Raw genomic sequence first — 285,543 nt, 5'->3', positions numbered from 1 at the left:
CCACTGACCATCAATGGAGTTCTTGCAGTAGGCTGTGGAGGTGAAGCAAAGAGAGCAATGGATCAGTATGAAGAAGCACTATCACAATCAGTTTAACACCGTAACAAGTTTTTACTGTGTTACCTGTGTAATGGCCCCCATGCATGTTCCCGTGATGGTTGCATACAGCGTACAGGTCGTACAGGTAGTCATCAGGGTTTCTCCCCAGGCCATAAGGGCGCCTCCATGGTGACCAGTGGGAGGGTAAACTCCAGCTGCTTTGGCTTCTCTTCACCACATGAGGCGCCATGTCCATGCCCATCAGGGGAAACTTCACCATGTTTTGCATCTTCACTCTTCGGTCTCCTTCCTATAGAAACACAAGGAAAATCATCAGTGTTTGAGAAACACACCACACAAATATAACTCACCAACTACCATAATGTGATTTCTACTATAAGTTAGAACCAACAGATCTGTACTGTGAAGTAGGATTTGAGGTAGAAAGGTGAACATAAAGAACAGCCCATTCCTTAAAATAGCATGAGGTCTACAGATCTTCACTGTCTGAAATGATGAGGTCAATACATAAAACTGGTTCATGACATGTTGGCTGGGCGGACCTCAAACACCAAGGTCTAACCATATCTCTGCCCCTGTTAGGCCTCCAGAGGGAATCAGAGGGAAGGGTGTTTGTGGGGCATGGAGCCTTAAAGGGACAGCAGCTAAAAAAATGAGGTGTCAGATGGAGGTTTAAATAAGGTTTTTCAAAAACACCAGTGTGAAAAAAATAGGTATTTTAGGCTGTAAATCATTTAAAGCTTCTACAGGGATACCAAAGGGACAGTATAAAGCCCAGAGAAGCACAAACCACCCTATTTAATGAATCTGCCTCTGTCATTTTAGTATGATTCTGTTACGATGACAGGTTAGTGATAGATGTTGATCTTTACAGTGAAGTGCTAACAATAGAGACTGCTCACAGCACTAAAACCTTGTGCTGATTGAGCTGAATGATATACAATTAGATGTACTCAGCAAGTTAGTTTAAATTCTCATATTCATTTTTATTATTTCCACACTTCTCTGTCTGATACTATCAGGGATTAAGCTAAGGTCATACGTCTAAAACTGTCACATTCACCCCAGAATAACTCTGAGCAACACATTATGTAAGGGAATAAACAAGTCGTTCTGGATGGATTGTGCACTCGGGGAAATTTTTAAAGCCCCAATTTTAGTGAGTGTTGTTCTTCTGAGATTAAAATTTAAACTTCATGCATCTCTAAACGTCACAGTTTGTATTGAGTTTGTAAAATGAGACGACCCCTGTCTGCGGACTTGTTTATGTTTGTCATCGTTCAAGCTGAGAACTCTGGGTTTACCTATTGAGTTGATAAGCAGCTTCATGTGACCTCTCTTGGAGTTCTGGTTTCCCACAGTAAGTGAAAACAGATGACCTAGAGCTTACCTTGATATGATTAACTTGTGGGGTCCCAGTTTGTGTAAGACATCTTGAAAAATACACACTTGCTCTTATCCTTATTTAGAAGTTACCTTCTTAAGCCAGCTACACAGAATACTAAGGATTACATCTGTCCACAAAGTGTGACCATTTTTTTCAATGCTGGTTTAGATATTGATGCCAACAAAGTAGAAGTTTTTTTTTAAAAAAGGTGGTGGAGCTGAAGTACCTGTCTGAACCTCTTGAGATGCAGTATAAGCACATCCGGCAGCGTCCATAGGCTGAGCTTGATGCGGCCCTGCTGCAGCTGCTTGCAGTGGGGACAGCGCCAGGCATCGTCTGGGGCCAGCTGAAACACACACACACACACACACATACACAGCTGAGGCAGAAGCCATCAAGGACAAGCTCCAACCACACTGCTTATAAAAGAGGCCTCACACAGGAAGAGGCCCTGAACTTTTCTCTCACTTCTTTCTGTTCTACTCCACAGCAATCCCTGGCAAGCCAAACCACAGTGTATATCTGTGCGAGCTCTATTCCAAACATAGCATTAGGAGGGAAACTCGGGGTGAAACACACGGAGTGAAAGGCTTTTTGAACTTGAGCAGAGGAATAATAAACCAGCAGGGTGGAGACAACTTTCGAGGTTCTACTTTAAAATATACTAACCCTTCTCTGCACTGAGGAGAAGCTTGTATATATTTTTCAATGTCAAACTACTGACATGCAGAAACTTAGTATGTGTGTCTGAGTATGAGGTTAAGATGTTACCTGCTCCTCCTTTGTGTAGAGATGGAAGCACTGAGCGAGAGTGCAGGCCTGCGGCTGATGATGTTGTTCCCTGTGCAGATACACACTCTCAGCATCAGGAATGTACTCCTCCTCAGTGTGTCCAAACAGACTGTGGGAACATGAAGCAAAGGTGCTCGGTCATATAATCGAAGCAGTCAAGTGAGGATCATGAGACCTACTGGTATAAAATTCAGACTCTGAAATATTTGATATAGTCTGTGTAGTCATCCTTCGCCATCACTACAAATTTTAGATTTTTTTTTCATGTACAAAGTATACAGAAATGTCATCAACTTGTCATGATATTCTTCAGCCGAGGAAACCACAAGTGTTCGTGTTTGAGTGTGTAAAAACACACAACATAGTAATTAGTTCAAGTGAGGGAATAAGAGCAGACGCGTTGCTGACTGCGTAGGTGGAACCTCAAACTCTAGTGTTTACTTTGTTTAACACACAACTGTTTCCACTTTAACTTAATTACAACTTATTAGAAACAGATAGGTTGAGTTTGTTTTCATAAGCATAATGTGAGCGTTTAACGTTTGGGGTTATCCTGTACAACACAGACTGCCACCATTACTGAGCTGCTGCTCACTCTGAGCTGAGTTCTCACTGCCGTACCTCTCTGATCACATCAAACTGTTGATCAGTGTCAACAATCACTGGGTCAAAGGAGAGGATCACATGACCTTACTGACCGAGACCTATTGATACATCAGACTGGAGCTTGTATGTGCCTTTTACACATGAATTGAAATTGTGTACATCTACCAAGCTACCATCAATAAACCCAGTAACAAACCAAAGAATATCATCAGATTTGGACAATTTCACTCACTAGTCCTTGGTCTCTTTGTCCCACTCCACCACGATCTTCACATGTGGGGGGCCCCCTTGTCCACAGGACTTATATGCTCTGTAGTAGAAAAAAAAGTGGAAAGGAGCAAATTAAGTGATCATGACAAGTGACGTTCACAAACAGAGTTTTAAGGTTTGCTTTGTGATGACCTTTTAAAAAAAATAAACAAATAAAAAGGATCACAGCTCCTATGAGGAACTTTAAGTTTGTCTTGGCTTTGGTGCCCCTGGTGGACAAAGCAGTCTTTGCTCATTTCATCCTGTGCATTTCATCCTATTCTCTTTAAGCAGTGAGATAAACCAGGCCTCAAGAACTTTTCCCTTGTAAGAAAAGGCTGTGTCAGCATCTGACAGTTCGGTCTGACTCCTAACCCCCACCAGGGGGTCCTGAGATTTTAAATAACAACAAAGAAATTGTGATTTTTCTTACTTTATTGGGTCATAAAAAAGGCATTAGTGGGAATTTCAGTGGGATCTATAACTAACTAAAACCTCCTCAGAGAACCTTCAAGTTTAATAGCGTGAATAGCTTGTTGTGTCATAAATGAACACTTTGTCATCCGTTTTTAATCAAAGTCAGTAGTAGAAGAACCAGATCTGTAAAACAACATGTCTGTAACTTGTTTTACAGTTTGCAAACTTATCTAGGTGATGAGCCAAATGCACAAAACCAGCATTTCACGAACAGTCACAAGCGTGTTCAGGCATGTCACACCAGAGAGCCTGTGAGAAACACAGCTGATAGTGGCGTGTGTGTAACGGGAAGATTAGAAGGATGAAACAGATGTAATTTTGACCTCACCCCAACACCAAGAAGCATGTTTGCTTTGATTTTAACCTAACTCATTCACCCTTTGTCTCAAATACTTTCTTCAGTACCCACGTAAAGCTAGATGATGAGGGGCAACACAGTTTAAGTGTAAACTGGCCTTACAGGTATAACCAGCTGCTTTTTTCTTAACATGAGCAGCTTAGAGAGGACTTGCACCAGATTTCTAAAAGCAAGTGGTTTGTTAGTTTGGATTACATTCGTCTCTGTGTCATGAACCAAAGTGTACATTCAAGTCTATTTCCATCAGACTTGGAAAAAAAGGACAATTTTACGTGTCATTATGCAATACAAGTTTAGGGTGTTTTTATGCACACCCCAAAAAATAGTGCATAGTTCTGTCCTGAACTGCTCTCCAGTTGCTCACAATAATCCCTGCACTTTAATCTAAAACAGGACAAACACATTATTTAAACAGCTATGTGTACGTTTTGGAACCAAAGTCACCACACACTTTTACCTTAGCTCTCTATGCAGAGTCAAATGGAGCTTTTAGTACTTCATCAAAAGATATTCATCTACACTGCATGGAGAGCTACGTCTTTGAATGCATCTGCTTTAATAAGCTGTAAATAGACTATGTATAAAAAGAAGATGAACTGACCTGTCCACAGTGGGATGACACAGTGGTCGCTCATCTTGAGGAAGGAGGTAGGTGATACCAACAACGCCAACCACCCGAAGACTGAAAGGTCCAACCTGCATAGAGACACTACTTTTAGTATTTCTGTGAGATTAGTGCATCTGGCTTATACTTCTGTGAAAACCCTTATTTATATAGCTCCTGTCTCTTTAAGACACAAACCCCCTTCTTTCTGATTGGCCAGTTCTCTAGAGACCTGTCCCTGAACTTGGTGTTTGAGGACTGCTCCTTCAGCAGTCAAGAGATTCTTTTGCAATAATTCATCCTTTTAGCAAGTCTTGTGAAAATCTCATAGAGATCTTGTAAGATCTCATGCTTTTTAAAATTTCTTTAGACAAACTTTTCAAACAGTTTACATACAGATTTGGGGTGTCTACAACATATTATGTATTAGTATGTAGCTGTTTGAAAATTTGCACAGTATGGACAACCAGCATTGTTCCTTTATACCCATGTTTACAATAATTGAAATAAGAACACCTCCTCTTAAAGACCTGTACCAACTTTAAAACCAAAAAAAAAGGTTATGCAGAATGAACATGCAATGCAATCTTGAGATGCATTTTTTCCTAAATGTTTTCTCCAACATGCTTTAACATCTGGCTACCTGAATGTAAACGCCGGGCCTGAGCAGATGACGCATTTTCTCCAGGATCTCTTTCTGCAGAGCATCCCAGGTCACAGTGCGCTCCATGTACAGTACAAAGGGGAGGCCAAATCTGAAACAACAAAAGCAAAACCATATTTGTTAGGTTTTACTGAACTCTGAAGAGATAAAGAACACATTTGCTCCATAAAAAGCAGCTTAGCATTTCAGAAAATCAAATGATTTGATTGTAGTACCTCTTCCCTTGATGGCCAGTACAAGCTCGGTTACACACCAAAAGGATCATTTTTTCTGGTCCCAGGTTTTTATTAGGGGATGCTGTTAGAGGAGTCATGGCACCCTGCATGAAAGATGGAGTCCTGCTGATTTCTGTCCCGTACTTCAAGTTGTTATGATTCAAGTTTGCCAGAAGACTTCCTGTTAAAGGTACAAACAAGTCACCGTGAATGAAATTCTGTTATATCAGGTAGAAAAACCACACAGAGAGGGAAACAAAACATACCTCTTTTTGTGCGTATGTTTTCCAGTTTGAAGGTCTCAGGTGTCTCAAAGGCAAATATGGAATCACTCTCTTGAATGATGTCAAGATCATCGTCATCATCACAAAATGAGCGATGAAAACCATCATAATACATCTCAGTCAAAACGAACTGAAGGAAGACAACAAAAATAATTACCATTACTAAATGTATTGAGTTCATTTGATATATTTTAATGTCTGTCACCTCAGATAAACCCTACTACCCAGACATATGCAAACATGGCTTCTGGATCATTCAGCTTGAACATTGTGTGACTGTAACATAGCCTTGCTGTGTCAGACCCTGAGCTGACAGAGACAGGAATAGCACCTGGTCCATGGGGATCTTGGTCTCACGTGACACAGCATCTCTGAGACGGTAGACGGTGCTGTTGAGGGGAACAGCGACTCCAATCCTCATACAGTGAGAGTACTTCCCCTGGTAGACCACTGTCACATACAGGGGCCTTGTAGAAACAAACAAAACAGATAAAAACATACTTTAATAAGAATGCAGGGGTTATTTCTCCTTCAAAGTAATGATATTTCACTTGAGTGAAACTTTCTTTTCCTCCTAACTTGCAATCTAGGGTCTTAAATCTCAACTAAAGACAAAACTGAAAATTTGTTTTGGTTCAAAATTTTAACTTGCATATCCTTCCACACCTGTTTGCCTCTTTCAACACCCCCAATCACCCTACTCACTCCTAACACACTCGACCACATTCCTTCTCCTGTGACATTTGCTCCAGGATTTTATAAAGCTGTCAAACAAACATGCACAGTTGAAACTTTAGAGATATTCCCCACACCCCGGAGGAGTGGGAACGCCAGAACAACATCTATGAATATGAAAATCTTATACTGTTTTTGCAAAAAATGAGTTTGTGCAAACGCAGTTACCAGCTTGTCAACTTTAAATCATGAAGGCGCATACAGTAAGCACCTACCGTGTGTGCGGCAGTGGGATTGGTAGGGAAATGCAGAGGAAGGGATCAAACGTATTGCTTTGTTTTTGGCAATGTGGGCAAGTGAGAGAGGACCTGTAAAGGGGAAAAATGTAATCTCTTCATAAATAGGTAGAGTGTAGCCATACTGGAAGAACAACACTTTTACTAGACATTGAACGCACCTGTACTGTGCCTGGAAGAGTTCTTGTACAAATGAGCCGGCAGAGAGGGGAGGGGAGGGGCCCTCTAAGCTCTGGTCATCCTCTTCAATAGGTGGCTGAACACATGAAAACAGGTTTTATCAGTTTGATTAACACATCATTATTCCAGTCCATCAGGGTTTATGACTGTTATAAAATCCCTCATATCCTCTTGTTATTGTCTGGTGTAGAGGAACAAGACCAGGCAAGCCTGGTTAAGCCAGGCCGGGATTGCAGCTTCTTGGTCAGACATAAGTGTCAAAGAGTAATTTGAACACACAGAAAGAATACCCTTAAGAAACAAACTATCATAATTCCTCTGAATTCACCTTAATGACGGGCCTGCTGCCAGGGTTGGTTGTGTTGAGGTCTTCATGTACTCTGTCAAGCAGCCACAGCAGAAACTCTTGAGCATCATGTTGAGCATGCCCTTTGAACTGGGTGGCATTTTTTGACACAGCATTCTGCAGAAACATTTATGATAAAAAAAAACACAATATGTTTACAAATCTTGATATTTGTGATTTGTGATATTTGCTGATATTTATATCATTATCTGCAGATTCTGCAGGGTTTAAAGTTTTACCTTGAAATCTCTGCTATGTTGGGGGGTATATTCAAACGTCCATAAAGCTCGCACAAGTCCTGACAACTGCTCTGTTACCTCTCCCTTGCCCAGAGGACCTTTCTTCTGAAGATGTACCCCATTTGTCTTTGGTTTGTCCTCATCCAGCTCCTCATCTTTGTAGTGCTCCAAGACGAGGTACTCAGCGAAGAGTTCAGTGTTACTCAGGCATTGCAGAATTGCATTCATGAAGCAGGTATTCCCGTGGTTTTTGAGACCTGACACTCCAGGAATTCTCTCTCCAGACAGAAAACCCCCCAGGTCTCCATCATCCATGGGTACATCTTTACTCCCAGACTTAAAGGTGGAAAAGCCTCCATCATCTTTGTCCTCCTCTGATTGCACTTCAGATCCAAAGTGGGATAAAGCTGTGAGTGTCCTCAGGACTCTGCTCATAAAACTGCCCACAGAGCGCACAGAGCCCCGTCTGAACAGCTTCTTGCTGAAGCTCGACTTCTTGTCCTTCGTTGCGGCTTTGCACGACATGATTTTTCTTTCACAGGCGTTCAACTCAGACTGATGTGTTGTTAAGAAGAGCCAGAGCCAGGGTACTGGCTCCTGTCTGCTGCTCCATTTTTTGTAAATGTAGGCAGCATGAACCCAGTCTAGTTGACGCTACAGCTTGCTGACAGCTTAAAATTCACTAGCTTACCTTTAGCTAGTAGTAACATGATACTTTAGTTGTGGAATTCACCACCGTTAAATTCTATCAATTAATGAAAGAAAACCGTAAAACGAACCCTTTCCTAATGTACTGACAATGCGTACTTACGTAATAAGTACATAAATGGAGCAAAATCATTGCGGAGCTCGGATGTTTCAGCCTGCAACTTGCTCCAGAGTTGCCTTGTTTATGCGGTTTGGAGTCCCGCTGCAATGAATCAACGTCGGTTACGCTGAGAGCGAAGACAGCAGTATCAGCTAATTCAGCTAGCGTTAGCGCTAGCTACAATAACAACAGGAGCAACAGACACAACAACAGTCCTTTACGGTCGATCTGTCGTTGAGCTGCAGACACCGGTAGTCCGCCATGGTTCACAGTTGGAAGCCGTTAAATTAGGCTGAGTGTCCCAGACTTAGTAAACCTTACAGTTGTCACATTTATGAAGCCACATTCGTGCTTAGCTACCTAAAGAGCAGAACCGTTTTACTTCTTCTTCTTCCTTTTCGTCTTGTTTGTGTTGGCATCTGGTTCAGTGGGTTACTGCTTTACTACTGCCATCTACTGGACTGGAAAAGGAGTAGCCACGAGGCAGTTGATTAATTTTGCAAACCCCACTTCTTACCACAATACATAATTAAGTGGGTCTCTTATTAAATGGTTTTATGTGGATTTTTCTCTCAGAATCCATTTTCATGGGGAAAAAAAAAAATCGTTTGCAGCTTTTGATTAATTGCTTTTAATTGTTATTCTTGTGCAAACAGAAAAAATAAATATTTGTTTAGGGTAAAAATGATTTTAAATCCAATCATATCTTCTGAAAACAACTTTCTTGTATCATTCCAAGCATACTGCATTTGTGAAGTGCATTCTTGTATTGCATCAGGTTATATTGCATCCTTATATATATATATATATATATATATATATATATATATATATATATATATATATATATATATATATATATATATATATTTTTTTTTTTCAAAGAACTTTTACATAAATGAACCTCTACAAAAGCTGGCCTTTCCCCTACAAAAAGTATACAAATACAACTGAGATCAATGAAGTATGCCCATGACAAAAGAACAATGTAAAACAGCTTGAATTGATTATGAAGAAAACTAGAACAACATGATCAATATCTCTGTCTATTGTCTTTTTATCCTTTAAGAGAAGATCAATGAGCATGATATGGTCAAAAGAAGACACAGTCCAAATGTGCAGAAACATACATTCAAACTTCGTCATTGCAGTGATTTGGGTGTTTTATGCATTATCCTGTATATATGTTGTCTGTGTTTGGAGACAGTGATGTGGTAATGAAGTATGAAGATAGTAGAGTGTGAAAGTACAGGAATTCAAGATGATGAGAATGAAAACATTATGAGTCAGAGGTATATTGAGTGTAAGTATTTTCATCGTATGAATCATCTTTTCCTCTATTCAGGTAGGAGAAGGAGAGGGTTATAGCTTGAAGAAAGAGTAAGGACATCTACTGTTGAGTTTAATAAATCTGAAAGAAGTCAATGTGAAGGACTTTGCACTTAAGAGTTTTTCTTGTCCAGCTAAAACTTATTTTTGATGCTGTAGAGTTCAGCTTAATTATATTTTTTCTATTATTAATTTGTTGCACTATGGGTGCAGAACAGGGACTTCAGCTAATATGAATTTAGACAGGAATTAAGTGATCAGGAAATGAAAATTCTCAGTAAAGTAAGGTAATTTGAGAAATGAGTACTTGTTAATGGAATCTATCTAACTATGCACATAAAGTCAGCTTCTAGACATCCCATGTGGCTGCTGTGTCACAGTTTATTTATCAGACTCAGTTGAGGGAGTCTGTGTGTGTCAGGAGAAACTGAGCTGCTGTCAATAACAATAGTGCAACTTTTCAGAACTTGACAGGTTTGGGTTTTTGAGTTGACAGTTGTTTTGTGCTGTTGAGTGCTGATTAGCTGCTTGTTTTCTCGCTGATATGGGGGTTGGAGGGAGCTGCAAGTAACACTGGTAGTTTTTTTTTTTTTAACTGATTTAGATAGCATTTTTGTGTAGAAAGGCTCTATCAGTCTGGACATTCAAATAATACTTGACTGCAAAAAGTAAAGTCAAACAACATCCCAGTTGATTTGTGTTATTGATTTGCTGTCTGCAAAATGATATGCTCTTCTTGTATTTTTGAATTTGATTTCAAACTTTTTCTCCCCAATCCACATATTGAGAAGAGATCTGGTCAGTGTTATATCTTTGCTTTTGTTAAAAGTTGCTGGTGGGTGGGTGTTTGAATGTACCATAACGTTTTGAATTGTGTCATATAATACCTTATCATAACATATCTCACTACAAAGTGTACTGTACCGTAGTGTGCCATTCTGTATCTCATAGTAAAGTACCATACTGTACCATATTGTATCAAATAACTTGGTGCGTAATATAGTGTCTCTATGTAACTATGTCACTGTGTATCATGAGGTATACTTTTTATGTAGCTATTTTTTAAATCACTTTCTCCATACTTTCATTTCTGAAATGTTAAACATAACATTATGCTTTTTTCTGGTGTAAATTTATTTAATCTATTGCTAATATTTTATGCTGTTTTTACTGTAGATCTAGAGCTTCTGTTCCTTTTTTTCCTATTTCCTGCTGTTCTTTTTTTTTGGAAGCCCTCAGTAACAGTATCAATAACATAAAAGGACACCTTATTGTAGCTTTAATTCTTTAGAAGTTTGTTTATATTGCATGTTGGTTTTTAATGTTTGAGAAGTAAAGTCTCTTCTCTACCCCGAGAGTACAGCACATACACATCGCTCGCCACTTGGTGGCTGTACATGCATGTCAAACCTCATGTTCACCATGTTTTCATCGCCATACTGTATGTGCTGCTGCCTTGTACAGTTTGAGAAAGCATTAAGCAGCTCCTAACTGAACAAAATGACTTGCATATCATCTGAAAATTGCAGCTGTTCTGCAGTTTGCTTGGCTGATGACCTGCTGCTTTCTAAACTGTGAATTGCACATTTAAAGGGCATCAGCAGAATGAGCTGCATCATTGACGTGTAATATGAGCAGTAAACAATGTTTCTGTGACTAGGAAGTAATCAATGTACCATGCTGTTCATGCAGCTCCTAGTGACTTTAAAAAGCAAAACTGGCGGGGTCAGCCACGTGGATAACTGCAACTTCATGCAATTTGGAGATGCAATTATAAGAGATGATAGCATTGGAAAGAAAGGAGGTTGGTGACACATTAAGGAATTCTTGCAGTGACACAAATGAATAAACCATAAGTAGGAAATGACCTTTGGACGACCCAGTGAATAAAAACTAGAGTAGAAACTGAAGGTAAGAAAGTTTGTCCATTTGACACTGATTGGTTCTGTAATCTTTGTAATTCTGGAGCCAGCAAAAAAACTCTCATTTAAAATATATCTCAAATACTTGATCCATTACCACTGTACTTAAATACTAATGAGTGCCTGCTGTCATCTCTCTTTTCTTCTTGGTTATAGCTAAATCCTTCACATATCAACTCTTTGAGCAGTTCAGGCCAGCGGGGGAACTTCTCTAATGATGTGTCCATGGTAACAAGGGTCACATGTGTCCTATCACTCAGGAAAGGCATTTGCTCAACTCTGCTGCCATTTTGAATTTATGTCATAACACATCAAATCAGGATCATCAAATCAAAGGAGTTTAACCGTTAATTTTTCCCTTTGTTTGATTGGTTTGTTGCGTATTTCCATGTCTTTTGTTGCATCACTTACCCATCTGTTCACACCTCAGAAAGCCCTTGTGGATAGGGGGAAATGCCCCTTTTGAGCTCACACTGGTGAAAAGACAACAAAGAAACGAAAGAAGCCCATAGCAGGAGCAATTATCCAATCCTAACCCACTCGAAAGGCAACTATTTATTTCTTTAAGCTGGAAAACAGGGGGTGTGTTCCTTTTGACTGCTGAACTGCAGCTATTATCATCTTAAATGCCCCAGTGTTTGCTCAGCACACTGACAAAATGCTGCCGATTGCCTTTTCACATTCACAGGCTCCAAAACTGCTAGTTAAACCACCCTGGTTTCTCAGCAGGGATTTTCTATCATTCCAGAACATGATGAAAGCGTCAGACTGAGCTCTTTAAGGAGGTAAACAGTGATAGGGAAACTCCTAATTGCAGGATGCTGACGAGCTATGACTCTGATGAAGGGTTCCATCGGTAGATTGTCAGACCTACGCTGTGATACGGTGGCTTACTGCTGCTTCTGATATAATGGTCATGTGTGAAATAATTTCTGTGCGTAGAGAGGATCACCTCTCCCCCTACAAGCGTATAATTAATGCTCCTGTGGCTATTTTAAGCATCCATGCACATGCCCTGGCACTCATGTGTCCTTATGTACACACAGAAGAGTGAGGGGAGGAAAAAAACATCATGTCCTTTGATTCCAGGGGCTTCAGATTGCTGTTTTTCAGCTGTTTATTTGCTTGTGTGGTACATATTACTGCAGCAATGTCACTGATTTAGCATGGTATGACAACAGGTGTTAATGCCAGGAGGAGTTCAAGAATAAGAAGCATAAGGAAATCCATAATTGGAGTTCTAATCCCGTTCTTAATCCTTCATTAATCACTAGAAAATTAAGGTTCAAGAGTAGTAATGCTGATATTTCCCAGTAGTTTATGAGGATTTTTAGACTAGGATTTAAAATGTTAAATAATTAGCTACTAATGCAAACATAAGGTGAAAATAACAGGCTTCGGAATACTCTCTTCTTAAGCCAGTTTTTCTACAGAAACCCTCACCAAACAAGCCAGATGTGTTGTGAAATAATGCAAAGTGCAATAATATGCACACAATGATGATGTGAACTAATCAAAGCAGTTACAGGCATTAAAACAGCAGTTTTCTGGTGACAAATTTGGTTCTATTTACATTTTTTCTGTCGTTTTTCCGGAGCCTGCTGTGACTTCTTGGCTTCCTGGTGTCTGGCTGATATATCGACATCCTTAAAGTGACTTTCCCCCTGACACTAAGGCAGTGGAGGAGCTCATTGAAGTGACTACAGTAGAAGTACACGAGTCCACGTTTGACTGACAGCTGAACTCCCTCCGTCACTGAAAGGATTTTTCTCGGCGACGTCCCTCAGCAACAGTCAAATGATGCCTTCAGGGACACACCGGAAACTCCCGCCTTTTATTTAACCAAGGCGACTCGGGTTGGAAATAACAACACAGTTCATTAAAAGGGAAAGTAAAAGATGGACAATGTTATTCTCAAAGAAGTATTATGTGCATTTCTATGCTTTTTGGTAAAAATAATACGTTTTTTTGTGCTCTCAACACAATTCAGAAGAAATATCCCCAGGATTAGTTATAATATATTTCAAATATAATACTTTTTTCTTGCAAAGACACACACACACACACACACACACACACACACACACACACACACACACACACACACACACACACACACAAGACAAAAAAGAGGAATTTGGTTTTTCTTCAATGTGCTGGTATAAACATCAACTCAGTCAGTATGATAAAGTGTTCTCATCAAACAGTGAAATGGGTGTACTAATTTGAATAGAAAAAAAAGTAAAAACACAAAGGTGCACCTCAGCAAGAATGTCCAATTTAAGAGAAAAAAGGCTTGTGATACATCACCACAAGAATAAAAAAGCAACGATTTGGCCATGTAGGCAGCACGGACATGCCTAGCACCATCAACTGATCTCACAGCCACACCCACTTGGTCTTATAACTCAGACTTTCTTCGTCAAAATCACCATTCCCCTTTTTGCATTTGCCCTCACTTCCTCAGGGGTCTTCGTGGTCACCTCTTGATAGCACTATTTCCGACGGGAGTCGAGGTCAGTGAAGTAGCGTTACACTTCCTATGGCCATATTTGGCTGAGCATCGGCGGAGCGTGAGCTCAGGAAAGCATTTCCAACGACCAAAATGAGCTTTTGTCTGTCGTCTATGTCAAGAAAAATATCCAAACGTTGTTTTCAGCGAAGTTGAATGCGTCACGGTCTCAGAGGACCAACTGCGACCTGCTGCAGAGTGCTCAAGCTTTGATCCACAGGAACTCTGACACACGCAGCTGCAGAAAACACTGGAAAACTGTCAGGAGACACAGGTAAACTGGATTTCTTTCTTAATATATATATATTAAGGTAATAAAAGCCTCTGTTTTTAACAACAAAGTAATTAAGCTACGGTGAAAACCTGTGATAGATTTACTGACTCGTCCTGGTTAGCTGATTGGCACCTGTTGATCATAATTTTCATGTAGTTTGGAATAATTCAAAATGAATATATGAGCGAGTACAAAGTTCTCCTGATGCCAAAATTATACCAGAGCATGAATGAATATGCATGATTTAAATGAAACTTAAGGGAATGTTTTACTCATCCATCACAAGTGAACTAGTTTTTGTTTCTTTGGGGATTATAAATGCTTCACTTTTCTTCTACCGGATCCAAACGTTCCCATTTCTGGTCCTTTTGAAGATCTTAAACACCTCACTGCAAACCTGGTCACTAGCTCAGCTTGTCTCTGTTGGAAACCAGACAGAGAAGTCTGACACACATTCTGGGAATCTGTTTCAGTCAAATGTTATGTAATGAGAAGATGTTAACATTAAGGTGTTATGGTAAAGCAGTTTATCTTTTCTGTGTTGACCAACGTGTTGTGCAACCAAATACACTGTACATTTCAAAAGCTAGAAACGGCCCACACCCATTAAGACTCCAACAGAGACAGGCTGAGAGAAAGGTGCAGCATTATAGCATAAAAATACAGCACAAAGTTTGCTTTACTCCATCATCTGAAAAGAACTTTTTGACGCATTTTGGCTTCGTCTGCCAAAATAACCAGATGTTTCTGTCATGGTACCACAGACAGATTGACCCCTTGATCTTGAAGTGATTTTAACCCCTTGAGCAGCTTGCTGTGCCCTCACACTGTGTGTGAATCAATGTTGATGCTTGTGAAGTGAGCTCTAATGCACATTTACACAACTCAGCTCCAATGATCCCTTCACCAACAGCCATTATGCGCCTCTTTAATTTACCTGCGCTTTTAATATTGACACAAATTAAATGGGTAATAAAAAGCACAGGTTTGATTATTCTCCATGAGGCTGCAGCCTAGTAACAAAAAGATGCCTGGGGAAGCATGTGTAGAAATGAAGCCTTTCTGAGCGGCTCCCTCTTCTTCTGAAGGAGCTGCCTGGTGCAGGTCATAACTCCACTCCAGACAAATCATTATCCGTCCATTAGTCATTTATTAATCATTAGCTCTTATGATCATGAGGCAGTTCTGCTGTCATTGCTGAAAAAGCTTGCTTTAAAAAAGTAGCTTCCCTAGACATCATAAGAAGGTTGTTAATGCTGCAAAATCAGTAGCTCTTTTCAGATACACTCCAGTAATTTTGTGTGTGTATGTGTGAGTGTATGCTTGAGCATCACTTGTGTTTAAAGGCAGATTGGTGTTTTTATGTGTACTATAGAGTCGGGGTTATTGCTTCAGTATAAAAGACTCACTGATTGCTATTTTTGACAACTTTGCCAATGCAATGAGTCGAGTGTTTTCAGTGAGACAAAGGCAATTATTTGTGCTATAATAAGCAAGGATTCATGCCATTGTTAAAGTATTTCATGGTGTGCGTGCCTGTCAGTGATTTCTTCTGCCTGGCAGTGGTGCAGACAGACGCACTTTACAAAAGCTCACAACCTGTCAATTTCAGGATTTTTTTCTTTGGCAATCAATTTCATAGCAGAAGTGCCTGCATTGGTGCTGACAACACAGACTTTAGGGGCTCTTGGGAATGGATGCCTGGATGGAGTATGTTGCTTTGGTTGGGTTATAGATTATGTGCTGTTATCTACAGGTGCATACAGAACAGATCCCATTGATTTCTTCACGCCATCACAGTCAATCCATTGAAAAGCTTGTTAACAGGGGCGGCTGGTGCAAAAATAATTTGTTTTAGGAGGCAACTGAAGAGACGTTCATGACAGACCTGAACTTTCATTAAAGCCACGAGCAGTGATGAACAGGTCTTTGCACCTTTGTGCACATGGGAGCCTATGCAACAGGATTCACCTGTGCTGAAGCCTTTGCTGTTTTACAATCACCATGAGCTAAACTATATGTAGTACTGCTTCTAACCAGTAGGTAGTGCTTTGACTGAACCAAATTATCCTGTGCAGAAGTGTTGATTACAGATCACAAAAGATTTAACTATGATTTAGAGCATGTTCAAAACTGTTTACAAGACCAACGGTGATGAAATCTGTTCAATTTGGATGAAAATAAGTTGTTGAGATTACTTTCAGCAGCAAGCAAAAAAGCTGTAACGATAAATATGGCTAAAGCCAGAGTGACCCCAAATAATGGATGGATAGACATAATTTATAAAATATACATAATGGAAAAATGATAATTTTCTCTCAGAATCCAAAAGGAAATAATTTTTCAGATTTGGACCAAATAGACCGAGTACATTAAACCGATGAGATCAGACTTCAGCTGAATTCACAGAATGAAAAAATGAGAACAAGCTCTGTTTCAATGTATCCAATTAACTGTTTTTTTTCATTTACTTTAAGTGTTAAGTTTGTCAAAATGTTAAAATAATAAATAAGTGTTCCAATATAAAATGTTTAAAAATCACTGGAAAAGTCCTTCTCTAAGTGATAATCAAGCAAATATATTTATATATGTATTTTTGTACATACTTATATATTTTGATTTTGCAAAATATATGCTATGTGATTCCCCCTACATCAAAATGGCTCTAGTGACATTTCATTATTGTAATAGGACTGCTTTACCAAAATAAAGAATTACAAAATAAAAAAAGAAATATGTAAAATTTGGAACATCTAGCATATTGAACATGACAGTCAGTACCATGTATTTCCAGAGGGTGGCGCTATGACTTGTTGTCGTAGAGTAATGAGCATACTGAATTTGAAAAAAGTGGGACTTAATCATGTTAATGGAGTTTGAAGATTGAATACTATATGAAGGAATAACAATGACTTCCTGATTTATGGCGAAACATCAAGTTTTGACACACTGTCAGGGACACGATCTTCTCTATTTTCTCGCTTTTCTTTAACAAAATAAAGGTTTAAATAATTGAAAACACATACTGTGTTCTTTAGATGCACACCTGCTGTTATTAAACATTGACTGTTTACAGTCAGAAATGATCAACACTCCACACAACCACACACTATGGTACCAGATGGCCATTGTCCACACTGTTACCTCTCATCATCGGCTGGTCTCTCTCCCCTCTCTATTTCTTAATCAGCTGTCAGTGAGTCTGTCGGTCTCTCTGAATCACACAGTCTATGGTTGGATTGCACAAGAGCATGCTGTGTGATCTCACTATAACAGTGTGCTAATTGCTCAGTAGCACCTAAGGTAAATTACTGCAGGGTCCACTTTCTCTCCCATACTACTGTTTTGAAATAATAAGACAGGGCTTAGGTGTTTTTTTTTCACTGCAGTGACCTGACTTTTTATTTCTCTCCTCTCCTCTCCTCTCCTCTCCTCTCCTCTCCTCTCCTCTCCTCTCCTCTCCTCTCCTCTCCTCTCCTCTCCTCTCCTCTCCTCTCCTCTCCTCTCCTCTCCTCTCCTCTCCTCTCCTCTCCTCTCCTCTCCTCTCCTCTTGCTATATATTAGCATTAACGGCAGTGTTGGTGTGCACATTAAAGACCAAACAAATAAAAAAAAATTGGGCACAGAAGGCTGTTTGATGCTAGGGCGCAACTAAGGGCAGCTACTGAAGGAGAAGCTTTGGGTAAGCTGACTTGCAAAACTTTAAGGACCCTGAAACCAGGAAGTATATGACTAAATCTGGCAAAGGACCCCATAGAAAAACAAAAAACAAAAAGGGCAACAGGTGCTTGTAGTGTATCAGGTACACTTTGAAAATAACACGACTTAAGTTAATTATCTCAGCTTATGGGATGAGTCTTTTTCTTCTGTTTATTATTTTTATTCTTTTATGAGGGGGTGGCAGGGGAGCTTCCCAGTGCCCCATATTGATAAACTGCCACCACTTGTCAGAGAAGTGGCAGAATGATTCATTTAGCCAATATGTCCGCAGGGGGCTGTCACATAAAGACATTAATGGCCACTGATGAGGTGCTTGGCTTTTATGGAGGTCATGTTTATACCTTAAACCTCAGATACAAATATGTGTACATATTTAAGTAAGTGCTATATAGAGGTCAACTTGTCCTCATCTTCTTTGATTCTCTTTCACAAACTGTCAATGTCGTCACAGTTTACTTTCACTTTTTCATGGTTTTGATCTTGCAAAAGCTAATTCATGATTTGTAAAGGCAGTCCAAACTACAGAAAAGACAAAACAGAACATTTTCCACAAAACAATCAGACCTGCCCACAGAGCCTAATTTCCTTTGCAAAGTCTTTGCCTAGCCGTTTCATCTGGTAAGGTAGGACACCACAAAATTCCTCCTCTTTTTGTCTCTCTTCTCATTCTGCACCTTATTTGGTACACTTAACAACACTCTGAAGGTGGGGGCTTTCATGTTAAGACTGGCACTTTAGGGAAAGTGTTAAACAGCAAAAGGAGTAGTGCCTTGGAAAGGTGTTTTGCTGGAACTCATACAAGGACTAATCTTTAAGTGTCAGGTTAAAGCTGCTAATTAGTAACTGGTGCACAAATACTTTAATCCTTGCAACATCCCTGCATATCTTTTGCGCTCCTCCGACTTAGGTATGATGTCTTTAACAAACTGAAAAAGAAAGAGAAGTAAGAACATTACCCACGAATCCACAGGAAGTGTGTTTTAATAAGTGTCTGAAAAGAGCAGGTAGGATTGGAGAAAACAACACAGCGCTCTGTTATGGCTCTCGTTGCTTCACTGCATTAAGGTGAGCACTTTTTAACATGGGGGGTCTTTTTTACTGTCCTTGTTGAATTCCATTTAGGAGCTCCTTTTCCTTTGCTGTTACCATAGAGACACTTCATCCCTATCAGCAAGGTGCCTTTGGCTGCCGGGCTCATTGGCTCTCACAGGAGAAACACTGGGGAGCGATTGTTTCCCTGGCACGACTTCGACACCGATGTAACGAGATAGGCATTTACTTGGCTTTGAAAGTGTTTCCTTGGCAGCTAGCAGGCGCACCATCAGCGGCACGTCCCCTCGTTTTGTCACCACGGGCTGACGGCTGAGACGGGGTGAATTCCAGCTGGGAGAAATCCACTCCCTAAATTGAAACGGGTTCACCTGGGAGACAGCTGCTCTGAGGTGTCTGTTACTGTCAACAGTCCGTGCTCTCCAGTCGACATGTAGTGGATCTGATGGGGAGGCCGAGTCCATTTCTTTTTCTGTGACACCTGAGTGTGAAGTATGGAAAACAGTTTAAGAATTCACCACCACAGAGACAACAAGCCTCAGGTATTGCAGCTTGTTAGCAGTGTCAGCTAAACAGATAACACTTTTTAATAGAAGTCAGGTTTAAGAGATAAACCTGTTATTCTGAGAAAAAAAAAGTCAAGCAGAGACACCTTGCTCACTGAATGGATTCATCAAGCAGTGACATTGAATTTTTGGAGAGAAAACACTGGGTTACTGCTGAGGTATCCTAATTGCTTATTTGGTTAATATTATTTATTTATTCATTTATTTATCTTATTTTGTTTGATTTATAACAGTGGGGAACACAATTTTTGTTGAGTTAGGTTTGACAGCTGTTTTTAACTGATTTTTGGGTGGGGAATTCGAAACCTATCTCAGTTTTTCTCGGTCACGTCAAGTTTTTGTACTAAAGGATCCCATTTTTTTAATTGATTTGAAAAATACTTAGCCGTATGCCCATGGTTACAAGGTGAAGAGAAAAGCCAGCACAAATCCTCTTATTTCCTACTATGCTAGCTCTCTGTTGGCAGATATTGATCGTACTGACCTACTGGGAGCTGCACACACCTCTCACTGCACTGTCTCAACTGTGACTGCACAAACAAGTTGCCACGTAGCTGTAGATGAGTCCAATCTGAATAAACTGGCAAGTCTTACTACAGCTAATCAGTGAAATTTTGCTTATCTGGAGGGTAAGCTGTGGAGAAAAAACTTGACGTGCCAGAGAAAAACTAACTGCAGTTTTGGAATCAGCAAAAAATCTTGCTAAACAGAGTTTTTTTTTTCAAGTTGTACCCCAGTGTAATTGGTTGGCTTAAGATACTTATTTTAACTGACCAGTAAAAAAAAAAAAAAAATATATATATATATATATATATATATATATATATATATATATATATATATATATATATATATATATATATATATATCAAACTATATATATATATATATATTTGTGTGCTATTGAACAACTTAAGTCTGAGAACTTAACCGTTATGCCTCAAAACTTTGGCACATTTCTTGTGCAGCTACTTGAGAGATTGACAGCAGAACTCATCAACAACTCTGAGCTGCAGTCAAACCCAAAGAGCAGGAGACTTTCAGCCCTGACATTTAAGGAGCAAGCAAGAAGAGATCCATCAAAGGTTCCTCCAGCTTCCTGCAGTGGCTGTTAAATCATGATGCTATGCTCATAAGAAGTGCTTGTATAAATTGAACACTGACAGAAAATTGGCAAAACACCATAACTCTGCAGGTGATCTTGTGGTATCAGTGTTTGAGTTAGAAAAAAAATGAGAGAGGGGACTCCACAGTTTCTGTCCCCTCGATGCAGGAAATGACACAGTGATAAAATCTGACAGAGATGGAGTATTGACACTTCAGTCTAATCGAGCAAGTGTGGAAACTCCAAGTGGATAACAGGTGTCACCCCCTGGATCGATGGCATACTGTCCTTTGGCTCAGCCAGTGGAGCAGGGCTGTACCATGAATTTGCCGCCACATTTCTGGTAGCAGGAGAGCTGACTGCGTGCTGAGTGGTAGCAGTCATCCAGGCAGATATGTTTCATTTTCTGGATCCATTTGGAGTAAGCACTAAAATTTCAAACAGGCAACCTTCAGCTCTGCCATCCAAAGACAAAACAACACTGCTTGTAAAATGGGCAGCCTGGGCTCAGAGTATCTGTCCGACAGCGTAATCAGCTACTTTCTTCAGCCACTACGGCTATCGTGTCTTTGCAGACTTGAAGTCAGAACAACCTCCCGGCCTGTGGTTCATTGCTTTTATTCACACAGATGTAGTCGCTGTCTGTCAACCAGTGAAAAGAGAGTCTGGCTGTCTGAAACAACTTCACTCCATCAATCAAACCCTCCCTCTTGTGTCCTTGTCATCCTTTTTTATTTTTTGTTGTTGTTCTGTCTGTTCTGTCTATCTCTCTGCCTTCTTCACTGACTTCTGGAGGCACAAAAAAGACTCCCAGGTGGAACCAGCGTATCAAAGCTTACAGGGACCTAGCATCACAGTAAAATGCAGTAAATTGGACACACGGGGATGAAAGTGATTGGATGCTTTTAAGGCATCTCTTTGATTTGTCTTTTTCTCTGTTCCTCAGTTGCTAGGCAGATGTGCAAGTATTCCATAGTGTTTTTCTCTCATAACAAGACATGCATATGCCAAATGACTTTCACTTAGATGGGAACTTTTCCCTCCTTTAAATGAGTAGTTGTCGATGAATTGCTTGCCCTGCAACACAGCAGCTTATTCTGTTCTGCTTTACCTGGAATTGTGGCGACTAATAAATGTATTCTGTTCCAGTGAGGTTTTAGTGACCAACTTTGATATTGAACTTTGGTTATTTTTAGACAGCCTACCTTCTGTGGAGATTAGCGGATTACTCTTAATAAAACTGGAAGCTCACCATCTTACAAACAATATTCTAAAATAATTTTGACACAGTGTTAAGTTTTAATTAAAAACAGGGCAATTTAATGTGACCAGTTTCTGGAGCTGATTTCAGCCTGATCAAGGATTTCAGCTGCTCAACAGTTTATTTCTTCAGAAGGGGGAAAAAGCCATTATGTGTTCTCATGTTGGCCGTGTGGTAAACTCTGGGTGCTCTGGAAATTAAAGAGTGAGGGTCATGGAAGGCAGTCAAAGTGACGACTAGATCTTTGCATACAGTTTGAATCACTATGTATCTTCAGATCAATAAAAACTGAATCATCCTCGTCTATATAAATTCACTGGCAATGAAGAACTGTGTAGAGCCTCAAAAGATTCACGTCAGACTTTTTTCTATTACTCTGAAGGCCAGTGACCGCAGGTGTTCATCAGTGAGAGAAACATAAAGAAAACGTTTTTCACTAGCGGCTGCTAGGTAATTAAGTAAGTGCAAGGTTGTGTATGTAACATTTGTTTAGCCTCAAGCCAAAATATATACATGTAAAAGCATGAAAGGAGTGTCTCTATGCTACAAGATCTGCTACACAAATGTAGAGACAGCTGAATATTTTTTTTATAAAGTGATGAGCGTTTCATAAAGACTTTCATTGAGAAAAAATGTTCTGTGAGATATCTCAGTGTTTGACTACTTTGTATCAAACTTCGACTTCTCTCTTCTTTAACTGTATCTGATTTTACTATGCAGGTATCAGCTTGTTGTTGTGTGTTATAATAATAAGTATCAAAGTGATAATAACATTGTTTTAACGGCCACTGTAATCTGTATCTGTAAACTTCGTTGTATAACACAAGCCCTGCCATGATGTGCTACGTTCAGTCCAATAACTGAAGATAAAGTCCCCAAACACAGGCTCCCTGTTTGTGTTTTAGATTGAAAGAAAAAAGTGATAAACATCTTGTTTTTAAGATTGCGGCACTTGTTATTCACTGCATGATTTCTCTTTTGCATTGGTTATGTAAATGCCCAAATGTTATTAAAATATCGCAGCATTTCATATAACAAATTGTTCGAGTCTGATTTTGTCTAACACTAAATCAAAAGGGGGTCCAGTTTAAATGTCAGCATGTATTAATCATTGGAGTTTTAGCAAAGTAAATCTTCGCAATAAAGAAAAGAAAATACAACAGTTGTGCAAAGAGACTCATTGTGCAGTATTTTGCATATTAAATATAAATGATATGCCTACATTGTAATTATCTCTGTGTTGTATTTATTGTAGCTGATCTAAACATAGGTGCTATTGGTATGCATTATTTGATGTTAAATTAATGGTTGGATTGGCAAATGCATGAATAGAGGGACCAGAGGATAGTAGGATAAATGGGTGGAAGGATGTACAGACAAGAGAGGGGATGGATGGATGGATGGATGGATGGATGGATGGATGGATGGATGGATGGATGGATGGATGGATGGATGTGTAGGCCAGTGGGGATATGGAAAGATTAATGGACCAATTGGTGGATGGATGGATAATGAAGGCCCAGTGGATCACTGGATGAATGGGTGAGCCAACAAATGGGAGGTTTATGGATGTATGGTGATGGGCCAAAGCTAACAGGTGAATGGGCTGATGGACTGAGTGAAAATGGATGAGTGAATGGATGGATGGATGAATGGATAATGATAATCCAACGATTGGCTAAATGGATAGCGATGGGCCGGTGGATAAATGGTTGTGTCAAGAAATGAATGGGTTGATGGAAGTATGGTGATGGGCCAATGCTAAGGTTGGGTTAATGGATGGATGGACCTTTGGATGGATGGATGGATGGATGGATGGATGGATGGATGGATGGATGGATGGATAGATGGATGGATGGATGGATGGATGGATGGATGGATGGATTGATAATGGTAATCACCCTGATGGCTGATTGGGTTGTGATGGGCCGGTGGATGGATGAATGGGCCACTGGATAAATGGTTGTGCCAAGAAATGAATAGTACGATGGTTGTATGGTAATGGGCCAATGCCAACAGATGAATGGGTTGATGGACCTCTGGGTGGATGGATGGACAGAGAGATAGATGGATGGATGGATGGATGGATGGATGGATGGATGGACCAACGAATGGATTGATAGATAGACCACTGCATGAGCACATGTGCCAACAGATGGGTTGATGGATGCATGGTGATGGGCCAATGCTTACAGATGAATGGGTTGATGGACAAATGGTTGAATAGTTAGGTGGAATGGTGTGTAGACCAATGCGTGAAGGAAAGATTGATAGAGCAACTGATGAATTTATGGGTAACTGTATTGATGGATGGATAGACCAATGGACCGACAGACTATGCAACAAATGGCTCTGAGAAAGGCTTACTCATTTTCAGCAAACTGAAAATTTTGGGCATTTTTAATGAAATCTTCATAAAAGCTTCTGTGAGGAGCTGTAAACTGGTCTTCTAAACAGCTCAAATGAATATTAACACCTCAACCTGTGCTATAAAAACAAACGTCCATCAATGACAAGATTAATCATTTGCCTCATTGTAGTTTATAGGGCTTAGAGCACTGCCACAGGGGAGGTATGAGGGAGGTGAGTTATTGCATGCTGCTGAAGCAGTCCCTGGGTTTATTTTCTAAGAATTCCAATGAGTGATTTGTCTGGCTTTGAGAAGATAGCAGAATGAGTTCTGTCTTTGGAAAACAGTGCTTGCATTCTTCTTGGGCCAAAATGGGCTCAAACTAAAGTTCCCAACAGGAGCTTTAACTTTCTTCACCGTTGGACTACTTTTTAATTGAACTGTCTCTTTGCTGGCCATCATGCAGCTACTTCTACTTAAACCTCTCTGTAATAGTTTACTGTGATCGCTTGTTATGTGTAAGTAGTGTTCAGAAAGTGACCATTTCTTTCTGTCTGTGTTTGTTCCAACAGTGAGGCATCATGACGACACTGCTGGACCTGAAGAGTAGTGTCCTGAGGCAGGTGCAGAGGAGCCAGTCACTGAGGAGCCGTAGGGAGGCTCCAGCCACCCCTGGCAGCCCCCTCACACACTGTCCTTCTGAGCCCTTACCTCGCAGGTGAGACACATGATTCGATGAGATGGATTTCAGCTTTTGACTGCCTACTGCGCCACTGCCAGACACAAATGAAGCCCTCCTTGAGTCCTTGCTACTATATCACTGAATTTACAGAAACAGTTCCCAGCTAGAATTAATGTTGCAAATAAGCAGAGCTTCAGTAAAATCAGTCATTGTCAAGAAAAACTGACCTGCAGTCAATGTTGCTGCAGAAATGACAAGATAAGATAGGGACAGCCTTTGGGAAACAGCAGCACAAGCAATAATTCATGTCACTTTCTCATTTGTTTTACACTTGCTGTCCAGCTGAAGCCACAGGTCATCATTTCTTGTCAACACCGTGTTTTAATGCAGTTGGCATTTAATTCCAGAGTTGTGACTTCCTGTGAGATGTGCGCAAGCTGCCTCGCCCCCAAAGGACACATCAACTTCTCTATTACATGCACAGGCAGGTTCTGACTCGAATCACAAATGCTCCTTTCTTTTACTTCAGATTGCCTCTTGTGTATGCCACATATGCACTTTAGTGGTGCGACATTCCAGCTGTTTTTTTTCCCCTGAAAGTCAAAGCTACTGAGCTGCATTTTAAACTGGAGGACACGTGTACCTTGGTCTTTGGACGTGTTAAGATTCATCATGAGAGATTTGTGTCCCTGGGTTCGGATGTGTGTGTTTGTGTGTTTATGAACAGTGTTGGTACTTGTGTGAATAGATGTATTTCTGTATCTGGTCTGCTGCACAAAAGGCAATATTAGATATGCCTGCAAAACATCACATTTGTACCAGTGATCTGTAAAAGTAGAGTTATACTTCTTTTCTTCTAGAAGCCCTGAAGTCATACTGAAAGAGAAGTTAATCTTTTAATTCTTCAAGGATATCAAATAAATGAGGACTTCACCAGAATTTTTCTCATTTTTAAGCAAAAACTGATAGGAGCTTGCTTGGCTTAAATAAGCAGTATGATAAGGTCATCCTATGCCTTTATTAGAGCCTCAAAATCTGTGAAGTTTCCCTCACCCACAGTGATGTCCAGATATTTTTAAGTCCAGAATGAGTCTGCTGGACTTTCATCTACAGTCAGTTCAAAGATCAAGTTTGGTGTCCAGTGGTCATGCTCAGCATCAGTCACTACGTTTACATGCAGTCAATATTCGGGTTTAGGTCAGTAGTCTGGTTTTGAAACATTTGGAATAACCCTTTTACATGCATGAGCAAATGGGGTTATTCCTGTTTGCATGGTATCCTGATCTAAACAGCGACGCACTGACAACATCTCGACATACAGAGTATGTCATGACGCAATGTGCGTCATTTCTGCTTCTTCTTACTGTATCCGTAGCAACAGCAGCAGCAACAACAGCAGCATGGTGGACTTCCTGTACTAAAAAGACAAAGATTCCTTGTGATGGAGATATCCCAACAGGCGTATACATGACTGAATATTTGGGTTAAAGAAGGAGTAACCCAGGGGTGGTTTTCGGGTTTTCAAAAACCAAATTATGACCATATACTGTTTTTAAAAAATCTTTTTAAAGGGTGATTTGTGTTTACATGGCTGTGAGCAACAGGGTTATTGCTAATATTTCGGATATTATAGGGTCATTGACTGCATGTGAACGTAACCGATGTTGTATGGAGTGGTAAAGATCCAGCAAGGGCTCTGTAGATTAAGGTGTACAAGAGTTAATCACATCTTTGTGCTTGTACAGAATATAGTGGTGAATACTGCAGGATCTCTGGTTAAAAATGTTAGAATTGAGTGATGAACTGGGTCCTAAGGTATTAGAGCTGATGCAGCAGGATGTCTGTAGTTCATATCACAATAATATAAGACTGAAAGAAAGACGGCTTTAATGACACTTTTCTTTAGCCACATGATTTTTTTTTCTTTTTGAATATTATGAATTATTGTAATTATTGTTATTATTATTGTTCAAAAAAGGACGTTAAAATCAGATTCATTTTTCTGCTTAGATATCTGATTTTAATCTCAGTAGAAGATAAGCTGGTTTCCGATTTAATCATAAGAAATTCAGAAAAGTCAGATACAGAGATTTTTTTAAAAGTCAGGCATATCTCAACATTTTGACTTTGGAGCTAGTTTTTTTTTTAAGTGTGTAATATAAGGCGTAAGAATTTTTTTTAGCAGCTGTAAGCTGATTTTTGAAACAAGCTGCAAAAATTGGCATTCAAAAATAGGATCTATGGGGTTCTTGGTGCTTATCGCAAATCACTTAAAGATTTTGCCCTCCTGCTTCAGCTTAATTTTATTAGTTTAATTAGTTTTACTAAAGCTCTTTTAATTTTACTTCCATCCATGGATATTTCTCTTGCACTTGATAGCCAGAATGTTTTGCTAGTAAAAACAAGAGATTTTTTGACAAGTGTGTCCTCAGTAACATCCAAAAAAAAAAAGCTGTTCAGTCAACAGAATTATAAAGAATGGTATCATCTGTGTAAAGACTGATGTCTCAGCCAGTTATTGACCGTAATAAGGTTTTACAAGACATGAACATAAAGTATTTAGTATATGGAACAGAACATATTTTACTATTGTAACATTTGAAACTGCACACATCTTGACTAAATCATATTAACCATAATTCTTCAATGTTTAATCATAATAACTGTACACAGGTATTGACAACAAGTTTTATCTCAACAAGCAAACATTTAAAATTTTTATGAATTTAAGACGATGAAAAAACTTCATACGTCAGAAGAAGATTGCTCACCTCTTTCTCTGTTGTCTTTGTTCATGATTTGTGTAAATATTGTTATTATGTATCCGTGTATGTATATGTGCCTTTGTCATTGTGGTCTATACTGTATTCATGTATTGTCTGTCTAAACACATTCCCCACTGTTATATCATTTCTGTCCTCGAATGTTAAGTGTGGAGAATAAAGTGGATTTTTGTGGATTTTTATCTTGTACTTGTCTGTTTGTGTCCAAGCTTTATTCCTTTCGTCTGCCTCTTGAGCGTTTTACTTGTGTCAGTGTGTCTTTTGTTTCCTTTTTTTCTGCCCTGCCTAATAGCAACTAATCAAGTGGCGCAGGTAAAATCAGCCTTTTTTCAGACTTGTTTTGAAGCTTTATCTGAAGTCAGAAGTAATAGTATGAACCTGAGGTTTCTATAGCAACCTAAACACAGGCTGGTGCTGCTGCTGTGTGAACTTCTACTCATAATGACGACCAAGTCTATTTTTAACAGGGGAGATAACCTCAGATGTTGTTTTCTAAAAGATCTAAAGATGTCTTTTGAAGATTTTGAATGCTCTCTTTGTTGTTCTGATTTCACTCTTTTATAACGCAGTTTATTTATAACCTTGGTTAATCCAAAGTGTGTTCCAGTGGGAGCATATTTTTCTCATTCATTAAAGAGTGATCTGATCCATCAGTATCTCACCTCTTTCTCGTTTCCTATGCCAGCTCCCTGGTGTTGCTGCCTTCTGTGGAGACGTGCGCACACCCGGAGCGCTCATCATTAGAGGCAGGCTGTTGATCTTTGCTATTCGTTCACACCGTTTCTGCTGCTGCCCTTTCTGAACCCTCTCTTTAATTGAGAATTTGCAAATGAGGCTAGGTGCATTTGGGCTGCTCTGTCCCCAGTTGTTGACCCCGGAGCGCTCTCAACTGATCAGTTACGGCATATTTGAGATGAACCTTTAATTAAGTTTGAGCAAATGATGCTATCACCTCAGTGAGCTGCTTGTGGTGCTGGAAATACTGAGACAAGCTCGACCGGGTCTTCTACATCACAAACCGTTGGGGACTTATAATTAATTTGCATTTTGTACTTATTATTGTTATTTCAATGTCTGTCAACAGCTCTGGGCTTCAGAGTGCCTTTAAATGGGAGCCCACTGCTCTGCCTGTAATGAATTTGACTCCCCAGTGTCAATGAATTAAGATCTCATTGTTCAATTAATTAAAAAACCACAATTTATTTAAATAGGATTTAAAGAGGTCTATGAAGTCATGCAATTATTTATAGAATTTATTAATCAACATGCAACACATTAGGAAGATAAAGCTGTTAGTATCTCAGATTTGATACAGGGATAATGAATTCCATAAAACCAATTTAAAAGGTGCATATGTTCAAACTTTTCTGTTTATTCTAGTTCTATTTGAGTCACTGGTATTCCTTAAAGCTGCAAGTTAATGTAGTTATGTGCAAAAGTTCTGCAACAAATACATAATCTTGGATGCCATTGGCTGTATGGTTTAACTGCTACTGGGAGCTGGAGTTGAATTCTGGCCCCCTTTTTTTTAAATGGCAGCCTTAATGAAATAATCCTTACAATTTTTATCAGGAAAATTATTTCTAATCAAGAAATTGCATTAAGCACAACAACTTTTTTTTTTTTTGTATTTTCTGCATTGAATGAATGTTTTTTTTCCTTGTCCTTTTTTTACTAAAAACCTAAGCAAAATTTATCAATTTACACAAATTATCAAATTTGATTCAAAATTGTACATATATTATTTTAAAAAAGATATAGTGATGTTTTGTTTTGTGGATTTTGTCAAAAGGGTTGATAAACCTCTTTGTTCCAAAAAAAAAAAAAAAAAAAAAAATTGGCAATTTTTTTTGATGGGCCAGGCTTTACAGGGTTAAGACTTCCAGATCTTTAATACACCGAAATATCTTAGACCCAGTAGTTGTCTCAGCTAAGAAGAATCCCTTTTTTGTCTCACTGGTGTTTTAGAAAACACTTCTTTTCATCTCTGTCTGAAACATTTGTTTTGGCTACTGTCTCTTTAAGAACCCCTGCTATACAAATCCCCTTTCTTCTGATTGGCCAGCTCTCTGAAGGCCTGTAGACCCTGGTGTTTCCAATGAGTCATGGACCAGTTATGAGATCCTTATGCAATGATTACATTTCAGCAAGTCTCAAGCAGATCTGGGTCAGCATTACCCCCTCTTTAAGATTTAACTTATGGCCATGTTGGGACTATCTCAGCTGATGCAACCTTTAAAATGTTACAGTTTAAACTTGCTCCTACATCAGAAATTATGTTCAAACTGTGATACCTTTGAAATTTGTGCATAGCTGGTGCAACCTAGTGCTGACCTTTAGAGAAAAGATCTCTGAGTGATTTTTCCTCTTCAGTTGTTAAAGCTGCAAAATTCTTCAACCTCTAAGACAAAAGTATGGATTATTTGTGCAGTTTTAATGGATTTGTTTTAAACAATAGAGCACATAAGAATAAGCCCCATTGGGCTTTGGCTACATAGACATTTTTGGATTATCCCATTGTTTGTTTTGTCTTTTTTTGAAAGATGTCCTTTATGCAGAGAAGCTCTGACACATGCAATTCTCTTAATTATCCGATCATGTTTTGCATTTTCACCCAAGAATGTAATACCCTAAATGCTGTGGTGACTTTCATTTTCTTGTACACTGCTTTCAAAAGTAGTCTCCTTTCAACTGGGGTTAATTTGAATTCTGTAACAAATAAAATATAATAAAATAGATGTAAATCAGAGATTCTCTGCATGGATGTGATCTGTCCTGCACTTTGTAATCATGTTAGGGCTTCAGAGAGTTAGCGCTGCCCTTTGCTTTTTTATTAAAGCCTCCGTCAGTTATTGACCTGCACAGTGAGGAAGCAGAAGCTGTGAAACACAACTGTAAAGCCCCCAAGAAGACCCGATGTGGAGGTCATTTCACACTCTGCTGCTGCTCTCTATGCCATCCGTTGTAGCAGGGAGACTGCTGTTTCACAGGTTATTGAGTTGAAAGATTGTATCGTAGCTGTTGCAAACACATCTGAACGTTGGAGCCTTCCCAGCTGTAATGTTTTGCTGCTAATCAAGTGTGTAATAAAACAAAGAGCAGCGAGTGTAGTGTTAAAGAGGGAGATCCTTGTTTTTGATGGGAGCTGCGGGCGGATTTTATGCTCTGACAACCGTTCTGAGTGTGATTAAAAAGTCATCTCATTGTATTTAAATGCATAGATGTCACTTTGTGTTTTTACGCTGCAGACAACAGTGATGTCTGCACTGTTATTACCATGTATGCACTGCCATATTATATTGAAGTATGGAGGGTGGGATGCTGTAACCTTCATTAGTCATGTTCATTTGCCTTCATTAGCCATTAGTCATGTTTAAACACAGATTCTGGCAGATGGATGAAGTTCAGAGTGTTCCAGCTGTTATTTATGTCTTCCTTCTGATTTACTCCTCAGACAGGAAATTGCAATTGAATGAACTCGGGAAATAAATTAGAATAAAATGACAGTATAAAATAGGACCTGTTTCCTAGCAACATCAAATCAGTTTGTTATTCTACCGCCATGTGTCTGGGCATGTGTGTGCGTGTGTGCATGTGCGCGTGTGTATGTGTGAGAGTGTGCAAAAGCAAGGGAAAGGTTAAAAGATATCAGATTCATTTTTTGTCTTCAGATGTAACAAATCAGAGTTGACTTGATTTGCATCTTTTGGGGAATTATTTCTGCTCGTAAACACGTCACCCCAAAGCTCAAAACAAAAAGCTCCCAGACCGTCTGGACAAATCCTCAAGCTGTGTGACTGACAGAAGAGGAGACAGATTTGTGGATATGAGAAAGCCCTGGATGATTGGAAATGGATGCAGGGAGAATTGAGAGTCTCACAAGTATCACAATCAAATGTGGCTTATTTGTCGTATATGTGCAAATGGAAACTGTAAGCTCCAGAAAACAAAGCCTCCGAGTCTTGTCAGAGGAGCTGGCTTTGTTTGGGAAGACTGAAGACTTGGTTTGTGGTTTTTATCTTTCAAAAGCTGACTGAGGAGCTGTGTCAAATAAGATTTACATCTCAGTTTTTGGCAAATCGACAAACGTGACAGTTCTGAGCTTGATCCAATAAAGGCAAATGGACTCGGTAGAGTTCTTAAGACGTTTCACTTCTCATCTGGAAGACTTCTTCAGCTCTGGACAGACTGGAGTACAGAGCTCAAAAACACAAGACCGGGTCTGGTTTTCCCTTCTCATTCTGTCTTCACAATTGCATTACTTGGTAAGGCAAGACAGATAAAATGGTGTCTGTTCCCTTGGTGGCTTTGCTGGTAAATTGTTAGCCCTTCGCTTGAAACAGACTATGGTACAAACTAATTTTTAGCTTGTTAACTTAGCAAAAAAACCCAATCAAATTAGCAACATCTATGAACTTAATTTACAAACAGAACAGTTTTTACTATACAATTGGTTGTGTTATTAAATGGAAAACTGGAAAAACACTCAGATGTTGCCTACTGGATGCTTTCATTGACGTGTGTCATAGGATGAATCAATCTCCTTGAAGTTAGATTTTTTTCTCAGTTTCAAAGTCGGATCTCCGACTTCAGTTGCCATCCTGTGCATTTTTTCAAGTCGGAAGTTGGAAAATCACAAACTCTGAGGGTTTTTTGGGGGGAATAAAGGTATAAGTCGTTCATTAGTGCATTATATGGTGGAGATTAATGGTTCCTGAGGTCCCGGCTTTTGTTAAGGCTCATAACTTTTAATATCAGACTTCATCACCTGTTGTATTTAAAAGAATAATTAGTAGGAAAACTGCACATGGTTTATTTTCAGCCAAGGAGAGAAGAGAGGGTGCACTATCCTCAGGAAACAGGCCATAGAGAGGATAAGGTAGGACGCAACAAGTAAAAAAGGAAACAGTAAAGTCTAGTTTCATATTGTTTCCTGTGCTCATATTGTATTGTTGTATCATATTGTATCTTTGTGTAATGGTTTGCGTTGTGTGATAAGAATTAAGTCTGAAATTTATGGCTGTAAAAATTGTTGACTGCAGTTTCACCATCAAGCCTGTCTCATCTACACCAAACACTTGTGGTGGTGTTTAGAGTGGTATTATTTTCCTAAGAGGAGACATTTTTCTGAAGAGTAAACAGTATTAAACATAAGTCAGGCAGCATTATAAGATTCCACTCCAGATTTCATTCAAATACACCTGCCTTTCAAGATGTGCTGGATATGATGCCGCTGTAAAACCAATCACGTTCCCCAGCATTGCTGCCATTAGTCCTCATCAATACCTCAGGGTTTGACTCCAGCTCCCCCACCATGGTGAGAGTCAGTGGGTGCTGGGATGGGCTGCCATACACCTGCTGCGATGTGATGACGCTAATAAAGGAGTGTGGCGGGGGCCTCTGTGGACAGCTCTCCTGCATAATGTGACAGGGGATGGCTGGGGGGATGAGGGGGGAGACGGAAGCTGGGAGGTGTGGAGGGGGTTGTCGTGGCGTTACAGGCAGACAGCATGGCTGTTCCCCGACGGTGCCGCTACACCTCACATCAGAGCTGCTGTCTGCTCTGCTGATTTCCATACAGGCCAGGAGGAAGACGCCCGCTGAGAGATTTGGAGAAGAGGTGGAGGGGATTCCCAAGGTGTTCAGCCAGCACCCCCACCACCCCCCCTGGATGTGCCATGTATCACCATGACAACTGAGGCTGGCAGGAGTTCGGGGGTTTTATTCACACCTGGAGGAAACAGAAAACATCATTTGCATTTTTCACGAAGCCCAGCTCATCATGGCAGATTAACATGCTTCATGCAGAGAGCAGACCTGTTCCTTTGCTGGGAGCTTTGGTGTCCCCCTGCTTTGCTTTTGAGTGCACAGGATGACACAGTGTGCAAAAGCTAATTTAGTTTGGCACTAAACTCCAGGTGATGGGGCCCAGTAGTTCAGCATTTAAACAGAGCAGATTGTCTACATTTGCAAACTGGATGGAGAGTAATCTAGCCACTGTACACCATAGCCACTCTAATGCCTCTTCACTGAGCACTGAGAGCACAACTGTTGATTTAATGTTGTTCATTTTGTCATTTTATTAATGTGAAGTATCCAAGTAACTGATCAGCAACTGAAGAGATGATTAATTGTGGCATTTAGGGCCGCTTAACGGTCAAAAGGCAAAGTTACCTTCACATATCTTCTGTTTGCATCCAAACATTTCTTAGCTTAAGTTACATAAGCAAGAAATTTACATCATATTTACAGCTTATATGTGTTGTTACTGATGTCAGCTCTGGTCTGACCTCTGGGTGACTCTGCTGCTGCTGCTCTCCTTGTCTTGATTTTTCATGAATGCACATTAAAAAGAGGGGAGGTGTGCTCTTCCAAACTCAAACTTTGACATTCCACATTGGCACATGGAAGGGCAGAGAGCTCCCAAACCAGTGCCCCTGACGTAAAATTTTAGGGTTGCAAGCAGAAAATTTAGGGTTGCACGCTGTAAATCAACTTGCATATACACTATTCACATTTCCTCTCATTTTCACTGTTTTACTGATGAATACTTCAACAATAAATGCAGAAACGATTAGAAAAGTACTGAGAGTGCAGACCTCCGCCAAGCATATTATGATTGTCACGCAACACTTAAGTCCTACTTTAGTGTTATACTCCCTTTCAGCAGACTGTCTGCTACAATTTGGTGTTAGTTGCAGGTTTGTATGATAATTTAGTTCCTGACAGTGTTGAAAATTATGATGACCCAGTACATATTTCATATTCCAGATCTTAGTATCCAGAACGTTGCTGGGATTTGGATCGTACTTTTACATCTGCCAGAAATTATGGTGACCTTGTCTTGTATTGTTTTGCAAAGCAATCTGACCATTTATCCTCAAGTTATATACACATATGATGAGAACAGCCCTAGATGATAAAGAATCCTTTAAAAAAATCCTGGACCCAGATGATGATTCGGATCACCTCCAAAATTAGTTGATTCTTTCTTATCCCATTTTGAACATTTCCTGAAAATTTCATCAAGGTCATTTTGTTACTTTTTGTGTTATGGTGTTCATAGACAAACAAACAATCAGACAAACTCTCCCAAAAACATATCCTCCTTGGCAATAGTAATGATGTTTTTAATTGAAATTTTTTTGTGTATTATGTTAAATAAGTTATACAGCTTAAATCCTAAAAATGTAAAGTTAATGTTTAGGACAACAGGGGAATTTGCCGCAGATAGGTGAACTCGCACAGCCACTCATCCTCAAAACAGAATTTCCGGCTTTTTTTTTTGCCATGGCTATTGTTTCACAAAACAAGTCAGTCTCATTATCAAGAGTTGTCTCCTCTGGCACAAAATGTGTGGAAAATGTGGAGAAAGTAAGAACTGATAGTCCCTCCCCTTTTCAAACATCGGCCAATCACAGTGATCATTCACCTTCCCGCTCACACATACATTGGCTCACCTTCTTCTTTTGGGGTTTATATCAGTTGGCAGACAAACTCAACTGTGCATTATTTCCAGCAACTGGGCTGAACTGTGACGCAGAAGTTTGTAAGCAAAAAAATATTAAAGAGTAACAATAATATAAATAATCAGCACATTAGGAGATAGATGAAAAATTTACACTCACTGTTTTAAATTTTAGGGGTAAAATGCAACCATTTAGGGAAGTCTGGAGCCTTGAGAATGGAGCCATACTATCAAATTTATCTGAAGTCGTGCAAATGATACATTGTTTTGATGAGAGTGCTCCTGACCGAATGTGTATTTTCAGGCATACAACACAAAATGTAGCTAAGTGATTTTTTTTTTTAATCAAACTGTATCGACTGTATTTCGCCTTATTTTTTTCCCATGAGCCAAGACATCACCAGAATCTTACGTCTACTTCAACTTGTTTTTTCATCTTGACAGGGTTTCTGAGGAGAGCGCGGAGTTCTTTGAGCGCGTCAATGCCATCTTACAGAAACAGGAGAACATGCTACAGGCCGCCCAGGCCGAGGTAACCCTCCGCTCACCTTCCACCTTACCATCTGTTCCACATCTGAGGCATGTTCTTGGAGCTGCAACTCCTGGCTGCTGCTATGCACCCTTCTGTTGTGACCAGTGTGAGGTTCGAGGACAGAAGGGCTGAGGTTGAGTAGGGTGCTGGGAGGACTGAAGCTCAGCTGTGATGAGCTGCTGTAATTGGCAATGTACAGCTCCTCCTGCTGCCATGCTAACAAGGCAATCATAGTGTATTCACATCTTTACAGGGAGCTGTTTGATGTGTTTTTGTTCACATTGCTGGAAGATATGGATGTTAAGGACAAAAAGAGGAGAATGTTGTAATTAGCCTTTCACTATGGGCAGTTTACTGCTGATAAACGGGTGAAGTAGCTTTAAACGAAGATGTGGTGGGTGGATTGGTTGTCGCACTTTCCTTTGAGTCCAGTGAATTCAAGGTTTTGCTTTGTTTTTAATTTGTGGAAAATGTAGCAAAAAGGGCAGATTTCTGGATTAATCTTCCTCTTTTTCTTCTTCTCTTACAATAATGATCTCAAAACTGAGCTTGATTCATCTTTTAGCAATTTGGAGAGTTAGTCACAGTTAGCCAAGGCTATATTCAATGCTTTGGTGTGTGGGATCAGCTGACAGGGTATTAAACTAAGAGCTTCTTATTCAATATTTGAAGTATATTTTGCATGAGTAAAATGTTTTTTTGAACACAAACTTCCTCCAGAATTTTCACCAAAGCAGCTTTTGTTTGGGATTAAGTGCCTGTGTCCCCTCACAGAGCCAGAGAGGGGCCTGTACGGTGCCACCCCCACAGGAGCATGTGGACCAGTCTTTCATCCCCGACAGAAACAGCAGGACAGAGGTGCGTCAGCTCTGTTTTTATCCAGTTTCAGCAGGGATAAAATTCTGAAAAGTCACAAAAAACAGAACACAGTGAAGGCTTTTTTTTTTTTTTTTTCATTTTAATCTCAGCTTTTGATGTGCAGCAGAGCAGAACGCATGAAGGGAAAGGAACACAAGGCTTGTTATTAAGTGAAGTGTGTTTTCATGTAGCTGGACCTGCTTTATGAGGAGGCTGTGTACACAGTGGTCAACCGAGTGGGAGTACCACAACCAGAACATGTGAAAAGTGATGAAGAGCTGTTTGCTTATCTTCGAAAGGTATCTATCCATATACACATCTATACATCTAATGTGAAACTGTTTCTACTCTTTATATCCATCTCTTGAAATAACCTTGTTTTCAAAGAACCTTTCCTCACAGAAAATAGGGTGACGTCCATTTTTCTAAAACTGTTAAACTGTTGCTGTGGGGTGCCGTTATGCTCTGACCCGTAAGGCACTCCCCATTCTCGCCCTGTTTCATTCTCTATCCATTGTCCTGTCTTCTCTGAAAAAGGCATAAAAAGCCCAAAATAACAACTGTAAGAAAAGAATACACAAAGAACCCAACTGTTGTGATCAAATTGACAGCACGGGAGCCTTATTTTTTCTATTTTTCCATCAATGAAGAACAGACTGCTTTTGAGCTTTACCAAACCACTCTCAGTAATACCGTTTGTTATGCAAGGTGTTAATGTTGTGTTATTTGTTGTGTTACTGGTCGTGAGCAGGCTGTGAAAATGTGAACAGATGCTCTTGGCTCAGAGCTGGTTTAACGTCAAAGCCCAGTCACCGTGTGCTTATATTCATCTGTGATATAACATTCATTCAGATGATGTCGTGCTACCAATTGTCGCTTTTTTAAACCATTTTTTAAAGTATGCTACATTTTCAAGTTTTACAGCTGTCTGAGTGTTTCTCTCAGGTCTTTGATATGGGGGAAGAAGAACATGAGATCATTCTCCAAAAGGTGCTTGAAGCCAAGGTGAGGCATACTTTTTCCATATCATATTGTCTTGCTACAGTTGCAACAGACAACACGACTTTTAAGGCTGTGAATGAAGAAGTATTCATATCCTGAATAAAACAGTTAATCTATTTTACCTAAAACTTTGAATTCAAAAATCTGATTTGTGTGTCCCATTTTGTCCCTTTTAGCGAGTTATTGTTGTTTCAAAATGTTTTGTTTCGCTTTTGAGAAAAAGTTGAAGTTGTATAACTCACTAAGCTAAGAGTCATCCAGTTCTTTGTGTCAGCTTTGCTCTGCATTCAAACCCCCTGTGAGGAACTTTTAGGCAATTATGAAACCGACTGAAAAGCAAAGCATTTAAGAAGCCAGACTGGCAATTCTTTTATTGTATCTTTTAAAAACTGAAAAAGTTTTGAGGGGGGAAGTTTCACCAGAATGAGTACAAGTCTTTATATCATCAACAGCAAATGTTCACAAGTGGCACATTTGACTGCTGAGAGAGTCTGTGAGGAGTTTCAAAGTGATCTTGAAAAAGTGTCCCTTCCACATGTATGCCTGATGCTTGAAAATAATTTCTGAGTAATTTTGTAGTGATGGTGGACAGAGGAGCCTAAGTGTCAAACAGAAACAAACAAAGACAGTGTATGTGAGATTCTGGGCCAGAAGGCGGTGAGACAGTCCAACAGATCCTCCTCGCAGCATCTTTTAAGACATGGGGTTTTTTTCGTTTTGTTTTGTGTTCTTTTAATTCAATTTTTTTCTGGCAGAAAATCTAATCTCAGAATTACAAGATAAGCTCAGCTAAGGAAAGAGTTTTACATGTATGTTTTATCTTAATATTCTCAAGTTAAAGAGGGAGTAGAAAAAAATATATTAAAACAGCAAACCCTTTCAGCAGCATCTGTCTGAGGCACTTTGTTTTAGCTGCTGTCTCTTTAAGTCACTCCACAAACCCCTTTATTCTGAAAAGTGGGGATGGGTACCTTTCACATTTGATGCCAGGTACCTGGCAATTGGTACTGGTACTTAATGGTACCAATTTTTGGAATATTTTTGTGCCTTTGTGGTAAAAAATATCAATTTGTCTTAAAGTAAAGTTTTTTTTTTTTTTTCAATTTAACATATATATTCTTTAGTCTATAACCTTGCAATGCTGTGTTCATGTCCAGTATGAAAAATCGCCAACTCTTTCACTCCCTCATAGTCACAAGGATGCTTCTAGGTACCTAAACATGGTGCCTTTTGATTCTACGTGAATCGGTACTCGGTATTTTTGACAGAATTTGGTCAGTACCTATAAAAGTACCTCATTCGGTACCCATCCCTACTGAATAGCCAGCCCTCTAGGGGTCTGTCAGTGGAAGAGCCATAGGCAGGCCTTGGTGTTTGAGGCCCACCCCTCCAACAGGCCATGAACTAGCCAAGTGATCCTTATGCAATGACTGCATTGATTCAGCAGGTCTTGTGAAAATCTTGTTATGAGGGATTTCTACAATATGTGCTCATGTAGCTGTTTGAAAGTCTGCACACATTCAGTACACACATCCAGTGTTGTTACTTCATGTCCATGTGTAGAATATGGGAAAGCATTATTTCTTTCTTTAATAAAACACATTACAGAATGAACCTGTCACTGACCACAAGGTGCAGATGAAAAGTGTTTACTTGATCCTTGGCTGTGAAGCTTAAGAAGTGTTAGTGCTTTAACAACATTTTCTAATGCTCAAAGTTAGAGCGGTGCAGAAGTAATAAGGAGAAAGCCTGACCTGTGGAGCCACAGCTGGAGTGCTGCTGCCCTTGGAGATCTGTGAGATGAAAGACATCCAGCTCTTAACAGTCAGGTTTATGACTTTGGATTGACTGTTGGGGACCTTTTAGATACCTGATGATGGAGTGCTGCTCACATGCTGTGACCACTGTTCAAGTATTTTGCCATTTAGAAGTTGTTTTGCCTGCAGTTTAACATCAAGTTTTCCAGCCTGTGACTCAGAGACACATAAAGAAGCTTTTTTATGTACTCGTTCAACAGTGGGCAGGATTTTTATTTCTTCTAGATACAATAAGCTCAAGTCAAGAAAATGCACTTATGAGCCTGATGCTTGACTTTGGTAAGATTCGAAAACAGTTTTTTACAAAACAGCCAGTAAATTATTTTCTTACATTCTCTTTTGACAGAGAGCCACGTTTTCTTTGAGAGTGTCCGTCATGAAAGCAAAGAACCTGATGGCCAAGGATGCAAACGGTAAAACTTCCTAAGCACAATGATACCTTAATATGTTAAAATTCAAAAGATTTCTCCAAAGTTTGCTTTCTTAGGGAGCAGAAAGGAATTCTCACCTTGGTCTCACCTAATAAATTGTTCAGTGATTCATCTCCCTTAAGCTAACTTCACACATTACAGTCTGCAGCTCTTCATAGTGTTAGGGATACTCAGGCTGATGAGGTTCAGCATGCTGTGGTGATTCAATTCATTATTGGTAGAAGAGTTCCACTCTGCTCTCTGCTGTCTGTGGTATCATGACAAACATCATTATATTCTTTACCGCACATGAAATCGGCTTACAGAAATAATGAGCTCCGCATAGCAACAGAATGATGTGTGCCCTCATGTGCAGTATGTATGTTATTCAGTATATGAATAAGATTTCTGTATTGAATGAGAAGGAAAAGGCTGGGCTGCACATGAGGCTGTTAGCATTAAACTGCTGTGAGGAAATCTGAAGCACAGCTGCTGTATATATACATTGCACATGTATTACGAGTCTTAAGCATACTCAAACACCACATCTGGTGCATTAATTCTTATAATTCACTATCAGTCAGATAGTTGACTTGAACTCCCCACAACACTTACTGATTGTTATTTTCAAAATGATACCTTTGAGTTCTTCTGCAGAGCTGTTTTTGGCAAACACTCAGTCCTACTGATTCTAGATTTAAGCGTCTCATAAAAGGCTAAAATGGTATCCTATATTAAGGCTCTAAAATTTGTGGAAAAATCAGGCAGACATTAATAAAAAACTCAAAAAATAAATAAATAAAATAAAATAAAATAAAATAGATAATCAAACTGGGAACTTTTCTTTGGTCAACCCATTCCTTGGACATGTGAGCCAATTGTCCAGTGAAGACACTACTACTACTACTACTACTACTACTACTACCTATACTACTAACTATAATAATAATAATAATAATAATAATAATAATAATGATGATGATGATGATGATCAAATAAAAAATGAAATATGAAAAAAAGAAATATAATAATAATAATAATAATAATAATAATAATAATAATAATAATAATAATAATAATAATAAGTTTTTTTTACTACTTTTTTAAAAACATCCAGTGAAAATCACCTGAACATGTGCCTATTGAAAAAAAAACAAAAAACAAAAAAACAAACAAAAAAAAAAACAACTAAAAAGGGATGGTAGCAGTGTGACACACCTAAATTTAACAATTTGAAAAAATGTAATAAAGCCTGAAATATTAAACTGGTTGATAATGTTACAAAAGTAGTAATGAAAAAAATGCAATGAAACCCAAAAAGTAATAATCCAATCATGGTTGTTACATTTTAGGTCATTGTCAAGTTTCAGGCTCATGCAAGCCTATATATACCCAAGTACCCACAAAACTCAGACAATGGTAACACTATGAAAATGCCATGACAACAATCGTGTGGGTCGATATTGGTGCTCTATAGTTAAGGCTGAAAAGTAGTCGCTTTGGTTGTACAAGGACAAACCCACATAAGACAGATAAACTGCTTAATGTCTATGTAATAAGCTACTCTGTGTTGTCCTCGGGCCTGTCAGGATACAGCGACCCCTACTGCATGCTGGGAATCCTAGGGGGCCAGAGTCCTCAGGAACTGGACGACAAAAAGGAAAGAAAGTTCAGCTTCAGGAAGAGAAAAGAGAAGCTGGAGAAACGCTCCAGTACCAAAGAGGTGTTACCTGCCAGGTGTATCCAGGTGACCGAGGTCAAACCAGAGACTCTGAACCCGGTGTGGGATGAGCACTTTGTGTTGTGAGTGCAGCAGTTTGACCTTTAACAAACCAGTCTGGTGCCATGTGATACATTCCCTGGTTCATGTGTGAGAGTTTTGATAATGGAGATGAAAGTTAAGTCAGTGTTCCTTCCTTTTTCAGTGAAATTGAAGATGTCCACAATGACCTCTTACACCTTGACATATGGTAAGATTAATTTTGTCTTGTTTTGCCTTTATATGTATATAAACATAGTAGTTAGATCCACCTCATAGAGTACAAACAAAGGTAACAAGTAATTTTCAGCTGTGCCACCCGGTGTTATTTTACAAACACTCAGATCTCAGATTTTTTTTTCAAAACCTGCTCCTTTAGCTTTCTGCCCAAACTGACTTCATGTTCTGTTCATAAGTGCCAGACAATCAAAATGTATTACAGTCTGATTGCACAAAAATGTTGTTTTTGATCTCATATTATATAAGAGCTTGATCAAGGCAGATTTTCGCAGAAACATTAATAAATTTATCAAACACAGCCTGCAAAACAGCAGCACAACACGTCACATGTTACAGAAACTGTTTTATTAGAATTTAGGTTTCACAATTTCTGTGAACCAATAAAGGACCATGTTCTGAATTTCTTCCTCTCTTCAGGGATCATGATGATGATGTGTCCGTTGCAGAGGCCTGCAAAAAGCTCAATGAAGTCAGCGGACTGCGAGGCATGGGAAGGTAAAGGAAGTTCTGTCATTTGTTATCTTATTGAACAAAGCGGAGTGTTTTAAAATGAAACATGTTAGCTAGCAGCTCTTAAGAGGAAATTTAGCATGAGGTCATGAAGTCATGCACAGCTCATTGTCCCTTGTGTCATGTTTTCTCTTCAGGTATTTCAAGCAAATTGCTAAGTCAGTGCGTGCTAATGGATCTGCATCATCAGGCTCTGAGGAGAACGCAGACGACTTCCTTGGATGCATCAACATCCCTTTGAATGTGAGCGCTGAAGATTATTGTTTTTTAACAAACACTCTTCGGTCAGATTTTAAGAACTAAATGAAACACAACCTTAACAAGGGGTTATTCTGCTTTTTGTGGGTTCATACCTCCAAAGTAGCTACTGTTGTCTTCCTACAGGAGATACCAGTCGTGGGCTATGACACCTGGTTTAAGCTGGAACCACGATCAAGTACATCTAAAGTTCAGGGAGAATGTCACCTCTTACTGAAGCTCTTCACCTGCCAGGTGTGTATCATTAGACAGTGATCCATAGATGGTGAGGGGAAAATATTAACTTTAAATTCTCATTTTTGTCTTTCAGAGAGACACAGATTTGTCCAGGAAAGACTCAAATATCTCCATTCACAAGAAGCTGCTGAGTCAGATCATGGAATATGAGCACATTCATGTAAAGGTGATCTCTTTCACATTTCCTTCCAAAGCAACTGTCTTTATACTTAACCAGGTTTTTAGAGTATTAAATCATCGGACAGTTTTTTAAAAAACTGTTTTAATCATTACATCTTCAGCCGGCTTTGTGAGACCATTGTGTTTTATGGGGCTGGAAGGCAAGGCAGCTTTATTTCAATGAGCCCTTGAAGCAAAGTGCTCTGCAGAGTAATAAAACAATGAAAAAGTGCAGGAGTGAACAACTTCAGATTCATTAAAACAATGCATTTAAATTAATTAGAATAAGCTTTGGGCCAACAGAGAGTACAGTAGAAAGTGTTTAAAAAGTAAACATGAGAACATTTGATTCTTACTCATTCAGATTTAAATGAATATTAAAGTGAATCAGGATTTAACTAACCATCTTAAACCCCACTTTAACTTTTCTGGGTTTATCCAATTATCTGTTGTTTCTTATAGTTAGTTAGTTAGTTATTCTTTCTTCCAGACCCTTAGGGCCATATAAATAGAACAGATGATTAATAAAAAGAAATTAAAAAAGGAAAAACAGTTCATATGTTGACCATAATTAAAACACAGAGACATTTGTACCAATGTTTTCAGTAACACAGGGGGGGCCAACGAGTCAGGGACCAAGAGCCACAAACTCTTTGGTGCTACAGAGAGCCGCAAAAATTGTTGTGTTACAAATGCACTTCCTCTCACACATAAACGAAATGACATGGTATAAAAATCAATACATTTCCAATTTTCAAAGCGAGATTTATTGTGTTTGTAGCAGTGTTTACATTTGTTCTCGGAGCCCTGTAAAAAGGCAAATTTCTGTTTTACTGCAGAAGAGAAAGTTCTATCTATCTATCTATCTATCTATCTATCTATCTATCTATCTATCTATCTATCTATCTATCTATCTATCTATCTATCTATCTATCTATCTATCTATCTATCTATCTATCTATCTATCTATCTATCTATCTATCTATCTATCTATCTACAAGCACATAAGCGACTGAGGAGCACATGTAGAGAAAAGAAGCTGAAACTTAAGTATCAATTATGTATCAATCTCATGGCCCAAGTATTAATCAATACTGATCCCAACATTGGCACCAATGTATCAGTTTTATGAGTGGATCGAAGAGCCGCACACCAAAAGGCAAAGAGGCACATGCGGCTCACGAGCCACAGGTTGGCCACCCCTGCAGTAGCAGGGTGTGAACCTTGTGTCGCTCATTGTGAGCTGAGTGAGTGACATTGTTATGTCATTGTCTGAATCAACCCATCCACCCATGAAATTGTGCATGTAGTTTCTAAGAACAGCATAAAAAGTAGGCCCATTGTTATAAACAAACATGTGACTTGCACTTGACCATCGAGGTAATTTGAGAAATATTCTCAAAGCATCATTGTAAGATACCTGTAGCTTTTTCATTTTAGCTCTACTGTAGTTTCACCATAAATGAGCAGTGTACAGTGGAGTACAGTAAGCTCTAAAAAGCTCATTTTTAACATTGTCTGTACACACCTGAAATGTACGTGCTAACATATTAGCTTGTGCATACAATTTACTGCACTGACGCTGAACATCATCATCAGAGGTAAAAGTATACCACCTTGGCGGATACCATTTATCATATATGGAGATTCAAAGCCTCAAAGAGTTTCAAAAGAGTCATAGTCATTGTTCTAAAGGCTGACATCATAGGATAAGGCTAAGATGAGAGCCAACACTCACTTTCTTGACATGGCCTGAAGACACTTCTGTCAGATTTATCTCTGTCAGAAAACTTTGTTGCATCCGTTAGCTGGATCTGCTTCATACAGTTACTCAGTGTGTGCGTTCATGGAAATCAGAGATGAGTCACATCACTCTGAAAATAGCAGGAAACAAAAACTGAACAAAACAGCTCGTACTGTCTCATACTTAACAACTCTTCAGGAAATTACAATATGGTTTGGAGTACTAACGTTTTATATCTCTGCAGATTCATGTGGTTGAATTCCTCATTATGTGTCTGTACAAATCCAGTATAGATTTGTTTAAATGGAAATACCAAATGCCACTGTGTTTCTATAAACAGAGCATATTAAGTCTTTCTTTTGTTGTTATGAAAAAAATAACATATCCATCTGCTACATCCAATCAAAGAGAGAGCCCTACAACTGGAATGGGCAGGTTTGTCCCGCAGCATGGACTGTGCTGACTCACCACGCTGTGCAAACTGATCTCTCACCTCTGCAGCAAGCCATTATGTGAGTAAAACTGGAGGAATCAAATTGACAAAATCAAACCTAAAAGCTTAAGAATCTGTTTTTTTTAAAGAAAATGCACGTTTTGTTTTCAATGGCAGTCGCTGGCAGTGCTACAGCAGCCACCACAGGACTCAGAGGGTGTGCTACTCCCTGCTGCTGCGCCTCCTGAGGACCATTGATGCAGAGTGGGACCCTGTCGCTGTGAGGGGAGACCTGGTAGGTGCTTGTACTGAAAAAAAAGAAAGAAAAAGTCTTTCATCATCTGGAAACAGTCACCTCATTAGCTCAGCTCTTCACTGACATACATCAAGGTTTTTGGTTCAGCCAAAAATGTCTCCCAGCCGGTGTACTTGAAGCTATAACTGAGGGCCCTTCCTGTGTCCAGGAGAGGCAGCTGTCAGACAGCTTCAGGCTGTACACAGAGCACTGCCTGTGCCTGATGAAGAACATGCGTCAGGTTTTCCCCTGCACCAGTGCCGCCGCCATTACACGCTACGAGCTCATGCTGAGGTAAAGTCACACTGCCATCACATCACGTCACCTGTGGCACCCATACCTGGTACACTGTCAACATCTCACCCCAACAGACACAGAGACACACTCCAGTCACACTCTGTGGAGGAGGCAGCGTGGGGCTCCTTACTCGCAGAGAAATATCTTTACCATTGCTCATTACTCATCTCAAAAGAAGTTCCTGACACAAATTATGATTTCAAAGAACACTCATGAAAATGACTGACCAAGTTCTGTCATTGATTCTTGCAAATAGAAAGTGAAGTATGGAACTTTGGACATGAAGAATACACCAACTCATGAGCATCTCTCCTTTGCAGACATGGATTTTTACAGCGAGCCAAATCCATGCAGTGATTTTTACACATTGCATGTCTGTACTCAAGGATTGCTGCTATAAAAGTGATGTACAGACCCAATGAAGTCAAAAACATTTGGCCTTACGTTTAGGTTATCCCTGCTCACATGAAAAGAAAGTAAGGCCCCAAATTAATGACTCTGTTCCACATTAACACATCCAGTGAAATCTGAAATAATGACCTTTATGTTGTTATGTTGCACTATTTTAGAGTAGACCTTATTTTTAATTAAAGTCTGGCACTGTCTGATGATAAACATCTCAGAGGAGATCTTTTATATGCTTCAGAAACACACTAACAGTTTCATACACACACAATGACTCACCTAACAGCTAAAGTGCACCCGTCCTCTCCTGCAGAGATAATGCAGGATCCCGCATGCTGTTAAAGTGGACTGAATTTAGAGATTATATATTTCATTCTTATTTAATTCTGGAGATAGTGTGTAGGTGTAAAATGTGAAAATGGCATTTCTGTGACTTTAAGGTGGCGTAGTTATTGATAGATATTTTTCATGTCTATATGCCAGGGGGATTGGTTACATACAAAATATGAGAGCGTTTAAGACCGTGTGTCCTCTCCGGAATGAGCTGCATTTGGACATCACAACTGCTGTCAAGGTAAGAGTGTAAGCGGTGAAACACAACCTCTTAATTTGTCCTTAAGCGGGCTTTGTAAGTTTTTGGACACTACAGTTTAAAGTTTACAGTTTCATTTAGCAGATGTTTTTGTCCAAAGGCATGTACAACACAAGCAAGAATTTAGACAAAAGGAAAACCTAGTTAGTGCGACAACAGTGCCACAAGCTATTTGGCTGGTCACTCATTTTACTTCTTAGGACAAGGAGGAGAAGGGTCCCCTTAAGTGCACAAGTGTTCTCTGAACAGATGAGTTTTTAGACATCTCTTAAAAGTAGAAAGGGACTTTGCGGATCATATGGAGCTAGGTAATTCATTCCACCATTTGGGCACAACAGAGGAGAAGAGTCTGGCTAGTGATTTGGAGCCGCGCTGGGCTTGGAGCACCAGGCATCTACTAGGGGACATAAGGAGCAGGGCCCTAGATAAAAGAGTGCTTTTTGGAACTTTCAGTTTAAGGACTGCTCTTTGAAGAGGGGTATTATGCTTTCAAGTATTTTTAACATAGATATTAACATAGATAATTTCAAAATGTTGTAGAAATCCCCGAATCTGTCTGTTAACTGTTCAAAACGGTCCTTTCTAGTAAAAACACAAGATATAAATGAGATCTTACCAAGACTCTCAGAAATGATGACATCATCACGTAAGGATCTCATTAGGATCATAAGAATAACTGGTTCAGGACACGTCTGAGGGCAGGTAATAAACACTAAGGTGTGCTCGTCGCTCAACACCCAGAAAGGCCTTCACAAGGCTGGCCAGTCATACCCCTTTTCAAAATTGAGCTTAGCAATCACCAACCTTTTGCTGGGCCAGAGCAAGGCACTGACTACATCAAGGTCTGGGGGCGGGGTTACTTTGACCAACAACTGGCAGTTGAAAACAGACATTCTAAAAAGAAAAGCTACTGAGTCAGTTATCTGTTTTTTGTTTTAGTTGTACTTGTTGTTTCTGGGTTTTTTTGGCTCTTCCTTATTTAAAACTTTAAATGGAGAAAAAACTGAAGCAGTAGAGCACACATACAATGACCTCCTCCACTGTTGCTTTGTGGGTTCCCCTATTGTGCAAGTGTCTGTGGGTAAACAGCTATGAATGCACGGCTCCAGCTTGGCTTCTTCCTGTTGGAAAACAAAACCAGTTCTTAAGAAGAACATGATAAGAAACAACGAAGCACTGGCACCAAATGGGCACCTGGTTTGATAGAAAAGGAGTCGCTGAAGGAAGGGGATTCATGGCGTGGAAGTCTTAAAGAGACAGCAGCTATAATGAAGCATTTCAGACAGAGGCTGGAATACCACAACATCAGTCTGAGAATGTGACTTCCGGTACTTCCGAAGCCAGCCTCAAGCGGACACTCAAGAAACAGCAGATTTTAGCACTTCCATGTTTTCTCATATTCTTAGACTTGAGGTTGCCGCTTGGTCAAACTACTAGGAGAGTACCAGATGGACAGAATAAAGCCTAAAAGAAAGTAAAGTACCCCTCCTTTAAATCAAGTGAGCGTAACTGAGTTGGCCTGGCTTATGTTGCCTGGATTGCAGGACAGAATAGCTCTAATGGTAATTACTAATGGTAATAATAAATGTTCTAATGATAATGATATATGTACTTATACAACCCTTTCTTAGTCTTTTTGACCACTCAGAGTATTCCTACTACTTCTTACATTCACACATTGGCGTATTGAGTAATCAGGAGGCTTGGTAATTAGCTAGAAGGCCTAGTTAACATGTCATTTAACTCTTTTAGCTCCTTGAACTAATCCCATTCCTGTTCTTGTCATTTTTCAACAGAAAGGGAGTTCAGAGTGGTATGAGAGTTTAATTGGGCAGCATGAACCAGAGGACAGCGTGAGTTCTTACCCATTAGACGTACTCATGATAAAAACCTCTGTATATTATACTTTTCAACTGTGCTTTACTCAGACTTGATATCAGCGTGTTGTTCGTTGTGTATTGATTCGTAGACTCTGGAAGATCAGCTGAAGAAGCTGGTTCAGGTGGTTGATGCTGTTATAGCAGACGTGCAGAGAGCCCAAAACATCTACAACAAACTATTCTACAGGTAAACATCCGTGCTGGACATCTCCAGAAAACAAGGACCACTTATTTGTGTTACAGTGTTTGACTTCTTTTATCTTTTATCCCCCACAGTGCAGTCAAAGTGGATTTTTTCAGCATTTCATACAGGCAGTTGGAGAAACAGGTTGGTTTTTTCAAAGAACGTTGAATGCATTTCTGCTGCTGGTTTTGAAATAACTTCTTCAAAAGACTCTGAACCTTTTGTCCTTCAGGTAGCAGATGATGTTAATGTGGCGATGGAGCGGGTCTGTGGGACTTTGGAGCAGGAGAGCTCCAGACTGACTCAAGCGATGGGAGAGACCATCTTTGAGCTCTTTATGTCCTTGAAAATCCTCAAAGGCTTTCGGGACTTCCTTCCTCTCAAGTTGGTTCACCAGTTTGATAACTTGTCATTTCACTGCTTTAAAAAGTGCCAGAGTGGTTATGCTTTTGATAATGTCAGCAAGGAGATGCAGCTGTATATTTACTAAAAAAGTCTTCTTCTCAACAGGGATGCAAAAATGTTAGCCCTCACAGGCTTTCATAACTGGTTCAAGTCCTCGATTCACAAGTGGCTGCAGATCATCCATGAAAGGTCCTGTGACAGGATCCGTATTGCTGTGGAAACAGACAAGGTGAGAGGAAACTGGCTAATCATAAATACATGATTCTTGTTTTCTTTACTTTGACATGCTCCATAATGTCTTATCTCTTATGTCTGACTGAGCTCAGCTGGAGACTGTGCAGCAAGCCAAACACAGCTCCTCAGCAGTGGAAGTGACAAAATGCTTCAGCCAGGTGCGCGAGATCTGGCTCCAGCTGGCCTGGCCCGACTCTGCAGGGGCCTTCATCTTTATAACCCGTTTGACAGACGTGAGTGCCGCCTTCAGTGTCAATCAGCACACTCCTGCACACACAAAAAGGCACGACTCTGAGGAGACCGTGCACGTGTTCTTGTGAGGTGATTAGTTCTCTTGCAAAGGAAAGGAAGGATTGAAAACTGAAATACTCGTATTCTATCTGTCACAGAATTTCTGCAGTGAGGCCGTGAGCTACTCAGAGATGATAACTCGCAAGATTGAGATGAACCAGCTGGGGCGAGACCACAAGAACTTCACAGTGCAGGTAACGCCTGAAGTGAGGCAGAGCTTAGGGTGGGTGCAGTGACGGTGGAAGTAAATGTCAGCAAGTGTTCTCCCTGGCAACACAAAGGGCTCAGCAGGAGATCAGATATGTTTACACTCAAAGAAAAAATGAAGCAGTTGCCTCTTGTCGTTATCAATCATTCACACCTGAACCCCGTTCCTTTACTTTCTCTATAGCCCTGCTTCTTTTCTTTGTTTCTCCACCTTTCCACTCTGTTTCTCCTCCTCGCTGCCTGGTAGTTCTGCATCGCCCTCAACAACACAGAGCATGTGCGCGTATTCCTGGGTCATCTGCCTCGTGACCTAGACTGGCAGGGTGTGGAGCGGGCCATGGAGGAGTCCTGTGGGGTGGAGGGAAAGGAGCAGGTTTACAAAGCGCTCAATGGGCAGCTGTTCAACATGGACCTGGATCTGCAGAGAGAAGCCAAACGACTCACTGCACTGTTCACTGACAAGGTTGCTTACACACAGCACGAGTACCAGCAGAGCTTATGCACTTAAAGCTGTCAGCCATAGCTCCTATAATGATATGTCATTTGTCCACCACTGTTCTTACTTCTTTGCTATTTAGTAAATGCTTTAAACTTTACTGTGATGCACCAGCAGTTTGACAAACAATCTTTCAATTTTCTTTACCTGCACTGAAATTCTGCACATGTGCACGCCTGTTGACATACTAACCTTCAAACATATGTTTCTGTGCAGATGCTGCCTGAGCTGCGGCGGTACATCCAGCACATCAGCCTGTCTCCAGACTCCATCAAAAATGAAGACGTAATGCACTGAAGCTGTTATCCGCAACATTCGTTTTCCTGTGTGTATGCGTGAGTTTGAAGCTGGAGTGCTGCTTATGTGACATGTGGTGATGTAACCTTCTTTCAGGCTGTTTCCCCACTAATGAAGTATTTACAAGACACTGTGGGCACCCTCACTGAAAACCTCGTGAAGGAGAATCTGACCAGGTAATTATTTCCTCCTCCACACCAGAAATGTGGCTGTATTTCTCTCCTTTTTGTCAGAGACAATGAATGCTTATTCTAATATTAAGTCTTGGTAAATACTGTGGTACTACCTGCCTAACATTTAGTTTCCATCCAGTGTGCCTGTCCAAATAATGATAAGCAACAAATAATAAAAATAACTGTAGCTAAATTATGAAACTAATGAAGCCTTTGACAACAGGAACAAGTGGCAGACAATTCATTCTATATAAAACTTATCTTTTATTGCATTTAATTACTTTCCTTCATATTGTTTCATTTGATTGGGACATTTTTTATTTAGACAATAGTCAGTTTCATGATTGTTTCATTCATAACTGAGAGTACTTTAAAAAGCCCCTATGATTAAAATGTATTATTTTGTGTTTTATTATTTTTTCTGAAAAATTTAAAATACACATAAAATCTTTCCTGTTTCAAAAAAAACACCCCCAAAAATAGATCTCATATACTACTTTCTATTCATTTTATTTTATTTTATTTTATTTTATTTTATTTTATTTTATTTTATTTTATTATTTTATTTTATACTTCTATAGTATATAGTATAGTATAGTATAGTATATATATTTTTGGCACATGCAAAAAAAAAGAGAGAATCAATATTATTATTATTTTTTTAATTAAAAAAAAAATCTGTTCACTAGGTTTATTTATTTGGTGTCACTTAAGCTCTATTAACTAATAAAAACTTTAAGAGAAGTACCAAAGTTTTAAGATAAAGGTACGTGATTGTTTCATTCATAACTAAGGGTATCTCAAAAAGCCCCTGTAATTAAAATGTATTATCTTGTGTTTTATTTTTTCTGAAAAAGGCAAGATACACATAAAATTCCCCCGTTTTAATAAAAAGAGCCCCCAAAAATAGATCTCATTTACTGCTTGCTATTTAATTTAATTGTATTTAATTGTATTTTATTTTATTTTTTGCTTTTTTATTCAATATAATTTAACCTGTTTACTAGGTTTATTTATTTTGTGTCACTTAAGCTCTATTAACTAATAGAAACTTTTACAAGAGTACCATAGTTTTAAGATTAAGCTACGTGTCACCTAACAAAAGCCCAGTTTTTTCACCCAGACATTACCTTGCTCTGTTCCTACTAACCCCGTGGTTACTTTTTTAGATTCAAGTCTTATTCTAACAGAATGTCACATTTCTGTGAGATCTCATATGAGTGGAATCATCACTGTGAAATTGTTTGGTGCGTGCCAAATCAGTCTTCAAACATCGTCTCATGTTGTGCGTTGGTTTTGGATAGTAATGTTAAAAGCTAGTCAGAGCTGTCCTTATGTGTGTGTGTGTGGTCTCACACGGTTTGGAAAATCAGCTGAAGAGGATTGATAAACACATCTGAGGCTGAAAAGAAGGAATAATTTTTTCAAACCAAGGAAGAGAGAAGATGTCTGCACATCCTCTAATTTTCAGACAATGGTGACAAAAATGCAAATGTGTCATCACCTCTCTTGCTTTGTCTGTCGTCATGTCAGAAACATTGCTCGGTGGCATTCTCAGCTTGCTTCAGATGTCAGGTCCTGCCTCTCATGACTCATCCCTGCTCCCCTAGACCGACAGGGAAGACTTCATGCTGTGAGGGACATGTGTGAAGACGCAACTTGGGGAAATTTCAGGGGGAGAGGTTCTTTAAATCTCAGAAGAGTTTCAGTAGTATGGATGTAAAGAATGGTTTAGACTTAAGCATGATGTGATGAGGTGTTTTAAAACATACGTTATTGTGTTCATCAGGAAAAACTGAAACGTGTAAGCAGGAGCTTTTTTCTAGAGTTTTTTTTCTAACATTTGATTAAAAAAATAGACCAGGATCCTTTATTTTTTGGCTCAAAATTCAGGAATAATTTGATGTGCCAACTTGAAGGATGCACAGTAGACCTCATGTTCAGTCTATGTCTTATTTTAGCATGCACATGAAATAGAGTGACATCAGCAAACAGTTGACTTTCAATTAAAAATAGTTGTTTACTGATATGAAAATCTAAGCAGGACCTACTTATACATCTCAAAATTTTTACCATTGAGCTCCCATTTAGTCTCCTTTTTGCTGTATATGTAAACCAGCAACTTTAAATGACAGATGCTAATGGCACTCAGGGGTCATAACAGACTTATACTTATATCTCACTCATCACACCACAGGGCTCAATTATTCTTGTCCTCTTGATCAGTTTTGATGAATTGCTTGTTCAAGTAGAGAGCTGTGACCATTCAGAGATATTTTGCCCTTAAACTCATCATCAAGCTATTATCTGTGTTAACATACGAGGCTAAGTGAGGGCAGGGGGCCGTAATTGAAAGTGCTGAAGAATACAAACGTGTGGGTGTTTCATTCTCGCAGAGTTCTCCAAAGCATGTGGGAACTGCTGCTGCGCATGATCCTGGATGCAGTTGCAGAGAACAGAGGTGTTCAGGTGGAGTTCTACAACCGCTTCCAGTACACTGTAGAGGTGAGTAATGACTGGGTTAGATCACTATACAGGGTGTACATGTGACGTCCCAGCAGGCAGATTCCCTGCACATCAAAGGATCATGTAAGGATCTCTTAAGTAGTTCATGACATATTGAAGGAGCAGCATAAGGACTGACCAATCAGAAGGAAGGGGGTTTGCACTATGAGCCTTTAATTAGGATAGGGGACTGCAACCTGTGGTTCTGGAGCCTCACAAGGCTCTTTGACTTCTTTACAGTGGCTCCCTGTGACTTTGACATTAATAGAAATTAATTGATTAACAACATGGACACTAGATAAAACCATGACTTAACATTTTGATGAACTAAACATCACATCTTGTTTTAAAGCCTGCCACCTCTCTACTTGATCTCCTATTACATCAGTAGCCCACCAACTTTCCTTGCATCAGTAGCTTACCGCAAGGTTATCATCCCCGGTAAGAAAAGTAAATCAACAGAAAGGCAAACCTGAAAGAAAACAGAGATTTCATTTCTGTGTGAACAGGTTTATTTAGCTGCCACTGTGCCGACTCAATACACATGCTTGATATGTGGCAAGACATTAGCACACAACAAAAAATGATGAGTTGTGCGTCAATATTAATCGACTGTATGTTATCAATTTTTCATAAATACAGATAACTTCTTGTTTAGATAATTAGGCGGTATATTTTTTGTTTGCGTAGAGTTTTATACACTGTAATGTCTTTATTTTAAAGTAAAAGATGCTGTGAGGAGGATCTGTTTTAATTGCACTCTCTTGCCACCTTCTGGCCTGGAGTCTCACACACACCATCGCAAATTACTTTTAGTGAGGCGTGTGATTGTTTTGGAATTAAATGGGGACCGGATCTAAGCAATTTTTTCTTGTCCAAGACAACTTGTTACCAGATACTATGCACCGAGATGAGATATTTATCTGTACAGTAATGTAGTGCTATGGTTTGAAACATGACATCAAGCACACATTGTAGTAGCTGGCTGTATGTAGCGCTATTGGCAGCCTGGTGCTCCTGTGAATCTGTAGGCTAATGTGACAACAAGTAAACACTGTCAGTTCGTACAGTAGTTTAGCAGCCGGCTATATTTAAGGCTACAGACAGCGCCGTGCTCCAAAAATTGTCCGTAATGTGTAACGTTATCGGTTACGTCCTGTAAGTCATCTACCAAGCAGAACTAACATAACCTCGCTCTTCATTTTAATGAAAGACTCAAAACTTTGAACAGACCACTGCAGAATAACTGCTGCATGTGGATTGGAATGAACATTAGCACAAACAGTTTAGCCCCTTTATTAGCCTTTAGCCCGTGCGCTATCCCTTCCCTGTTTAGCTTTCTTCTGTCCACCATCACTATAAAATTACTCACAGAAATGTTTTCAGCTTCCCCTCACTACTAAACTTAGTTAGCTGGCATGGTGTTGTCATAGAGACCTATATGTGTCGTAAATCAATCTGGTCCTCCTCAGCCCGATTGGGAAGCTAAGAAGTAGCATTTTGAAATGACCTGTAACCTGTAATATTAGCCCTGATAATCTCATTTTAAGTGTGGATTACAATCAGGCATATTACTAGAAGGGAAACTTTTACAAGATCACTTAGAAACTCCTCACACCCCCTTGAAAGAAGATTTTGTGGCCCTGGAATGGCTTTAATCCAGGTGAGATGAGAAAAAGTGTCTCCTTCGATAGTAAAGGTAGCAGTACCAGTGAGACAGTATATAACTGCAAAAAAGTACAATACCCCTCTTTAAAATGCCTGTACTGTAAGAAGTGTTGTTTCATGTTTGACGCCTGAATATAAAAACTATAACTACTTCAATTAAATTTTTTCAGACTAAAACTAAACTAAACTAAAAGTATAGGAGGCAGAAATACTAAAATGTGCCTGTTTGCTTTCATGAAGTGAAATCAAAACTAAGGTAACAGCTGTTTATTAGACAGTAATAACAACATACAAAATTCAAAGTAACACAAATATTTTATGATTTCTGTCCACATGTCTATGCCAACAGATCACGCTGTCCTTTGTAAACAGACAGGATCTCTTTCATATCTGACTGCTCACAGATAATCATCGTTTTACTCCTGCTTTCATTGTTTCCCTCCTGAAAGCAGTTACAGAATGCTTTTGCCAATCAGTGCGATTAAGGGGGTGTATCCAGATTTTAATGGGATACCTCTTTAGTCCTCTTTGTATTCATTTCTATCTCTACTGTCATCACCAGCCTTTAATCAGTGCTGCGTACAGTGCTGGATGTCGTGCAAACATTAGCACAAATTAAATCTTTCTAAAGCCAGCAAATAATAGTACAGATACAAAGAGAGTGCCTCGTGGATGAAAATATGGCACGCTGTAATACATATTTCTGTTTTATCACCACTTCCTGTTTCGATTCCAAGCTGACATGTTACATTTCATAAAAAGCTTTTTATTTTTATTGCTCTGTTTAGACCCTTTTGCAGTTTTTCCATGCGAAGGGAGAGGGTCTTTCATTGGAAGAAATGAAGAGTGGAGACTACAAGGTATGACTTCTTGGAAATAGCTGAATTATTCAAGTGATTTATGGTTATACCCTCCATTTCTAACATACATACTCTTCCTGCTGTAGGCCCTGGATGAGGAGCTCAGGCTGAACAAATGTTCCTCATTTGAGCTGATTGAACAGTACTATTTGGAGAAGATTTCCCTGCAGGTGTGTTGCAGCTCCCTGGGCTGACAATTTCATTTTGGCTGTAAAGTGGACAGAAATGTATTGATTGGACAGCGGGACATTCTGTCGTCTTGTGTTTTACTCTGATTGAAAATCTGTTGTCTCTTGGATGCTTGAAAAACAAGTTGCCATCTGTTTGTGCAACCTTTTTAATTTGACAACAACACTGAAAACACACGTTTCAAATAGGGATAATCCTAATTAGCATTGCGTTTACAGTGTGCTTGAACATAATTCCAGTTAGTGTTGCTTTATTTACTGATTAACTTTATGAAATGTTTCAGAAAACACTTAAACACACTCGTTATGGTCGGATCAGTGTGAAGTGCTACTACGATGCACCAGAGCAGAGACTGACGGTGGAGATTCTGCACGCTGCTGATATAATGGCACTGGACGCTAATGGTAAAAACAGTCAGTGTGATACACAGGTTTTTATCTTATAGCTGATATGTGAGTCACTATATCTGCTACTCCTCAGGTCTGAGTGACCCGTTTGTCATCGTGGAGCTCTGTCCTCACCACCTGTTCCCTTTGGCTAAGAGTCAACGCACTCAAGTCAAACTAAAGACACTTCATCCAGTTTTTGATGAGCTCTTTTACTTGTGAGTTCTTCTCCTTGTTTTTATTAACTTTTCATTTTTTGTGAGGAAATTAATTCCCATATGGAGCAAGTAGAGGAATAAAGGCTAGAATTAATATTGATTTACTACAGTTTATAATCCAAATAATAATTTTTAGGGGTGCTTCGAGATTAGGACTATTTAAAGACGTGTAATCAAGATTTATCTACAGACCACAGGCTACAGTGAAGGGTGCAGGTTATAACACATGTTTTCTTGTCTTCCAGTCATGTCAGCCCTAAAGAGTACAGACACAGGTACGCCTGTTTGACCTTCACTGTGATGGACTACGACTGGCTCTCCACCAACGACTTTGCCGGTGAAGCCGTGGCTCCTCTCAGCGACTTCTGCTGGCCTGGGAGGCCCAACGCCTCAGCCGCCGGCAAAAGCGTCCAGCCCGTCATCCTTCACTTGTCTCGCAGTAAACCCAGTGGTACATAACAGCTCCTAGCTGTATCTTTGTTTTTTGTTTTTTTTTTCACACAAACATAATACCAGATTTCTGGGAGACCTAGGGGTATAGGTGTGGGTTTCCAATTACTTCTCCAATACAACATGAAAAGCCATTCAATCTAGAGATATTTGTGTCAGGTGCAGGAACTGCTCTCATCTGTTTGCTCTCCCCTCCAGAGAAGCCAATCATGAGGATGCTGGAAGCCCGCATTGGGGACAGGGAGGCTCAGGAGTTTGTCCGCAGGCTGAAGGAGATTGAGAAGTCAATGGAAGAGGAGTAGAAAGCTGTCAGCGCTGCCCGTGATAATGTTCGCTGACCACGTCTTGTGACATGTGCTTTTGAACTGGTACAATGTTAACAATATCCAAATTTTCTTTTTCAGTGTTATTGTTTGTTCAGTAATTGTACCAAAATGAAAAGACGAAATAGTGAAGCTTATCGCTGTTTCCTAACTGGGGGATGAACATCCCGTCACTGTGCCACCGACTCGTCTCAGTCAAACTATATTTTAAAACTTAATGGATAGTTTATCCTGAATGTTACTAGTCTATATTTTTTGTAATCAAGTAATTGTTATATTTGTTGTATGAGCTTTGATATGATAGATTTAACATAGCAGAAATATTTTGTGGAAGTAGCTTATGTATCCAATAGTTTTAAGTCAAAGTCTAAAAGTATACCTCAGATTTGCTCATTAGTTGCAAGGATAAGCTCATGAGTATCATTTGTCACATCCTCTAAAATAGTTTGCATTTAAAGCATATTTAGGAGGATCCTTTGGGATTTTCCTGATCATACGGAGACTTAGTAACAAGCAGTTAAAAGTAAAAATACAACAACACATGGCTTTGGGGAATACTGTGAGACTTTAAGTTTTAGGGCAAGTCAGACAGCTGCTGCCATCCACTCCCCTGAGGCGACACACCACAGCGCAGGTTCATTTGGCTTCTCTGATTGCTCTTCACAAAGCTCCTGATGGGTCACCGAGGAGGCCAAAAATCATGTGGTGGCAAGACAATTTCTTTCAATTCAGTTCCTTCGGGGTGTCTCACAGCCTCGGGTCAACATCTCTGCAGAAATTGATGTGACAGCGTTGTCGGCAGCGTGCTAATTTAGAATTGTACAAACTCAGCACGCTGACAGAAACAGATCCTCTCTGTCATTTGCATAAGCGGAAAATGAGTCAATGACAGGTTCATCTAGAGAGCAGTTGAAAAGAAACTGACATTTTTAATGCTTCAAGTAATCTGAAATGAGTTTGTTGGCTTCACAGTTAATTAGCTCCTAATTACTATGCTAGCAATTGAGCCTAAACAGTGTTGTACTCGTAGCATAAAATTAAAGGAACATTTGAGTGTCATCATAGAAAGATGAACAAGGCTCTCCTCTCTTAAAGCTGAAGCTAACTTAGCTAGCTGCTTGTTAGCAAAGAAAAAATCTGTCAAGGCTAGCCTGATACAGCATTAAAGTGAAAACTGTCCCACACACAACCCCCAATACAACTAGAACCTTAATGCTCTGCTAAACAGCATAAAATGTGTATAATGGATATTAGCATAGTTATGCTAGTTCTAGCATGAGGTACTGTAATATGACTAAGTTATTTAATTAAAAATAATGTGTTTGTAAAACATTACAAAGACAAACAGTACGAGGAAGCAGAGAAGGATTCAATTTCTGCTTGATTTGTGAGATGAGTTATTTCTCCCACGCTTTGCTCCTCCATGGGGACCTCTGAGGTAGTGTTATTTACATTCATACTTTCATGGTTGAAGGAATACACCGGGGGACCCTGATTTCTGATAATTGGACAGGGGAAAAAGCTCCCTGTTGTCCCCAAAGAAAACAAAATGTGTTGCAGACTGTGTGGTCTTGCGTCCAGATGGTTGAGCTTCAAAAACATTTATTAGGTGAAACCCAGCTAATTGCAGTTAATGAGATCATGTAGCGTTCAGAAATAGCCAGCAGACACAGCAAAGCCTCTTTTGTCCAGACTATCAATTGATGCAAGCTCATTGCAAGCTTTTACGAACAAAAATTTGAGTTAGATCCTCAGTGTGAGGCTTAATCTCTTTGGGAAAAGAGAAAGGGAAGCATAATGAACCTGTGCAGTAGCATAATTATACCTAAGGGGTAAGTCTGCCGGTAGCAGCCCTCGTTGGACTGAGCAGCATAATTTAACAGAAGCTCTCTATGGTCCTCCAAGGCTATGTCTGTGACTGAAAATAGTATTTTGATTTTAATAATAAGCATAGGGATCAAGAATCCAACTATCATCATTGGAGTGAAGGGAAATAGTCATGCAGAAAAACTGCCAGTGACTTAATAATGTGGTAGCCATTATTTTAGTAGTAGCAGTGATTTAGCATGCTGATATTTTTGTAGCAAGCATCAAGGCCAGGATCTCTGAACAGGGTTTGAATTAAATGTTAATCAACGATTATACTTGGTGAATACAAAAACCTAAACTAACGAGGTTAAATAGAGTCAGCTGGGTTAGTACACTCGCTCTCACTAATTAGGTTAATGTGGGTCACCTGTGTCCTCATTAGCAAGGCTGAGGGTGATCATTATTAATCAAACTGGTCACATTAATCTATTATTTAAATTTATAGCACAAATACCACTTATAAAACTTTAGTGAAAAAGGCCAATTCAATGTCTCCACCACTGACGGTATAATGTATAGATGGACGACATGCCCCCAGTATCTCCAGTTGAAGAAAAGTGAAGCCAAAATTTACTCTCACTTTAATTTATTTGTGATGAATTGTCCTCTACTGTGACTGTGGCATACCGTGCCACAGGAAAGCTGCCAATCATGGTGTTATACTCCTTTTTTTTGTATAAAATAAATACCACTTTTTTGAGGGGGCTAGATTTTGCAGGATGCATTCAAACCTTAGCTTGAGGGCTAGCCTCATGGGGTAAATAATCTGTGTTTTGAATTCGTTAAAATAACTTGTCATGGTCTTTTGCAGCTACTTCATAAACTGAAAATATTTCTGACTCCGGGAGGCCCCTAGAAAACATTTCATTTATTCTGATGTGACCTGTGTTCTAGATAAAGAGAAAAAGTTTACGATGTGGCATAAAAATGCATGATGAAAATAGGCAGTAAGGACAGAAACCATGTTTGGAAAAGTGTATTCCTGTCTGTTTCTATAGAACAGGCAGGCTTTGATTGCCTATACTCACCAAGGATTTTGCTTCACTTTTGGAGAACTCTCATGATGCCCGTCTGTTTTATACAGTCTATAAGTGGCTGATATTGTGAACTTTTAGATTAAAACAGAGTTTGGTAATTAGCAATCTTGAATTAAAGAATAGTCTTCTTATCCCATAAGAGAATTCCTTTATATAAGTTGAAGTTATATGGTGTTTTCATATAACAAGGTGCGACAGTGCAGCGTACACTCTTTTTAGCATCTCAAAATACTAAACCAAAAGAAACAGGTGCCAAGGTCTTGACTTAATCTTTGCATGTTGTAACACACCTGGGCCTTCAGAAGCTCTTAATGAATGTCGTCATTTCAACAGGATCACAAAATAGTATCACTTGTGCATTACTAGAAAAAAAAACGCAAAAAATTAATAATAATAAAAAAAAACACTGCAGCAAGTAGCAAAAACTTAGCACCAAAATGTTTGCACCGACAGCATTTTGATAGTGATGTAACTTAACAGTAGCTGCTTGTGTAGTGCTTTGTCGTTACCCTGTGGAGCTGTGAGGATGGAACATGCAAAAACAAAAAAGAAACAAAATGATAAAAAAAAAAATCTATGCCTGGAGAGTGTTTAGCATTTACAGCAGCTGTTCAGGCGTTTCAGGTTCCTGCCTTACCTTACATGAGCAGGGAGTCCTTTCAGGCCATCTGCTTGCCTTCATGTTTCTTTTGTTTCTGTTTTAAAGGTATTGCGAGCAGATCACTGTTAATGAACACGTTCATCATAGTTAAAAGGGAAACAGATGGACTTGAGTATGATCTATTAGTAGTCAATGGGTTAATTGATGGAATATTTTCCTTTATCAGTGTTAAAGCTACATTTTTCCGCCTAACATTAAAAACCAGGCATAGTGGTCGCATGTTTACATAAGAAGCAACCTCAATTTTACTCACAAGATCTTTTATATATTACTATAAAGCTACAAAGTCTATGAAAGAGTTTATATAGGGACCAAAATAAAGCTTTGAGACAAAGTTTACAGATTTTTACCTAAGCTGGAGGTCAAATGACATATCACAGGGACAGCTTGAATAATTTCCTCCCAGTGTCTTCATCATCAAATATGCTTCACTATGTTCAGTCATATTATCAAAGGAATCCTTATGTTGCTTTTAGAGGGCAACCTGTATGTATTGGGTGAGTAAACTGACTTATTCTGGTGATGTTTCAATTAAGATAAAGTATTTTAGTCTTAAGCGTTCTGTGAAATCTACAATAATATAAAAGAGATCTGTCAGCCATGTTGAAAAAAATAACTTTGGGGTCTGAAACCATGGCAGAGGATCTCATAATGTGAGTTATCAAAATAGCATCAGTTTCATAATTGTGAGTGCTAAACTGGACTTATTTCATTTACAGTACTAATTCAGAAAATATTGTTAAATTGAGTATTTGGTTTGTCGTCTCCTGTCTAAATTTAAAGGCAACAGCTTGTAAAATGTATCTTCAAAAGGCAAAACTTCTTCAATTTGTTATTGTAACAGTGGATCTTTGTCTTGAATTAAAAATACCTGTGTTGCTGTTTGTTGGATTATACCTTTGGGAGATGTCTTTGACCTGAATAAAGATTGTATTTAAATTTAAATGTGTTACCTTCACTGATATAAGCACATACTTTATTTGTAATGCTATCTTTTTTCACTAAAATGTCATCATTCACCAGACATAAACTCATCACTTTCTTGTCACATTCCCCTGACCTTTCATAGGCCTCAGATACCTGCAGATCAAACACTTCCTGTCACACCAAAGCATCCCTACCCACAAAGAAACAATGGACAATAAATGATGGATACTGAATTGACATCATGCCCCTAGTCAGTCCTCACACACTGTTAAGTATTACCACTGAAGACTGTGTCAACACAGCAACACTTCTTATACAGATAGAGTTTTACTTTGGGCTTCTGTTTACCACCACTAGATGTCCTCGTGAATTTAAAAACCCTTTGATGAGTGCGTGTACTGCTGCTCCAGTACAACTTTGACACTCAGTCATGTTGCAGGCTCATTTAGCTCCATGGGAAGATATAATCCAATCAGGCTGTGTTTCCTCATTGTGCTAGTGTGGATATGGGGAGAGGGAGGCAAATACACATTGCAACAGGAGACTGTTGTACATGTTCTATCATTAAAAGCTATCATTCTACAAATATAGAGCAGACTGTCCAATCCAATCCAACTTTATTTGTTAAGCACTTTAAAAACAGACACTGTTGACCAAAGTGCTGCACAGAGAAATATAATAAAATAAAATAAAATAAAATAAAATAAAATAAATAAATAAAATACATTGCTAACATGAAACAAAGAAACACATCATGTCAAATTCAAAAAACAAATAAAAATAATAATAAAACATAAAACATAATTAAAACACCATTAAAAGGCATGAAAAGAGCAACCAAATACAATAATTAAGTAAATATGTAGATATAATCAGGGATTACTTCTCTGGCTTAAGTGATCAAAGCCAGAGAAAAGAGGTGGGTTTTAAGAAGAGATTTAAAAAGAGACAGAGAAGAGGCTTGTTTAACATGTTGTGTTAAATTGTTCCAAAGTTAAGGAGAATAGAATAGAATAGAATAAAATAGAATAGAATAGAATAGAATAGAATAGAATAGAATAGAATAGAATAGAATAGAATGTACTTTATTAATCTCTCGATGGAAATTTAGGTGTTAGGCAGATGAAATTATAGAAAATAACATAAAACAAGAACAAGAATCTAGACTTCGCCAACTGTGGTGGCCCTAACCCAGTGGCTCCTGATGTGTTGGTAAAGGGGGCACTGCGTTGGAAGATCCTTTCCAAAATCATAATCTGTCTACTGGTTTTCTAATGCTTCAAATTGTCCCGACATATCAGAATATCCACCTCTCTAAGTGATGTGATTTGAAAACTGCAACTTTTTAGTGACACCCAGAGTCTGAGTAGTTTGTGGTGCTTGCGGTGCTTCTCTTATCTGATATCCTTTAGCTTTTTGGCAGCAGGGGCAAAGAGGTGGGAGCTTTCAGCTGGTGTTGATCCCATGGAATGTTGGCAGAGTCTCCCTCCATCTCTGCTGCTCCTGTGCTGGCTCTGGCAGATACATTTAACAGCGCTGTGATCCTACTGTGTCTTATCTCCCCTCAAACAACCCTAATCCTCCCGCATGGTAATGTTACGCTACAGAGCCCACCCCGCCCCCCCTCCAAGTGTAACAGCTGAATCCAGAGCCCCCCCACACAGACACTCCTCCACTCCTTTCAGATTTAAGATTACACACCTGCAGGGTCCGTGACGTGGCACTGTGCTGCTTTGCTGTGAAGTCAGGGAAACTCCACCTGATATATCCATGTTTGCCTGGAGGAGTCGTTGATTCAACATATCATGTGCTAACATGCATGCAGAGTTGTTTTTGACTTACAGAGAGTTTCCGCCAAGGAATGCACAAAACTGGTGTTTGATGGATTCCCAAAGAAGCACCTAAAGTTAGGGTTCATCAGATGTACCACATGGAAAAAGTCTGCTACAGCCATTTTCATGAGAACAAAGTGAGGCACCTCATGAAGAGGGATTCAAAGAGGGGCCTGTGGATGTCAGGTGTCATGTGCAGGTGCATCCTTTGACACTGCTGCATCAGCATAATCACCTCTGAACTTGGCCTCTCGTCTCAGTGAATATGATGAGGTGCGGGTGAAGAGAGGCCGGCACAGCGAGTCCTTTGTGGCTTCAGGGGGCTCGGTCCAAGTGAGCTGAGATAACATTAGACAGCTTGCCTCACTGGAATGCAATGGGGACAGTGCTTGGGCCAAAGCCAGAGACACCACAGAGCTTTCTGACAGAACCGAGCACAGAATCACTCTTTGGTTGACACAGAGCAGTGTCAACAGATCACAATGTTGACTGAGTGGGTGAGTTAGTGGTCCAGTCCTTAGGTGTACCTTTTGACAAAGTGACACAGGTCTGGATGAGTTCTTATTAGATTAATCTCAATGTAAAAGTGGTAAATGCTTGAGGGCTTCCTTTATAGCTAAAGCTTTGTCATATTTCCCTCTTTGGTAGGGAAAATCCAGACATTGAAGTAAAGTTATGATCATTGTCTGATAGTTTGGATCCAAAACTAAAACATGTGGCTCACATATGCTTCTGTAAAACTAACATTTGGATTTTAATAACTTATGGATGAGCTCAGCGTGTTTTGGCCAAGGTTATAATAGGATTTGTCATTGTAGTGTAGTATTAGTTAGTTTTGACATTTTTTTCCAAGTACAATTTAGTTTTAATTAGTTTTAGAGTGGGCACTCTAGTTTTTATTTAGTTTGGCTTTTTGCAACAAGGCTTAGTTTTAGCTCAGTTTCAGTTTAGTTTTAAGTATTTTCATACCTTATTAACTAGGTGCAGGATTCAAAAAGTTCAGAGTAAATATTTTGTCATACTGTTTATTTTCAAGTCCATCATAGTGCTCTGAACTGTTGGCTGCTGCCTTAAACACAAGAAAATAATATGAACTTAATATAAAAAAATATAAACATAAATTATGTAAAATAATGATAACATAAATTTAACAAAAAATAATATAAACATAAATTATATAAAACAGTATAATATGAGCTTTGATAATTAGAAACTTGGACTCTGTAACAATAAAGTCAGACTCACATGAAATTAAACTATTACAGATGCTCTGATTCATTGCTCCACTATGTTTTGTTGCAGCACAGTGCACCGCCAGTCAGTGCAGTAAACAAGCACATCCCAGTACGTCGCTGTGATGGTGCTGTACGGCACTGACAACTGCCGAAAACTGTCATAAATTTGGTTGGGAAATGTGTCGGATTGATTTAAATCCTAAAGGCTATGACTATTGTCAGAAACCACATAAAGGACAGAAAGGACATTTTGTCTTTCATTTTGGTTAGTTTCAGTTAGTTTTGTGAACACAAGATACAGTTTTAATTCACTTCTCGTTTTTGTTTTCTTTTCTAGTTTTTATTAGTTTGAGTTAACTGCAATGTATTTAAAATTTTAGTTTTCGTTTTTAGTTTTGTTTTCGTTAACTATTATAACCTTGGTTTTGGCACCAGTTAGCTTCTTGTTTCTGTACCATCCTTTCTCATCCTTTCCATCTTTGAGGCAATGTAGCCTTCTGGGAAAAAAAAAAAAAAAAAAAGCTTCTGTGATGCGCATCTGTCAAGTTTTTGAAGTCATACTGTCCATCAAAACACACTCTAACATGCACAACAATCATCCTCTTCTTCTGCTTCTACATCTGTTTAAAGTGCAAATGTGACCTTGTATTGCTGTTACCAGTTTTTTCTACTACTGAAAGATGCGGTCATTTCCGTTCATGGTCTTATAAATGTTCTCTGCGTTTAACTGTGCTGTAATCTGGGAGCAGCTCTGGTAAAAGATTTACAGTGCGAGCCTTATGTCATCACATGAGTGTCATTCATCATTCAAGCATCAATAACTAGAATTTTTTTTTTTCATCCTTCCCAACGTATGATTATTATGTCATCGTTAGCTCTCCAACAATGAAACGATTAAACAGCCTTTTTGTGAATGTCGACTCTTTGAGGTAGACAATGAATGGCTGAGTCATCACTGGAAAGGAGGTTCTGTGGGTAAAAAGAGCAGTAAAGTATAGACAAGAGGAGACAATGGAGGCTAGTTTGATGTCTCTCAAAGCATACTCATTTTGGGACTTAAATGAAAGCAGAATAGGTTCTTCACAGAGCCCTCTGAAGAAAACATTGTTGTGGCAGGGCATGTCCACATGAATCCTCCTTTTATCCTCTCGGTTCAGTGAGCACACTAACTGTGGCTCCTTCACTTGGGGCCAGACTCAAACAAACATCCCTGCTTATTTCTGCAGCAGAACAAAAGATCTATATAGAGCATGCATTTACACAATGGCAAAAATTAAAAGGAGTCAAGTTTGTGTTGTCATTATTTGGTTTTTATGCACCCAACGGGGCCCTGTTTGGAAATCACCCCTGCATCCATGTATTTACAGTGATTACAGATCTTGGAGTAGAGTCCACTCCTGATATTCTTCTTTGTCTGTGGAAAGTGTGTTTGAGCTGTCAGACTATTTTCTCTTGGCAGTTTGTTTTATGTGTGTAGGGGGAGACTAACTGTTCCCGACTTGGCTGCAGGAGTTACAGTGAGCGTCTACCTCACCTAAAATCCCTGAGCCTACACACACTCATGCTGCCACATAGTGAGGTCTACTTTATATGCAAGACATTCCACTAAAGTTTTATTTGCAGCAGGAAACTCTTGGCCCAAAAGGGAGCCATAAATGCTAATGACTTAAAAATGCATGATTTCTGTAAGCTGAATTGTGGCCTGTGATACCAAAAAAACTGCGTGAAGTGTCTTTTTAAGGGACTGTGTTTTAAAATACATTTAAATTCTCAAAGTGAGATTTAAGAGTGTGGATGTTTGCATCTCACCTGGAAGGTTTCCATGAAAACAGTCACTTTTAAGAAAGAAAGACTGGTCACCTCTGAAGTCTGTGCAATGCCAAATCTGCCCTGTCTAAGTTCTTTCACCCTGTTTAAATTTGGCACAGCAAAAGCAGTGTGGCAGACTTTGAGGAAAACTGTGAGCATAGATCATCCTAAGAATCTGGTTTTGATGTTTCAGTCACTTCATCCGCTTTTCAGCACATAAAAAAAAAAAAAAAACAAGCAAACGATGGTGAAGACTTTTTCTGAAGTGACAGTTTTTGTGACCTGGGCAAGATTGCAACTAATGAACAGAAAAGATTGTGAATAAATACGATTAATGAAAACAATATTCAACTCATTGTCACCCAGAGTAGTCCTCTGCTGCCACCTGACACCTGATGTGTCACTGAGCTCATGACACATCAGCCTGACTGACGCACCTCTATGCTTAGTTAGGAAGAAGTTTCTTGAACTTGACGTGCTTTACTAATATTCTAGTTCAACAACACAAAGTGTTTATTGCTTTGACTCATTCTGAAAAAGCGCCATCCTTCACCTTTTTAGGGTTGTCATTTTCCATCATGGGGCAGCATGAAGCAGAAAGATACTGAAGGAGCTTTAATACGTGTGAGCTAAAGGACAAATGGTAGGAGTGGAAGAAAAAATTAAAAAATCTATATATCAGGATTTTTTTGTTTGACAATAAAAAAATTGTGATTCTATGTCAAAAAAATATATATATATATATATTTTAATTAAGATTCTTCATTTCAGTCTTTGCTTATGTACTGGATCGGAAAAAAGTCACAATTTTTCTCCAGCAGAGGTTGAGATGTTTCTCTCTCATTCACGTGATGTGCATTTTATGGGAAAATATGGCTCTTGATATAGTCTGTAGACATCATTATTTAACTTTCTCTCATGGTCTGGTGTTAAAAAAGCAAATTAAAAATCACAAAAATCATAAATATCGAAGAATCACAATTTAAATCGAATCAGCACACCAAAAATTGTACTAGAATTGAATCCAGAGAATAGCAGAATCATCCTAGCCCTAACCGACAGCACACCGTATATAAAAAAGTAGTCTGTTCCCACTTCATCCCTAAGCCAACTAGACTGAGGGACTGGAGACCGAGACAAGACTTAGACCAAAGATTGTCGAGGCTGTGACAAGATGGTCTCAAAAACAGCATGCCCAGTCTCCACTCTTCTTCTTTTGGAGTTAATGTTGGTCGGCAAACCAGCTCATTTGTATGTCATCGCCAACGACTGGATTTCAGTGCGGAACAGAAGTTTGTCAGCAACCACAAAACATGAGTAACTGATCAAATTTGACATCCCGATGCTACAATTGTGACGAGATCTTACTAAAACTAAATAAATGAATAAATATGGAGACAAAATATAAACAGGCCATTTTGCCCCATAGCCCTGGTTATAATTATTTAAAAACACTAAATGTGCGTCACAAATTCACTGCACAGCTGTAATTATTTATTGACTTTGAGATTAGAAAAACTACAAAAACAAATGCCGCTTCTTTATACTGCTTATCTCTCCCTCCATCATAAACCCAGTTTATTGCCTGTCTGTAGCACATAAGTAAACTCAAAACATCACCTCATATATGGCACCCCTCAGCCAACACCTACAGTATATTTCCAAAGCCTTGAGCTGAACCCTTTTGCAGATGTCCTCCTCTCCTTAACAGAAATCTTTAATTATATGCAAAATGTTGTAAAGGTCCCAGAAAGTGAACATGGTAGCAGAGGGAATAGACCTGTGTTCACTGGTAATCAAAGCATGTTCACCACTGAATCAGTGACCCCACTGACATTAAACATGACATTTTGACCAAAGCTGTTCAGTCCTGTTACTATTTCTGCCTTGTCGCTTCTGCCCTTTTCAAAGGCAAAAAAAAAACAAAAAAAAACAAGACAAAATCTGAACTCCTCAAAGTAGCAGCCACACCGCCCAAAGTCAGTATTAATTGAATCTGAAGGACCACCACCCTAGCATTTATCTCTGTGTACTCTTTTCTCTCTGCTGCAGAGGCTAATAACCTCCCATGTGAAGCTCTTTGTTATCCCCTGACTGATTGTGGTTGGAGTAATCTTTAGTTCATTTCCTATCACAGCCCTCCACAAGCGGGGCGTTTGAGGGTCAAGTGGTCAGTTCGGAAGCCAAAGTGTTAACAGCACTCTCTTTGAAGTCTTTGATGGCCACTAACTAACAAAGACGACTGTATCCATGGCCACCGGCGGTGAAAAAGGGAGAATGTGACCGGTTGCCAGGGATAAAAATCTCCTGGTTCATTTCGAGGTCAGCAGACTTTTCACACTTCCCAAACATTGTTGAACACATTCTGTACCCGACCACTGCTGCACCTTTCAGAAACCAATGTTGTGATTTAAGCAGGAAATGTCAGCACAATGTGTTTTCTCACTCGTTCCTTCACTGTTTAAATGATGGTGGCAAATGTTTCTTAAAATGAGCCAAATTACTCTAAGTCACTGCATGTTGGGAGATTATGAGTCAGCACACATGATGGATCACACTAACCAGTGGTGTCCGAAAATAGCCCCACTGAAGTGCTCTTTGGATTCCACCGTAGAAGATAAAACTTACACAAGGCCTTCTTTGGTGACTGTGAAGTTGAAAACACAAGCTGCCCTCACAGGGAATAATGTCAAAAGAGGGATTCCATGTGGATTTTGAGAACTCGGTCAAAAAGTTAAACTAAGGGCATATTCAGACTTGGACTGTTTGGTCCACTTTAAACGGACCAGGGTTCGTTTCCCACGCTGGTGCGGACTTTCAATGCAGGTGTGAATAGACACAAACGAACCCTGGTGCGGACCAAACAACCGGACCAAGACCCACTTTTTGAGGTGGTCTCGGTCCGCTTCCAAACGAACTCTGGTGTGGTTCGAGGTTCTCTGGTGCAGGTCTGAAGACAAACCAAGGTCCATCTGAACTAACTACAGGATACATGCGCCTTTTGGGCCTTCAAAGTCACCGTAACCTAACCATCTTTGGTTCATACCTGATCCTCCATCTTCTGTTTAGCCACGCTGTTGCTAGCATGTTGTGGGTCAGGACACGCAGAGCATAGTGTCTCCTTGCTGCGCGCATTCGTCTTTGCTGTTCCTAAATTTGAAACGGAGCGTTGTTAAGCCTGCTTTGAAGGAGCTGCTCTTGAAACTGAAAATGATTTTGCAGCTCTAATAAGAGCACAAACACACGTTTACCTCCATTTCCGGGTCTGTATTCTGTGTGCCGCCCTTTGTCAGTGCTGTCCAATGAGAGCACTGATCGTCACACACGTGGATGTGTTTACAGAATATAGTCCACTTGCAAAAAGTACAATACGAACCGCACCAAACGAAAAAAATAAAGTCCGCTTTTGGTCCGGACAACAAGTGGACCGAAGGACTTTCTGGTCTGAATACAGCCTAAGATGAGAGAGAAGAACAGCATTTTTCATGGTCCTCAAAAGATGCTATGAGGAGGATCTGTTTCAATTGCACTCCCTCACCACCTTGTGGTCCAGAGTCTCCGCACAATGTCATAAATTACTTTTAATGAGGCGTGTGTTTGTTTTGGAATTAAATGGAGATAGGAACAAAACATATTTTCTTTGTTCAAGACAACTTTTTACTGGACACAACGCACCAAGGTAAGGGACTTATCAGTACAGTTACATAGCGCTACAGTTTTAAACGTGACATCAAGCAAAGGTTCTAGCAGACGGCTACATGTTAGCAACATCGCCAGCCCCATGCTCTGATGTAACTGTGGGCTAACGTGTCAACAAGTTTCAGTTTGTAAGTAGTTTGGCAGCCATTTATATTTAGCGCAGCTAGCTGCCTGGTGTTCCAAGACATGTCTGCCTCTGTGTTACAGAGGCTAATTCGCCTTTGGCTTGGGCTGTATCACTCTCCCGTTTAGCTTTGTTCTGCTATTCTGTCCTTCTTATCTCTGACAGTTAGGCTCCAGTGTCCAACATTACTACAAAATGAATCATAGAAATTGTTTTTAGCAGAGAAAAGCACATATTTCGGTGTTTTATCTCTCCTCTCTACTAAACTTCATCAGCAGGCGTGATGTTGTCATTGAGACCTAGACCTGCCGTAAATCAATCCTGTCCTGGTCAACTCGATCGTGAGGCTATTTAAATCAACGTGTAACCAGCAATATTGGCACTGATAATCTCATTTTAAGGTGTAGATTATGAGCAGGCAAATATCCAGAAGGGAGCCTTTTTTTAAGATCACTTTCAAACTCCTTGCAGCCCCTTTAAAGTGTGCCAAAAGGAAGAACATTCCTGTTACAGTTCATTCAAAGTGTCCACAGTAAAAGTTCACAGGCTGGGAGGTGCATCTGTATGTAGTCCTTTTCCCAACCTGACCCTCACATGGAGGCTGTGGGAAAGAAGCAGAGAGTCCTCTGGAGAAGGAACAAGGGTGAGAAACAAATCCAAAGAGAGCTCTCTGTGATCACGGGGCCTGTGGGTACAGTATGCGAGTCCAAGGAACAGTCTCTCATGCCCCCCAGACCTCTACATAAGTCACATCAGCTTTCTCTGACAAAGCCTCTGTGTGGCCTGACACCAAAGCTCTGCCCCCTCCAGCAGGACGTCAGCAGGGCTGTGCACAGTGCATGCGGGAAGTGGGGGGTGCTGGCTCTTTTAACTTGTTTTTATAGGACAGGAGCAGCTGTTAAAACGTTGTCCAACGACTCGGTCCAGGCACATGAGGTTGCACAACTGGCTCAGCTGTCCCATGTTTTGTTTCACTGTCGCCTGTGATCTTGACTTTAACCCTGAGAGCTCACTGACACTTTTGGCAACAAGCAAGATTTTTTATCAGAGCAGGTGAGACATTACAACCAGTTGAAATGTTTAAAAGCTTTCAATGCTACTGTTGGAGTCTTGATAACTGTTAACTGACATTGAAATGTTTCGATAGGACACTTAAAGGTGATGCACATGTCAAGACACGCAGGTTGTTGATGCAGATTTTCAGTCACAGCATTAGGCTAGTATCTGCGATCACAATGTTAAACTAGAAAAGCACTCAGAAAGCGCAGACCGCTGCCAAGCATTTTGTGATTGTCGCGCAACACTTTAGTCCTACTTTAATGTTATACTCCCTTCCAGCAGACTGTCTGCTATGATTTGGTGTTAGTTGCAGGTTTGTATGATAATTTGTTACCTGATAGTGTTGAAAATTATGATGACCCAATATTCTGAATTAAAAAATAAATAAATAAAACAAACCCTATTTTATTCACAATGAGGCAGTTGCATGTAGAATAAAAAGAAGTTATAATAATCAGCTTCCCATTCCCTGCCATGATGGATCTTTTCTTGCTTTGACACGGTTTCATCTAGTTTGAAAAAAAGTCACTGTAGGCAGAACTAAAGGACTTAAGGCTACATTTGGCTGTGTAACAAACCATACAGGTCAAACTGCCAACAACCTCTACACCTCATCAACTTCAGCCAAAATCCCACACTCAGCCTCCTAAATCGGCTCAAATCCTTGTAGATGTCATCGTTGAGTCTCCTGGACCACCATGGCAGCTGCCAGCTCTCACAGTCTGCTCTCATCGGCTCCAAAAGCCAGTAAACTCTGTGGCGCTCTGAGAGTCAGCTCTGCAGCGTGTTTTTGTATCATGTGGACATCATGTGGTGAGCATTCAAAGAAACCTGCCATCCTGTATCCCAGCAGAACAGTAACTCAGAGCACCCCCTCAGCTTTCTTTGCAAAAGATCCAAGAAACAAATGCTTAGCAATCGAGGGAACACTGTGAGGAAATATTGTGAGTGTGTATGCCAGCTCACACCAAGAAGACATCTCACTCTTGTACACATTTGCTCTCACTGGTGAGCTTAATGATGTTTTACTTCTACCGAACTGTTTGCAAAACACCATCTGGTCCAATTTTTCCTGCAAACAAATTGGTTGTCTCTGTTTGATGCATTCGACCTTAATTATTTCAGACCGCGCTCTTTTTACTTGAAAAGAAACAAGACTCTTAGGATCAATCACCACCAACTTTCACAGTAAATGAAGCTTCCCCTGTCCTGACCACAGAGCCATGAAGAGCCCCTCTTCTCCCTGAGGTACATGTTATTAAAACTGGCCCTCTGACAAGCTTGCAAAAAGAGAGCGCACGTAAATGGAAACGCCGCCCCCTCTGGTTCTAATCAGAGTCGTGTTGCTTGTTTGGAGAGCACCATCTGCTTGGGACTTCAGCCCTACAGGGGTTAAACTCAATCCAGATGCCTGCTGTATGGCAACACCAGCATTGTCTCATCCTATACTCAGAACTGGCTTCTACTTACAAACATGGCAGCTGCTTTTCTGTCTGAATGATCTGACAGTCTTTCAAAAAGTAAAAGGACACCAGGATTTGTCAACATGGCAGCAGAACAAGTGAACAGTGAAACATCAGTCATGAATCTAACTAAATTGGACTATTTCCTCATAAATACACGTCTACTGTCTGTAATTACATCAGATGCAGCATTATGCGTACAAACCTTTAAGGAGACTTTGAAGAGGATCTGTTTTAATTGTGACACCGTGGCCTGGAGTCGTATGCACACTGTCGTGAAGATGTGACACAAGACGTGTGTTTGGTTTGTAAATGAATGGAGTTCAGATTTTGTTTTTAACACTTACTTTTCTTCGCTCAAGTTAACTTTTAACTGGATACAACGCAATGAGGTAATGTATCTATCAACAGATACTTAGCCCTGTTGTTTGAAATGTGACAACAAGCAAACTTTGTACTGTAGTTTAGTAGCCAGCTATGTGTTAGTAACTGGTTCTTCTGTCCTATTGGCAGCCTGGTGCTCCATCATATCTGTAGAGTCAATCAATAAAATGAAGAGTGAGGTTACTTCAGCTCTGCTTGGTAGATGACTAGCAAGACATAAACAGGATTCACTAACGTTACACATAAAGGACATGCCTTAGAGCATGGGTTTGACAGTAACACTAAATATAGCCAGCTACTAAACTATGTCTGTATGTTGTAAAATTTCAGACAACAGCGCGATGTATCTGTTGACATATACTTAATCTTGTTAAGTTGTATCCTGTAAAAGTTATCTTGAACAAAGAGAAGTTGCTTTTATCTAATCTCCTTTATTGACCAAAACAAGCACATGCCTTGTTAAAAGTCACAAATTAACAACAGTGTGCATGAGACAAGGTCATTTTCAGATGGTGCCATCCATCTTAGCTGTCAAAAATCTGGTTGTAAAAATAAAAATTAAATGCAAACTTTCTGCTGCCTTTATGTGTATCTCAGCAAATCACAGCCCATTTCATTAGTCACATGTTTTGAAAATGATGACATTGTCTGAAATGTCCTCCAGGTCCAGCCTCAAAGGTATAAAAGTGTAAATGTTGCAGCTGGTCTAAATGGGTTGAATACATCAGATGCATCTACAGTCTGGCTCCACTTCGTTGCATTTTGACTATGTAGCCTACGTCCACTCTGGCTACGTGTTCACTCCGGCATGTTGCAGGACACCATAAAGCTAGAGCCGTGAGACCACGGAGTTTCCACCCTTCCCACTCCATTGATAAGCCTTTCTCTGTTCATGTTGGGCTGTAAAACCTCCAACCTGTTGACTCCTGGTCTGGCTCAACTCATTATGTTGATTTGTTTAATAGTCTAGTAAAATACAATCTGGTTTTGACATGGTTTGGTTTTATTTTGAAAGTCACTGGGCATTTGTAGGTGGTTTCTGTGCACTACTTCTTGTCTGGCTTGATCTCCAGCATCCAACCAAATAGGATTGTTGTGTATATGCTGCAACTTGCAGGTGGAGCAGGTACACAGCCAAACAGCAACAGAGTGGATCCAGTGTAAGTTGACACATTGACTTAAATGGAAACGGCCCGGAGATGCATGTGGTGTATGTAGGCCATGAGGACTATTTGGTTGGTATTGATTGCAGCAAGACCTGTGGTTAGAAAGAAAAGTGTTTTTTTTTTCAGGTGGAGGACACCATTTACCATAAGCACAATCACCCAAGGAGCAGATCTTCATTTTAAATGTTCCCTGTTTAAGACAAATTTTTATCATCTTTCTTAGCAAAGAAGCAACAGGCCTTCTTGTTTACCTCATATTTACCAATTGTATTATGCTTCAATGACATCTGCACAAAAGTGTCAAACCTAAGCTTCCCAGTATGAGTACACTGCTAATTTCCACATGATGAAGCCAAATTTTACACTCAAAAAACCAAAACACTGTGGAAAAGTATTTCCCTTTACATTGCAGCACTCCTGAGGTCTGGCTGGTAGATTAAACTGTTTCCATCCCATTAATATCTGATGTCATTACACTGGCATTTCTTTTTCTCCAAGAATTAGACCTACCATAAATAATATGCAATTACCTCTAATGGCTTGTTTACTGGATTCAGCTGCATGCAGAGTTTGATGTATGACTCTTTAAAGTGTGTACCAAACTGTAATCCAGCCACTGCACCACATGGGCAGAGATTGATGACCCAGATTATTTAAAAAACAGTCTGCAAAGCAAACACAATGCAACACGAGCATTTTGAAAGTGGTAGTCTCTCTTTACATTACGTGTTGGAAGTCTGCTTTTAGACCCATTCTTGGGACTCTTTTTTTTTTAAACATATCTTAAATCAAACACACATTTGTTATCAGGAACCAGACATCTTCTCCTGCTCGGGTCACGTATATAAAAGCAGCAGAAGAAAGATTTTTCAGTCAGGCTCAATAAACACATATGAACGGACAGACAGACTGCATGGCTACACAGCAGGGCTTCCTCCCAACATGCCTTGAACCCATCACTCCTCACTTCAAAGAGAGAAGTGCATTCTGGGGCAAACTACAGGATTTTGCTCTTGCGTAACAACCATGGGGTGTTTCTAGGACTGGAGCAAAAGGGAAGCTGTGTGTGTGTGCGTGTGTGTGTGTGTGTGTGTGTGTGTGTGTGTGTGTGTGTGTGTGTGTGTGTGTGTGTGTGTGTGTGTGTGTGTGTGTGTGTGTGTGTGTGTGGGTGAATGCACTTGATCTGATAAAGCTTAGTCTGTCTGCTGGTGCAATGATTATCCATGTGGTATTTTCCAAAGTATGTTTGGATTAAATGCGTGAAAAGTATGTCTGGGTATAGCTCTTATGCATTTCACTCTCGCTCTTTTTGCACACGAATGAACTCCTGACGTTTGCGAGACGACTTCATGGGCTGGTGCCCTGATATTTTCAGGATTCATGCATGTAGGGGATGATCTGTGCTCTCACAACACCAAAAACTCTGGTGTATGAGAGAGTGGGCAGCTAGGGTAGGACAACTGTTTCTGTGCTGATATCATAGCAACAAGTAAAAAGACATTTGTCTGGGGCAGTGTCTTTACGTTGAAACAACTTGGGACATTCAGTCACTGGGCATATGTAGATGATTTCCATGCACAACTTCCTGTCCTGCTCGATCTGCCCTGGGGTGAATTAACATGTCACAGCTCTGGCATCCAGCAAAAATGTGGCAGTTGCGTATCTGCTGCAGCCTGCCGGAGCAGGGACACAGCATGACCGCAGCAAAGTGGATTCAAAGTAAGCAGACACATAGGCCTTGTTTACATGACGTTTCACCTGACAACGCTAGAGTAATGTCGTGAAAAAAATCTGCGTTTATACAGAAACGTTGAGGGGCTGAAAACGCTGTAGTAAGCATTCCTGGCCTGTAGTTGGTGCTGTAACTGTCTTGTCCAGAAGCTGCTTTTTGGTAGATCTCCACCGAAGTAGAGTTGAGCCGGTCATCTGGTGTATTGGTGAATACTAAGTGCAGAAATGGTGCAACAGAAGCATTTTTTGTTGAAAAACAGTCAGCAGATTCAGCACATTGAACAGCACAAGCACAACACGGTAGTCTGCAACAATCGTAACAACGGTACTGTTGTATGTGAGAAGCGGTGTGTTACGTCCGTGTTTCCACTGAAGACACCGGCTTACTGTTTACACGGCAACAGTGTCGGCAGCGTTTCAGAAAAATTCCACTCTGGAGGTCATTTTTTAAAAGTTTGCCAGAGCGGGATCTGTTAAGTCATCTATGTCTGTAAGGAAGCATAATCAAGCACAGATTCACAGATATCCTCCAAGCTGATCTGAAACTGAAATGTAAAACTGAATCTGATTGTATGAACTAAAATTCAATTGTGTTTTTTTTAATTTAAGAATTTGAATTTTCAAGAAGGTTAGCTAAGGATGGGTACTGAACTAGGTACTTTTATAAGTACAGACCCAATTCTGTCAAAACTACCTGGTACCGATTCACATAAAATCAAAAAGTACCATGATAATGTACCTAAATGCATCCTTGTGACTGTGAGGGAGTGGAAGAGGAGGTACATTTCCATACTGGACATGAACACAGCATTATATGGTTAAAAATTGAAGAATCAATATGTTAAATTAGGAAAATAAATAAATAACCAAAAATATGTACTGTTGAGTACCGGTACCGCCAGGTACTGGGTATCAGTACCGTGTCATTTCAAATGTGAAAGGTACCCATCCCTAATCTCAGCTGAACTACATCGCCCATTTTGATACTGTCCACACTCTCTGCTTGTACTGAATCTTACTGCTACTTAACTTAATGATTAGCTGATGGCCCTGAAGTTTCTCATGCTAGATAATAAAATAAGGTGATGAGAACTTGTCTAGATTACATGGAAGCAAAGTTAAGACACATTTACCTTACCAACTTACTTGACCAAACGGCTGGTTTGCTCATGATAATGACATTTGGGAGATTGTACTCCAAACCCAATGCTTCATTAACATTATTTACATTATGTTACCTATAGTTATCCAAATGCAACACCTCTCACTTTCTTACAACTGGTATGGTCGATAATATGATACAGACCTCTTTACACTTTCAAATTTGCATGAACTCTATCTCCCACTTTGTGAAAATATCAATCTGAAACCAGAGTTAAAATGACTCAAAGTTAATGTCTCATTATTCAGAAAAATCTTGTTGCATTCTGCCATCTTCAAGCATATACAGCTGGACTGTGCTGTCTCCTGCAGTCATGTATTCAGGTTATCACTACGATAACACAATGCTTTATTTGTCAAACCATGCAGTTAACCTGACCAAATTGCACACAATTATCTTAAAATTTTGATGGCATCATATTAATCTTTAGGTTTTGTGAATTAGATTACACACAGCTGAATAGTTCACTGTGAAGAAGCAGAACTCCAACCACTTAACAAATGACTACAGCTAACATGCAGGGGCTCAGGCAACCTGTGCATGCAAAGCATAAACAAAGCATGAAGACGCAGGAACTGACTTTCTATCTGACTGCTTTTTCATGCTTCATACTGCAGCTGGGTGGCCAACCTCATACTGTAGATCTGGACTCTAATCGCATCATCTTTCTGTGTGATCCAGTCAGGAACAAGTGACTAAAAGGCTTCTACATCTAATAAACAGCTTTCAGCCTACATTGCTAGTAGAATAAGAGGCCACAGATATGGAGTACAGACAAAAGCAGCCTTGTGTGTAGGAGCAGAGGAATGCTCAGGGAAGTCCATGCCTGCTCCCTCTACTTACTCTTATCTGATTGAAAGCACAAGGAGGCCTGTGCATTTATTCAAGCTTTTCTTATACAAGCCCGGTTAAGCCCAAGGTCTGGCTCTCCTGCACAGCTGCAGCCGCAGAGGGAGTTCAAGATGTCATCCAGACGAACACAGGAGGACTCTGTGGTGACGTTTCTCAAGCCATCAGTCCATTTATGTGTGTTTTTGAGTGTGTGTGTTTCTAGACAGAGCAAGCATGTTCTTTGTTTTCACTGCAGTCATGTGTTTTTGGGGTGTGAGGGAAATGTGGCTGATGTAAGAAAAACTGTGTAATGACACCCTTGTGGCTGCCTGATCCTACCCGTGGTCCTCCATGTGTCAGCTATAAACACACAGTCCCACCTCTCTGTGACCTCCCACCTCTCATCTCCCCCTCAGTACCACCTTAAATACATAAATAATGTGCACATAAGGAACAGAAGGACAACGGATTATGCTCAGAGGATGTCGCCTACATGTCTGTTGGAAATCCTGTGTGGTGAACCTGGACCTCTCATAAAAAAAAGGGGCAGCAACCTCAGCTTTACCTCCCACAAAGCATTAAAAAGGTGAATAAACATGAGAAAGCAGGGAAAGATGGTGAAATGTAAGGTAATCACAAAGAGGATAAGCTCTGCTGCTGAATGTGCTCAAATTTGCAACACAGGGAGAGTCAGAAACTGCGATATCTGAGATGTTTATAAATAGGAAAGTTGGAGCCTGTACATCTGATAAGGGAAGCCCTCAAACAAAACACCAAACAGGGGAACAATGGAAAGTAGGAGGGCTTCGGAAAGGACGGGGGCCCAGAGAGGGGCAACTGAAAGGCCCACAGTGGAACAGGACATAGAGAGTGGGAGGTGCACAGCACCATGCTGACAGCACCACTCTGAAAAACAGCAGAGCAAACGTGTTTCACTGTCATCTTTGAGTGCACAGATCAGCTGCTCCATTATGATGGCAGAAACATTCTATGGTGAAAAAGATTTTCCAAATACATCAGTGAGGAAGGTCAGAAACAAACTGCACTTGTAGGGTAATAAAAGTTTAGGTAAAAGTCTACTTTTTTCTCAACTGATTACTGTGCTTTTTTATTCAAATCTCCTCTATCCTTCTCCAGAGGTTCCACTTCCTCAAACTATTGTGGCCTTGCTTCTGTCAAAGGTTTTAGCCAGACATGCTAAATGCTCGTTGGTCCTGTTCCTACATGCATGTGTTTTTGGAGTAGTCCAGTTCCTCAATACATGACCGTTATTCAAGAGAAAATGTTCAAGGCTGCAATACATTTACAGTTCCTCAGTTGAAACAACAATAACTGGAGCTTGATGCTTCTTTTAATGTATTGAAAAGTGCTAAAACAAAAGAGACATGCCATAAAGTTGATAAGTGGGATGTCACAATCAAAGTGATTTTTGCACACTTGAGATTCCTTCAAGTTAAGTCAAAATACTGTGAAAATTGGAAGACAAAAAAATCAAAATAAAATAAAATATAATATAATATAATATAATATAATATAATATAATATAATATAATATAATATAATATAATATAATATAATATAATATAATATAATATAAGAATAAAATAATGATAGCCTTTTTTTTTTCTATTTCATGCATACCCTTTAATCAGAGGTACCAGACACTTTTAGTTCTGGGAACTTCTCTTTAAGGAACTAAACTGATCCCATTGTTTGCAATTCCACTGCAGGCTGAAATCCAGTAAAGAGAAGCATTTCAACTTGTTAGTTCAAGACTAGAAGTTTTAAAAAATGTCATTCAACAAAGTGATACCATACAAGGCAAAAGTCAAAAAAAGTTAGCCTGTTAGCATGGAGGGATATTTAGTTAATTTGTCTGCCTTATTACTTTGCAAATGGCTCCTGTTTACTGGTGACTTTCCTGGTCGATAACCCTAGGTGGAAGATTACCCACAAGATTACACAGCTATCATGCAACAGACTAGACCAAGCACTGGCTTAGCAACTCAGTGGAGGACACCGGCATGGGCCTTTCCCCTAGAGGGAGAACTCCAAACAACAGCATAATAACAAGGATCAGAGCATCAATAAAGCGCTGGGAAATAATGGAGGCTGAAGGTTTTGCCCTTGTGGCTGGCAGAAAGTAATAACAGTCAAAGGCCGTTGGAGGCATCAGGGGAGGAAGTCGAGTGTGGTAAAGCTAGTGCAGTCACAGCATTGATCAGTACTTCGTGATAAGTCATTTGAGTCGGTTGGCTGAAGTCCAGCGAGCCTGTCACTGAGGGAGGAGGAGGAGACTTACAGAGAACTGAGACCATCCAGAGAGGAAGAGTGGGCAAAAACATACAGTTAGCCGAAAGTAAATGACAGGAAAGGGTGGGAGACAGTGAATAGGAATCTGAAAATGATGTTAGAAGGGTGGGGAACAGGGATTTGCCAAATTAGAGAACACTGGGGACATACTTTTTTACGTGTGGTGCTAAAAGATTTAGTATTAGTGATATGAAAAGTGCACAGCATTTGAAGGAAGGTAAAGGCAGCAAACTAGGGTAAATAAGTAAAGGAGACAAGACGTGTAAGAAAGCACTGGTGTAAAGTGAGAGTACATTAGAGAGGCAGACCGAATCAGTGATCTGCAAGAAGAGAGAAGAAAACACTTAACAATACTTAGAAAGGAGAAGGAGAGAACCAGGGCAGCATATGTGGGTCCCTTAAGTTTGTTAGAGGATTACTGAAGATGCTTTTCAACCACATGAACTTTCCCCTGGAACTCGGGACATTTCCACATAACTATGTGCTTTTTGATTAGAGGACCTAGAGAAATTCAGGTCTCGGTAATAAATATACAACAATCCTGATAACTGGACACTTTCATCTGACATCCTCAGGACCAAAACACAGGCTGAGATCTTTGTCTATGTGATTGAGACTGCTTTATTTATTTATTCATTTATTTATTTATTTATTTATTTATTTATTTATTTTATTTTATTTTATTTTATCTTATCTTATTTTACTTTATTTTTTTATGTTATTTATTTTTTTCCCATACTTAACTGGACTAATTTGCATAATCTAACTGGGTATTTAGACTGTATTTGAAATGCAGAAAAAAGAATGGGCCATAGGAACCTTGTCATTCCTGGAAAAGCATCTTTAGTCAACTCAAGGCTTTTAGGCAAGTGGTGCTAGACCAACCAAGAAGGAGCTTAAACAGAAACCTTGTGTTTTGCTCAAAGAGCTTCTTGTGTCAAAAAGCTCAAAATTCCTCAAAAGGAACCAAGTTTGTGGTTCCTGCAGAAAGTTCCTACTACCAAAGAGCACCTGTTCTCTTACTTCTACAGATTCCCTTGTCACAAACCAACTTTTTTCAACACACAAGAGAGCTGTTAATTTTGGAAGATGATGGCACTCCACCTTATCAGCACCCTGTCTGAAATAACAATGCAGTTGTAACTAAAGAATCAATCATACTGACGTGTTGAAGTTAACCCTGCAGCCAGCATCATATATATTGGCTTATATCACTACACCAGAGGGACTGATGTTTTTGTCCATCCTCTTTTTTTATCCTTTGGTGGTTTAGAGCAGCTCTGAGTATTTTGTGAAGATTCTGATGAATCTTTTTTGGAACACCTCAGCAAAAACTCGTCCAACCTGAATACAGTTTCATTGTTATTAACTGTTTTCACATCTTTTATATTTCTTAGTTTTGCTCACATGCCAAAGAAAATAATTTTCATGATTTAGAATTCTTAGAAATCAGCACTTTGGGTGGGCTATAGTCCTTGTCCCAATAGTTGCACCAAATTTTCCAGTTTATGTCAAATTGTGCACTCATGTTCTATTTTCATTTTACTTTTGTCAGCATAATTACACTGTAGCTTCTCACTGTTCAGACTGATCTCATTTGGCTGTTCAACCAGATAATCTGCATCAGTAAGACATCAATGGAGCCCGTGTGCATGTAGTTTCATATTCTGTGAGCTCTGCTGTACGTAGAATAACCCCACAGGGATGGAGCACTCTTTGAACCTCATGGGAACGTTAGTGCAGGAATGTGGATTATAAGCATTTGAAGCTGGTTATGTAAAAGACCGCCAAGAGTAGCTTGAGACAGCTTTGATATTGTAAGTGATCATGGGAGAATTAAAGTATCTTTACCCTCACACACTTGTTCTGCTGTAAAACTTGCAATTTGACTTTTTCATATCATGTTGCACCTGTTCATCAGTCAGAAACAAGTCTTTTTCCACAGCTCTAGAAATGAGTTTGAAGTACTGAAAAGAGGTTATGTAAATATAGCAGCGGACTGTAGTGCACAGCTGGTGAAATGCTTTGATGTATTTCATGTACTCTGAAAATCACAACTCAAGCTGTTTCTGTAAACACATACATCCAATTTATACCTAGTGTGACTGCAAAACATGTGGTCCTCCTCTGCGGCTTTATTTCCTTCAAATGGCTGGTTGAAGCTAGATCCCCCAGCTAGCTGCCATTTGGTACACCACAAGGATGTAGATAGATAAATCCAACAGAAATTGTGGGTTTTTTCTGATCTGGTGGTGAAGCTACAACATGAGCCTTAACCACAACAAGAACATATATAGTGTGTTTTGAATACAGCACATGTGGACGTCATTTGTAGTTCAACAAAACAACATAGCTGCCACACAGAACCCTGCCTGGGTGATTAAATGTAAGGAGAGCAAATCACAAGCCGACATCAGCAGATGTCAGAAACATTTACGGTGGTGAAGAAGGGAAGATGTCTGCATGACTGCAAACGGTACCTACAGCAAACTGCCTAAGCTGGCAGTATTCAATTAACACGTTCACACCATCTCCCTTTATCACTGAGCTACAATGGCTAAGCTTGTAAAATTGTCAGGCTGTAACAACAATATGCAAAAAAATTGTTATTTAAATACATTTAAAGCTCATATCTGATGCTTGTTACTGGCCAGTAAGCTCCACTATTGCATCATTTGCATTTCAGGGCATCTGAACTCTCTCATGCTCAGAAGCCCTGAAATGCAGGTCCAGTACTGTAAAATCCATTTTGAAATTCAAAGTACAAATAATATTACAAAAATGATATTAAAGAGGGGTATTGTGCTCTTTTTAAGGCTTTTTACTGCCCCTTTAGTAACCTCGTAGCAGCTTCATGATTTCCTGGTGTCTTGGCCTCTGTTTGAAACACTTTGTTTTCGCTGCTGTCTCTTTAAAAGCTGGATTATGCTTCCTGCATAAATGTGACTCACAAAAATTAGATGCACAGAATCAGCATTACAGAGAGAATGCATGTTGTTTTTATACTTTCTGGCACTCCACACTGCGTCCACTCCCAAACTGTAGGGGGCAGTGTATCACAAATGCACGTCTAGCGCAGAACTAGAGTAGAAGAAGTTGTTTACACTGTTTACAACAGTTTTTTTCACCAATTCCTCTCATCAGACAGTTATCACAGTAGTCTCTGTGTGATAAATCATACAAAAGCCAGTATTTTTTGAACTTCGGACACTAGAGGGCTCCAGTTAATCCATGCATCTCCGCACACAGGTAAGTAATTTTTGGAGATGCAAGACCTCGTGAAGGGACAAGGCTGCCAAAATGACATAATTTGTTGCACGAAGCTGCAACCTCATGGATGTGTCAAGCTACACTCAAGCCCCATGCCCTCTGATTGGCCAGCTCTATTGAGGCCTGTTAGAGGCAGAGATATGGCCAGACTTAGGTGTTCATGTCCCTCCAATGTGATGAACCATGAACCAGTTAGAAGAACCTTGTGTGATGACTTCATTATTGCAGCAGGTCTCGTAAAGTCATGCTATTTATAGAAACAAACTGTTTTCAGCAGTTTACAGACAGATTCAGAGATTTATGCAACATATGGCAATGTTGAATTTGTTAAATATGTTGTGAAAAGTGTGAAAATCCAGCATTTTTACTGCATGGGAACACATCACACTCCCTCTTTAAATAAATCTGTAATGTATCTTTTTGTCTATCTACTGCTAAGCTTGATGTCATTGGCAATAGTGTAAACAGCCCCTCTCTTCTGGAAGTGGCATATTTAGGGTTCACTATATAGTAAATCATGTCTCTTTGAAATGAAAAAATAAAAAAATCCTTCACTTTATAATCAGGGAAACATTATGCTACCAGGCTGTAACAACTAAAAGTTTGAATACTCGCACGTTTTGTATTTGACACAAAATATGTTAGTGGTATAAATGTTCAAACCTAAAAATAAACGAGTTTCTTGCAATAGCAAATTAAATCTTCAAAAAATAAAAATAAAAGAAATAGCTTTGTTTGCTTCATCTGCATTTCATTGCTGTTTACTTAACAAATTTGGCTAACTTGCTACTGACACAAGCTTTTTATTTGACTTACAGAAATAAAAAAGAAAATATATATATATATATGAAAACAATGGGAAGAAATTGCATTCCTTGAAATGTGAGATTTAGTACATTCAATATTTTCTCACACTCAACTTTTTGATTGTCTGTGGCCCACCTCCACATTACACTCTGTGACTAGTCCTCATCAGTCACCATGTTATCTAAAGGGGCCACAAGACCAAACTGGAGGCCTGCTAAAGGAAGAGACTTTCAGATGTTGAGGAACAACAACAAAGCTTGGGGTGTTCTGCACCAATCAAACCTGAAGACAGCAGCAAACCGTCTTCACAGCTGACCACAAAGAACAACCCGAAGAGCTTCAAACATTTAAAGACACAACCTCCCACAGGTCAATGGCTGAGAGATACTGGAAAGATCAATATTTGTTCTTGTTTTTTTTAAGCAAATAACCCAGAAAAAGTGATGCATTCGGAAGGAGAAATATAAATAAACCAAAGAGGGTCACTTAGAATCTGAATGAAGGTGAAACTGGGACTTTGTTTGTGGAGAGTGTTCCTTAAGGTGAAGCAGGGAAGTTCCAGTTCCTGAAACTGAAGAATAGTTCAAGATCAGACTGCTTACTTAGAAATTTATGTGTTTTCTTTTCTCTGCTTCACTAGCTCTCTAAAAGACCTTTTGACGTCAGGTTTCCCCAGACATTTGCTCAGATTCCTGAGTGTAACCAAATCACCCCAAGGGTCATGTGCATATATCAACCTAGAGATATATGTCCAGTTTACTGCCCATAAAGGTCATTAGCATTTCCTCCCCTGCTGTCTTCTGTTCCCTTGTACAAACATCCACACCAATTCAATTCTCCACACTCCAAAAAGCCAGGCCTAACTCACAGTGAGTTGCTCAAACAGCCATGCAAACTCGATTGCAGAGGTCCATGTGCTCTTTGTTCTCCATTCAAAGGGATCATGACACTGGTTCACTTTCTTTCTTTTTATACAGACAGTTTGTCTCGGTCTCTTGGCTCTGATAGTTGGAAATGCAACACTGAGCATTTTTTACTATACATGGCATTTAGAAAAATTAATATATAAATTCATCGATAAATAAAAATCAACCTTACTTGTGCACCAAGCCCTCATTTTGCAACTACAGCAAGTTTATTAAGGGAATTCTGGCACATCTTTTCTTGACAGGCAGTTTGGTGAAGTTCCACACGTCCATTCTGAGTCTGCAAAATATACAGAGTCTCTGATGTAGATTAATAATGACGGGTTTCATTAAAGGTAATAAGCATATTCTATACACTCTCCCTGTCCCTGTATTAATAGGCTTATTAACTGAAAGCTGTGTACAGTATGTTTCTGCATGATGAGTGGAGTTGAAAAATAATCAGCTGGCTGGAGGCTGGGAGCCAGCTCCTCTTCTATAAGGTTCACCCTCATTTCCAGACTAAACAGGCCTATTTTCTAGGACACATCAAAACAATGTATGGCACAGGAATGTTCAATACTTGTGTGCAAAAACAAATACAGCACATACACACACACGCACATGGGTAGTTGCTGTAGTGGATGGTAGACCACAGGGTGTAGGCAGACAGCCAGTGAGTCAAAATGAGGCCCAAAGTAACCGCTCTGAAATGAAGGCTTTAGAGGACAGCCAAACCGCGACATCAAACACACAGGCACACACAGAGAGTGAGAGGAAAGAGAAACAGAATGCAAACAGTTGTTATCCATGTTGTGTGCAAACTACTGCCTTCTAGAAAAAAAAAAGAGTCAGCTTTACTTTTTAATTTGTTGGGAAAGTCCTAGAGAGAAAAGTAGAGGAAACAATGTGGCCTGGTCCAAAAAAACAAAACAACAAAAATAAACTCTAGGTCAAAGAAGAGGCGAGATCAGGCAGCTCTGAAGCAAGGTTTCGGTCGGATTGTGCCTCTATGATCAAACATTAAAGATGTACAAGAAAAGAGAAATTTTGTGGATCCAAATAAACTCAAATGATGTGTTTTTACTTAATAATCCTGTTTTGTTTTGTTCCAAGTGTAAAACACCTGTTTAAGTTAGATTGAGTCCTCCGAGAGGTAAAACCAAAATCCATCTCACATTCTTCCAACATGAGAACATTTGTACCTACAGAAAAAACATCCCCTGTACATTTCACTATTGACCATAATTTATTTGATTCTCTGGTTTCCAAAACCTACAAAGCCTGTGATAAACGTAGTGGAGTGTTTTATATGTTTCTCAAGGCCCCTTATTTTTCACTGCTGGTAAGTTCAGACATTTCTTTCCTGGAGACATTTATCATGAGGCTTTTCCCACCTACTCTTTGTCCTCAGATTGTTTTCTGTAAATAGAAACTGTCACCAGCTAACAGTAGCTGCTATGGAGACTTGGAGTATGACCAAGGACACTGGAGGAGCTGAATTCAATTTGGCAGTGAAGTGGTTTTTACTCAGAGACATATTGAGTGAATTCCTGTGTGTTTAACATAATTAACAAATCAACACATGTATGGTGTAGAAAAGACCATATGATGCTAAAAGCAACACAGGTAAGAAGTGGCTTAAAGAGGGGGTTTGTGGTCTTTTGAGGGTCCATATTGTCCCTCTTTCCCTTTGGTTGTGATTTAAGTCCTCTGTGCTACATCCGTTATTGTTGAGATAGCTTTTTGCACTCGCTAATCAAGATGCTAAGTCAATTGTGTATTGGGCGCGCTGTGGTTGGCTGAGGTAAACACACCTACTCTCAACCCAGAAATACCCAGAAACAACCAAAACATCACTATACAGGCAGAGGAGGAGTTCAAGGCAGATACAGACACTGACACATATGTATAGAGACTTCTAGGAGAGGACTGAGCTTGAATATTTTTGTAAAAGTTGACATTTTATTTTTTAGGAAAATCCTGCAGACTCTACCTTTAAGGCTCTTCTTTCTGACTGGCTGGTGCTTTGGTTGGAAGCCTGTCAGGGGCAGAGTTAGAGCTATCCACTCCAGAGATGGATCCAGTGTGAACGGGCCTGCCCCCAAAACTGCTGATGACTTCTGGCCATGTGCCACCGGTAGTGACATAGTTTTGATATACAAAGATGAGATTTATTATCCAGCCAGAATATGGTGCTTTATTTTGAAATCGACTGGAAACTCTGTTCTTTTTAATGCCTGTTTTTCTGTGTGGTACAATCTGATCTACAGAGATTGACTTGTGCCTGCAGCGTACTCCGGCAAAAGTAGGCTTGCAGCATAGCAGCTGAGATTTATTGTTCAACATTTATCATGGTTATAATTTAGTGGCTTTTATCTTTTCTCCCAAAATTTGCTTCCAGCCATCTTGGCTGATACTTGTCTCAAATGTTTTTGAGCAACAAAGATGTCACCAGCAACACTTTTAGACAATGCAGTGTGTCTGTCTGAGCTCTTCTCTCCCACAATCCTTCAGGGAGAATCATGTTTCCTGAAAGCTTTTATGCCGTTCCAGAAATTTCCAAGTTCCTGCCGTCTGCAGTCCGAGCGCTCCCTGAACTGAGAGGTCAGTGGGAGGGAAAGGTGGTTCAGGACCGGAGCCAAAGCCAGAGACAGGCCAAAGGCCAAGGCATTATGAAACACACAAACACACAGCTGTATGTGGACAGCCTCCCACTGTTATTGCCGATCCACCACAACAGCTCTCTAATCCCTCTTAGATCTGCTCATCAGGGCCAGACAGTGCCCATCCAGTGGCGCTGCCGCATCTGGTGGAACAAAACAGCGGAATAATCTTGGCTTACGGCTGCAGCAGAACGGAGAAGGAGGCCCATGAGGTGGGGATCCTGGGGGCCCAGGACAGATCCCCCACTGCCCTATCACTCCCCCTTCATCCCCGGCAGGAAGAGACCATAAAAAAACAGACATATGGTCCCCAAGCACATGTCCATGAGCTGGGTTTGGTTCAAGATGATGGAGATGCCTTTCCTGAACTACAAAAAGTACTGTTCTTTTTATGTTTATAATTAGGCTTTGGGGGAAAAAGAAGAAACAAAAAAACCACAAGACTTTGGGACAACATATTTTTTTTAAACCAATACATTCTTCACAAGATTAAGCGCAAAAGGATTTGCATGGACTCACCAGACTCAGCAGCTATAACAAAATCAGTTGATTAAGTCCTCTGAGTGTAGTGGGATTTAACCCCCATGTACAAGAAAGTATGACTATTACTATTTATTGTTCAATTAATCCACAAAAGACATGAGCTGGGACCTCAAAAGCAATTTTTATATGGTCCTTTATCTCCAAGTATGATGACTTCTGGCTCTAATACCCAAAGATGGTGGAAAACAAAGTGACAAACTCAAGTCTGTAAAACAGCACTGCTCAAACCCTTGGATTACATCATTCACCATTTGAAAAATACAGCTTATATATATGTTTTTTAGACTTCTTTAGACTTTTTTTTAAAATCAAAACATGGATGATATTTCCAAAACATTCAACATTCACTGTGCTTGATGTCACAGCTAGGAGAACACAGGTAATACTGCTGCAGCATATAAGTGATGATCAACTTGTCAGTTGTTATAACACATGATAAAGAGGTTATTAAATCCCAAATAAGGGTAACCTCAATAACCTGGGCTGTGTTAAAGCATAATGACCTGATCTCTACTCCTTTTCAGTGACATAAGGCAACAATTAGATTTCCCTTGACAGATGGTGAAAGAATCCAGGAACGTGTCATAACACTACTGTTAAAGCATACAGCTGAGGTGGATGTTATTGAAAAGGATACATTACAAGGTTGACCTGAGGTCAGCACTCATTCTTGTGCCGAGGACATGCTAACAGCGGAGCTATGGGTGGAAACAGCTGTCTGCATGTTTTTTCTGCCTGCACTTGAGCACCACCTCAGTTACTCTGCACGCCCCCTCTTTATAACACACACCCACAACCATAACACTAACTGTCCTCTTTACTTACTCCAGGAATGCAGCAGAGCTATGCAGGCCTCTGCGGAGATATGTACTGCAGGAGATCATTATATCTACATGCTGATGTGAGCACGGTCACTCATGATTTACGCAATAAGATGACTGAGGTTACACAGTATTTGTGAGACAGTCCACTGAAGGGGACTGGTAGCTTCCTGCTGTGAGTGTATGAATAAGCAAATGTATGAGGAAGTTGTGTTGAAGGTCTGTTAAAATGCAGTCAATAAATACATAGTAATAAAAAAAGATTCAACATAAATGATGTTTGGATTTTAGAAACAGTTGTGTGGCACAAAAAAATGATGATTTGAGAACCAAAAGGGACCAATATGTGAGCCCTGAGGCACACCGCAGGAAAGTGCCTCTGACTTAACGGAAAGTTCGCACACAGTATGATATATATATATATATATATATATATATATATATATATATATATATATATATATATATATATATATATATATATATATATATATATATATATATATATATATACATATATAAATCTTGAGCAAAGATTTCCAAATATTTGCTAAGATTTCTAAATATACAGTCAAGATTTATAAATCTTTTACAAAGATTTCAAGTTATTTGCTAAAATTTCTAAATATGAAGTCAAGATTTCTAAATCTTGAGGTACGATCTCTAAATATCTAGTTACAGTTCTGAAATATCTAGCTAACATGCAAATTCACACTCTCCCCTGCTGAGCAGTTCCAACATGAAAGTTGATGTGTGCGCAACTTTACAATTTGGCACCCCATACTGCCAAGGGATGTTGCTTTAGCACAAACTAAAAAGAGGTATGCTTAAACCAAAAACTACCTCTGTTCATGACATGACATGACATCTACTTACTTTACTTTACATTGACTTGAAAAGCACAAAGGTGAATCATGTAGGGAAAACTTTATAGAAAGATTTTTGAAAATACATTTGACATTCCACTCCGGTCTGGCTCCTAAAGCGTATCTACCTGCAAAGCAGCACTTTCCAGGCAGGCAGACATTAGCTAATGAGCTACGCTTACTCCACTTTAAAAAAAAAAAAAAAAAAAAAAAAAAACACCATTATACACATGATGTCTTATCAAGTTCACAATTAAGCTATATCAGATTCCCGATTGTGTTTTCTTTTCCAATCAAGGAAAATTAAACAAAGTGAGTACACACATGCATCTTGCTTCGTGGGAAGGTTTTTCCAGGAAGCTGTCCGACAGGATGGCGGCACTTGTGATATCGAATCAACCATGGTGGTAAAACAAACAAAAAAAAACATGCTGCAGTGTTCAGGCTGCTGTTTTTGTTTTGAACTTGTTCTATCAAGGAAGCCTTGTTCTTATCTCTGCTCTGTGGCAGATTACAAGTATTTTGCATGCAATGACCTTGTTGTCTGTTTAAGTAGAAGATGTGAGTGGATTCACATTATGCATCATTAGCGTTTTCATCATTTAAATTCTTATTCTGAATTATACCTAAACAGGATGACTCATGTTACTCAAAGGCACATTGACTGATAGGTTGCAGTGACTAGGCCGAACTCGCCCACCCTCATCCATCTAATTCTTTCCTGTTGTCTGAAAATGAGGAGACACCCCAGCCACTGGACGCCGGTGCCTGGTCTGCAACAGTACATAATCTCCACCACAGACTTAATGAGCTTAATGTGCACTCCCAGGCCTCTGAGCTTAAAGGCATGTGCTCAGCATGCACTGCACTGCCAGGCTACACTGTGTGCTTCTGTTTATGTGCATGTAATTCTCCTCGTAAAAAAATAATTTAAAAGTCACAGGCACAGGGTTTTTTTCCTCTCTTGTGAGTAGCTGTAGTTAGTTAGTACAGTAACAGTTGTTGTATTCTGGTAGTTCTCTATACGAGAAGACATGACTTAATCTGATATAACCCAGGATACAAATATGACCACAGACACTTTGGTTTAATCATTACCATTTGACTCACATTACGTGTCTGTGACCATCTGTGTCAGTGTAAACAGCTGACATGCACCGTGGACTGACTGAAGCCGGGCATAGACTCTCATATGTAAACAAGCCGTATGTCGTCATGCAGCCTAAAGTCTTTAGGGGAAAGTAAATGTAGAGTGGAGCCTTGCTGTGGTGCTGAGGCTTCCAAGAATAGGAACAGATTTCAGAGCCTGATTGGGGATAAACTGTGATTTAGTCCTCAGAGCCACAGTCCATTCTGCTGTTAACACCAACACTCACTTTCTCCCCTGCTGCACTTAAGAAACACATTGAAGAGGCTGGCATGCAAACCAGTAATCAACATTTGCTCAGCACTGCTAAAGAAAATCAAGAGTTTATTTGTTATAACTCTTTTACACAAACAGCTGAAAAGCTTCTTTTACTCATTGCACAAGGAAACTGTAATCTGGATGCATATATATGCTAGATTTAAGCAGATTAATGTTGTGGAACTCTGCAGTATGTTAGAGATTATTGCATCAACACTTAACTTTCATACACATGACTCAGACTGGAAATGATGAAGAGTCTACTCTTGATGGGAATTTATGTGACATCAACTCATTTTTAAATAAAACTGAGACATTTTTGTTTTTTATTTTTTTATTTCCTTGTTAATTGGTAAATTTCCATCTCTGGTATCTTCCAGGAAAAGAAAAGTGGTGATATGATGAGTTTTTGTGTAGTCTGTCATCATTTATTAGCTTTATTGATATTAAAAAGCTTGCTGCATAATCTCCATGAATGAAGCTTTTGTTTTCGTTTTGTGAATGGTCACAGATCTGATCATCTAAAAACCTTCAAATGTTAATACAGGCTGATGTTTTGTAGAAATAGGAGACCCACCTGTAGTGCAAACCTGCAATCCTCTTCTTCCTGCACACTCAAATCCCATACATCAGAGCTCCTGTTAACCTGTTTTTGTGAGTGTGGATACTCCCACACATGTCGCACAACCATTAAGCATTTTTGTCTGAGCCCCTAAGTGGGTAAAGGTGTTTTTGTAATCACAATTGTAATACAATAGTAAGTGCATGCTGAATATGTCTCCATCTCACTCTTACCTAGCTTGCTTCTGATTTGGCTCCATCATCCATGCAGCTGTGGAAAGCTCAGCACTTGACATTCAAGACTCACTCTTGAGATGCAGTCCTCTGTCTTGCATAAGTAATCACTATAGCACATGTCAGCGGAAAGATTGTGTGTTCCCGCCATGCTGATCTCCTGATATATTACAAATCACATTGCTTTTGTCTTGGAATATGTATTTCGTAGCCCTTGGAAAATAATGTGACTCCCATCTTCACATTAAGGGGACAGAGTTGTCTGCTTTTGGCCTGATCAGATCCACTGATGTCTACAACCAGGGAACATTTGATTTATGATCTACCGGAAAGGTTGGGATTTATCAGAGTGAACATGACTCTGGTTAGGCAGACGCTTGAATGTAGGATCAGTGAGATATGCTCCTCTTTAATCATTTCCTATCATTATTTCTTCTCAACTCTTCCACAGCGGCACAAGAGACTTATGTATCTAAAACTCACACAGCCATAGCGAGATATTCTGAGTTGAATCTGCTCACCCCAGAAATCTTTCATCACTGTTTCTCATTTTTATCACAGGCCTAAGATTAATCCAGTTGCAAGTAGAGCTGACGTGGGCACATAGACAAACTTAAAGAGTCTAATGAAATATCTGAAGTCCACTGTGTTAAGAGAGCCTGGAAGCAGAGTCTCACTTTCAGGGCTTTGTTGCAGGAGTCGGCTGCCCCTCAGGTACTGAGCAGGAAATTAAAAGACAGATCAGCAAAGAAAGAAAGCAATAGTAAGGGCCTTATGTTACAGTGCTGTATGTTATCTCAAGCCTGTGGAATGAGCTCAGCAGTGATAAAAATAGATTTCTTCGACTCTGGTCACAACTGAAATAAACCTTAAGAAGTTTTTCATAATCTGTATAACTTATAGATGCCTATGTAGTTCATAACCAGTTCCACTGAAAGGACTTTACATTTCTTTGAATTTATTCTGATTTAATTGGGTCTTTATTACTAATATAAGGCATCAAGAGTTGTAAAAATGCAACATGAAGCTCTGAAAACTGACACCAGCTGTGGGTTGAGACAGTTGTGTCAGTCATGTTTTTTGGCCAATTACTCTCGGATGTTTAGTTTAACTCAACCTCTGGTAGGCGTAGCAATGACCGTTATAAAATTGTATTGCTCCCAGATATTGGGGCTCATTCCTTTGGGACCAGCGCTGTAAACCTTACCTGTGACCAGAATAAGTGCTAAACTGAGAAATGGATCCTCTTCTTGTGATCTGTGGGAGTTGTTCGACTAAAGAACTGGGTAGATTTTATTACAAAGCACTGAAACTCTTTTGCTTCTTTAAAACTCCCAGCATTGAGACACTGAATTTGACGACCAACCTCACTTCAACCAGTCATTTTAATCCTGGTGAAAGTTTAAATTCTGGTGTCATTAGATTGCAAACTCTTCTGCTTGAATGGCGTAAATCTCCAAGATGTGCATGCATATTTATGATAACATTACTAACCAACTGGTCTGTGGGAGAAGCCTATTGTGAAAGGAGCATAAATGCAAACAAGACTTATTTAGAATCATTTGCTGTAAAGCATTGTTCTCTATGTCAAGATTATGTGCTATAAGCAGTGAAGAATGTACATCTTAATCCTTAATCTTCTTAGCAAACCTCAGATGCTTAATTAAAGACTCCATCCAACAGAACACACACAAGCGATTCATCCCTTACTGACTGTACGTATTACAGTATACCTCCCAAAGTGATAATCTCCTCTGCCTTATTGGAAATTTCCCCTCATGATCATAAAAACAGATATGCCTTATGTCGTCTTTGGACATGCAGGCATTACTTTTCTTTTTTGGATTTACTTTTTGTAATTGTTCCTTTGTGTGCGCTGGTCATGCATGGAGCTCCTCTTAATGTATTTTCAATGAAAGTTACATGGACTTAATCCAGTTTATCTTAATCTAACCAGAATCTTCATCAGTCTGAGTTCAACATGTCGCAATATCTTCCAAGCTTACATTCCTGTCAGTAAAAAAAAATCCCCCAGACAATCTCCTCGCTGAGCAGGGGTGGATGTATGAACACTGACAGGGAATTTTACTCTGAAGTGGCTGAATACTTAGGGGGCTCGATGATAACATAACAGGAAATACTGAAGCCTCATTAAGTCCCGAAACACTGAGCTCTATTTCCCCCATCTCTTACTGTCAAAATTGCTCTGGGAGCAGATCTGTGCAGAGGTGAGATCAGAGTGATAAAAAAAGACGGATTTGCATGACAACTTTATTTAGGTCCAAGACTGATGTGAGAAATTGGGACATAGATTTGCAGCAGTTGCTGGCTTGTTGGCGGGCACAGGCTGCCTGAGGGACAGAGTAAGAAAAATGAAAAAAGGCACCATTCGTATTTGGTAAGAGTTTTTGTTGATGTACTGATCCCAAATCAAAGTTAGGGACAGTTTTTTATTTCTTTTAATAACTCTCAGATTTCACGATTTGTCAAGAACCATTTCTTTTCAAGAATGAAGGTTACTTTATCTATCCCCCCCCCCCCCCCCCCCCCCTCACATTTTTTTTTACACGAGAAGGGCAACTCATTACTTTTCTCTACGACTTATATTAAAAAAATCTGCTTAATCTTATTTTACACAATAAAAGGTCACCTTAGCTTTGTAATATACTCTTACTTGTAATGTCACTTCAGTTTTACCACAAGCCTGTTCCCCAGTGATATTGTGCTGCAGTGCCTACACCTTTTGCACATTTACATTGACTTCCTTAATGAGCATAATGCTAGAGTCACAGTGTGAGATTTCATGCAGCGCTGCACTATTCATATTCGCAGAGAGCTCTTTCAAGGCTGGAAATTTACACCACTGTTATGCCCTGTCTACAATGTACAGCAGCAGGATAGTGGAATAGCAAAGTTGTTTCACCTCCTATTTCCCCTCAGGAGTGGAATGATGGGGAAGATTGTGGCAATGTGGAACATCTCAGACAGCAGTGTGTGTACATGCCTGAGTTGATGTATACTATTTAGAGCTCCTGTTGTGTGTTTACATACTCTTCATCTCACAATTGTGCTGTAATGTGTTGCGAAACTACTGGAACTCTGATGTTACATCACTGCAGGCTTCAGTGTGTAAATGAGAGAGTGTAGTAATGGTGAAATTGCAGTATTGCCCTGTGTTAGATGCTCCTAGCATGAATAAGAGATACTACATTTGAACATAATAATTAAAAATTCACCTATGAAAACACAGAGCTGCTCCGTCTGGCTGACTTTGACATTTGCAGTGCTGCTGTGTCTGCTCTTTTACCGTCTTTATGGCCCAGCACAAAACAAGTGCTGGACACAAAACTGCTTGATGGGAAGGCACAGGTGTAACAGTTTAGTCCTGAGAAAGCGAGTGCATAACCTCAGATGGAGGGAACTTTGCTACAATTTCCCAAACATGAAGAAATATTAGAGGACACTTCTGCTCCCAGTGTCTCAGATGTTGTTTTTTCAGTCAGTTCATCTTCTTGTGTTTCCTCTTTGTAACCCTACTTCAAATATTATTACAACATGTAACAAAATAATTCCCCCTTTATATGAGAAACAGTTTAATTAATGTATTCTCACATTACACTTTTATTAGGTTTTGAATACAGCGTAATGACTGCATATATACATATCAATACAACACAGTCAATATTGCATTTTCTTGTCATTACATATGTTTCTGGTAGTACAAGTTTAACAGGTGTCAAAGGGGCAGGGGAAACCAAGGGTCTTGGAGCTAGAGGGAGGAGGGAGGAAAACAAAAATGATGTTATTGGTCAGACACTGCAAACACCACCCCTTTTATTGGAGTGTGTACTGATCAAGACTGGAAAATCCTGGGTTCACTTACCTAGTCGGTATCTAACTTTGTAGTACCTCTTATCGGGATTGCAAATGTCTAGTTAAATCAATCCAGGGAACAGAGAAATCCAGGATATGTTAATCTGTTTCGTAGTTCACGCCAGGACGTACCATGTACGCATCTGGCTTGTAACATACCTAAAAGTGAGTTAAAGTCAGACCAAGATTCACCATTGTTTTGGAATGACTTTGTTCATTTGTAGTTTCATCTCAGTTTGGTTGTGTTTTATGTCTCTGTGTAGCCTCCTGAGACAGCTTTTTCCATTTGCTGTCATCTTCATTAGAGCCCGACCAATATGGGATTTTTGGGGCCGATGCCGATACTGGGGGCAAAAAAAAGCAGATATCCAATATATCGGCCAATATCTGACATATCAACCGATATCCAATATATCGGCTGATATATATAATAAATTCATTGATATACAGGGGATACATACTGTATATAATCACAAATCATTATAATACCCATATGATTCAAGACAAAGACAGAACACTATTAAATTAAAACAAGGAACTTGAATTATAAAACTGTCAACATAAGAACTGTAGTGTTAACCAATGATAAATGAGAACAAGCTGTAAACACAATAATAAATAAAGAAGTCAAACAGTACACACCTTTAATAAATAAGTCAAACTTCAAACACAGTAATTATAAAAAAAATAAAAATGTAAACACACAATGAGCAACTTAAACGATGTTAAAACGCCGAATTATAGTATTACATTAGATAATGGTGGACGTGTGAATTAACAGTAGCATTTATCTCTGTTTATCCCACAAAAAGGAACTTATATGATGTTAAAACATTGTTCTATAGTCTTACATTAGATAATGGTGGACGGAGGGGGCGGGTACTCAGGCAGTGTGCAGCCCAACACAGACACAGGTGCAGGAGCCACAGAATCTCCGTGGAGCCAAAATTTTTATAATCGGCTACATTTTGGCCAATGTTGATTAATCGGTGACAGGCATAATCGGCCCGATTAATTAGCTCGACCAATTAATCGGGCGGGCTCTAATCAACATGGATTGTTACTTGCACGCTGTGATTGGCTGAGGTAACCACCTTTACTCTCAACCCAGAAACTTCCTGAGACAACTTAACATCAGCATACAAGCTGGGGAGAGGGCCAAGACAGAGGCCCATTGGTGACAATTGAGTAGGGTTATTTTCATAAAAATTGACATTTTATTTTAAGAAAATCCTGCAAACCCTACCTCAGACTGACCCCCTACCCAGGATGAAGTATGGCCACACAATTTTGGCTGCAATTTTTGAGTTTTGGACTTTGGTGGGCCTCTGATATTACTCTTTCATTTTGTTCACCTATATGGTTTGATGATTGCGTACGTGTGTGCCTGAATGTGTGTGTTCCCCCTAGTATCCCCTCGCGCCCCACCTCCCAGCTGCCCGGCCAATCAGGGAAGAGCACAGCCGTCCGGGCCTCGCGAACGAAGAGCAGCAGAGGCAAGAGAGCAGAGCGAGGAGGCAGTGGGGGAGGGTCACGTGTGTACACAGTGTGGGGCTCAGCAGCACTCCAGCAGTAGTAAAGTCAGAAACGGACAGCCCCTTTTCAGAACAAGCCTCGTCCGAAAAGTTGATAGAGGATGACCGTTCCTACCGACGTGCGGTAAAACGGTTGTTTTTTCTGCTTTTACGCTTTGAGCGCGCGAGGAGAGCCGAAGTGCGTATTTTGGACGTGTGTTTGTCAAATGAAACGACTGAGGAATGGCAGTGGAAATGCTACATCCAAACCTTATGCCTCCGTAGGTGAAACCAAGAGCTTTACGTTTCTGGTGAGTTTTTCCTCTCTTATATTTCATTTTAACCAATTAACGCGATATTTTTTCATGAATTATCAGACTATGCCGATAGAAAAGTTCAGTTGTCCCGTTAGAGGTAGCTAGGTGCGAGTGAGCAACTTAGCTTTAGTTGTGCCAACAATAGCAGCAGAAACGGCTGGATAATGGTGAAGCCGTGACAGCTATCCACGCTTTGATCTGTGCAGTCAAGTGTGATGGAGAGACACAATGTCCGCAATAACAAATAGACGTAGGGGATAGGCTGCACTTTTTTCCCTACCGCTGTAATAGCTTCACGGTTTTAACGACTGGTTTATTATCGGTAAACAACACTAGAGGATGTTTCTCACGGGATCAGCTTGCCTCGGGGCTGGGAGAAGTAGTATCAGTGTGATCAAAAGACTTTTAAGTTGAAAGCTCTTTGAGATGCAGAAGGAGGAAAATGTAGTTTCTGAGTTGTAGAATAACAACACATATTGTGGTTATGACATTTGCCATTGTAACAAAGCTAATGGAATGTTATTATTGATCTGTTAGATGTGCAGCCTTTGATAGAGTGGATATTAAGGTTGTCAAACTAAGATAATACTAAAATTCACAGCTAATTAAGATTTGATGGCTTTGTTATGATCACTTTTCTTTTATTATTCTCCAAAGATTTTAAATAACACTATATTACTCAGTTTTCATGAATGAATGTAAAGAGGTGACGTCTGTAGTCTCTCTTCATGGCCCACACATCCACCTGACAGTATCTCACATCAAGCCATGTTCTTTCTGCTTGAATAAATAAGAGCTCAGCAAATTAAACACATCTTGAGATTTAGCCTTTCCACTTGAGGTCCTCAACTTCATCCATGTGACCGAATGGGACATGGGCATGTGTGCTGTGGCTTAAGGGAAGTAAGCCTGCTTTGTGCTAAACACTGAACTCTGACTTTGTTGATTCCTGTCACAGTTCAACATGTTTGTGAAAAGAGGCTGAGGAAGCTGTCGAGACTGACTGCGACCTGTGCTTGACCAGAGATTTGATTACACTTGAACTTGAATTATGGTTTTCTCAAAAAGCAATTCTAAGATTTTTCAACAGTGAATCAATTCAGTCATCAAAATTTGGACGTTTTAGCTTCTTGGTTAAGTTTGTAGATTCACTGATTAAGAGGAAAAAGTGCTGGCAGGAAGCTGATTGATCTGTAAGTTAAGTTGTCTCGCCCATATCGACCAGGAATAATTCCTGTGACTCATTTCTTTCTAAACTAACCATGATTTCAGCAGAATTATGTAAAATGCTTCCACAGAAATTGAGTCTAAGTCAAGTATTTAAATCCCCTATGAGAGCTTAGTTATTTTAATTTACAAAATGTTTTGCAGCATTAGCAAGCACCTGAAGTCAGATCTCTTATTAATGCTCTCAGTTAATGGGCTGCTTTCCAAGAAAAGCAGGCAGCTGAGGAATTCGTAAAACCAGAAAAGATTCAGAGCTTTTCCTGAATGAAACACATACAGAACACAGCCACTGAACTTCAAATGACAGTTAATTACAAGGAGATTCTGTGCGTCAAGTGTCATGGTGTTAAACTCCACCTCTGACACTGCTGCGCAGTCACAACATGTGTAGATGTGCGTCATTTAGTCTCACTTTCCTCATGTGGTATTTTGTGTTGCAGCTACGCAGCACGCTGGTGCAGACTGACATAAGTAGTGAATCATGTGACATCACTCTCTTTACTTTTTTCTGAGAAGCGGCAGTAAATTCCAGTAAGGGAATATGAGGGGTGTGGGCCCAGCATGTCACACTATTCCCATCAGCGCGAGAGATCTGGCTTCAAAACGCTGAGACGTCAAGCACGTGGGCGTCACTGCTACGGGATCATGTTTGGTGGGGCTGAAGCATGCTGAAGCAGGGTCCGCCCCCCCTCTGGGAATATTTAACGTAACCACTCTTGACACAGAGCAGGGCAAGAAGTTCAGAGGGGGCTTATCTAAGTCTACGGCTGCAGTCTAAGCCGGGAAAGAGACCCAACACAGATTATTCTTTATGTTTTAACTCAGGCTCAGTCGTGTCATTTCAGGTTTGGCGTCTTTAACGTGAGCTACTGGAACTTACATGTACCCTGGTTTAAATTTCATTTAGTCTAACTTGTAGATATAGATTAAAATGTATGAGATCTGGGACACAATACAAAAACATTGCTTTATTACTGCAAGAAGAACGCCCATGAGAATGCAGCAAATGTACCACTTCGCCAGAAAAATAGTCAAAAAAATTAAAAAAGTTAATATCTAAATCTGTATGTAAAATCTGTTCGGAGGTGTTCTGGTTACTGATTTTCATCTGAGTGGCATCATCAGCTGATGTTTCTGTCTGTGTACAAGAAGTCATCATGTGCGGAGAGTAAATGGAAAAGCAAACTGTAGATTGTGATGCAAACCCGAAGCCATCATTTGTCATCTGTGGATAATAATAAAAGACAAATACACAAAAAAAATTAAAACTAGCTGGGAACCTGAAATGTTGACTCTTCATCCCAGAAGCTACAACCTAAGCTCAACCCAAGCATCACCTCCATCAGCAGCTTTCCCTGAAATGCTCCTGACATAAAATGCTCTTCTTCACTTTGAATGTAAACACAAACAGCTCATTCAACACAAGGCCATCAAGTCTCAGACTCAGCGTACATTTTCACCTCGCCTGTTTGTCGCTCAGCTGAGTGGAAAAGTAGAGATTTCATTATCGTGGGCTGTTGGCAGAATGTGCAGAGCCACAATGGTCTGACTCTCACAGCTCTGGAGGAGAAGTTGCAGGAAGTAAATTGATGCTGACAGTCTAGTTGAGATTTAGTGCACACTGTAGAAACTGCATGTTTTCTCCCTTTGGTTCTGCTTTTTCTCAAACTCACTGTAAAATCCTCTCTCAAGCCTTTTTCACATTTGTACGCCTGAGAAAATCCAGGAAATTTCAGGACAAACCTCAACATTTCCCTCCAAGTTGCTTCTTCTCAGCGTGACATTTTTCTCGTGTTGGGTGTGATAAGATAAGAGGTCTCAGGGACGCTGCGTTGGACAGCTTTTAATGTTTACAAGATATCCAACGGTGGGTTAGGCAGGGTCAGACAGCTGTAACAGCATGTACAGGCCTCTGAATATCAAGACATAAAGTTGTGTCAGAAACCTGAAACTATCTTGAAGACCACTGAGTCTGATCCAGAAAACTAAATCCAGGCAGCAAACTGCACCAAATAGATCTGATTAATAATGATATTGGTTTTTAAGATATCTAATTAGCATAATTAATAGTTAGATTAAAGTTTAGTTTTACTGTCAACCTGAAATCTGTTTACATTAATCATAATTTAATTTAAGCTTCCTTCTATTGGTCACTCTTAATATGGGGTCTGTATCATATTTTGTCATAACCTAAGCTCGAACAAACTTTTTCTATGTCTACACAATAGCCCGTTACCACCAAGCAATTAAGTTCGGTTCGTCTCAGCACAGCACGCGTTTTACAATGTTTCCACTGACTAATCCTGGGACAGACCCCCAAATAACCGAGACGAGCCATCCCTATTTTTTAGGACCTTCCGTTGGTGTGCCAGACTAAATTGAGCCGATCTCGGAAGGTGGAGCTACAACACTGCAGACAGTTGATTGGTCGAAAGAATCGTCACTTACTGCACGACAGCAGCTGCATTTCTCCTGGCGTCTCTGAAACAAAGCTTGACTGCACTTTGTATCAAAGAGCTACATGCCAATCACAAAGAGGACAAAATGCTGAATGTCTTCAATCGTTGCTTTTTGTTTTACTGTGTCACGTTTCCAAACACCCCTCCCTGCTCCTCTGCCGGTTTCCTCTGCACTCAGACGGGGCCATATTTTACTTGACCAAAAACACGAACGGACTCCCACCGAAAAAATCTGATATCGGGCTACATTCACGCCTTATTTAGAGAATTTTCAGCGCATTACTTTCACACAAACACCGCTAAATAAGGCTCTAGCTCTCATCGTGTCTCTTCGTCCTGGCAGACCACCTGTGTTTGTTTATATCTGGCACGCGGCACGCGCAGACTGATACACTAAGCGGCGAGTGCCTCGTAGCCAGCTGTGGCTCTGCAGCGGAGGTAGCGCCGTTTTACGGCACGATGAGAACTAGAGCCTTATTTAGCGGTGTTTTTGTGTGAAAGTAACGCGCTGAAAATTCTTTGAATAAAGCGTGAATGCAGACCGATATCAGACTTTTTCGGTGGGAGTCCGTTTATTTGTGTTTTTGGTCAAGTAAAATATGGCCCCATCTGAGTGCAGAGGAAACCGGCAGAGGAGCAGGGAGGGGGTGTTTGGCGCATGCGCCCTGGGCTTCTGCTGCACAAAAACACTGCTGTAGGGGTAATTTCTGCCCTAAACCTTGTGATAGGACCCAACTTGTTCCATCCCGGAGTATCACTTTAAGTGTCACAGTATTATGCTACTGATGCGGCTGTTGTCATCCAGCTTACATGCCGCCTACCATGAGGGGGCACAGTTGGCTGTGGAAACGCAAACTGCACCAAACTGTACTGATCTGAACTGGACTGCTTGGTGGAAACAAGGTTTAAGTAAAAGCTGGATTTGGAATTTCTGACGTTGCTGGTGTTTCAGCGTAAAGTGTGACCCTGTTAACTAGACACCATCAACCAAGTGCATCTCTTTGAAATGCCTTTAGTTTGTCATTAAAGACATTTTGGATGGGTTGCTCACTACTCTTGCCCCATTTCCTGCTCTTTCCACAGTTCTGTCATCTCCAATTAAAGGCATAAAAATCCCCACAATAACTTTAAAAATAATGAAAATATAAACTGGGATTAAGATGATGAGTATTTTTCATCAGTTGTTATAATCACAACTATCACCAGCATGTTTGGCAGAAGGTCGCCAATTAGCAAAGTCACTCTTAAGTCCAAAACACAGTTGCAGTCTTGTCAATAGGAGTTGACTCTGTGTTGTCTGACAACTGGCAAAGGAACTACCAAACATTTTTATGCTGTTAACAGCTTCAATTTAGAGTCTTACAAGCAAACTTTTCTGAAAAATAAAAGGGTTTCAAGAAAACAGAGGGCTAAAGAAACAGACAAAGCATATCAAAGGTGTGTCCATCAGAGTGCTTGGGTCAGGATGAAAACTCAGTTGTTGTTTTGTCATTGTAGATTTCATTTGCATGGAGTCAGAGCAGCTGATGGGTGGATGGTTTGCAAACACGTGCACACTTTCAGCAGTTCAAATTGCAGCCCTTTTTGGGGTTATATAATTGCACATCCCAATTGTAATTGCGATTAGACTAAAGGTGCAGCACTGCTCCGTTACAGGGCAGACATGTCAGTATCCTGCAGCTATCACAGCCTGCACACAGAGCCCATGTGGTAATAAAAAGGTGGCTCAGATGTCTGAATACTGCAGGTGCTAATGAATGGGGACAGGCACCCATAATGCAGAGCGTTCTCTTTAATTATCAGCAGCTTCTCTCCACGTAATTTTCTCCTTAAGTGATCATTGGATGAGTGAGGGGCGAGAACTACTGACAATCTACATCAAAGTTGGGAAAAATCTCCCTGAAAGGACTTAAGCTGATTACATACTGAAGGCCTGTTATAGTAAATGAGTCACCGTGTTCACATGAGGCCTGACCACTGTCCTTTTTCTGTAACTTTATACTTTCCTCCTCCTGATCCTGCCCCAGTCCAGCTCTGGAGCTCCAGCCTCCACTATAGTCTCATTACATCCAATTGGATTAGTCCAGAGGAGGGGCTGAGCCTGTGTGTGTTCATGTGTGTGTATATGTGTCTGAGGCTGAAGGCCAAAACGGTCCCTCTGTTGTGGTGTTACGTAAGAGACGAGAGGAGCGCTTCCCCTTTACTGGCATTGTTAGTCATCCTCCTGAAAACAAAACAGACCTCATGTACTTTGTATTTCATGAGGGAGTTTTCAGTAAAATTCATTTTTTGTAAAGTTTGTTTGTTTTTTGGATGACTTTCTTTTTCTTTTTAAAGGAGTTTTGGAAGAAAAGCCAAACATGTGGAAACATCGCTGCAAATTTACAAGGGAAACAAACACCGTGGAATGTTTTCACAGTCTTATCATTTTTTCTTTTCCTTGATCAAATTTTCATTAGCTGAGTTTAAAACTGACCTGAGCTAGTTTTGAATGTTGTGACCTCAGTTTTTAAAAACCTGCTGCTCCATCAGCCTCAATCACAAACGCTCCCGACATGTGCATGACCATTTTCCATGACCTTGCCCTGAACTCCAACCCCCGACCAAGTCCTCACTAACCCTCAGCCGGAGCCTGCGTCACATTTCACTCTTTATAAATCTACCCATCACCACGTGCCCAGCCCCCGTCACTGTTCCAGTAACCTGAACAGAAGGTGCATGTGCTCCACTCACAGCAGTCTGTTAAGTGCCTGGCTGGAGAAGTGTTTTTTCTTTATCTGGCTGCTCGGCCGTGTGAAGAGTGAAAAGGGCAAAAGAAAAAAGCTTGCACAGGCATAAAAAACTGGCTGCAGTCAGAACGGCTCTCAAACAGGAGTGGCGAGATTTGACGCTGAGCCAGCAAATGAAACATATTGTGAGGCGTTTGTTTTCAGCCAGTCAGATGCAGTGAAGTGAAATTAACAGTGTTACTCAGTGAATAATAGGCATTCCATGGCCGACGTGTTTTTGTGTCAAGGCCTCGCCTGCTTCTCTTGCCAGCACAAAGTGATGACAGAGAAGCTGAATTGTGCTCATGGGCGATGTAACAACTACAGATTGTTTTGTTGGTCATATATTTGGATAGGTTAAACCTTAACAACTATGATTGCTGGAGTTTTTAGCAGAAACCTTCATGTGCTGATACTGAAAATTAACTTGTTTAACATTTTGTTCACCTAGACTGTATAATGACTAGGGATGGGTACCGAATTAGGTACTTTAATAGGTACCGACCAAATTCTGCCAAAAGTACCGGGTACTGATTCACGTAAAATCAACAGGTACCATGTTTGGGTACCTAAAGGCATCCTTGTGACTGTGAGGGAGTGGAAGAGTAGGCAAGTTTCCATGCTGGTCATGAACACAGCACTGCAGGATTATATATTGAAGAATAAACATGTTTTTACTGAAAAAAAAAAAAAATTATCATCAAACAAGTTGATATTTTTTACCACATAAACAGAAAAAAGTACCGAAAATTGGTACTGTTGAGTACCTATACCGATTGCCAGGTACCGGGCATCAGTACCATATGGTTTCACATGTAAAAGGTACCCATCCCTAATCCCTTGTCACATAATGAAATGTTTAATCAGCCCTGTGATTAACTCTGTTTCCCCTCATTTTGCCCACAGTGGACCTGTTGAGACTGGACCTGTGTGAGAGCCCAGCGATGTGGATCTGCATGGTTTACAATGAGACGGACAGCAGCTTGGACTTCCGGCTCTGCCAGGACTACGGCCTCATTTTGTCCATCTTCTCCCTCATCTACCTCCTGGTATGCTTCCCTCTGGGCCTGTGCTACAACGCTCTGCTGGTCGTGGTCAACCTCTCCAACAAGGTGTCCATGACCATGCCGGATGTTTATTTCGTCAACATGGCCATCGCAGGACTCGTGCTCAACGTGGTGGCCCCTGTGGAGCTACTGAGCTCCACATTCACGCGCTGGCATGTGTGGGAGTACAACAACGAGGTCTACATCACTCTGCTCATCCTCTTCAACATCTCCTCCCTGGTCATCATGTACTCCACCACGCTGCTGAGTCTGGACTACTATATAGAGCGAGCGCTCCCTCGCACATACATGTCCAGCGTGTATAACACCAAACATGTGTGTGGGTTCATCTGGGGCGGGGCGGTGCTCACTAGTTTCTCTTCGCTGCTTTTCTACGTGTGTAACCACATCTCTACGAAGATGGTGGAGTGCTCCAAAATGCAGAATAAGGAAGCGGCTGATGCCATCATGATGTTCATCGGCTATGTGGTTCCAGCTGTGGCTGTTCTTTACGCCTTTGTGCTCATTTTGCGCATCAGGAAGGAGTCTACACCTCTGGATCAGGACTCTGCCCGCTTGGACCCTTCTATCCACAGGCTGCTGCTCGCCTCAGTCTGTATGCAGTTTATACTGTGGACCCCGTTCTACATGACCCTTCTGGTACACACTGTAGCTGGTGCACCAGGGTATATTAGCAACGCACATTACTTACCTACCTATTACTTCCTGAGATGCGTGTCCAAACTGCTAGCTTTCTCCAGCAGCTTCGCCATGCCGCTCATGTACAGGCAGATGAACAAAAACTTCTCCAGCAAGCTTCAGCGGCTGCTCAGGAGGCTGCACTGCAGAGACCAGTCCTGCTCTCATGAACGCTCCACAGTGCAGCAAGTGGTGACGTGAGATCTGCTCTTTGGGGGATTGCAGACCCTCTCCTCCCTCTCCCCCCTTTTCTAACCTCTTGGCCCAGCCGGCACTTATCCCCCCCCCCCTGTAGAGCCAGTATCTAAGCGGGCTTTCTCTGCACTCTGGACTGTGTTAAGAGCGACGCAGTTGACTGTGGAATTTCCTGTCACCTTCCAGATCTTGATCTGATCTTTCCAGCTCTGCAGAGGGAGGACAAATCAAGCAAAAAACCACTAAGTGCTGTTATTTTATGTCACACAGTGAAGCTCTCCACTAAGACTCTTCTAGTTTGAGTGTGGTCACTTGGCACAATCAGCCGATGGCTCACCCAGTGGGTCACACAGACATTCAATGAAATATCCTTGGAACAGGGGATTTTTTTTTAGCACTACAGCGCCTCCTTGATGTGTTTTGAATAATCTGCTGATAGTGTGCAAGTTTGACTAATGCTTGACTGCCTACATTTCACTGTAGAGTATAAATATGCTGCTAGATACATTTTCAATCCAAAAAGAATCATTTACGAATGATGCATGATGTTTTCACTTCATGAGCAACCAGAGAGCTTAAACTTTAGATAATCAAGTTACACCAAGGTATTCTGTCTCTTAAGATGATTGAACTTGAATGAAAAGAGTTTTTTGTCCTTCTACATAAATGTGTTAGAGGTGACTCCTAGGTGTTGATATTAATATTCAAGTGCTATGTTAAAGGACTCCTTTCAGAACTTGTAGCCTGATTTCAAAAGCTATTTTTGCTCTTGTACCAGTACTGTCCTGAAGCTGGATGCATGTACTGGAACAGAGACGTGTTCTCATTTTGCTTCTAGAGTCTTGATCTAAAAGAGATTAATCTTGCATATTTTATAGACCTCACAACACATCATCCACACAACACACAGAACTACACAGATTCCCTCTGTTAAGCTCATATTCAGGGTTTAGACATAACCAGTATACCTCTAGTGATCTCTAAAGAAATCACATCACCAGTTGACCATAAGCAAACCCACTTAGTAGAAATCACCTCAGATAGAGCGTCAGCCCCGTATGAGATTCATGAAGCCGTGCCTCTGCAGGATTTCTGCGTAGAGAGCCTCACACAAGGTCAGTGAAGTCCCCACAGGGTCGCATAGAGGCCCTGAGGAGGTGGCATGTACATTCCTTGAATTGTACAAGCACTTTTAGGGTAGGAGGGATGTTTTGTTTATGGAGATATGAAGCTTCACTGAGTAACCATCAAAAAAAAAGTGCAGTAGATGCAGTTTGTATCGTAGCGCTGCTCAGATCCATTGAAATCCTTTCATTGTATGCAAAGGTGCTTTGCTTCCTCGCCTTCCTCTTAGTAATGGGGAGAAAATAGTCACAGTACAACAGCTCACTTCCCATGTTGATTCTGAAGGTTCATTTCATTTACACATCAGTTTATTTTGTATGTGTTGTCTGATTGTGAGGGCCAGTTTATTAATCATCCTGTGAACAGATACATGAGTAGGAGGGGGGCATTCATTTGAAGAGAAACGTCTTATATTTCACTCTGTTATTGATAAATGATAGTAACATATCTCAAAAGCTAAAAACAAATCTTTTACACAAGTGTGCTTGATTTTTCCCTGCCATGTTGGAAGGATTACCTGATGTACTAACACATATTTGATGATTTTTCATGTCATTTTTATAAACATCACATCAAAGATAACTGTAATTCAGAAGTATCTCATGCTATAGGGATCATTTCTGTTTCATTTCTGCTGCATAACCCCATCCACATAATGTGTATCTTAAATCAATCATCGAGAAGTACTGTTTGTGTTCAACTGAAGCTGTGTGTTTACCTTTTGTGCTGTCTCATAAACAGACTTGTGTGTGACACAGTTAGTCTTTGTTTGAAATCAGTTCAAAGTCCTAGAGCTTACTCTTCATTCAGAAGCGGTAGTAGGCCACCAGTCGCATGCAGTCATATGACCAGTGTTTTTTAAAGAAGCAAAGCTTGTGACTGTTTAACAGATGGATTTCAGCAACATTGCAGAAGATGGCAACTAACAGGATCACTGTACTGTGAGACATTGGAGATTCTCCCACTGTAAATTGAACAAAAGCTTCAACTAAAGTGTTTTGAACAATGGTACACACAGAAGGTACCATTGGCATTCAACTTGAAGACCTGCAAGAAACTTATTTTGGTTATAAAATAGCAGAGAATTAACTTTCAGATTGGATCTGTACCTACACTAAATAAATGAAAGAAAATTGTGATAATTCTTGTGTCCTTAGTCATTTATATAATGATCTATATATTGTTATTCTACAAAGTGCCTTACTTTAACAGTTAAATCCTATCAGTTCTCCTTTTACTTTTGCATAATCTTTTAAGTAAACATTATTTTTGAAATCTCTCACCTTACATCCAAAACAAACTATTTTTTAGAGGACATTATTAAAAACTCCCCCTGTATGGCCTCTCCACTCACTGCGCTGTTGAATCAAGACTGATGAAACTCGACTCCCATCAGACCAAATTCATACTGCTCTGCTCTGAGTTCTGTTTACCATTCTTATATAGGGGCATAATCTCATTTCAGAGCAAAGACTTTTGGGTAATGGCTGATGAGTTCAGCTAATTCACTGAAATTAAAGCACCCAGAACATTCTAAAGTGAAATCCAGATTCCTATCCAGATAGCCTTCAGTATATAACGCTAAAACCATAAAGACTTGACTGTATATGTGTATTTTAGAGATGCATAGAAAGGTACCATGCACTTTGAAAAGTACAAAATTATCCAAAAGACATGAATATCACCACTCCTTTGCTCAATTGAGGCCAACAACTGTTATGAACACCTGCTGTGCCGTCTGTCTGAACAACGCATTTTTTCTTCTTTAATCTTTTGTCCAACCTCCTCGTTGTTACTAGTTTACCAAACTTAGCATTTAGAAATGAAAGATGTGTTTGTGAAAACAAAGCACTGTACAGTTCTTTCTATTATTCCAATCCTGTGGTCATGTGACCCAGTCAAGGTGATGAGCAGGTTGTAGAAGTGTCACCCTCCCCCATGAGTGGCAGTGACGGTAGGAGTGGAGAAGGATGCCACAGTTCTCCTCCTTCACGCCACACTGCTAACAACAGATTGCTTGTGGCAAGACCCTTCAACCACGCCACTCAGACTGGGGAAGACAGCGACATTCCTGGCATTCTGAGAATTGTTTTGTCTTCCGTGGGTCTGACAGGCCAATGCTGATGCCTTTTTCTTGGATAACAATGTTGCGAAGGTTACATCTGATAGCAACTGCAAGAACTGTGGTACTGCCTCCAAGCTGTAGCTGAAAAAGATAAAAGGAAGTCTGTTGTATTATCCTAGTCCATTGCAATTACTGCTACAGATGCCATTTCAAAGGGAAGGAAAACATCAAGCATCTGCTGCATTTTTTTACAGTAAAACCAAGAACTAGAAATGACATTAGACTGTAGAAAGAGAAACACAAGAGGTTCAGCTGGAGGATTCTGCCAATAATTGCACTGCTAGTATGTGTACTGGATGATGAAGTTGCTCTTGCATGTGCCATTTTCTTTCTCTCAACTTGTATTTTCCCATATTTTAAACATAGATATAAAGTAACAGTGCTGGTTGTTCATACTAGACAAGCAGGTTTTCAAACTGCTTCATACAGTTTTCCTGGAGGCTTCTTCCATTCAACACAATACCCCATCAGTAATATCAAATATGATTACAATCTGAAGTTGGTATGGCTACAACATTTTCCAAGCAGATTTTGGGCTGTAAAATCACTCTAAATAAACTTTACACCACAGAAAAATCTGGCAAAATAACTTAAACCATCAAAAAAAATGGATTAAGCCTACTTGTGTGAGTTGTTTGCTAGCTTGTTTTTTCACTTTAGTGATTTTATTAGTTTTATTTAAGTACTTTTATGTTTCCCCAAACAATGCATTTTTCTCTACTTTCTTTGACAAAAGCAACACCCTAACAGTTTGGGAAATAGGGTCTGACCTCTGTCTTTTCTTTAAGGTATTGTAAGCAAGCTATAAGCTAACTGCCTTCATTAGCTTGCATTAGTTGTCAAACTAGTGATAAACCGATAGCAAGCATGTCAGGCCCACAGTTCACAGAACGCAGACTGAAAGACAGTTTTAGAAAAGAGGAGACCCTCTTCTGTTGGGTAACTTGAGCAAGGTATAAGCTAACTGCCAACATTTTTCTCAGCTAACAATAATGTCAAGCTGGTGACAAATAAAGAAATTAGCCCATTTGTCCAACAGTAGTCAAATACATGTAACATTTTCAGAAATATGGACACCACCTTCTTCTGTAAGGTATCTTTATCAAGCTAAAAGCTAATTTCCTTTGTTAGCTTGCATTAGTTGTGAACCACTGTGACAAAATGAAAAAAGAAAGAAAGTGAGTAAAGAAAGCCTGTCTGGCCAACCATTAGGAGGGACAGACAAGTACATTTAACCGTTTTAGAAATATGAATACCACTCTTCTGTATGCTAACTTTAGAGAGCTGTATGCTAACTGCCAGCATTCTTGATTAGCTAGTATTAGTAGTTCGGCTCACTTTTTATTTGTCACTACCTCATCTTTCCAGCTGTGGAAAGAGAGACAGAGGCATGAGGACATACAGATTTCACAACTTTATACCAATTTCCTTTGACTTTTGTCAACTGAGCTGCCAACCAGCATTGCTAGCAATTGCTAGTCTATCTGTCCAACAGTATTCAAACTGGCATTATTTATAAGCACAATACCATTTTTTATTATTTAAAAATAATTCTTAAAAACTTAATTTGCAGAAGGAGTTTAAGGGTTTTTTTTGGATGGAGTTAGTTGTTCCTGTCTATTTCCTGTTTTTCCATTAAGCTAGGCCAACTTGCTGCTTACATATAATTGAAAGAGCAGACATGAGTCTCTTTACCTTATTTATTAAGAGTATGCTTCCTCCAGATGCACTTGGCCAAAAAATGGAAAAATCTCTCAACTGTACAATCACCTTTGTGTCTGGAAATGGGATAAAGCTGACCTAGCACAGCTTTTTATGTGCTACATTAGCCTTAAAGTTGTTTTTCTTCTTTAGAGGTTCAGCCAGACCAAAAGCATGAGGGTCAACTTCAGTCACACATACAGCAATCCAGATCAGACCACCTATGTAGCCAGAACATTTGGCTTGTGGTTTTAAATGTTTCAACTGGCTCTCAACCAGATTACACACATCCACACACGAACACTCTCCTCAACCGCTGTTGATTTTCTCAATGTGTGTCAAATTGGGCAGCAGAATGGAAAGAGGAGAAGGAGTCGAGACAGGTTACAGTTTGTGTTTTAGAGATCTGTCTCACGCTGGGATCCGAAGAGTCAGAAAGAGGGCAGTAGAATAAGACCCTTTGCCAACCATCTGGAGCAGTAAAAGTGTCAGATCCCAAGAAAATAAATAATGTTTTGATTTCAAAACTGATAATTTTAGAGAAATCTAACAAAAGAGGGTAGCATTTTTTTTTTTGCACAAGCTGGAAAGTGAATAAGGCAAGGAACAGAGCTGTTAAAACAATGCAAAAAAAGCTACGGAAACTGTTAGAAAACATATCAACTGATTAATCATGTCAACAGAATAAGAGTTGTGTCCTTGAATTCTTCAGATCAATACAGAGACTTCTGGAAAGAGCTTTCATCTCTGACCCACCACCTCACTTCAACTCTGGAAAGACAAGATGCATTAAAAACCACCCTTCCTCCCCTGCCAGTCCTATCTGTTGCTTCTCCTCTTCATAAATAGAAGCGGAGAAGCTTTAACAATGAAATCCCAGCATCAGCTAAATATCAAACGTGCCCTGGAAGTAGTGCGGAGGAGCTAGGCTGTGCAGGATGATCCACTCAGAGGTTGTGGTTGTGGCTGTGGGAGATGCTGGATGGAGCCAGCAGCACATCAGACTGATAAGTGGAGGCAGATGAGGGTGTTGTACCCTCCCTCCTGTTTTAGACCTCCCACTTTCACTTCCCCAACCACAAGCAGTTAAACCTCACAGCACTGGCAATGTTGTTAGCTTCATTAGACAGATGTTACTGGGTGGCAAAGTTCTGTTTTTTTGCTTGTTTTTCTTTGTTTTGTGGTCATTAATTATGCTATGGAAGATTTTTTTTTGTATTATAGTACATAATCGTAGTTTTTATCATTGAAAATAGAAACATAAATGTTGGGCTTTTATTGTTATTACTATGTTGTTAATTAAAGCATTAGCTTATTTATAAGTAGCAGTATTTTCACTCCTCGTAACAAAAACCCTGAACTGTTACTTTAATCATAACATCAGTCTCTCTTTCAGTCAGCCAAAGCTTTTGAAGGTCAGGTTTTCAGCACCCTAATGTCTGTACAAGTGGGCCACCAAGTGGACTTGAAGAAGTAATGCATCCTGTCTGTTCACCCCCCCTGCAAGTAACAGTCAGAGATTTTTAATTTGATCTGGTTGGAGCAAACAAAAATAAGGGTTGTAGATGATGTGCTTCAAAAAGACATTAATAATAATAAATTAAAAAAAAAAAAAAACAGACCATGGGGTAAAAGCCATTACAAAGCACCTTTTGCCTTTTATCTGCTTGTGTTTCTTCATGAGATCTAATTTACCCAGATTAAAGGCCCCATATTTTGCTCCTTTTCTGCAGTTTAATATGGATCAATGATGTCTTCATGAAATGGTAGTAACATGTTTTGGTCCAAAAAGCCAATAAACCACGCACAGCAGCATTATTTCCAGGCTCCCATAGCCCCTCTGTTCAGAACGATCTTATTTAGTGGGTGTGACCTTCATATGTTAATGAGCCACCGCTGATACTGCCCTGCTCTTCCGCGTCACTGAGAGCGGCGCCATGAGCTCCGAGTGCACAATGTTAAGAAAACAGCGAAGCTCGTTTTCTGTTACATTGCAGGCTAAAACAACAGGCTAACCGCAGCTACAGTTAGTATCCTGAAGCTAACACAGAGACAGGGGGGACACTGATGAAAAGCTCTTACGTCTGCTCCACAGCACACTGCATTTAAAATACTCACATTTCCAGGGTCCGAGGTGTGTTAGTGGATGGTTGGTAATGTGCCTGGATTCAGGACCCGTCTATTCCATATCCCTGTGTTGTACTGTCCAAAGTTGGAAAAGCAGTCAGCCGAGAAGTGACTAGCACACACATGCACAGTTTTACTGCGTGTAGCTGGCACATTTCCTTGATAAATGAACTCTAGCCACTTAGTCTAATTTTTCCCGAGATGGGAAGCTTGTGCGAGGAACTATGTGGCTGTTTACAGCTGCTGCTGGAGAGATTTCTTTCATGGAGAGGAGTGGGCGGGGTGGGGGTTTGGGGGTATCTGCTCTGGTGGACCAAACCGGTCAGACTTGCTCCTGATTAGTCAAAAAAGGGAATTGCTTACGTCAGCAAATCCCCAAAATCCAAACAGCTCGTTTTTTAGGTCAGGATTTTACATTCACAAGCACTACTAAGTGCAGGTTTTGTCATTAAATATCATATTTTGTGGGCTGGGAGGAAAACCAAAGACCCACAAATTTCACTAAAAGACTTAATTAGTAATTTTTTGCATAATATGGGACCTTTAAAAGGCACAATTGCCAATTTTTACCTGCCTCGTTTCCTTGCTGCATTTTACAGTCTCTAACAGTTTCGAGCACCTTTCCACAAGACTAGCCTTCACACCCTCTCTTTTCCTTATCTGTGGGAAGTCATGCAAACTGAATAACCGAGATTTCAGCCACCTGAGAGAAAATTGCACAAATCTCCCGTGACTGACCTCTTAGGTTTTCTCCCCTCTTCTATCTCTCTATTCAGCTGCTGTATCAGCCCTCTACTACAGCTAAAATCCTTTCTTTCTACCCCACAGAGGCTTTCCTGTGACGTCTTCCCTCTTTTCAAACCCAAGTTAGTTTGTGCCAGCTGCTGTACTGACCTTACCCGCTCCTTCACACCATCACTCCTGCTGTGCTGGACCACTTCCTGGCTACCAGAATAGATCTGTTTCAAGACATGAGTCAAGATGTGTGTGCAACTCACTCTCAAAGAGATATAGAGCAACATGTTGATGCACAGCAGTCTTTTTTAACATTTACCTCTCTGTCTGTGATTTAGCTTCTTCTGCTGTTCCAATTGACTCTTATTTTGAGCTTCTGGTGGCAGCATCTGTGAACATTAGCCCTGCTACAGTGTTCCGTAGGTGTCTGCTTTGAGAATCGGCACATCATGTTTGACAGACCTGGATAGGGCTTGTGCAAAAGGGCATCTCAAAGCTGATGTTCCACAAAATCAACAAGATTTATTGCCAAGAAGCATGGTTCCGTGTTTGACGAAAAAAACTATCCAACTCAAATTTACTTACTATTATTAGTTTTAAACTCCATAGCTGCACTTCATTGAAATTTTTTTTTTACACTAACTGCAACTTTTTTACACACTGTATATTTCATAACTCTTCTTAAACCTGTTTCACACTTTCATGATTTTTTTTTTTTTTCTGAACAAGTGTGTATGTGGGTTCTGGTAAATCCAGTGCCACCCTCAAGTGGACACTTAAAGAACTGCAGTTTCAAGCATTTGTCTTTTAGCATCTTGTATCTGTTGTGAATCCGTTCACAACAGAATAATGGCCACACACTAAGAGTGCAAATGGTCAAAGTGTGTGTCATACAACCAATCAGACGGGGTGAAGGGCTGTTCAGAGGAGTAGTACTTGATAGCTCTTTGATACCATAGTGTTACTGTGTGCACATATCAGTCACAGGCCCAAACAGTGCTACAAGTGACTGATTTTGTGAATGCTAAAACTGGACTATGGTGTTAGCAAAACTAAATTAAGTTTCATAACAACTAAAAGATCCTTAAATGATTTTTTAACTTTTGCTGTAAACAAAGGAAACAGAGTAATAACAGTAAACACTAAAGTAACTTTATGAAAGCACATCGATTTCTGTCTGTCTGTCTGTCTGTCTGTCTGTCTGTCTAAGTGAAACAATTAGAGGATACCATTTCTATCAATCTCTCAGGCTTGTGGTTCTTTATGTTTTTTCTTCTATCAACCATTTAAATGATAACAGTGAGATTGCTGGAAGACAGTGTTTGTAAAAAGCATCACAGCTTTTCTCTCTGAGGGTGTTTCAGAACAAAACAGCCCCCATGTGAATATGGTCAGTTTATCAGCCAGAGGCTCAGTACAGTTCATCCGAAGTCTGATTTTTTCATCTGTAAATCCTACATTTCCCACCGTCAAAGCTTGACTCTCCCTGAGCCTCCCTCCCTCCCTTCTGTTTGTCTCACAGTCAGGACCCTGGAGCTGGTGCACCATGCTGCCAAAGGAGCTGCAGCCCCGGACCCCCAGGCAGGGATCCAGACTTGGCCTTGTCTCCTGTCTCCCCTCTAGCTGTCTATGAATGAAGTAACCTTCCCACTTTCTGGAGACCTCTGAGTCACAATCTGCCATTTTGAAGCTATCTAAAACTGGTGTTGCCATGGAGCAGAGACATTTTCCTCATCTGCTATCCTATAATTCTTAATAACTGCCTCTGTTCTCTGATCAGCTCTTTGCAAGAATGTTAAAGTGATCTGCTTGGTCTTGCTTAATTTAATCAGGAGTATTACCTAAGATGAATTAGTTGCACAATTATGCTTTCATATGATGCAATCTGCCTGGTATTATCATAAAAATCTATTGTATGTCTGCAATTATTAATGCACCCCATTCTAGTCAACCTCAGATAGTTTTTCATAGGTGCAGCAGCATGATGACATATAATGGAGGAGTTCAAATTATACTAATGTTATTCTGTGTGCTGGAGCCAAGAGTCTGTTCTGCTTCCTCCTTATTAAGACTGAAAGCTCACAATTTGTCCTAGAGCCTTATAAAAATTAAGTGTTCAGGATGAAATTAAACTTTTTCAGTTTGGGTATCAATCAGTGCAGATTGTTGGTCAAGTAAATTCCTTTTTAAGGATCTGTATGCTGAGAGCTAAAAGGAGGAAAAATACTGCAAAAATATAAGTGGTCCCCATGATAACACAACCTGTTGGAAGCAAACTCCACGCTGTAATTATTTGCTGTCCAAACTTTCCTTTGTGTCAAAATCAGCTCTCAGCCGGTTCAGTTCCTGGATCTTTGCTGATGCTTGGCGGACACCTGGAATCACAAACTGGGCAAAAAGAAAAGAGGCAGAGGAGAGGGAATGTGACGAAGCATGTTGACAAACCGTGGGTGACAGATCATCTCTTGCCTCTCCGTCTCTCTCTTTCTCTCTCCGCCCTCCTCTCCTCTGCAGACAACAGGGTTGGGCCAAACAGCAGGTGGTGCAGAAGAGGAGCCCGGACATGGGATTTACAAATCTCTGTGTGTCTGACTTCTGTTCTGGACGAGCATGGAGGAGAAGCAAATCCAGGATTTTAAAAGTAAGTGCCGTATCTTTGCTCTTATTTCAGAGCATGGATTCATTTTTTAATTGCTTCCTGCAGCACATGAAAGCAACAAATATAGAGTAAGTAGTCCACTTACTACAAGTCTTAGTTAATTTTCAGGGAGGATGGGGCATTCTCTCATGCTGTGTGATCAAGTTGGATTATAAGTAGTTTGTAATGTCATCTTCTTGCTTCATTGCAGGGCTGAATGTAGTTTGACATCTCTGGTTAAAAATGTAGGTAGGAATTGAGGAAAGTCTTTTATTCTTTCATAGAGATTCCTGTTTTTCAAAAAGATAACTAGTTTAGATATTGCTCTGACCATTCATCATTTTATCTACTTTTAAAAATCCTGTTACAAATTGTCTCTGTCTTGCACTTGCATGCATGTCCTGTATGTGCTGCAGTTTTGCTGTGAAGACTACTGCTAATAACAACGCTTTAATATCGCAGACCGTTTCCCCTGGTTGAAATAATATCCCAAGGCTAGTAAATGTTGCCAAGTTCACGTTAGCCAAACAGAATACAGTCTTCCCATCATTAGAGAAAGTCTGAGCTTTAAGGGCCTGAAAATGATCCGCTAATGAAGAGGACGGATGATAAATTTTGAATCTAAACTCACTGATGTTGCCTTGAGCCTTTAGAGCACCAAGGTTCACAGTGTTTGTTAAATGTTAATGACAAATATGTCTTCATCTCAGCAATTAAAAGTCAACAAGTCAGGACACGTCGGTTAGATCCCGTGAGCTCAGATTGGCTGAGGATTTCTGAGGAGGATTTCAATGCATCTGTTTAAGTCTGAAGCTTGAATTTTAATGTGCCTCCTCAAGTGTCTGCCATTTGTCACCTCTCCTGTCTCACCTGAGTGCATGTTTAACAAACTTAATGTTAAGATTTTTGAGGCTGTCTCCAGACTATGCTTCTTTGTTTTTCTCATGTATCTTCATACAGCATAGGTTTTCCAAGTTTTTTCTCCATCTTGATCCTCTTTCATCGCCTGTTTCTTTCCTCCGCAGCTCAGGTGTCACAGTAATAGCGTCTCCAGTCGAGGTTTGCTGAATAAAGATGCTCCCGGAGCAGCACTCGAGTCAGATGACTCAGAAGAGAAGAAAAAAGTTCAACCTCTAATCTAAGGTGTTTGGACAGCGTGGATGATGTGAGGCGTCAGGTTACGGAGGCCAAAGACGTTTTAAAAACATGGAGGCGCTTGTGTTTTGCGTCTGGAATCTATTTGTAGATGAACCTTGATCTCATCATGGGGTCAAATGATCCGTAACTGTTGTGTCAAAGGGACCTGACTTCTGCATAGATGATTTGTGTTTTAAAGACACACCAGTGGGAACTACCAGGGTCTGATAATGTAGCGTCTACAGGTGACTTACATGTGGCCTCTGATTCAAGACAGTCCAACCACAGTCAGTATGGAAGTGGAGACAACCTCTGTAGTCTGGATTTATGTGAACAGCTCAGAACATCTGAACACTTCGTATGAGTACAACACCACAGATCTGACTGAAAACACCAATTCTTACATAATTGGACTCTTCCTGTCCTGCCTTTACACCATCCTCCTCTTTCCTATTGGATTTATCGGTAACATCTTAATTCTGGTGGTGAACCTGAACCACAGAGAGAAGATGACCATCCCTGACCTTTATTTCGTTAACCTCGCTGTAGCTGACCTCATCCTGGTAGCAGATTCCCTCATCGAGGTCTTCAATCTCAATGAAAAATATTATGACTATGCTGTCCTCTGCACCTTCATGTCCCTTTTCCTACAGGTCAACATGTACAGCAGCATCTTCTTCCTCACTTGGATGAGCTTTGACAGATACGTGGCCTTGGCTAACTCTATAAGCAGCAGCCCGCTGCGGACTATGCAGCATGCTAAGCTCAGCTGTGGCCTCATCTGGATGGCGTCCATCTTGGCCACACTGCTCCCTTTCACCATTGTGCAGACGCAGCACAGGGGCGAGGTACACTTCTGCTTCGCTAACGTCTTTGAGATCCAGTGGCTGGAGGTAACAATCGGCTTTTTGGTGCCTTTCTCCATCATCGGTCTGTGCTACTCTCTGATTGGGCGAATCCTCATGAAAGCACAGAAACACCGCGGCTTGTGGCCACGACGGCAGAAAGCCCTGCGCATGATTGTGGTGGTGGTTCTGGTGTTCTTTATCTGTTGGCTGCCGGAGAACGTCTTCATTAGCATCCAGCTACTGCAGGGCACAGCCGACCCAGCACGGAGGACTGCTACCACCCTGTGGCATGACTACCCGCTCACAGGCCACATCGTTAACCTGGCAGCGTTCTCCAACAGCTGCCTCAACCCCATTATCTACAGCTTTCTGGGAGAAACCTTCAGGGACAAGCTGCGGCTTTTTATAAAGCAGAAGGCCAGCTGGTCGGTGGTGAACCGCTTTTGCCACCACGGCCTGGATTTGCACCTCTCTGTCAGGAATGATGTGTCAGAGGTGTGACTGTCAATGAAGCTCGCAGTCCGCAGAATGAGCTAGAACTTCTTCATATCATAATGATATACAACTGAGAGTTGAATATTACCTCAGCTTTTCTCTTCTTCTGTTTTGAAGCTTTCTCTTGTTGCTAGGTCTCAAGCTTTCTTCCTTTCTGAACAAAAACACAGAAGCACTAAGTTTGTATGCTCAGACAAGGACTTAAACAACTTACTGTGTGTATCTTACAGTAGAATACACTGCACATACCATACTTAAAGCTATTTCATGTTATCTAAATTGTTGTTGTGTTTTCAGTGTTTGATGGCTTTAATAGAAATCCCTGAATTTCGCTGTTAACTGCTCAAAATGGTCATTTTTCAAAAAATCTTACCGAGACTTGTTAAAATGATGAGTTGAAATGATGAGGTCATCACAGCAGGAACTCCTGAATGGTTTATGACATTTACAGGGGTAGTCCTGCCATAGTTCTGCTATAACAGGCCTCCAGGGGCCTCCAGGGGATTGGCCAATCAGAGGGAAGGGGTTTTGATGAGTTGGGAGCCTTAAAGACACAGCAGCTAGAATAAAAACAGAGGCTGAAATAACAGTTTTCTAAAACATGAATGTCAGAAAAATTGGCATTTTATAAAGAAAAAAATTATGAAGAGTGAGTATAAGGTACCAAAGGGACAGTATGAGGCCTAAAAGATCACAGTGCATCCACTTTAACTCCCTATGGCAACACAAAATGGGGTTGAATTGATATGTAATTAATAACATTTTCATTCTTAGCAAGGCAAAACATTAGTGCTTTTCACAAGACACTTTTCTTTTTTGCTCAGCTAGTCGCTGCCAAAGGCCATGATATGTTCTGTTTTGTGTCTGTTCAATGCCTCTCCTCTTTAATTTTTCTAAAGAGAATTATAAAATACACATGTTTTTAGAAAACAATGTCCAAAATCATGATCTACTGATTGCTTTTGGTGTCAGCAATTAGAGATGACTCCTTCATGTGGATGGATTTGATAGAACTTGTGGGATCACTTTGCTGTTGTTGTACAGTTATAAACCAATCAGAATCCAGAACTTATTACAGCTGGGTAATGAGCTGACACTAACACACTTTTCAGTTTGGCCTTCATATGATTTTAACTCGAAATAAGGTCCTTTTTTTCAATGGATGATAAAAGATGGCTTGTTGGTGCAGTGTACATACAGGAGAACACGCAACATTTGAAATAAACTTGGATACTTTCTTGCTTCCCATGTAAGGACACTGAAGCTACCCTGTTTATGTATTGGCATTTATTCTTGTTTGGATCACACTAAAAGCCTTCAGCACAGATGTTTTGTTGGAATTAGTCTCCAAAGTTTGGTGTCTCAGATTATGGTTTACATGCATGGATGAATGCACTGCAAAAACTGAATCTAAGCAGGTGTTTATGAGTTGATATGAGCCAAATTTCCTGATATCCAATACAAAAAGGATGCCTGAGTCAGAATCAGAATTACTTTTTAAATCCTCTCCGGGACATTGCTTTTTTGGTACAATGTTGACCGTGTACAGAATTGTCAATAGGGGAAGTGAAGTAAAATAAAGTGGTTATTAAGTTTCTTTAAACAATAAATAATGTTTGATACAAGAAACCAATTAATTAGATTGCCTTACTCCATTGGCAGATAAGGTAAATGCTGCTCATGTTTAGTCAAATAAGAGAACTTTAAAATAAGCCATAATAACTTTCTTAGATTTCAGTTTTTGCATTGTGAGGGCCTGTTTCAAAGATGGCTATACCTCTAGTCAGTTCCTGTTCGCCAGACAATAGAGCAAAGAGGCAGGTGTTGTTTTGCCAGCAGGAGTTCAAACTGGGTGAGCACATCCCTTAATGTTGGTACTGATTCAATCTTATGCCCTAACCCATCTTAAACATGACACTGATAAACAGTAATGACCCACCCTATTTGATAGGCAATGGCCTGTGACAAACTATTTTTATGTCTAATGTGTATTTATGCGTTTTTCAGATTTATGTTTTTGTCTGCTGGCAGGTTGAACGTGCTCACGAACATGTAAGATCAGACATGTTTTGATACTAGACTCATCATCATCAGAGGCCATTTCCTCTGATTTGCTGAAGTACATGATCACTTGCAAAATGCTAATCTGCTTTTGATTGATAAAAAAAAACACACCTCGTTAATGAACAGATCGCAGGTTAATGTGATGCAGATTACCAGGATACGGAGGTGGGGTGTTGCATTCTCGATTTGTTTCCCATCCGACGCTTGAAAGCAAAGGTTTAACAGCCTGCCATAAAGTTTTACAGCCTCTGATAGTGTTTATCAGTCAAAGCAAACATTATAAAATCTACTCCTGCAATATTTAACTGATTTCTTAGATCAAACATATTTTCTGTTCACTAGATTAATACATAAAGACTCACAGAATCTTCCCTAAATTTACATAACTGTTTATGTGAATAGGAAAAACCTTTCGGGATTTAATTAGTCTCAATGACAAAACGAGAAGTGGAAACTCCATCACGCCCAAACTGGTGAATGTACACTAATTTCTAATATCTGTTTTTTATGCCAGCCTGCACTGTGTCTGGGCTGTGTTTATGCATGAGGCAGCCAGAGATAATGGCGTGACTGGGAAAAAAAAAACAGGAGTCCAAACCACAAACTGTTGTTCCAGCTGTAACAGTCCCTGCAGCCTGGGAAAGCAATGCTCAGGGTTGTTTTCAGTGTTTATTAGAGGTCTGCAAAAATGCAAACTTGTGTTACATGATGCTTTGGATTTGTTTTCTTTACATCCATGATACATCATTTATCCTGTGCACTAACCATGCAAGAACACATTCAAAGTTTTCAATTTTCACAATTTTAATCTGAAAGGCCAGCTTTGGTTTAAATATACATGTGTTATGTAGATGCTAATATGTGGGATTGGAATCAGTAAGCAGCACATAGCTCTTCTGGACATAGAGGGGGCACAAAGGTAGGCACATGAGCAGAACCGGTAAGACAGAGTCCCATACAGTGGCATCTTTACATCACACACAGCGGGCACACAAACACACACTGATTTGAGATGCTGTGAGAAGAGGTTGATAGTGCACTGTATGGACAGCTGAGACTACTGAGTAGGGTTAAAGGGTTGTGGTGGCTGACGTCACAGACAGAGAGAAGGGTGTGACTTTTCCCCCCTTGCAAACATTTAATACTTCCTCGGGATTAGGCTGGATTAAGTAGTGAGTGTGAGAGTGAAAAATTAATCTGTCTAAAACAACACATGTATTTAGGCAGGTGAACATGGTCACAAGATGAAAAAGGGGTATTAGGCACTAGTGGGAAAGATTAGCAAAATTATACTGACTTTAAAAAAGTTGCAAAGCAGTTGTAGAGAAGAGGGCTTTTACAGCTTATTTGGTAAATGTTTTGATATTGTAATCTTTGTTTGTATAATGGTAGCACTTATACTGCAGACTACTTATAAACAAATATATATATATATATATATATATATATATATATATATATATATATATATATATATATATATATATATATATATATATATAGTCCCCTTTATAAAGATCTTATGTAAGAAAGGTACTGGGCATTGCCAACTGAGGTCTGGGTGGAGCTTTCCAAAGTAATTATAACAGGATAGTCCAGGGTCTATGCATAATAACAAGGCAGTGCACTTGGTGGACCTCAGCAGCTGCATAATGGATTAGACGTATAATTGCATTTGTAAATTAAAATCCCTAACAGGAAAAAGGGGCTGAATGGAGCAGATTAGCCTCCCTGAATGTGACGTCTGAAAGTGCAGACTTGATGATGCAGACACCAACAAACACTTAGGCCCTGTTTTGTTCTATTTTCAAGCTCTCGAATCAAAACTTTAACTGAAAGCTCAAAGTGGCATACTCAGGCTGTTTGAGGGACAATGGAAATGTAGAAAATTCAGAATAGGAATAGTATTTCAAGCCACCAACACCTACAAGGGTTGATTTAAAGACGATGAGACTGAAGCAATATGAGGAGCCTCAATGGGTCATATTTAGGGAATTTTCAAGCATTTAAAGCTTTATTCTCTGCATTCTGGTGAGTATTTATTGACAATATCAGCTGCAGATGCCAATATGTAGAAATAAAACACAAAATTATTTAAACACTATTTAAAGGAAAAAAAAGAACTATTTCTACATGAAGCTCAAAGTATGATGCGTTTTTTTTTGCATTAATTTCACACATGATGCAACAATAAGATTCAGTTAAACATAATAATAATAATAAAAGAGGATAACAATTAACTCAGAACCTGAAAACATACAGATAAACCAATATGCAGTGTTTATAAAGTTTTTTTTACTCCCAAGTCACAGTTTACCATGTTTTACATTAGAAGAGAATTTTAAAAAGCATTACTTTTTACATTTTATTAACTGGAGAGACATCCATACATGATGTATGTGAAGTTATAAAAACAACATAGTAGCAGTTCCTCATCAAATGAAATAAACCTTTAAATGTATTCATTTCCATCAGGTAAATTATTATTATTATTTTTATTATTATTATTATTATTATTATTATTATTATTGATAATAATAATAATAATAATAATAATAAGAAGAAGAAGAAGAAGAAGAAGAAGAAGAAGAAGAAGAAGAAAATTAGAAATGGAAGTGAAAAAAAAAAGGTTTTCCACATACATCAACCTCAGTCACACGTAACACAGGCACTAAAACAATATGTTATATGTGTAGAAGCAAGATTACTTGTGGTGGCTCAAAAATTGTAAAATAAGCCCATTAACTTTCGCCTTATCCAAAAGCAGAAAAGGAGAAGCAGTATCCTCGTCGTCTTCATCACGACGCTGGAATTATACTTCAATTTCTTATCAGTTAAATCTCTTCTCTCTAAAGGGGTTTGATAATAAACAGAGAGAAGGGAAAAAAAGCAAAGGCATCCGTGTCTCAGCTGATTAGCGCCCCCTGTGTCAGTGTTTGCAGTGCACCGGCGTGCAGGCGGACGTGCACGCACGCGAGCAACAGAACTGAGCGCATGCGCACTTCATTGTTTTGACTGAAAATGCCGTCGGTTTCGAAAACGGCGGCCAATGCGTCCCCTCAAACCGAGAAACCTACCCACTATACGTGAGTAAAGCTGCAGCGAAGAAAAAAACACGATAGCCCGTTTCTTTAAATGTTGAGTGCACGGGCACTTATGTGCGTCTGCATTTCTTGCATTCCTGAACTCGCGTGTGTGTGTGTTAAAACATGGTGCTTTTCCTGGCTTTGTGACTACCTAACGTTACATAGCAGGCAACGACTGCACGCTAACGACATCACTCCAAGTGTGGGAAACTCGGAATTCTTAAATGTATTTATTGACGAGCAAAATGTTTACGCAATCTTTTGTCATTAATTGACAGAGTTAAAGAATTGTTTTGAATAAATGGTTGTATGTTAGACCGTCAACTCGATCTGCTAAACGATTAGCCAGGAACTCGCTATCCAGTCTGCTTGTAAATAGCTCGGCCTTATTTTGAGTTCCCCTCTTGCTACGCACATTTATAAACGTACGCTCAGTGACTTTCAACAAGTGTTACGTGGGAAAGTTACGTAACTTGCTCTGCGAATACTGAGCTAACGCTAGTGACCCAAAATTCATAGTAGGCTACAACACTAGCTGCAGAACACGATGAATTATTATGTCTAAACTTTTCAGTTTCTCTTCGACATATGTCTTTGTCATTAATCATTTAAATTACAGTCATTGACATTATTTTTTGTTTTCCATCGTTGTTCCAGATACTTGAAGGAGTTCAGGACCGAGCAGTGCCCGTTGTTTCTTCAGCACAAGTGTACGCAGCACAGACCCTTTACGTGCTTTCACTGGCATTTTCTCAACCAGCGGCGGAGACGACCCATAAGAAGAAGAGACGGAACTTTTAATTACAGTCCCGACGTTTACTGCACGAAATACGACGAGACCACAGGCATTTGCCCCGATGGAGATGAGTAAGTCCTTGTTACTGTTACTGACATCTTTCAACTAGTGTGTCATGGTGCAGCTGCTGAGCTGCTGACAAATGGTTTGTTGACATGTTGTGAAGGAGGACCATGGACGCGCACATCCGCACATTAACTCTTAAGTAGAGATGAAGTTTCTCTGGTGTTGCAAAAGCATTTAGTCTATGTTGTGTCGCTGTTGTTTTTGGTTGATTAACACTGAGTAGCGCTCGCTTCTTGTATTCAACTTAAGCATTACAGAAATCAGCTTTACAACATTTCTTGATCACTAAATTTATGTCAAATTAGCTACATTGTTATTCACGATATTCTCTTTGCATTTTTCCCTTTGTTTCTCAATGAGCGCTGAAGTGAATGAAATATGGAGGATTGTGTTTATTATGTACAGATACAGCATGCATCACAATTAACATGACTGACATTTTGTGGTGTTATTGTTTACAATGGAGACAGCAGCAGTGTTATGAAAAGTAGGTTTCATTTATTACAGTTTGAGGAGTGTGATTGGCCAGATTTATCATCAAAAGTGACTCATCCCCTTTGCCTTAATGGTTGCACAAATTCTCTTTGTGGTTTTGGTCTGAACTGCCCCTTTATGTGGTTTAACTAAAGCAATATTTTTAAAGAAAGAACACAAAGACACAATGTCAGTGTCTCTTGGTGTCGCAAGCAATGTGTTTGTGGTACTATTTCCAGCAAATTGCTCTGTGTGGATTGTTGCATCAACATTTATGGCATGATATGACACATAGTGTTTTTTGTATTTATTATAAATGACATTAAAGGCTTTGTTAAAGCTCTGTGAGGGAATCTCTCCCAAACACAAAGAGACAGGCTTGCGGCTTTAAAGGAGTAACCTCTCATCAGTGACACAAAAGCTGTCAGATCTTCCGAGAGATGTGGACACTTGCACATATATAAAACCACAGCTTCGTGTATGACCTAGAAAAACAGACATATATTATTATGCTAATAGAGAATGAACTACAGCAGTCCTTACAGTTCCTTCTCTGCCATGTGGCGCTATTTTTGTATGACCTTATGTGTTGCTATAGCAACTGTTGCGACTCAAGGAAAGGAAAATTGGTTTTTGAAGAGGGTTATTAGCCATACATTTCTTGAGGCATTGCAAATGTGTCATCCTTATGTGTGAGAAAAACAGTATTTTCAGTGAATATAAGTGTGTGCAGCTGCATGAATAGCCTTGTGTTATTATATTAGTAAGCCTTTTGTTGTGTAATGACTCGTGTTAACCATTGTGTTAGACTCGGTGCAGCATTTTTCTGCTACGTGCGTAATGTGAAACATGCAGCAAGTATTATTTATAACATCTGAAGCTTGGGTGGTTATCATTCAAATAAATGACATGTTTAATGTTTTTTATGAACATATTGGACATCTTTGAAGTTAAGGCAGGGCTATTTCTGCATTCATACAATTGTGTGCCAGATAATCTAGGCTCATAAGTTTCACAAAAGATGAACTGATGAGTTGTTTCAATGTTGTGTTCTTCCTTCATCAGCTGTCCTTATTTACACCGCACCACTGGTGACACAGAGCGCAAGTACCATCTCCGCTACTACAAGACTGGCACTTGCATCCATGAGACAGATGCCCGAGGGCACTGTGTGAAGAATGGCCTCCACTGTGCTTTTGCTCATGGGCCACATGATCTCCGACCTCCAGTCTATGATATCAGGTGACATACAAAGCAAATAGTGGCCTCTGTTTTCCCTGCCAAGCTTTTCCATCAGAAGACTCACAATGACATGAATAAAACAGCAATTTAGAGCTAACACAAGCAGAATCACTGTATTGTTGGTGTTTAATGGATCCACTGTGTTACAGTTAAGTCTCCACTGGCTTTTAAGGGTGTGGCTCAAAGACTTGAAAGCAAATGCAGACATTTGATTGTAGATTAACATGAGTAATAATGAGCCATATGCTTCTGAAAGAGCCAAGAAGAAGTCAGCAGACACCAAAATATAGAAAGGGTAGTGTGTTATCAGACTTCAGAAAGGTCTTGACAAAAACACTTTGGTTTCTTTAAAATTTGTATTTTAATAACACTTCGGTATGATCTTTTTGTGTCAGTTAAAAGTAAAATGTTGTTAGGCATCCTTGTTTCATTCCCCCCAGATGTGACCAGTTTCCCTTGTCTTTAGGATTGGTTAAAGTTTTTTTTGCCAGATATTTGTTAAAAAAATCTTAAACTTCAGATATATTTGAAAGAGTTAGCACTTTGAATGATGAAATTTGATGCTTATTGGTTGTTTGAGAGAGGCTTTTTTTTTCCTAGTGAGACCATCTAACTCATTTTCTACACAGGGAGATCCAAGCACAAGAGGCCCTTCAGAATGGACAGTTGGGATCTGGTGAAGGTATTCCCGATCTGCAGCCAGGTGTGTTAGCCAGTCAAGCAATGATTGAGAAAACTCTCACCGAAGACCCACGGTGGCAAGGTGACTAACCCCCAAACCTCATGTTAGAGTGTTGTAGTAACACAATACTGATACCTTGCTCTTATCTTCCAGACACCAACTTTGTTTTAGCCAACTATAAAACGGAGCAGTGCACCAAGCCCCCAAGACTATGCAGACAAGGCTACGCTTGCCCCCACTACCACAACAGTAGAGACCGCAGACGGAATCCTAGGAAATTTAAGTACAGGTAAGACCTGACTGTGGTTAATTCAAAGAAACATGATGAAACAAGTTGTGTGATTGCAGTTAGTTAAAGGTTCTTGCTCTGTGATTGCAGGTCCACTCCATGTCCCAACGTGAAACACGGGGATGAATGGGGCGAGCCCTCAAAGTGCGACAGTGGAGATAGTTGCCAGTATTGTCACTCTCGCACTGAACAGCAATTTCACCCAGAGGTGAGTGGATTCCATAAAATGATCATGTGAAATAAATGTTTTCTCCTTCTGAATGAGTAAAATATGTCATAGGGGTGTGGACTGCTTGACCTAGGCTTTAGCTTGACTGGTGTCAAAACAGCCTCAAGATTCCAAGTCCTGACCAAATCACTGCAGCAGTTTTGAGTAGTTGTTTTAGTTATGCTTTGTTATTGCTTTTTAACGGCTTAGTAGCGTCACAGTTTCGCTAAACACAGACTTTGCATCTCATTGAATTGTGTTTGTTTTCTCTGTCTCAGATCTACAAATCTACCAAATGCAATGACATGCGACAAACTGGTTACTGTCCCAGAGGACCGTTTTGTGCATTTGCACATGTAGAAAGTAAGTGAAAGATTGTCTAACTACTCTCAGTGCTCAGAAAGAAAATGAAAATCTATCTGTTTGTTTACTATCATGTGTGAAGATTAAATCTTTCCATTTCATGCTTTTAGGAATACCCTCAACAGAAGAGACCATGAGCTCATTGCTAACAGTGATACAGTCCAGTTCCCAGGCACAGCTGGGATCTCAGCAGTATTCCGAGTGTCCAGTCAATGAGTGGAACAGCGGAGGAAACTCTGCCCTGAACGCAACCAGTAGCAATGGACAAGTAGGAAGTGTAGGTTCTGAGTATTACCTTCAGAGTGAACTGAAGCTGGATTTTAAGGGTAGACGAAAACTTGACTCTGTAGTTGAATTGAATCAACCACTACATGTCAGCATGTGTACAACGCTCCCATTTTTCTGTTTTTATCATGTTTTTGATTCTTTGCTTTGTCATTTTCATTATTTTATTTGATTGTTTTACATGTCATACATTATTTAAAGGAATATGGGGAATATTTTATTGAAAAGGAAATAGCAAAATAGCCAGTAATCATTTATGTCTGATGATGACAACATAGGCAGGGCCTTGAAATAGGTAGGGGGTGCTGTCTCACCTTAAAGGGATTCAAATTCAAGTTACCACCAAGTATTTAACTCAGCTAAGTATTAATGTTAAGTCTCTTGACAACGTTAGGATTTTTGTTTACGTTTCTGTTTTTCATTCAGACCCCGTTTACTTCTCTTTCTCAGGTTTCATGTTCTAATAGCTCAACTGTAACTCCAAACTCAGGAAGCGACTGTTTGATATCCCAAGTGGGATCCATCTGCAGGCCCAAATCCTTAACTAACAGTAGTTTATGTTCAGAGTCCACCACATCCAGTGCCTCATCTCTGACGTCTAACTATCCTAAAGCTCCGGGCTTTGAACGTGAGGATCAGGTACACATACTGCTCTGCTTAGCCTTAGCATATAGAGATAAAACAGAGATCACCAAAGCCTCTACATTCAGTTTTTCACTTGTTTGAAATCATTTTCTTTAATTTATCACTCTTTATTTGTCATGTCATTTTCATTTTATCACTTAAAGTTTCTGCGCGAGTTGTGTATCAATCTGATTAGGCTCAGTCTGAAGATGCGTGCCATTAAATGCTCTGTGTGTAATTTTAACATTTTCAGATAAAGAACAAGGGGCAGATGGATCATAAATTAATGGACCAAGAAAAACAGGTACAACAGCCTAATTTAACAAACGTGTTCATGCTTTATCACTTATTTGAAACAGTGACAGCTTTAGTATAATAAAAAACCCTGTTGCACTTATTTCTCTAGACACAAAACACTGTATTCTCTGCGGTGAACCCTTTGGCATCCAGCTTTACCTCCAGTATAACATCCAGCTTGGCTTCGAGCATCGGCTCAGATAGCTCTTCACCCACCACCTTATCAACAATGAATGCAAAAGCCACTCCTTTTTACCCAGGGAGCAACACAGTGGAGTCTGTCATAGGTATGTGTATTTAAAGTTAGCTGTTAACTGCTTAGCTTTAGTACAGCTGCTGTGTAATCTGTTGTTAAATGTCAGCCAGATGTGTTTTGTTTCCCCTCAGGATCTGCTCTGGACCTCAACTTCAGTGACATCAACGTTGCATCTCTTGATAAGGAGTTAGAGGAACAAGACAACAGTATGGGACTGACAGGTAAGTGCCAGATGTAAATTTGTTGACGAGTTTACTTTGATGTTACTTGAAGAAAAAGAAATCACAATGTCTGCTTTTTTCAAAGCAGGTCAGAGGATGCTCGGTGGATCCGCCCCTGTGAACATTCCTGGCTCCTTGGCTCGATCATCCTCCTTTAATTCCTCATCGTCGCTCTCCACCTCCCCTCTCAGCTCCCTCTCCCAGTCCCTGTCTCAGTCCCTGCTCTCTGGGACAGTATCGCAGCAAAATCAGTCTTCAAACATGTTAGCTAAGCAAGAGCATGGCATGCTGGGAACACCCACCTCCTCCTCGCAGAATTCTTTGGGTGAGAATGAGACACTTCACTCTCCGTGGGCTGAAAATGTAGAGATTTGAACCTTGAAAGATGAAAGTTAGGGTTAAATATTCCACTTTTTCACAGTCATGCTCCATAAAAAATGCTTTTTTTGCATAACTTTACTTTGCCATGGTATGTTTTACTTGTTTAATCCAGTTTCATGAGCAAACGTTTTTATCACAGGTAAGTGTAACTATCTCTACAAATCTAACACCCCCAGGTTTGAATGGAGGAGCTAGCAGCATTTGGGACTTTGTGAGTGGCAGCTTTTCTCCAAGTCCATCTCCAGTTTTCAGCGGCCTAACCTCGGCAACCAGCAGCACTGATCTAGCCCGCCTCTTTCGAGAGCTGGACGAAGCCAAGAGGAAGATCAAACAATGGGAAGAGGCCTGGCATCAGGTCAAACAAGTGAGTTTTTAAACTGATTGTGATTTTTAAGTATCAAAGCGTCATTCGTCACATGTAACTTATTACGCCTGTGCTTCTTTCCAGGCTTGTGAAGCCTGCCAGAAAGAAGCCCACGAAGCAAAGGAACAAGCAAAAACAGCCGAGGCAGAGCGTCAGCTGGCAGAACAGAAATGGGAGGAGACGGATCGCAAACTGAAAGAGCTCCAGGGTGACTTTGACGCGCTCTGTCGTACCCCTGGAACCCCCCTCCTTCGTAGCTACGGAGAGCTGGAGCAGCTCCCTTTGTCAAAGCTCCACTCCATCCAGAGTCAGCTGCGTAATGACCTAGACCTTATAGACGGGGTAAGAAAGACTAGATCACATACAGCATTTCATCAGTAGCATGTACGCAAGTCAAAAAAAACAAACAGTTTATGAGGCTTTCATTCAGATCCACGCTTTGTCATCAAGCATGCATATCTGAGAAGCCTGCATGATCTGTTTCCCTAAGTTGCAGCTGATACTCGTTCTTTTCTCCCCCAACAGGTAATATATATGCTTCAGTCAAAGAAATGTATAGTTTGCCAAAAGCATGATTGTTCTGCAGCCTTGCCAACATTATGTACTATGTGAGAAATGTGCTCTGAGTTAAACAGAATGTCCCTACTGTAGAGCGAAAATATAAAAGTGATGTAGAATTACTCAAGGTACTATTTAAAGAATTAGCCCTTTGAAAAAGTTTCATAGATATAACATTTTCTAAATAGCAATGTCTGTCTGTGTCTGACAGTGACTCAATTCATTTAGAGTAAAATGATGTTTGACTGGCAAAACTAAAGTATTTAAAACAGAAAGGGTTCAGGTCCAATGGATTTTGCTCATTTTATGTAAACATTATCATGGTTAGCCTGTTAGCTTTAGGTACTCAAAGCATGCACTGTAGTTAGAGTCTTTAACTTTGATAAATGATTTTCCTGGTCATGAAGACAAATTTGCTAAGAGTCAAACTGCTCTTACAGAATACAAGAAGCTGTATACACAAACAGCACTGCACTTAGAAACTGCGCTTTTAGGATTCCCAAGCAAAAGGCACTTAGAGTCCACCCACAGCAAATTCAACACCGTTTAATCCAAATGTAGCCAAAAACTTGTGTGATAATTTGCTTTAAGGCAATAAAATGTAGTACATTGATGAAATTGTACATTTTTTTTAATCTAGAACACAGAAGTTAATCTCTAGCCAGAGGTAGGCTCAAGTTAATCAAAACAAAACACTTTTATACCTTTGATACTCAGATCACGGTTCCTGTAAATTGTTGGTTGAATAAAGTTTCATTTAAACTGCCTCCTTTGTTCTAGTATTAAAGGTAGTTGTCCTTTATTTTATGAACCTTTACTTTATCTAATCCTTTATCTAATCCTAAACCAATAGAGAGCATAATATATGGATGTACTTATAACTAGTGTTACATGTTGTATAGTTTGGGATCTGAAATACAAAGACCTTGCTGTAAAAGTGCTTGAAAATGAAAATAAACCGATGAGTCGTGAAGGATAGTGAACATAAAATGAGCAAAAGTCAAACTGGATTTTATTTTAAATTAAAGAGGAACACCGCAAAAATGAGAAGTCACTTTCTAACAATTACATTTTACAGGATGAATGCAGACTCTTGCATTGAAGACTATGAGTTACAACAGCTCTATCAGTTAAGAAACTGTTCTCAAATAAGTAAATCATGGTTTCATGAGAACAAGACTGAAACATCTTTCTGTGTTCCTCTTTCCACACACCTCAAACCCTATTTTTTTATTAAAGTCAGTCAAACATCACAATTTTGACCAACTAACTGAAGAATTTAAATTTCTAACTAAAGCACTTTGTTGACCTGGGACTTTATTAAAGGGTATATAGAAATTTGCTTTAAGCTGCTTTGTAGGTATTCTTTTGTGTCTTTTTTTAGATCTATATTTTTTTCTATATAAGCTAATATCTGAAGCTTTTGTGTCTACTGTGAAACATTGTTAGAATATTTCATATTTCATGTTTCCAATTGTTAAATCATGGCATGGTTCTGCATATTATTAAGATTTAATAGACAAAGTACTTCATAGTTTCTACTTTCATAGTTAGATTTATAAAATTTCAATCAAATAAGTGCTAACGAAAAATGCATTTTAGGCATAACCAGCAGCTGTAATATCAGTAAGGCACATGCTATATGTTAAGGCTGTTCTGCAATCAGTTAGTTTTTGTTTTGTAGAGATTTATATAGCCTAGGCATTAGGAGAAGCATGTATTGTATTTGCTAAAAGCCTGAAGTGGTGATTTTTGTAGGAATCTAGCCTAAACATATCGGCCTCTAACTCTAAAGTGCCTTAGTTGAAAAGGTCATGTGTAGAATCGTCCGAGCAGACACAAGTAGTTGAAGCTTGTGCAAAGGTTTCTGCGTAACGTCTTTATAACTTAGCAGAAGCAGAGACATGTTTATGAATATTTGTATATACAGTATATCTAAATAATTTCCATCGTATTTGGCCCAATCCCGTTGAGTATTTCTGTTGAAGATGAGTGACATTGTCTGTGCCTGTGTTCTGACTACAACTTTAGAAACGATCCGCCCCTCTCCCCTATGAAACACCCACTCATTCCTCAGTCGTGGTGCTTATTTGGTGCAGCTTCAGTCTTTAAAGTTAGTTTTTTTCAATTTAACATTTGGGAGTATGCAAACATAGGGCACATGAATTTGTAAAGCAACAACTAAAAAAAGCTTTTGAGACATTTCAGTTACTTAGTTTTGTTGTATCGCGAATGAAGAATTCCATAGTTAACTTGGATTTTGCATTGGATTTGTGCTTCAGTTTGTGTAATTGAAATGACCTTCTACTGTGTTAAAAAATCTTTTTATTCTTGCTTTAAGATTCTATAGAAAATCATGTATCTCCAGGTACACCTTTTTGCTACTTATAAATATGGGGAAAATGCATTGTTTACATTCACATATATGACAACTAAGCAACTCAGAGGAAAATATCCAGAGAAGTTATGGTATTTTAGCATTTTCATGATTATCTTACAGCATTAAAGGCAGGCTAAACACTTCTGGTATTGCATGTTATTGCGATATATAAACCAGCTTCAAAAAAAAAGAAGAAAAAAAAAGTTCGCACTGTGTCTCACTGCCAGAATATTTGTATTGAGTTATATTTCGTGTAGTAAAGGCTAATTACTTCTGCAAGCTTCGCTGCTACTGGAAAAGGTATTGATGTAGTTTCTTGTTAAACATTTAGATGTTTGAATGTTGTGAATCCACAGCTCAGAGTTCAGAAAATGAATTTGATTGATTGAATTCTTCATTTGTAAATCCATTGAGTTTCAGTCCTTTTGTAAACCACTTTAGAATGATGTCACAGACCTGTACTGCTGTAGATCATCCCTTTGGTTTTTGATCGATTGAGGTTATGTGTGTTGAACTTCTTCTCCCCCTCATACACTGGATAACAGTGTACAGTGCAGCTAATTTCACAGGAACCCTTTTGGTTTCTTTTCTTTCACCTGTGAAGACAATTTAGTGAATGATGTCTAGTGTGATCATCTTAAAAGTGAACCAAAGTGGTGTTCTTAAAGTCGTCCAAAAAATGTATCCTAAAGGGAAAATTCACCCTTGAAGAGAATTTAAATAATTGTATAGGACTGATGTGCAAAAAGTTCAAAACAGCGGAGTCCAGCTCTGTCGCTGACAGGCGTTAGGTTCTGATATTTCTACAGATTGTCCTCTTGGTGAGTAAACAGCAGGACTATGCCACAACATTAATGGACAAGAGCCCATTTTTTTGCAGTTTTACCAAAGACCTGTACTCTTCTTGTTTCTTTTGTACTACATTTCATCCTTTGTTGTATTTCATTGTAAACCTACATGATCTAAAAAGTAATCACCTAGTACCTTAAATAGTTATTGTTCATTAACAGTCATTAATGGCGTCATTTTTTTAATTCTAAAATTAGTGAGTTGATACACAGTTGAACAAAAATGCATGAGTCAGATCCTTCAAAAAGTGTATTTGTATATTTGATTTTGTGTTGAGTACACATCGACGTTTAGGGTAGGTTTGTGCAATACAGGCGAGCACATGCCGAGGACTGTCAGTTTAATTGTTGTCTACAGTGAAGGAATGTCAAAGGTGATGACATTTGTGCTTCTGAAGTGGCCATATAAACTTCACCACAGTTGTGTTTTGAAGTTGATTTTTGTTTTGTTGATTTTGTTGAACTACATAATCTCAATCACTTTGGAAAATCGGTGGTTATGCATTATATGCTGTTATGATCGGCCTACAGTGACTGTACGGTGCTTTCTTTCTATCTGACTCTCAGTTTTTTTCTTGAGGCGGTGGTCCAAATTTGTTTTTGTAAAACAACAGGGGACAGATGATGATTGTGACAATGGCAGATACAGACGTAAGTACATCTGTTCTTTTTGACGGCCCTAAGTCATGTTTTTTAAAAAGAATTCAAACACTCACATGGGAAGCACAGCTTGTATTTCTTTACATTTGAATTTGTTCAATTTATTACGGACCAGTGATCAATCTGTGCCTTTAACACATTCTGTCGATTGGTATCAAGACAACATGCCTCTGAGACACAGGACGAATTATAATCAGCTAAATTCAAATCAAATTCCAGTGCCTTAAAGTGTTTTTATGGACCACAATGGGATTTCTAATGCCAGGTCACTTCAGTTGAAGGGAAAAAAGGTCCCAACAGGAGGCAGCAGATGTCGTGGAGGACTGATAACTGTCTCAGTCTGTATTTGCCATTTCATTCAGTTAAAAAAACAGCAATATTTAATATTATTCAAGTATCCTGATCTCAATTTGTCATTAGGCACCAAAAACCATTAGTTTGTAAGGAAAAAAAGCACCAAATGGGAAGAATCTTGTAAATGAACTGTAGTAGATGTATCATTATGCTCTGCATTGAAATAGTTTAATCTATTTTGCATTATTGTTAGTTGTTGTGTTGTCTTTCTGTTTTTAATATTATGAAAATGGAGCCTGAAGATTTATGCAATCTTGTACATGTATATGAGTATGATATATGGATCTGTTCAAATTAAGTCAAGTACAACGCGTGTTGTCAAAGGTAAATAATCTGAATGTGGAACCAGTCGTTCCATAGACTTTAGAAATGTTATTTTAACATTGAAGCCCTGAAATATTGAATGTATTGTTCTAAATTAGATATTCAATGATAGGTCACTGGATATTATGGAGCGCAGTTAATTCATTATGATGTAGCATCTAGTTGTAAACTGCTATTCAATAAAAATTTATTAGAACTAAAACGAATGCAAGTTTTCAAGTTTCTATTTGTCAGCCTAATGTGGAAAACTAAGGACAGAAATGTGTGTTTCTCAGGGTAATACAGTGATTGAATCTAGAATGTTAAATCTGAGGAAACTGCATTTCATGGATTTATTTACTAAATGTCAGTGGGTTTAGATATTATTTATAGAATTAAAAAATACGTCCCATATTTTGTGGCAAGCTGTATCGATATGTAAGAAATTCTCTACTGATAAGCGTAGAAATAATTCTGTTGGTATATTGATATTTTTTGTGTTGTGAACACAAAAATAGGTGCAAGTCTTAGAATTCTAGGTATTTTCTTTTTTCTACATTGAGGATTGTGTACCGCATATTTTCTGTAGTGTATTACTAGTTTGTTAACACTTGTTAAATTGTTACACTACAGTTATGCAATGGTTTACAGAGTTCACAAAATTATTTTTATCATCTTGAGAATTAAAATAATTTTTCATCTGAAACGTGTGGATACTTTTTGTCACAAACACAACCCTGAAGATGATGTCGAGTCCTGGAAATGAGCCTGAAGAGACAAGGTGACATCACACCAATTTAATAAATCACAGTCTTTGAACACTCAACATATAAAATAAAAAATAGCTACATCCAGAAATCTGTTTTACACATAGCATTTTAAAGAAATAAGCTAACTAATGGAGCTTTATCATGCACATGTGCACTGATTTGAACCTCAAGGCACATTATGAGAGCTCTCTGGAGACAAGGCATCGAACAGGAAGCAGATCAGTTGTTCGGCCTGAAAAGAGAGAAAGCAATCATTTTAAAGGAGGCTTTTTGATGCTCAACACCTTGCAATATAACATTAAAGTTTTCTAAAGGGGGACTTTGAGAAATAAGTGCATCATTTACCTCTTTTTCACTCTCAGGGTACAAAACCATTTTGCTCACATTTTCAAGGTCTGGTCTCTCCTTAATGATGCTATAATAAAAAAGGCACAAGTTGAAAAACAAAACACTCATTGACATTTAAATATTCATGTTTGCATGCCAGGTTTGCATGGTAGTTTTTTTTTTTTTTTTTTTTTTGTACCAATCAAGAAGGGTGTCAAAGCAGGTCACGACCGCCTCCCCTTGCAGAGCCAGGATGAGCCAGGATGCATCATTGAACTGAGCTACCTTAAAAAAAAACCACAGGAAACCAGAGAAACTCTGCCACTGATTGCTCCATTTGTGAGTAAGTACACTTATCCTAAAAGCCAGACCCCTCACCCTTTCATTCCCTCTTGATGACTCTCGCAATATCTCTCTGACATGTTCCCTCTGCTCATTATCCAGCATGCTCATCCTCCCCGCCACCAGATAGCAGCCTGAACTCAGCAGCTGCTCCAGCAGTTCCAGCTCTGAAGGTGCTCGGTGCTCGGCCTCAAAGGCTATCAGTAGACAGGTTGTCTGCCAGTGGGCTTTGTGTATCAGGAACAAACAAACAAACAAGGACATTTGGTTTGCAAAGTTCATCTGGAACTGAGTCATATTTCAATGTCAATATCAGAGCAGTTGCTGCCAAAGTCACAATAAATGATTAAAGGGGCTCATTTGCCTTGAAAAGTGGCAGCGCTGTGCTTTATTTGCATGCAGGATTGTGAAAGACTAAGATTTGAAGTGCAAAAAAGTATACATAAAACCTGTCCAACCTTTTTGTGATCCTAAGTCTGTGTCAGATGTCTGAGCTACAGAGGTCAGTGTACATCTCTGCTCACGCTCCACAGAAGCTAAAGCATCTGAGCACATTCTGAGTATCTGAAATAAAACACACAAATTTTCTCTCTTAAAAAAAATCTACGCTCCATCTCCTGGACTGTATGTGACATGAATACCTGCTCCTGTCTCATTGTGATGTTCTCAGAGCAGCAGAGCCCATCTGGAAAAATCTTCTTCACATCCTGAATGGCGGTCTGGTATGACCCCGAGGCTGCAGCATGGGTTACATTACTGATCAGTTTTTAGTCATTAAGCACTAAATGACATCACAAAAACAACAGATAACACTCATCAAAAACTCTATTTTGGTACACCTGCTCAACTGCTCATTAACACAAATATCTAATCATCCACATGAAAGCAACTGGGTGCATGTAGACATGATCAAGGCAACCTGTCAAGTACAAACTCACCATATATCCCATCACGCAAAGGAGCCATGTCCTCTTCTCTCAGCACACCCAGCAACTGCCTCACAGCATCCTCCCCCTCCAGGCAGAGAGCCAATGAGGAGCCAGAACACAGGCACTCCAAATCTGCAGGCTCCTGCACACGTCAAAGTAAGAGTTATTAAAGCTGTGCTAATGCTTGAAAACAAAAGCTTGTTTTTCTTTTTCTCTCAGTTACATTTCCTGAAGGCTGTATGAAGCCAGCAGCCCTTGTGTCCAGAGTGAATACACGCAGGCCCACCAACAGGAGACCTCTCAGGTGGAGTTTGTGGACTGTTTTACTCAGAGCTTTATGCCAGATTCTGTGCTTGAAGAGGCACACAGTGAGCTGGATCTGTGGAGCTACACAGAACTAATTAATGATTCATCAAACTTTATACTCTTTCTGTCATTTCATGGAGCTTTAACAGACATTCAGTTCAGATTTTTAAAAACATTTTCACAACTCTTTGGAAAAAAACCCACCAGGAATCATCTCATGCTCGAAGAAGAAAACAGAAGCTTGTCTAAAAGCGACTTCAGGTGTAGCTGACACCAGGATGTTTGCGGGGTAATCATGTGGTAGAAGTTTCCTCAGTGAAGCAACAGCCTCCACCCGGCTGAGTGCACACACCAGCACTTGAGAGGACATCAGATTGTTGACGCTGTCGTTACGAAGCTGCTCTCCCACCTCATATGGAGTCAGCTCCCGGGCCTGAGGTAGAGTCAATGCAGGCAGAAACTTCAAGCCAAGGAGCTGAAACACATCACCTTTAAGGAAAAAAAAAATCAATTAAAGAAAAATGCTCCCACAAACTCCCATTTTGTTATTGATTTAACTGTGTGGGCGGCTGCTTTTTTAACTTTCCTGCCAACACACAGGCAGTGTTATCTAAATTTCACCCACCTTTTGACCTGCCTGTCAGCACTCTGTGTAGGAAGCTTAGACCTTGGCTCAAGTCTTTCCCCACCAAGGCCAAAATCACCACCTGTTCCCTGTCAGGGGTGGAGGACCACTTGGACAGGATCACACGGGAAGGATCAGGCACAGCCCACATACATCTGACTGAATACAAAAATAAAAACTTGAAATGGGCTGCAGTGATGGAGCTTTAATATTTTCACAACACACACAGAGCTTACCAAAGATGTGGAACAGATCACTACTGTAAGGCACAGCATGGAAACACAAGTCTGCCTCTACTGTGTGAGCTCCATTCAGTCTTGCATGGATGCAGCCCAGGAGCTTTTGTGCCTCCAGTTCTCTCATCAGTGCTGCAACAATACAGAAACTGCATTACAAAAAGGAACTAGAAAAGCACTCAGAGAGCACAGAGCTCTGCTAAGAGAGCAACACTTCAGTCTTACTTTAATGTTATACTCCCTTTCAGCAGACTGTCTGCTACAATTTGGTGTCAGTTGCAGGTTTGTACGATGGTTTGTTACCTGACAGTGTTGAAAATCATGATGATCCAGTACAAATTTCATATTCTGGATCTTAATATCTAGAATATTGTCAGGATCTGGATCGTACTTTTACATCTGTCAGAAATTATTGTGACCTTGTCTTGTATTGTTTAGCAAAGCAATCCGACCATCTATCTTGGAGTTATTTACACATATGGTGAAAACAGCCCTAACTCACAATCACAACGAATGGTTTAAAAAAGTCCTGGATCCAGACGGTGATCCGGATCATCTCCAAAATGTAATCACTTTTTCCTTATCCCATTTTGAACACTTCCTGAAAATTTCATTAAAATCTGATTGTTACTTTTTGAGTTATGTTGTTCACAGACAAACAAACTCTGCCAAAAACATAACCTCCTTGGCGGAGGTAATTGAAAAAGCAGACTTGCTGCGTACTGCTTGTTATTTACAATCTGAGATAGATAGAGAGATAGAGATTTCCGACCTGCTGGTAGACGAACACTGTGGTGGGTCGCATTTTCTTTCCTAAGCATCAACACCAAACAAAAGCGGGGCAGCTTCTGCTTCTCCTGTTCAAGATCTACAGTTTGTGTACTGCAGAATACAGGCATCTAGGGGGAACAAAAGTAATCTGTTTAACACTGGAGGCTGATTGGTTACAACCCTTATCAGAACACTGGGGCCATTCTGATCACACATCCTATCACATCACACCTGCACATTTCACCTCCATCCTGCAAAAACTGAAATCTAGAGAGTAAAAAACAAAAAGTCCTCTTCCTGCACGTCTCACCTGCTTGTTTGTGAATCCAAGAAGTGACGCCCCATGCCCCTTAACCTCCAGCCTCTGCAGCCCCAGAAGACAAAATCCTCTGCGTTCACACACAGCCAGAATTTGGGCATAGCAACACTGTGGCATGATAGGTGACACAATGAGGAGTACATCAGCTGTTCAGGGAAAGAGAAAAAGAATTAGCAGCTACTTGACAAAAAAAATGAATACTGTAAATGAAATATGGACACAAGCTTGCTTCTCCTCTTTGTTGTACTTCCTGGCTCTTTATCCAGTTGTGGTACCTTTTGTTGTGGCACACAGAGATGAAGGTGATCTGTAGGAGCTGATCACACTGCTTTTGTGTCTGTTTTGTGCAGGTATAATTCTGCCAAATTGAAAAGAGAGAGCAGCTGTAATGCAGTCAGAAAAAAAAAGATCAAATTGAAAAAATAGAAAAAAAAGCAAATGAATTCATTCATAATTGGAATTCTGACAACAAACCTATCAGGATGTGGTATGAGTCTCCCGGAAAACCACAAGCACAACTCTCTGTGAGCTTGTGGATCTTGAATTCCTCTCTGGTTCACAGTAATAAACTCAGCCTCTCTTGGCAGTAAAGATTGTAAGGAAGTAGTTATCCCTTTGATAACTGAGTGGGCATGAGGGCCTCGAACAGCAAGGGCAAGTACAGGAATACAGGTCTCATCAGTTGTTTGGATTTCTGCTTCAACACCTATAAACAAAGGGGTGGGTATATTTAGACAGTGGGCCAAGCTTGAATCCAGGAGAAACACCAAACCAATGAGCTAAAGTACAGCTGTGGCTTTCATTTTGTTCTACCAGTGCTGTCACTCAGGAAGCTGTGCGGTGCATAGAGAAGCCGCAGACCACACACGTCCAGTCCAGAGTCAAGAACACACTGAAGGGTGTAGTGTGTAGTGAGGGGATTCAGGAAGAAAGCTTCGCCACTGACAGAAACTGATACCTATCACAAAGAAGACAGAGCAAAACTTCAGCTCCTCTACTACTGTGAGGCACACTTCTGAAGAACAACACACCCACCTCTGTGCGCAGCTCCTGGTTGGTGTCTCTCCTCTCACAAACACTCTCCTGAGACTCCACTGTCTGCCAGTAAAAGCCTGGATTTACACCAAATGTCTGATCTATAAACTGCAGCACAGAGACGGGGAAATGAAAATCAGTCCGACAGTTTAATATCAGTGTGTGTGAGAATATTTGAAATGACACTCTGTCGACATGTACCTTTTTCTGAGAGGTTGCAAAGATGAAAGAATTTAGACCAATCATGGGGAGGGACACAGTTGAATTATAAGACTGTTGACCCAGCAGGGATTGCAGCTGAGGTAGCCAGGAGGCAATAAAAGGGAGTCTGCTTGCAGAGAGGAACCTGCAGACGTGGTTGTAAAAAAGTGTGTGGATGTCTTTCTGCTTTATCTAGAGAGAAACAAAAAACAAATGATGAATCAGACACTAAATCTTTTTTTAATTAAAGCTACCATAAGGAACTTTTTGTTTTTGTTTTTGTTAAGTTCTGCACCCCTTGAGTAAACCTTAAACCTCTTCTGCTGATCATTTATACATGACGTATGTGAAGTGCGCACTGGAAATTTTTTTTTAATCTTAACAGCTGTTAAAAGTATACTTATAAAAAAAAGAATAATACATTTAACTTATTTTGCTCAGAGTTTGGGGGTCACTTGTACTGTCAACACATTGTACAATCATTAATCTTATAATACTACAAGATTTTTTTTCTCATATCTTTACTTCAATCACTTTAATCTCACCATTAAAGCTTTAATCTGATAGGTTAATGACTTTGTCCAGAAAATACTGAATCTTGCAACACTAAACCTTTTTCCTCATAAAATTACATTTTAGTAACGTTACGACTTTTTCTCATTGAATAAAATGTTACTCTCATTATGATATGACTTTTTTGGTAACACTACAACTTTAATCTCAAATGTTAAAACTTTTTTTTTGACACTTTTTCTTCTGTCTCACAGCATTCTGACTTAAAATAAAAATATAACAACTTTACTCTAATTACACTCTAACTGTTTTTGGTATCATAAGAACTTTATTTTCATAACATTATGACTTTTTTCTTGTAACATTTCTACTCAAATCTCATAACATTACGACTTATTCTTGCTTCATACTGAATCGAGACACTTTCTCATGGGATTATGACCTCAATCTCCTCATGTTACTTTTTTTCTTAGCATTAATATTTCCATCTTGTGTTATGTGAATTATGTGATTTTTCTCCACATATAAAGGCCATTTCTCATAACATTATGGCTTTATTGTAATAAAACTATGACCTTTTCTCCACAAAATATTGTTTTTTTTCTCATAACATTATCTCTGTTCTCATATAAATGCACTGCTGTAATCTCACAATGTTATGATTTTGATCTCTTCGCATTACAATTTCAGTCTTGGAATCTTATTCTGATTCACCATAGCTTAAATTTTCTGTTGGGTCTTAGATTGTTTGCAGAAGCACTTCTTATCTGTAGCTGTAATTTGCTGTTTACCGTTGGTGTATAACAGTGACGAGCCACAACTAAAACATGCAGAGCTAGCCCGTCTTTTGTCCACAGCTGCTGAAGTCCTGCCACCCAGAATGGCACTTTGGCAACACCCTTATCTTCATCATGACGTGAGTTTGGGCCAACCTGGTACACATTAAGAAGAGCATAAAAACAGGTATACAAAGAACAACCAGTGGAGTACAACATTAAAGAGGAGCTACTGTTCACTTACTAAGGATAGAAACCAGGCCACCAAAGTGTTGTAGATGTGTGATCTGGCTGCAGCTGAATACTGATAAGCTCCATCATAAACAACACCAGGACTGGAGAGGTTGACTCTCAGAACCATACGCCCTTCACTTCCCATATCTACTGGTAGTGTGGACAATGACTGGAGATAGGATGCTTCCTACATGACAAGTAATCAGTGCAGTTTTGTTGATCTACATTTAAACATTTGAATACTGTGGGATTAAGCTGTGCTTGTGCTTACAGAGTGGTAGAGAATATTCGTCCTTTCCTCAGCTGGCTGCCAGTCGTGGACAGATTGAGTTGGACAATGTTTTCCTAGTTTCTCAAGAATTTTTTTGCACTGCTTCTGTTGCAAGGCCCTCCCAATTTGCTGCTTTTGCTGGTTACTGAAACATTGTTATGGTTAAAATATCAAAACATATATATTCTCAGAGATATGTGAAATGACTGCAGTTAGAGAAACATACTTCTGCTGCTTGGGCTCTTTGATTTTACTTTGGTGAGATGTTTCCTGACTTCTGATTTTTGTTGTTATGAGCCCAAACTGTGCAGGCAGAGGTTGTTCTTCTTCTTTTGGATGGTGCGACTCATTGCTACATGTAGACTCTGCGTGATGCTTTTCTGTCAGTTCTGCTTCACTCCTTTGCACCAAAAGTAGGGGATCTGAATTTTCATCCTGTGGATTATTTCCTTTACTTTTATTTTCTCTTATTTTCTGTAGCAGCATGCTTTTGCCAGTCACTTCCCTAGAAGGAGAGAAAGACAAAAAGGACGGAGGCAAAATGCACAAAACAAAAGTGTGACAAATTATTTTTAAAGAGGGGTATCGTGCATGTGTGAGGTCATTGCTTAAGGATCTGCGAACTGGTTCACAACACTTTTTAGGGACAGGTCTCAAAAACAAAGATCTGCCCATAGCTCTGCCCCCAACAGGCCTTCAGAGGGCTGGCCAATCAGAGGTAAAGGGGTTTGTGACCCATGAAGTCTTAAAGAGACAGCAGCTAAACAAAGCATTTCAGACAGGATTTTCTACCCAAGTGTGAGGAAAAAATAGATTTTTTTAAACAACTTTAAGCCATGTAAAGCTACTACAAGGGTACCAGATAGACAGTATAAAGCTTTAAAAAAGCACAATACCCCCTTTAAGCATGATATGATGTGTTCACCTGTTCTCCACTTGTGATCCAGTGAGTACTCTAAGATGATCTGCATTTGATATTTCCTGTTGAATGTAGTGTTTGGTTGTGAATTCTGATGAAAGATTAGGCGGTGTTAAGGAGAGTTGGGTTACAGGATCAGGGCAAAGCAGGTCAGTGTAAATGGTGGGGCGTTCCTGTTTGCTCAGCTCTGATGATGTATTTTGAGTATCAGTCTGCCTGCATGAAAAAAGGGAGATTACTATTACATTCTCACAAATTTGCTACAAAATGTTCAATATGACAAATATTCAATATCAAAAATACCTGGTGGGGTTTGGACTCTCTGACGCAGACTGAGAAGACTGACTTTGGAATAAATCAACCAGTCTCTCCATTATATTCTTCTCAGATCTGACTCTGCAATCACCTATGAAGAGGCTAATACTTTAACTCAAGATAAACTCACCCTCAATTTTAACAGTTTGGTTTTAGAGGGGCATAACTCATAACGTAAGTAACTACCTGCATCATGTGTTTTCATAGGCTGTTTTGGCAGAGACAGTTGGCCTTCCTGTAGCTCTTGTAGGACATGGTCTAAATTCCACTGGTCAAGTTTCTGAAACAGGTATTATTAAAAAAAACAAAAAAAAAAAAAAACAACATACTTTAGGATAGGCACCTTGAAACTACTGACCTCTTTATTTGTCAAAACTCACCTCAAAAGAGAGAACAGGAAAGCCCTCATAAGTTTTATTGTAAGAATTTTCTTTTCCTGTATCTTGATTGCCTCCGTCTCTCTCCAAATCAGCTCTCTCACAAGTAGCTGCCTTTTAACCGTGAAACAGGTATTGAAAAGAAAACGATAAGGATGAATTAGGAATATTCTCTCACAATTTTTTTTTTACCACATACCTCCACATTAGTGTAGAATGGTTCTGTGTGAATCTGTGTTACAGGAGTGCCTTTGAGTATTTCATCATCATCGTCCAGAGTCTCTTCTGTCTCCAAAAGCTTCAGAAAATGTTACGATAAGAGACGTGAAGCCAAACTGATGTCAATGTTTATCATAGGTTTGTGACTTACCTCAATCTTAGCATCACCTACTGAAAAAAAGTCAGAATCTTCAGGCACCGTCAGGGATAGACCAGCTGGCCTTTGATACAAGGTGATACTCTCCTCATCATCAGACTGTAACAGGAAGAAAAAAATATTAACACTTGTTTTAGGACCTGTTTTGTTAGACTGGGGACGGTAAAAATAACATACCGAGAGGGAATCCGAGTCAATGGTCAGGATACGTTGCCTCACTCTCTCCTGGATCGAATCCCAGCACGTTGATTTTTTCAGGTCCATAACACCGGTACAGCTACAGCTACATCTGTTCTACACGGGAGTTGTTTCATGTTTCGTGTCGCAGTAAAATATCAGAGGACGTTTCGTTACCCTTGGCAACAGAACGCGTCTCCGTTAAGGCACGTGCTGAACGTTAAAAGTGCTGCCTTCAAGTAAAGTCGGAGAAATCTTAACTTTCCTCATCTAGGCTGCACAAAATTCCAACACATGACCTAAACAGACCTCTGGTGTACCTGCTGTGTGTCAAAAGAGTGGCAGAGAGGTACATTTTATTCATCCTGCACAGTCGTATATGCCCAACTGAGTTGTATCTATCTTTAATGCGCCTGCTAGTCTTTTTGCTTCTGAAAGTGCAACTTTGCTCCATGTTAACCTGCAAGGTAAGCTAGCTGCTGGTCAGTATTAGCAAATAGCAACTGAGTGCAACGTGTAAAACATTTTACCGCTGTCAGTGTGTAGGTTTTCATGGTACTTTCACGAAGAGAACATTTCCCCCGTCTTTGATAATTTGCTGTTTTTGGTAATTAATGAGAAACGCGTGTTTTGTTCGTTTCTGGTGGTATGAGTTGTGTTGGTAATGTATTGTACTCTACCCCCTGTTTGTGGCAATGCAATATGTTGGAAGCTGGTACAGAAACATAGATTTAAAGACAAACAACCAAACAAAACCTTGCATTTTCTTAGCACTTTGTGAATAGTTTTATTTTCAAGTAGCAACTTTATTACACTCAACAGTAAACACAACATGGCAATTTAAGAGTTTTAATAGATGAATGAGAAATGGTTCTATCCTGTCTGTAAATTGTGTTAAATGTCAGTCCAACCTGCCCAGACTTGTAAATGATAAACTGAAGGTTGTGATTTTATGTTATGCAACAGTTTCCTTATGGTTATATTGATTCAAGTCACTCAAGTAAACAGTACATTTCAGGCGGCTCATCTGCAGCTCTACCACTTTCATGTCCTCTGGTTTGTTTCGAACTTACATCAAATGTGTCACATTTAAACGTTTTTACTGTGAAAAAAAATAGTTTGTGGTAAATTAGGGAGGGGTAGTAATTTTTTTTCCTCTGCAGGGAGGTGAAAATTTCGGTACTTCGGCCAAGGAAACAACATGATTTTTTTCGAAGCTGGAGAAAATCAGGATAAAGCAGATGTGAAACAAACCATGCACATGTATGATACATAGAGTTGAGCAACAGCTGCTATACTGCCCAATATACGAAATAGTGCCTCATGAAAGAGTTTCAACAACACAGAAAGCCAACATTGTTTATATTTAAAATCTTAAAAGCTAAAAAAAATTGGAATTTTCAAAAATATTTTTACACATTTTTTTTTGACACAATCCACTTCCCTCCAAAAATCTGTGTATATTTTGATTAGCAATTCTGGAAGTGTTCATTATCAATGTCCCGCAGGTCTTGACCAGCCAGGCGTGGTGGACTGGTGCATGTGATGTTGTTGTATATGGTGATAGTTGTATCAGGTTCTTCACCCTCTGCATGGGTCTCCACTTGCCGAGGTATCACCAATGGGTTTCGTAAACTGTAATTTCTGAGTGGCAAGGCGCCGCAGTCACATTTCCAACGATTTCCAGACAGCAACACCTTTTCCATGTTCTGTGGAAAATCTGGGACCACGCTTGTTAGAGCATTCGCCCTCAGGTCCAGGTAACGCAGCCTTGGGAGCAGCTGCGTGGTGCCATTCTGCAAAAACTGTCGGCATTCATTATTGGACAACAGCAAATACTCTAGATTCTTGAGGCCTGAGAATGTATGGGATGTAAGAACCTCCAAGTTGTTGTAACTCAAGTCTAGCCCCAGTAGGCCCACCAGGTCTACAAAGCTCTGTTGTTCCACCACTGAGATGTTATTGTGCTGCAAGAAAAGCCTCCGTAGACCAGAAAGTCCGGTGAAAGCATGAGTTGTGATCCTTGTTAGGCAACCTCTATCTAGATGGAGGCTATGTAGCTTTGATAGGCCTTTGAACACTTGGTCAGGCAGACTGTGGAAGCAACTTCCAGCCAGGTTGATGACAGCCACATGAGATAGGCCAGTGAAACTACCAACTTGTGCTTCTTGCACCTGGTTATGTTCGAGCTCCAGGACCTCCAGATGACCAAGTCCCTCAAAGATCCTTTCCCCCAATGCTCGGATTTTGTTGTAGCTGAGTCGTAGCTCTTCTAGATACTGCAGATCCCGGAAAGTCCTGGGTCTTATTCCTGTGATGGTGTTGTTGGATAGACGTAGAACGTGAAGACTGAGCAAGCCAAAGAAAGTGTCGTCATGGAGGGAAGTTAGTTTGTTGTTTGTGAGATCCAGCCATCTTAGTGACCTCATGCCTCCAAATGCTCTTGGTGCTACTGTCATAATCTGGTTCTGGGCAAGGTAGAGCTTTTGCAGCTTGGTAAGTTTAATAAACACATTGGCTTTGATAACTCTCAGGTAATTTCCAGTCAGATCCAACTCTTTGAGCTCAACAAGGCTTTGGAAAAGCTGTGGCTGTAAGTAAGCAAGTCGGTTTCCTGCCAGAATGAGCTCTCGCAGACCATGCAGATCCTGGAACACCGTCTCAGGCAGAACTGCTATTGAGTTCCAGCCTAGGTTGAGCAGCCACATTTGTGAGAGTCCCTCAAACAGTTTGTCCTCGATGCGAGTGAGCTGGTTGTTATGCAGACTCAGCGACCCGAGGTAAGGTGTGTTCTGGAACACTGTGGCTGGTAAAGTACGCAGGCGGTTTCGCTCAAGGTGAATGTGCGCAAGTGACCTCAGTCCTTTAAAAGCCTGAGGGTCAATCGTAGCCAGCTGGCCACTCTGAAGATTCAAAAAGTCCAGGTTGGTAAGATCCCTGAAAGACGATGCGGGGAGCGTGGTGAACAAGTTTCCATCCAGCCAGACTGAGTGAGTGGTCAGGGGCATGTCAGATGGGACTTGCGTGAAGTTCCGGGCACTGCAGTACATGTTGAGCTCGAAACTGTAGTCATCATGGAAACAGGAGCACCCCTTCGAACATGGGATAGGCTCCTCAGTCACTTTATCTCCTGCTGTGTCGGGGTCTGGCAACACCAGTGATGTTCCCAGCACCCACAACACCAACAACACGACGGTGTGCATTCCAGCTGTGGATATGAGGCAAACATCAATTTAACCCAAATTCCAGTTGTTAAATGAATGCAGTCATGGCCTGAAAATAGAGTATTATCCTCAAATGTTCTATATCTTACCTTGCATCCAAGCGATCTTAGTTCAGGGTGTACGGGTTGAGAAAAACTGAACCTTGTGCGGTTGTTTGTGTGATGAATGGACAGTCTGCCAGTCCCACCCCTCTCTTCTTTTGTCAAGTTCACTGTGCAGTTAACCCATTTATTCCTGCAAAACTTGAGTTAAAAGTTGCCAGTCATGTTTCAAACAATGACTTGGTGTTTTACTCAGTCACCTTTTTGTTTGCAACACATAATCTGATGTTCTCATGGTTTGAATTGTTATAGAAGCTCTCAAATGAAAATATATAATTCATAAGCTCATTTCAAATTGTTTCAACTGCACAGTTTTAATTATGATTAATACTGTTAAAAATTTAAAAAGCGCTTTCATTTTTCATATACCTAGGTGTTATGACTAAGTGGCTTTTAGTGTTTACTAATGTCAGGGTCCTGCCTCTGAGTGCATTTGCAGTAGATTTTAACTGATTTACAGTGGACAGAGATAAGATGAACCCTGTGCACTTTACCCTGGACTGAATTAAAGATCGTCCCTTTATTCAGACCAAACCTTTGACGTGGTCAGTCTCAGGACAGCATGAAGCAGAGTTTTGTTCCACTTCTAACGCCAAATTCAGAAACATAAACCACGTTGTGAATAAGATATAAGCCCTGCCTGCCTCAGTTATTTCTGATGTCTTAATAAGATCAAGATCTGCATGATGACTACGAATGTCCATTCAGAACACCTGCACCATTCCTGTTTTATTCACTAATTTCACAGTTAAGCATGAGGGCAGTTCAGAGGTCTGCTTCCTAATCACATCTGTGATCATAATGACTAACTTTGTGTTTACTCTTTTCCTGGTATCGGGGTTCTTTTCCACAACCATGTACCGGTCATGCTCTAAAGGACAACCAAACCTAGATAAGACTGTAAGCTAGCATGAATCTCATTGACTGACTTGTCAACAGTGGATAGATAACACTTAAAAAAAACTCAACATTTAATAAATCCATTCAAATCTGGAGCTCTAGCAAGACAAAAGGTTACCAGATTGTCTGTTTTAAAGTCATGAAATTTCTTTTTTCTATGTAGGCCTACCCTTAGGTTTGAAAATGTATTTTTATTTTTTTTACTCCACAAATCCTTAAACTGATTAAAATTATCAATAAATATGGAAAACCCTAGCAAGTTTTTCATTAATATTTTTTTTATTTTAACTCTGTCAGTGATGTCTTTGTCCGTGTTACTGATCCTGCAGAAAGTTCTGATACTGTATGTGAATCATTTCTACTACTTTGTGTTCTTGCCAGTAGAGGGTGCTGCTGATTTGTTGTTATATCCAGACTCAAAGATTATGTATTCTCATTCTCCCACTTGGTACTTTGCTTTTGTGTAATGCTAAACAGAGTATGATATGAAGGGATAAGCTGGTCTTATTAGTGCAAAGCATACAGTATCTTTAAATACTACTGGTTAACAGTTGACCCACCCTCACTTCTTATTTTCTTTCAACAGATGATAGCTTGTCTAGTTTTACCACACCAAATAAGACTAATACATTTTTACAAGAGAAGAAAACAAGCTGTATTGTTAAATAATAGAATAAAGCCCACAGTGGTGACCACAGTGAGCTGCCACCCTTATTCCTTCAGGTTTGGCAGGTGCAGTGTCCCCCTGAGTAGAGGAGAAGACTCTTTATAGAAATAGTGAACAGCAGAATCCTCCAATGTGGCAGTAAATGTGTGACTGCCTTACTCCTTTGCTAAATTTTGTGCTGCCTCAGCAGTGGAGAAGAGCCCTGACAGGCATGATGTCAATCTAAATTGGATGGATGCTGATTAGTGTTGAAGCCCATCATGATGTCTGCTTTGCTCTAATGCTCTGTAGAGAAATGTCAGGGCGCTCTTTGACAAAATCTGTTCGGTCTGTGTAAGCCTCTTGGTTCATCTCTTTTTTTACTGACTGGCATTCATTGTATTTTCTGCAGTGTCTGCAGACACTTTTACCCACCTGTCTTTTGTCTGTGGATGGAACTTGGTAATGTGCTGCTGTCATACCAGACAAGGAAAGTCATGAAAAGGTGTTGCTAATCTTGCTGAGCCTCTCTTCTTTACTTATAGATTAAGAACGGTTGTCAATATGTGTCTTTTATTGACCTCACACAAAAAAATCAGAAAGTCCTTTTGGAAGTTTTGAAGTGTTACGGAAAAATTGCATTTTTTATTTTGTGTCTTGTCACCTATTGGAAAGCTATTCATTCATTTTAAGCTCATTGATTTTATTGGTAAAATGTGACTCAACTCATATCTAACACCATGCACAGACACATAGCAGAGAAAGAAAAGAAGCATGTCTTTCATAACATACCTGTGTCCTTTTATTTATGGGCAGGGGGACTTAGGCCATCAAGTTTTTCTCATGCCAGGGCCTTATGTCCAGCCAGCTGAAGACTGCAAGAGGTGATACTCATTCATCATGATCTTGAGGGAAGAAGCTGATTTTTTGAGGTATTAGCAGCGGGATGCACACATCTTAGCATCACATCATTACCACAAGAAGAGCTTGAATCAGAATGTGTTCTCTGTCTTTCCTCAGGTGTAAAGTGATACCTTTTCCACTTCCTTCACAATAAGACCAAAGGTGAGAGCAGCAGGCTGAATATTTTCTTGTTTACATTCTTAGATTGTACTGTATGGTGGATAACAAAGGGCTCAGTCAACACTGCCATCACCTGGTTGAATATTAGACCATTATTCCTCCAGAGAGCAAAAGAACAAGACTGACATCTCAAAACAAGCTTGTTCAGTGGCCCTCTGCACAGAGAGGTGACAGTGGTGCAGCTGTGCTTCCTCAAACCCTCTGACAGACAAAGACCCTCGTCACCCCTGTGGAGTCTATTAATAACTCTCAGAGCTCACAGATAACATGCTGCTCTCTAGGAGCAGAGGAATCCATAGCTGCGTCTCGACATGTGGAAGGTGCCGGAACTCAGGCACTGTTTCTGAATTGATTGTGATCGCTGTGACCAGAGAAAATCATTGCAGCTGATGACCCCGCAACAGCTTTTGATTTTAAATGTGTGAGCCACCCTGCTGACAAATCCTGTGTGATTATGAATTTTAAAACACTATAGTGTCCAGTTAAACAATCATAAATATACATCTGAAGAATTTAATAATAATAATAATAATGACCATGACAATAATAATAATAATAATAATAACAATAATAATAATAATAATAATAATGATAATAACAACAACAACAATAATAACAACAATAATAATAACAACAACAATAATAAAATAATAATAATAGCAACAACAGTAAAAATAATAAATCAGATTTATACAGCGCTTTTTGAAGTTACTAAAAGATGCTTTACAAACAGATGTAAGTACATAACAAATAAGCCCCATAAGCATGACGTCATTGCTTAGTGTCACCAAAACATAGACTAAACTTAGCAGTAACCCGTCAAAGACCCCTCAAGTGGCTTCAGTCTTCAGGAAAATAGATTCTTGTGTGACACTCTTGTGACACTTGCTGCAGTTTCTCTCATATGCTGTTAACTCAGTTTGGAATACCACAAGAGTCTGTCAATCAGTCTCTGTTTTTTTTATTGAACAGGAAATTAAAACCTTTAAGAAAAACGAACATTAACTTTGATAACTTATTTCATTGAGTAGAGTAAAAAAGAATAATAATAATAATATTATTTTTTTCCCAATTTATTGCTTGAACTGTTAACACAGGGGATGTATGACCCATACTGCAGCCAGTCAGCAGAGGGAGCTCTTTACCGTTAGCTTCATTGTCAGCAAGCATTTACACCAATCTTCTAACAGACATGTTAAAAATAACTATACATGAATACACAACCGTCATGTTAAAGATTTTTTGTTTTCTAGCTCACAGAGAGACATTGATGTAACTCCAGTCTGTTTTGTAACAAACTCCTCACTCTCCTAAAAGACTCCTCACAAGGCAGAGTTTGATTATGGGATCCAAACACTTTATGAGGATTTGAATATAAGGCAGCAAAATAGTGTCTTTAAATCACCACATCAATCGAATGGGAGAAAGATTTCTACAAGGTGTTAATTTTTTCAAGTTTGACCATAGCCCATGTGCAATGGCTGGGGGGATGTTGCAGCCAGTCACCAGGGGGAGCAATTTTTGTGGAGACCTCACTTCAAGCCAGCAAGATGACAACCAATTTTTTTACAGTCTATGTTTCACACACTAAATTAAGACACACATTTCAAGTCACTTAGCATCCCTGACGAATCTTTTACATTAAATTTACTACCTGCATAATCAAGGACATTTCCCTCTGACTGGGGTAAAATCGTACAGATGCCAATCTGTTGTCATTTAAAGAAATCTGTTTTCCTAATTAAAGACTGAAACTGTCTCTCCATCCTCCTGTCCTGTGAAGGTTTACCCAGCAGATTCATTACATGGATGAAACTTCTGACTTTGCTGAAAAACCTTCAAACACACAAAGACAATGTCAGCGTTTGAGGTCTGGAAGACAGGTAAGAGAAACTACATACACACAAACACACTTCAAAGTCTGTCTGAATTAGCTGCCAGGTTTGAAATCATGGAGGGGAGACATGGAGCAGTTTCAAGCAGCTGATGAATCCCAGGAGAAAAACAGAGCCTTTTCTTTTCCCGTCAGTTGTTTATCCATTGAATTAGACAAGGACTCAACTGAAGGACACATTTAGTGGTTTGTTTATTTTGCTTTGACTTGTATCTGTCAGTTTATTTTCTGTTATCTTCCAGTGAGAAAATACAGTTTCACGTCAGGGGCTTGACCCAGAAAACGACTTAAGAGTCCAAAGCCGTACTCTTGTATCGTGATGCTTTTTTAAAATTAATCTCCGACCTCATCATAAGGCAAAGCCTAGCTCACTCTCCATATTCCCTGTATTGATGCGAAGGAAAGGAGGAAAGGGAAGAAAGTAAAAAGGAGGGGTACTGGCATTACTTTTCCTCATCCAAATCCAAACCTTTCACTCTGAAATGACCCATTTGTTCCACATTCATCATAGATAAGCAGGTAAAACTGTGTCATCGCAAGGTGATGAAAATGGTAACATGTTATCAATGTGTCGCCCAGAGCTGCTGCTCCACATTTAGAGCAGTGAGGTGAATAAATGTGGATAGAAGTGTAGGTCAATAATGAAAAATATCACTGCGCCTGTGGGATGAGGGGAATATTTGGATAGTTCCTTTTCTTAGACAGGGAATAAAGCTCCAAGAAATCAATTTGACAGAGTTTATTCTTTTGTCCCAGAAATGTTAAACTTTTTTGGACTCAAAGACTTCTCACAACACAGCATGGATCATAAGTGGTATACAGCATGTCCTTCAACATTAAAACAGTCTTATGAAAGCACTCCTTGATATAGCTTATTTTGGGCTGCCAATAAGAAGAAGTTTCTGGAAAGCTGAAGAGGACATTTAGTCAGAACACTTTTCTTCAGATCTGAACTTCCTCCAATCAGAATACACTGTGGAGAAGTTTATTATTTATAGCCCAGCGGTAATTTTTCCACTCACAAGACACATTGTGAGTTTGATCTCTGGAGAGGTATAATGCTGCTTCATTTCATCAGATTTTATTTAGTCTTCTCAGTTTTGTTGTCCTCCCAGTAGAAAATGCTTCACTGTAACAGCTGTGTGTCTTTGAGTTGGTGTTAAAGGAGCGTTTGGGGAAATGCAGAAACTTAATTTCATGATGTTGTAATGCAGAAAGTTTAACATTTGTGGCAATGATGAAGGTCAGAAATGTGCAGAAATAAAGATATCAACTCACAGATCCTCAAACCAGGAAATAAAACTCAAAATAAAAGTCATGTTGCTGGTTCCAATATAGAAGGAGATTATTAAGTAGTTTTATAAACTCTGTGTTTCCCTGGCTTGTCTTATGTATTTCTAAATTTGTAAATCAGTCATGTCTAAAATGTTCCTGCCAGAACCCACATGAAGAAAAATAACCCCCTGTCCTGAGCTTTTTTAATTCTTTGCTGTGTTTTTAAGTGCCCTGTTCTGAAAACTAGAAGCTGAAGTGAACTTTATTTTATCCAAAATGGATTTTTCTGCATCTCATTTTCACTCACCAGTGATAGCTTTCATCACACAGATTTGAATACACATAATTTGTTCTCTCGTGTCTGCGTATCACTCAGTGACATGTTCCGTGCAAGATCAACATTTTGTAAAAGGGATTTTGAAAAGTGCTCTTCACTGCCTTGCTAATTCTGTGCAATCAAAAAGGTTTGAAAGCCTTTTATCAGGTAACCATGAAATGGTGATGCTTCATACTTTCATTCTTTCTCAGCAGAGTACAGCAAAGACTTAAGACTAACACTTCTACATACATTTCTCTTATTATGCACATTTTCAGGCTTGGACTTAAGACATTTGTCAGATCATTGTACGAGATTAAAGTTGAAATGTTACAAGAATTAAATCTTTGTGTACGGTCATAAAGTTACAAGAGTAAAGTCAAAACTCGGTTGTGATGTAAAGAGATTTAAGTCAAAATGAAGTCATATTTTATTTTATTAAATCAAAATAATGTTGTAAAGTCACATGATTCGCAACAGTGGTCGTCAGCTGTGAAATTCAGCTACATGGGATGACCCATTTCCCTCATTACTGATCAAGAGGGCGACTGATGTTTTGAGATCCTCCTTTAAAATAATTCAGCATTCATTCAGATCAGCAATAACAAATTTTTATGACTTTTGTAACACTACAGCCTTATTTTAACTTTTATCTTGCACATTACATCCTTAGTTTGCCTTCAGTCCTATAATACTTTCACTACATTTTGAATTTATTCTTGTGACATTCTGATTGTATTTTAACCTTAATCTCTTCCATTACTACTTAATAGCCTCCACCAAGGAGGTTTTGTTTTGGGGAGTTTGTCTGTTTGTTTGTCTGTGAACTATATAGCTCAAAAAGTAAGCAATGAATCTTCATGAAATTTATAGGACATTTTCGAAATTGATTAAATTTTGAGGTGATCCGGATCCTTTTTTTTTTAAGGATTCTTTATCATTGTGAGATAGGGCAGTTTTCAGCATATGTGTTTATATCTCCACGGTAAATGGTCGGATTGCTTTGCAAAACAAAACAGGACAAGGTCACCACCGTCAGGTAACAAATGAGCGTACAGACCTGCAACTAACACCAAATTGTGGCAGACATTCTGCTGAAAGGGAGTATAACATTAAAATAGTACTAAAGTGACAATGTGTGACAATCACAATATGCTTGGCAGGGGTCTGCGCTCTTTGAGTGCTTTTCTAGTTTCAACTTTGATCTCCAAGTAGTACAACTTTTGGGGGTTTCACAGTCCATTGTTTTACTCTGGCCCTTATCCTCTGTTGTACTATACTCAAATTTTGCGTCTCTCTTCAGCTGTCTATCCAAAAATGGCTGAATGCCACCGAAAGATGACTTTGAAAAAAGGTCACTTCTGTTAAGTCAACAAGCCAATATTGTGTTTGTTTATATAAACCAACCACGTTAAAAGCTTACTCAGAAACTAAGCTCTGAAACCTTTACTTTAAATGTGTTGGGGGAGTAGACTGATGTGAACTTTGTACAAAGGCAGGACTCACAAAATAAATGTCCTGTAGGAGTTTTCCCTCTAAGAATAGTGCAGGTCTTTATGTGTTTCTGGTCAAGGACTGATGGGACTCTGTGACTAAACTTGGTCACCAGAATTTTTTTATGAGACTGGCAAAGAAAGGGTGAAAGGCCCTCCATAGACTGGATATGAAAGAAATAATGAGGTAGAGAGGTGCAGCCAGTCTGAGACGACAAAGAGAGTGAAAAATTAGAAGTCATGTCTGTGACTTCAATGACTTTCATCTTTTAGTGAATAGGAGGAGAAGATGGAAAAGAATAAATTAGAATCAAATAAATAAATGATGTAGAAAATCTTTCAGTCCATCCAGGGATCCTTCCCGGTCAGTTTGCTGGTCTAAACTGATAGTGAACCCAAGTGTTTACAAAGAGCTTTTCAGGCATCCCATGACAGCATTTTTGTTTACATTTCCTTTCATCCTCCATAGTCACAAGATATCTACTTGTTGTAATGTCACTTTTAGCTTGTATCTTCTGAGGAACGTTCAGAGGAAGAGTATGGATGTTTAAAAACTGATACCAGGTTTGGAATAACTTGTGATACAGCATAAAAAGGGGAAAAAGTGGAATCGAATGCTACAAACAGCCCCTGTTCTAAAATACCAAGTCTTTTATTCCTGCCTCGTTCAGCAGAAAAGACATCCCAGTGTCTGTCTGACTGTGATGGAGACATCTCTCAGAGGAGCTCCACGCTGCTAATCTCTGTGTGCCTCCTTTCAGAAACTCTCAGATTCTGCTCCAAGCAGCTTCTCCTGCTTTTTGCAGCTGTGAAGTGATCAGGGGTGTGTTGTTCTGTCCGTGTTGGTCTGCTCTGGCTTGGAGTATAGATTTATTTGGAGCATTGCTTGTCCACCCAGGCCCAGTTGGTATCTATTCATGTGGAGGGAATTGTTCCCCTATCGCTCTTTTGAGTCATAAAGACGAGTGGGCAGGGCCTCTGAGTTTGTAGATCACAGTGTTGGTTCATTGTTAAGAGTGTGTAAAAAGGACAGATTACTATCAATCTTTGATACACTAAATGTCACTTGGGATCTGAACACTTTCATCTGTGTGCCACGGCAAAGATGGACCATGTAGAGGCCAGAGCTGAAGCCACTTGGGAAACCCACAAAGCTGACTATCCTTTTTCACACTCGTCTGCTTTTCTGCTCGTCTGCCGGCAATTCTGTCACTGTAAATTTCAGGGGGGACATCTCCACTGTGGAACAGAAGAGCTTTTCTGAGCATCCCCACTTGCGAGGATGTGAGGTTGAATAATTGCTTTGAAAAGTCTGTACCAACACCCTTAAGCTTCAGGTTGTGTAAATGTGAAACACCTCTTGTATCAGTGACCGTCCACTGCCTTCCGGTTGTCTTTTCTCCTTATGCTCAGGATGAAAACCAGGGGTATCTGTCAGCATGCAAATTCAAAATGCAAGTTTTAAACTTGTGCAGGTTTTTCAACATGACTATTTTTCATTTACCAGGACATGGCTGTGTCCCTCTGTCTGACTGAATTAGGTTATTGTGCTGATTTAATTTCCAGTGGGAACCACGCTGGTGGTAGGAAACATCATTTGCTAATTAACAAAAATGTCTCCTGGCGTTCATAAGAAAATGACAGTGCTCCCAGAGGCTTAAAAATCTAACTTTTGATAGAAATCATGTCTGTAAACAGGAGTCGTATCTGTCACAAGTGCAAAATATACTCAACTATCAAAGAGGTGTTGCAAACTGAAAGTTAAAGTGATCCAAATGTGCCTGTGGATGTGAGGTTTGATCTTTCAGTGAGGCTGTGAAAAGGACTTAGAATGCACCACAACATATTTCCTATACCAGAAAGAATTTGTGACATTAAACATCAGACTCCTCTCCATCAAGGACCGCCAAAGATGGACGTACGTTGTTGACTCTGACGTACAGTTCTACCTCTGGCCTCCAGTATTTGTGACAATTTTTTTTTGTTTTATCTTCAGATGGAGTCTACACTCAGCAGAATGTGATTACTCACATAAGCAGTCATGGCAGTAATGTACTTTGGCAGGCACATGGCTCTAACTTGACTCACAGTCTTACAGTCTTGGCACCCGACTTGAAAAGGCTGCATCAAGCTCCACTTGTTCCTGTGTCGGAGTTCTGATCAGAAAAGCCCCCGAAAATTAATTTAAGTACTGGACTGGACTGCACTCAGGCTAGTGCATCATTCATGTACATCTACAGGTTTTAGAGACACAAAGAGAACTGTGACATGTCTGTTCAATCATCACAAATACACTTACTAGTGAGATGTAACTCATCCAACCCCTTTTCAGAAATACTGATCCCTTCAAAGTCTGGACAGCATTTGGGAGCTCCAGATGTATGGCTGAGAGGATGGCACAGAGAAAGCAACCTGCTCAAACAACAAGCTAACATTAATACCAAGCTTGAGCAGAGCAGCGCCATGTGGACCACTGGCTGTGACTGTGGCAGCCTATGAGTCACTCCGAAACCAGCTGGGAGCCTGGGAGTTTTTCTCCAATGCCCACTTCCTTTTATAAGTAGCTGCTGGTGGCTGGGGGAGGGTTATTCTGGAGCGAAAGTGTTGTCGATGACAGAGAGCTGGAGCTGTTAAATCGAATAAACCCCCTTTGTAGCAAATGAAAACACTTACTGGAAGCAGAGCTCATTCACAAACCTCAGGCTCATGTTGCACATGATAACATACTTAAACACTCACCAGGGAGCAAAAGGAATTGATTGAAAGATAAACCAAATTACCAAATACCTCACACAAAATTAGTCCACATCTTTCAGTGGAGCCGCTTTAGGCCTCTTCCATGAGACCAAGACAACCACTTCAAGCTAAATACTTAGCCCGCAAGATAGCTTAACGCAGCCATATGAAGAACAAAATAACACAGGGCTTTGTAAAAGAGAGTTACTAAAAATACTTTCATGTTTACAGTATGATGACGTTTCAGTTCATACAGCTGGAACACACTAAAACAGACTGTCCAATCAACTGTAGTTTATGTAACAGAAGAGGTCTTTGGCTGCACCTAAGTGTGCTTTTATATTTTTATGATACCATCTGGTGTAGTGTTTGAGGGGGCAGCTAATAGAACCCGCCAGATTGAGCATTTAGTAAGGGAGAAAAAAAGAAACAGGATATAATAAGTACCCACGTTTCTTTTCTTTTGACGACTGACTCTTGTAGGAACTTCTAACTTGATTCGTAAATCCTAGATAATTTTTTTGCTGCAGACATTCAGGAACCTTTTCAACAGTTTGTTGTTTGTTTTTTGCAGTGCAGGTAAGACAAAGGCTGCTTTCATAATCACTTACTTTACAGGGACAGTGTCCATGAGGTCCCCTCCAGTTTAGAAAATACACTTCAAAGGCAATTGATAAGATACCTTAATCAGATTTTTTCTATGTACTCAGTAGTTATCAAAGTTTTTAAACCACATTGCAATTGTGTACTTCACTTTTGATGAAAATAAATGAACCCCTAAAAATGGAAACTAAATTTGATATGCAGACTCAGTAAAACTACAGGTTTACGTCCAAGATATTGTGTATTGAACAAAGACACGGGACATCACTGATCTAAAGCAAAAGATCATTGATGCCATTGCCATCTTTGATGACGCTATGCCACAGCAAATATGGCAAGAAATCGAGTACTGTCTTGATGTGCTTCGTGCAACTAATAATGCCCACATAGAGTTGTATTACCATAGATTATTAATGGCAGCTTAAATAAATTCTCCTTATTTTGTAACAATTTCCACATATTTTTCTGTTCATTTTCTTTTGTAATTTTTTTTAATTGTGAGGAAACTTTATGAACGCTCTCTACTAGCAGTAAGAACAGATTTGGCCAAAATGTAGTATGCAGCGCGTAAGCAAAAGCAAAATTTGCTGAATGCTGATATTTTACTGGTTTGGAAAGAGATGCAGCAGACACGTGCTGTTTCCCACAATCCACGGTGCTCATGTTCTCCGTCATCTTCTTGGTGGCACTCAGTTTTCAGGTGCATTACTGCATGATGGTGCATCTCCATCATGGAAATGTCCATATATTATACAGTCTATGGCAGTGACCCAGTGGGAGTGAATAATGAAGGTCCATAAGTTCAGCAAGAGTCAAGCTCATAGTTAATGGAAAAGTCTACATAAAACCAAAAGGAAGCCAAACGAAAATGCTTTATAAACCCCTTTCTTCCTACAGCACTACCACCATTTCAAAACAGTGAATGACAGCAATGAAAAATGAAACAGAGTAGTAGGTTTCACTGTAAATTTATATTATTAAATACAACTGAAATGGCTCAAAGACACTGGCAATGATTGAACAAAAAACACATATATGTCTGTTATTCTCCAGGATACCTTGAGGATATGAATAGTTAAGCACAGAGCTTTAGTAAAATATAATAAATAATAGTAACTTTATATTATATAAAGACTTTACAGAACTCATTAGATCAATCAGTGATTTAGATAACTGTTCTGGATGATTGCAGTCTTATTGGACTGTATAAAACATGAACCACAGTGGCTTTCATTTAAACATTCTTGCTGTATTTTCTGAAGTTAAAAAGCAAACAGATATGTCACACATTATGTCTTTAACTGGCAGTATTATAGCACATCTTTGTGTGTAAATTTATCTCAGTGTAATTTCAGTGTTCAGTACATTTGAGGGGGAAAACTTGCATTCACAAAACATTCACAACCACTGGTAGTCACCGTACAATACTATTTGCATAAAAAATGATACTGATTTTAAAAAGTGTTGATAATTAATGTTATATAATGGTGAAACTGTACACAAACAGTTCAGTGCACTAAATATTTATATGTTGGAAAATTGTGCATACACTGAGTATTAACAGATTGGGTTTAAAGAATGCATAATCCACCTTTAGAACTGTATTTCCCACATGTGTACAGGACAGAATCTGTTTTGGCCCCAGGGGGCGCTAAAGTCAACACACAAACAGTGCCTCAGAGGAAGCTTCAATTTGTGTTGTTTGTTTTGTTTGTTTTTCTTTGTGGCATGGAGACCACTGGCCCAGATGAATACATTTGCTCTCATTTATGAGCCACATGCCCACTAACATTTATGTTGCCTCATATTGGGCTGGAAAGTGACCAAGTTGACATTCGTTTGAATAGAAATCTTTCATTAATACTTACAATATAAGACATTTTAATCATTACTGAGCAGTTAAAAAAATGTGCAAAATGTGAGACACCATCTTCACACTTAAAATGACTTTTGAGGGCATCATGGATTACTATGAATATAACCAACCTCCACAGCAATACTGGGACTTCCTCTGCAGTCTATTCTATAACAATCAAACACATGCTGGTACTTATGAGAGGCACTATTACACCAATACATCACTGGTAAAACACTTTGCAGCTACACGTCATATAGAAATAGAATTATATGCATCAGTAGATTGTCTATTGGCAGTGACTTGGTTTGAATTTATTTAGGGAACTTTTATCTTTTTAAAAAGTGATCCAAGAGCCCCAGTAAAAATATTAAATATTATTAACATCATTAAATGGACTCATCTACTTTATATAATTTTTAAAAAAGAAGGAAAATGTCTGAATCTCTTTTGGTCAGTAACAGCCATTGCCATCAGTGATATCAGTGTACTTATTTAAACATCCTGAAGATTAAAGCTCCTCAAAGCAATTTTTATTTGCTTATAAAACAGTGAGAAAGTAAAAAGAATGACTTTTTGTACCTGAAAAGCAAAGAAGACCTATCCTCCATTTCCAAACCAGTGCTGTGGAGTAGGTGTCAGGAGAAGTAGTAACACAGTGGTGCAGAAACAGCCTTTGCTTACATTTTCTACAATATGTATTTGTCATTCGTGATACTTCTGAAGAGAAAAAAATCAAAAGTGTTTGGGGGGGAACACTTTGTCCACAGGTGGAGCCAGAAACAACACACACCTAAAGTTCTACACAGGAGCTTTAAGATATTTATTGACGTCAAATGACTGATTGTTCTTCTTTTGGTAAATATCTGAAAATAATACCTCTGGACGCTGCATTTCCAACATCTACTGTAGCAACGTAGCCGTGCCATATATCTTCAAACATTATCTCTACATCAGTTTAAACATAACGTAATAAATTCTTTAACTCAAACACTCTCTATAGAAATTGTATGCTTGAATGTTAAGGTCATTAATCAAGTTTATTTGAGTAACGTAACTTCTGTTATTTCTTTCATTTGTGTGGTTATATAAATACTGATGAAAACATGTCCATCACTTGTACCCCTGGGAGGTAAAGTGATGATACAGAGTCATTGTACAGCGGCCTCTACCTGTATGTAGCGTCCTTAATGCTGCCTTTGAATGCAGATGGTACAGTCCATGCTGCGTCAGCTAGCAGCTCCTTTTTCTCACGTGTAGATTCCTCATTCGTGATGATCTGACAATCTCTCATACTGTCACTTCAGTCTTGCTGTTGGTGACAAAGTATGGCTGTGGAGGCATGAAGCGGGTGGTTTGCAGCTCCTTCTCTATGATGCACAGTTTCTTTTGGCCGTAGCTCTGCCTGAGTCCCACTGCGTCCTTGCTATCCCAGGATCTCAACACTCCTGGGCTCACAGCTGTGCTAGAGCTGTAGCATAGAGACTGAGAGCTGCGGCTCCTGGAGCTTTTGTACTTGTGACCATTCGGCTTCCCGGACAGCTGTCTAGGTGGGCTGTAAGGGTTACTGGGCGCTGGCTCTAAATCCACGGCTTCCATAGGGAGGCTGCTTTTGCTCGACATCTCGATCATTGTTCGCCGGTTGCTGTAGAAGCTGTCGTTAGCTTTCTCCGCTAACAAATATACAGAGGAAGTCATAGTTATTTTTTTACCCCACATAAGTCATTACATCATATCCAGTGTACAGACCCTAAAACAGATTCCCCATAGACTGGAGGTCCCCCCCTGCCTTTGGGAAGTACAATAACAGGCCTATGCACAAATAAAAACAAAAACAAACAGCATAAAACACTTCATATAGCTAATCATTTAAAAGATTTCCTATTTGCACATTTTGCTGTTTTCTAAATTAGTCACGCCACTAACACCGTAATTATCCATGTATCATCAAGCAGTTCAAACAATCTTGGTTTTATGGTAGGATAAAAATTACCCCCCTTTTTGTTCTGATTTTTACAGTTATGGTTAAATTATTCAAATGTTAAAAATTTTTAATTCAAGAAAGCTCTTTATGACTCCACTATCAGCATTTTGCAGCCACTCAGGGGGTCCCAGCCCCACTTTGGAAATCACTGAATTAGACATAGCATGAAGGCAGACACACGTAATAGGCCCTGGGTGGTTTCTGCAGGTGCAGGGTTTCATCACAAGTTGCCCCCTCAGAAAGTTAAGGCTGGCATTTTGGAACCGTACTGTGTTGGCATACAGTTATACGGAAATCTAATATTGTTTACTAAATTGTGAAATTACCCATCAATATCTTTTCCTTTTTTGTTGTATTATTATCCGTTGTGTAAATTTACATTTGGCAGATCTTTTTAATATTATTTGGCGAAGGCAGCAGGGACTAATTATGACCAAGATGCTTTCCAGTAAAACATTGCAGAGTGTATCCTGTCTTTGAGCATTTCTCTTCTCATGATCATCTGCTGTACTTTACTCTTATGCTGCTGTCATGTGATTGTTTTTTGTCTCCAGTCAGCTGCAGACAATGCATAAAACAGTATAAGCCTAATGTTTTGGCCACTGATTCAGCCTGAGCACAGAAAACTTGAGTCTTTGATATTTCCTGCAAACCTTTCAGGCTTTTTTATAAATCAACCTTCAATGTGGTGATTGCATTGTGTACCAGGCTTTGTTCTTCTGGGGATCATAGTTAAAGTATTACTTTTCACATCAGCTCACTATTTATTTACAGTGTAGCTGCATCTTGTCTCATGGCAACACCTCATTAGTGTTTTGATTGTCCCTGATTAAATCTTCTCCCCAGTCTCATTAGCTAAGATTTGCTCTATTTTTAATTTTCGTAACGGTCAGCTTGTTTGACGGCACTGCAGTGGAAAACCTTTGTGGAGTTTTGTTGTGCTATTAGTCCGGTCTGTCAAACACAGCTAATTGAGACCGCTCGGATCTATAATAAGACTTTCACTGAGGAAAGCATCAAATAAGGATCCACATAGTTCTTTACTTTTTGCTCTGACTTTGTCAGATTTTTTTCTAAATAGCAAAATTTCAACAGCATTAAACCAATTATTTGCCACCATCCCTAAGGGAGACACTGTTTTCATAACTACTATTCATTTCTCCAGAAGATTCTGTCCATTCTAGTCATTTTCATTGGAATTAAACTTTTCATAAACAGCAGTTCTAGACACTATTTATTGTTTAATTTGTCGAGACATTAGCTGCAGACTCTCCTAAATTAGCCCATGAGAAGAACAACAAACTTGCCTCTATAAATAAACTTGCCGCTCCACTTTCTTTTGGCATTGATGGACTGATGATTAACTGACATGGATGTCTGTGAGCCAGAGATCTTATGGAGATTCAAAATAACTACAATTCTATTCATAGAAAATAGAAAAAGACAACGTAGAAGTACACAAAAGTGCTAGGGGAATAAAGTATTGCCAGTAGGCTGAAAATACTCTTGGCCAAATTGTCTTACATCTTTTTTTTTATGATGAACTGAGGGTTAGGTCTTTTGCCCCTTGGTTTAACCTAAACCTGATTTAATACACCAGTTGTGTTCAGAAAGAGTTCAATGTGACACGGATTAAAATAAACTGTCAAAGGACCACATCTTAACATTTTTATAGCTGGTAGTAAACATCTCCTTACCCACAGCCTTGAGTGTTGCATACTTGTTGAGATCCTTCACAGGCTTCAGTTGCTCATAAGGGCTGGTGATGGGTCCCACAGGTGGGTAAGGCTGCGCTATCAAAGTCGATGCTTGCACTAGGTTGTTCATCTGGTTGCTATCTATAGGAGGAAGAAAACAGGTGTGAGGCGTTATGATATGTCACCTTTAAAGATTGTTTTTTATTCATTCAATCTAAACTGGTTTATTACTTTTTAGCGGCTGTTGAATGCCAGGATCTAAATCAGCTTGGTGGTCTGTGAGTATGAAATCTTTGTGTCCCACTTTTTGGTGTCACTTTACTCTAAGGAGCCTTTTCTGGAGACCCAGCTGGGGATTCATGACTGTTTTTTGTAGCACTGTACTAATACTACAGTAGACATCTGCTAAATTAAAGGCTTCAGAGCAAATAGACTGGCTTCCTGCCCACTGGCATGACACAGCAAACAGATGTTCAGTGTCTCCTCCTCGGTTTGATTGGAGGACACGAGAGGACCTTGGCAATATGCAAACTGCAGTTTCTACTCGAGTGCTGTGAGTCAAGTACATCGTAATAATGAGATGTATATATGCTACCATTCATTTTGAGTTTGACCTGTCTTAGAATCATAAAGACAGTACAATCAACTTATCAATGCTTAAGAGGCTTAAGTCGAAAATCTTCTGAGAGTGACGAAGCCAGCAGCTCTTGGTCCAAACCGCGTCTGATAAAAACAGATCATCACTACAGAAAATAGGTTAATTGGGCTCATATTCCCCACTGGTCAGCAAGAAACTTTATTACTGTGCTAATTAATTTAGAAAGTCTCAAACCATCGATGCTGTCTCATGAAATGATGCAGAGGACAGCTTTGACGATGCTTTGGTGCTGTGATCAGATTACAGGGTGAGTCAAGGTAGCAAGAGTCATGCTGGGTTCCCTTTAAGATGAGCTCTTGTGTTTTAATGAAAGCCACATCAGAAACTGGAGATGTTAGAGGCAAAAAGCATTTCTAAATGCACAAATAACTTTCAACTCAAAGATGGATCTCATCAAAAACAATTCAGCCATATGTGTTTAACTGAGTTTTATGTAGCTGACCATACCATTTTTATTCTTTTAAACAACAAAACTGAGACAAGATCCAACAAGGTAACCAGATTTCTCTGCATTAACTCTGTGTCAGGTTCCTTTCCTGGCTTGTTGACCGGTTTCAGTTTCAAACATTTCATCTTAATTGGGCCATGCAAACATGCTCTCATTTAACAGTATCATGTTTAAGCTAAAAATCCAGTAAAACTATCTGCTTGCACACACTGGTAATTAATTGTATCTACCTTATTATCAGGCTGTGATAAATACTTGATTTTAAATGCGGTGACCCTTCTGAATGGTCACAGTAGTCACTGTGAGGTGTTTTTGACATTCTTCTCAAAGAGTCTTTGCCATTTATTGATCCATACAAAACACAGGTACAGACAACTAACTTTAGTGTTATGTGCAAATGCCCCTATGGTGACTGTGTAAGTGACAAAAACAGAAACAAAAAAAAAGTAAAATGGCTCATACATTTTGCTAGCATTAGAGCTAGTTTTGTAAATCATCTCTAAATCAATCACTTACTTCATCTGCTTTCATCAGAGTACCACACAAATTCTACTTCTTTAAGCTTATTTTGGATTAACTAGTCTACTCATTTGACAATAGAGACCTATTTCCTGTGCACCAAACATTAGAATAGTGTCCCTTTTTCCATATCCAATTCTTTGTTCAAGGAGACAGTCTTCTTAAACGCCATGAAAAATAGAAAAACTGAATAAAAATCAATTTCACTGAAAATACAAAATGCTTTGTCTAAAGTATTGTGAATGCCAATACTGTTTTGAGCTTCTTTAAAAAAATCAGTCTGGTTGTCTCAGATTTCCTCTATTTATAGCCTTAGATGAGAATAGATTTGAGGACATTGCTTTTGTTGAGATCCGGTGCAACATTGCTATTTTCAGGATGCCAAACTCAATTTAAACTGAAGTGCTGCTGTATGTTTCTTTTTTATCTTCCTCTTTAATGCCTCTCTGACTTTGTGATGACAGGGTGTCATTGCTGCTTTTACTGTTGTCAGAATCAACCTTTTTTCTTTTCTTTTTTTTTACATCAAAAGCCTGAAGAAAGTAGGCCACTGCTGGAGACTTGTAAGGTTAAAGACTCCACGGTTGTTGCCGGAAATAAGCAAGTTAACACTCCAGACACAGACACCTCCCTCGAACTCATAAAAGATTTAAGAGGGTATTTTGGGAGCCGTGTGCCCCCAAATAAATGGTACAAGGAGAAGGGCGCTTGTGTTTACAGACAGCCTACTTTCAAGGGAGCAATGAAAATGTCCCTTCCTTATGTCATTATTATGCTGTTTCTGTCATAGTTCGTAAAGTTTGTATAATTGATTTCTGTTGTATCAAGGGTTGGTCCAGATGGGGGGCCTGGAGTTTACTACCCTAAAACCCTCATGATTGGTTACTTGCCATGTCAGAAGGGTTTTTTAGATTTAGAGAAGGGCTGCATTGCCTTAACCCATATAAAACAGACTGAGGCAGAGTGGAAAGCCTTGGACCTGTAGCGTTTCTAGGTCATGTAATTATAAGATTTCTTCTTTGCTTGGTATGATTGTATCATGCTTTTGTGGATGCAATGGCAAAATGTGTTATAACCAGTGATTTTGGGCCCATGCTGTGGTTTCCACTACAGAGTGCTATGCGGTGCTGCCTGGGGGTCATAAGGTCACAAGATGTTCTTTTTATAAAAAGACATGGTTGGAGTTTCTGAATCCTTTAATAACATAATGATGTGATGCAGATGATGAAATATCAAAATTCTTTGCAATTTTACACTGAGGAACATTAATCTGAAATGACTGAACTATTTCCTCAGCCTGTCTCTCTGGAGTGCCCCTTTTATACCCAGAAATGTTACTAAGTTGTTGCAAATTAACCTAATTAGTTAGGAAATGTTCCTCCAAGTGATTCTTTCTTCTTTCTTTCTTTTTAAAACTTCTTATACTGCATTCATCAAAATCTTACAGAACATTTCACTTTTAGGGGGTTTGGGGTTGATTTAAGACCAAAACAACGACTCACACATCTCCAATGAGGTATTTTGACCTTTATGTGTTGTTGGTTTGTAGTTGTGTGCCCAAAAATCAGAGGCTTCAGCATTGAACCCAGTGTACATAATAGGGCAGGTGCATGCTGATAAACTGCACATTGACTTTGCATTTGCTGTCAGAGGTAATGCTACTGAAATACATTTCTATTTGGCAGTTAGGAAATGGTCCGTCATGCACCAGTGGAGTGTTGGCACTCAGCTCAGACTTAGTTCTCTCTGGCTGAACGCCTAGAGCAAAAAGAGGCCACACTTCACTACTGCCCCATGGGCACTGTCGACCGGCAGGACATGGACACAACCGCGCTGGTGGAACACAGCTCACAAAACCTGTATTATCAGTGTCTTGAGGAGAGTGAGAGCACATTGTCAAATTGAACAGATTTTTGTTATCTTTGACAGGCAATAGAGGAGTAAAAAGGGGCACCAATCACAGCTGTGTGCCACTAAAGCTGTTGTAAAGTCACACCTGCTACTTGGAGAGGACAAGTTCACTATAGATCCTTGGGTGAAAGAAGGAATCACCTCTTTAAACCTAGCACTGATTGCCGTCAAGAACACAATCATCCCCTAGCTGTGAGCAACCGAGTAACAACTCTCTCTGTATATTAAGTATATTGACCTCTATGTACCCTGAAGGTCAACAAAAAAGGTCACAAAAAATAAAATAAAATAATGTCTGAATTACATCTGATGAGTCTCAGATTCACTATAAACAGTGGGTTACACAGAGGTTTGACTCTGCCTTATCTAAGCCTGAAAAATCCTCCCATGTCCTTAAGGTAGAAGAAAACAACTCCAAACATGTTTATCTGCCAGATGGAGGTTGTTTCATCATTTTTGATGCATTTCAGGACGATGCAAAATCTCAGTGCTGATGGATTCAACAAGCAGGTTTTATACCCAAGTTGGTATTTCTGATGTGCAACTGACTGTTCTGTGCAGTGGCATGCTGAGGTCTTTGATATCCATCAGGTTGCTGCAGAAAAGGACCCAGGTGTTGTTAAAGCAGATTGTGTCGAGAGGTTTAGCTCCTAATAATGATTTCCATCCTGCATACACCAAAGCCTGCTGATGATGCATGAGCAATCAGTGCCCCTCTACTACAAATTTGAACCAGAACACCTCTTATATAGAATTGCAGCTTTTTGTACTTGTGTTACAGTAATGATGTCATGTTTGCTTATTTACTCAAGGAATAGGCCGGAAAACTGGGATTTAAAATCAGGACACAAGTCCCTTTGTGAGTTCACCAAAGCTTTTGTAATCAAAGAGTTTAAAACACAATACGTTGGCAGACGTGCTGTTTTCAAAAAGTTTTGTACTGACACTTCAACCCTTTGTTCTTCACTGGCTATTTTAGTCTCATCACAAATGTTGTTTTTAGACTGGAATAGAACTGAACAGATGTTCATTACAATTTGTGCAGGCACAAGGTAGCACAGGTACTTTGGAATGTACAGTATGTGTAACTCTTTTATCAGTGTTTTAAAATATGAACCAAGACACCAAAAAAAGGAAGACATGCACAAAAACAGTTGTACATTGTAAAAAAAAAAAGTTTCTTAAAAATGTACAGGAATGATATTCAAAAAATAGATGTACTAAGGATTTTGCATATCTATTGCATAGTATTGCTCTTCTGTTGCTCTATTTTTGCTGGTTGTTATTGCACCTTAACTTCTAAAAAAGATCCAAGTACTGATCTTGACATCAGGCTTAACAGCAAAACAAAAAAGTTTCATGTCAATTTCTTTTAATGAACTGAGAATCACTTGGAAGAGGGGAAGGTAGAGCAGAAAGTGTTCTGCTTTTAGAATGATTAATTGTTATCTTGTCAGCTCTGACATCTCTACTCAGCTGATTTAAGGGAACAAAAAAAATCTCAGCTCAAACGAAAAAAGATATCTGGCTCTCAGAATAGAACTGCTTTTAAATTTTGAAGGTAGATTGATATACTCCTTTATGGAGCTCTGTGCTTTTGTACCACATTTTGAAAACAGTTTGTGTTCTGATAATAAAATAGTTTATCTAGAGGAGTACAGGGGCCAGCAAGAGGTAGTGTGGGTCTCAGTCTGATTGACCACCTAAAACTCTGAACTTCTTGGCTATTTAACTTGATACTAACTAAGAAAATGTACTGATGTCAGTCTCAACTATTTGGATGATGGTGCAACAAGCTGCTTGAAGTTTTCTCAGAATTTTGGTGAAAACCTGTTCTTTTGTTGGTACTTGTAGCTGACAAAAAATAATGTGCCCTGGTGTTTTTAAACTAGTAAACTCAAGCCCACTATAAAAATAGTACCCCACAATTAAAAAAGTTGGGATGCAAGTGACATGTTGATAAAAACAAAATTCTCATGTCTACAAATTGTTCATACTCCATATCAGTAAAAGACTGGTGCAAAGACAGAAGATAAAATGTTGAAACTGAAACATTTTACTCCTTTAAGAAATAAATGTGCCATTTGCATTGTGTTTCCAAAATATTTAAAGCATTGTTTGTTATGCAATCTTGGAAGCTGACTTAAGAACTGAGTGATGTTAACAAGCACAGGTGGTTCAAGGAAAGGGCACTGTGTCCACGATTTCCAAAAAGAATGTCAAGTTTTGTATGTTGTCTTTGCATTATTTTAACTTTTATTATTTTCAAACCATCAAATTCATCTTTGTCTGCATTTAATAGCATCAAATATTTTCTGAAATTGGGGTTTTTGACAGCACTTCTGGAGCTACACAGTACGCAGGAGATAGCTTGCATTCTTTGTGTGTATATTTATATTGTAATTACAAATTGACAATTTTGTAAAAAGTTCGACCTAATCTCTCCTGATTGCATTCATCATAAAAGTATTATCCACAATTATGTGATTCACTAGTTTCAATCTAATTGCAGCCAAGGTATTTTCATTGAAGATGTTTTGATAAATTTGAGCGACTAAAGCGGGATAATTTTTCTAATAAAGGAATTGGAGAATGGCAGTCCTCTGCCGTATGTGCCAGGAACAGGCAGATTTTCATTGCATGCACAGATTACACCAGGTTTTCTCGCTAATTAGCAAACCTTCCTGACTAATCAGTGAATCACCTGCTGCTCTTTTCAGCCGAAATGAGAACACACAAACTTTCATGGCACGTGTTATTACTTGATATGAGTGTTTTTTTCCACTGTGACAGCTGAATCCAAACCCTCAGTCAAGGCTAAAAAAAAAAAGCTTTTTAGGGGAGAGTTAGCATGCATACTGAAAGAAAACAGACCCTGCTTTAAATTTATAAATGAGATGTCATTTGCTGTAATTACCCAGCCTGCAAAGAGGGAGACGGAGAGAGAAACATCTTCATTGACTGGAGGTGACAGCACACAGAGCAGGTTAGCATTTAAGGAACTCTTTCTTTCACTGCCTGTGTGTGTGTGGGTGTGCGCACAAGCTTGTGTTGATGAATGGGTAAATAGGAGTGTGATATAATGTGTGAGGTCTTACTACATAGGACACATTTGGCTCGGAAACAGAGCTCCAGGTTGTGTGTGGTAATTAGTGTGTACACTAAGTGACTGTTCAGGGCTTTACTAATTGCTTCACATGCTGGCAGGAGTGTGAATGAACGTTTTCCTTATGGTTTCCAACCTATGATAGGAAGGAAAACATCACAGCGCAGAGCCAGGGTTTGGTATTTGTTGAAACCAGTTTAAGTGTTGCGATTCCTTTTTGTGTGGTTCTGGTCTGGAACCAAATGAACAAACAAACTACTCGGTCATGTGATCACAGTGTAGGTGTGCCGCTAGGTGTTCTGTCAGCTGCTGTCACAGTACTTACGGAGGCTGTTGACTGTGACTCTGGTCTGAATGTTCTCATAGTGCTGGCCAAGTCCGATGTCATCTGAATGTTCCGAGGCAGGATGGCGGATGACATGAGCAAGAGCTCTAGAAACATAAAGAGCAGTCTCAGTCGAAAAACAGTGCAAAAGTTAGATTCATAATCTAGTCTCCCCCAAACTGATCAGGATGAAGTATAGGGAATCTTTTAGTTGCAGGAAGAACAAGGAGGACCCTGCTGCTTGTTCTGACTTTAAAGATGGAAACAAACGTTAAAATAATTTAAAAAATGAACATCTTTCCTCTAACTCTACAGAGTTTTCATATGGTGTAATATATTCATTACAAATGAACAGTGAAATCTCAAATACATTTTGATTTCTTCACGAATTGAATGTGTTTATCTTTCTTAAGCCAGAGGAAAACTTTTAGATGGTGAAAATCTGAACACGCAACAACAGGCTTTAAAACTCTGTATCAGAAACAAATGAGTGATGTCACTACAGACACTACATCCATGTTTTACTGTGCTGCAAGCAGCATTTGCAAGTGGTGCGCACACTTTAACCACTAAATCAAAGCTGTTCTTTCTTCTTCTTTTTTTTTTTTTTTTGTTAATTCACATCACTTATGAGTTCTACCAGGTGTTTTGTTGTCACCTCAACTGGAGTACCAAGACTGACAGCTGATTTCGCAAGCATCACTTATAGGGTGACATGAGATGTCATGACTCCGAAAAAGGAACAAAAAGAACATTTTTGCCAATCCCTGGTGACCATTGCACCACTGTGACGATCATCCAACAGTTGTGCCTGCTGTCGGGCGCAACAGCTGCAGAAGATGAGAAAATTACAGTACTTACCGAAAGTGAGTCAAGTCAAATCACACCAATCAAAACCATGCTGTGAAGTATCTGCTCTTTGCATGATGATTAAAGCCACTTAGGGGATACTTCATGTTAAGTACAGGCTTGAAAGGGGAGTCAAAAGGGTATCACACCTTGATGTGCTCAGTTAATTTAAGAGAAAGCCTAAATCCGACTGCTTGTGTTTTTGTATTTGAAGTGGAGCTGACCCTGTGTCTTCTGAAAATGGTTGGACGTTCACAGCCAAATCCAAACTTAAAACTTGCCATCATGGCCCGAAGAAAATCAATTTAAAGTAAAGGTGCACACATGCATGACAATGGTCACATTACCACCTGCAGTTTGCATTTACTATTAAAATTATTATTAATTTTAATAGTAATTAATTACTATTAAACCAAAGTTAAAAAGCAGTGCAATCAAGTCTTTCAAACTGAGAAGTGAGATCAAACCGGAAGAGTCTGATAAGAACCAAATTCCATTATGATTTCAGTTTGATTTTGAATATGAAATATTAGTGTAGCTTAAAGTCTTTGTCTTGACTTGTTGCTCTGTAAATTGTGAGGAAATGTATGACTTTTAGAGTTGTATAAGGATCAGTTAAATAAGGATAAGTTTTTAAGATATTTGCCAATGGAGGCTAAAATAAATAGGAACAAAAACTGGGATAGATTAAGTCAGAACCAACCTCGGCATGTCATCTTGCTGTGGACGGTGCGTCTTTTCCAAACCGAGCTTGGTGAAAATTCCAATCAGTGCCATAATACCCACGACCCCACAGATGACATAAACAATGAGGTTGGTTTTATCCTTCGCGGTTTCCAGCGCCGGGTCCACTTTCGGCGGGGGTCTCCCGGTCATCATCCACGGTGGGGTGTCGTAGTTCTTACAGGTGGTCTGATCCAGCCGGGAGCTTTTGAACGCGCAGCAGAACCTGAAGCCACAGGTGCCGCAGCAGTATCGATAACTGCCCGTCCTACACACGAACGGCTGGTCCCACTGACCCATCACGTCGTAGTAGCCGCGACACTTCTCCTCTACATGCGGGCTCTCTGTGGAGACGCTCTCCACTTCCTTGGAGTCGTTAAACCCGCTAACAAACATGAAGTCGTCGACGGTCCGACCCTGCTCCCCCTCTGCATCGCAAACTACAACTTTCACCAGAAAGTAACCGAGCAGCAGCTCATTCACCCGCATCATTTCTCACTTTTTATCCCTCTTGACGCCACGATAAGCTCTCATGCGCCCTGACGCATCTTCCAAGGAGAAGAGACACAGCCATGCGTAAATTCAACAAGGATGATTCCAACTTCCATGCGTATAGGTGCCGTGCGTCCCTGGACTTCTCCCTCCTTCAATTAGATGTTTATCATATAGACTAGCAGCACAGTTTTTCTTTCAGAGAGCTGTGCACCTGAACAAACATGGGGTTGGCTTCAGCGGAGTGATTCACCTGACTGTGATGAAGGGCGTCAGACACCTCTGAGGCTGCTTGTCTCCACAGAGCTGGTCACAGACACGGAGAGTGAGAGACAACACAAGACGATAGCCAATGAGTAGGGGATTTAGGGGGAGAGAGCCAATAATAGTGTGTGTGTGTGTGTGTGTGTGTGTGTGTGTGTGTGTGTGTGTGTGTGTGTGTGTGTGTGTGTGTGTGTGTGTGTGTGTGTGTGTGTGTGAGAGAGAGAGAGACAGAGAAAGAGAGCTTTGTGACTCTTTAACTGATGTCAATTTTTTCCGTTTGTAAATCCAGATCTCTTTTACACAATAATTCCAGCGTAGGATTTCAACCTGGAGGTAACGCACTATTAGAGCTAACCATACAATATATAATGCACATATTTCCCCACTATGTATTACATTATGAGATAAACTTATTATTTACTCATTATTCATTACTTGATTATTTTATAACAAAACTCAAATGGTACATGTGCCATTCAAAAACTTCTTCAGCATAAGCTCCAGGTAACAGACTTGGATGGTTTGCAAACCATTTGAAAGGGTTTTATTTAATTTAAAATGCAAAGACAACATATCAGGTAATAAAATCAGAAAGTATTGTTTTATTTGAACACATGAGCATTTTGAATATGATGCCGGTAACATGTTTTAAAAAAAGCTGGGAAAAGGAAAAAAGATAGAAAACACTGGAAAAAGTTGTGCAATGAAAAAGATAAATAAAGAAATAAATAGAAACACCTGGTGGAAAATCTCCAAACTAATAACATTAATTTGCATGATAAGTTAGCAACATTACAAGGTAGGAAAAAAAACAACGCAGAGAGGCTCAATCTGTTAGAAGTAGACATCAGGAGGGATCCACCAATCTGTGACAGACTGTATGAGTAAAAATTTCAACAGATTGTTCATTAGGGAAAAAAAGCTCCTCAACACAAAATTGCAAAACAACTTTTAGGGCAATCATCTTCAAACAACACCAGAGAACTGTGATGTTTTGGCCTTCAGGCAAGATAGCATGAAATGCATGAGACCACGTGAGTCTGTAGTGGAAGTCACTGCTTTAACTCACAATCCCTTCCAAACTGTGCTATCACAGAGTAACACATTCTGCGTGTAATACAAGATCATGGTTTGGGATTGAGAGAGTCTATTTGCTAAACTTGCCTGCTGACATTTCCTTGACCTCAATGAGAATTTTTGATGGATCATGAAATTTATAATATGACAAAAGACCCAAATATGAGTATCAGTAAGCTCCTGTGACCAAGACCAACATTGAAAACTATAAGCTGTGTCTATTAAGATCATTTTGATGTCTTATAAATGTTTCCACAGACAAAACAGTCAGTCACTCTGGCAAACCTTTTTTTAAGTTTCTGTTGCAAAGATTTGAAGTGAGTGATTTATTTGCTTGTTATTTAAAGAAATTGGGATAATATCTTTATTTGGCTGGAAACAAAACTTTCAAATGTGTAGAAAGATAAAATGTATGGCTTTATCCACAGGGGGCACCAAAGTCTACATTTACCAAAAGTTCCCTACTGGTCCTTTAATCTTAAAGTCTCCTTTAGGAGTCTTTAATGATTGACAGTACGCTCAAGAAGCAACACCGAAGTTTTAATCTGAAAATGTAAAAGAGAAAATGACAAGGACCATTACTTAGACTAATTCATATTTATTCCACTGATTAAACATTTGATTTGACCTTTAATTTACTCAGGTCAAATACAAGTATGCAATCTTGAGCTGAAATTGGAGTGGTCTATCAACAGCCCGCGAATTTAATGCTGTTGCTAATTAAGTGTAACCTCTGCTTCTGCTGGCAATGATGAGCATATTTTGAGCTACTTTTTTAATAACTTGTGAGTTTTCTTGTGTTTTAATGCCTATTTTAACAACTAGAACTGATGTTGAACCTGTCTGCAAAGGTGTCATTGTGCAGCCACGCCATAAGGTAATAAGTGTATTCAACAGAGAAGTATCAAACTTATGATTGGTCCCGTAAACTGAGGAGCAGCGCTTTAATAGTTTCTCACCCTTAAAGTCAAATAATGAGAATATGTTAAGATATAACAGTTTTATTGAGAACAGAAGCCCTCCTGGGATCTGTTATAGTCACCTCTCCCACACTGTTGAAACAAGTATATTTTGCGGTCTGGACATGCAGTATGGCAGTTAAATTTAGCACCTGCATGCTGTTCAACAACCTGTGCAGGTCGAGCTTTGTTTGAAAATACCATCAGCCTGGTTGGGCGAAATGACACACTCCGCCAGCTGGTGCATCTCACACACTCTGAATCTTTACTTCTCAAGGAGTATGTTAAAAAAGTTATAATGTAGCCCATATGCTACAACTGCTGGTAGGCTCTTTGAATTTAACATTAATAACTAAATAAAAGTTTAATTAACCTTTACAGCTCTCTACTCTAATCACATCAGGTTATTCCAGAGTTTGTGTTACACAACGGATTATGCATCAACCATGAACCCTCAGCTATTAATTACTGATCATTTACAAACTGAAACAGATGATGAGGAGGCCTTGACAAGCAGGGATCAGCAAAAGAGCAAGTCGGCAATTTATTTTTAGAGGAACCTTTTCATCTAAAATTATGATTAGAGAAAGGAGGCTCACCATCTGCCACTTGAGAAATCTCTGTTTGATGTTGAATCGTCTTCACCATGAGAGGCTAGTTTTATTTACAATTGGCTGTCAGGGGAGTTTGTGCTTGTCTCGTCTTTGTGCATCTTAAAAGTTCCCTATAAATAGTTTGGCACAGTCCCTAAGGAGGAAACTTTAGAGTTCTTTTAAAATGAAAAACAATATAGCTTTGTTAAAGAAAAAACAATCCAGACAGTGACATTTCATTTTTAAAGGTTTGTTTGTAAAAGTGTAAAAAAAAAAAAAATTACGAGTCACAGTCAAAGTAAAAGTTGTTAATACTGTCCAGCAACTGGTTTTATTGCTTTGTAAATGACTAACTATGAAACATTCTTTGATACTGTGAAATGTAACCTCACACGTTTATATGGCTTTTTTTCTTTCAAATATAATATAATATAATATAATAAAATATAATATAATATAAAATAATATAATATAATATAAAATAATATAATATAATATAATATAATATAATATAATATAATATAATATAATATAATATAATATAATATAATATAAAATAATATAATGTAATTATTAGTTAACTATTTTATGCATGACTGTTGGTTTCTGTTCATCATACATTTTGAAATTGAACCACACTTGTAAACCATGGATAAATTAAATAGCTGTTGTTTGCATGAAATTCGGGTAATGATGATGGATGAATGCCACAAATACCTGCTGATTCAGCACTTTCCTTTTATTAGTGCTAATGCTAGAAGAGGTTAGTGCTGTCTTCAATATGTCATCAGAGGGACGACAGCTCTCAAGGTGACTTAGCAAGACTTATGTCAAAACCTAAGTTTTTTTGTTTTGTTATGTTTTTTTAAAATATGATGTGAGTTCAGACATTTTCAATTTAATCAAAAAAACTGCCTCCATGTTGTGAAAAATGATCAAAACACGTAGAAAGAATAAAAAGATGACATTTCATACTTAACTGCATATTATTCCTGACACACTCTTTGTGAGCTTAACAATCTGGCAAAGTATTCAGTCTGATACAAGCACAACAGTCTTGACAGCTTTTGACCTATTAATCAGGGATGTAGCCATGCTGACGTTCTCATGTTACCATGGTTACCAGCAAAATAGGTTACATACATGGCCATACGCAGAGCTTCCTGAACAGATTTAGCAATCAACAGATGGAAATATGAGTAGTTTAGCTTTTCAGTTCTTGCCAAAGTTACATAACTGCTGCCATAAAGACCCAGAGTTTTTTCATTTATTTATCTGTCTGTTTTATTTATTTATTTGCCTCACATTCCTAAAAGAAAGAGTCCAAAGCTGTCAGAGACCAAGAGCTGATTGGCAGACAATGACATAAGGCAACTTAATTACACAGATGAATAAGTTTGTGTCTATCAAGCTGATAGGGACTGCAGTTTTAAGTATGTAAAACCATCCGTGCTAATGTTTTGTTTTTTAAGGTTTTTTTTGGTGGAAGCTGGAAACTGCATGAGTCTTGAAGCTGACTCTTTGCCAAAAACACCATGCTTTGGTATGAAGCAGGCGGGCCGACGAGACTGTTGTTGTGCTACTCAGACGGGGAGAGAGTCTGGTCAGACATTGATGCAGTTGGTTTGTTGGAGTCCTTGTGAGGGATTTGAGTAATGTATCATATATCATGGAATGACTCAGGCAAAAAAAAAAAACACAAAAGTGTGGTCAATCATGTGAAGCACTGGAGGGAGGTCTGTCATGAAATAACTACCACTAAAATAATTCATTTAATTTTTTTCTATTTAGTTTTTAAAATTTCCTTGCTAATCCATACATCCATATCTAACAAACAGGCAAAGAGAGACAGGAGTGCAACTATGTGTTGTCTGTGAATGATAACAGACCTGGTGGTGAGAGATGACCAAGAAATCACAGTGAAATGAAGAGGCCTAAGGACCCTTCCTTGAGGAATACCATTCTCAGAATCATCTATGTCTGACTCACTGGCACTCAAACAGACTTTTTTCAAGAAAGAAAGTAGGGATGCAAATTTTCAGGAATTTTTGAGATGGAAACTTTTTATGGGAATTTCAGGAAATTTATGGGAATTTACCTGAATTTTCAGGAATTTTTATGAACTATGTTTGCTTGGTCATATACATATGTTAATATTACACATTTTGGTTAGTTATAAGCATACATGCATGCAAACACATTTAATGCAGTAATTTTGGATCAAGTTGATGACATGGAAAAGAAAAAAAATCCAACATTTCTGGGGAATGTTGAGAAAAATTTCAGGAAATTTATGGGAATTTACCTGAATTTTCAGGAATTTTTATGAACTATGTTTGCTTGGTCATATACATATGTTAATATTACACATTTTGGTTAGTTATAAGCATACATGCATGCAAACGCATTTAATGCAGTAATTTTGGATCAAGTTGATGACATGGAAAAGAAAAAAATCCAAAATTTCTGGGGAATGTTGAGAAAAATAACTTTAAGTTGGCAGCAACAAAACCTAGAAAACTTTCAATAGCCCTGAGCCAAAATTCCCATGGACATTTTATAAGAAACTATTCAAAGAAAGTTTTATGGTTTGGTGGTTTGCCTTGAAGCCAGAGTAGAGTTTTATTTTCCACCAGTTTTCAGTCTCGGTTAGGGCTCAAGGGAATGGTGAAGGATAAGGCACTTTCTTTCTGCAGGTAGTTTCCTGTTTTTCCATTGTTTTACTCATGGAGTCAGGGTTCAGGTTAGTTGTAAAATGATTTAGTCAACACTCTTTAAAAACTGTGTAGGGGTCACATAATAAGTTGTATCAGTGTTAACAGATACTTTACGGACTACTGACATTGTTTTGATGTTACGGAAGAAGTCATGAAAGTGGAAAAGCTGCAGTGTCACACTCAAACTTTCTGTGACAAAGATTTTGATCTACTTTTGAGTTGCTCCTGATACATCAGTTCTTTGTCTGCCTGTGTTCTCTTTTAAGTCCAGTCAAGTCTGCTTCTGTGCTCTATATTTATCTGTTCTCTTTATGAAGTTGCTTTATCGTTTTGTCACTTTAACAATGGTGCTTTGAAAAGGTTCAAGGAAAGAAGATTTCAAGGGTTACTTTTCTGAATAAGATTGATACGATTTCACTGCGGATGTAAAGCAACATTTCCGCCTGCGATATAAATGTACAATCCTAAAATAACGTAAAATTATTTGAATTCAAGCTTCAAACTCCATCAGAGAAGCCTGGTGATTTAGTTGCAATCTAGCACTTCTTTCTGGATTTGTGGGGACTAGCTAAGAGACAACTAAGACCAGAGTTGTATTAAAACAGGTGAAAAATATCAACCTTTAAGAAAATCACCCACTGTTGATCAATCACCAAGTAAGGGGGTTTTATCCAAAGCTAACATATGATATAACAAGGAATATTCCTGTTAGCATACTGACGTTTTCCCATTCTAAATGCCATTGCTAATGTTTGGTCGTTCTTATCTTGTCTTAGGCAAAATGTCCCTTGAATCCGTGACAAATTTCACTTTGCTGTCACTATATTTTGAAAGTGACTTATATTTTTTGTCTGTAAAATGCTATACTTTGAGTCATGCACACAGACTTCTGTCCTGTGACCCCAGGGTTATGGCCTCTGCAGCTGTATGAGTTATTCATATCGGCCTGGCTTGAAGCTCTCAGCTTCAAAGTTAGAAAGTGAGACATTAAAAATGTACACAACCTCATTTGTTGGTGCACTTCACCTCTCAGCTACAACATTATGACCACCTGCCTAATACTGTTCAGGTCTGGTTCTGTGCATCCTGACACAACTGTGACAGGATGAGTATTCTGACAACTTTGTGTCAGACCAAATATTAATGTTTTCAGACCATACAGGACAGATTTTATTCCTGAGACAAATCAGTGAGCCTTGGCTGCCCAGGAACCCATCACAGGCTACCTGGTTTAATTTACTTGGAACTTTTATGGTTGATATTGTTCTTTGCAGACCAAGAGCACCCAACAAAAGCTGCAGATACTCAGCCCCAGCCATCCAACCATCAACACAAACCTCTAGACCACATTGGCTGTACATCATCCATACAGTCCAGAACTCTCTTTTCTTGTTTGAGATCAATCCTGTATGATTAATGGACTTTTTATCAGCTCCAGTAAAACATAATGTGCTCAAAGCTGCCATAGTTCCATGAGTAAAATAGCTCCCCTTGACAATAGTATGATACATGCTTGTACAGGATACTACATGTAAACATAGTAAGGACATTATGTTCTTTTATCTGAGTTTTTTTCACCATTTGACTACTTGAATTAACGCAGAATGACAGTGAAGGATTGGCTCGTAAGATGGAGCGACACACTTTCCCTGACTAAAGATAGCCAGGAAGAAAGAGACTGAAAGTGGTGTGATATACATCTTAACATCTGAAATGCACTCAGTAAGCCTTTGAGCCATCCACTTGTGACTATTTAACCATGTTCAATAATTGCCTCTACGGGTCTGACATTTTCCTTTGTCTCCATGTTCATTTTCCACACAATCAAAAAGCATGTGCAGAGACATGTTGTCATGGTAACAGAAGAAAATAGCTGGGATGACAATGAGTGAGAGAGGCCTGATAGCGTACGAGAGTGTGGAAAGTATTTCATCACCTGATAGTAGATGTGCAGGATATTACTTTGAGATGTAAAAGACACTGAAGTAAGATGTAGAGTGAGAGTCAGAGCTGCTGCTTCAACTCTATGTACTTACTTTCCTAAGACTGTTGTTTCATCAGGATGAGCTGTCAGAAATTAAGCTCATGTGAGGCAAAGATACATGCACAACTTGTTTTGTTCTGCAAGTATTTCATGCTGCAAAAACTGAAATCTAATCAAGTGTTAATGAATTATTTAAATAAAAACTGTCTTGTTAAAGTAGTGACATGCAAATACAAGAATTTAATAATGTGTCTCATATGAAGTTGTCTAATCTCTTGAAATAAGACACTGATATAAAATATTAATATATGACACAAATACTTGCTTTCATTTTGTTTTTGCCGCTTTGTTTTGTTTCAATGCATCTGATTAGTCTAACATGTTTTATGAGCATTTGAAATGTTGCTCAAATGTGGCAAAGACAGAAGTGGAATTTGTCTTTTTTGCGTTATCTTTTGGTGGGCTAACAGCTCACATGGCATTTTAGTCGGACAACTCTCTTAGGAATTAAAAAAAAACCCTACTTCAGCAGCGTTCATTTTGTAGAAATTAACATCTATAGTGAAAAGTGTGGCTCTGCCATTTACCACTGTAGTGTTTTGAAGTCAAAATACCCCTGTTACAGGAGCAGCCATTGAAGCAGTTGTGCAGCCAGTCTGCGCTGTACAGACTGTGAGGGATTCTGGGAGAATCTGAGTGGAGCTGGGTGACAAAAATGATTTTTTTTTTTTCTTTGAGAGTCTGATCACTTCTAGACTCTCCCTCCCAACATATTTTAAAAGTCCCGAAGAAAATACACCAGCACGGCAGCTGTCAACCATCATTAAATGTGACATGTGACCTTGTTTTTAACCTCTAATAAATACTGCGAAAAAAAATGAAACTTTCAATATATATATATATATATATATATATATATATATATATATATATATATATATATATATATATTTATACATTTTTCAAAGTTTGACCACAGCCCATGGGGAGGGACGGGGAGCAGGATTTTTTGACCTATACCGCAGCCAACCACCAGGGGGAGCCGTTTTTATGGTGACCTCACTTCGAGCCAAGCAAGATGTCCATTTTTTTTTTTTACAGTCTATGATTGGTCACAGTCATTTTTCTCAGACAACAAGAGTCATTCTGTGAGATGTTTGCCGGCTGTCATACCTGCAGTTTTTTTTTTTTTTTTTCCCTGACAACACTGAGTTACAGAAACAAAGGACTTTATAATACCTGGCTCTTCTGAAGCTGGAAATAGCCTTCAAAACCTCCCTGAGTCTAAAGCCGTAAGACTAAGGATAAAGTTTTATATTTTTTTTATTTTTTATTTTTGTAGGAACTTCTATTTTAGAAGTTAGACTCATCTTTTCAGTCCACCTGTCTTTACTCTTCTTTCAATGAAGTGCATTGTTTTGTTCATTTGTCTGAAAGTCAGTGTTTTGACTGTTAGAGCTGAACCACACTAAATATAACAGGAGAGCATGTTAAATGACAGCTGACAGCCAGAAAATACTCCACTAATCACATAAATTGCTTTATCAAGTTTATTGTTACAACTTTCAACAAAATTAAACCACTAAGACACTTTCATTTTGGAAATCTGAGAATTGTTTTTATGTCTATCTTGTAGCAGGAAGCCACAATTAAACAATGTATCCTAGAAGTACACAATTTGGGAAATCTGTCCTAAGAGCTTAAAATAGTTTTGTATTGTTGCAATTTTACAAAAAGAGCTGCTTATGAATAGAGTTAGATTAATTACAAACAATGTGCAATTATCTTTCTCTTTGACAAACTCATGATGCTGCAGCTATCAGACACAAAAGCAAATGAAAAAGTGAAATCTTGATGGGACTCAGGTCATCTTGTTCCACAGAGAGAAGTGTTAGCAGTGAAGCCTGGCACTGGATACCTCACAGACCATTCAGACGGCCATCAGACGCTCTGCTCATTTCCTGCAGTCAGCTGCCGAGCAACAGGGCGGCTGCCTCTTCAAGCTGGCCAGCTTCATGTTCAAGTCTCATTGGTATGGCAGGCTCATTAAAGAGCTATGAGAGTTTACTTCTATTCTAACTATGAGAGCTTCATAAGGGATAACAAGCCTCCTGACTGCTGAAAGTAAATACTCAACCACTGGCATCATTCTGGCTCTACTGAGCAGGAGAAACCAAACTCCCTGTTGGAAAAGTATATTGTTTTAAGACTTGAGATACTACTGCCAAGCAAAGAACTCCTCTGACCGAGGACCTGCAGCTGAAATAGAAGTGTTGTAAAAAAACTTTAAAGAGGGGCATTGTGCTTTTTTTAGGGTTTATTCATACCGCTCTTTTTACATACTGCTCACTGGGCGCTTTACATGATCAAAGCTCAAAAAACTTTTACACTGGTGTTCTGGAAAACCCTTGTTCCCACCTCTGTCCAAAAAACTTCGTCTTAAGCGCTCGTCCACATAAGGCCCTCCACTCCACCGTCCTCCTTACCTCTGATTGGCCCGCCCTGTGGCAAACCTCGGTGTTTGAGGCCAAACCCTCCTTTGTGTCATGAACAAGTTAGGACATACTTGTGCAATGACTGCATTCATTTTGCAAGACTCATGAGGATTTTGTGGAGTTTTTGCGTTATTTTTAGAACAAACCATTAGAACAGTTAACAAACAAATTCAGGGATGAATATGTGGTGGTTCAAAACAATCTGCACATATTTTTTACCTGCATTGTGACTTTACATCTATGCTTAAAACTTATTAGATTCTTTAAGTTGTTTGAAACAGTAGTTTAGGAGCCTATGGTGGAGCTCAAGCAGTGTTTATGCATCTTTGAAACCCCAGCCACTAAAATGCTTTGTATTTTGACTGAGCATGAGGTCTGACCAAACTCTGCCACAGAAATTTGGCTTCTTTAATGGTTCCTTGGAGACATTAAAGAGCCATTCGTCTTTTATGGGCATTGGAAGTGTGGTTGTTTTATACTCTGTAGAACAGCAGAACAAGCCAAGCTACGCACACAAGGTTATTGTTACGCTAGCCACCACAGCCAGTCAGAGTAATCAAAAGAACTCAATTCCCCAATACGTCATAGAAAACTTTGCTCTGAAGAATCACTTTGAAAATTTTCTGGCTTCAGTGAATTGAAATAAATCAAATAAATATTACGTCTGCTTTTACCCAAGTGACCAAGCTGTCACTTATTTTGAAGAACAACTAAAGTTTCTCTTGTAGCTTGACATATATTCTACCATGTCATGAATCACAGCTGTAGGTGGCTATTTTCAGATGTCATTGCCTGTTCACCTTGCCTTTCAAAAACATTCTTGCTGCAGGCGCTACATTATGTGTGAGTGACCCAGATATGTGAGTCTGTAGGGTGGTCATAATGCTCTTGGTGGCAGGAACATTAGCAGCTTGGAGGGAGGAAAAAACTGGACCTGCCACAGCACAGATATCCCAAATTGGGCTGACAGCCTTGGCACACATCACAGCAAAATGTGACTTGACTGTTACAATAATGTTGAAGTGTCCAGTCCCAGCTGAGCCAGTCCTCAAACGGACCATTACACAGTTTACAGTGCTGGTGGTTATTTTTAGCTTCTTCAAAGCAGAGATGAGAGGTGATGTCAAACTTTTTTACATTCATATATGAATGGAGACAGTCACCGTATTGTTGAGTACAGTACATTTGAGCTGAGTGATACAAGGTCTAAGGCTGTTTCCAATTTTTTTTAATGCCTGGTCCACCTTTATAAAAAGGCATTTATAACCTTATAGGAATAGAGTACACTCATGTAATATCACTTTTTTTATTTCAGAAGGCTAAGAAGGTCAGAATATCTTTCAAAAGTACCAAGCAAAATTTGAATTTTGCATGTTGAAATAAATATAAAACGTCTCTGACATTTTGTTTTCATTTGACTTGGTACTTTGTAATTTATTTTTTCAAAGGAAAAATGTAAGGTTTTTGTAATAAGGAATGCCATTTCACATAACATAAACAGCTGTGTAGTCAAAAAAAAACAAACTTTTGAATTATTACCACATGGGGGAGCCACTAGAGTAATGGAAAGGCAATAGACACCTTTTCCGATCAGGGCTTCAAATGCCAAAAGTCTTTGGGAATCAGCTGGTCCAAATACAGCCACTGATAGGTTTACCTTTCGAAAAAAAAGATGGTAGCCTTCTAGTAGCACTGTCAGTTAACAGGAATAATCATATTTCACTCAAATGTATCAAAAATAAATAAATAAATAAATAAATAAAATACCTGTGGTGACGACTCAAATCTTGGAGGGTTTTTCATTTCATTTAAAATTTTTAAAGGAAATTAATTTAAAATCCAGTGAAAATATGCAAAGATCAGTCTGTTATGATGGAGTTTAAAGAGTTAATCTTAACTTGACTATTAGCCAATCATACTGTAGAATTTCAGGGTCGTCAAGCACCTCTCTTGGAGGAACTTTGGCACTTAGTGGCCCGCCCCCTTAACTTGGCCCTGGTTTTAATCCTCTACCAATAACAACACAGACCATGTTGCAAAAATAAAAGAAGCAACACTAGCAAGTACATCACACCATCTAAAACCCACTAACACTCACTGTTTTATTATACTGTCTTCTACTATACTATACTGTCTAGTATACCACTGTGACCACATGACCCTGACTGATGTCCTCTAAGAGTCCAATTCCTGCTGTTCAGGAGAAGTGGAGACCTCTGTCTAGAAAAGTGAAGGGGACATCAGGAGGCGCTTCAGCTGCCTGCGCGGGTCTCCTGTGCAATGTAATATGAAACACAATTCTTCGATCAGGCCTATTTTCAGCCCACAGGTTCTACTGGAGCAAAGCTGATCTCCCCTAACATGCACTCTGGGAGAATTTGTTAGGAGTGTGCATACACACAAACACACACAGCAGAAACTTGGCACAAACCAAATTTAGGCTAAATTTGACCTTTGAAGTTAAGTCTGACAACTGCCTAAAATATAACACTAAATGTCTGTTCACACATACAAAAAAGGACAAAGCAAAGAGAGGGCTTTATTGTAATTTGCAGAGTTCTTGACAACAGATAGCTGTCTGAGACCGTTGAAGCATTTTCTCATGTCAAAGTAGAGTAATTATAGAAATGCTCATGAAAAACCATAAACTACATGGCACTGATAGAAACAAGGACAAGAAAAAGGCTGCTAAGCTTTTCAGCCACTCCTCTCAGAGGACTTCCATGTCAACCCTTCTCCTCTTATCTATTTAAAACAAATGTCATGCTTCTCTAGATGATAGCGCTCAGAAACTGTGGTGGAGCTCAGAAACCGTGGTGGTGCCACTGAAGTTTTTGCCAAATCACAGAGTCCCATCCCTCAGATTGTTCTGACATTTACATTCAGTCGGAGCCAAGTTGTGGCTGGTCTATTTGTATGGGCTTTAATCACTGCTTCAGACTCTGAGGACTGAACCGCAGCCACACTGAGAGCGCGACGTACTGTATGAAAACTAAATGAGTGTTCAAGTTACAGGTTCAAACAGGGGTTCAGCGTGAACTGCTGAAAAAAAACACGACTGCAAATTCTTAATTAATGAATTAACCTAATAACAAATCTATGTGAAGAAACATTTTTAAAAAGCCTTTTTTCCCCTCAAAAGATTAAAGAGGGGGTATAATGCTTTTTTTACAGGGTTTATAGTCTCACTGAAGTAGCTTTTCAAGAGTTACAGATCATAAAAATCCTTATTTTTCCCACACCAGTGTTTTAAAAAACCCTTTTCTCAGCCTCTGTCTGAAACATTTCATTTTAGCAGCTATTTCTTTAGGGCTCCTTGCTTCACAAACCCCCTTCCTTCTGATTAGACAAGCCCTATGGTGCACAAAGAGCTTTCAGCCATAATGCCACATCCCCCTTCTGAGAGTCAGATGATTAATCAAAAGCAATCTTCTCCAAAAATGTTCAGCATATAAATGGTTGTACAGAAAATATGCTCAATTGTAGTATTCTAGTTTGACCTATGCCGCTCTGTTGACATGTGGGAGGTAAGCTGTCAGCAGGGGGAGTTCTATATTCTTTGGCTTCACTTTTTGGGTGCTGTTGTGCCAACCATCTTTGAGTCTATGCGTGTTTAATCAGGGCAGAGGGTGCTGTGAGAGGGTTGTACTAGGGGGAGGACATCTTTATTACTTATTAATCACTTTACATTGTCAATTTTTCATGTTTCACTCATAGTTTTAAGAAATAGTTGATATAAAAGACAAATATCTACGTAGGACTAAAAAACACAATGAAATGGCTCTGATAAGGCAGATCTGGAAATATGGAAATACATGTTACCTTAAGTGAAAAGTAATTATACACTGTAGCACCTGAGATGAATAAACCTGTACATTAAGAAAATAATGGTGTTGACCCTGGGTGGTAGAAGGTAGAGGCGGCTTTTACATCTCCATCTAGTGCTGAAGAGGTTATGTCACGCAACCTTACTTCCTCAGTCTTTCATTCACTAGTGAACAAACAAGATGCCACGACTCAGCGTATTTCTCTGGCTCAATCAATTAAGGAGCTCAAGTTATTACAGAAACAATCAATGGTTGGTCTAAGTTTTGGATGCAGCATAGGACCAGAAGTGCAACAGTATTCAGGAAACAGCTCTCTTTAAAAGAAAGGCACTGACTCAAGCACAGTGATGAAGAAAGTTGCATTAAAACTTTGTTTTTTTTCTGGTGGTTCTTTATTCAGATGATCTATAAAAAGTGGTAAAATAATCAAAGTTGTGATTTGAATGCAGGATCCCATTCAGGATTACCCCTGCAAACTTCATTTTAATGTAGCGGGATATTTCAGAGCAGATAGTGTCCTGCAGAAACATGATGGATTCATTCCAACCATTCGCCTCCGGGGGAGACAATCACTGACTAATATTATCCTTCTCTTGTAGCTTCAATCTCAGCTCTATATATGGACGGAGATGAAAGGAGGGCATATGGACTGAAAAGATTTTTAAAATTATCTCTGGGTGGTACTGAAGCAACACTTCAGATATAATTTTAACATCCCAGATTTGAAGGAGCCAACTTATAAAACTGCGCCTCACAGAGACTTCAGTGCCCCCTGTGTCTGATTAAAATCAGGCTCGTATCTGGTGTCTACTTCAGAAAGATAAGGGGAAATAAACTCCACAAATGTTTCATTAGCACATTACCAAGCCTCATGGAGATTCAGTCTGCACAAACAGATAACTCTGGATGACTGCTATAGATATTTTTTCTTATTATGATACCTCACTCTACAGTGGATGTGGCTCAGCTCAAGACAGGTTTGTCACGGTGTGAGTCTGCTGCATGTTAATGTGTAAAAAGGTTTGGAGTCCACTTGTCTGTTTGTCTTACCATGCTTAAGGGAACCACAGCTGATCATTTCTAAAGAATCAATAACGAGCAATAATCACTTGCTGAGATAATCAAGTCTTATACTGTGGATGAGAAAAAAATATACCAGTGGGTTTGCTATGTATTAGAAATGAATGCACCTGCAAAAAAACACATTATTCCACTAGATGGCGATGTAATCCACTCATCCACCAATCAGCCATACCTGCTGATTGTCAAGGCACACCACATCCGGCAACTTTACCAAACACAGCATTAAATGACATCATCTTTAGAGCACTAACAGAGCACCAAGTTATCAGTTGTTTTCTTTTTTTAATCCCTGGAGGGAAATTCTTTTTATTTCCACTGTTTATACAAAGGCCTTAAACACATGTGCACAAACAGGACCCAGACGCACAATGATGTGAGGAGAGATAATGCTCTGGTGGGTGTGTTTTAGTTACTGATTGCACGTTATTTTCCAGGTTGCTCATTGGTGAAGTGAAGGCCACAGAAAGTGCCTTTATTTACATGGGGAATAGACTGTCTTGCCATACAATTGAGACCACATGCAACACTGCAAAACACTGAAATCTAAACAAGTGTTTATGCTTTAACTCCACAACAAACATATTATCTGACTTAATATGAGCCACATTCACCTGATAAATTAGGAGGAATTTCTAGTTTTGATACATTTAAGGACAAAAAATGATGCCTGGATATTTATAATTAGTAATAAAAAATACAGATGGAGTAGGAAAATCAACTTGTTTAGTTTCTTTAACTCAAAATCTTGAATAAAGACTTGTTCCACAATTGTAAGGAAGTTGTGGCATAAAGTTTTCGAAGTTTTTGTATGAGTGTCAATATGATGAGAAAGTCAGTCGTGGCTATGAAATTAAAGGAAAGTCAAGATATTAACATAAAAAGTTATAATTGATCCTAAGTAGGATGTAGATTGTCAGATAAGAAGTCACAAGATTTGGATTGAAAATTAACATCAAAATATGAAACGTGTTTTTTGATCTGTTAATTTTGGCTTTTTATTTAAATTTTGACTTTCAAATGAACGATTTTGCCTTTCTAATGTTATTATCTCAATGTTATGCCATTTGTGATTTGTCTTTTTCCATAAAAGCCAGGTGGAAATGGGTGTCCATTGGCGGGGGATTAAGGGGCAACCTTTGGACTAAAAATTTGAAGCCTGTGCAGAAGTGTTTAACATACAACACCAAACACCAAGCCATAAAAGCGAAATTTAACAAATTGACATGTTTACAGTGTGATTTAAAAAAAAATAAAAAAATGGCCTGAGTCTGAGACTTGACAGGCACCTTGTAGTTGTCTGCAACCCAGGAACTGCTCACCATAACTGGGTGTACAAAACTGACATCAGAATAACACAGGGAGAGGAGCAAATACTTCTCTATACACATATCAGCCTGAAAATGATGGATAGCTTGACAAATACCAACCATGAGCTCAAAGTGCCCTTCTGAATGAAAATGTTCAAAACTTTCACTTGTGATTTCTTTTGTAGGAAAAACAAGTCTTATAACGTAATCACCTTCCCAGATCATTCCACATCCAAATATTTTTGTTTTTATTTGGGGAAAGTTTGCCGTGTCAGGGGAGCAGGCAAAACATTCAGGGGGCCCACAGTCAGGGAGATGATTCCTCTCTGCTTGGTTTAACAGTTTTGTGTCCTGTCATAGGTCACACAGCAGAACCAATGAAATCAACCAGAGTAGACATTATCTTACGATATTATGTCGCTTCGTGAAGAATATTATTATTTTTTTCTGTCTGGATACTCTCCCAGGAACCTTTGGCCTTTGCAGCCCATGATACATATGCCATGTGGGTGTGGGATCAGCAGTGTACTGCTTCAGGCTTGAGTAAATACTGCAGCCATTCCAGGCATGGCTGTGAATGGTGGAGGAAGGAAATGTCTGTAATCAGGGTAACTTCACTGTTTCCCAGAGCTGAGTCAGGAAGTAAATCAGTTGCAGTGAGATGACAGAAGATGGATGGAGCGTGTACGTCTGATAGAAAAGAAGAGGAGTAGCTTAGAGTAACAAGTGATGTGATTTATCATAAATTTACCATTTTACCCTGGTCTTTAAGGAAAAAATATTCTTCCTTTATTTGGGAAATTGTGAAAAATGAATGGCACTTAGATTTTAATCGACACTAAATATCAAGGTTGCATTAAACATTTTTGCAAAACATTTATCATGCTTTCATCTTGTCCCTTTATGCTTGTACATTGTTCTCACAGCCAGCTGTTCTCACTGTCTGTGTCTCCAGAGACTGAAGCTGCAGACTGTTTTTAGTTCCCTGTTATTCCAATAAGCAAATCCTGAGCTCCATTTTTCTCTGGTGACACAGAAAAGCACATGTACCACTTAAGTTGTGTAAAGATTGGGTGTTGATGACATCTGAATCCTGGATTTCTCCCTCTGAAATAAAGATGTACTAACTTCTTAAATAATGGAGAATATACACTACACCTCAAACTGACTTATGGAGGCTGGTGTCTTTTTCCACACGGAAAAGTTCTGAGATGCCAAACATTGGCTCCCCACCCTTGTGTAAGTGGATGCATTCACATTTATTTGAGTTAATGACTTTTTTTACACCACCAACGACATCTTCACATCAGCCCTGGAGTGTGCCAAGGTTTCTGCTAATGTCATTTGAATTAAAAGCACATACATCTAATGCAGTCTGAAGACTAAAGCTGGCATTACATAAGAAACTTTCCCTGGAGTCAGCAGTTGCTGGGATTCTATAACCAAGCAGTCCTGTTGCTCTGATGCAGGAAAAAAACCGATAAAAAGTATATTAGAAATGCTCTAGAGGATGAACCTAGACTCCAAGATATCTTTCTTATGAGATATTAAGAACTTATTTTAACCGTGTTCTCCTCTGCAAACAACAGAATTACAGACAAACAAATGCGCATTAAGAAAGGATTACTGCTTGTTCAAGCTATGCAACCATCTACTAACTATCACCCTTTTTTTACCCAGTTATGCATACATAAGCAAAATGACATGAGAATTATTGTAAAGACAATATAATTTGTTTATAAATTTTCTATATATGTAACCAAAAGTTAGTCCATCTGTTAGCCTGCCCATTTTTTTACTTAACAGTCAACTAAACATTTTTACTGTAGGTAAAACTTTTACCACAATACCTTTTTTTTGTTTGTTTTGTTTTGTTTTGTTTTGTTTTGTTTTGTTTTGTTTTGTTCCTTTTTTTGTTTTGTTTTTTTGTTTTTTGTTTTGTTTTGTTTTGGGGTTTTTTGCCCCAGAGTCATCAGACAGGGTTTAAATGTGCTTGACTTTCTCAACTTGACTTAATTAGACTTGTGTGACCTAGTCGTAGTAGTAGTAGCTAATGATTTAGACGTTCCCATATTTAAAACATGGATATAAAGTAACATTGGTAGATGTCCATGCTGAACATGTGCAGACATTTTAAACCACTACATATCAATTAGGGATGCTCAATACCACTTTTTATGCAGACCGATACCAGTACGAGTACTCCTTCTTGAGCACTCACCAATACCGAGTACCGACACTAGTAGTACTTTTGATACATAAAATTTCAATGAACAGTGACAGATCATTTTGATCAAAGACAGCACAGTCACTCTGACATTAAGTCCAAATAAAACACAAACAACTCTCTCTGAGTTTAGAAATTTTTTGATCAATATTAAAAAAAATATATTAAAAGTGCACAATAAAACTAACAACTGTAAGATTTTAAGTGTTTTTTAAAGTAAACTAAAGTGCAAAATAAAAAAGTTTAACCGTTAACTCTTCCTGGTTCATTCATATTGTCTGAAAAGGACCTGGCACACATTTGCAGTGCTGTTAAACCGCAGCAATTAGCAGCATCTAGTGGCGAGGAGGACTTGCTCGACGTAAGATTTTTTTACCTTGAGTATTTGCTGCTAGTATCTGCAGCCTTCATGAGTACCGATACCTTGAAAAAAGGTTAGTATCGGCCAGATACCGATACCTGTTATCGGTATCTGGCCATGACAGGAAGGTTGGGCCTCAAACACCAAGGTCTGGTCTGGTCATAGCTCTGCTCCTGACAGGCTTCTAGAGGGCTGGCCAGTCAGATGGAAGGGATTTGTGGAGTGGAGAACCGTAAAGATACATCAGTTGATAAAGAGCAAGACAAAGGCTGAAAGAAGGGTTTTCTAAAATACCTGTGTTAAAATCTTTTGAGCTGCTTTAATGAAAAGCCACTACAGGGTACCAGGATTACACCAGGATTAGAATAAATATTCATGTTTTTTTAAGGCTCCCACACTCTGGTCTTACATTGTCACTCTCACTGGGGTCTCATGTTCCTTCATGATACCAAACAAAAACCCAGCGTCCATGTCTGGCTCCCAGAACAACAACATGGGTTGTAGCAATGCCAGTGAGCAAACAAGAGGTTATTTTTGTCCACGGCTGCCCCCTCAGCGACCCCCTGCCAAGCACACTGCAGCCTGTGTGCAACTAGAAGGAGAGCGTGGAGGCCTCAGACGTGAGTAACAGCCACCAGAGGGTTAATTATGGGAAAGTTACGGCTGTTGAAATCAGGGAATGTTGAAGAGGAAGTGTGAAAGAGGTGGCTGCCTGTCGACTCTTGTAGCTGTAACATTTTGTTTCTTACATTATGTACAGACTGCGGGGACCCCGTCATGCCTCCAGATGCGCAAAAAAGAGTCTTCCAGCTGTTGGTTGTGGCGGTACGATCAGCTATTTTTAGCAACACTGTCTGCCTGCTGCATTAATCTCTGGTTGATGTGGTACGTTTTTTTTGTCTCTGTAGGAACCTTTTGTACCTTAGATGAGAAACATTTTCCTTCTCAGTTTCACACATTTTTTTCTCTTACCTTAAATGTTGTCAGTTTAAAAAACAACTGTTATCTTATGTTTTGCTCCTTGAATCAGATAGTTGAATCTAGCGACCACTGCTCAGTGACAGTCAGTTCCACATCTACGTGATCACAGATTAACTGTCTTCACCCTGTTGTTTACCACACACTACTTAATTTATTCACTGATGGGAAAAGTAGATACTCATTACTCTTTATAAATGATGAAGCAAGTCCATCCATCTGATGCTGTCATGACTCAGTCTTGTTCCCTGGAAGTGTTGCACCAGTCTGTTTATGTCATTGTTGTGGTACGCTTGCTTGCTTCCTCGGTATTTGGATTATAAGGAAAACAACATTTCTTGCAATCCTTTGCTTCTTCGTTAATAGTTGTAAATATTGACTGATTGCTAATCTTGGCGTAATAGCTGCTCACACTAGTGTGATAAAGCATGTGAAAAAATGTCTAAGATTAGTCTTGTTGTGAGTTTAAATGAGCATAAGGGGGAGAATGACACGTGGCTGTATGTGTGTGGAATTAAATTGCACCCATGTAGTTTTTGGTTTGTGCAATTAGTTGTTTTTAGTGATGATGTTCATGTGGCCAAAGCTGCCACAGGCCGGCTTTTTACATCCCCTCAAGGCAGCTGCTTGTAGCGTAGCTTCAAAGCAAACCAGAGGCCCACAGGGATTTCCTTCTGGCTTTCCCACCATCTGCAGAGGGCCGATGTGGGCTGTGATGATTGTGGTGTTGGGGAGGCTTTCTTATGAAAACGGTCGTACTGTTCCACAGCAGCCTGCAATCTGATTCAATAAATTATCTTAAATCATGTGTTATTTGGAGCCTTGTCCATTTAAAGGCTGATGTTCAAACTATCTGATTTGCATCCCATCACTTCAACGTTACCATTTCTAGCTGTAAAATAATACACCTAATGCTTTTATGTATGATAATGTAGAAGTCTCAGTGTGAAATACTCCCTGGAGCTTGTCTGTCTGTCTGTTTTTATAACCCTGGAATCAATCATCCACAAACCAACGCCTGGTACTCATAAAAAAATATATATAGGATAGTTTGATTGAGACATTCACAGTGGTTTGATCACAGAGAACATCTGTACCAGCACATTCTCAGCATCGTGCTCATCTTAGATCAGTCTTTATCAGCCTGACGTCTTGGCTCAGAGTGAAAAACAAGTTGTATTTTATAGAAAGTGCTGCCTGCTTTGCATACCTGCAGGTAGATTACGTCAAATGTGTCTTATCCAGAACTTAAGGTTCTTCTTGGAAACACGCCAGTGCAAATCCACAAGGAATTTGGGTTTTATAGGGAATACCTATGTGAGCTTAAAGGGGCTGTATAGATGACTCGCTCATCACAGTGCACCTGAATCTCATTAGAGAGTGCCCATCAGCAGTTTCAACAGCATAGCCGCTCCCAGTCCCTCTAAGTGGTGGTTTGAAAAGAGCTTACGAGCTTTTCCAAGTGTCTTTGACCATGAGGGTTTTCTTCTTCACTGAGGTGGAAGTTCACATTCTGTTTGTCCAGAGACGTTTGACACTTTCAAACACTGGCAACAAAAAAGTGCTGCTCATGGTTTTGGAAATTTTCAAGTATGTTCTTGTATGTACTTGTTCACAGCCCTCACTTGGGACTTGTCGTGATTTAAAGCTTTGATGTTTTCCAAAAGAAAATGTAGCTATGCAGGGGGAAAAAAAAGTGTAGATTTTGGCTCTGAAGAAGGGTCGGGGGTCAAATGAGATTGTGAGGATCACTGTGACACATCAGGGAAACATAACAGAACAGCAGGACAAACAAATAAACTGAAATTAGTCTGAAAAATAAATCTAAGTAACACTGCAGTGTGATAACGAGGATGGGCTTTTGTTTGTACAACAAAGTTTTATCATGTAGTGTGCAAAGGACACAATTTCTGAAAACCCACCGAACTCTGCTCTCTATTCATTAAAATACTAACTTCATATGATCATATAGAAACATTGTGCCAGAGCTGGTTTCTCACAGAAGACTATTAAACTTTTCTTAAAGGCGGGATGAGGATGGCGTTGTCCATCCTGGGGGAATCTGCAGTTCCTAATTACAGAGATTGTCATCTAGAGGGGGAGGCCCAAACTGGAATTGTGCAATGTTTGGCTCTGTGTCACAGAAACTACTCATCCCCCTGTCACTACGCCTCAGATTTCACATGAACGCAGAGTCTAAACATTTGACAGCACATAAAGAAGATCTTACTGTGTGATATACAGTAGATAGACAAATATACATTTTAGACTCCCATAAATCAACAACAACATCTCTCAGAGTAACACCAAGTCACCTTGAGAACTTGGTATCTCTGTTTTCCCATGTATTAACTGTATGGAATATTCATATGTATATTTTTACCCTTCAATAAACAGCCATATCAGACACACATACACGGACAAACTATACAAGCTGCTGTAAATATTTTTCATAAATATGAATTCTCTCTCAGCAGAGGCTCAGTACCGGTAACGTGACAGAGGGTTCAGATAATGTGTTCCCGGCCTCATGCTGCCTCACAGAGTACAAATTTGGTGAGTGAATATTGACCAGGCCAAAAGCAGTGACTTGATTCCGATCACGTTCACTGTATAATGACCATTTTAAGGCAAGAAATACTTTTCTGAGTGATTTGTTTTTGCAGTGAAGTTAGGACTGGATTGTATTTGCTTTTTGAAGCCAGTGTAATTAAAGAAGTTAAGAAGAAATCAATGTTTTTTACTCTGGAGCCTTATCAGCAAAGCACTTTTGCCTTTCTACGTCAGCGAGATGTTTTGCCTTAAACTAACGTAACTTATATTTAAAGACTTATTTGACTTGATTGAATCACAAAAAGTTAAAACTTGATTTTGTCTTAACTTGTGCTTGAGTTGCATCCATCAAATAAGAACTGAAAATAAACATTTGTAGTTCAGCAGAGACTGTGACTGGAATGAAGCTTGATTGGAAACATAATGAGTTTTCAGGATTTGAAAGAGAGACATGGGCTAGAGGATGGAGAACTTTTTCCAGATATTTCCACTTAAGAAGAAATACAAAACTTCAAAACCTCAAACGGACAGATGGATCTAATGATATAGACACATAATGGGAAAGAATTCAAGGCAAACTTAGTGCTTGACCACACTTTAGGAGAGCGTAAGGCCTCCTCAGCTGTGTGCATTAAGGCTAAGTGGGAGAGGGAACTTGATATTAAAATTACAACAGAAGAGCGGAGCAACGTGTGAAACCCAGCACAACGCCACAAATTCAAGGCTGGGAAGGAAGAAAATGTTACCCGCTTCTGTCACATCTAAAATGAAAAATCAAGACACAAGCATGATGGTGGATTATTGGAATGGCAAAGTTGATCATAAATACAACTTTTGGGAAAACCAGAAACTATATTCAGTCTGGTAAAATGTTCATGATTCAGTTATAAAAAGGTTTTGTGAAAAAACCTTGGTAATGTAAAGCTATGAAACATGGAAATAAAAGTTATAATGTTATTGATAATGGTATATATATAACTTAATTAAATACCTAATACTGAAAACCGTTTTAAAGAGGGGGTATAGTGCTTTGTTTTTTAGCTTTTTACTCTCCCTTTGTTTCCCCTGTTGGAGATCATAGTTAAAAAAAAATCCCAATTTTCTCACACTGGTGTTGAAAAAAAGCCTTATTTTAGCCACTGTCTTTTTAAGGTTCCCTGCTCCAAACCCCCTCTTCCCACTGATTGGCCAGCTGTCTTGAGGCCTATTTGAAGCTTGACACATCTACATTTACACATGTACACATTTACACATCACATCTCTGTGCGTCGCTTAAGGGCGGAAAGCATAATACAGCCTTAAGTACATAGCCATGGGCAGTCTTGGTTTTTGGTTTTTGAGGCCCACCCTTTCAGTGTATCATGAAACATTTAGGAGATCTCAACCTGATTACCTCATCATTTCAGCAAGTGTCATAAAGATCTCCTGCTAATTTTTTGAACAACCGTTTTGATTAGTTTATAGACGGATTCAGGGATTCTACAACATGAAACATGTCACTGCACAGAACTTACATTTTTTAAATATGAGAAAGTACCCCCTCTTTAAGTTGTAAAGTTTAAGCAAGAGTGATTCTGGGATAAGATACTAGCTCCTAACAACAAAATGATTATTTTTAAAGCCTAACATCACATACACGACACAAACAAAAATCCTAAAAACCATTAAGGTTTCAAAGAGTGATCACACAGTAGCTTGTGTGCTTTTGATTTACAGCACAAAAACATCTCTTTTTTTTTGTTTCCATCTTGTTTTACTTCCTTTGTCAATGCTGAGTTGTGGGTTTGTTTGTTTGAAAGAGTTCAAGCAGACACCAAAAAGTGTGGGGCCACTAATGTAGGATTGCTTTTTTTTCTCTGTCAGAACAAAATGAACAGGTGTTACTTTTCAGAAAGAAACACTTTCATACTTGTTGGTAGTGATGTAAATTTACAGGACTTGATCGTCCTATACAGCACAACATTCATCATGAATTAAACACTGCTTAGTGCCTGTGAACTCGTATGTTTTCACTTTACTTTAAGTGAGTGATTATGAAGTGAACACAGAACTGGAAACAGCTGGCTTGTGGGAAGCAGATGGATGTAATACTGTAATGAGGGTCAAAATTAGTAAGCCAAAACTGCTATTTATAACAGTCAGTGCAGTCTCTTTGTTGTGCTACTAAACACATGTTAAATTTCAAATGGTACATTGTCTCATTTTTTGTCTGGATAAAACACATCTTGAGTTGATAAAAGCTACCTTGTGGTTTGAGACAGGAGATTAGACTTTGAAATTGTTACTGAAGATGAGAAACAGCACTGCTGAGGTTTTGATTATGGAACCAAGCAGGTGTATAAGGCATTCATAATAAATGTTGTTCAGCCTCAGCAGCCAACTCTTTTGAGATGCTTAAAGAATTTAGTGTTTTTTTTAACCAACTCTTTTTCATGAGGGAAAAATGGTTATTATTCCACATTCCATACGCTCCAGCTCCTCTTCTGTATTTCCATACTCTTACTTGACATTGTTCAGTACTAGCAGTGTGTTATTATGACATATCACACCTGACTTTAGCTTTCTGGTTTAACTTGTAGACCCCATGTTTGTGTTGGCCCCTGTAGTTTGTCTGTCAATGGACCACAATTGAACAAGTTTCCTTTATTTTCTGAACTTTGCGTCTGCAATAGTTGTAAAAAGTGTCTGCAAGCAACTTATGTTTGCTCCTTGTTGTTGTCTTTTTGAATCTTTACACATCCTCTGCACAGTTAAAGATTCAAATGAAGTGCTGTGCTTTAATGATTTTCTTTTAAGATGCTATGAGGAGGATCTGCTTATATTGGACTGCATTGCACCTTTTGGCCAGGAGTCCCACACGCACTATCATGAAGATGTGACCTTTAACAAGGTGTGTGTTTGTTTTGGAATTACATAGGTTGAACTGAAACAACTTTACTTATACAACCCAATGAGGTAAAGTTGTTATCAAAAGTTACTTAGTCCTACAGAATAACTGCTGCATGTCAGTTGGAATGGACATGATCACAAACAGCTTAGCACTTTTGCTAACTTGAGTCCTCTATCATTCTCCTGTCAAGCTTCCTTTATTCTTATTCTGTCTGACAGTTAGGCTCCTGTGTCCACCATCAGTACAAAATTAGACCCAGAAATCATTTACAAGCAGAAAAACACTGATCTCTCTTCTCACTACTAAACTTGTCAGCTGGCGTGGTGTTGTCATAGAGACTTGGACGTGCTGCATATCAATCCCGTCCTGCTCGACTCGATCAGGAAGCTAAGAAGTAGCATTTCGAAATAACCTAAATTGGTGTTGATCATCTCATTTTAAAGTGTGGATTATGATCAAGCATATATCTAAAAGGGAGACTTTTTCAAGATCACTTAGAAACTCCTCACATTTGTATAAGTTTTGATTAAATTTCACACAAATCAATGTCATTACTTTGTAACTATGTAAAAAGTCATAACTAATAATTTAAAATGTTTTTGTTAGATAACTTCATGTTCCCCCAAGGAGCCACTGTGTTTTTGTTTGTCTTTATTATTTAGTGCAACAAAAATTTTTGCTAAAAAAAAAAAGGTTTCTCACAGAGAATTGCCAACAGCTTGTTTTGATCAACTTTACATTAGTAGCCAGTCAACAATCTGCTCCCCTGCTGAGGAAAAATGTCAACAGTTCCTGTGGGTTTTCAGTTGTAGTTTGATGAGTCTTCTGACCTCGTGAGGGTTAACATGAGCAGCCACTGTGTTCCCTCCTCCTGCCTGACATTGACTGAACACACACACAAACACACACACACTCTCCCCGCTGAGGCAAGCACACAGCCAAAGAGGAGAGGAGAGGAGAGGAGGGACTGTTTGCAGCCCTTTGGAGCCAGCTGTCGTTCGCTCAGAGCTGGGTCTTTACTTTCCTCCCCTGGACTCCCCTTGTCCTCTCCTGGCCTTATCACTCCATGGGACTCCAGACCTGGCCGCCCAGCAAACCACCTCTGTCCTCCATGGCCTGCCTTGATGTGGAGACCCCTTCCATCTGCAGGGGTAAATTCAAACCAGGTGCTTTTATTTTCTTCTGTCTGACATTCATGCACTTCCCCATCTTGGTGTGATCTTTTATAAACTTTTGTTGTCTCTCGTTGATCGTACTTGTTGTGGCGGGTTGTGGTGACGTAGATGCAGCCCTGACAGGAAATGGCAAGGTAATAGTGAAGATCAACACAAGACTCGTGCCAAAGAGAGATAACAGACACATTACTCATTCATTTTATCACATCACTGTCAAGAGTATGTTTGTGTTGGGTCACTTTTTTGATGCCTTTAAAAGTAACTTTTCATGTCATATATGTAACATGCTCATACAAATAAGCTGCTGGTCATTTTTCTAACCCTTAGCATCTTTTGCGACAAAATTGGTCGACTGTGTTTGGAACTTTTTAGTAGACTAGACCTTGGCTAATATGGAGTCTAGCTGTCATTAAGTGATGATGAATTAATCCCAAATGGCAAGCAAAAGCATGTCCATTCTGTCTTCTAAACATAAAGATGTAACCTTCCTATGTTCAACCTTCACTCTAAAAAGCAACGCAACAGTATGGCAGCACATGAATCTTTCAGGCCTGGTTCTTTAAGGATTGAAAATACAATATTGTCACTGGAAATGTGCCAGATGTTAGCCTATTGCAAAAAAACCAAGAAAGTTGTTTTTTATAAAAGTTATGCCTCCAACAGAGCACATATCCAATCATGAGCTTTGGGTTGGCAGATAAGATAGCCAATCAGTTTTCAAGGGGAGATCAAATATATTGGTTGACTCCAGTTTTTAGATATAAATACAAAAAAGAAACTCATGGGAAAGATAGAGAATCATGTATTTAGATCTGGTAGGAACCAGTTAGTGTCCCTGTACCACTCTCAGAAGACATGTAAAAGTTAGAATAAAGCAAAACTACAGCCACCTAATACTTGTCTGTTGAGATTAGATAAAAAACAAGTCCTCATTGATTTCCTTTCTGGACATCCTGCAAAATGTAAATGTGTAACCCTTAAATAAATTATTAAGTCACTACGTAATTATTTATGACCTGGCTACTTGTAACTGTTAAAGCAGTGTCAAACTGTCTGCTGGTTTAGAGGCAGAGGAAACACACACTCATGTGGAGCTGTCACCCAGCTCCATTGAAAGTCATTTTCTGCAGTCAGAATCCTAAGTGCAAGTGCTAGTGTTGGCATCAGAATTTGCAACTCTCTAAGATGAAAATAGTTCAATTTTTGGAAAACTGCCATGCTCATTAACATCACTTATTCCACAGTGACCAATCAAAACCAACAGGAGGCGGGACTTCTGCTATTAACTTACGAGGGAGAAACTAACACTTTTGGGTAATTATCAACTACAAGTCTTAGGTCTACAAAAGCTGCCAATGCTATGACTCCAATATCATAAAGTTTTGCATTTTCTTGATAAGATTTAAGTGAATTAAAGCAAATATGAAGTATACATTGAGTGGTTTATAACAGACTTAACTGTCTTTACTAAACCATCTTACACTCTAATGCCCAAGGCCAACTTTTACTATCCAGAAACAATAAGAGCCAATGAGAAGTACTCTTAAGTTTTGAAAAAAAAATGGTGGACACAGTCCCTCTCTTGTCTGTTAATAGGTAACATCAACTTTACCGAAATGAGTTTATGTCTGAAGAATGAAATGTACATCCAGGTGGACACAATGGAGTTTTAGTCTATTCCCAAACCTATTTCAGCTTTGTTTGGAGAAGAAGTATCTGTAGTCACGCTACACGGCTTTTGGTGCTGTTTCCAAAACGTTAAAAAAGAAAAAAATCTGATGGGAGACCTCCAGGGATGATTTGCTGAGAACAACATGGGTCTGAGATTAGAGATTACATCAGTGGGCAGGGATTTCAGACAAACTCCCTCTCTCTCTCCAAACTCTGTTTATGCTCTGCTGGTGAGCAGGAGAGTGGAGCCAGTTTGCATCACAGGGAGGTTAGCCAGGGTTCAAAGTAAGCACAAGATGACATGAAGTGAGGAGGACCCCAGGCATAAGGTGAACCCCCAAAACTGTTGCTCATATTAAACCCTGAAGGGCAGCTTTTGTTGTTACTGATATGCAGCCATGTCCACTCAATGTTCTTTCCTAGTGTCGTTTCTCAACTCACTGAAGATCTGCACAAAGTAACGCTCATTTTTCCCAATCTCCTTGTTTGATCTCTCTAAGACTGACCACAAACACCCCCTGGCCTGGGTTTCTAATAGGAAACACAGCAGGCAGGGCAGGCACAGTGTGTTCTCTGGGCTGCTCTTGAGAGTCCACTCCGCCTCCCACCCTCTTGCCTCAGCACTTGTCACTCTTCGTTCCCTTGCCCACCAGTGAAAGCCCATGAACGTCCCCTCATCCCTTCGCACAACCAAAGATCCCACCCCCTTACTACCCCCAAATTTCATAGTTCCCAGGCCTTGTTCTCACAGCTGCCCAGTTTATTTTTGCTAGAGTGAGTCACAGAGGCCTGTACAGACACAGCGCCTTTCCCAGGAGGGTCGAGCAGGTCTGTGTTGTGTGTGTTGTGTGTGTGTTGTGTGAGTGGGAGTAACTGTTTCCCCTGAGCCATTTAGTAAGTCTAGCGAAGGCAGCTTTGCTCTGCAACAGTGGTGACAATGAGGGTCTAATGTAGTCCACAATGCTGCCTAATATGTCATAGTCAACATTTAGCCACTTGTTTCAGATTGTTTAGTTTTCATGCAGTGTTATTCTGCTGAAGTCACACGTCCACGCTCATTTGTTTATTCATGTTTATACTGAGATCTTGCCACAGTTTATGTTGATGAGAAAATAAAATCAACGATCCTCCAAGTACAGCATGTTTGGCTTGAACAAAAGACTCAATGATTTCACAAAGCGTGTCACGGCTGAAACCATTTATAAAGGCTTTAATAACCAGAGTAACATGGCTGTTGCTCTCCTCAGTTTAGCTGTTTTACTTCCTCTCCCTCTGATTGTAGTCCAACTGTAGTTACTTGTTCGGCGTCTTTGTGTATTTGCATCCCATGCTGATATTCTGTAGTCTCTCACTGGGAAAGCTTTCAGCCTGTTGCATTGCTCTGTTTGAGTCTAACCATTGTAAACCTTGTGGCACCTTAAAAACCCAAGATAAAAACCACACAGGAAGTGAATAGGATGTCTGTGGTGATGACCGGAGTTTACTGCAGGGCCTTTGAGGTAGCATATTGATTGAGAAATAATAGGTGCTCTGTTTTGTTCAAAGTTTGGCATGACGGTTCATGGTTGAGTCAGCAGACTTGGCTCTTATTAGTAAAAGCTGAACTCTGACCTCTGTGTCTTTCCTACAGTCCTTCAGCTCTGTCTGCAGCAGAGGAGGACTCGAGAGCAGCTTGTGGAGCAGGGCATCATGCCACGTGAGTATTCACTTTCTACTTTTCAACTTTCAACTTGTCCTAAAAAACAAGATCAGGGTAAATGGATTGACCAATTAAAGAATATGAAATCTTGAGAAGAATGCCAGAACAACTCAAATCTTAGTTTCGTTTTTGTCTCTTATCACTTCCAGCGAATTATCTTTGTTCATTGATTTCTGCAATAAAAGAAATTAAACTTAAGTATTTTTTTAAGAAATAAACCTAAACTTCTTCATAACATTTTAAACGATTAACAGAGCTACTGAAAAATGTCACACTCTTTCTTACTCTTTTAAGAATAAACTTGTATTTTTATGAGAAAAAAAAAAAGTTAAAATGTTGTTAGAAAAGAATAGAATAATAATAAAATAAGTATACATTTAATTTATAAAGCCTTTTTCATCCAAGGTTCTCAAAGTGCTACAACTTCCTAAAAACAGAGAAACAAGAAATTAGAAAAGATAGAACGGGGACATAAGACAATGTAAAAGAAAAGAGACATTAAAACAATTAAAAACAGCTTAGAACAGACAATCTTAAAAGTATCAAAGTTGGCCTAAAGTTTTGCTATGAAGAAATGCCTTTAGTTTCTATAGAATAGAAAAGAATTGAATAGAATAAAATAGTATAGAACAGACTCTGAAATCTGTTATGGACTCAGTTTTGATATAATGTTATGACAATAATTTCAAAATCAAGCTGTAATTTTAGGAATTAACTTTAGATTATAATAAGAATAAAGTTAAACCCCTGCCAGTGAGTGGGAGTGGGTGACAGCATTAACATTATAAGACTGGTGCAAACCCAGAGCCATGAAACTGTTGGAGAAAGAGGATCATTTTGAAGATAAGAGCAGTGAAAATGCCAGCACTTCTGTTTGTTTATATGTAGGACTGATAGAAATGCAGAACCTCTTAGCTTTGGTCTCTTTTGCTTTGTCTGCCATCATTTTGTAAACATGACACCGGGGCTTTTAAAGAGTCTGTATGATGTCATGTCCTGCCACTAGAGACTCACTCTTCCCTGCTCTGCCCCTTAAGATGATTGTATGAGGAAGAGGCTTTGTCTCATAGTGTGACTCATGTGGACATAACAAATGATTTAAAGATTTGACTGGGATAAACCATCAAGCAGCATATGACTGCTAAAGTAAAGGGACAATCTTTATTCAGACAAGCCAGCGTTTGATGTGAAAAAGTGGGGCACACTTAGCCCCCCCCTGCTACTCCTTATAAAAGATGAGCTGAATTTGAGTCAGAATCATGCCGACAGTTAGAAAGTTAGACAAAAAAAGGATCAAAGCTCTTCCTTTTCATCCTGATCTCCTTTGAGAATCCTCCTGCAGTCGTGCTTTCAGCTCCTCTCTGGCTCCACACAGGCCCATGAGTCAGCGACTGAGCCTTCACAGGAGGTCAGTCATCCCCTCTGTGGCCATTCGCTGTTGCTCCCACACTTCCAGGCTTAAGCTAGGTATGCAGTGGGATTTAGGTGATGAGCAGGAATGTTTTGCTTCGCTCCTCTGTCACACTCCCTCCCTCAGGCCTCTGTGTCCTTAAAGCAAACAGTACTCGTCATTGCAGAGGTGAGTGGTCAGTGAGCCAGACTCTTGTGGAGCTGAGTGAGTTCATTCTGCGAGATCAAAGTAAATCTGCACCAAACAATTTCGCTGCTGGAGTCAGTCGGGCTGGCACTTCCTGTTTGACTCTCATGAGTTTCTGTTTGATAATGTTACACTCATGCAGAACAAAAATGATTTACAACACAATTCAAGATCTGTTATGAAATGATACAGTTTGAAGCTAAATAACAAGGGCACTAAACCTTGTTTCAAGGGGGTGGGGGCTGTCTGGTACCCCCAAAGTAGCTATTCATTAAAACACCAAAAATAAAATACCTACTTTTTTTTCTTTTTCTTTTTCTTTCCCTTTTTTCTCTTTTTTTCCCTTTTTTCTCTTTTTTTTCTCCCTTTTTTTCCTTTTTAAAATAAAATACCTACTTTTCACAAACTGGTCCCAGCTGTTGTCTCTTTAAGGCTCCCTGCTCCTCAAACCCTCTCCCTCTGATTGGCCAGCTATTTAAAAACCTGTCAGGGGCAGAGCAACGGGACAACCTTGGTGGTGTTTGAGGCCCGCACCTCAAATGTGTCACGATCCTTAGGTGATGACATTAACATTTCAGCAAGTCATATTAAGATCTTAAGAGGATCTTGTGCTTTTTTTTTTTTTTTAGAACAGGTGGCCTCATATTTAGTGTGCTGCTTGTGATTCACTTTTTGTGGACTTCAGTGATAGGTTGGATACCAGATCCCATGTTCTGTGATCCTAAAAACAAAGCATCCTCTAACATATCAAACTTGTGTGAGCTGGTGAAAGGGTCATGTAGTGTCATTATGCTTTGAGTGGGCAGAGAAAAAAAAGCTATTAGCATGCATTCCATTCAGTCCATTTACCATGTGTAAACATCCAGCTGAGTTTGTTGTACACAGGAATGGAGCCTTGAACTTTTCAGGAATCATTTACTTCCAACTGTGTTTCCATTAAGTCACATTTACAGTCTAAAAAGCCCTCAGTTTTTCCATGTATTTAAGTTTCTAACCTGAAGACTGATTTACTTTGTTGATTTACCTTCTTACAGCTCTGAAAACACCTGCTGCCTTCCATGAACAGATTCGCAGCCTGGAGAGAGCAAGGGTAAGACTGTCTGTTAAAATCATCATCCTGGAGCTCATGGATTTAAGCCTTCTAATAACATTACCAAAAATAATATCTATCTTAAAACAGACTGGGAACTTCTTAAAGCACAAACTCTGCAGCAGACCTGAGCGCTCTGAGCTGGTCCGAATGCACATCCTTCAAGGTAATCATCTTCTTGTGTGTTCCTACTAGATAAGAGAAGGAATTATTCATCTAATGACCCTTACTTCCTGTATAATTTTGTTTTAATAAGTCTGAGCCAGATAAGTCTATGAGGTTGATGTTAGTTTGTGAGGTCCAGCAGAGCCTGCAGTGAATCACTCTGACAGAGCTGTTAGGAGGCTGACTGATGCTGGCTGGATCTCAACTGGGGATCCTCTGTGTATTTATCAGAGACGCAGGCCGAGCCCTCCCTGCAGGCCACACAGATGAAGCTGAAGAAAGCCAGACTGGCGGATGATCTCAATGAGAAGATCGCCCAGCGGCCGGGACCCATGGAGCTGGTGGAGAAGAACATCCTGCCTGTTGAGTCAGCTGTGGAAGAGGTTATTAATGGTATATACTCAACACTATTACACCCTTAGCTTAACAGGCTTAAGTCTGTAAAAATATTATGTTTGAAGCTTTTCTCACGTTTAATCATTGAAAATCACCCTAGTGTGATAAAAAAAAGTAAATTAACTGAAATTCTGCTTGATGCTCCACAGGTGATAAGACAAACAAGGAACTAGATATTTACAGCTTTGATGAGGACAGCAGTGATGCTTTATCACCCAAACAGCCTGCCAGCCAACAATCTCCCAGCTCTGCCTCTCAGAGAGAATCTGAGGTGACTGAGGCTTCCAATTCCTCTCAGGTATGCTCTCCTTTTTAGGTAAACCAATACCGTAACTGAACCAACCATAACTCAAACTAGCCTCCAAGTAAAAAGTAGCTTAATCAAACAGATGTGAAGGTTAAAGAGGGGGTATAATGATTTTTCGTATTTTGAGCATGGATATTAAGAAACAATATTAGATGTTTATGCTAAATGTGAGCAGATTTTCTAACTGCTACACATTTATATCTTGTTGAAATCCCCGAATCTGTCCGTAAACTGCTTAAAATGGCCCGTTTTAAAAAAATAGCATGAGAGCTTCATAAGATTTTAATGAGACTTGCTGAAATGATGAGGTCACTCCAAAGGGATCTACAAACTTGTTCACTTGTTCAAACACTGGGGTCTTCTGTGACAGGCCTCCAGACGGTTGGCCAATCAGAGGGAAGTGGGTATGAGGAACAGGAGTCTTAAAGAGACAGCAGCTCAAATGATGTGTTTCAGACACAGGCTGAAATAAGGGCTTCCTAAAACACCAGTGTGAGCGAAGTAATGATTATTTTAGCTTGTTTTTATGAAAATCTACTTCAGGGGTACTGGAGCAAAAATAAAAAGTAGAGTTGAAAAAAAAAAAACAGTAGCTTACCCCCTCTTTAAACAACTGTTTTATTTGTCAAGGAACATTTTTTAGTTTAATTTATGTTATTTTTTGTATGAGTCCATGATGTTCTGTCAAGTCTATTTTTGATTTAGTGGAACGTTTTGTTCTCATTCCTCTAGTTTTAAAGAGATTTTTTACGAATCTGTTTTTAGTTATATAAGTGCTTATCTCCTCTTGCACGGGATGATGCTGAACAGGCGTGGCGGCTTCACTGTTCTTACTGACTGGATCATGTGGATTCTCTCTGTCTCTGTTTTTCTTAGCAGGGCCCACCAACTAACTCACAGTCACGACCAGAGTTAGTCGAGTCTGTCTCCACCAGCGAGCAACAAGAACCTTCACCTCAGACTGTCAGCACTGGTATCACAGCGGGACCAGTTCTTATGAAGGTGAGAGGAGGTGATTTTAGATGTGTGAGGTTTTGTGAAGTTATTCATCTGCTATCATAGTTATCATGTGACTGGTTTACTTCTCATTGAAACTGTGTGAAGCAGTGTGATACCAGAAGATGGTGTCAGGACTGACTGTTTATGAGTGGGACAGTCCAATGAAGCTCAAAGAACAAAATCATTTTAAGTCATTTCACAAAAATTTTAAGCTGATGTCTGTGCCAGCCACATTTTGCCTTTAATTCTGGTCTAATGAAAAGCTGGCTCTTGTTGTTTGTGCTGTTTAAAATGTAAGTCAAAATTCAAAAGAGGGGGTTGTGCTGTCATCATAAGCCAGTTATCCTCTGGGAATAAGATGAACCCTCCCTTCCTTGAAAAATAGAGGACTGAGGTTGACAAATTGGAGGGTGTGTGCTCGCTTGACCGAGCTTTGGTTTTTAGTTTCTTTGCAAAAACCCGCAGCACTTATGCCAAGCCATTTTCATGTGTATCCTGTAACTGCAGGTGTAAAAACAATAGGCCTCCATTTCCACAACCCGTTTCCTCATCCTGCTGTTCCCATCAGGTGTCAGAACACTGCTCCACCTTAATGCTACCAACTATCAAGACCAGCTACCTGCGCCAAGTTTGATCTGTTGGTACTGGCAATGCTGATAGTATACCTGATAAACTGGACTGGGATCAGTCACAGGGCTCAAATATCCTCCAGATGGTGCACTCTGGTTTTACATTCCCCTTTTTTCTGTGTTGTGCTCTGCAGCAAAGCCTTCCCAAGCTCCCCAGTGAGAAAAGCCGCAGCAAAAGGAGCAGAGAGTCCAAGCCACGGGTGAAAAAGTTAAAGTACCATCAGTATATTCCTCCAGACCAGAAGCAGGAGCTCAATGAAATGCCGATGGACTCGGCTTATGCCCGCCTCCTGCAGCAGCAGCAGCAGTTTCTGCAGCTCCAGATCTTGAGCCAGCAGCAGCAGTACAAGTTCCCGACTGTCCCTCCTGCAACAGCAAAGTACGTCCCACACACAGCAACTGATAGGGCTCAACAAACTGTCAAAGCTGATAGTGGCACAAAGTTTCTCATATGGTTCCTGGAAAAGCACCTTTATGTTGAGGTTGCATGCATGAAGTATGTGTAAACATACAAACCAGTGACACTTATTATTTACCTGCAGCATTTTTTGTTGTAACATATTAATGTTTAAATCAACAAACTGAAATGATTGCATAGGAAAATGTTTAACATTCAATTGCAGCCACAGATCACTGTTGCTATTTATATGCAAAATGCTTCATAATTTAAATACTCACTTTTAATAACCTCAAATAGTCCAGGATTAGTTTCAGATGAAGTAATACACAGCTGCTATCTGTCTACAACACTTTTAGTTTCCTGCCGCCTGCTTCCTGCACAGACCCTTTGGATGAAAAATAAATAACATTGGTTGATATTTTGGATCCTCTCTTTAATCTGTACTCCCTCTTTCCTCCCGTCTCATTACAACAGACCAGCCACTGAAGTGCAAACCAGCTGCTCGGGTGTTGTTTTAAATGGAAACTCGGCATCGACCCCTACGCAGCCTCTGCACACGCAGACCAACCGCAAACTGGATCACTTACCCACTAATCTGGATGAGATGAAGGTGACATGCTGCTGCCTCACACAGTGTTATCACTCACACTTCTAAAGAGATTCAGAAGTGTTTATAATAAACCTGTTTTATTCATCGACAGGTTGCGGAGCTGAAAATGGAACTGAAACTCAGATCTTTGCCTGTTTCTGGCACTAAAATAGATCTGATAGAAAGACTGAAGCTCTATCAGGAGAACTCCAGCGCGCAAACTGATGCTGTCAAAGATGCATCAGCTGTCTCTGCAGCCCCACAGCCTGAAAACACAAAATTAAGCCCTCCTGTGTCACCTATTGCCTCCAAGGTGTCCACTCTGGGCATAGAGGACTGCGGCGTGGCTGCAAAGCTTACAGACAATCCATTTCCAACTCAAAGTGCTCTCTGTTCAAACTCCCTTCAGAGAGCTCAACCAGAGGACTCTCCCACAGAGATCAGGTCCTCTGAGAAGGACAAACGTCTCCATGAGAAGGAGCGCCAGATTGAGGAGCTGATGAGGAAGCTGGAGCAGGAGCAGAGACTGGTGGAGGAGCTGAAGATGCAACTGGAGGTGGAGAAGAGGAGTCAGCAAGGAGACTCTCCTCCTCTAGCTCCTATCCAGGTGAAAGAGGAGAACGGGAGTCCCTCAGGCTGCTGCAGCTCTCCTGGTCTGCCAGTGTTGATCAAGACAGAGGAGGCTGCAGATCAGAGTTGTGTAGCTCCTCAGAATCCGTTTGCAATCAGCCACCAGACTGAAACTGTGCAGCCAGTTCAGGCTGAAGCTCAGATCCTCCTGTGTGCATCTTTCCCTGCCAACAGCATGAAATTACACACTACTGTTAGCAGCGCAACCACAGGCCTCCTCAAGACCTCTGGACAGATGCCACAGAAAATAGAGGCCTCAGGAGCATTACAGCAGCAATGCAGGACTCAGACTGAGCCTCTGACAAAGGTAAGAAAACACAGTAACTACAGCACAAGCTGCTTCAGTCTGTATACAAGTTTGCTGTCACAATCAGTAATAATCCTGCATTGCTTTAAAAGTTGAGGGTTTTATGCCTGTATCATAAAGTTTAGGCTATCAGACACAAAAACAAATGACTAACAAACCCTGTCGTGAGCATTTGGCACCAAAGTTTAGCACAGCTGGCTAGTACTGTTCAGTCGAGTCCTGGTGCTCACGTCTGAGTAGAGTCTGAGTCACCAGAGGAGGATCTGTGACAAGTACAAGCCAAGGCCTCACTACCTGAGTCAGAGACTGAGTCGATTAGTTTTTATTAATATGAATCATTACAGAGAAGCCACATGGTTTAATCCCTTTACTCATTTTAGATTCTGATGAAAGTTACTGATGCGTGAATGCACGATGCATCTCTTTTAATTAGGAGAGTGCACACAGTGAGATCACTGCAGGGGTTGAAGAAATGCAAAAATCCTGCAGCCACACTGCTGTTTGCCAGGGTTTTTTGCCCAGAAAGGTAAATGAGGTACTCAAAACCTCATTTACCTTTCTGGGCTAGTTAATTTGAGTTTGCCTCCATCTTTGAATAATTAGTTTTAGAATAGAATAGAATAGAATAGAATAGAATAGAATAGAACAGAAACTACTTTATTTATCCCAGAGGGGGAATTCAGGAGTCACAGCAGCAATTAAGAAAACAAAAGTAAGAAAGTGTATAGTGCAAAAGGGTCCATAAGAAAATAGATGATGACAGCTTGTCTATCATTCTCCAGTTCAGCCAGTCTCCACCTCCACAGGGTCCAGGACCGAGCTTCTTTGGCAGTCTGTTGTGTCTGTCTCCCGGATTCTGTCCACTCACAGCAAGTGAAGCTCTTCCAATGTGGCATTGTTGTCTGGTGTTAGCTTGGTTAGCCATGTCTGTGAATAGCATGATGCAACTCTGCCATTTAGTATTCCCTCTGTTGCTGGGTTTGCATGGCTAGCTTGTCCAACTTATTGGAGATAGATCTTACGTTCCCAGTAACGATGGATGGAAGGACAGGTCGATGCCGTCACTTCTTAGCTCACACCTGAGAACCAGCACGTCATCCTCACCTCCTTCTCCTCACCTTGTGGGAAACATCAGGCCTTACACCAGTTAGCATTGACATGCTACAGGCTGCTAACAGCTGATTTCACATGCAAACAATGCAGCCATGGTTACACGTAGGAAAAATAGTTAAAATATCACTGAAGAAAAACCCAGTTTGGTGTCCATGACCAACAAATGAGCCATACAAAGTAATAATCTACTCCAAATACAAAGAGGTAAAAAAGAGACGAAAAAATTACAATAAACGCACAAAGAAGAAAGAGCTGCTGCAACAGGCAGCCACAACCAACAGGGCAGCATCTAGCCTAGCTTTGTTACATATCCAACATGCTGCACTTATCTTGCTTGCATGGAGTCAAAACAAATCTTCAAAAAGCAGAATGCATCACTTGTAATGTCACACCTTCCTGTATCTCTGTGCAGAGCTGGAGGATGGATGGTACAGCTCAGAGCTTACTGAGCACATTCCAAACCACTGGATGTCCCATGGGAGCCTCCTCTGGCCAAACTGGCTCCACAGAACTTAAAGACAAGGTAGAGGATGATTCTTCAGTCTCTTCTTCTTCTCTTTATGAATGCATTTTACAATTTGTATAATGTTTATCTTATTTTCTAAAAGTCTTCCTGCACAAGCCAGCCTACGCTGATCCTACAGCCGCCAAAATTTACCAATCACTTGAAGTGCAAAGACCCGCCACGCTACGAGGATGCAGTTAAACAGACACGCAGCATGCTAACAGCTATTCAGGTGAAGCCCAAACACATTTCAGCAAAGTTTACCAACCCTTTTGGTTATCACTATAGCTGTGAAACACTCTGTTCTCTGTTCTGGTTTTCTGCAGGGTCCCTCTGCAGCCAGCCAGCAGATGGACGACCTCTTTGATGTGTTGATCGAGAGTGGAGGTGAGGGTTAATCAATCCCTCAATCATTCAGATGTCACATGTACAGTCAGCTCATGATTCTCTGCATTTCTTCTTTCAGAGATCTCGCCCTTCATCAGACAGGATCCCCCCAGCCTGGACAAGCCTCATCCTGTAACTGCCAGTGTAACCACCCTTCCCATCAACACCGTGTTATCCCGCCCTCCACCTGTGGTCCAAGTGGCCCAGCTGCCTGCGTCACCACATGACCCTACATCCAGCAGCTTAGTATCTCTAACCTCTGACCCTGAGCTGGAAACCCTCCTGGACAGCTCCTCTGAAGCTGAACCACACACACTGAAGCTGATAGAGGAGTTACACTCACCTGTTGTTACCATGGACTTGGACTTAAATGAAAACGGCAGCATGGAGAATATGGACTGGCTGGACCTTACCCTGTCTGTGCCAGCAGAGGGAGTCAACCCTTTGGACATGTCAGCACCTGTGGGCGTCTTTTCCTCTGACTTCCTGAACTCACATGAGCTGCACTTGAACTGGGAATGAGTGCCGAGGAGGGGAATTTTTGCAACCGTCTGACTTTTTTATACCAGAAAGACTACATTTTTTAATCTGAGGGAAGACATTTTTATCCTTAGCTCTTAAAGGACTGGACAGCTTAGTTTTGCTATTGAAACATCAGTAATAAGCAGTTTAGCGGATGAGAAGTTGTGTTTGTTCACTCTGTGATTGTACAGGGAGCCTGACGTCAGACGAGGGCTGGTACAGTGAGACAGACTTGGCTTTAAAATGTCAGTTGTAACTTAGATTTTCCATCTCTTCTTGCGTTATTGTCTTACTTTGTCATTTGAGCTTTATGAATGTAAAACCCTCTGAAGTTGGTGGGAAATGACCAGGGAAACAGATTTTTCCCAGTGGACAAACTGATGGAGAAACACTGTAAATGTGCGAGCTGTTTTATAGCTTTACATGATTTTCACTCAAAGGTGATTGTTAATGTTCTCTGTGTATGTACACTTGAAATAAGAACCAAACAGGAGTGTGAAAACAATTTGAGGTCAAAGCTACAAAAAAGTGGTTTTCAATAGAAGAAACCAGTTTCATTTTTGTTCCAAGAACTCTGAGGGTGAGGCCCTAGAAGACTGAAGGTTCCTGATTGGTAGAGCACCCACAGTGTTTTTATTTCACCCACAGCTTACAATAATTTTTCACATAACTGTCTTGTCAAACTATCTGAAATATACAGAGACAGAGCTCTTACTGGAAAAGTTGAATCCATCAGTATTAACAACTTCTTTTAAAATTGAAATTAGTTTCTTCAAGATGAATAAATGTGCAGCTGATTTCTGTTATGGTGCCATTTGCTGGACATTTTTTTAGAATAACCAGCATGTTCCTGTTTCTTTTCTGCTTTCTTACGCTGTTAAATGATCATGAAAGTTGATTGAATATTTTTTGAGAAGGGCACTGTGTTCTCTTTTTTTTTTTTTTTTTTTTTTTTTGTATTCCTCTGTGTTTTTTGTTTGGGGGCAAATGTAACAATCCGGGGCTCATTTGGGATGTGAAATAAATCTGTAGTTTGTAGGTACATCGACTGGTCGCTTCTGAGTCTGTTGAATGGTTTTGACTGCAAAACCATTGAGTTGTTTATTGACAACCCTTATTGGGGGGCACTCAAATCCTGTATAAATGTGGACCTAATACAAAGTGCACTCCAGTTCGACATAACAGTTTCTGTTGAAAGGGTGCATGTTAAAACTCGCTTTAGGGACTGGTTTGCTGGAGAAGCAGATTCTCGCTGGTTCTGAGGGCTTCACTGAAGAAGAAGGCACTGATCCTGCTGCGAAACTTTAAGTAAAACACCTGAAGATTCAGCTCTATTGAATTTACCTTTCTTAATAGAGGTATTTTTTATTCCAGCAGAACACAAGAAATTTTATGTACATCATTAATGGCACATCAGTTATTTTCGAGAAGACATTTTAAAAATGATGCATACATACTCTGTTCAATAATTCTGTATATTCATGCCACTCAAACTGTGCAAACGGCCCACCACACAGAATTCCAGTGGCAGGAGAGGTGTGTCAGTTTCAATGTCAGAGAGCCTTAGAGAAACAGTGACATCTACTGGAAATTTGCATTATTACAAATCAAAGTGAAAGGGGTGGACAGATCAAGTTGAAATTTAATTTAATTATTAATTCATCATCTATAGCTTATCCTGTTCCGGATAGATCAGGATTCAAGCCTATCCCAGCTTGTTTTTGGACTGTAGGAGGAACTGAGTGCCTCACACAAAGGGAAATCACACATGCAAGTCTAAAGGCCCACCTTTCCCAAACAAGGATTTGTACTGGTGACCTTTGTGCTGCAAGGCAGCAAGAAGTGTTAACAAGTGTGCCACAATGCTGCCCTCATTCCCTCAATTAAATGTTATCGAACACATTTATAAAAGATAGAAAAAAGACTCAAAACATGGTCTTCCAAGAGTTTGAGCAGGGGGTCTAATCAACTATTTTAATCTATAAACCTTCATAAAAAAACAGTATCCACTTTCAAAAAACTTGAACAGGTCTCGTAACAGGAGTTAAAGAGTCAAGGTCAACTTATATTATTACACTTTTGATTTAGTGAAAGATCAATTTGCATCTTGTGTGTCATATAATACACATTTACATACCGACAGAGTATTAGTCACAGTGACAAATGCTAGCCAGTCGTGTGTGAATGCATCGTTTTGTTTCTCCCAACACTGATCTTCATCCTGCTTGATGAAGAAACATGATGTTGACAGTGAGATCCAACACAGTGGCTGTGTGAAATACAGCCTCACCAGTGAGTCAACGGCATCCTGTCCAAGCTTCAGCTTTCTCCGCCGCTGCTTTCCCTCAGAGCTGTTGGATGCTCTTAATCGCTGTTCGACACAAGGGGCATCTGTGTTTGATGGATTTGAACCTTTTGTCGCAGAAAGGAATGAGGCAACATCCAACTACGCCACTGTAATTATGGGAATAAAAAAGGGGAAGAGTATAAAATGAAAAGTCAACAAACCTGGAAGCAACAATGGCTGCACAAACAGAAACAACCCCATAAAGGTCTGATTATGGTTCCCATGCAAATATGTCACCAGGATGGACGGAATGCTGCCATACCCGACGCAAGCTATAATGAAACAGGTCAGCCAGGTAACACTGCTGATAGAGGTAGAAGTCTCAGTCATGATAAACTGACGACACTCCGGACACTGAGTCCTGCACGAGCTGGAGGGAAGGTTTTCCAAGTCCAGATACACCTTAGGAGCTGTCAGAGGCAATAAAAGAAGACATGTGAGAAGAATTTACAAGGGTTAGATCAAAAGTTTGGGTTATCTACTTTAAAGAGGGGGTATAATGCTTTCCATATTTTAAACATGGATATTAAGTAACAATGCTGGATATCCATGCTAAAAATAGGCACATTTTCAAACCACTGTGTATCCATAGGTTGTAAAAGTCCCTGAATCTGTCTGTAATCACCTCAAAATGGTCACTTCTGAGAGTAGCCCAAGATCTTTACAAGATCTTAAAGAGACTTGGAGAAATGATGAAGTCATTGATTAAGGATCTCATAACTGATGCCTGATATGTTGGAAGGGTGGGCCTGAAACACCAAGGTCTGTGCATAGATCTGGGCTTCCAGAGGGCTGGCCAATCAGAGGGAAGAAGGTTTGTAGAGCAGAAATATGGATTTTTGGTTGTTTTCAATCATGTAACCTACAGAGACTAAAAATCAATACCCCCTCTTCAAAATCAACCACAGTCAAAGCAAACTGAGTGTTTAACATCACTGACTCACCTGGGAAAGTAGGTGGAGCTTCAACAAAGAAAACATTTGAGCTGGAAGCAGTTTGAGCAGGGTAAGTCACTGGGCTGGATGGTTCACTAACATCTACTTAAGATGAGAAAATCTTTTTTTTAGAAAAACTGAGGGTGACAGTTGAATAACTTCCTGCTGTAAACACAGACTCACCTTTCTTATCATTCCTCTTTCCATTAGCACTAAGAATTTTATCAAGGCTTTTTTGGAGTTCAGTCTCCCTTTCTGTCAGTTGATTAACTTCTTCATCGATGCTGCAATCCTCAATTGATTCTGTCTCCTCTATTTGAAACAGAAATTACAGGAAGAGAACCACTCAGAGTCTTCTGACTCAATTAGAGTGTCTATGTTGAAGATACCTGTACCAGCAATTTTAACAGTAGTTTTACAATACCTGTTACTTCAAAATCATCTCGACACCTCAGCTCCTCAATTAAGCTCTGCATTTTTTTCCTTTCCAGGAGCTGATGCTTCTTGAGTGAAATACGTTTTAACTCTGCAGCGATCTGTTTTGGCTTTGAGTGAGAAGAAGTCATGATGGCACCTGGAATCAAAGTGGGAATCATTTGAAGCCGTTGTTGTTATCAGATTGTTTAAAGACTGGATAACATTCTTGATGTGAAAAGATCACTGAAGTTTCTTTTCTTTTTTTTTTCCCATTGCATCCGCAACATTTTTTTTTTAGGTTCCCACCTGGTTGTAACTGTACCTCTGTGCTAGTGTTGCTTTTGAGTAAAAGCTAGAAATCCCTTTCTCTTACTCCAATACAGTCGAGGTGGATGCTATAGTTAAACACAAATACATTTCTTACAAAATAGTGTGATTCATCCAATAAACTGGGGTGGTTTAGTACGGCTGAATAAAATAACTTGAATGTAGGATGCATTGATAAAAAACAGTGCATTTTTAACTCACTAAAATACCGAATAAAGATGTGACACAGGTCATTTTAAGAAAAATACCAGCTTTTACCAATTCCCCTTTTCAAATCCAACACTTTCATTAATATAAGAGAGATGAGGTATACAGCAGAGGAAAAATTAACCTCTCTGACGTTTTGTTTTTGTTTCATAAAATTGAAAGGTAGACCTTCAGGGTCAATCCAATTAAAGTCCTTCTATACTTTCAGAAGGAAAGTTATTTATCAGAGTTTTTTTTTTTTTTTATAAGTGCTGATTTAAAGACACTAAGTACTGTCAGAGATTTTCTAGTGCTTCTACCACTAAAAGTGTTTCTATAAACATCATAATTAACCATTAACACACTGGTAGCAGAGGATCAGGGCAAATAAATTTCATGTTATTCACTACTAACATCTAAATTGCCACCTTTTCATTAAAAAAAATTTCATGTTACAGAAATATACTTAAAAAAAGAATGTGTGTTACCTTCTTCACCCAGCTGAACCAAGCGAATCTGCAACAGGTAATATTCAAACTAGATCAACAAGAGCTTCTAATGTTCATTTATAGCAGGAAATATTCAAATCCCCTGTGCTCTTTTACAAGTGCGCTCTCAGGGATACGTTGCATGGTGCTTTCAGTGAGATGAACAAATAAAATGAAAAGAAACAAATTACTTATTTTAAAATGTATAAAGTTTTAATATTTGCAGGAAATTAAAAACAACACACTCAACATAATTCTGAAAATCTGCACAGATTATAAAGAGCTTCTGGATGGATGCTTGGGATCTTTAATTTGAAACATTTCAAAATTGAGGGGCGTTGCCACTCTGCAGGAGATGGTGTCTTTCCCAGCTGAACACGTCACTTTTTCCTGAGCTTCTTCATAAATGTCACTTCATCTCTGTTCCTGATGCCGTAGCTAAAAACAAAAGTAAACAGAGAGGGGGGTGTCAAACAGCTGATTAAAAGCCAGCACATTATTCAAAAGAAGAGATACGTCACTGCACTTACTCTTTCAGTCTCATCTTGTCATCGTCAAGCTTTTCCCCCTGAAATACTAAATGAAAAGTTCTCCACACATATCTCCTGAAAATACAGAAAAAGCAACACATGTGAATCAAAGACTATATTAACAAATTACCTACATGTTGCTGTGTTTTTAAACATAGTTACCAGCTGACATGTTTCACCCCGCCTTCACGTTGTTGTTTCAGTTCCATGAATCTGCGAATGGCTTTCTTCAGGTCCAGGACGGTGGCATTCTGCACAACTACAATGGCTGTGTGGAGAGACATCTTTTATAGCTTATAGGTTATACATAGTGAGCAATAAAAATCTAATTTTGATTAAACAAATTAATTTTGATTAAATCAATAAACCATGTAAACAAGCACCAGGAAAAACAACACACTTTTACCAACAGAATAACTTTTGTTGTGTTTCTAAATTAGATTATTTCTTACGCATTACTTCTCCATCTGCCTTCAGGACTCTTACAGTCATGGCCTGTCCATACTCCAATGCAATCTGAGAGTTCACCTCTTCCAGAGTCACCTGATGAAAAGAAACACCTCAGTTCTCGAGAAATGTATAACTCCTCTTCAACAACAGCAAAGACTTGAACAGCATTCACTTATCTTTCTGACTTTTTTTGTACCCTGCCGAAGCCAAACCAACCTGAATTGGGAGATCACAAAGCAAAGGGTCCTGCACAAGTCTAGCAAGTCCTTCTTCGAAAATATCCAGGATCTCTGAGTGAGGAAGAGCCTCCTCATCCTCCTCTTCAAAGTTAGGGGCTGTCAGATCTTCTTTTTCCAACTCTTCATCTTTTACAGACACTTCTCCTGTAACAGTGTCCTCACCTTGTTCTTCCATCACTGGTCCGACATTAGAAATATTCAACGTACAACCAACTGCTAAATGCTAGCACATTACTGGTTTCAACGTCTGAAAAAAAAAACTTTGAGGGTATGCGAGAAACAAAAACAGAAAAGACAAAAGCAACTTGCATTCTCGTGAAACGGCATCAAGCAAGCGTAGTAAACACATGACTGGTGCAGGCAATTAAACTTACCGGAAGGAAAACGTAGAGCATTACAAATAGTTCCGATAACACGACAAAATAATAAACAATTCAATATATTTAGCTGTTACTAGAAATAAAATCTGTAAGCTAATTAACTCTGTGATTATTATATCTTTAATATTTTGTTGTTATATTTATCAAATAGTTATCCACCAGTCGTCGAGCTTTTATAAACGGGTAAGGGTTCAAAAATCACTGTTTGCTGTCGAGCGCTTTTTAGGGCTGCACCTCGTTTCTGTAGCTGTTTTCATCAGCTCCACACGTAGCCGTTAAGAAATACCTCTTCATACTGTGTTGTCATATTGTGTGACTAGATAAGCTTAATATTTATCTGTTGACATGCTTCTCTTTTGTCCAACCTGCGGGAATGTATTAATCGTCGAGGAAGGACAGAAGTGTATGAGATTCGCATGTAATACCTGTCCGTATGTCCACAACATCACGAGGAAGGTAAACTAAGTTGGGTTAGGGTTTAGATGGCATTGTTAATATAAATTTCCTTGGTGATTTTGACACGTCTCTCTATTCCACAGGTAAATAACAGAAAGTATCCTAAGTTAAAAGAGGTGGATGATGTTCTTGGTGGCGCTGCAGCATGGGAAAACGTGGATTCAACTCCAGGTACGTCACAGCTAGCTACACGATGACGTTTATGAAGCTGTCTAATGAAAAAGTCTTTATAAACACAAGAGTTATGAAATACCTTACCAGGTCAATTATAAAGATAAGACAATGAGTGCGTGGTGATTTATCACATGCTGGAAAAACTCATCATACCACCTTCATAACCCAGGCTATAGGGATTATTTTTAATTATTCAATTTAAAAATGTAATGAAGTGAAAGTTTTAATTCTAAAAAAGTTCTGTTTGAAACTCCTGATTCAGCATGTATGAGTATAATATCAAAAATGAAAAGTATTTACACCCTTTAGAATTAGCTGGGATTCTCCATAAATTGGTTATAGATTGTGTTAATACCCCAACAACAATTGTGTCTTCATTAAACTCACCTGCAAAAAGTCTCAATAAACTTTGGGTAATCAGAATGCATTTTATGACCAATTCATACAGAATCCAAGTGATTTTAAAGGGGTCACATATTTTTTCTTGCAACTGTATATTTCCATTGGTGCTGTCTTTATTTATGTATGTATTTATTTATTTATTGCACTAAATTTAACATGTTTGTGGAAACAAATGAATAGAATAATCTTAACCTAATATTTTGTAGTAAATGGGCTCACTTGAATTCACATGGTGAACCCTTTCATCTCACTGTGGTGCTGTCTAAATTCTCAGTTCATTAAGTGGTTGCTACACTCTGCAAAAACTGCTCTGATTTTGAAATACTTCACATGCTTGAAATTGTTTAAATGTTATTGGGGAGTGTGAGTTGATGCAAATTCTGGTCTTCTACGCATTTTCGTTTTGATTAGTAGCACTTATAGATTGAAACTTATCACTCATTTGTCTTCACAGAAACATGTCCCAAGTGTGAGCATCCTCGGGCATACTTCATGCAGATTCAGACAAGATCAGCTGATGAGCCGATGACAACTTTCTACAAATGCTGCAATGCTCAGTGTGGGCACCGATGGAGAGACTGAAACCTTTGGACTTTAAATGTATTTAATGCTTGGATTACAACCCACATACTTGGTCTCTGAGCTTGTATTTACTAATACACTAGCTTTTCTATAATTTTTGGATGTTTGTGCCGGCTCTGAAGATCTGCAGGAGGGCACATCCTAATTTTCTTCCAGTCTTCGCAGATGATTTCTACACACAGTCCATCTCCAACACAGAAATCATTTTCAAAACAATAAAATGAGTTTGGATGAAAGATCATGTTCTGATTTTTATTGATAAAATAGTAACTGTATACAACAGTCAAACAAATTTCTGACTTACATAGTTATACATATCACAGACATTTAGAGCAATGCATACCAGCATTATCCACAACAATGGCATACAGTACTTTGTATTAAAAGTTCAATGCAATCCTTCAACTGAAAATTAACTTTCTTGCACAGCTTAGCTAGCCTTAAGGAAAGTAAATTTAAACACAAAGTCAAGGACCTAGCCTGTGAGAATGATTTAATCTGTCGTTCAGTCCATGCAGACAAATTCTGCACTTGGTGAGGGGAGGTGAATGGCAGTTTAGGCATGCTGTGCTGGAACAATGGTTGATTCATTGTTAGTAATTTCAACAGAATCACTGTTATTTTGCAAGATGGATGGTGATACAATCATTTATCTGAAGCTTAATGCTAGCAGAGAGGTCTCTATTAAGTTCAAATACTTTTTTTTCTTTTATTTTTAGTAATCTAACATGCATCTGAGCAATGCAGGTACTCTTTACGGGCTGACGCCATGTTAGGAGGATTAAAGGCCAAACAGTGAGGTGTGATGATGGTGCCACTACTGTTAGAAATTTTTCAACATACTGTTGTGTCATCTTTTCGTTGTAAACCAGCAACAATACCAACAGTACCAACAATCAGCTGACAGCATTAGTTAGAGTAAATTAAAGTGGAGAACTGCATCAGGCTGACAGAGGGGGAGGAGTCCTCGGTAACGCTGCCAACACGCTCCACTTACTCAAACTCTGAAGAAGTGCTGATGACTGGATTCAATCAGCCAACATAAGTCAAACCCAAAATTAGAAGCTGCTTGTACCCATGAAAAGATGTATAATTTCCTCTCAGATCTAACATTTCTAAAGCACCAGTGACAGCTGAGGTTGATGGTTTTAAGAATGCATCGGGAGACTTTAACGCTAACTTAAAGTGCAAATCTTTGTTTTATTATTAAAATAAAAAAACATCACGGATAGAGGGCTTTGAATGTGTCAACGGCTTGACAGTTAATGCTTAACAGTGTGACTAACTGAAGCCCAGATAACTAAAACATGTTATAGAAGTTACATCAATCCTGGCCATCCCCAAACAAATGTACTTCATTGACCTGTAAATGGTTTGTTAGTGCGTTAACATTCATTAGGGACTGTGTTAAAGGAAAATACACAGGTGTGTTAGAAGAACAAAATAAGACAAAATATTCGCAGTTCTAAATATTATCTTGTCAAAACAGTGAATAAAATATATTAAATAAATAAGAACACAAAGCTAACTCAGTGTGTTTTAACTGAATATGCTTGCTTCATGGCAGGATTCACAGATGATTTTAATAAAGTGACCATTTTTCACAGCTTTCTCTAACTAAGGCTCCTTATCTATACAGAGATTGTTTTTCCTTTTTAATGTGTGACATTATAAGCCGTCTCTTACTGTTTCCAACAAAAGATCAGATACACCCTTGCCTGCTGCCTATCCATCTCAGTGGGTGATTTTGGTGCTCTACATACTCCAATCGGTGAGATTTGTACATTTCATTTCAAATGCATATTTATACATGAAAGAATTAAGATGAACCATATATACAGTAAATATTCCGTGAACTAATGAGAAAACTGCACTTACAATTTAAGAGGGCTACACAACACTTTGCAAAAATGGGAGGAGAAGCCTGTCACTACCAGCGGGAGGAGCTGTGAGTGAGTATGTGTGTGCATGTGCATGTCTCTGTAGCATACAGCTGTCGGTGGTTAGCATATACGTTTGTATGTGTAGATGTAGCCCTTACAGTAAGGGCAGGTGTGTGTCACATCCTTGAGGTCGTCGATCAGACAGGGAATCAAGCAGCAGCCGAGATCACACCTGAAAATGAGAAACACAGACATATTGATGCTGCACAAAAAAGGGGAATTTTTGTGTGAAGGTAGAAAAGCAGTTGTTGTTGCTGTGTTGACATTCACAGGGAAGAGCCTGTGCAAATACATTGATGAAAAGGAAGATAAAATCATTTGCTAGATTAAAAATCAAGAGTGAGATCTTTATTCTTTCTTCCACAGAATCTTTTACATTTGCATGCAGAACAGCGTTAACGGGTGCATGAGATTTGCATATAAACTGGCTGAATGTTGACATAAGGAAACAACCCTGTGTTTGGCAGACAGAGTTTTATATACAGCTTTTTAATATTTACTCAGTATTTACCATTGAGAGGGAGGAAATTAGGTAATGCCTTTATTTTTCGACCTTGTTCCAAATGTTGTTTCTTGACTGTTGCCACGGTTTAGTCAGCGTATAAGTCCCAATTCTACATAAGACATTACTGTCTTGGGTCTCTCAGAGGAAAAAGTTTTGAGCCGTCCTCTCAAGTATGTTTAACCACATCCACAATGTTGAGTTTCTGTGCAGCTTTGAAAACCTTTCTGGTGATCTGTTTTTGCCATGTGAGGTTTGCAATCCTGTAAGGTTTGGCAATGCAGAGATAGTCTTCTAGCAAGAAATTATTTTGCAATATGAATTGCATTTCACTTCCTCCTTACCTTTTTGCTTTTGGTGAAAAACTTAACCCTCCTGGAACATTTGGGCATCCTTGCAAGCAGCACACAATTTGATTCGCTAGATTTGAGCGCCATTTTCCAGGCCAGATACCTCACCCTACATTTTATATCAGTATATTAATTACTGGCAGTGGCATATAGGTCAAAGCCCACTCCATAGTTCGGTTTTTGGGGTATTTTGCTTTGTACTGAAATCTGTGAGTTGTCACATGACCTATTCTTCTTGGCCCCTATATCTACATTTACTCACCCCACAAAGAAGCAGAAGAGGCAGAAGAGTGTGTTCATGAGTCCGACATCGTGAGAGATGCGGGTGATGATAGCCTGCTGGCAGTGTGGACACACGGTCTGCACAGGCGAGGTCTGGAACATTTCCCCCTGCAGTACAGTCACAGTGGTGGCTGCTCCTGGTGGAGCCAGGACGGTTGCTGTGTGGCCCCCCATGTGGACAAAGTGACCAGGACCTGGACCCATCTGTCCTGGCATCGGGTGGGGGAAGTGACCGGGTGGGGGTGGATAATGGCCGCCTGAAAAGAATGAAATAACACTCAATCAACCATAAATGACTGTTGACACAGATAAGCTTTTACTGATGTGTGGAGCCATATAACCAAGCTTTGTATCATGGTAACAACATTTTTAGCCTGGATTGGGCCAGAAAGAGAAATGTCAGACATTTGTATGAAGTCCTCAAATAAAAGCAATCTCAGAGAGGGAATTTCTATCAGAAACCACAAAAACTTTATGAAACAGACTTATACTGTGGCTCTTTTGAAGACTTCATTTATTTTTACTGTTCTATATCTACATTGTGCAGCACCTGGTGGTGGTGGAGGCATTGGCATTGGCATCGGTCCTTCTCCTGGAACATGTGGGGGTAGGAAGCCTGGTCCTGGACCCTCATACGGGGGAGGACCATAGTCCGGAGGTAACGGCTGTCCTTGTATGGGAGCAGTTCTTACAGGACCTGTTACAAAAATCAAAGAAGATGGGTGTAAACCTGCTTAAGTCAAATTCTAAAAGTACAAATAAGTCTTAAAATATGCACAGTTTAATGAAAATACAGTATATTAAAACAGATGTGTCTCAAAAATGTGGGGTTCTATTCCTCAATTTTAAGAATCCCTGAGAAAACCTGATACTGTTAGAAATTATACACATAAAGAGGAAATTCCCATTAAATAAGACTTTAAGGGTCTCCAAAAGAAGAGGTGAAATTATTACAAACATACCTGGTTGTCCATTCTTCTCCTCGATGAGTGGGGCACTGGGACCTCCAGGGTACGGAGGAGGGGGATCACTTGACATACTGGCCTGATGTCTTTTGAGGGAATGGGGTTGGAAATGGAGCTCTGCTCAAAACACTCCTGAGGACTTAAATTCTGTAAGGGATAAAAACAGTCCTGTGTCTTATTACTCTGACAGACCCTCACTAGTCATAAAATGTTCCATCAACAGTCACAGAGGCTAATGAAGTACTTTGGATTTACTGCTGCTCTTACTGTGCACAAGTATTGAAAAAGGTCATGACAACCAGAGTGCACACAGAAAAGTAAAGAGCAACTTCCTGATGCACAACAGTGACATTAGCGGTTTGAAGGAAGAAAACCACAAATCAAGCAGTAAGGGCAGTAGTGAGAGCTCTGGTTCAGGGGTCACATTTCTGCAGGAAGCTGGATTTCTCTCTAAATAATGCATGCTGAGACTCAAAGCACTGATCAGAAAACCTCTCAGCGTATCAACACTGACATTTGAGAATATAACATGTTTAGGTAAAGCCTGCACAATAACTCATGACTGTAGAAAGCAGCACAGGGAGTGAAAAGGGAAATCACGAGGAATTGCTACTGACAGAATTTTCTATCTAACTTGATGTTTTCACATGACAAAACCATGTATCTTCTGGAGTGCTAAATATACCCAAATTAGAAGTAAGAACGTGTTAAATTTACTTAAGGAGGCAACTAAGCATTGGGGAATTGAAAACTTACAATCGATGAAGCTGACTCGAATCCAGCTGCAATTTCTCTATAAAATACAAGTCTTCCCTCAGTAGCTGATCGGATGCGCAGAACTGGCCTCTGATATTCTCACTGAATTAAAACGCAATCAGAAAGAACTAAACCACTAATGATGGCACATTTTGAGATGTAACGCAGGAAATGAGCCAAATCTACTGAGACATTTCTCCCACACAAAAGCTAACGCTCCCTGGCTAACCAACTAGCTAGCTGTTGTGTTTTTTAATCCTTTGCCTGATAATCCAGCTCAAAGCCACTTGCACAACTAACCATGAATAACTTGGTTGCGTAATCATTTCTCGCGCAAAACGTGCCACTGATGTTAACTCAATTTGGGACGCGTGTCCATCACAAGTGTATTTTTATTAGTGAACCGTTAGTTGACGTTCGCTAACGCATAAGAGGATATGGCGTTTCGACAGAACGAGGAAAACGTATGTTACATTGGCTGGAACAAATAACAAAAACACTTTAAAGTGATGTTTTGTTTGTGCTCAGCTGGTGAGGTAACTTGGCAGACAATGATAGGTTTGTTCTGCTAACGTCAAAGCATAGCGTGTTTGCTAGCTGTCATAAGCTATCCACAGCGTCGCCATTCAAGGGGCAGAAACATTAAACTCAAGATAATGCTCCAAATATAAACAAATATGCACTTGAATATATGTTTAAAGCATTTTCAGACACTGTTACAGGTTACGACAAAAATAATGCAGCTGTCACAGAGCTGAATGCCAATTTACCTTGTTTTAGGAGGAACGCAGCTTGTCCGTGGTGTGACTGAAGTTATTTGACGTTAGCAGCTCCGACCCTCTGATAGCAGTCAACGTCCGCTCGGACAAAATTCCAGCCAACGTCGCTCGTCTTGATTTACAAAGTCATAAGATATATCAAAGGCGTGAATAAGAAATAAATGGGACATGTGATATGTAAATAGAGAAATGATTTTATGAATACAAGAAAAGAATTCAAGGAAAGAACACATAGCAAGAGAGAGAGAACGTGTTTGTGTTGAGCTGGTCTGCAGAAATGTGTCACATTATCAGCGCTCAGAGCATGATTTTTTTCTGTGTTTTTTTTAAGGTGCAAAACGAATTGAACAGTCAAGTCCTGACATGGAGATATATTTTTATCTTAAAAAATCAAATAGTTATAGCTATTGATTTGAAAGTATACACCGGAAGTGCTATTCAATGCGAACTGATTGATGCTTGTTTTCTTAAATATTCAATTACCTTATTGCATCCATCAAAACACTAACATATAACGCAATAACTATAAACACTTGTTAGAAAAAAATCTTCAGTGGACAAGTTTTCGCCTTGTTTACCGATGTTAAGATTAAACTACAATCTACCAGAACATTCTTTCACACTTCAATAAGTATATACTGCTCCCTGGTGTTTACAACATAGAACTGCAGTAAAAACCAAATTCGTGATCATCAAATTGTTGAAGACAGGGTGTAAATATTTACGCCTATTTTTATGTATATTTATGTGCATAAATACAAATAATATATTCAGGTTTCTTTTTTCATTTACTGTGCATACATTGTTTAAGTGCCCTACCTTTTTCCCTGGTCTTCTCCTGCACGGCGTTCTCTTCCTAACGATGGAACGCCCCCTTCCCGTGGGCAGCCAATCAAATCAAGTCTACCCTACGTCAACAGTGCTCGGGCACAACAACAGCTCCGTCTCGATTTGTTTCCTGTTAGCATTAGCTTGCGAAACGTAGCTATAGATTATATGCCTTTTGCAATGTTTATCTGACGTTCGGGTTTAGTTTTGGGTTCTATTACCTGTGTCCTGGCGTTAGAATACACAAAAGGCAGTGATAACAGGAACTGCCAACGCGCTGTTGGTCGCTAGGCTGCTAGCTAACTGTAGCTAACATCGGCGATCAAGCAGAGAAAGATGGGGTCCATCCTGAGCCGCAGAATCGCTGGTGTGGAGGATATCGATATCCAGGCCAACTCGGCCTATCGTTTTCCACCGAAATCTGGTATACAGTCTGCACTGTCTCTTGGTTTGGTAAAGCTTAATGATAAGTATATGTGAGCTCGAGTAAAGGAAAACGTTGAGACATCAAATGGACGCTAGCTTGTTCGGTTCATAGCGTCATTTTGCTGGATAAGCAGCTGGCTAACTTCATTTATTGGAAATGTAGATTGATTGGAAACGTGATACTATTTGCATATGTGAATGTGTTTGTGTCCTGCTAATACGTCAACGTAGTACTCTCAAGAAGAACGAGATTAGTTGTTTCTGGAGTTATTTCAGCTCTGTAATCCTTTTGCATGGTTTTGAAAGTGTCGAAAATTGCTATAGAATGTAGAGACATCTATCAATTGTTTCATTCATGTAAAACCGATGAGTACACTCCAATGTCAAGACTTTAGACCTACTATATGGCATATGTGGGTAATTTAATCCAGTACCCCGCCACTTGGCTATATATGGATACATATGATCAAAATATAAACTCCATCAATAAACGGTGTGTCAGGTTGATCTGTTTTTTTTTTGTTTTGTTTTTTGTTTTTAGGTTAGCAGCTCTTGTCGTTTTGATTTCGAGTCCTGAGTTTGTATCAGCAGCACTCAAACCTGTGCAATGAATCATTTTTTTAATAGTTGAACTGAGTATCAGGTTTATTTAGGTCAGTATCTTGTCACTCTATTGGTGATTTATGTTCCAATTTTCTCCCCTTGTCATCTCCAGGCAATTATTTTGCAAGCCACTTTTTCATGGGAGGGGAGAAATTTGACACACCACATCCTGAGGGATACCTCTTTGGAGAAAATATGGACCTGAATTTTCTTGGAAACAGGCCTGTGCAGGTGAGAATCTGTTTTTTTGTTTGTTTGTTTGTTTGTTTTTTGTTTGTTTGTTTTTTTATTGCTGTTTTTTAGAGATTTCCAAACTAGTTTATTTCCCCCAGCCAATGAAATGTTTGTTAGGTTTTTCTTTCTTATTATTGTTTTGATTGTGTAGTCTTGACTGAATAATTTTCATTATTTCACTAGTTTCCATATGTGACACCTGCACCCCATGAACCAGTGAAAACCCTGAGGAGTCTAGTCAACATCAGGAAGGACTCCCTGCGCTTGGTCAGGTAAAAAAGAAGCAAGGTGATACCATACATGGATCCCAGTTCTGTAAGAATAACATCAAAGTGTGACCAATCTCTTCATCTTGACTCCAGGTACAAAGATGACTCTGACACAGTTGCTGAAGATGGAGGGAAGCCAAAGGTTCAGTACAGTGTGGAATTCACCTTTGATGCTGATGCACGGGTGGCCATCACCCTCTACTGCCAGGCGTTTGAGGAGTTCTCCAATGGGATGGCAGTGTAAGGGCTTGATCTGAATACTCATGAAGTTGTCTTAAAGGGGGTGTATTTTGTGTTTTTCAGGTTGATATTGTCCCTTTGATACTGCTCATCATTCAGCAAGTTTCATGAATATCTCCCACCATTTCTAGATCAGACTGTTCTTAGCAGTTTACAGACACATTCAGGGAATGTTACAACATTTGAGTTTGTAGCTGTTTGAGAGTGGGCAGTCAGTGTTGTGACTTCATATCCGTGATTAAAATTTGGGGTGTTTTGAATTTTCTACTTTTTGGAACAGCTTTATATAACTGACACACAGCATGCGTTTTGGTGAGAACATTGTGCCATGCTGAGACATTTAAACTCTGTTTTTTTGGAGCACAAAGGCCAGGATAGATATTCTGGGTCCTTAGCAACTGCCTGTCACCATGGATACAGCAGATATGACTTGGAGGAAGATGAAAGCAACCGTTGTAACAGAAGTTGTTTTGTTATAATGAGACTGAGATGAGTCATTTTTCAGGATTAAGAAGATCAGACATTGGAACTGTGTGTGTACAGTTCTTGATTAATGACAGCTGCATAAAGACTGAATAGATTGATGGTTACATGTTTATTTTGCTTCATCTGTAGCATGCTGTGTGATGTTATTGTGCAGGTACAGCCCAAAGAATCCATCACTGGCCTCTGAAACTGTACATTACAAGCGAGGAGTGAGCCAGCAGTTCTCCATGCCATCTTTCAAAATTGACTTCAGCGAGTGGAAAGAGGAAGATGTGAGTATCTGCTGCAGCTTTTAATTGCTTTAAAGCTCCCGTGAGTAACTTCAGCTGGAATCAAACTCGTGCAAAAAGTGGCACCTCCTATCTATGAGTTGATTTTGTCCTGCACTTGTAGGATAGTCACTTCATCCAGAGTCTCGGACATTAAACTAACAAAAAGAGAATAGATTATCTTGATGCTGATGTTCTAGAGTCTTTTTTGGTCATAGAGAGGCATCATTTTTAAATATAGTCTGTAATAACTCGTACATATTTTCCCCCTTGTAGCTGAACTTTGACCTGGACCGAGGAGTGTTTCCCATGGTGATCCAGGCTGTGGTTGATGAAGGAGACGGTGGGTTCACAGAGCTAATTAACATCTAGATAGTTCCTAGAAGTGCTGCACTACTTGTTGAAATTGGACAATATTACAGTTTGCATTTAAGACATAAATGTAGTAGAAATTGATTCTACTTGCTTGATTATCAGGAAATAAGCCAAGTTTATTTCTAGTATATCCTTAATAAAAGCATATAAATGTTAAGTAAATTCATTTCAAATCATGAAACTAAAAAGAATTAAACTTGGGACCATAAATACAAACATGGTAAACTACTTAAAGATGCTATGAGGAGGATCTGTTTTAATTGGACTGCCTTGCCACCTTCTGGCCCAGAGTCTCACACACACTGTCGATGTGACTTTTAACCAGGTGTGTGCTTGTTTTGGAACAAATTTTCTTTGTTCAAGACAACTTTTTACCAGATACACCGTGATCAGGTAAGGTATTTGTCAGTACAGTTTTGTGGCACTATTGTTTGAAACATGAAAACAAGCAAACGTAAGTTTGTACCGTACATTGGTTGGCTATAGCCCTACTAGCAGCTCAGTGCTACAACTAAGTACTACAGTACTACAACAAGCAAACTGTCAGTCACAAAAATGTTTGTTCAGCTCTCACACATCTTTCTCTTGTAGCGTAATGCATTTCATTTTTACTGGGTTTTTTTTTTTCCAGATTGCTTGGGACATGCTCATGTGCTCCTGGCTGCCTTTGAAAAAGTATGTATGCATAAACCTATTATACAATGTGTGCAAGGGACAAAAGCTAAAACAAGTTTTGTCTTCTTCTGTCTGCAGCACGTTGATGGAAGTTTCTCTGTCAAGCCTCTGAAGCAGAAACAAATTGTAGGTTCATAAAAGATACTTTTCTAACTTGATGTGGTTAAAGCTGAATATATTGTGGATGTTCTGTTTTTTGTGGTTTGTTTTGTTTTTAAATAAATGTGTTAAGCCTTAATCTAAGTCTGTATATAGCAAAGCATGCTCTGTTCGTGCTTCAGCATGTGGTTAATCAAGTGCTGAATGTTTTACGCAGGGCTTCAGTGACCCTAACTCAACTGCAGTGTTAAAAAAAATCTGTGCCAAGACCCCTGGGAGTCAGAGTAATGTAGATCTTTGAGTGCAGATTAAAAAGAGCTTGAAGAAGTCTCATACACTGCGATTTGTCTAGGGAAATAAACCAAGTCAGGACTTGTGATTTAATTTGAAGACAACATACACATTTACTTGTATATATGATTTCCAGGTTTGTGAAACGTAATCATGACATTTCTTTTCCTGTATCTTTTTAGGTAGACCGTGTGAGCTACCTTTTACAAGAAATCTATGGGATTGAGAACAAAAACAACCAAGAAACCAAGGTTCGGATTGGTTACAACAATACCTATAACACAGGTCACAACGCAGCAAAAGTGCATCACAGTTTGATTTTGTGTGTGTCACTTTTGTCTTTAACTTCCAGCCATCAGATGATGAGAACAGCGACAACAGCAACGAGTGTGTTGTGTGTCTGTCCGATCTCCGGGACACACTCATCTTGCCCTGCAGACATCTGTGTCTGTGCAACTCCTGCGCAGACACTCTGCGTTACCAGGCAAACAACTGCCCCATCTGCAGGCTGCGTAAGACATCTTTTCCTATTATTACACCGAATTGCATATATATGTTTTTTTTAAAGTGGATATTTTAATCTTATGTTTCTCTTCTCAGCTTTCAGAGCCCTGCTGCAGATCAGAGCTGTAAGGAAAAAGCCCGGCACTCTCTCCCCTGTGTCCTTCAGCCCTGTCCTGGCTCAAACTATGGACCATGACGAGCACTCTGTGAGTCTCATGCACATCTGTGTGTAATCAGTTAAAGTTTGCTGAAGTTGGCAAAGATGTGCAGAGACATCAAAAGAAATTCTGAAACAAATGAGAGCTGCAGACATGTAACATTGTTACATGTTGTTCACTCTTGTATCAACACTGCTCAAGAAGGAAGGTCATTTAGCAGAACAAAAGGGAGGATCTGCTGTAGATTTCTCCTCACACACAAGTTAGAAACAAGTTCTTCTGATGTGGACACTTCTGGCTGCAGCTGCTTCAGGGTTTAAATCTTGCAGCTCACATCCAGATGAAAGAAAGTCTGCTACAGATGTGTAAATTTTTGCCAGAAAAGCACATGAAATATTGCATCAGTCACTGAAAGCTAACTGTTTGCACTGCAAAGCAAAGCATAAATAGGATAAATGCTAAATTGAAGTTTTGTATAGCATGTGATGTTGGCAGTGGAGTTATTTTCCTTTTTGCAGCATTCATTATTTGCAGACAGTTTTTAATCACTATTCCTTGACTCTGTGTCCCTGCAGGGCACAGACTCAGTCCCACCTGGCTTTGAACCCATCTCGCTGCTGGAGGCTCTGAACGGCCTGCGGTCAGTGTCTCCTGCAATCCCCTCTGCACCCCTCTACGATGACATCAACTTCTCAGGAGGTCTGGGAGGTGAAAGCAGACAGCTGAGTTCCCCTGAGCATCTAAGCGACGGAAGTCTGCAGAAAGGCAAAGTCAGCAAGTCACCTGACAGGTAATCAGTTGTACTGAGTGTGTTTGGACGCACAGAGGGATCATTACTGTAAATAATCAGGTTAGGAAAAGGAAGAGGAGGATGTTCTTGTGTGCAACTCGAGTCACTTCCTCTGCAAGTTAGTTGGCTTTGTCTCTGCAGATTTTTCCCAACAATGACTCTTTAAACATGCTGGGTCTGAATATCCCCTATCGATGACTTTTAATTTCAATAATTCAACAATCAATCTTTATTAATCTCCTTTTTTGTTTTATAACTTAAGCACCCTGAGGTCTCCATCCTCGCCCATCCAAGAAGAAGATGAGGAGAAATTGTCTGAGATGTCTGATGCCCAGCCACACACTCTGCTGTCAAGCAGCCCTGCCCCCACAGATGTAAGCTTCTACACTACGACCATTTTAAAGAGGGGGAACTGGGCTTTTTTAGGCTTTATACTGTCCCTCTAGTTCCCACATTGTAGCTTTACATGAAGCTCAGAAAAAAAACATACTGGTATTTTGGAAAACCCTCTGTCTCTTCTTCTCAGGCCACGGCTACAGAGGACGCAGCTGAGTCCCTCTCTCCAGATGACGGTGAGTCTTCCAGTAAGTAGACGAAAATTATCACGCTCATTTTGATTGTTAGCTTCACTGACAATTGCTGTCCTATGGGTTCCAGAGGACAGGACCCCTTCGAGAGGGGACATCCTTCAGGACTGCAGCAGCGAACACAGCAGCTTGACCAAAACAGAGAGTGACCCAGCGGGCGACTTATCTCTGCCAGGTGAGAAATCCCCCCATGAAACGAAGATGATGAGGAAACTCTTCCAGCCAATCAGCTTGATGGATGAAAGCCATGCCACTTCTCTCCTTGTCTATTTTCGTCTTTCTTCTTGTTGAGCTGTTTTCTTTTTCACTCATTCCTCCTTAAATTCCAGACTCGGTCCATAATCGACTGTGCTTTGCATTTAACTTCTCTGTGTCCTAACACTCTTCTCCTGTTTCCTGCCATCCTGTTCCCCTTCAAACTTCCTCTCTTTGGGCAGCTTTAGGTCCTGATTCCTGCTCTATTGGTTTGGAGGAATAATTGTGGTATGTAGGCTTTCCTTTCTGCACTGCTTCTCTGTGTATGAGTGTATCTCAACTTTGTATCAAAGATGCAGCTAGGAAGAAAGAATTTTTTTTGTATATCAGATTATGTCTCCTCTTCTTCATCTCTAGGGTCATCTGCATCTACAGAAAGCCTGAAAAGTCAGAGCACAAACTGCTCCAGCCAGCCTCTCCTGTGTCCTGCGAGCACCCTTCACCTGGAGGATGAGCACCTCAACACCTCAACTGACTCTTGATTCAGCATTTTCTTCTTCATGCATCAGAACAGATTTATGCTTTATAAAGATCATTCAGCCCCTTTATCCCGTCTCCCTATCGAGTGTGTGATCAGAGCTGACAAAGGCCGTGAAAGGAAGCTCAGCTGGACGAGAGAGAAATTTGACTCCTTGTGACTAATGTTGTAAGAAACATTGTTTCCCCAGCTCTAAAACATTTCATTAACTGCCGGGCCGTGGCAAGTTGTGTGTAAGTCGTGTAGTGATGTGGATTCCAGAGATATTTCACTACCAGATATGGTGGTGCTGTTAAGCACACTTATAGAGCAATTAACTCTGTATCAGTTGACGCTAAATTCAGAAGAAGTTTGTTGTTTAAATATTTGTGACTTACATGAATAACTTTATAACTTGTTTTTCCAGCGAGTTGATTTGGGCTATGAGCAGAAACCTGCAAACATAATTTACATGTCTGTTTGTCCATTTGAGGTGATTTTGCACTCCAACAAGATCGTTTCTTATAATCCATTCCTTAAAACAAGAGTTTATAAAGACATTAAGTCGTATGCAGTCTCAAGCATCTGTACATGTTCGTTTTTCATTTCAAATGACGTGATATCAATGTTTAACTACTATAATCCTGTGAAGTTACCTCCAAATATTATATTACTTATAAAAAACTGATAATGAAGTAATAGTTAGATTCAAGTACATTGCACATTATTTAAGACTCAGATCTATACAGATTACATCCCTAACAGCTGAACTCAAAGATAGCTAAAACCTGCAACAAGCATAAACGCTCCAGCTACATGCCGAGCTAACACAGTATGGCACAGTCTGCTTGCCGTAGATGTGGCAGATCTCTGTACAGTCTCCTCGTGGCATCGCCGGTGTCTGCTTCTGTGACGTAGCTGCAAAGAAAAGCAGGTCAGGTGCTTGTGTTTCTTACCTTGGTCCTGTATGTGTAGCGCCATGCATATAGATCTCTGTGCCTTGACTTGATATGGCTGCCTGCTTGTTGCATTTGACATCAGTGTTTGTGTAAATGCTACAGTACACAACCGTTTCCAGCTGTGGACAGGATTTTTTATGCTGATGTACAGAGCCTTTTTTTCTATCACAAACCTCATGCTACAGAAGAAAAGTGTATCTTCTTATTGTTATCGCAATATTAAATTGAACTGTTCATTTATTCTGTTATGACATTTACCAGATATGCATTTAACCTTAATGTTTGAGTTGTTTGATTGGGAGAAATACATCCGATGCACTACATGCAAACTTTGCATTTCAAAAATTGGGCTGGCATTTGCATGTGAATTTTGAGAGATTTGAGCGTCTCGCTGCTTTTTAGTGATTACTTTGTCTGCCCCCTTCCTCTTCTGTGCCATTTCAACTTGATACTGTGCCTTCCTGTTCCTGTTCTGACCATGATTGACCTGGTATCCAGGATCACTCCACAGTAGGTGGTTTGTGGCTCTATCTAAAATCAGTACCTGTCTCTCCTCGTGTGTATAGCAGCATGTGTATAACAATAAAGAACAAATTTAGTACTTCAACTAGCTGTTTCTCTCTTTTCTATCATGGTTTTATTTTCCATGTCAGTAACTGTTGATATCTACTCTATCTACAGAAGTTGTATTTTCTTGCACCAAATGCGTTGAAATGCTAAAGCCGAAGGAAAATGAGGAATAAAATGCTCAAAGCTGAGAAACAGAGTTGAAAATGTGGTATGGAAAAAAAAAAAAAGAATCAGGAAATAGTAAAAAACAGTACAAATAGAGGTTAAAGAAGTAGAAAAAGAAGTATTATAAGTAGTAATATTTTTGAAAGAAGTTGTATAAATTGTGGAGCGAGCACAGTAAGTTTGAGAAGAAGTTGTGGTATTAGTAACAGAAGTACTGATGGTAAAAATGATTAGCTAGAAAAACAAATGTACCGTGAGACTCAGTTAAACAGTGATGTGTTTTACATGTCTGTAGAGCCAGAATTGTGGGCAGGACGGCAAGCTAAAAAAATGTGGTTAGGAATGGAACTAAGCTGAAGATTTAGGGGAAAAAAATCATAGCAGACTGCAGGAAAAAGAGGCTGAGATTTTTGAAAAAGTTTGTGTTGCTCAAACAGTGAAATCTCAAAAACTGTAAACGATAAATAAAAGTTACATTATACATTAATGGCTGAAAGATTTGTTTTATGTTATTTTATGTATCTATTTAACCTTTATTTGACCAGGAAAAAGACTCTTTAAGATTAAAACGTCTTTTCCAAGAGCGTCCTGACTGAGACAGCAGCAGCACAGTTACAATTTTACCACAGAGACACTTACACCCAACTTTAAACACCCAACACAACACGTAAATATGAGACATATCAGGATTCTGAAACTTCATACATCAGACTGTCATCTGCAGACAGATGAATCTGCCACCATCTCATTAAGGATCTGTTTAAAAGCATCCAAAGAGTACAGTTCGCAAAGTTTCAAGCCTTACTGTAGATCATTTCAGCTAGGGGGAGCAGCAAACTTGAAAGATTTTGTCCAAGTTCAGTCCTAACTCTGGGAACACAGTTTACCACAGATGGACTCCAGTTAAGCTGTTGTAACATTTGAAGGATGATCATCGGAGAATGAGGTGCAGTGTGAGCATACCTACAAGATTTCCAGTACAGGTGAATGAGGTTTCTTCTTTGAGCAAATCACCTATCAAAGCTTTCCCATATAAAAAACACACACACATGGACCATAAACCAGTGTAAAACAACAAAGTCAGGCTCTCAGTTAATCTTCCACTAATTAATAAAGTAAGTCAGGTGACAGCAGGCTGAAGGAGAAAACACAACCTGCACTGTCAACAAGGGTCATCAGAGATGACTCAGAGCAAAGTGGATGAATGCTGCACACACACACACACACACACACACACACACACACACACACACACACACACATTCACATGCCCATTTTCAATCTGTTTTAAGCAGGTAGAAAGAAATAGTCACAAGATTTCCGGTTGAATGCTGAAATCTGTGGCTGCACCAGATGAGCACTTGGAATAATTGGTTGCTTACACAGCCACTTCACCTGCTATTAAGAGTTTTTTGTTTTTTTTTCTTTTTTGGCCACCATTCGTCAGATCTTCTTTCAAAAAACAATTAAAAGGACTAACATTGTAGCTTCATTTGAAACTGTGGAGAATTTAAAAAAATCTAAAATAAATAATAATAAAACAACAATTACTTCTGTACCCTGCTTCAGGTGGGGTTAGGGTTAGGGTTAGGGTTAGGGCGGGTTAGGGTTAGGGTAGGGTTAGGGTTAGGGTTAGGTTAGGGTTAGGGTAAGGGTTAGGGTTAGGGTTAGGGTTAGGTCAGGGTTAGTTAGGGTTAGGGTTAGGGTTAGGGTAAGGTTAGGGTTAGGTTAGGGTTAGGGTTAGGGTTTGGGTTAGGTTAGGGTTAGGGTTAGGGTTAGGTCTGTAGGGTTAGGGTTAGGGTTAGGTTAGGGTTAGGTCTGTAGGGTTAGGTCTGTAGGGTTAGGGTAGGGTTAGGTTTAGGGTAAGTTAGGGTTAGGGGTGTGGGTTAGGGTTAGGGTTGGGTTAGGGTTAGGTTAGGGTTAGGGTTAGTTAGGGTTAGGGTTAGGGTAGGGGGGGTAGGGGGTTAGGGTAAGGGTTAGGGTAGGGTTAGGTTTAGGGTAAGTTAGGGTTAGGGGTGTGGGTTAGGGTTAGGGCTGGGTTAGGGTTAGGTTAGGGTTAGGGTTAGGGTTAGTTAGGGTTAGTTTTAGGGTTAGGGTTAGGTTAGGGTTTGGGTTAGGGTTAGGGTTAGGGTTAGTTAGGGTTAGGGTTAGGGTTAAGGTTAGGGTTAGGTTAGGTTAGGTTAGGGTTAGGGTTAGGGTTAGGGTTAGTTAGGGTTAGTCTGCTTTATAATCATATTACAAGCATATTACTGTCATTTTAAAGCTTTGTATAAAGGGGTCTAGCAGGCATTATTCTTGACCACACAGTCCCCTGCAGGCTATGCTTATTGAAAAATCTATGGGTCAAAAAAAGGCTGCTTCATTTTTGGATAGAATGGAATTTTCCTCTGACCTCCTGTGATCTCATGACCAGAGATGATGTTGTTGAGAGATGACGTAGCAGATATTAGGATTTATCCCTTACACAGAGGCAGAAAAGAAGCAGCAGGGTGACATGCTGATCCTGAAATAAAACATTTCAGGGTATTCTATTTAAGCTCTTTAGGGTACGTCCATTAACATTTACATACTACCCCTAAGAAATGGTTTCCGCTTTACAAACTAAGTAAAAATTTTATGATTTTACATTCATCGTTAAATACCGGACTTGTTTGTGTCCTGACAGCAAAACAAAATCTGTGTAATCAGGTTTACCTCAAGGCAGTCAGAACAAGTGCTCTCATTTAATTAGTGCATGCTAAACCTCTTTGAGGCATGAAATCATCCCAAGAGCAAGCCACACAAATCCACCCCACACACACTTAGGAGTGTTAAATTAGCCCACACGTCCTTGATCTCTGAAAACATGCATATCAATGCATCCCTTCACATGATATTTCACTCATTCTATTTAAAAAACGCATGCATAAAAGCAGAGTTAGAGTGTTTGCAACTGTGGTTTTACTGCTTACAGAATTCTAATCAGGGATGCCTTTACATCTCATCTCAAAATAACACTCTTTACAGGAAGTCTGAAAAAAAAACCTTAACATGGTGTGAAACTGCGTTTAACACAGAAAAAAAAAAACTCTTATACGGCCAACTAAGTGGCTATGGAAGGAACAGTAAATAGGTCTTTTCCTCAGATGGGATATTTACAGAAATCTAAATCACAAAAGAAGTTAAGAACAAAGGTGTGTCACCTGAAAGCAGGGGATTTAGAGACTTTGCAGCACGTGCACATCTATCCTACTTTGACACAACCACTTAACAGTATGAGACCAGACGAAGAAAAGAAGGAGGAGGAGGTGGGAGACACAGAGGGGTCAGCATCCTTACAAGTAGAGCTCTGGGACACAGAGTTTTATTGGCAGGGCTAAGTGTGTTAGGCACAGTGTCAGTGTTGCGTTTCTACTTCAAAACTCTGGAATCCAGAGAAATTCGGAAAAAGGGAGTTTGAGAAAATACCAGGAGCTGTAGACATCATGGCACAGAAAGTCAGTGGCTCACCATTCCTCAAGCCTTTTTTCCTGAGAGCGCCTGTGAGAGTGGTCAGCCCGCTGCACCAGAGACGACACACACTCCCTGCTAGTGAGTTCAGGAACCTCACACCACAGGACGCCATCAGTGTGTTCGAGATTGAGAGAGAAGGTAAGTCAAACCTAAGTATTGTGATTCATCAATTTAGCCCAAAATATCTGTTCATGTTGGAACTCATCTGGTTATAAACGCTTTGTTTGGGCACTCAGTGTCATTTCTACCAGCTCTAAATTGAGAGAGATGACATTGCTCTCACCCTCTGGTCTGTTCCCGATCTTCATCGTGATTACTCCCAGGGCTTGACCCACAGTCTGAGCTGGTTCTTTCCTCTCCTCAGCGTTTGTCTCAGTGTCTGGAGAGTGTCCTCTTACCCTTGATGAGGTGCTTAACTTCCTGGGCCAGTGCCCTGAGCTGTCTCTAGGCTGGTTTGAGGAGGGGCAGCTGGTTGCTTTCATCATTGGCTCTGGCTGGGACAAGGAGAGGCTATCACAGGTAGGAATGGAAAATATTTGATGATAAAAGTGTGACAAACCTAGTTTCTCATTTAAAAAAAAAATTGTTTGAAATGTGTCTGATGTGTTTGATTTTTCTCATTTCTTCCAGGAGGCGATGACTCAGCATGTCCCAGCCTCCTCTGCTGTGCACATCCATGTCCTGTCTGTGCACCGCCACTGTCGCCAGCAAGGAAAGGGCTCCATCCTCCTGTGGCGCTACCTGCAGTACCTGCGCTGTGTGCCAGGCCTCCGCCGGGCTCTACTGATCTGTGAGGACTTCCTGGTGCCCTTCTACCTCAAAGCTGGCTTCAAAGAGAAAGGACCATCAGCCATTACTGTGTCCAACATGCACTTCCAAGAGATGGAGTACACAGTCGGTGGGCAAGCGTACACCAGGCGGAACAGCGGCTGCTAGTCCATTACTCACAGCCCCCTCCCTATCTCCAACTACTCACCTCTAACCTGGACTCATGGCAGGAAAACATGGCTGACAGATGGACAGATAGTGGCAAAGAGCCCAGATTGCACAAACTGACTTCATCCAATAGTTTTTAACAAGGTCTGACTGTCTGGACCTCTGATTGTGAGCCCCTCATACTGTCAAACTGAAAAATGACAAGGGCAGCGGGGATAGAGAGGAGATTCATTTCTATGGAAGCCCTGAAAGGTCACGATTTCGTTCTTCTTTTCTTGCTATCTTGAAAAATTAATCTTGTTTTCTAAAGGTATTGAGATCATTTACCACAAGAAAAAAAACATGCTTTTTTCAAGCTAATTTTCCAGCATTCTAAAATTTGAATCAGTATGTCGAACGCTAGAAAATCGAAGTAACACTGTAATGGGTTTCACTTACCTCAAACATGAAGGCAGAGATAGAAAGCTTGTCCTGTCATCCTCTGGCTAATGATAGCAGTTATCTCTGGAAACCAACTTCATTATTTCAAATTTACAAGATGAAGTATCCTATTATCTTAAAAAAAAAACAGTTGTGATTTTGGCAAACTGAGGGGATAAAATGTATTTAATTGTGACCTTTAAGGGCTTCTGTAGTTTCCCCAAGCATAGTGAATTACTTTTATTTTCTCAACTTTTTTTCCAGTGTTCTAAAAATAAGAAAACAAACCAACATCTGCTTTACCTACCTCATGAATGCAGGGAGTGGTCGGAGCATGTGGCTATCACTGGGACTAGCCTTTAGTGCTACTCCAGAAAACTGTAAAATCCCTACGAGAAAACTTTACTTTTCTTGTTTCAACAAGAAAAAAAGTCTGAATTGTTAGAAAGCAAGCAGAAGTTACTCGATGTCATGAAAACAGAAAAGTACGGAGGCCTGTAAAGGGCTTCTGTGTAGAATAGTAAACAATATATTTCTGTTATCAAGGATATCTGGCTCTATTTTTTGTTTGTTGTTATTTGTGAAATCAAACCACATTTTTTTTTGTGAAATTTAGAAAATATAAGGCATTCTTAGTAGATGCTGCTCTTCATATCATAAGGAAATCTAAAGTGACTTAATGTACATATTGATCATGCATTGAAAACATGTATCACAGCTTTTCTGTGTTTTTGGTGTTTTAAGTATCACAAACACTTTTACTGACAAACAGAAAGTCACAGACGGTGTAAATTTATAGACTTTTGTTTTTTACTGTTGTTTTCAGTTACATGTGACTAGACAGGTAGCTAAAACACTACCATGTTCAGAACAATCATCACTTCTTGAGAAGCAATAAAACAATTAAAGAAAACATTCGAGTGCTCAGCGTAACGTAACAAAAATATGGCAGTAGTTGGTACATTTTTCATCAAGGCACCAAAGGTATCAATATAAGATGTTTGTCCCTGCTTCTGTTATGAGGTTGCCTGAATAGTACTAACGATAAAACCTTTCTCTGAAGTGTGCTGTAAATAAAAAAAATATTCCTTTCTCTGTACCAGCGGTGGCTTCTCTGATTCCTTCCTCGTGTGTAAAGGGCAGCTGGGAGCTTTGATGAGGTTCAGAAGTGCCATAGCTTTGTTTCACCGGACAGTGGGAGAGAGGAAATGACTGCCCGTGAGCTGGGAGGTGATTGAAGGAAGTCCTTAAGAGGAGTGGCATAGGTATTCATACTGACAGAGTAAAAAAATACAAGTACACTGTTGACAGAGAAGGAGGCGACCCCCCTTCCCACACACTAAAGGGCAGAGCAGGGACATGAAATGGCTGATATCACTGTTCAGTCCACATCTTTTGACCTGGTGCCTTCCTGTTGACCTTACACTGTCCGGGTCTCAGTGCAGGTGAGCGTTGAGGTCGTACTTCTCGCAGAATTTGTCCGTGAAAGGGATACATGTAAGCAACTCACACCACTCGCACTTGATCGGGTAGACATAGAAGAGCACCACGAGGCCTGAGAAGAGCCCCACAAACACCAGCAGGAAGACGATGATCTGACAGCGTTTGCGGTACAGGTCCATGCGGCCAAAACTGATGTAAGGTAAGAAGGCGAAGGACAGAAAGAAGCCGGAGATGAAGCCGCTGATGTGGGCGAAATTGTCGATCCAGGGCAAGAGACCAAAGGCAAAGAGGAAGAGCACCACACACAGCAGTTTGGTGAAGGCTCTCCAGGGTTGCGCCAGGATCTGCCAGCTCTGGAACAACTCCACGAACAGACAGGCTAGGATCCCAAACTGAGAGCCGGCTGGCCCCACCTGAGACAAAGACAGCAGAGAGAGGAATTAATCTATGATAAATGTTCTCAACCTTTTGCTATTTTTGAGTTGTACTTGTTGGGTAAAAGGATTTACAACATCTCTGAAATGACATTTTGTGATCACCTCTGCTCTGTAGGGCAGGAAAATGGCTGAAGCTAAGTTGCCGGTGATGCCACTGATGATGTAAATGATTGAGATACGCAGCCAACCAGCAAGCTTCTCCAGGTCCCTAAGGATGGTCATCTGAAAAGCCACCGACACCAGGCAGTGAAGGATCCTGAAGAGGTGGGGAGAGATGGAAAAAGCTCACGTGTGCACAGTGTGACCTACTGTACTTGGGCACTGAAAAGCCTCACGTGTTGAGAAGATGATCCCTCCGTGTACAAGAGGCAAACCCCTCAACAGCCCATCAACAAAACCACTCTCTATCTCATTGAGGCTTAATGAGTTCGTGTAGTGAGGGCACTTTGTTTAATTACCCTGGAGACAGATAAGAGGCAGCTCTGAGATGAAGCACCGCTCCTCTTCACAGTGAGGTCTGCTCTTTGTGCTGAACGACTGTCTTCATATTCCATAGGAAAAATTACAACATTTTTTCCTGTGACTACTGAAAACCGGCAATGTACTCTTCATAAAAACATGGACAGCACAGCCTCTTCCTAAAAGTGAGGCCAATCATTTGAGCTCCCCCTGGTGACCAGCTGCAGTATAGCCGTGTTAGCACACAGAGCATGGGTGGAACTTTTGGTCCAGAAGAGTTAACGTGTTAAAGAGGTAATTCTGAATTATTTTGTCCCCTATAGCACACTAATGGTTAAGCTTCTGCATCATCTTCCTGTTTCTTGCTGCCATAATGCAACACAGTGACAATGCTGGGCTTTTGAATGGTATAATTCACTAGAAATCTCCCAGACAGCTGAGCTCACAAAAAAAAAGACTTAAATGGCACTAAAGTAAATTAGGAGTTTTGGCTTCACTTTTGGAAGAAGGGGGCGAGTCGTCCATATATATTGCTATTAGGGATGGGCAATCATTTCCGAATATTCAAACTGTCATTAACATAAAAAAAACAGAAAGTTTATGCAATGATGGCTTTGTCCTGTCTGCAGTAAGTTGCAGGATATAGCAAGAATCCTTTTTTGCCAGATGCTGGAGCCGTGACGCTTCAATTTAACAAAAGGTGGAATTGGAAGTTATGCAACTTTTAACGTCCAGTGACTTTAAAAAAAAGTAAAACACTCCAAGTCCAAACCAGATCGTATTTAGCTTGACTACAACAACAAACTGTCATAATGAGCAGAGCCAGGCCAGGGGCAACAGGTTGGAGGTTTTACAGCCCTAACAGGAATGAGGTGAGGCTCATTGATTGATTGGGAAGTGTGGAAGTTTCTTCAATAAAACAAATGAAATCGAGGTGGAATGCAGCAGAAAGTGGGATGCTATGTGCAGAGTAACATGGGGCAAGCTTTGTCACCTGAAGAAATAAGTTTGATGATCGACTTGCAGAGGAAGTGATGGCCCTTTCCCTCTTTGTCAAAGTCTAACGTTGGCAGGTATGTGTATGTAGGTGGGTGGCGGTGACAGTTTTAGTGGATTGGGGTCTTCAAATAATTACGAGAAAATATTGAATACAGTTTGCTTAAAATAGCAATCCCTTATTTATATACAGTCAATGTGTTACATACGTTATATCTTAGGGATGGGTACCTTTCATATTTGAAATGATACGGTAACAATGCCCGGTACCTGGCAATCAGTATCAATACTCAACAGTACTAATTTTTTGTACTTTGTATATGTTTCTGTGGTAATAAATATTGGTTTGTTGAATTATAAAATCTCATTTTCATTTCAATTGCAGTGCTGTGATTATGTCCAGTATGAAAAAATCACCTACTCTTCCACTCCCTCACAGTCACAAGGATGTGTTTAGGTACCTAATCGCGGTACTGTTTGAATTTACGTTAATTGATACTCAGTACTACAGACAGAATTTGGTCTATACCTATAAAAGTACCTAAAACGAATGTGAATAATGTGCTGCTTTTGTCGCCTTTTTGTCTTTGGTGTGCGTATGTCTCCATCTTTTTCCACATTTGTGTTGTTGTGACTTTGACTACTCCAACAGCTACTGACAATACCCTTGTTTGTGACAGACATATTTGAACAATAAACCTGACCCTGATTTTGATCTTTTAATCATCCTGCTCTTCCTCTCTGTGTACAAACACACTGATGTTTCATATCAGCCTCAGACAGAGAACGCTGGACTCTCAGGTTTGATAACATTTAATTCTGTCTGCAAATAAAAAAACACTCCTCTGCCATTCTGCTTTTTATGCAAAATATGAAATAAGTTGAACAGCTTTTCTTAGTCTTGAGAACACCAACTCACCCAGCATGAAGGAAAAGTGAGAGCCAGAGCCTGTAAAACTGATCTGGGATCTCAGGGTTGAGGAAAGGCAACAGTCCACAGACATCATCCATGCAGTGCACCTGGAGAAGGTAACCACACATCAACTTTTCAGTCGTCACTTTAGATGGACAAATACAGCACAAACTAAGAAGAATAAAAGATCACAGATGACTCTTCATCAGAGAAAGATGGCAGCTTACTTGAGAGCAGAGTGTAGCCTCCTCATGAAAGTAGCCCTTCATGAAATCACAATACTCCCGAGATGTGATTTCACACCTTGAAGAAATACAGCAGCAGTTATTAAATTTGCTAACCAGTAATGAAACATGGTTCCTTCATGTTCAGGATAAATATTTGTCAAAGGTGTACCAGACGTACTCACCTCCCTTTGGTTCCAATGCAGCAGGGTCGGCCTGTGATGGTACAGTCTATGTGAGGCAGGTTGGTGTGGTTCCCTGTGTTGTACCTGGTACAAATCTATAGGGTAAAAAAAACTAACTTGAGCCTGGGTATCCAAACAACTGGCACACAGACATGTTGCTATATGTGGAAGAATACAGGATCTTGTCACTGATAGAAAACCAATGGTGGATTTGTACAAGGTTTTATGAATGACGTGTATGACTTAGGAGAGGTGTAGCTTTTTAAGAGTAGAAGATAATTCAATTTTTGTGTTTGTTCAAAGTTTCTTTAGCCTTAGTCCTTGTATTCAAGGGGATATGAAAACCATGTCACCCTCATTGACTTTATGAAGCTGATTTTCCCTGTGTAGCCAAATATTCAACCAACAAAACACAGTCAAATATGTGTTTGTAAGTCTTCTAACACTCTGACTTTTCTTGTACATAATCTTAATTTCCTTCGCTTTGAACTTAAAGGTAGGATCTGCAGGAATTTTCGTTACTTGTTAGTGAACACAATTTCAAACAAGGCTCCTCCTCCCTGACTCAGTGCCAGCACATTCACTAGCCTAGCAACCAATTGCAGCATCATGTTTCTACGTGAGGAGAGACTTGAGAGCCATGCACCTGACTTGGCATATTAGCTCAAGCTAATCATGGGTATTTAACACATATCTGCTCAGCAAAAAGCCAACTCGCATCGTTTTTTCTCCTGAGCTGCTTTCCAAGTGCCCCAAAGTGAGTAAAAGTCAAACCAAGCTTCACCCTCATTTAGTCTAATCTGTATGGTGTTCACTTGCACACAGGACGTAGTTTGATTGGCTGATATAACCCCGCTTACTCTCCGCCCAGAAACGTCCCAATACAACCAAAACATAAACATACAGGCAGAGGAGAGGGTTCATGGCAGACACTGACACTGACACACATGTATAGAAGCCCAGACGTGACGATTGAGCAGGATTATTCCTTTAAAAATTGATAATTCTTTTTTTTTTTTTTTTTTTTAGGAAAATCTTGCAGAATCAACCTTTAAGTTCTTAAAACAACATTTTTTACAGTGAACTTACACAACACTGCTCATTTATGTGTTTATTTCAGGGAGAATTTATTGTACCCACCGGCCACCCCGTGATGTCATCAGGCCAGTCATGAGGTGATACTGAGGCAGGCTCTAAACATATCCTGTTAAAAGACAAAAAACGATTGGTATACCACGTTGATCAGCCATTATTAGTGAGTTTTGAAATAAAAGAAGTCTCTTAGTCTCCAACCTGGGATCCTGGTGGCACACAGATCCGTACTGTCTGTCTACACCATTTAACTTGGGAGTGCTGGAATGCTTCGGCCACTTCACCCACACAGCTAGAGTACTCTACAAATACAAAAATAAACAGAAAGCGTCAGAGACGGCCACCACTTTTAAGATAAAAGGGAAAAAAACTAAGAATTGAAACGGTGCACAGACCGAGCATTCCTCCTCTGAGGTTTGGACACAGCCGGAGCGATCGTTTCGAACGCAGCAGGCAGAGTTGCGCTCAACAGCTCTCTTTTCCCTGATAAGATCATGCACCTGCTTGTCCTGCCGCATGCATGGAGAGTATTTGGCCCCCAAGTGGATCAGAGACTCCTAAGAAAGTATAGAAACAGATTAATGAGGACAAAATTTTCACATGATAAATTTTAATATACTTATTTCAATTAAAGAGGAGAGTGCTCACCGAACCCGGTCCGATCCAAAAGTTCTCCTGCTGAACAAACTTGACGTTTTCATACACACCTTTGTTTCTTAAAACCTGAATCAGAAGACATCCAAGTCAGAAAAGAAGCAGTCCAAATAATAAAAAAGACTGTAAGGTTTTTCATCACAACTGAGCCTGTACTCACAGAATCAACTGTCTCGTGTTGGGAGAAGCCCACTGGCGCAATACCATAGATGCAAACAGCCAAGATAGTGATAAGCAAATGGACGAATGTGATCCAGTAGGTAAAAAAAGGCCTGGGGCAGACAGAGTGGATGTGTTTGGAAAAAAAAACAACAACAGCAGAGGTCAACATACTGTACATCTCCTCAGGGAAATTAAGAGAAACAGCTCATCAGTCACAGTACCTGTGGTCATCCATATCCTCGATCTGCCTCTTGACGTAGCTGTCAATGCGCTTGCGGTAGGTGCGGTTTGTGAGCTTCCCGACCATGCCCAATCCATAAGGCCTCTTTTCTCGGGCAAATAGCTTCTTGACAGGTACAACTATTCGCTGACCACGCCGCTGACCTGTCACACTCACCACCTCCTGCCGTAAGGGCACCTTTGGTGGTCCAGGAGTTCCTTCTTTGGCTTTACGCCAGCCTCGCTCCAGAGGTCTGGAAAAGAGGAAAGGATAAAGATGCAATAAAAACTAAAAACTAAAAATTAAGCGAGTGGTTATTTCCCATTTCTAGAAAAAACGGTCTTATTAGATTTGATATAAGCCACATTCACCTGACAAGTCCAGAAAAATGTCAAAACAAAAATAATGTCTCAATAATCTGCCAGCAGGGTATGAAAAATGTACTTATGTATTTTTTCATCTTCCTTTTATGTTGCTGCTACTGCACAGAAACTTACAGCATGAGATGACTTCTCTCCAGCTCCGTCTTATCCAGGGCGCTGCCTGTCAGCTCCGTCTCATCCTTCTTGTTGCTAGGCTCTGCCGCTTTCATGGCCGCCTCCGATGGAGACTCAAACACTTCATCTGTGTACGTGGACAACTCTTCATGCATCAGAATGTCCTGGAGAGAGCACCCATAATCTCATCAGTTTTACAAACTAGAGTTTATTTTTAACTTTAAACAAGCAAGGCGGCACTGTCCAATTGAGGAGTAAATTTACAAAATTAATCTTATAAATTTACAGGTATGAAGTCATAAATAAAGCTGTAAATTTAAAGCCATTTATTTACAAGAAAAAAAAGTCATGAATTAACAAGAAAGGTCATACAATTACAAAAAAATGGTCTTTAATTTATGAGATTAAAGTCATAAATTTACGGGAAAAAAAGTTTTTAATTTTCTAGAAAAATGGTAAAAAATTAACCAGAACAAAGTCACACCTATAGACTAAAAGGATGACTTTATTCTCATTAAATTATGATTTTTTTTCTTGTAAATTTATGACTTTATTCATGTAAATTTATGTGATTAATCTTGTAATTTAACTTTATTTTTTCTTTAAAATTGCCCTAATCCTCTGTCATAACATTTTGACTGGATCATGACAGCACTAGTGTTTTTCCTGCCTTACTCTGGCAAAGAAAGATGTGTCAAGTTCATCAGGGAAGTCCACCATGTCCTCCTCCATGAAGCTGGCTGGAGTGAAGCTTCGTCTTTGGGCCCGTCTTAGAGTGCTCTCCCGTAATGAGCGCCCCTGAGATTCAGAGCACAAACCTTTGAATAAACTGATCAACAGCTGCAATCTGTACTGTGGTTTAAAGAAATAACATTTATCTAACCTTCACTAGCGCCGCTGCAGCCCTAAAACTCATCTTTGCCACTGACTCCCTCTTACGTCGACGAGGCAGTCGGTTGAGACCTGAGCGGGAGCTGGTGAAGGAGCAAAGCGAGGCAGCACCAGGTGTGATGGGGGTCTGAGGCACACTGTAGCCGTCAACCTCTTCAACCATACGAAAGGCTCGCCCTCGTGCCAGTGGGTCCACGATCTGGAAGAAAAGAGTTCATGACATGGAAGTTGTGCTTAAATAGTTTTTATTCCCAAGAAGAAGACAACTTCAAACTGAGAAATTCAGTGTTTTATTCCCTTACAATATATTAAACTGTAAGTTCCTCACAGGAGCTTTAAGCAGGCTGCTTTAAAGAAAACCCTCTTTCAGTTTGATTCATTAACATAACATTTTCTACAACTTGCTGGCCATAAAGTGAATTCCAAAAAAAAACATCATAAAGATAAGGAAAACTGCTTCTTCACCTTCTGCATGCCGTGCTGTGAGGAGGGGACGTAGAGAGGAGGAGGGGTCTCCGTGCTGGTTAAGGAGATGTTGTCCTGGCTCGGCAAATCCATCTCTCGGATCACCTGCGGTTTCAGCTTCCCGTAACGCATGCTGCAGTGGCGAAGGCTCTTCCTCTGCCATTTCTGGGTAGCGTCGCCGTCCTTGCTGACCCCAAACCAGTCTGCTGTTCCCCTGACACCACAGACATGAACCGCTTAGATACGGGCCACAAAACTGACACACATGCTTTGATTCTCACAGAGAGGTTGAACGCTATGTGGCGAAAGTTGTGGAGAAGAGATAGAGGCATGGGGCAGATAAGAACACATGTCTAAGGTTGTAAAAAAAAGTGCTCCAGATAGTATGAGTTATCGGCTCAGAGGAAGAAACAAGTCTGGGCATGTTAGGTACAAAGGGGAGAGAGGTAACAGGTACTGACTGGGTTCAGGCAGGTCATCCAAATTTGGCTCTTTATGGCTTTTTTAATCATTCAGATATTCAAATTAATAAACCTTTCAATTCATAGAATGTCTCAAAAACATTTAAAGTTCTTAGTTGTTTTTTTTTTAAATTTAATTTATTTATAAAGGGACCATGTACAATATTCATCATAAATGTCACCATTTGATGCATTGTACCAGAATTAGCTTAAAGCTAGTTTAGTTTGTTTTTATCTAAAAAATATACTTCACTAGAGTTAATGCATTAAATACTTAAAGCAGGTATTGAGTATTCCATGTTATACTTTTATTTTGTTTTCTGACAAAAACAAACATTATTTTCTTTTGATGCTCCTGTAAAGAGATTTAAATGCAGACGAAACAAAATAAATAGTCATCTCTCTTTTCTAACAACAGCAAGCAATGCCATCAGTGACCTGAGTGTCTATCTTTGCGTTTTAACTTTAATGCATGCAATCGCTGCATGATGCTTGTGTGTTTTATGAAGCCTTTATTTAATAAAGTCAAAATTTCTGATTCTGATTTAACCCTTTACTGCCTGAATTAATTTACTATTGCGTAAAATATATATATATATATATATATATATATATATATATATATATATATATATATATATATATATATATATATATATATATATATATATGCATTATTATTATCATTGCATTAAAGATGCTGAATTGAGTGGAAACTGCAAATTTAAATATAGCACGCACAATAATCTAAGTTATGTTATTAATAAGTTCACCATCTGACCAATATATTGGGACACAGTGCATTTCATACAATCCTTGGTGTGTGTAGACTATAAATCAATGGGCATTAGTGGGATACAAAGGTCAGTTCAGCTGCATCAAGACCTGACATGGTATGTGGCAAATTTACAACAGGCATCAAGGGGTTAACTGGTATTGCATTGAATTGGTTTGGAAGAGTATGAAGGGTACATTAAAGAAAAAAGATATGAACAAAAGTGATCTAAGGATTTTTTTTTTTTAATGACGTGATAATAATTAAGCAAGTGGACTGAAATATTTAGATGTTTAAATACAGATAGGGTCAGATAAAGAAAGCAAATTCTTTTATTTGCACCCATTGTGGAGACAACATAATTCCAACAGTCTTGTGTTAATGTGCCAAAAAGTATTGTGTCTTTGGGATGCCTGAGCGGTTGATACATTAACTAATCATAAATTGAAAATCTGATTGGTTGTTTGAAAAATATTAACTTGATTCTTATAATTTCCTTGATTCCTTCATGGATGTTGCCAAAATCATATGTTGTACTCTTGGTATATCCTGTCAAAGTACCATATAAACATACCATAGATTTAAAGCGTGACTGTACTTGTGTAAAATGACAACCTTACTCTTGAATTCATTGCCCTTATGTTGCCGTAATCTTCTGTTGTAATAAAGAGAACAACAATCCCTGTGTTCACTTAAAGGAGTCAGCTCATAAAGCCTCCTCTTTGACGAACGACCTCAAAAGTAGTCAGGGACACACACTCTGTTACACGTTAAATACCTTTGGACTTTAACAAACTCCTCAGAATCCTTCATGCGCAATTGAAAGAAAAGTAAGAAAGGGATTACTCGAGTCCTGGTGTTGTAAAAAAATAAATCCCATTTCCACAGATTTACTTATCTAAAACTGACACAAACAGACAGCGAATCCAATAACCACAGAGAGGAAGCACATTTTCTACTCCACTCTCCACTTTATCCCATTCCACCCAACCATGATAAACATTTATGCAATCAGGCTGTTGAAGTTTGAGCCTAATAAGTACCAGAGCAAACAATGTTACTGCACCCTAAGGGCAGGAAGTGGAAGTGGAAACATTCTTCAAAGGAGGCGAGCGGGCTGTTTCTACTCTAATTACCAGGTGCAGAGTAAACGCTCAGTGCAGTTCTGCGTTTTCTCACTAGATCAGGTCACTCTTAAAGGACGGCTCCTCTCAAAATACTTGCTAATGACACAGTTGCAAGCGAATCAAGTATTTCTGTCAGGCAGCTTCTTGTGGTGTGTGCTGTGTGACAGATGTGAGAGGAATGTGCTGCTTCTCTTTTCACCAGCTGGATGATCATTGCAACCCTGAATGAAGGGGAATTAGTTACAGGAAAAAAACTGCGCCTGGTTTCAGGTCCTCTTATGAGTCATTTCAAAAGAAGTGTTTGATTTCATGATTCCCCACTGGTGTCTGAGTGAGAAACATTAATCTACTGAATCATATGATGTGTGTATCAGGTTCATCACTCTGTATGAGATAAAGAAGATCTACATTCTAGAGAAGCTTTGGCGTGTCAGTGTTGACGTTTGTTTCCCGTCGTACCTGAGCAGGGTTCTGGACAGCGAGTGGTGTTTCCTGGTGCAGCGGCGAGCAGCCCGCTGCCCCTTAATGGGCACAGTGTTAATCCGCTCAAAGTGCACCCTCCTGCTGCTGTGACCACGCAGAGCAGGGCAAGGTGGGCGAGAAGGAGGGAAGGTGGAAAAAGAGAATCGATGGAGGGAGAAGGAAAGATAAGAGATAACAAGAGGCAGTCAGAAGGAAAAAGTGGAGTGCTGTAGCTAACATGCAGACAGAGCAAAGCAGATTGTTAGGTTAAGTTTTTGTTTACATTGTTAGAAAAACTGTTTTAATAAACCTGAGATTTTTGATCTGAAACAGCCATGCAGTCATAGAAAAAGTGAGGAAAGAAGAGGGACACAGGGTAATGCTACACAACCAGTTACTCAGTACTGATTTGATAATATGGTGACTCTGATTTTAATCTTAAAGCTGCAACCCCAAGAGAAACCATAATATATGCCACTTGCACTGCTTCTACCTCTTTATGGTCTGAGTGATGGACGACTGGCGCTGTAAGACGGGCCGCCGGGTGTCAAAGAGCTCACGTGGTGGTGACTGGAGGTGAGACGTCTCCACTGGCATGCTGATGCTACGCAGGAACCCCTGCCTCTTCACTGGCTAGAGAGGGATACATGCAGATGAGGAGCATGAGATTTGATGACAAGTGACAAAAATCAAAAGGTGATTTCTGGATGAATATATTTCTATGTATAAAAAAAATCACCTGAACAAATGTGGGAGGCTCATCTAGCGACATCTGGGCTGTGGGAATGTCCAATCGGAGCCAGGGAGGTTTCTTCCTCTGCAGGCTGCTGGTGCTCTCCCTCCGTGGTTCAGCCATGCTCTCTGTCCCACCCTAGGCCTGCCAGCTGCAGAGACACAGAAGAAAAAGTACATTATTACAAAAAAAACTACTCTCAACGAATGCAAAATCACAGTTTCTAGAGCTGTAAAAATAATTCTGTGCTGCATAAGGGTTTCACAAGAGGGTGCTAAGGCCCCTTTTTACCCAAGCATACGTCCTCTCTTTGGATAGTGAGAGACTCCCTTTCCTATTGAGCTTCAGGATAATTAAAAAGCAACAATAAATAAGTGCGCTTTTGAGTGGGGAAGTTTCTACTCTTAAAAAGAAATCCCTTAATCCTCCACTTAAAATCAAACTTAATCCTTCTGTGTGGAGGAATGTTTCTCTGCTTTCAGGAGACATCTATCAGAGGCTAATGACTGTGTATGCTTTCAGAGACGAGGCCCGTGGGCCTTAAAAGGCTGCACAGTAAACCTCATCATCACGCAGCCTGCCTGGAGCTGCAGCCTCGTTATCGCCACTTTCGTTTTATTGTCTCACCACCTAACCTCACTTCTCTGAGCCTGGTGGTTCACTTCCCGTCAGTTCTCTTTATTCCCATCACTGAACTCCTTAACCCCTTAAGCAGAACACAACCATACTGTTGCTCCCAAGGGGAAAAAAAAGTAAAAGTGACTTAGTTAAAGCGACCTGTCACTCTGCAGACAAGAGAAATGCTCAAATAATAAGAGACCAAATGTGTAAACATGTGAAAATGGGCGTCTCCTCGGCTGTGGAGATGTTGCAAAACCAAATGAATTTGAAAAATGCCTTCCCGTCAGTGAGTTATTCCTTTTTCAGAGCCTCTCTGAGTTAAAACGCAGAACAAGACAGCCTCATCACACACTAATTCTTGAGGTCAAACTGGGATCTTTGAGCAGGTCACGTCCTAGCGTCTCTTGTTACACATCCAGCTCCTTGAGAAAAAGTCACCAGCGACTAGTGACCACATCTGCTTCACATTACAATTTTAATGCACCGCAGGCTTCTGTTTTAGCCCAAGTGATGACGGAAAGTGTTGTCAGTGGATCTCTGCAGAAACTGGAGGGAAACTTCAGACTGAGGGCAGCAGAGGTCATCAGCAGTGTGTTAATATTTCAACAGTGGAGCTCCAGCTAACAGATGTTTCTTTATTCACCAGTTCACAGGAGGACACTAGCAAGCTTACCTTATCACACACTGAGATCTCTGCGACTATAAAGCTATCAAAGGTGCCACAGGAGGATGTTTATAAATCAGCACTCATACTTATCAGTCTTTACAGGGTTTTCAAAGGGCTTTTCTGTGATTGTTGCAGCCTACAGCACCTGATTTTAAGGCAGCTCTTTGAGCAACACATGCAGTGTTGGTGTATGGAAGCTTTTTCCAGTTTCTGACCTCTGACAACATCAACAGACCACACAATGTAAAAAAAAAAACTTAAAAAAAAATTTCTGTTGAATACATTTTTGCCGCTACTTCCATATAACAGCACTATCAAAATAAGCAGTGGAAATTTGAAACAGCTTCACCATTTTTAGGCTGTTCTACATGTTATTTCAGGCACTGCGCTACTAGAAAAGCAATTGTTGAGAAACAGGGGGATTTGTATCTTTCTATACAAACACTCTTTGAAATCAGAGCTGCCTCACATGTGACAGAGCCTATAGTTGGTGGAGAGTTTGAAACATGCTCCATACAAGGCAACAGGAAGTGGAAATGTTCAGAGTTTATGCTAAATCACAAGACGTGCCTCTGCTTCCTCACTCCATAACATCAAGGCAAGGTTAGCACTTCATGTAGTTTCTCATGTAGTTTCCCTCATTCTCATCTCACTACACTAGGCTTACTGCTCCACAAACCCCTTTGAGTATCTGTTGATACTGAGTCCCCATCCCATTCTTCTACTCCGATACATTGCCCTCCCAGCTTAGAGCTCCTGCCATGTTCTGCTCTGCTTTAAAGCATTCAACCAATTTGTCACTGCAGCAAAGTGATGTTATGCACTGCGTTGTTTCTGTGTGGAATTGGGATGGTCTGACTCTGTACCACAGCAAATACTAAGCTGTTGTTCTTCCCATCTGTTTAGAAATACCATAGATCTGATAATAAAGTTAAAAATATATATATTTTTTAAATCACATGAACAGATCGGGACATACCTACTATTTATAGAACAAACTGTTTTGAGCAGTTTAAGGTTAGAGAAGGGCATTTTTTTTCTGATTAAATTTAAGGTCATGTTGTATGTCAGGGGTGGCCAACCTGTGGCTCGGGAGCCGCATGTGGCTCTTTGCCTTTCAGCGTGCAGCTCTTCCATCCATTCATAAAAAAATATATATAGTTAAGAGTAGTGGTGTGCTGATCAATCTAAAACATTGACACACTGATGCCAACGTTGGGATCAGTGTTGATCAATGTTTGGGTGTACAGATTGATACTTAAGTTTCAGTTTCCCTTCTCTAGTACGAATTTAAACGCACTTGTAAACATAATAAATCTCGCTTTGAAAGTTTGAAATGTATTGATTTTCATTTTATGTCATTTTGTTTTTGTGTGAGAGGTAGTGTGTTTGGATAGACCCCGAGCATGACATGGCTCTCTGTAGTACCACGGTCATTTTTGAGGCTCTTGGTCTCTGACTGCTTGGCCACCCCTGTTGTATGTTGACAGAATCAAATGCTGTGGTTTTGCTGCTGTCTCTATCTGCAAGGGCTGGGCGATTATGGTAAAATAAGAATCCCGATTATTTTAAGTGATATTGAAATCACAATTAATATACACAATTATTCATTTATTCAAAAACTTCAGTACTGATTTAAACACAACTTTAAAAGAACCAGCAAGTGGCACATACCGTATTATTGATACACATAAGTCACACACACTCGCTGTGGCTGCACATGGAACACAGAAGAGCTATGAAGCACAGGAACTTGCATACATCTACACTGTGTGGCATATTATTGTTTTTCTTCGATTATATTGTTTTTATGATTGTCAGATGGCAAAATTGAAATCACGATTAGAATCCCATTAATTGTCCAGCCCTACTATCTGCTTATCATTCAGTCATTACCTCTTTAGCTAGTCATGGCTACATCTTTGTACTTTAATTTCTGAGTATTGTGTTGGTTTTGCCTTTGAGCCGTTCATATGGCAGTACAAATAATTAGTGAATAAACTTGTAATAAGTTAGCGAGTATGAAATACAATCAATGAATGATGTGTAGTTAAAATCCTTAGCTTGTAGTGGTGGCCCTGGAATTAGCTATCTGCTGTTTAAAGTGAGGACACTTTGACATAAGTTCATTTCTTTCCTAAATTCTGCATTTTATTCAGAGGACTGAAGGCAAAAGCTGACTGTACATGATCTTCCCCATCCTCATCTCATTATTTCAAATATTCAAGTGCATGATAATATGTTTCTATAAACTATCTCTCATTCACTGTCTCACTGTACCTGTTTGCCTTGTGCTCCTTTAAGGCTTTCAAGCTGAATGATGCTTGACCTCAAATGCCTTAACTGTGATACTAGAGTAGCCCAGCAGACTGCACCAAAGCTAGCTGCTGCAGAGTCAGAGAGAGGACTGGTCAAATGAGGAACAGAAAACACAGAGAGAAAAATGACACAGTCTGCTAAACTCTGTTTCACTTTCATGTCGTGTCAGCATGACTTCACGCATTCTTTCTTCTTTTTTTATTTTTCTTGGACTTTTTTTTTTGGAGGGGGGGCTTCTGAAGTCAAACTGCAAAGTCATCCGCCTCTGCCTCTACACAGTCTTTATCTCTGTCATGCACTGGCTACTAACATTAGGGAAATGCAAATCTGTCACCAGTATCTCTGCACAACAGCCTGCTCTCCTGCCCCGGGCCACAACACCCAACATTTAATTACTTTCGCCATCAGTTCAAACAGCGGGGATCCTGATATTGAGCAGATCAGTGCAGGGAGGAGGCACTGCTTCATTGTTGTAGACTGGAACTGACTGAGACTCTAGGGAAAGCAGACAGAGAGGGGACCTTATTTCCCCCCGGTGCTAAACATTGTTTGATTGCTTTGACTTTGGCTCCCACTGCTTTAACTCTGTTTTTTTTTTGTTTTTTTTCTTCCTGAAGGCTGTTTGGATGCTGCTCTGTCTGCAGATAATGACGGAGGGATGGCGGAAGCAAACTGAACAACATTCATTGTTCCTGTGCTGCGCTTCCTTCTCCTGCTTTAGCCTCTTTTCCTGCTTACTGTCTCCTATTGCTATCGTTCTCTGTTGCATGTGGCCTCTGTGTGAATGAATGCCATTTAAAGGAAATTCTTTGCTTTATTTTAAGGCAGGTGCAAGCCAGATAAAAAAGTCCCTTTGAGACCATGAGGGCCTGAAGTGTGAAAGATTTAAATGCCAACAAGAGAAAACGATAACTTTTTTTATGTGAGACAAGCAAAAGGCAGTAAAACTTAAAACATCATGAAGCTTTTACTGTGGTTGTTGGTCAGCCTTCAATAAGTGGGCAGCTAAATTCATTGCTCACAGCCTAAAGTGAACCCCATATGTTCAACAAACAGCACAGACAGCTCAGAAGTCCGTCTCCCTCTTTCTCTCTCGTCTACTTCCAAAGTCAACATGGCTGCTGGACTGGCATGAGCCTGCAACTCGTGCTTCAGGAGGAGTTTATCCAGAACAGTTGGCATGATCAGTGCTTAGCTGAAGCACTGCTATGGCTGCCAAATACTCATTTCTGACTGTGAAAAAGAGCTCTAAATGTCACCCCCTCCACCAAGCAATGAAGGTAAGGACTCAGTGCCGGCTGATGTCTGGGAAAGACGAGGCTCTGCAGCCGGAGAGTCCTTCAGAGGGGCAGAAATCCTTGGAGGAAACAGAGCTGATTGAATTTTGTGTTTGGAAAATGTCCAAGCTGGAGGATTATTCCTCCAATCACACTGCATGTTATCAGTTCACGGTCAAGTTTGGTTGTAAAGAATACTCATAGTGTAAGAGTAAAGTAGTTAGTGAAGCCTGTAAAGCTGTTTAGCTGTACACCACTCTGTCTTATCTTCTTCTGAAGGTGACTGTGTTTTATCTGGATGAGATGTCACATGGCAACAATTCAGAGCGTGTAATAGTTTCCCACAGTGTTAACATTCCCTGCACTGATTTGGCACGCGCATTCTTTGGAGAACTGTGATTTAATCTAGTTTCTCAAAAAGCATTTGTTTTGACTTCACATCTAAAGAGGGCGAAAACACCCACACCCATGGCTTTGCTCGAGACTGGCTTCCTGCCGTCTTTCGGTCCTCGTGCGAATCTGATACTTCCTACTCAATCACGAGAGTTTGTACTGCTGGGGCTGACATTGTCTCTGCAGGCCACTTCTTCTCTCTCCATTAAGCGGGGGAAGACAGACAGGCGGACAAAACGCAGAGGACAAGCTCTCCAGGTGCAGGGGCGTCCAGCAGGCCATAATGACTGGGGCTGACAGGCATAACCAGCCCTCTCCTTCTCTGTCTGCAGTGCAGCGATCTATTGTAATACGCTCTGCATACAGAGAAGTTTTCCATGCCATCATTTCATATAATCACTCAGTAATGGTCTTCAGTCAAGCAGTGAAGAGCACTGTTTTTTTACAACAGAGGCCCAGCTGTCACAGGTGAAGCTTAGAGGCAAACAGAGGAAAATGTTACCCTTGAAAACACTCAATCCAGAGTGAAAAAGAGAGCTCAGTGAGCTCAGAGCTGTGCCACTACTTCAGCTGATGGCTTGTATATTTTAAGGGAGTATTGCTTGACTGCTTCACACTCATAAATAAAAGAGTTACTCCAGTAAAAAGCAGAATCTCTACTAGGGGTCCTAAAATAAGAATGAGGAGTATGCTGCACTCTTTGTAGATGTATTGTAGTCTGAGTGATATTCACAGCCTGTATGGAGAGCAAAAGCAGGCAGAAGACTTTCTACAGTAATGGCATTTTGGCTTCGATTCAATTATTATCTCTGCAAGAGATATCTGCATGTAAGTGCAACTAATGATCAGTTTTAGGTCAACATTTATATGGAGTAATAATTTGCAGAATGTGTCTCCCATCAGGAGAAAACTTTGTGTAGGGCCGTCAGAAACCAGAGTAGCAACTAGGGATGGGTACTGAATTAGGTACTTTTATAGGTACTGACCGAATTCTGTCAAAAGTACCGGGTACCGACTCACGTAAAATTGAAAGGTACTATGTTTAGGTACGTAAACACATCCTTGTGAATGGAAGACTAGGCGATTTTCCATGCTGGACATGAACACAGCATCGCAAGGTTATATATTGAAGAATAAATATGTTAAACTGAAAAAAAAAAAAAGATTTAGTTATTAAAAAAAAGATTTGGTAACGCTTTATTTTAAGGTCCTGTAATAAGCATTAATAAGACCTTTGTAAGTACGTATAAGATGCTTATTACATTATTTGTTTATAAGACTATATAACTGCTTAATAAGTGTTTAATAAGGTCATTGTAATAGTTACTACAAGACAACTTAATCTATAAGCTATATGGATCCTCACCCTAACCCTCTTTGTTTTTCGTCCTCTGCTTTTGTCTCTTATGAGCCCTACCCCAGCCCTTCCCCTTAACCTAACCATTCAGGGCCTGTGGGGCCTAACCCTTACAATGACCTTATTAAACACTTATTAAGCAGTTATATAGTCTTATAAACAAATAATAATGTCAATAAGCATCTTATAAGTACTTAAAAAGGTCTTATTAATGCTTATTACAGGACCTTAATATAAAGCGATACCAAAGATTTTTTTCACATAAGAACAGAAAAGTACTGAAAATTGGTACCGTTGAGTACCGATACCGTTTGCCAGGTACCGGGCATCAGTACCGTATCGTTTCAAATGTGAAAGGTACCCATACCTAGTAGCAACCAAACTTCTGAGAGTCTGATAGTTAGCAGATTCAAACTAGAGGACTGAAGATCAGCGTCTCCTCCAGGGCTGTGACCTCCTTCACCCCCTCTACAGATGTGTTTAAACCCCCAAGCACTGAGACACACTGTTACACTTTACTTGTGGCTGCTGTTGCTAAGTGTGTGTTTTCCATAGCTGCCAGCACTCACTCATTGGCTGTGAGACAAATGCATTTGATTGGCTTCAAATGTTGTAACGCCTGATTTCTCACGCTGAAGTGTCCGTCTTCAGTGAAAAAAAAAAATTCTGTTCAGCTTGGGCCTCGCAACAAGATTGTCGTGGCATCATTGCAATAACGGGAATGTGTAACTGTTAAAATAAGTTATTCTGTGTTTGAGAATTAAAATGTTCAGTGAATGCATTACCCAGGTGTGTTCAGCAGCCAATGCCTGTGTGTCGTGTATGTTTTCTGAGAGAGTTGTGGGATGAACTCATCTGAGGGTTACAGAAAAAAGCAGAGAAAATATGTTAGTGCCCTGGGGGGGTGGGGGTGTAAATGTTGAGGCAGGGGGTTCTGTCTGTTGGTTAATTGCCCATCTTTTGTGGGATAGTCAAAGATAAACCTTGAAGTCTCTAAGTTAGTGATTACTAAGAAACAGGATGAAGAAAAAAATAAAATTCCTTGATAAATATTCTCAACATGTGAACACAACTTTCTCATGTAACATTCTTTGAAAAAAAAATTCTGAAGATAACATTTCTGAGATGGTCTTGTGAAATATTTGCACCATTTTCAACCTTCACACATTTTGAACCTCAGCCCACGCCAAACCCACATTCCTCAAGCTCCCCGGCTGAAACCAAACCAGGCTAAAATGGCAGAGGAGGAAACCACATGGAGTCTAACCATTATGGACAGTAGCTGGCTGGACTCCGGGTACTTTGTGTACTCTACTGCGCGCCGCTGCAGGAGGCAGAGGCTGGCTGCAGCCATGCTGAGAGGGCCGACAGAGCTGTGGCTTTGAGGTTGGTGAGGCCTCAAACCGCTAGCCAGGTAGGTCCAGTTGGGATCACAAAGCCAGGGTGGGCATGGGGGAGGAATTACAGCGTAGCGTGCAGAGACAGGCACGTTTATGGATGACCTCATTAATTTAAGAAGTGAGAAGTCCGGATAGCTCAATCTGGAGAGCCGCAGCACTTCCTGCCCTCAAGGCTTCACTCCTCCTTCCTGTCTTTTATCCTCCTTCTCTTCCTGCTTGTTGCTTCTCCTACAATGTCCACTGAAGATCAGCTTTTCCAACACCTCCAAAAGTTGACAGTCTTCTGTTCAAGTTTTTATCAATAGGTACTACAACAATTATGTGTAACACAAGCATGATTCAGATTAACACTCCACTGTCCCAGAGAAAAACCTGCATGGCACAAACAGGTTCTGTTGGTTTTCCTCATTCTCAATCAGTTAGTCATTTACTATGAATGCTCCTACTCTCCATTGTTCCTTCTGTTTCACTTTGTGCTGAAGGCGATGCTTGAAACTGGAAACAATGGAGGGAACTGAGCTATTCAGGCAGTCACTCTCCCTGACTCCTGCTCTTACTTGAAGTACAAAAATCATTTTTTGGGCAAATTTTGGATCCCATCATAGAAAGAAAGAAAGAAAGAAAGAAAGAAAGAAAGAAAGAAAGAAAGAAAGAAAGAAAGAAAGAACAAAAGAAAGAACGAACAAAAGAAAGAAAGAAAGAAAGAAAGAAAGAAAGAAAGAAAGAGTCGTTTGAATAAGATTCAATAAAATGAAGTTTAGTGATGAAGTCCTAAAACTTACAAGCTGATGGGTGAAAGTCTGTCCCATCTTAACCTTAACGTTCAACACTTGGCTTTCTAACATTGCAGTGTATTAGGTGTGTGTTCTTACAGGCATCTGAGGCCAGTCTGCACATTAATTACAGAACGATGCTTAAGATCTTTAAATAGCACCTAGTGCTTCTGAGCAGCATGAATTAAAAAGCTGACAAAACTACAAAGACGCTGACTCTTTTTTTTTCTTGAGAAGAAAACACAGAAAGAGGCACTAAAATAAATGTGTTGCCAGGTGACTAAGGAGGGTGTGAAAGTTGGTGGTGTATCTCCTGATTATTGTTGCCCATGGAAACAGTGTGACTATAACCCATGACTTTAATTTGGCAACAAAAATAAATTGAGCCATGAGGCTTAAACCTCTTTCTGTGTCTATCTGTCCATCTTACAGGGAAGAAAATCCTCCACAGAAACAGCCCCCTGGCGATCGAGTGAAGTGTAACTGAGCACCAGTAAAGCTGCAGTCATCTGAATTGACCCTCCTGACATGTGACAGGCTGTCACATCAAACCAGCCCTTACGACATTAAAAAACACACACAGCAGAAATATCCGTCGCAGCTGACCCTGAGATCAAGTGTCACAGCGAGCTGAGGGGCAGGCGTGGAGGCCCGTCGGGGCTGCTGCTGCTGCCAATGTGGGTGGTGGAGGGTGGGCGCTGGCTGGCTGGCAGACCCAGCCGATGTGGGTGGGGCAGCCTTTCTGGAGCTGGAACCTTTTCCCATGTTTTTTCCCACAGACCCTTAGCTGGAGGCTGTCAGCGCTCTGTGGGGTTTTACAACAAAGACTTAACCTTTTCGTCTCAGTGGTTTCAGTTGTCATAGGTCCAATACCAGGCTCCCCCACTGTCATAACAGTGTTTACTAAATGACAGGATCGAGTGCCAAAGATATGAATAGCTCATGAAAGTATAAATGGCCTCCTAACAGCAGGCTGTGTGCAAGCAGGGTATTTATAGCGTTTGCTTGTAAATGTACGTCTGGATGAAACCGTAGACCAACATAAAAAACATCCTGCTCCACATCTCTGCACGGTGCGCTCTTTTAAAAGCAAACACCTTTCAAACGCTCTGCACATCAAACTACTTTTATGGAAGTGGACACGTCCCATTATCTCTGTGAAAGAAAAGTCCACAACCAGAAGCGATATCTGCACTCGCCATCAACTTCCGTCTCCTTACATATTGCAGGCGTATAGGAAAATTGCGCTTGGATATTTTATCAGCTCTAGACGGGCTGTGTACGTGCTGTAATATCCTGCACAGGAAATCAATGACACAAAGTGAGAACAGAGCACAAAAAGCACCACATGCAATAACTTTAGCGTGAAAACTGTGATGTTGCCTTCAGCTGCTCAGGTGAATTGTTGTAATACATGCAGCTAATTCTGCGCTGAATTATTTAGTCATTCTGCACAGGTGAATTATTTACTGCTTCATTCTACTGGGGCTGCTGCACACACTTCAGAAGCCTCTTAGCTTGATTTTCTCAGGCTTGTTAGTGAGTCTGTTTAAGCTCATAGCTGATAGTAACATCCTGTCTTCACGTTAGTGGAAAAATAAGACTCACTTAGTAAATCCGTGTCTTATCTCAGCTTAGTGTTTGTGTCTCTTATCTTGAAGGAAGAGACTGACAGTAAAAACTCCCTCATTGTGGGCTATATATACCTCACAAGTAACTCGATAAGGCTCCATACAGTAACAAAAGAGTTGTGTGTACACTCCATGAGCACTTCAGTCAGATCAGGTAACACCCTGTTGAACCAGCCCGCAGTGAAACAGCCTTCACCACTTTTGGAAAAAAAAAAAATGCAGTTGATAAGCAGTTAGCGTTTCAGCTGCCAGACCTCTTTGTTTGCCATAGACGCTTATCTTCCCTACACTGTATCTCCAGCTGCTCCCTGTGAGGAAGCGAATGCCCACCGCAGAGTGGGAAAATTTAGCAGCTCCTGAAACCACACCACTTTGAAAGAAGAAGAAGAAGAAGAAGAAGAAGAAGAAGAAGAAGAAGAAGAAGAAGAAGAAGAAGAGGGAGAGAGAAGGCATGCGTCTGACAAACCTAATGAAATTCAACAGGACTGTGACACTCCCCAGGACCAGGCTAAAACTGGAGGCTAACACAGAACTGTGTTGGACTTTTAAACAAACAGCTGAAATACAGCTGCGGTCGCATGTCTGGCTCTGTCTCTGGTTTGATACCACAGTTTATTCTGCTCATAGGGTTTGAGGGATGTTAAGAAATTAGATTAGAGTGAGAAATGTTTGACATGATTGAGTTAAAACAAGTGGATTCAAAAAGCCATGCTGCGTAATTTGTTATTTCATAGATTATCACATGGAATCAAATCTGAATGTTGTTTTTTTGTTACTCTGCTTTCTTACCAATATCCTGGCAGCATTTAATACTTGATTCTGATTGGTCATAACTAAATAACAATGGTAACGTACTCAGAGAGCACAAACCTTCACCAAGCATATTGCAATTGTGACGCAACACTTTAGTTCTACTTTAATGTTATACTCCCTTTCAGCAGACTGTCTGATACAATTTGGTGTTAGTTGCAGGTTTGTACGATAATTTGTTACCTCACAGTGTTGAAAATGATGTTGACCCAGTGCATATTTCATATTCCAGATCTTAGTATCCAGAATATTGCAAGGATCTGGATTGTTCTTATACATTTGTCAGAAATTATGGTGACCTTGTTTTATACTGTTTTGCAAAGCAATCCAACCATTTATCGTGGAGTTTTATACACATATGGTTAAAACAGCCCTATCTAATGATAAAGAATCCCTTAGAAAAGTCCTGGATCTAGACAGTGATCCTGATCAACTCCAAAATTTAATCACTTTTTCTTCATCCCATTTTGAACATGTCCTGAAAATTTCATCTAGATCCGTTGGTTACTTTTTGAGTTATGTTTTTCACAGACAAGCAGACAAACTCCCCAAAACATAACCTCCTTGGTGGAAGTAATTAATCATAAAATACAAAAGCAATGCCAGGAACAACAACGGCCTGTATAACCAGACCACTTTACTAATGGTGAAGAAAATAATGGATAAGTGGTTTGCATGAGCCAGGCTAACGCCCCAACAGAGCATCACATTTAATGGCGATGACACCTGTTCTGCTGCCTAAAGAATGTTGGATGCTGTGCTTATGTGTTATCGTCTAAGAAGCAATATCCAAAGAAGATGGATATTCTGAAACCAAACGAGTTGCTTGAAAAAGTATGACAAGCAGAGCTACACAGAGTAAAGGTGGGCGTATCGATCTAAATATTGATAGTATCAATACCAAGATGAGTATTGGTATCGGATCGATACTAGGGTGATGAGATCGATACTGCAGTTTCTCTTATGTCATCCAGCAATTTACTTTACTTTCCTCCATCTGCTGCTTCTCTGTGCAAATGGGAGGGACCTTTTTGTTATTTTACACTTGTGAAACACAAACTTGTGATAACAATTGTGGTGGTAGAATAATTATTTTATTACTTTTATACAGTTAAAATTTTGTTCTATTGTTGGGGTTAGTTAATAAAAAGCATTTTTATTTCCTAAAACCTTTGTGCTGTGTTCTATCATTATCATAATCATAATCATAATCAAAATCAACCAACTCAGGGCAAAATCACAAAATTATTCAATGATCACTACATTTCATGTAAAAAGTATCGGTGTCGGTATCAGTATTGGCGATACTAGCTCTGTATTTACTTGGTATCGAGTCAATACCAAAATTCTGAGTACCGCCCACCTCTAATACAGAGAATTAAGATTTAGGAGACACAACAGTTTTCAAGTTAACGGATGAGATTAAGGAGGCAATCGAAGTCTCAAACTGGCAAGGCTCTCAGCCGTCTGCAAGGTTCTCTTAACTTTTATGCATCTGGACACAGTTACCATTTGCCATGTTTATTGCTGTTTATGTGTAATAGTTTAATGTGTAATGCTTTCACGTTGCAATTAATGAACTGGGCAATTATTTGCAATTGCATATGTGGCCAGTGCTATGGCCAAACGGGCTGTTCCATAACTGCACTTTGAGACTAATGGTCCTGTTTGTTTGATGACTGGATGTGCCTACAGGCCCTGATCATGCACTGGAACCCTTATAACCACACTTCTCCCTGTTGACAATGTGGTAAAAATGAGCGGACAAATTTTAGCATATGGGTATAGCCTAGCAGCCTAGGTTACATATCTCATGAGGCTAGCCCTTGAGTGGCTGCCCAGGTTTAGTTCCACCTGTGGCACTCATGTCCTGCCTTCTCGAGGTAAAGGCTGGAAAAACATCCCTCACCTGGAGATGGGATTCTGTTATTCCGTATTTGGATTCTATGGAAATAAAAAGGACATGTGCGATGCAACAACCACTATAGATGAAATTACTCAAGATCTACATATGCACCTCTGGCGAAACATCATCAGGAGATCTATAACACAACTATCAGACCTCTGACAAGGCTCCGAAGTATTTCTCACCCCTTCACTGACCCTGGTTTGATGCAATACCTGAGATTTATTCTTTCCAAAGAGAAGACACATTGGACTAAGTATCTTGCAGCGCCCTGCTCCACACCAAGAAGTGTGCTGAGACTCCAAACAAGTGCCACATTGTCTATAGGAGGTTTGACATTCTCTCATTAAGTGAGTAAGAAGAGAGTCTCAGCAGCAGCGTGCCCCAACAACATGTGATCCCCATCTAAATAGTTTCCAGCATGATATCAGCCTGAATCAGGCCAACAAAAGGCTGCATTGTGTGTCCTTATGTGGACCAGGCTGAACAGCGGTCATTGTGCAGCCTGATTGCAGACAAGAAAAGCAAAAACAGGCTGAAGTTTTCATTTCGTCTTCAATGGAAAAGGCTCACTAAGCAAATTCCCAGCTGAGATGATTCCATCAAGTTGAGTCCTTTATGGTTCAGGAGGGATGTTGGATAAAATGGGCTGGATGCATGGACAAAGTGTGTATTCATGCTAATCTGATTAAGTCATGAAAACAGGAGGTGATGTTACTAAAACAGCTGTTAAAGTTTTGCTTTATCTCATCAATCAGCAGGGTTAAAATACTTCACCGAGATGATCCATCAGTGTAGTCACCTCACATCCTCTGTGTGTGAGACCACCAGCACACAGAGAGGTCGGCTTACTGCTTATTTTACCGAGGAGCTCCAGGAGGAAGGAAGTGCCGAGTAGAAGAGGGGGAGACGTGCAAGCCAAGGCAGGAAACACACTGCTGACCAGACGCATTTTCTGTGTCCGGTCCACACAGCCACGGAAACAACATACACTGGCTGACATGCACAGGGACACATCCACACCGCACATGTAAACATACACATTCTATCTACGATGAGTCAGACGTCATCCTATACGTGGAGTGTAAAGCGCCTGGTCTGGGTCAGGCCTGCCCGCCCACTCCTGCCTGATGCAGAGCAGCCAGAGAGTTGGGGGTGAGATCTCGGTGTAGTGTGACATTGAGGCTGACACGTCTTTTGAAGAGAACAGATGAAGTGTGGGCTGTAAGTGCTGGGGTTGTGGGATTTAGTGGAATTACCATGGATTCAACCAGAGATGACAATGGAGGTTGTCAGGTCTTTTACAATACAGATATTTCCAAAGTTAATCTCAGAGTTTGCACTTAAAAGATTTTAAAAAAGGCAGCAGAATGATTAATTCTCCTCACTTTTTATTTAACTGTACTACACCAAAGCTTAGCCTCTATAAAACGTAACCCATTGCATATTTTTAAGCTGAGATGTTGAGACATCTTTGGCAAGTTGGAAAACCCCTCTTCAGCTGTTTTTGTCTTTATCTTGTTGAAAACAGCTGTTGGCCTTTCACACCCAAAATCCCTGCGTGATTTCTCTAAAGTATGTCCAAATTCAAGAGCAGAGGAGGAACAGAATGTGGGAGGGGTTATAATAAAACAAAAGTGCATTTCAAAATAAGTGCACATCAATCAATCACCAAATTCAAGTTTTCAAAAGTTTTCCAATTCACCTCAAACACATCTAAATAAATCCCTGCACTGTGAAGGGAATTTCACTCAAGAGGCTCAACCTTCAAATCAAAGTCTAATTGGGCTTATCATACCTCATCAATCACTCCAACCTTTCACCTCATCTCATTTCTGAAATTCGTAAAACGCCTCTGATGGATGCAACCTTCAAACTCACTTTCAGAAAATGTCTTTCAGCCAGATTTACACACGCCTGTGACAGTCGGAAGTACAGATTATTGATTGCATTGATTTCCACCACTACAGGGTGTGAATATGTGTACACATTCACACGTGTGGGCGGTTGAGTATGTGTGTCTGCCAGCGTGTAGTGTGACTTGTGTAGGTGTGCACAGCCTTAGATAAGAGTCAACTGAAGGGCGGAATTTCAATTAAGGCCAAAATCACCCCTCTGCACAGAAGTGCGTGTGGTGTCACGCTGTACAAACTGGATTTACTCACAGGTAGGAGGATTTTATTTTTGCTCATTCAGCAGCTGCAGAGGCCTGTTCGCTTTCAGGTCTCTATATAGATAGCAGGGTCCAGAAACCATTTCTGTTTACCACATAAGTAGTAAATATAGGTGGCATATTGGATTTTGTTTCATTTTTTACCACAGAAGGTATACGGCTCAAGGAGTCATCAGTAATATTAATCCATCACCAACAAAATCTATCTGGTAGGTTGTGACTTATGGAGGATAAATACGCTTTTTCACAGCTACAGCATGTGGTGAGAAGAGCACACAAGTCATTTCACCTCACATCGACTACAGCATCCCCTCTGTTCAGAATAATGTGCGTAACAAACAAAAATGAACTTTACAATCACTTCTCTGTCTTTTTAAAATGCACCCCACAGGAGGAGTCTGTGGGTGTGATGATAACTAGGTCACTGCTGGGGTAAGGTATTGGGTCATGATGCATTACAGCAGAGGTTGAATGATGACGATTGTTAAGAAATGACTCAGACAGATTTGGGGTGGGATGTCGGTCTTACTGTAAAAAAAAAGGGAATTACTCATCGAGGCTACTATCATATTTTTCCTTGCTCCCAGATTTGTCAGTGACCTTTATCTTTATTTCTAAAAGATGTGTACACAATATACATTACTGCTGACTCTCCAGATGTAATTGTCCCAGATTGCTGTTTGGGCTTTTGTGGAACATATTAACAAGTAGGTTTCTGGGCCTTCAAGTTTAAATACTGGATATACACCCCAACCAGGATACACCACATTTGGAACATTGCACCTTGTTACCAAACACCTTTTCACATGAAATCCTAATGGTAAAAGAAAGGATTTAAACCAAAGTAAAACCACAGACTGTATATCATTTATATTATATGGCCATAATGTTTTGGTGCACATCAACAGGGCCTTTAGCCTCTTCACAGACAGCTACAGGGTGCCTGTCTGTCAGTCCAGTCTGCCATGCTCTTAAACTCCAAAGTTTAATAACTTAAAGGGGCTGTGAGAACTATCTGGAAAAGCTAGTGTTTTTCCAAGAATAAAGACTCTATTTCCCATTAGCACCTTGGATCACTGTCGGAAAGACGTGACTCTTATGTGTGCAGTTATTTTGCAAATGAAGGAAGATTGGATCTTGAAGTTTCTTCGTTCAAGACAACCTAATACTGGATACAATGTGACAAGGTAACATATTCATTAATGGTTACTTTGCACAAGGGATCCACTAATTATCGGTCAAGCAGATTATTGGCACTGATATTCAGCATTGTGAGGCATATCGGCGTCAGCCTTTTGTTGAATTCGAAGGCCAATAAAAAAAAAAATTAAAACTATGTTTTTGTTTTGTTTTTTGCATTGTCCCTCCCACAGTTCCATCTGATTGGCTGTCATCAGAGCCATGTCTCTGATGACAGCCAATCAGCAGTTAAAGCTGTGCATGCACAGTGCTCACAAACACTGGGGAGAGGAGAAAAGCTCGAGTGGAGAAACTCCTGGCAGCAGCTATATGTTTTAAAGGCAAGTTTCCTAGTCCCAGTTTTTATAAGTTTTCATTTAACTTTATAAGATATGCTGCTGAGCCTGGGAGCTGTTAAATAAACATATGCTTTAAGGCATTTAAATGGAGCTAAGTGTTTCCGTTTGTATTGTTTAAATTTTTGGTGCCAATATTTTTTCTTTACCGCAAATAAATATCATCTCCAAATATTGAAGCACTGTTGTCACATTAACTAGGTTTTCTTTCTGTCTAAATTCTTGCTTGTGTTGTACGCCGCTTTGGACAAAAGCGTCTGCTAAATAAAACTGTAGAACTGTAAATTGGATAGTTTCATTTACTGAAAAATACAAAATTTTAATATTGTAGGAACATAAAACTTATGTTAGAGAAATGAGTGATCAAACAATCACAACGTACTATTTGAAGCTTCCTGTGTCTGTTGCATCCAAGACAAAATAAACTCATGCAGTAATTATTAAACAAGCTTGAAACAGACAGATAATTCCAAGAAAATAAGAGGTCATCCTAGGGGAATAACCAGAAGTGCATTCAGGGTCTCAAGCAGGGATCAGGGAGATATTAAAGTTGAAGAGATGGGGAGGAGGACGAAAGTAAAGCAGTAGTTCAGACGGGCCAAGAGCTCCATGGAAAACTCTGCACAAAGGCACAGGAAGATCTGAGAAGGCCAGGGCAGGTCCTTTGGGACCGTCACAGTCCCACTGAGGGGGAGGCCTTCTCAGTCTTTGTCTGCTGAAATATGGCCTGTTTCCCCCACAAAGTCCCAGAATAGACATGTAGGGACTCAGTCTTACTTTGCTCATTTTGAGAGAAAGCAAATATTGTTAAGCAGGAGGCGAGGAATGATGAGGAAATGTAATATTGGTGAGGAGACAGAAAGTCTAATTCAGGCTAAATGAGAGAAGTGAAACCCACAGAGTGGGCGTAGAAGCCGAGGATAAATTACACTTGATTCCTAATGTTTGTTTTTGCCTGCTTATGAGCAAATCTGCTTCACCACATATTAGAAGTAATGCGTTGTGTCTTCACTATAACTGGGCGTGATCAAGTAGGCACCATAAACGAAAAGGCTTTACATCATTTTCCCTGGCATGCAGCTTTACAAGCCCTGTCAAATGCCAGATGGAAAGGAAAGTTGGCATGAGAGTGATGTGAAGAGAGGGAGGAGAAACGAAGAGCTTAGAGTTACAGGATCAGGTATTTGTTTGAATAACAGCACCTGGCCTGATGCCACGTCAATCTGTGTGACTGACAAACATCAGAAGCAGTCAAACAGATTGGCAAAAATAGATTTGTATGAAAAGAAATAAAAGTCTGTCTCAGATGGTTTTTCAGCACTGAAGTGTTTCATCTTCAGTGAAAGCAAAGAAGCATTGAAACAGACTTGGATCCACCTCTTTTGGAAAAAAAGCATAATAGACAAGTCACAGGGGATCCTAAAATTCACCCTCAAAACACTGCAGCTGTGAGTTTAATGCATCGTGTATGATGTGCCAGACACTTTAAACTGTTCAGACATCAATTTGTGTGCGCTACATTCAGTGAACTTGAGTGAAGCAGTCTGGTGGTGCACAATGACGATTCACAGCCTCTGGCTATGTCGGCTGACTGTGCCACAGACAGAGGGGTGGAGGGGTTAGAGTGAAGGGAGGGCTATCCTATTTAAAACTGCACTCTCATGGCTGCTGTAACAGTGCTGGCACACTGTGTCAGGCAGAATGTTCTTGGTGATGGTCCTCCTGCCTTACAATGATCTGAGAGAAAGTAAACAGACTCAGAGTGCTTTTATGGGGTTCATGAAAAAGGCTTCAAGTACATGAACTTATCAATTACTTATCAATCAGTGACCTATATTTACAAATCAGAAAATTTGGCTTTTGTTGTACCACATTTTAGTCCAAGTTTTCCTGAAAAGTAACACATTTCTGTCTATGCCAGAAACAAGCATTGATTTGTAGTTTTGGTGCATTTTTGACTTTATTTGTATGCGACAGCTGAAGAGGGACTTGAAATGTGATAAACCAGTAAACTCAATCCCAAGTAAAATAATCATAGACTGTATAAAACATGGACGTAGCCTCTGTGATGTCACCCATCTGTTCCTGACACTTGAAGTGAAGCCAATCCGCGGATGCAGCCATATTTCATATGACGCCAGTTGTGAGTTTCCTTTTGAACAGCTACAGGGCACTCGTCAGTCATGTGACCTGAGCTGTGTGCCTCATTGGACAGTCAAACAATCCTAATAACTTCTAAACCGCAGAGCTAGAAAAAATTCACTCACAGTACAGTGTGTGCTAACAGTGAAATCAGCGTTTTAGACACAAGCCGTTTTTTGAACCAGGCTGTAAATATGCTTTTTAATGCCGTAAAAGTCAGTTTTTATGGCTGGGTGTGTATGTGACTCCCAGTCTTTCTGCAGCCAGCCTCAAGCGGATTCTCAATGAACAGCAACATTTAGCACTGACCAGATGTTGCCCCCTGAAAATAATCAAACAAATGGCATCTTTTGGGGGGATTATATTGCTGAGGTAGGACACATCACAGCCCCTGTGTAACTTCTTATTTGCAGTGAAACCGGGATTTTTTTTGTTGCAATATTAGTTATTTTCCACACGTTATTGATAATCAAGTAAACTTAAAGATGCTACGTGGAGGATCTGTTTTAATTGGACTGCCTCGCCACCTTCTGGCCTGGAGTCTCACACACACTGTCATAAAAACATGACTTTTAATAAGGAGTGTGTTTGTTTTTATTTGATCAAGACAACATTTTACCAGATACAACACAACAAGTTAAGGTATTGATCAACAGTTACGTAGCACTGTTGTTTGAAATGTGATAACAAGCAAACGCTGTGATTTTGTACCGTATGTCGATAGCCAGCTATACCTAGCATGACTGACCGCCCAGTGCTCCCTAAGACATGTCCGTGATGTGTAGCATTAGTGAATCCTGCTCCTGTCCTGCCAGTCATCTACCAAGCAGTGCTAACGTAGCCTCACTCTTCATTTTATTGATAGACTCTCAAGTTTGAACAGACCACTGCAAAATAACTGCTGCATGTGGGTTGAAACGAACATTGTTACTAACAGCTTAGCTCTTGTTTTAGCCTTCAGCCCATACTCTATCACTCTCCTGTTTAGCTTTCTTCTGCTCTTCTGTCCTTTTTCTTTCTGACAGTCAGGCTCCTGTGTGCACGGTTACTACAAAACTGGTTGAAGAAATCATTTTCAGCAGAGAAAAAACACAGATCTGTCTTCTTACTTCTAAACTTCGTCGGTCCATGTGGTGTTGTCATAGAGACTTACACGTGCCACGAATCAATTTGGTCCTGTTTGACCCGATCGGGAAGCTAAGAAGTAACATTTCAAAATAACCTATATTGGTGCTAATAATCTAATTTTAAAGTGTGTATTATGATCTCACATCTATCTAGAAGGGAGACTTTTGCAAGATTATTGAGAAACTCCTCTTCTTGTGGGTTAAATCACAGAAGCAGGATGTACCATAGCCCCAGTTTATCATACTACTTACAGTAAAACTAGGACTTGCCAGAAACAGATAAACCAAGGGACGACAAGGCTTATTTGCAGGTGTATTCTACCTGTAGGAGTGACTAACCATCAAGAGGTAAGTTGTAAACAGTGCAGCAAACAGAGAAGGAGATCTTGGTTGGAAGTTGTTTACATCAGAATTCCTTACAAGTTAGGGTTGTTTCAGTTTAGTTACAAGACTGAAATGGCACAAAAAAGTAAAAAAAAATGCTGAATGTTTTTCAAACTACATTTTCTCTGTCCAACTCTTCCTTTGTAGAAAAGAACTGGCCTTTCATAAGCTGACCATGAAGCTGTACTACTGTTGTACAATAACAAGTAAGCTTTGAAATAAAAACCTTTTGTCAAGGGATTTCTCCCACAACTCTGCGAAGCACCTGAGAGCAACATATTTCTGTCTCAAGGAAGCCGGTCAAGACATATTTATTGAGTCACGCCCTCTGAGAGCTCTTCAAACTGCAAGCGGAAGATCAAAGTTCAAAGAGGCATTACTGGCCTTAAGAGAAAAAACACACAACATTCCCACAGGCCAGGGAATTGAGCTTTGTCCTGAGGTTAACCATCCGCAGATACCAAGTCATTGAGAAAAAAAAAGCAATGGGAGCAACAGCACCCTGTAACTACCAACCCCAAAATTAGATGTTTTTCATCCCTGCTTCAGCCTGCTGTTGGCTTAACCAGATAACTGTGAAAAGAAGTTGTAGTAACCTGTATTTTACACTCCACCACACCTCTGATTTTCCAGCAAACCTGTGCATCAAAAGGTTTTGAGCAAATTCTGTGAATGGTGGTTCATGGATTCGTCAGGCCCATGACAGATGAGGTGCTGACTGAGAGGAGGGGCACGGTGGGCTTGCTGGCAGACAGAGGCCTTGGAGGCTCAGAGGTGGACCTGAAATAGCCCTGCTGCTGTATTATGGCATTACATCACATCTGACTTCACTGTCATGGCTGCCGCTGCATCATTGCAGCGTTTGGATGTCATGGGATGTGAAACAATTGGATGCAAGTGCTGCTAGTCACACAGCTGAGCTGAGAGCAAGGAGAGCATTTTGAGATGCAACACTTGGTGTGCTGAATTTCTCAAGATGAGTCGACAAGCAGCAAACAATCACTGAGCAGCCAGTGATGCACGTTTTCTTCTGTTTTTCTGCAGATGTAAAGCTGGAATGGTATCCAACATGTCTGCTTCGCATGCTTATGCACCACTCTTACTTTTTAGTTTTTCGACACATACCACATCACTTGACGAGTAGGGAAAAAAATCTGTTCCCACTCTTGACAACTCTGTCAAAACCGTAACAACATGAAAGAATCAAGGTACGAGCTGCACGAGCACCACTGTGGTTTAGATGAAACACTGCCTGCAGGCTCTCTTGCCATCAATTCCTGTAAAAACCATACCTGACATGCTTTTCAAGCTACGACGTCTGTTTTGAGTCGAGCTCTGGGAACGGTTGTAACCAATATATTTAGCAGCAGGACGGCATGGGTATTGTCTCTGGAGTAGTAGAACAAGTCGGTTTGCATGTTTGACCTCTTCAGGTAGTGCTGCCGTGCCTCATATTCACAAATTGTCACAGGAGGCAGTTCCTGTAGCAGTTTTTACAGGAAGGAGATGCTGGATTTGTTGGCAGAGAAATAACAGGCCCTAAAGTGTCGGAAAGATCTGAAACATTTTGAGGTTAAGTGTTGCAAAATGAGCCTAAAATGATGTGCCTGAGGTGCAAAAATACATGAACACAAATATTACAAATAGAGATACTGGCTTCATCGCAGCTTAACAGCATGTTGAACTTTGTCAGTGTTATTTTTACTTCTTAAATGAGTGTTTAGAGCAAATTAAAGTAAAATGTGTAGAGTCTGAGTTTCTTGGTAAACATGATACTCAGGCTAACAAATTTTTTACTCGTGATGCAGATGTGTTTGCTGGTGAAACAGCCTGGGGTTATTTGGAAAAGCATGTGTTTAGCACACACACACGGGACTGCTCAGCCCAGTGACGCTCATCCCGTCTGTGTTTCAGAGAGCGCTCTGTCCAGGCGAGACCGAAGAAAATGACTAACAATCACGGAGAGAGTACACCCTTGTTCAGGAAACCGGCCGGTTTCAGAGAGTTCTTCCAGGAAATCTAGAGCCGCCGTGTAATCTGAATGAAAACTGCAATCTGCAAAGAGAGCCCCTTCCAAAGTTCAGCAAGTGGGTCCGGTTTACGGCCCATCATCTTGAAGTGATTAGACCACATATGAGAAACATCACTGTGGTGCTGGTGCACAGTGATGCATGCTTTCTGGATGTACGAAAAGAGACGTCTCGTGAAGAAAGAATAAAGGTGTTGCATAATCACTGAGCGTGAAATCCTGCAGCTCTTTAGAGGCAACAGCAAAAAGCCTTTGAACAAGACTGTGATCTTGGCCAGACTGATAGACAGACAGATACCGCGCCATGAGTCATGCAGGCATGACTACAGTGTGGCCCCCTTCAGCAGCCCCCCTGAAAAACTCACATACCAGCCAGTCAACACAGACCGGCCTGGATGGTCCACCTGCCCGAGCAAAGCTACACACGGCTCCCTCCAAGTATCACGTACCCACATGCACCCACATAAACACACACACGCACACATATCGTGAATATTGGAGTAGATACAGAGGATGGGAATGCCTGCCACTATCACACATACGGGCCTTGCTTTATCGGTGTGATTACATCACCCAGAGCCATGATACCCCCTCCCTCCATGTGATACAGTTTCAGGAACACTGGGCACACAAACCAGGCCATGTGGTCCTGTGTCCTGTCTGCCAAAATAACTCAGCAGTTTCTATTACAGTACGTCCACGGTTTCACTCCAGTCTGGCCAGGTATTGTGGGACTTGGGAGTGAGTAGCCTCCCCCATGACAACAACTTTGCACTTTAGCAAACATCCCAAAGCTTTCATCCTTAGATGAGTCAAACCCAGACCTTTAGGTGGCCCCACATGTGTGTGATTTTGTGGAATTTGTGCCCTTTGTCAATGACTGTCTGCCATGACTCACTTGGAGTCACCGTGTGCTAGTGGCTCATGAAAACCGCAATTCAGAAGAAAACAAAGATCCAAGGTTCGAGGTTTGCAGGGGTCATGGAGCAGGTTGGCTGCTCCTTTCGTTCCAATCATGCTGCATTTGTGAGATGCAATGATTGTTGATGAATTCATCAAGGGGTTTGAAGTGGAGGATGGTGATGACTAGGAGGAGGTGGAAGAGCAGAGCAGGGAGGAGGGGGAGGATGACAAAGATGAGTGAGGTCATGGTGTGACTTTAAGCGTGATGTGTTGCAAAATTGTTCAGCGACAGTCATGTGTGATCACTCTATCATAAATTAAAATCTAGGTTCTGATAATCTTCATAAGTCTCCTGGGGAATGAGATCATGTTGCCTGATATACCAGTTAAACAGCACTCTTTGCTACTACGGTGTGGTTCGTGTAAAAATACTAATACTTGGGCCAAGTTCAGTGAAAAAAAAGTAATTCATCCTCTCAGCTTGTGTCAATTCATAAATGAGGCTCATTTAGCACTTCATTGATTCAGTTCAGCATCCGATAACGCAGCCTGTTCACTACTTGACACTTTTTTAAAGGTGATAAGGCCTATAGGTAGACCCAATTAGCCACACCATACAGCCACTTTAAATCACCTTCTTCTACATTAAAGTCCACTTCAAGCAGCACAAATAGCCACCTGCTTATTGCGTTCAACCTGAATGTAAAAGGATCCTATGCCGACCAAACGATCAGTAATTCAATCGACTTGTATGAGCTGGTTTCTCCTCCACGATCACGACGCGCGACCGCTTCCTCCGCTGCCTGCCTTCCGTATGGCAGACGCAGGAGACATTCATGAAATAATGACACAACTTACCCTTAGAACACGCAGCTCAGAAGATCTCCAGCAGTGAGAAAAAATCCGGTTCCACAGATTTTTTTTTCTCCCAAGATAGTGTATGACTCTTTATCACATCATCCTGATAGCAGCAGGAATAAACACGCTTCTTTTTCCAACCCGCAGATGTTTTTCTAAGACCAGCCCGGTGCCGTGATGTTAAATCTGGTCACTCCTGATCACAGCAGCAGCAGTGCGGGCAGTCCAGGCTGATGTATGTGGACGTAATGTCGCTGCCGTCCGGGTCTCTGCTCCCCGCCTACGAATAGAGCATTCCCACACTGCTCCATGGACCGACCCGGGCTAAGTTTTCTTCTGCCGGTTGTAAGCTAATTCAGTTTGACGGAGAGTCAGCCCCGCCCTGGACTGGAGTCGGTCTATGGAGAAGGCGAGTCCGTCAAGACCTCCAACCAATCGGTGCGTACACAGGGAGGCGCTGCTTCTCCCGGTGAACGGAGGTGACTAAGCGATATCCTCCGCCAGAGATGGGTCCGGGATTAACCCGTTTGATACACCTGGATATATAGTTGCTGCGTTATTTTTCCCTTTTATAAAATTTTATTCATTTATATATTTATTTTTTTCAATTTCTGGAATCTCTTGAAGTGTTGGTTTGATCCAAGGTAGCTAATTAATGTTTTAAAATGAAAGAATATGAAAAAAACATTAAATAAATAGATATTATTATTATTATTTATATATTATTATTATTATTATTATTATTATTATTATTATTATTATTATTATTATTATTATTATTATTGATAATAATGATAATAATAATAACAAATTTTACTAAAAACTTAATATATGTATGAATATGGAATATAAAAATATTAAAAATGTGAAAAAAAAAAAGTCGAAGTTGTATTTACCTTGTCTCCAATATTCTCAGCTTAGGTCACAGTTTCAACATGTTAGAGTTATGCTGCATGATTATCATATAAAGCAAATCGATATCCTCTTAAAATAATGACCTAACACATTTTTCAGGATTTTCAGAAACAGAAAAACTCAACCAAATGCTGAATATTTAATAATTATCAATACGAATTGGGTAATAGCTTTTCTAACCACAAAGCCTACTGTAGCCTCAGCAAAATGTTAATGAAGACATTAATGTTAACAATTGTCTATTTAAATTCATGCTAGTCTTTGTCCTAAAAAATAACTTTATTGTTGACACATTTTAGCAAGTCTGTGTAAAAGCCTTGAGTTGCAGACACATGACAGCAGTGTCACATGATTAACCTCCTACTCATGTTCACACCCTGTTTTGCAAATGAAAATGATTTTACAACTTAACTCCCAAACATATTCAGATATATGAACTTGCACATACTGCATGCTGCAGGCCTGGAAAGGGATCTGCTGATGATAACATGGTTCACATGAGCTAAGTAATGTTATCTAGGACTGTACACTGTCACTGACTCTGGCTCTGTCAAGATCATGACAAAAACTGGACGATGAAGCAATAACTGTATACAGCACCCAAAGTGAAAAACAAAGCTTTATTGCAGATTAAGTGACCTGATTATAACTATGAAATGGAGCAGAAAAGGCAAAAATTGGTGCACACACATTTATCAGAATGCAGGGAAAAAATGATGTTTGCAGGTCATAATATTTAAAAAAAAAATCATCATATATTCTAGATCTCAAATCCTGTCAATTACACAATAGAAAAAAATAAATGAATAGATTTTTTTTTTTAAATGCTGACATATATTCCCCATGTCACCCACCCCTAATTTAGAGTTTGATGATGTTCATGAGTGTAACACTGCAGAAAACTGATTATCAAACACTGTAGGTATAGCTAGGAGATGTGATGGAGCCACAGGCATTTGAAATGATACGAGACTGTATGTTAATATCATTTGGATTTGGAGAAAAAAAAAACTGTTACACTTGAGCAGCGTTCCTCTGCAGAGTCCCTTCAATGTCTGGGTTGTCATTACACAGATAAATAGAATTCTGAACGTGGCACAAATAAAAAGTGACCATAAAAGTAGCATCAACACCACTTTGCTCTCTACTGGAATAGAAAAGATTTCAGTGATGATATAAATCCTGTCTGCATGCATAGTCTCCAAGTGTATACTACTGCTCTCTCAAATGAAAAGACCATTTCTGTGCATTCCATCATGGTTTCACTGAAAGCGCCGAGCCACCTGGGAAAATCCTCCAGGAGAGAGATGGATGTGAGTAAGCAGAAGGTTTCTGAGGTGCTGACAGGGGGCACCAAGTAAGCACTTCTGCTTGGATGGGGTTTCGAGGCAAAAGCAGCTCAGGTTCTCGGAAACATCTTCTCCATGACTGCTTTGAATTTCTTTACGATGAAGACCGAACCTCCACACTGGATGTGGCGGCATGTTTCTGTTATTCCAATGAGGGAAGACAGGATTCGTTCTGGTTTGAGTGCTGACTGGGGGACTGTTTGACAGCACTGCAGCACCTGAGTTTTTCACTTAATGGTTTCCTTACCAAAGAGGGGCAGTAACAAAAGGAAACCACGTTAACATAATTTATACGCCATAACAAGTCTTGAATTTGGATTCTGTAAATTACATATTTTTTGGGAGCGTAATGACCTTGAACTATAAAAACTGAAAATCTTGGTCATTTTGCAGGAGGGTCCCTTCCAGACAGCTACAGCTCTAATAATCTTGATGTATCACAATGAAATCAATTAAACTATTATTTAATTATTTATTTAAATTGCTGAATTATTGTTGTTTTGATCTGTTTTGACTTTAGTGGCTTATTATTTTTTTTCTTAATTCTGTAGAATAGGTCTGTAGAAATAACCTGAATAGAGTGAATTTCTCAAAGAAAAGAGCTGAAAAATTTTATATATATATATATATATATATATATATGTTTGATTTTATTTAATTTTAAAAAATATTTTATATATATAAGGATTGTCCTTACTGAAAAACAAAAACATGTGTAATAAGTGTGGGTTTGAAATTTTGACACCTCCTCTGCAGCTCCTCCACCATCAGCTCCCCTCCCACATGGTAAGCAAAATCTGTATCAAGAAACATCCTGTTCTGTTATTCTTTTGTTTATAGCATCACTTTGAAAGAAAAAAAGCTGTATGATTTCAAATGTAATTGCAATCTCAAGAATACACCGTACACAAACCAGCTCACGTTACCGACTGTATGAAAGGCAATAGCTTCCTCTCACATCATCTTTCACCCACAGGTCTGCCACAGTGCAAACAGAGACAAACCTGTTTCTAAACATGAAGAGATTTCCACCACGGGAGTGACTTTATAGGCTAGTACCACCTCTTTTCTACACATGTTCAGCTTTGTAAGGAGTGTTTACAGGCCTGCCGAGGCTCTCTGATTGATTTACCATGAAGTTGTGGTAATTAATGACAAAGTTTCCCCCAGGAGGGTTAAAGCCAGGGCAAAGGCAGCAATTAGGAAGCAACGTAGGACCTGTGGGAGCACTCAATGCCCCCTGAAGGCTCATCAATCAGATGCAGATAAAAGGGCTGAGTGCAAGGCTAATGTCTAACCAGGAGGGCATCGTCAAACTGTTTCCCCTTTTTTAACCAACAGGAACGGTCAAGAGGTTATCATTTTTACAAGAGGGAAACAAAAAGATGCTAGATATGAGGCGTTGAAGGACTCAAATAGAGTAGAAAACATTTGCTAAGATGCAAACTCCTCAGTTTTTTGCAAGATCCTGCCGACAGATCTCTCTCTGCCTGCCTGCCTGACTCTAGCTAGTTCCCTGTGAGAGCCACAGGTGTGAGATGAGACAAGGAAGCTGTTATCAGAGCAGACAGGGAAAGGTCAGGGGGGGGAGTGGGAGATTGCAGCAGGCTCAATCAACAATCCAAACAGCTGGAGGCCCCAGTTTTTCTCCTTTAATGATCCACTAAAAACGGCTCACAAACTGTTATTGGGCCTCACGTTGAGGCCTTGAAACTGATGCTACAATTTAAGGGTTCATCACACACACTTTGTACGGTAGGTATGAAGAGGAGATTCCACAGAAAATTTGCAAAACCAAGTGCACAAGTTGCATCATGTTTTGCAAATAATGCAAAAAACAAGTAGATGTAATGAGCAGTTAAAAATACAGGTACACGTGAAATTTGTTTGCAAGTCAAATTTTTTGGGCCAGATGTCTCCATAAGCATGTGTCTGTGCTGCAGGTGTGAGCTAATCCTCTAAGCTTCCCCCTCCCAGTGAGAATTCAGCCACCTGCACAGACTCATAAATCATTAATAGTCATCAATAAATAATTAATCCCATCAAACTCGGAAAATGCTGATGTCTACCAGGTGCTGCCACTCACTGGAAACTGAAGTGTCTATCCCTGTGTGAGTTTGTGGAGGAGCAGAAAAGTTTGTGTTTTCTGCTGTGAGAATGAATGTGCTGGATGTTATTGTTTTACATACCCAGATATAAACCAGAGATAGCAATATCAGAGTTGTGGAATCGAAACTATATACACTACACTGCTACATATTAATAGACTGATACAGAGGGTGGCTGTAGCTCAGTTGTAGAGTGTGTCATTTTTCGTTTGGAAGGTTTGATGCTGTTCATGACTTTATTACATTATAACAAAGAAAAATCAATATTAGATCTACCTCTCTGTCTTAAAACTTCACAATGACCAGATGTCGTACCCTGAAGATCAACCCCCTCTCCTGCAAAGGATTGTGTGACTCATGGTGTAGTAAGACTCTGCATTCTGCTCGTCCATCTGCACACAACAGACAAGTCCCCGGTCCCTGCTCAGCTTCACTATCACTGCCTGCTGCCTGCTGAAGTTGAAAGTGATCCAGAATGCATAACTGAAGCCAAGCTGTGGCTGCTAAGATTATCAGAGGCGGTAACAAAGAAAGCTGCCCCGGCCCAGAGCTCCCCATCACTGCTGACATTCAGTGGAAACACGGTCAAAGTAAACAATGGCCTTCGCTGGACCAGCAGCCATGACAAAGTCAACAGCCAACGGCAGGACTCTTTTACGCAACAAGCTCAGCAGATTTCTATCTGGACTGTATCCTGGATCAAAAAAGTCAGCTAAGGTCTGTGTGTAACATATCTACACAGCTGGTTTAATTAGAAATGCATCCACTGTGATTCTACACCAACATGATGATACCACCTTCTGCAAACAAGCACTGAGACTAATGTTTGAATAAAGATATGAAGGAAAAACAAGAGAGGAAGCAATGAAATCCAATAAATCAAGAAAAATATTTCAAAAGGGGAACTTTTCATTGATGTAATAAAAACACTTATCCTCAATAATAATGAGTGCAATCACTTGTTTCTGCAGTGCAAAATGTCTGTGCACAAACACACTATACACTGCTCTCTAGCACCTCTCCAAATGTAAGACTGGGCCAAGGAAACAGCCCTTAACCTCTGTGGAGGACAGTCTTTTTTTTCATAAACTAAAATTAGTCGTTATATAGAAAACTTAAGAGTAAATAAGCAAGCCATTCAGACAATATTTTCTGTACCCATGCAGTCAGGGGTTTTTTTCTCCTGAGCACACACACACACAAATAAAATATATTTATTTACCCTTTCTGTCACCACTAATCACATCTTCTTCAACTACTAATATTCAAGATGTGTGAGTTTTTAGCTCCAAAAAGTAGCCAGCTGAGTGGCAGCATGAAAATCTTCAAAGCTTATTTTTAATTGCATGCAGGAGTTTGCTTCTAAATTTCAAAGTACAGGGGGGCTGTGCCACCCCTTGCCCCCTCTTGGGCATGCCCCTGCTTTTAGGCAAGATGCACTTGTTTATGAGACACACTTTTATATTTTATTCAGGCAAAACAGGTACAGTTTTAAAACACCAAGAAAAAAAAAGGTCTCAGGCATAAATTAAAAATTAAACACTGTAAGCCTTCCTTTGTGCTTTTTTGTTGTTGTTCTCAAAGCTGTTTTTCCCATTTCTACCCTGTCTAAAAAAGAACATTTTGTTTCTGGCACTGAATATTACATTAAATTTTGATGTCACTGCATTTTATGTATTAGTTTTAAAATGTAAAGCCAAGTAAAGTACCAGTAATTTGAATTTTATTTAAGCTACTGGCTTGAAATGTGTGTTTCTTTAACTTTTAATTACTCAGGGAGACCCTTGAGACTTGAGTTTTTTCAAGAGAAACCTAGCAACACCACAAAATATTTAACCATTCCAGGTAGTGGTTAAAAATGTATTAAACAGACAGGGTACAGTAAGATAAATATATATAAATGTGTAAAAAGGAAAAAAAAAAAAAAAAAGAAAAGGAATAAAAGCAACATCATACATAATTCAGGTATGAAGCAGCACTGGCTCTCCAAAGTAGCCCATTTTTACAAAGCTATGCTCAATTTTTTTTTAGAAGAAATGTGAATTAAAGATGGACAGTTTGTTGATTTCATCATTCAGATGAATTTCTACTGTGTCTGTTTTGCTAAAGGCTTTTAATTACTTCACACTGCACCTTAAATTGATATTAGATGT

General features: G+C 39.8%; 15 protein-coding genes across 28 annotated transcripts in view; 8 read left to right on the top strand and 7 right to left on the bottom strand.

The window, feature by feature from the left end:
- usp31 (ubiquitin specific peptidase 31) overlaps positions 1–8,629 on the bottom strand; it is a 12,923-nt gene extending 4,294 nt beyond the window's left edge. Inside the window, exons 1-14 of the mRNA XM_074696341.1 lie at positions 7,433–8,629; positions 7,176–7,310; positions 6,829–6,923; positions 6,647–6,739; positions 6,028–6,163; positions 5,679–5,826; positions 5,413–5,593; positions 5,177–5,288; positions 4,531–4,625; positions 3,078–3,155; positions 2,219–2,348; positions 1,674–1,793; positions 124–349; positions 1–32 (exon numbers count right to left, since the gene is read on the bottom strand). The exon at positions 1–32 is cut by the window's left edge and continues 127 nt beyond it. Of these exons, the coding sequence (XP_074552442.1) occupies positions 1–32; positions 124–349; positions 1,674–1,793; positions 2,219–2,348; positions 3,078–3,155; positions 4,531–4,625; positions 5,177–5,288; positions 5,413–5,593; positions 5,679–5,826; positions 6,028–6,163; positions 6,647–6,739; positions 6,829–6,923; positions 7,176–7,310; positions 7,433–7,957 (2,106 nt within the window). The 5' untranslated portion in view covers positions 7,958–8,629. The remainder of the gene's footprint in view (positions 33–123; positions 350–1,673; positions 1,794–2,218; positions 2,349–3,077; positions 3,156–4,530; positions 4,626–5,176; positions 5,289–5,412; positions 5,594–5,678; positions 5,827–6,027; positions 6,164–6,646; positions 6,740–6,828; positions 6,924–7,175; positions 7,311–7,432) is intronic.
- A 5,354-nt stretch (positions 8,630–13,983) lies between these two features.
- baiap3 (BAI1 associated protein 3) lies at positions 13,984–62,089 on the top strand. The gene is made up of 34 exons (XM_074696511.1): positions 13,984–14,277; positions 24,902–25,047; positions 35,707–35,794; positions 36,569–36,652; positions 36,844–36,951; positions 37,598–37,657; positions 39,818–39,884; positions 41,471–41,684; positions 41,807–41,851; positions 42,298–42,375; positions 42,528–42,633; positions 42,775–42,882; positions 42,959–43,051; positions 45,197–45,300; positions 45,399–45,516; positions 45,686–45,810; positions 46,702–46,792; positions 48,607–48,663; positions 48,780–48,877; positions 48,967–49,018; positions 49,107–49,258; positions 49,385–49,508; positions 49,606–49,746; positions 49,903–49,998; positions 50,259–50,474; positions 50,724–50,792; positions 50,901–50,980; positions 53,374–53,482; positions 55,939–56,010; positions 56,097–56,180; positions 56,483–56,603; positions 56,680–56,803; positions 57,049–57,254; positions 57,452–62,089. The coding sequence occupies exons 2-34, from the start codon at positions 24,911–24,913 to the stop codon at positions 57,553–57,555; spliced, it is 3,531 nt and encodes a 1,176-aa protein (XP_074552612.1). The 5' UTR covers positions 13,984–14,277; positions 24,902–24,910; the 3' UTR covers positions 57,556–62,089.
- A 36,245-nt stretch (positions 62,090–98,334) lies between these two features.
- On the top strand, positions 98,335–109,302 carry gpr146 (G protein-coupled receptor 146). The gene is made up of 2 exons (XM_074695780.1): positions 98,335–98,654; positions 106,021–109,302. The coding sequence occupies exon 2, from the start codon at positions 106,059–106,061 to the stop codon at positions 107,058–107,060; it is 1,002 nt and encodes a 333-aa protein (XP_074551881.1). The 5' UTR covers positions 98,335–98,654; positions 106,021–106,058; the 3' UTR covers positions 107,061–109,302.
- Positions 109,303–116,441: 7,139 nt separating this feature from the next.
- On the top strand, positions 116,442–121,116 carry gper1 (G protein-coupled estrogen receptor 1). Of its 3 annotated transcripts, XM_074696798.1 has the most exons (3): positions 116,442–116,505; positions 117,382–117,508; positions 118,531–121,116. In XM_074696798.1, the coding sequence occupies exon 3, from the start codon at positions 118,897–118,899 to the stop codon at positions 119,989–119,991; it is 1,095 nt and encodes a 364-aa protein (XP_074552899.1). In that variant the 5' UTR covers positions 116,442–116,505; positions 117,382–117,508; positions 118,531–118,896; the 3' UTR covers positions 119,992–121,116. The 3 variants fall into 3 exon arrangements, with proteins under 3 accessions (XP_074552899.1, XP_074552900.1, XP_074552901.1); XM_074696799.1 differs by lacking the exon at positions 116,442–116,505 and having other exon boundaries at positions 117,479–117,508; positions 118,536–121,116; XM_074696800.1 differs by lacking the exons at positions 116,442–116,505; positions 117,382–117,508 and adding an exon at positions 117,736–117,750.
- Positions 121,117–125,029: 3,913 nt separating this feature from the next.
- Positions 125,030–137,353, top strand: unkl (unk like zinc finger). Of its 3 annotated transcripts, none has more exons than XM_074696872.1 (16): positions 125,030–125,135; positions 125,793–126,002; positions 127,537–127,713; positions 128,343–128,476; positions 128,549–128,684; positions 128,775–128,892; positions 129,171–129,255; positions 129,366–129,532; positions 129,991–130,179; positions 130,418–130,468; positions 130,571–130,748; positions 130,828–130,938; positions 131,027–131,263; positions 131,496–131,683; positions 131,768–132,025; positions 132,209–137,353. In XM_074696872.1, the coding sequence occupies exons 1-16, from the start codon at positions 125,071–125,073 to the stop codon at positions 132,293–132,295; spliced, it is 2,391 nt and encodes a 796-aa protein (XP_074552973.1). In that variant the 5' UTR covers positions 125,030–125,070; the 3' UTR covers positions 132,296–137,353. The 3 variants fall into 3 exon arrangements, with proteins under 3 accessions (XP_074552973.1, XP_074552972.1, XP_074552974.1); XM_074696871.1 differs by having other exon boundaries at positions 131,024–131,263; XM_074696873.1 differs by having other exon boundaries at positions 130,849–130,938; positions 132,209–137,352.
- A 165-nt stretch (positions 137,354–137,518) lies between these two features.
- On the bottom strand, positions 137,519–146,882 carry LOC141809708 (dynein axonemal assembly factor 8). Of its 2 annotated transcripts, XM_074696863.1 has the most exons (29): positions 146,606–146,846; positions 146,423–146,527; positions 146,252–146,350; positions 146,056–146,166; positions 145,862–145,955; positions 145,664–145,766; positions 145,367–145,576; positions 144,668–144,946; positions 144,442–144,586; positions 144,181–144,357; positions 143,952–144,092; positions 142,648–142,839; positions 142,447–142,554; positions 142,225–142,369; positions 141,886–142,117; positions 141,687–141,769; positions 141,403–141,557; positions 141,094–141,220; positions 140,322–140,453; positions 140,086–140,244; positions 139,665–139,949; positions 139,378–139,541; positions 139,164–139,296; positions 138,867–138,961; positions 138,684–138,789; positions 138,262–138,452; positions 138,083–138,168; positions 137,902–137,971; positions 137,519–137,788 (listed from the first exon to the last, which is right to left on the bottom strand). In XM_074696863.1, the coding sequence occupies exons 1-29, from the start codon at positions 146,690–146,692 to the stop codon at positions 137,723–137,725; spliced, it is 4,080 nt and encodes a 1,359-aa protein (XP_074552964.1). In that variant the 5' UTR covers positions 146,693–146,846; the 3' UTR covers positions 137,519–137,722. The 2 variants fall into 2 exon arrangements, with proteins under 2 accessions (XP_074552964.1, XP_074552965.1); XM_074696864.1 differs by lacking the exons at positions 137,519–137,788; positions 137,902–137,971; positions 138,083–138,168; positions 138,684–138,789 and having other exon boundaries at positions 138,289–138,452; positions 146,606–146,882.
- On the top strand, positions 146,876–215,936 carry mrtfbb (myocardin related transcription factor Bb). 6 transcript variants are annotated; one of them, XM_074696869.1, is made up of 17 exons: positions 146,876–146,954; positions 152,293–152,408; positions 152,497–152,541; positions 154,343–154,442; positions 205,235–205,300; positions 207,935–207,990; positions 208,081–208,156; positions 208,387–208,548; positions 208,701–208,849; positions 209,735–209,860; positions 210,621–210,865; positions 211,361–211,496; positions 211,588–212,412; positions 213,938–214,048; positions 214,134–214,262; positions 214,357–214,417; positions 214,497–215,936. In XM_074696869.1, the coding sequence occupies exons 4-17, from the start codon at positions 154,415–154,417 to the stop codon at positions 214,937–214,939; spliced, it is 2,613 nt and encodes an 870-aa protein (XP_074552970.1). In that variant the 5' UTR covers positions 146,876–146,954; positions 152,293–152,408; positions 152,497–152,541; positions 154,343–154,414; the 3' UTR covers positions 214,940–215,936. The 6 variants fall into 6 exon arrangements, with proteins under 6 accessions (XP_074552970.1, XP_074552969.1, XP_074552968.1 ...); XM_074696868.1 differs by having other exon boundaries at positions 146,892–147,072; XM_074696867.1 differs by lacking the exons at positions 146,876–146,954; positions 152,293–152,408; positions 152,497–152,541; positions 154,343–154,442 and adding an exon at positions 201,509–201,909.
- igfals (insulin-like growth factor binding protein, acid labile subunit) lies at positions 148,075–149,808 on the bottom strand. Its single transcript, XM_074697019.1, has one exon. The coding sequence runs from the start codon at positions 149,806–149,808 to the stop codon at positions 148,075–148,077; it is 1,734 nt and encodes a 577-aa protein (XP_074553120.1).
- On the bottom strand, positions 161,785–175,779 carry shisa9b (shisa family member 9b). The gene is made up of 4 exons (XM_074696876.1): positions 174,932–175,779; positions 173,380–173,486; positions 166,413–166,553; positions 161,785–164,404 (listed from the first exon to the last, which is right to left on the bottom strand). Exons 1-4 carry the CDS (start codon positions 175,441–175,443, stop codon positions 164,022–164,024), a joined length of 1,143 nt encoding a protein of 380 aa, XP_074552977.1. The 5' UTR covers positions 175,444–175,779; the 3' UTR covers positions 161,785–164,021.
- A 3,908-nt stretch (positions 215,937–219,844) lies between the features above and the next one.
- On the bottom strand, positions 219,845–221,237 carry snrnp25 (small nuclear ribonucleoprotein 25). Its single transcript, XM_074697080.1, has 5 exons — positions 220,836–221,237; positions 220,622–220,712; positions 220,332–220,437; positions 220,170–220,244; positions 219,845–220,077 (listed from the first exon to the last, which is right to left on the bottom strand). The coding sequence occupies exons 1-5, from the start codon at positions 221,031–221,033 to the stop codon at positions 220,020–220,022; spliced, it is 528 nt and encodes a 175-aa protein (XP_074553181.1). The 5' UTR covers positions 221,034–221,237; the 3' UTR covers positions 219,845–220,019.
- Positions 221,238–221,458: 221 nt separating this feature from the next.
- polr3k (polymerase (RNA) III (DNA directed) polypeptide K) lies at positions 221,459–223,054 on the top strand. The gene is made up of 3 exons (XM_074695930.1): positions 221,459–221,694; positions 221,778–221,865; positions 222,725–223,054. The coding sequence occupies exons 1-3, from the start codon at positions 221,584–221,586 to the stop codon at positions 222,850–222,852; spliced, it is 327 nt and encodes a 108-aa protein (XP_074552031.1). The 5' UTR covers positions 221,459–221,583; the 3' UTR covers positions 222,853–223,054.
- Positions 223,055–223,113: 59 nt separating this feature from the next.
- cdip1 (cell death-inducing p53 target 1) lies at positions 223,114–229,383 on the bottom strand. 2 transcript variants are annotated; one of them, XM_074695929.1, is made up of 6 exons: positions 229,249–229,383; positions 228,421–228,541; positions 226,892–227,041; positions 226,480–226,626; positions 225,910–226,186; positions 223,114–224,967 (listed from the first exon to the last, which is right to left on the bottom strand). In XM_074695929.1, the coding sequence occupies exons 3-6, from the start codon at positions 226,965–226,967 to the stop codon at positions 224,856–224,858; spliced, it is 612 nt and encodes a 203-aa protein (XP_074552030.1). In that variant the 5' UTR covers positions 226,968–227,041; positions 228,421–228,541; positions 229,249–229,383; the 3' UTR covers positions 223,114–224,855. The 2 variants fall into 2 exon arrangements, with proteins under 2 accessions (XP_074552030.1, XP_074552028.1); XM_074695927.1 differs by lacking the exon at positions 229,249–229,383 and having other exon boundaries at positions 228,421–228,680.
- A 159-nt stretch (positions 229,384–229,542) lies between these two features.
- mgrn1b (mahogunin, ring finger 1b) lies at positions 229,543–238,156 on the top strand. Of its 2 annotated transcripts, XM_074695925.1 has the most exons (17): positions 229,543–229,681; positions 230,399–230,517; positions 230,704–230,792; positions 230,883–231,029; positions 231,670–231,787; positions 232,061–232,127; positions 232,791–232,834; positions 232,913–232,964; positions 233,411–233,475; positions 233,577–233,736; positions 233,825–233,934; positions 234,462–234,676; positions 234,939–235,050; positions 235,203–235,248; positions 235,334–235,438; positions 235,701–235,746; positions 235,876–238,156. In XM_074695925.1, exons 1-16 carry the CDS (start codon positions 229,594–229,596, stop codon positions 235,739–235,741), a joined length of 1,578 nt encoding a protein of 525 aa, XP_074552026.1. In that variant the 5' UTR covers positions 229,543–229,593; the 3' UTR covers positions 235,742–235,746; positions 235,876–238,156. The 2 variants fall into 2 exon arrangements, with proteins under 2 accessions (XP_074552026.1, XP_074552025.1); XM_074695924.1 differs by lacking the exon at positions 235,701–235,746.
- Positions 238,157–240,945: 2,789 nt separating this feature from the next.
- Positions 240,946–242,325, top strand: aanat2 (arylalkylamine N-acetyltransferase 2). Its single transcript, XM_074695926.1, has 3 exons — positions 240,946–241,299; positions 241,526–241,680; positions 241,792–242,325. The coding sequence occupies exons 1-3, from the start codon at positions 241,134–241,136 to the stop codon at positions 242,095–242,097; spliced, it is 627 nt and encodes a 208-aa protein (XP_074552027.1). The 5' UTR covers positions 240,946–241,133; the 3' UTR covers positions 242,098–242,325.
- Positions 242,326–243,307: 982 nt separating this feature from the next.
- Positions 243,308–279,420, bottom strand: rhbdf1a (rhomboid 5 homolog 1a (Drosophila)). 2 transcript variants are annotated; one of them, XM_074697075.1, is made up of 19 exons: positions 279,019–279,420; positions 254,720–254,864; positions 254,474–254,613; positions 253,978–254,085; positions 251,156–251,369; positions 250,683–250,889; positions 250,475–250,597; positions 249,800–249,963; positions 249,304–249,555; positions 249,081–249,192; positions 248,915–248,989; positions 248,662–248,823; positions 248,468–248,568; positions 248,315–248,378; positions 247,175–247,269; positions 246,993–247,068; positions 246,772–246,872; positions 244,500–244,653; positions 243,308–244,373 (listed from the first exon to the last, which is right to left on the bottom strand). In XM_074697075.1, the coding sequence occupies exons 2-19, from the start codon at positions 254,834–254,836 to the stop codon at positions 243,954–243,956; spliced, it is 2,685 nt and encodes an 894-aa protein (XP_074553176.1). In that variant the 5' UTR covers positions 254,837–254,864; positions 279,019–279,420; the 3' UTR covers positions 243,308–243,953. The 2 variants fall into 2 exon arrangements, with proteins under 2 accessions (XP_074553176.1, XP_074553177.1); XM_074697076.1 differs by having other exon boundaries at positions 253,978–254,082.
- Positions 279,421–285,543: the final 6,123 nt, after the last annotated feature.

Source organism: Halichoeres trimaculatus, unplaced genomic scaffold (genome assembly GCF_033239565.1).
Source record: "Halichoeres trimaculatus isolate MK-OKI-2021-1 unplaced genomic scaffold, fHalTri1.1 fHalTri1_scaffold_20, whole genome shotgun sequence".
Lineage (NCBI taxonomy): Eukaryota > Metazoa > Chordata > Actinopteri > Labriformes > Labridae > Halichoeres > Halichoeres trimaculatus.
Note: the sequence above shows the minus strand (reverse complement) of the source record. Positions and strands in the feature narration are given on the sequence as shown.

Bases quoted from the DNA above. Each gene is read 5' to 3' on its own strand.
- LOC141809708 (XM_074696863.1), bottom strand. From the start codon at position 146,692: ATGGACCTGAAAAAATCAACGTGCTGGGATTCGATCCAGGAGAGAGTG. The intron at 145,577-145,663 runs GTATTTTTGATA...TTTTTCATGCAG, and splicing joins GAGAGTCCAAACCCCACCAG to GCAGACTGATACTCAAAATA. The intron at 139,297-139,377 runs GTAACTGAGAGA...TGACGTGTGCAG, and splicing joins TCATACAGCCTTCAGGAAAT to GAGCCTGCAGATTTGGAGTG.
- unkl (XM_074696871.1), top strand. From the start codon at position 125,071: ATGCCGTCGGTTTCGAAAACGGCGGCCAATGCGTCCCCTCAAACCGAG. The intron at 125,136-125,792 runs GTGAGTAAAGCT...TCGTTGTTCCAG, and splicing joins GAGAAACCTACCCACTATAC to ATACTTGAAGGAGTTCAGGA. The intron at 130,749-130,827 runs GTATGTGTATTT...AATGTCAGCCAG, and splicing joins CACAGTGGAGTCTGTCATAG to ATGTGTTTTGTTTCCCCTCA.
- mgrn1b (XM_074695924.1), top strand. From the start codon at position 229,594: ATGGGGTCCATCCTGAGCCGCAGAATCGCTGGTGTGGAGGATATCGAT. The intron at 232,128-232,790 runs GTGGGTTCACAG...TTTTTTTTCCAG, and splicing joins TGTGGTTGATGAAGGAGACG to ATTGCTTGGGACATGCTCAT. The intron at 232,965-233,410 runs GTTCATAAAAGA...CTTTTTAGGTAG, and splicing joins GAAGCAGAAACAAATTGTAG to ACCGTGTGAGCTACCTTTTA.
- baiap3 (XM_074696511.1), top strand. From the start codon at position 24,911: ATGACGACACTGCTGGACCTGAAGAGTAGTGTCCTGAGGCAGGTGCAG. The intron at 56,181-56,482 runs GTGTGTTGCAGC...GAAATGTTTCAG, and splicing joins TGGAGAAGATTTCCCTGCAG to AAAACACTTAAACACACTCG. The intron at 57,255-57,451 runs GTACATAACAGC...TCTCCCCTCCAG, and splicing joins GTCTCGCAGTAAACCCAGTG to AGAAGCCAATCATGAGGATG.
- snrnp25 (XM_074697080.1), bottom strand. From the start codon at position 221,033: ATGGAAGAACAAGGTGAGGACACTGTTACAGGAGAAGTGTCTGTAAAA. The intron at 220,713-220,835 runs GTTGGTTTGGCT...TCTTTTCATCAG, and splicing joins TTTGTGATCTCCCAATTCAG to GTGACTCTGGAAGAGGTGAA. The intron at 220,078-220,169 runs GTAAGTGCAGTG...TTTTGTTTTTAG, and splicing joins GACAAGATGAGACTGAAAGA to CTACGGCATCAGGAACAGAG.
- mrtfbb (XM_074696865.1), top strand. From the start codon at position 201,825: ATGGGACTCCAGACCTGGCCGCCCAGCAAACCACCTCTGTCCTCCATG. The intron at 211,497-211,587 runs GTGACATGCTGC...ATTCATCGACAG, and splicing joins CTAATCTGGATGAGATGAAG to GTTGCGGAGCTGAAAATGGA. The intron at 214,263-214,356 runs GTGAAGCCCAAA...GGTTTTCTGCAG, and splicing joins GCATGCTAACAGCTATTCAG to GGTCCCTCTGCAGCCAGCCA.
- shisa9b (XM_074696876.1), bottom strand. From the start codon at position 175,443: ATGATGCGGGTGAATGAGCTGCTGCTCGGTTACTTTCTGGTGAAAGTT. The intron at 166,554-173,379 runs GTAAGTACTGTG...TTCCTCCTATAG, and splicing joins AGTCACAGTCAACAGCCTCC to ATAGCAACCAGATGAACAAC. The intron at 164,405-166,412 runs GTAAGGAGATGT...TATATTTGTTAG, and splicing joins TGCAACACTCAAGGCTGTGG to CGGAGAAAGCTAACGACAGC.
- aanat2 (XM_074695926.1), top strand. From the start codon at position 241,134: ATGGCACAGAAAGTCAGTGGCTCACCATTCCTCAAGCCTTTTTTCCTG. The intron at 241,300-241,525 runs GTAAGTCAAACC...TCCTCTCCTCAG, and splicing joins GTTCGAGATTGAGAGAGAAG to CGTTTGTCTCAGTGTCTGGA. The intron at 241,681-241,791 runs GTAGGAATGGAA...CATTTCTTCCAG, and splicing joins ACAAGGAGAGGCTATCACAG to GAGGCGATGACTCAGCATGT.
- gpr146 (XM_074695780.1), top strand. From the start codon at position 106,059: ATGTGGATCTGCATGGTTTACAATGAGACGGACAGCAGCTTGGACTTC.
- cdip1 (XM_074695929.1), bottom strand. From the start codon at position 226,967: ATGTCAAGTGATCCCCCTCCTCCGTACCCTGGAGGTCCCAGTGCCCCA. The intron at 226,187-226,479 runs GTGCTGCACAAT...CATTCTTTTCAG, and splicing joins AATGCCTCCACCACCACCAG to GCGGCCATTATCCACCCCCA. The intron at 224,968-225,909 runs GTGAGTAAATGT...TCTCATTTTCAG, and splicing joins CTCTTCTGCTTCTTTGTGGG to GTGTGATCTCGGCTGCTGCT.
- polr3k (XM_074695930.1), top strand. From the start codon at position 221,584: ATGCTTCTCTTTTGTCCAACCTGCGGGAATGTATTAATCGTCGAGGAA. The intron at 221,695-221,777 runs GTAAACTAAGTT...TCTATTCCACAG, and splicing joins TCCACAACATCACGAGGAAG to GTAAATAACAGAAAGTATCC. The intron at 221,866-222,724 runs GTACGTCACAGC...TTGTCTTCACAG, and splicing joins AAACGTGGATTCAACTCCAG to AAACATGTCCCAAGTGTGAG.
- rhbdf1a (XM_074697075.1), bottom strand. From the start codon at position 254,836: ATGGCTGAACCACGGAGGGAGAGCACCAGCAGCCTGCAGAGGAAGAAA. The intron at 248,990-249,080 runs GTGAGTACAGGC...CTTCTGATTCAG, and splicing joins AACACGAGACAGTTGATTCT to GTTTTAAGAAACAAAGGTGT. The intron at 247,270-248,314 runs GTGGGTACAATA...TTTACCCTATAG, and splicing joins ATGACATCACGGGGTGGCCG to ATTTGTACCAGGTACAACAC.
- gper1 (XM_074696798.1), top strand. From the start codon at position 118,897: ATGTGGCCTCTGATTCAAGACAGTCCAACCACAGTCAGTATGGAAGTG.
- igfals (XM_074697019.1), bottom strand. From the start codon at position 149,808: ATGCACACCGTCGTGTTGTTGGTGTTGTGGGTGCTGGGAACATCACTG.